The sequence below is a fragment of the Lonchura striata genome, chromosome 3 (assembly GCF_046129695.1).
Source record: "Lonchura striata isolate bLonStr1 chromosome 3, bLonStr1.mat, whole genome shotgun sequence".
NCBI classification, from domain to species: Eukaryota; Metazoa; Chordata; class Aves; order Passeriformes; family Estrildidae; genus Lonchura; species Lonchura striata.
The window spans coordinates 6,570,681-6,859,038 of record NC_134605.1 but is presented as its reverse complement, the minus strand read 5'-3'; the positions used below and the strand labels follow the sequence as shown (position 1 = coordinate 6,859,038).

At 38.9% G+C, this 288,358-nt stretch overlaps 4 protein-coding genes across 7 annotated transcripts; 1 reads left to right on the top strand and 3 right to left on the bottom strand.

Moving 5' to 3' along the window:
• Positions 1–599: 599 nt before the first annotated feature.
• FOSL2 (FOS like 2, AP-1 transcription factor subunit) lies at positions 600–18,094 on the bottom strand. The gene is made up of 4 exons (XM_021552311.3): positions 17,427–18,094; positions 11,279–11,533; positions 7,657–7,764; positions 600–6,207 (listed from the first exon to the last, which is right to left on the bottom strand). Exons 1-4 carry the CDS (start codon positions 17,523–17,525, stop codon positions 5,698–5,700), a joined length of 972 nt encoding a protein of 323 aa, XP_021407986.2. The 5' UTR covers positions 17,526–18,094; the 3' UTR covers positions 600–5,697.
• A 27,757-nt stretch (positions 18,095–45,851) lies between these two features.
• On the bottom strand, positions 45,852–205,165 carry BABAM2 (BRISC and BRCA1 A complex member 2). 3 transcript variants are annotated; one of them, XM_021552247.2, is made up of 12 exons: positions 205,084–205,165; positions 201,993–202,152; positions 184,627–184,703; positions 172,810–172,904; positions 156,070–156,264; positions 152,184–152,258; positions 118,443–118,552; positions 83,111–83,210; positions 81,093–81,163; positions 79,546–79,628; positions 64,911–65,064; positions 45,852–47,149 (listed from the first exon to the last, which is right to left on the bottom strand). In XM_021552247.2, exons 2-12 carry the CDS (start codon positions 202,118–202,120, stop codon positions 47,086–47,088), a joined length of 1,152 nt encoding a protein of 383 aa, XP_021407922.1. In that variant the 5' UTR covers positions 202,121–202,152; positions 205,084–205,165; the 3' UTR covers positions 45,852–47,085. The 3 variants fall into 3 exon arrangements, with proteins under 3 accessions (XP_021407922.1, XP_021407933.1, XP_021407943.1); XM_021552258.2 differs by lacking the exon at positions 205,084–205,165 and adding an exon at positions 203,357–203,452; XM_021552268.2 differs by lacking the exon at positions 45,852–47,149 and adding an exon at positions 58,817–58,838.
• Positions 205,166–205,197: 32 nt separating this feature from the next.
• RBKS (ribokinase) lies at positions 205,198–277,271 on the top strand. Of its 2 annotated transcripts, XM_021552282.2 has the most exons (8): positions 205,198–205,468; positions 224,925–225,057; positions 230,295–230,358; positions 233,090–233,152; positions 240,315–240,479; positions 245,862–245,953; positions 255,547–255,735; positions 276,051–277,271. In XM_021552282.2, the coding sequence occupies exons 1-8, from the start codon at positions 205,419–205,421 to the stop codon at positions 276,222–276,224; spliced, it is 930 nt and encodes a 309-aa protein (XP_021407957.1). In that variant the 5' UTR covers positions 205,198–205,418; the 3' UTR covers positions 276,225–277,271. The 2 variants fall into 2 exon arrangements, with proteins under 2 accessions (XP_021407957.1, XP_021407965.1); XM_021552290.2 differs by lacking the exon at positions 224,925–225,057 and having other exon boundaries at positions 205,203–205,468.
• MRPL33 (mitochondrial ribosomal protein L33) lies at positions 277,196–283,337 on the bottom strand. Its single transcript, XM_021552302.2, has 4 exons — positions 283,261–283,337; positions 282,289–282,307; positions 279,640–279,746; positions 277,196–277,510 (listed from the first exon to the last, which is right to left on the bottom strand). The coding sequence occupies exons 1-4, from the start codon at positions 283,280–283,282 to the stop codon at positions 277,461–277,463; spliced, it is 198 nt and encodes a 65-aa protein (XP_021407977.1). The 5' UTR covers positions 283,283–283,337; the 3' UTR covers positions 277,196–277,460.
• Positions 283,338–288,358: the final 5,021 nt, after the last annotated feature.

Below are 288,358 nucleotides of genomic sequence, written 5' to 3'. Positions count from 1 at the left end.
AAACCAAGAAACCAAGGGACAGGGACCAGCAGGAAACCAGAGCAGACATGACTCCTAAGGAAGTCTGTGAGTAAGGAGAACCTTGGTCTGGTGCCAGCTTGGCAGGCCATGATTCACCTATCTCCTCCCTACTGATGTTTCATTTTGAACTTGAATATGACATCCTCCACTCCTAGCCTGATGTATTTGAGTTCCTTCCATTCCAGAGGCTAAAGCTTTCCCCAGGCACGCAAGGGAATTCCATTTTAATCTCCTCCTTGCTGCTAGTGAAGCAACCATGCTCCCCCCCCCGCACCAAGTTTTCAGAGCAGAAGCTTTTACTCCTTCTGGTTGAGGAGATTTAAAACAAACAAACAACAACAAAAAAAGTCAGTACACATTTTTTTACCTCTATCCCGTTCCTTTTTGAAGCTAAGATGAAAGGATTAGTGCTTTATTTGCCTTTTAGCCCAGGTGGGCTGCCCTGCTAGCCTCTGCCCCATCTACCATTGTTGGGATTGCAGCTGCTCTTGTGAAAGAAGCCTTGAAATGTGCTGCAACCAGGCACCTGGCAATGCTGAACCCATTTGTTCACAGTGAAGGAACATGCGAGCTTTTAATTGTTTATGGCAAAGGGAGCTTTTTAATGACTTCAATTAACAGAGAGAACTCCAGTTAGTTCTTGCTATACAAAAGTGTCCACAATGTCATTAAAACGAGATTTACAAGTGTCATAACTCTCAGCAGCACAGTCAACAATACAGCCAATCATTACAAGTGAGCACCAAAAGAGAAGGGGGGAATATCATACCACTGAGGAATTGGATGAAAAGGAGTATGGGGGGAGAAGGTGCAGAGGAAAAATGAAAAGTCATTTTTTTCTTTTCAGTCTAGATTGATTTTATTCTACAAAATGCTACTCAGTTAAAATTGTAAAAGCAAAACCATTTTAATATGTTCTTTCTTTTTAGCAGCAAGCTTTCTCTAACAAGCTTTTTGTTTTAGTGCAAATACTGTAGGCCTGTAATTCAGTAAAATAACAAGAACAGAAAAGAGACAACACCAGAGAGAATGCCTCAGGGCTGAAATTCCCCAGGACTGCAAGAACAACATCAAGACCACTACTAACTAGCAAAGAAAGGTCCCACTTCAGCAGTCATCTTTAAGAACCTCTGTGGCAGAAACTATTTCATTGTAGACAGAGAGAAAAAAAAAAAAAAGAAAAAAAAAAAAAAGAAAACCCATGATATAAAACTTTTGAGGAAAAAAAAAAAAGATAATGGTGCCCCAAACCTTCAACAATCCTCATGGTCACCTATTAGTCACTGAGACTTCATTTCACTACTGACACCTGCTTCACAGCAGCAAAATGCTACTGATGCTTTCAATTTGTTCCACATGAGTGGAATCAGAACCAGGCCCTTTCTGTATCTGAGGATCTTAAAGCAGACTTTAGTGACACTAGTAACTTATCTCTCTAATAAAGATGCACTATCCCTTACTGATGTTACTTTGAACTACACAGTATATCAAGATATATACAACAGTTTATCCTCTCACTGAGCAAAAACAATTGGATACCTATTTCCTACACATTTTAATATGGTTTTAACATCAAGTAACCACAAACAAGAAAGTGGAATAACCCTTTAATCATACAGGATAGGAGGGGAACAATTAAGTAAAACAGGATTGCATTTTATTATTATCTTGTATTCTGAGATTTGTCCTGAACTCCACCTACTTACTGTTCACAGAGGAATGATAATGCATCTTTAAAAACGTATCTCTTTTTACATTTTATACAGACAACAACAAAACTCAGATTCTTTTATTTAAGGAATCAAAAAAAATTATTAGCCTAAAAAAAAAGAAGATTGTAGTATTTTTAATGCTTTCTTTATTATATCCAAGTCTTGAACAGAAAAAAAAAAGATGTAAACATGATAAATAAATAAGAAATAAATGTATATTGTTCCCCCCACCTCTTAAAATGTTTGACTTGGCCTTCCTAATGAAAATGAACTTATGTCATGATAATAAGATTTCTTACATTTCAGAAGTCTGTTTTAAAATGAAAAAAAAGCAACAACCAAACACCAGGAATGTGATTTGGGTGGATGTTAAATTAATGGCGGGCAGATCTGCTGGAGCAGGCACAAGACAGCTGCCTGCCAATAAATAATAAGAGACCAGGGAGAAGGGAGGTGTCTTAGGTTTGTTTTCATTTTGTCTTTTTTTTTCTTTTCATTTAGGATAAAGGCCAGGTGGATCCTACATACAGTAAGCAGCAAAATTAAAGGTTCAGATGAACTAAATAGATCATTTAAATAATAATTATAAAAACACAACAGAGAGCTACTGTCCCCAGCATGTTGGTCCCAAATCCCATCACACCACAAGTGGATTGAGACTTACCCAGTCTCCAGACCTACAAGAAAGGAATATATGAAGGCAATATGCCACAACTGGGAAAGGAGAAGGAGGAATGAGGGCAAAACTGGAATGGCAAATATCACCTAGAAGCTGAATGTTTCCTTCAATGCAGCTGCTATTACTCCTCCCAGTTTGGCAATGATTAATTTAGGATTAATTTAGGAGAAGCTTTGTTGGGCCAGACACCAGGGGGCTGACCCAATACCAGCTGAAATTCCCTGGGCCTTTTTCATTTACTTCAACAACTCTGACAGCACTAGTTACAGCAGCTCCCACATCCCCACTACATGCAGAACATGGAGACACTACATTTAGGAATCAGCAGGGAAGGTACTCATGGAAAATAACATTTTGGGCATAGGAAGAACAATCAATTCCCAAAGAGCACACCAGAAAACAATAAAAGAAAGGGGCAGACCAAATGGGAATGAAGTTGTACCTGCCTGCCAGAAACTAAATAAAAGTAAGGCTGATCCACATAACACAAAAGGCTGGAGACCAGCAATCCCAACACAGACATTCTTTGAGAGACTTGAGGGAGAAAACAGGCACCAGGTATCTGGGGCAGTAGAAAATAATCCTCTTTTTTGAGGAGTTTCACATGGCTCCCATCAATATCACAGGTCAGGAAAGGGAAACATCTTGTTCTGTCTCTCAGCAGGTCAATGACCAGGCAGGAGGGCAGTGGACAAGGACCAGCTGAAGCTCCTTTTGGCAATGATTCAGTGACCAGAAGCAAAGGTAGGTTTTTGTTGTTCCACCAGTTAGATCTGAAAAGACACCTGACTTCCTGAAACCCCTACAAGGGGTGGATGTTCCTGATCTCACAGGAGACATCAATCTTGGTCAGCTAGCCACAAAAGTAGCTGCATCATTTTAAAACTCAGCCACCGCCTTGTCAGTGTTTTTCTCCTCAAAAATGTGTGAAAATGTCATGCAGAGATGTTTTATTAACAGTTTTAGATTCTCAGTCCAGAGTGGCCCAAACAAGCTGCATTTTCACCTAAAGTGGTATAATCTATGTAAAACCCTAGGAAAAGTGGATCCTTTGTACTAACTATGGGAAATTAAATATCTACTTCATTAGGAAGGAAGTTTTGATGTACATGTAAGGACAATACAACTCCATTACTAATTTTACTTACTGTGTGAGCTCCATTTGAAACCTCTAGCACCAATATCAAAATGGAAGTGTTTAAGCAATACAGAAAAAGCCTGAATCCAATCAGCTTTATGAAGCAAAAGGATCCCTCATATTTCTGTCAGGTTTGGTAAGTACTTGGGTTAAAAATAATAGTTATAATAAAAAAGCCAAAGTTCACCTTTAGAGCCAGAATAGTGTCCCATTGAAAGGATTCAAGGAATGGGCAGTGGCCAGAGTTTGAGGGAAACTAGCCCTGCTGAATAAAGTTCCAGTTCTGCAACACTGAAACCTATTAATTCCCAGTGGAGTTGGTGGGGACTGCAGCAGTTTTGCATCCCATTTGCCTAGCCCTATAATTGTATGTTGCATTTCCCCAGGTCCAGCCTGAACAAGAAATGCCCCAGTTTCAGTTGATTAAAAAAAAAAAGCATAATATATATATGTAGGTGTGTGTGTGTGTGTGTGTGTGTGTGTATAAAAGAAAAAGACAATCTCACACCAAAATAAATTGCTGCCACCACAGCTTCAACAGGCAGGACCAAAGAGCTATCTCCTAAGTGGTTTAGCTGACAAGCTGGGCAATCCTAGTGTGCACAGGGTCATGGTTTGCCAGTGCTTTGACATCAACAGGAACTGAGCTTGGCTCCAAGTGGAAATAGATTACACACATTACTGTTTTCAGTAGTGAACATGAGCACTGGAGACCTTGTGCCCTCTGTGAACACTTAGTAGTAGCAGTCAAGCCCACAGGCTAGAGAAGGACCCAAGACTAGGGAAAGAGCCCTTTAGTTTGATTCTTTGTCTTCAGGCCAATCAACCACAACAAAACAAGATCAACTGTAATGCAAAGAAAAAACAGAGGCCAAAGACCAAGGTGCAAATAATGCTAATCGATTTTCCTCAGCTGTCAATTTGTCATTTGCCAGAGCTTGTCAGAAGTTCTGTTTTAGTTCAAATAGATCAACACTTTATCCATGCCACTCCTGCCTGGTCAGGAGCTGGGGCCTTGTGGCCTGTGCTGGTGGATATGTGCTGCTTTGTTTCCCAACAATGAAAAAAATCAGCAAGGGTACAGCCAGCTAATTTCACTGCTGCTGCCAGTCTCCATCCTAGATTTATGGGCATGTGGTGCCACCTCTTTTTTTGTACCATGTTCTGCAAATATGGCCAAGGGGAGGGGAAGCTTTACTAACAGGAAGAGATCAGCGTCTGAGTCAGGAGCCCTGATGGGAAGGAAGATGTAATACTCCCTAGACAGCAGGCAGCCCAGGAAAAGTAAACAACAAGCAGCAGACTTGATATCCAGCTAACTAGGGTAAAACCTTGCCAGTGACTGGTAAGTGCCAGGCCAGCAGCTTTTCTGGTGCTACTTCGGCCCTGAGATGCTAACTTGGTTTTATGAGGAGCCCAAGGTGATAAATATATCCACATTTTTAAAAATAAAGGCTTCCACGTGAGACTTCTGCTGTCTCTATGCCTCATGCTAGAGACTACAAACTATGCCCTTGCTGCTGAGCTCTTGGGCTCCTCTTGGTCCCCTTATCTGCTGGTCCTCCCAGCTATCATCCTCCTGTCTGGACAACCCTACGTGCTTCCCACAGCTATTCCCAAGGGAAAAAAATCCTAATTAGACTTTAGAGTTCAGAACAACTGAGTGAAATGTAATGGGATCGACAACATTGGAAATTATATGCAAAGAGAGAGAGCGAGCACGCGAGAGAGAAGTTGTAAGATCAACTAACCAGAGTGATTTAAGCACAAAGCACAACCCATCAAGTCAATCCACCAAGGAAAGGGACGACTAGCAACTGTCTGCAGCTCGCCTTCAGTCCTGGCCAGGAGCGCTCCCCAAGTCCACTACGGTCACAAAGAGGTTTCCACAGGCAGTCCCTACAGAGCAGACATCACCCTCTCCAAACAACCCTGGCATGTCAGTCCCACCCTTGCCGTTTCCTGCCTCCAGGGAGCTGGCGTTGGTCCTCACTCTCCTTCCTGGAGCTGTAGCACTTCCCCATCCTTGTTCTTGCTGCCCTTGTGCTTGAACGATCCCGTGCCTGTCTCTAATCCCACGGAGGGAGCTCCCCCCATGGTGCTGTGGGGGATGTAACACACTGGCAAAATGGGGGGCCGCAGGGGGATTACAACGCCAGCAAGGTGGGAGAGTTCAAGGAATCTGAGGACTGGTCCCCACTGCTGCTGCTCCTCCGGTGAGCTTTGGAGCAGGACTCAGAAGGGGAGAGAGGAGACTCCTGATCCAACACGTTAGGGTAGGTGAACACCAAGTTGGAAGAGCCAGGAGTGATGGCTGGTGTTGAGGTCACCACAATGGGAGTGTTGAGTGCCTCCTCCCCATAAAAACCTCTAGCAATGCTGATGGGCTTAATGACAGACCTCTGGGCTTTGTCAAGGACCAAAGAGGAAGATGGGATCTCTTCCTCCACAGGCTCCTGCTTCACCACCACTGCTCCACTTGCTCCAGTCCGAATGCTCTGGAGGCTGCTAGATGGTGGGCTCCGACGTTCCTCGGGGCTGATTTTGCACACAGGGCTGTGAGCCACCAGCATAAACTCCAGCTTCTCCTTCTCCTTCTGGAGCTCAGCGATCTCCTTTTGCAGCACTGACTTCTCCTCCTCCAGTTCTTCAGTTTCCTGCAGACAAAAGGGGAATAAATAAATAAAATAGCAAAGGATCTGGAACTACTCACCTGGAACAGGGCCACCAAGTCCAGATCCCATCTGGCACAGGCAGATACACCCCAGACTCTTCATGAGCCAAGCAGACACCAGGTCATTGCCAGTCAAACATCTTGTGTTTCATGTTTCTATTTGTAGGCTATTCCCAAACATCACTAATCTAAGGGTTATAAATAATCTCATGAATTTGCCTTAATTCTCTGATGGCTAGTTTTTGCCACTCTGCCTTGGTCTGTGATTTCAGTCTTCTCCCTTGCTCTCTGCCTGACGGACACTTTAGCAGAGGACCCAGATCTCCTCTTATTGTATTTTCATGTTAGGCTAGTAATATTCTTTTCACTTTGACAGAGGTAGTGTATAGCAGTCACTAAATGGTTTCCATTTTATTTCTGTAGTGCATATTCCAGATTAAGTCTGACACTGGTCTAACTCTTATCCAAAGGACTAACACTGGATCACCCCTTGATGCATCCTACAATGATTATGTTTACTTTTCCCATGGTCACGTCACACAGATGGATCACAGTCAGTCTGGGAGCATTTAGTGCCTTACCATGTGAGGAGCTCGTAACTTCACAAAATTCACACTCCACCCTTCAGGATATGACTTCCCACTTTGCACACTCCTCTCACTTCTATCACTTTGGACATTTCTATAGGATGTCCTGCCTCGCCTACACTGAGAACATCTCCTAATTCGAGGCAGCAGCATGTTTCACAGGTGTGCTTTCACTGCTGCTGTGCTTGCTAACAAGATCATTGGATAAAACCAGGCTGGCTCTTGACCAGGAGCACTAGAGCTTCAGCTTATTTCACACAACCCAATCTTGTCTTCTCTTCAACCAGTGCCTTACCTACCCTTGGTTCTTATTCTCAGCTCTACCTTCTCCAGCTTTACTAATTATTACTCATACAGCATCGGGCACACATCTCTGTGGTGCTTCCTTTTTGAAGGAAGTCAGTTACTGCCCCACCTCCAAAGGAGGAGTAAGCCTAAAGGGTGTAGCTCTGATAGGTACACATAACACCTGTCTTGTTTTCTATGGCTTTCAGATGATCCTACCTCTTCAGTGTTTTTGTCCTTAAAGCCTGCCTTTGAGGCACACAGCGTCTTTATTTCCACTTATGAAAGGTGACCAGAGTCAGGGAGATTTGTGCCAGTTGAGAGGCGAGAAGGGAAGAGAGCTCCTAGGACATTTTGGGCACTCATCAAGGAGAATGTTAGGGCCCTAAGCTCCAGGCCCAAGTCCCCCTCATCAGCTCCTGCCGATGTAAGAGCAGTACCCTTGGGCAGCCTTGGATGAGGAAGGCAGGCTCTGAAGCATCGTGGAGGAAGAACAATGCCCTTGGAGCCGGTTGGAAGGGTGGCCCACAAGGAAGGAGAAATGTATGCAGGGCACGTACCGCCTGGAGTTTCTCTGTTAGCTCCCGACGCCTGTTACGACACTTAGCAGCTGCCAGCTTGTTCCTCTCTCTCCGGATCCTTCGCTTCTCTTCTTCCTCAGGCGACAGCTGTGGGCAAGTGCCAAGAAAATCCAATCAGATCTGAGCAAGGCATTCTTTAAGTTTGTGAGGATTTAACCACAATGCAAAGGAAAAAAGCCTGATCCAGCAGGATGCTGAGCACTCCCCCTCGTCACTGCTGCCAGCAGAAGATGAAAGCACACAGTATCTCTGCCTGCACCAGGTCTTAGTAGAAGGGAGAGGAGAAGGAACAGGGCACAAGGAGAAGATTGTGTAAGAGGACAGTGAATCTGCACCAAGGCCAAACAGATAAAAGATGCTCTGATTGTTTCACAACTTGGGTGGTATGTTAAGCAAAACCAGAGCACAATGTTGTAAGTGCCTCTTTCTTGAAAGAAAATATCTGCTGCTTCCCACACAAAAATACTTGTTCTCTTGAAGGTCGGAATGGTGTACAGGGGGAAGCAGGGAAATCAGCAGAGCTCCCATGAAGTCCGTGAAGCAACAATGATTTATACCACCCAAAAATCTGACCTCAGATTTTTGAGCGCTCAGCGAGATAACACACTGCTTCTTGCATCAGCAGGCAAGGCCCCAGTGATATCAAGGGCTTCCTGAGGCCAGCTGACATCCTCACTGATGTAAATCAGGACCAATTCCATAGAAACCCATCCAGCTACACTCTTGCGAAACCAGAGGAAGTGAGCAAGGAGCTTGCAAGACCTGGTCAAAGCTATGCCTAGCTTTGGGGGTTTGAGACAAGGTTTTACAAACCCCAGCAGCAGCAGACAGGCTTGTGCCGTGGCCAAAGCCAAGGAGCCAGTAGAGCAGGGTGGAGATGCCAGCACCGTGGCTCGCAGGAGCCGTGCAGCCAGCGCAGCGAGGGGATCCAGCGGGAGCCGTGCCGGCAGAGCGGCACGGGGGATCCAGGGCACGTGCCCAGCCCTTACTCCACCCTCGTGCCCCACGCTTCAGCCTCACCCAGCCCGTGTGTGCTGCGGGGACTCTGCCCTGGTGACTGCAAACGAAAGCAAAACCCTGACACCTGGCAAAGCACGTCAGATCTCAGAGTGCCAGCACAGAATGGTAAGGAACACGTCTTCAGGGAAGCTTCAGTTTTAATATCTTCACGGACTGTCGATGTCACAAATGAGACATTCACAGTTTTACTATCTTTTCTTTTTAGTGTTAGTTTTACTCCAACCTCAGCTTAGTTTGTTTTGGCTTGCTCTATCTCCCTAATTTTGATGTTTGCAGTTTCAGTAAGTTTACTTCAGCCTCTGGGCATTCAACTCGCTCATTTCTGCTTTTTTCAGGATCTGATCTGTGCCTGTGATTTCACCTGCATGTAACATGAGCCCCTGGATACTCACTGAGCAACACAAGCAATTCTAGAACTACAGGACACAGAATTTAGGCCCAAAAGCTTTTTCCATCAGCAGCTCACAATGTCCAAGCTAGGGTGGGGGTGTACCTCCATTCTGCTGGGCAGAACATTTCCCCCAGTAAGGAGCCCTGCAGGCATTGCTCTGCCCACTCACTCCCCACCCCACACAAGTGCAGGGTAAAAATGTATTTGCACACAAGTATCTACAGTATGGCAAAGCACTGAGCCTGTACACAGAACCTATGCTGACTTAGGGCCCTTGTGTAGAGTCTTCAAGAGCCTTTTCATGCTTTGGAAGCACAGATCTCATTGGAATATGTTTGGAGTAAAATTTCTGCTACAAAGACCTTCAGTAATTTAAAAATTATCTGTTTCAAAGACTGCTTTGCAAAAATTGCACAGGCAGGGCAGAAGCCCCTAATCTGGATGTTCTTAACATTTTACCAGGTCTAAAAAGGAATATTCCATCAGTGGTTGCTGGATTTGTTTGAAAGTGGTTGGATTTGGCACTCTTTGTGCCCCTGCTGTATGCGTTATTCGTAGCTTGTCCAAGCCCAATACGTGCATTCACTGTCAGGAACGTTCATCAAAACAGGCTCTTTTCATAAAGTGTTACACAAGGTTTTCCAAAAAGGCACTCCGATGTGGTGTTCAAAGCCCTGGAAACCTGAGCCAAAGGGCCACAGTAAAGAGCCCGGGTACTGCCTTAGCACGTGTCTAATCAAAAGGACTTGGCTTTGAATGACCCACAATGAACGGCTTGCAAACAAGCCACAGGCCAGGAATTGCTTGGCAGGCATCCTTCAGCAAATAACTCTGAACAACAAATAAAGCAGAGAATATGGTGATCTCTTCACGGCCAATTTGTGAACACAGAGGCAGCATTTGTCAAACAAATTAGTTGTTGCTAATTATTCCTCCAGCTCTGTGAGACTTTCTTTGCCTTTGGACACCAGCCCTGCATGCAGGGAACAGGGAAGTAGCTCCAGCTGGTGGAAAAGGCTGGCACGTACCCGAACCACCACAGCTACTCCATCCTTCCTCCCAAAAATGGGTCCTCACTGCAGCCATGCCAGCTCCCCACACAGAGGTACTGCTAAACTCTGTCTTCAACCTCTTGGGTCTAAACCAGACAGCAACTCCACATAAAATAATCGGACTGTGAATCAAAACAGATGACGCAGAAGTAAAAGTAGGGCTGGCGAGTCTTATTAGAAACAGACCTCACGCAACAGCGTGCACTCGTGTCTGGAGGGTGAGCAGTGTGTCTCACTCTGCAGTGACCCACACAAATGCTGCTTAGGAACAACTTGGGGAGATCAAGTTTAGTCAGATCTAATTTTTTTTTTTTTTAAGAGAAATCAGCCTAGCACTGTGAATAGCTGTTCACCAGACAGCCCTGGAAAAGGCTGATTCTTACTAAGAGGGGAACAACAGTGCTGATGTCCAGAAGATAAGATGCCTGCACCTAGTCCACCAGATCCAGGGTCCCAGCTTGATAATCCCATTAGGAGGTTGAGCACAGGGCAAACCTCTGGGTTGGGAGTAGAAAAATCTCTTAGGGGATCCCCACCAAACTGCTGCAAAAAGATCAAGGAATCATAGGTTTGTAATGGGAAGGTGGATTTAGACCCCAGTCCTCAAGAAGGTTCTTCATATTAGAATTGAGGTGCTTTAGAGAAGCTGTTCCTCCCTGCATGCTGCTGGCTGGTACTATAAGGGTATCACAAATGGAGACTGGCGCAGTGCTAGCAGCTACAGAGCTGACAGAAAACACTAGCTGATGTAATCTGGTGTCAGATTCGTAAAGGGCATACATGAAAGCCACTCTGCTTTCTTGGAGGTTTCCTTCTGCCTGGAGTGGCAGAGATACTCAAACTGAAACCCAGGGCTTAACTTCAGAGTTTCACCTGCTTTTGAAACCAAGCCGCAATGCGGGCTGGTGGTGCAAAGTGTTGGATGAAGACTGGGTAAATCTCACCATATGATGAGGAGGCAGCAATAAAAGTCATCCTCCAGCTTACACACCCTACACCACCCTAAGAAGCCCCAGCACGTGAACAGCACCAGGGATGGACCTCAGTGTTCCCCTGTGGTGCTGGGAGGGCATGGGAGGGGAAAATCTCTGTATGGAGGTTTTCAAGGCACTCCCAGCTGCTGTCCCCACTGCGTTACCTGCTCATCTCTCCGTCTCCGTCCCACCGTGGTGCCGATGGTTTTGATGACGCCGGGCCGCTGGAGCGCTGTGTGCCCGGCCACTGAGGACAGCGGGGGCAGCGGGTGGCTGTAGGGGTGCGAGCGGGAGTAAGGGCTTGACATGGAGGTGATGACGGTGGGCTGGACCATCCACTGCAGGTCTTGGCTGGTTGTGATGGCGTTGATCGTAGGGATAAAAGCACTGCCTGATCCTGGCATATCTACTCGAAATTTCTAGGAGGAAGCACAGAGGAGAAGAGGGACAGAGAGCAAAGAAACCGTCAGTGAGAGCAGAACGTAAGTGGTTACTCTAAAACCAGCTAGGCCCTCAGGAGCCCTCAGTGAGGATCAAAGCAGCACCTGAAGCAAGAACACCAGTAGCTGGTGCCTCTGCAGCATCCCAAGCTGCCCCTGCCTGCCACAGCCCCCGAGGAAGGCACTGGGCTCAGGCACTTCCCCTCCAGAGCAGCCCTGCCCTCTCCCAACCCCTTTCCTCTTCCCCCACACAGCTCCCCAACATACCCTAACCCAGCTTCCCCTCCCAGGCACCATCCCCACTGCTGCCACCTCCTGCCAGTGCCCACCACTCCTTTCCGGCATGGAGCAAAAGGGGAATTAAGGAGTTTCTAGAGAAACACTTCTCTTCAAGCCCAAAGAAAAGGAAGAGAGCCTTCAGTTCTGAAATACCATTACCAAGCAGAGCAAAGCCTCCTTTCACCAAAGGATTGCCCTGAAATTTGGGCTTGGTCCACGTAGGGCTTGGTATGGCAAGAACAGCAGCCTGCTTCTCCTTCAGTAGCTCTGTGCTCACTGAGAAACCCAGCCCTGAGATGGTTACGTGCGAGGATATGTATTTTAATAGCAGCCTATAAAGTAGGTCTTAGGATTCAGATCGGACAAGTTCCCTGCAGCTCTCTGCACTGTCTAGACAAAACAAGGCAGCAGTAAAACCAAGGCAGCAGGTAATGATCGCCTCCAAAATACATGTACACCTTCTTTCAGACAGAGGTAAATCCATCTGGATAATACGCTGGCACTAAATTGCAAGGAAAACAATCGCTTGTCCCCGGAGGGGGAAGCAGGAGAGAAAGAATGTTTTTGTCTATGCTGAGCTCCTTCAGGAGGCTTTCAATGGTTAGGCTGGAATTAACTCACAGACAGGCTTTGCTCCAGCAATCACTGAGCAAGGGACAGGGCTTGTAGGACCCACAGCTATCACCACCACTGGTTTGTAAGCCCTGAAATGACTGCATGAAAAATGCACATTCTTGGGTCAACAACCTAGCTTCCCAGAGAAGCGAGAGCCCTTGCATCAGCCTGACCTCAGCTCAGGTAAGCGTCCCAGATAAGGGACACCAACACAGATTTCCTTTTCAGGGTGTGCCTAGTCAAGCACCTTAAGAGCTTTGTTAAAGCAAGGCTACTGCAAATAGTATTTCACATGCTGATAGCTACAGCACTTCAGGCCAGCATTACCGAGCTGCCAACACCTGAAGACCAGGAGAGCCAGTCTGAATACTGACAGCTGCTGACTTACACCTCTGAACAGCTCAAAATCTAGCAAGAAAGGATGAGAGAAGGAAGGAGTGAGTCAAGTTAAGCAGGCGGGGAAATTACACAGAGAGGATGACACTGATACTAAGACCTTGGCAAAACCCACAACAGCACCTCAGAGATTCACTTGGAGCTTGAGTCCAACACAGCCTCAGCTCATCCCACATTCCAGAGTCCATGTCGCCTCCCCCAATTAGTTAAAGAGGCTCCAAGACACAAACTGTCAACACTATAGAATCAGAATTTATGGGTGCAAATCCCCTCCTTTGCTCTGCATGGTGTAGGCTGTGACCACACGGCACAGAAGAGGATGCATTGGTGCCTCCATAAGCAGAACACAAGAGGACCTTAACCTCACAGAAGGGAGGAAGTGCGAGACCAGTTGAACCACAAGCTCAACTCAAGGGATGTGAGCCCTACTTCCAGATCCGCAAGTGGCTTCTACCACCACCATTACCTATCTGTGCCACCCTCCCTTTCATATCCAAAAAGCAGAGAAGAAATGTCCTGTCTTCCTTGCAGGGACACTACAAAGCTATGACTACAAAACATCCAGAGAGCTTCTGGTGCTTTGCAATAGAGATACCACTGGCATTCCAAAGCTAACCTTTGCCTCCAAACACTCAATGTGCTAAAAATTCCCAACAGAGGTTGTGAGTCAGATCCACCATCAAATCAACCATGTACAAGCATCTGACACAAAAATCAGGCTCCAAATATTGACTAAGCAAGTACTCCATTTCCAACCACGCCTGTATTCAACCTAGGGCCCTTCTGTAACACTAGGAGAGGTTTTTGAACAGCAAAGGGGAGCTGCTCAGTTCAGCCACATCCCTCTGCAGCTTCACAATGCTTGCTTGCAGACCTGGGGGAAAGAGACTAGTTCCTCCCTGTGCCATGCCCCATCTCTGTCACCAGCTTCCCTTCTAATAATTCAAAATATCTTAGAAATAAAAAAATAAAAAAAATCCCCCAAACCTGTACTCTGTACTTTCCAAAAGCAGTATTTTTCCTGGATAACTAATTAAGGGACACACTGCTGTGGCAGGTGGAGTCTTCAGACACAGTGTGCTCAGTCTAACACCAGGTTTAACAAGCATTGCTTCCCTGACTGATCAGGCTTTCCACACATACCTCACTTTCCCTGCTAGGACACTGCACCGGATCAGCTCTGCTGTGCCAAAATGCTGCTGAGCCCCACATTCTGCCCAGCAGCCATCAGCTCCGACCTTGGGATGCTGCTGGTTGCAGTGGCATGCCCTGAATTCCCTGTCACCTCCCCAGCACAGCCCCTTTGAGCACCAGCCTCCTCACACAGAAGTGCCAGAACTTCCCCCAAACAGCAGCCCCATCTTTGCTCTCCTCGCCCCTCCTCCTCTCAGAGAGCTTCAATGCCCCTGCCAGCCTGACAGCACTGCCTGCCTTCACCCACCTCCCCACTTCTTCTCTTTCCAGACCCTCTCCTGCCTCCTCCTCTCACAGGACATGCACAGCTGTCCTCTCCTGACCCACGAGAAGCTCCTGGAAGCAGGTCTCTGCCAGCTCTCAGCTCTTCTTCTCTACAAGGAATTCAGTACGCTACAGAAAGATGAGGCGATAGGGAGATTGCAGGGCTACACACGCAGCACGCGCTCAGCCGCCAACCCACCGCTCTCCTCCTGACCCCAGCAAACACACATGAAGGTATCATTAAAAAACCCCAACAACTAAACAGCAAACAGAAAGAGTCCTGTTATTAAGTGTGCCAAGAACTGAGGTCAGTCTCTGCTCTGCCTTAAAAATATGGGGTTGGATGAGAGCCTTCCTTCTCAGATCCACAGTCGGGGGAGGCTCCAGCGAGTCCTGCCACAAGCAGGGACAGCCTATGTTAGCAGCTCACAACTTAGCAGCACAGACAGCATGGGGACATTTCAAGCTTTGGCTTTGTGTTTCCTTGCTCCACCTTAAAGTTTCCGTAGAGCACCCCGATGTGTTCTTTGGTCCACTGAGAAGCACTAGAAACCCGTCAAGAAGTTGGTATAATGGCTGGGGGAAAAGAAGAATCAAACCCAACAACAAAGCGACTGAGAAAAATTCTAGAGCATCTTCAACATTACTCAGTTGTCAAATAGGGTGTATGTGATAGATCTTACAATAAATACAAGACCCTTGATGGGTCTCCTATGTTGAGCAGCTTATCAAAGGAAAACTGGACACAATGCTATAATATCTCAGGGGAAACTTGACCACTCTGAAAGAGTACACAAACTCTACCCATTAAAGTCTATGTTTACCACATGGCAAGTCAGTGATTAGGAAAATAGCATGACACGCAACTTAAAAGAAAAATGTTCCAGTGCTGTGCTCTATGGGAAAAAATAATTAAAAACCATCAAAGTTTTGGCTCAGAGACATAGTTTCCATTTAAACATGTGACTGATGCATCTTTTCTTGCTTTTGGGAGAAAAAAAAAGAGAACACAATAAAGAAAAAATTTCAGCAATGCATATTTTCTGTAGTGATAAAACTGCAGATCTCCATAGACCAGAATCAGCAGAACAGCCCAACTGCTAGGGTAAAGGCAACGCTTACATTTGATCCTAATCTACAACATCTGTAAGGATCAAGGGAAAGACGGAGCACAAGGCCTTAAGAAATCTCCCGGATTCTTAAAGAAAACATTTATGTTCTCGCTAAGCCAACGTCCTGCTCAAAGTCCTGTTTCAGATAGTAACCCTAGAAACTGGGCTCTGGTCCCCGTATCAGCACGCACGCCAGCTGCCCGGGGAAGACGTGGAGCCCCAGAAAAAGGGGAAAACCCAGTTATTGCTCAGCCTGTGACAGCTCAAATGTGAAGCGGTTGATGGAGTTTCTCGACCTCCCGCAGCAAGTGCTTGAATCCAGAGCAGCTGTTAAATCACGGCAGGAAAGGGAGAGTGAGAATTTTGCAGTTTGCCGGGCGTTTCCAGCTTCTCAGTCCCCTTTCCCGCTCCCCCAGCCTGTCCTAGCGTTTACTGTAAACCAGGGAATAAGCTTTAGCTGAGCTAGAATCCCTGGAAACCCAGGTCCGCAGCCCGCAGAGGGCACCAGCGAGATGCGTTTGGAGCAGGCGGGGAGCGGCAGCGAGTCATTTCTGGTAAAACTTCTTTAATGTGAGGAATGTCACGGGCTGGTACGGCTGGCAGAGTTTAAGACTGGACTTTTTTCCTTCTTTTTTTTTTTCTCTTTTAATTATCCTATGACTCCCTGATGTGAAGGCTACACTGCGCTCACAATGCCAGTTCGCTCATACAAGCCACAGAAGAAATAATATTATGAGAAAAAGAAAAAAAGGGGGGGGGGGGGGGGGTGAGAAGCCCAAATCTGAAAAGGCAAAAAAAGAGTGAGGCTGGGCCAGCTGATGTAAACAAGTTATGAAATAACCCAGGTTTGTATAACTGGCCCGATTGTGTAATGCCTTCCCCAGAAGTGGTAGATTTAGTCGATCTAGGCATATAAGTAATTTCGAGGTATTTTCTTAGGAAAATGAAAGGGAAAAAAACCCAAACCACAAGACTGGGCTTTCAGGTCCGTGAATTCACGCCGCTTCCACAGGAAATATTCCCCATTCTCGAAGCGCCGCCCGGTAGTGGGGCTTGAGCGGGGAGCGGGGCCGGGGAGCGCGGGGAACGCTCCGGCGAGCCCCGGGAAACTCCCGCTCGGAAAAAGCCAGGGCCGGCCGGAGAGCGGCCGGCGGAGCCAAGGGGCGGGCGGGCAGAGGGCTGAGCACGGCGGCCGCGGGGTGCCAGCGTGGGCCCCGTGGCAAAGAGTGTCAGCGCCTCGGAGACAAACTTTAACGGGGGAGAAGCGGGCAGAGACAACCGCAGGCGCTGGAAAGACCCAGAGCTCACTTCCAGCTATCCTGCCGTGTTGCACGGCGGCTGCAACAGCTCCGTGAATAACTCGGGCGGCACCTCCCAAAGTCCCAGCGAAGCCGCCCAAAGTGCTGCGGGCGAGCCCCGGGCACCACCCGAGGCAGCCGCGATGAACGTGGACAGCGAGAAGCTCCCAATGAGAACAAAAGCAGGAAGGAGGAAGAGTTCGGTGCGCCCCTGTATTCGCGTTACCGACCTCGCAGAGAAGTCGCCCGCGGTAGCCCTTTGATTGCCGAGCGGGTCCCGGCCCGGCGCTGCGGCGGGTGCCCGGGCTACAGGCGGGGGCTCGGCTACGACACCCGGCGACCCCGCTGCACCCGGGGCCGCGCCAGCGGAGCCTGCCCGCCGGGCGCTCGTCACCGCACGTCCCCGCTCGGCCAGGCCGTGGCTCCCACAACACCGACAGGCGGGGAACTCCGCTCAGCGTCCCTCCGGACGCGTCGCGGCACCGCTCCGGGGCGGGAGGGAAAGCGGCGGCGCCCCGCGGAGGGCGGCGGCACGGAGCGGCGGCTGCGGGCAGCCCCGCGCCCCTGCGGCCGCCGCCTCTCCGCCGGGCGCCCGTGCCTGCACCGCGGAGGAAGCGCCGGCCGCTCCCCGGGCGTGGCGGTGAACTCCCGTCCCGGGAGCGCTCGGAGCAGCCCTCGGAGGGACCGGGGGAGAGGGGCAGTGCCCGGCCCTACCTGCTGTGCTGCGCCGCTCGAGTAGGTCTCGGGGTGTCCCGGGGAGCCGCTGCTGCCTCTGGAGGAGGTGTCGAAGTTCCCGGGGTAGTCCTGGTACATGGTCCGAGGTCGGGCCGGGGGAGCCGCGTCCCCGCCTTCCCACACCGACACCGCCGCTCCCTCGCCGTCTCCCCGCCCCCTTCTCCCTCCCGACCTCGTCGGCGGTTGCCTTTCGCCTCCCAACGCTCGCCGCGGAGAGGGAAAAAAAAAATAATAAAAACGGCTTTGGAGACGAGGAAGAAAGTGGGGGGAAAAGGTAAAAAATTTAAAAAAATTAAAAAAAAATAAAAAGGAAAAAATTTAAAATAAAGAGAAAATAAAAATAATAACAATGATGATAAAAGTGGCTCAGTTGGCAGCGAGCGCCTGCGGGACGGGACGGGACGGCAGGACTCGGCGGCGCGGCGGGAGCAGAGCCGTGCGCGCAAGCGGGCGCTCGCCGATGTCCTCTCTCCGCAATGCCCGGCGAAACTCGCCTCGCCGGCGGAGCGGCTCCGGGCCCGGGGGCTGCAGGCGGAGCGGTTCTCCTCCGCCCCAACAACCTCCTCCTCCTCCTCCACCACCACCACCACACACCGGCCGCCCCTTTTCCCGGCGCGGGGTGACTCAGCCGGGTCTTGCGCCCCGCGGCTCGGCGGCGCTGCGAGCGGGAGCTCCGCGCGCCCGCGGTGACTCAGAGCAATGGCATCGCCCCGGCCGCGCTCGCTTATTATCCGCCCGCCGCCGCCGCCGCACCATGTGCACTCGCACACGTCAAACCCGCGGCGCACCTCGGCAGCGCGGAGCCTCCCACCTGCCGCCGCGGCGGGGGAGGCGGGCCGGCCGCGGGGGGACGGCGCCCGCCCCGGCCGCGCCCGCCGCGCCGCCCGCCCCGCCGCGCCCGCCCCTGCCGGGCCCGCGGTCCGGGCGGCGGGGCAGGGCGGGCGCGGCGGCGGGGGCAGCGCGGCGCCCGGTTCCCGGCAGGCCCCGCCCTCCCCCGCCCCGCTTGGTGCCGTCCGCTGTCGCACGTTGCCAAAAATGGTCATTTGCGTCGCACGACGCGAGCGCGGGTTTCCTTGCCGCGGATGACGCGCTGCGAGAGGGATTCCCTGCCCGGCCGCCGGGATTTAAAGGCACAGGCGCTCCGCTGGCGCGGGGAGGCTGCGGGGAACAGCGCGGGTCCGACCCCGTAGACCGGCCCGACCCGCCTCGGTGTCTCGGGGGGCTTTTGATCCAGCCCTTCTCCCTGCAGGAGGGTGGTCGGCACCAGAGTTGCCCCAGGGCTCGATCCGTTTCTCAGAGCATCAATAAACCGAGCGTTGGACTCGTCTAGTTTTTATAGCATCGTTAAACTACTTCATTTATTTATTTTATTTATTTATATATATTTTATTTTTATTACTTTACATTTTTAATATTTTACATTTCTATTATTTTGCATTTTCGTGGTTATTACTTCTATAATTTTAATTTCTTTTCATTAACTACATTTTCCTTTTGTTTACTAATATTGTGCACTAATATTTTTAAATTTCTCTTTAATTTTAAACTATTCTTCCTATTTACTTTTCATGTAAATTTTTATTATTTTCATTCGTATTCAAATTTGATAACTATTCTTACCTTTCCTCCCTCCCCCCCCACCCCCCTTATTTTATTTTTTAATTATTTAATTTTTACTTTTTAAGTGGACACCTCCATCCTCCTAGGATCTGCAGAGCCACTCTAGGTCTCCAAACCAGAGTATGTCACAGGGACATCAGGTGACAGCCCCGGGCTTCCCTGCAGCAGAAACCCGTGGGACAAGGACTGTCCCAGCCTGCCGCGGCTGGCTCTGGCATTGCCAGGTCACTGACGAGCACAGGCTGAAAGGTGGCAGAAGCAGATAGAGCAGAGCCAGCACACACAGAACGCGGGCTCTGTGCTGATCTGCAGCGAACACAGCAGATTGTTCAAATGCCACTCCTAGACACAAAGTGTCTCATTTCCACCCTCCCTGGAGGATTTGCCCAGCACTGGGCAAGTCCTTTTTGCTAGTAGGGAGGGAGAAGTCATCTAAGTTCAAGCTATAAAATCCCATTTAAGCTGTCTCACGGACAAGGTATTTTCCCACAGGAGCCCATCTAAAAGCAGCGGGCTTTCCTCCACTCACACTGTGCTCCTTGGAAGGCAGTAGCAGCACCCATCTCAACCTTGGAGCCTTCAGGGAACTCTGAAATGAAACACCCCATGGGGGTTAAGTCCTCAGCACTTAGTTCTTTTTTAGCACTGACTTAGGAATTTGGGACTGAAATTCCTGCCGATGCGGTTTAGTTTTCACACCTTCATTATTCAGGCAATTGAAATTGTCCCTCCAAAGTAGCTGGCCTATTTCAGGCAGCACCTGACTTTGGAGGAGGTGGGGAAAGGGCTGTAAAAATATACCCATGTTTCCAACTCGAACTGCACTAGGAGTGAGGGGTGGGGAGGGGGAGAAGTGCTCTAGCAGGCACAGTGAGGCCGTGATGTGTTTTCCCCTTGGGTGGCAGGTGATCTTCACATGCTGCTTTCTGCTGGAAAGAGAATTACTTTGAGATGTGCGAGGAATCAGGCTGCAGTTGTCAAGAGATGAAGAGAGAAAGGGTAAAACAAACATCAAAATAAATAAACTTAACAAAAGCTGTGGCTGGCTTTTGGCTGGTCATCACCCTCTGCTCTGCCTCCCCCTCAGGTGAAGGATGCTGCTGGCTCTGAGGCTTGCCAGATTTTAGGAACCACTGCCTGAGCTCATCAATCCTGGCTCTAGTCCTGTTTCACATCAGGCTGGTGGGCTTGTAGAATCCAGTCTGCTGATCAGCAAGAAATGCAAGAAAAGTATTTGGTGTAGGGAAAGAGTGATGGCCAGAAACACGGAAGCAAGATGGGGGTGCTGGAACATTAGTGTTGCAGCATTTTGCAAGAGGAAAAGAGAGGTGTTTTTCATCCCTCCTCCTAGAATTGTTTCTATACTTTGTCTTCAGCAATTCATTAACCCTAAACTACCTGCCCTCCTCATGTTTCAGCTCATGCTCATTTTGAACGTTGTTTTCAAACCTTATCCCAACATAATTTTGGCACATCTATCCTGTCCTGCAAAAATTTGCATTAGACCTAGTCTGGGAACAGCTCGTTCGAAATGACATTCAAGGGCTGTTTTAATATTTGGCTGCAGCTAATGTGGATGCAATTAGTTGACACTTTTAAATCCTCAGGTAAAAGCCCTGTAAGAAATGCAGGAAGCTGAATTCACACCTGAGGCCAAGCCCTCAGCTCCTGTAGGGTGATGAACCTCCCTGCCGCAGCTGGACTGGCACCACCTTGCCTTCCGAAAGCTCCTGACCCACACCCATCATGTGATGCTGAAGCTTTATTGTGTATTTACATTGACTTCACTGGAGTTTCTTCTGCCCTGGGAGCACAAAACCCTGCTGGCTAAGACAGGCTCACACGTACAGAAGGAATTGGTACATCCCATTGGTAAAAAATATTCCATCCGATTGAGTCCCCTCATTCCCATATCAGCCCCTTTGTAATACTTTTTATTGTTTTGGATTGAAATAACTCAGACTAGCCTGGCTCTCAGTACCCCAGACACATGCATTTTTAATACTCATCCAGACCAAGCTGCATTGTGCAATAGGCTCCCTGCTTCCAAAAAACAAGAGATAACATGTACGCCTGCCTAGTCCATTCTTGCCTGAACCAAAGACGAATTAAGACCAGCCCAGGTTCCAGGGCAGGAGAGGATCATTGTAAGGCAAATGAGACCTTGGCTCCTCACGCTTCTCGATTTCGGCAGCAATTAGGAGCCTGAAACCCAGACCTGGGAATGCTTTTCAGAGTGTTTTTTACGGGAATAGTGGATAAGGGCACTTCACAGCAGCTTAGACTTGGCCCTCGGCAAGCACGTGGCGGGTTGTAAGCATCTCTTCTCCAGCATCCCCAGCACTGCTGGGCTGCCCCAGCCACCCCGTGTCACCTGCCTGAAGGCAAGATCATTGATTTTCAATTTAAAATATATGCAGCCACGATTCTCCTTCTCCTTGCTCTTCTTCCAACCCTTAAGACATCTCCCGTGAAGAAGCCTGCAGTAATCACTTCACCTAAAATGTGTATTGCCACCCGTGTCAGAGAGCTCGGATGTGCTGGGGCTGTTCCTGCAGTGGGGCAGGGAAGCTTCTGGACCGAGGGGTGGCTGCAGGAGAGTCGGGACTGAAGCACACTGGTGGGGTGTGGGGAGCTGCAGGACAACCTAAGACAAATCATACTCTTCTCCCCGTACAATTCCTCATGTCCTGTTTTAAAATTCACTCCCACCTTCTTGCAAATCGGTGCTTTCTCCGTCACCGTTCATTTTTACACAAGTGACTCTTTTGTTTCCTGAGACCTTTTCCTCGAGCTTTCTGCAGAAGCACATATCCAGGGCTCTCCAGCCCTTCCTGACAATTCTGCTTTCATCTGTGCGTTTAGTCTGCTTTCATATTGTCTCTTTAAGTGCTAAGAGCAAGTGTTTTGATGTTAACTCCTGGGAACGAGCTCTTAAGCTACCACCTCATGCTTAATTACAGTTATTTATTAAGTACTCCAGCATATCCAAGGGAGAATGGAGGTTTTCTCCTTCAAAGGGCTTCTGCATGTGGTTCCTCAAACACTTCTTGTCAAGGACAGAGCTTTTCCTATCCATGTCCTCTTGGACCATGGAGCTCTCTCCCCTGCTGATTACCCCAGGCACGGGGCCATGGGCCTCCCCACAGCAGCACAGCGTATCTTTAGGGCAGGGAGGCACTCCCCTCAATTGTTCTCAGGTGACTGCAGCCTCACTGTCCCTGTGTTCAAGCAGACAGCTGGCTCTGCCCCACATTCCCAGCAGGATGAGTGCTGCCATACTGTCCAGTTCAGGGTAATGACATCAGTGCTGCTACCCTTAACTGCTGCCGGGTGATGTGATGGGCATCATTTAACTCTTTTCCAGTCCTAGTTCAAATAAAAGCCTAGGACAAAGCCAGATGCTGTGAGGCTCTTCCCTTTTCTGAAGCAGGGCTGGGTGACAGGGCCTGGGATACAGATGGGGAAGCAGCAAGGCAGTCCTGCAGCAGGATGGGCACCAGACGCCCCTAGCACTGCTTAGTCAGGCTGGTGGCATGGCCATGGTGTGGGAGCAGCAGCCAGAGGTCCCTGCTGGCTCCCACAGGGTCAGCTCTGCAGAGATCCCAGACACCAACAAGGCCAAACTACTTCAAAGCAGAAATGGCTTCAGCCTTCTTAACATGTTCCAGGACAAAGATCCTACCAACCCACAAAGTAGCAGGTGCAAGACACGGATTGGGAACAAAGGCTCATTAGGGGTGACCACAACGCACAGTTTACGGCATTTTGCTGGTGTAGGGAAGCAGAAAACAGCTTCAGGAGATCCCTGCCTTTGAATGAACAAGCTTGCTCCTAGCCCCAGAGTACATGGGATGTGAGAGATGGGAACAGAGATCCCACGAGCCTAGCTCTAAGACACCTTTTGGCACAAGATGAACAGTCTTATCTTGATACCTGTGTTTGTTTGCCCAGCTCCAAACCTGTTTCAGCAGCGTGAGAGTCTGCCTTGCCCCGCTCCTGCCTCCTGCAGAGACACCACCTCTGGTACCAGAAGCCAAACAGTCCAACGAGGCTCATCCACTCTGCAGCCCCCAAAAGATCCCAGGCAGTGCTGCCAGCACAGACCCAGCAGGAGGTCTTTTATGGGATGGGAGCCCTGCCCCGTGGAGCTTGAACATGGATTTTTCCCATTGTCCTGTCTGGTAAGAGACTTGAACGTTTTCTTGCTGTATTTTGTGAACGGAGCCTCACAATCACATTTTCTTGTGTCAGAGCAGTGGAAAGGACTGCAAAACTACCTTAGGAGTAGAAAATCCCACCCCTGCCAGTGCCCCCCACAGCTCAGCAGGACAGATGCTGAGGACTTCTCACCTGAAGTGCCCATGCTCAGGTGCAAACACGAGCAGGCCACAGCCATGCTGCGGAGGGGCACCCAGCCTGTGCAATTGCAGCCTGGGATGGTGGGATGGGCTCTGGTCACCATCCATGTTTCCAGAGTTTCCGAGGTTATTCCCTGAAACACGTGGTGCAGGCCAAGTGGATCACCCAGCTGAGCTTATCAGTCAGCTCATTGTTCCTGCCTGAGTGATTCAGCCCCACCAAAGTGCTCCCTGGCAGCACAGCACCCAGGAGGAGGATGAGGAGGAGGAGGGAGGTGTGCAGTGCACACAGATAGTTCTCCTGATAGTGGGAGGCAGATAAGCACAAGGAACTTAATGGCTGAGCTCAGATCTAGTTGAGGCAGTTTGACCTTTCTGCTGGTAAGCCTGCCTTCAGCTGACATGACAGGCTTTGACACAAGCACTCAGGGGAATTTGTGGCCAATAAGTGAGACTTACTTTCCCCACCAAGTAATATTGATTAGCTCAGTGCCTGCAGACACAGCTTGAGGCAGTGGCGGAGGTTTCAGGGAGGGAGCAGAAGAGACAGCTGAAACGCAAAGGTAGAATTATTTGTTGACTGAACCAGCTAAGTGTCCTTTCTGTCTCCTACCACAATGACCTGTGCACTGCTGAAAACCTTGGAAGAAGGGAGAGTCTTTCCAGTCTGGGCAGTGGCACTGGAGCTGGCTGGTGTCCCCATATGGCCTGGCTCATCTCCATCCCATGGGTGTCCGTGCAATCCAGTGCCTCCTTCCATCTTCCTGAGCCACTTTGTCCTCTGGCATCCCTGGAAAAGAAACATCCATTAGGAGCACTGATGGTTTCTTAGAATGTGGGCATTTAGAACTGAAAACAGACCAAGGATACATCTGAGCACCTGGGAGGGGCTTCTTCCTCTCTTGCCGTCCAGGAGAGGCTCTGGTCCAGCAATCACTCTGTAAGGGTGGCACAGGACTGTGACACCAACCCCAGGTGTGTGCAGCCTCGCTCCGGGAAGCAGTGTGGTGGCATTCCCCTTTGGCTGAGGTCCCCATCCCCTGCAGACCGGTGGTCACTGCTCTCCGTGAGCCTGGTGATTCCAAGCTGGCTACAGTGTTATAAGTCACTATGGAGCATGGAGTGGTTGGATTTCAGCTTCTTGCTGCCTTGGACATCTTGTTGGTGACATCACGAAGCTGAAACGGTGTTCACACTGCAGAAAGTGGCTGCCTGGAGTCTGGTAACACTTAAGTACCAGCAGTACTCACCAGATTCTCTGGGACATGCGGTGGAGATTGCTATTATGGGGTGTTACCTTTAAAGTCCTAGTCTAAACACCTTCTGTAATCAACTCCTGGCTTGGTCAGGGATGCAGAATGGGGTTTTTGAAAGCAGCAGAATGTCAGGAAAATCCACAAAAGCCAGAGGTGAAAAGCTGCAAACACCAGCGGTTTATGTCTAAAATGGAGACAGAGTCCTTCAACTTTATTCGACTAAAGGGAGAGGCCACCGGGGTACACACCCGCGGGGTTTTCTCCCTCGAGGTTTTGGAGGGTGCAGTCTCCATTTATCCTAACTCCGGGCCACATGTTGCCCTCTTCCTTTCCCCACTGGCTGAGGTACTAGGAAGGTACAGCCTTCCCGAACCACCTAGCACATATTCCCCCCTTGAACTACTATTTTATCCCAAAATTCAGGAGTTCAGCCTTGTGCAGACCCTTGTTTGTTTCAGGAACCAAGCTGTTCGGTCCCGGTAAGGAGCCTGCTGCCCAAAGTCAGTAGAGACATTAAGACCCATTTCAAAGACGTTAACACCCACACCATCACTCATCAATTTATTTCTGAGGTCATTAGCACGCATCTTTCCTCTCAAGAATGACCCAGAAGTTTGAGTTCCACACAGTCTATGTCAAAGGCATTCTAAGTTCTTTTAAAGTAATGCGTGATATTACATCAACGCTCAGTACAGGAAAACCTACCGAGTATTTTTAATGCTGGGTTAGCTTTTGGAGGATTACAAGGATGCCCTCAGCCAGGATGTTATTGAATCTTTCCACCATCCCCTGCACTTTTCTGTCCTCTGCATTTTTCCGCTTGCTACTGTGTACAGAAAGACAAGGAAAAAGCAGATTTTTTCCACCTGAGGTCTCAGGGCAGGACCAGGAGGTGCTTCCTCTGCAAAAGTGCCCACCTACCATCCCCGAAGGTAGGGGCACCTACCAGAGCCCCGCAGGCGGAGGAGTCCCGAGCTCTGCTGGGTGCTGTCCTCTGTTGGATCGCTGTGCTGGCGGTTTGCAAAGCTGTCTATTATCGGCACGCTAACAACCTTTCACAACGTTTAATTACTTGGAAAGGTAATCAGTCTTGTGGTAGCTCTTTAAAAAGCATGCCCATTTCACTTGCTCTTGGCAGGGGACTCTGCTTTTTTTTTGTCTTTCATTCTCGCAATAAATATGTTAAAACTGATCCTGCTCCCAAAGGCAATACCTATTTGTAAAACAGAGAAGATTGCTCCCTGGCTTTCTGGGTACCAGCCCTGAAGCCGGGTGCCATGCCACAGATCTCTCCTACAACACCATCGTGCACAGATTCAGGGAGTCTCCCTGTGTTTCGTGTTGTTTTATTTTGGTTTTCATTTTTTTTAATGGATTCTCGTTTTAAGGTGCCTGGTTTGATGCACAACCAGGTACTCAGCGCTAATCTCTCCACTGCCAGAGCCGGCCCCGCTGTTGGCTGAACATAAAATGACAGCCAAGAAGGAGATGTAAGGGGCCAGGTCCCCTCTACTCAGTCACTGCTGCCCTTCGGCCGCCAGCAGCAGCGCCGGCACAGGCTGCGACAAGCCGCGATGCCCGAGGCTGGGGCTGGGAGGAGGAAGTAGGAAGACCCAGCAGCTGCAGAAAAAGGACAGGCAGAGATCACCCAGGTGAGTGCAAGGGCCACCAGTTGTCTCCAAGGACAGCTAACTATGACATGGTGAGGGTCAGGTGTCCCAGACCACCACCAGACACATCTCTGCTGCATCCAGCACCCCAGAGAAGTGGTAGGTTGCTCTCCTTCCATGCAAGGATGCCACCACTCCTGACAGGAGGCAACTTATGCGCGTTGTCATTGGGCTTGTGACCCTGTGCTAGAAACTGCAGCAGCTAGGGAGGTTTGGTCCTCTCTTTCAGCCCACCAGCTGGTGCTTGCATCCTCCTGAGGCAGCTTGGGACCACTGCAGAGGCACCGTCAGATTCCCCATGGCTGCCCCTTGCCAGCCTGGTGCAGTCCTGGGACCAAGGAACCAGCTGGACAGTGGATCTGCCTTGGCACCAACGCCTTGTGGGACTTCTGTGGAGGGCACATGCATGCACACACACACGTGCACATCTGCATGCACACCTGCATGCACAAATGGGGACCTGGTGTGTGAGAACCTGCTCAGTCCATGCCAAGGGTTGCTCCTGGGGGGGAGCACATCAGGCTCAGGCTCCCACCAGCCATGGCCACTGCTTGCAGGAGTGGAAAGTATTACACTAGATTGATGAAAGAAGTCCTTTTCCACCGGTGAACTCTGTCCTGTCAGCCAACATTTTCCACTTCAGACATGGGGGTACCCACTTTTGGGGAGAAAAGCAGCAAATGGTATCAGAAAGAAACATTATTCAGGAAGGTAGCAAAAGCCTCTAGTATTTTCTTCCTTTCTCCTTAAGGACAAACTTGTCTAAGGACTAAACACAAAGCTCACAGGAGCTTTTTAAAAAGCCTCACAGCCTGCAGTACCCCTCTGTAGGGGCATTGGTGAAAATGTGGTCTCGGTTTTGCAGCCCATCCATGCTGGTGTTTTTCTAATATTCTTGGAAGTCGTGACAGGTTTGTTTTCTTTTATTTTCTTTTTTTTTTCCTTTTAAAAACACAGCTTTTAACAGCCCTGGGGCAGAAGGCTCTTGCTTGCTAAATCACAAGGTTTGCCACGCTGAAATGCAGGGACGTGCCCGCAAACGGGAACTGGCTGTCTTAGCTTTTGTTCTTGACTGTTTGCCAGAATCCTTAAAACAGCAGGAGGAGGTTCAGCCACCTAAACATCCCTGCACTTGCTGGCTTAGGGAGCCTGTAAACACGGGCATTAGCATATCAGACACATGGACATGTTTGCAGGCAGGGCAGGCAGTCCCACTGCAGGTGGCTGAGCGGCTGTGGGTCAAGAAGTAGCAGCAGAAACATCTGGCAGTGCCAATGGTGTGTCCCTCTTGGCATGTCCTTGCAGTGCTTGGTGACTGCAGACAGGAGGAGAGAAGTGCCAGGGAACACCACTGAGTGATGTAACATTAGAAATACGGTTATCCTAGATTTTAGAGCCAGGTAAAAGATGATCCCCATGCTGCTCCACCAGAGACATGCTGACAAGAATTTGATTTGTAATGAATGGTCACATTTTTCCCCTGCCAGCTTGTTAAAAGAAACAGTGATGAGAAGGGACAGCAATGGACCAAAACTTGTAGATCAGAAGAGATAGGTAGCAAAATGTACCCTTAAAGAACCAAAAAACAACCTCTAGTGCAGCCAGTGGTAGCAAACGCTTTCTCAGCAAAGACCTGACCCATGCCATTCCAGAGTTTGGACAGCACGCCTCAGTCCTCAGCTGCAGATATACCAAGACTTCTATTTCAGTCACAGAACTTGGAGAGAGACCAGGTGCACACCTCAGACCTTGCCTACAGTCATTTCTCAGCCACCTCACTCTTATGGTAATGTTTATTTAGACTGGTGGGGGTGGAGATGACCTAGCAAGGGGTTGAGAAGCCCTCTTAAGGTACATCCCTCAGCTGGGCTCGCAGCAGCCACCTTCCTGACATTTGAACCTGGGGGGTCTGGGGCAGCACTGCATCTGCTTCCAGGCTCAGCCCCAAGGTATTCAAGATCTTCCAACTCCATTCTGCTGGCTCCAGTTTCCTGATTGTGTGTCCCAACCAGGTAACTTCAGAGGGATTTAGGATTTCAACAATCTGCACTGTTCACCTCAAATTCTGCAGAGTACAAACTCTACATAAAGAGTCCTCCATCTTCACCTGCAGCCCTCAGCACCAGCATTCCCTCAGGCTCTCCTCTTTAAGTCCCTGCACACCTTTGAATACTGATGAGCTCAGGAGCTCCAAATTGTCCTTTGCCTGAGCTTTGCACCCTTCCAAGGTCTCTTGTGGTTAAGTAAATGGGATGCAGCTCAACTCACACAGCACCTAGATTTTTCCTGTGCTCTCCTTGACCACCTGCTCCTGAATTTTCACCACCCCTTGGCTCAGCCCCATCACTTGGATGAAAGCTAATGAGCACATGAAGGTGCGTGCCCATCTCTGCGCCACTTCCTTGAGTTTGCAGGTCCCACAAGGTGGGTGAACCAAACCTTCTTCCCTTACAACGTAACGGCATTAAGTTATAAAGTTCATCGTCAGTAAGTAAGCCAATCCCACCCACGACTTCTTTCCACATAATTATGGTTCACGGATATACCAGGAAAAAAGGAGAGCCCCTGCCGAAGATGCTGACGTCTTTTTCCTTTCAGGTTCAATGGCTGCTTTATTGCGGTCGGGTTTTCTTTCTCCCCACCACCCGGCCTTTCTCTGACTGGAACTGTTCCCCTCCAAAAACGTGGTGACTTTTGCTGAAAAGCAATTCTGCCACTTCTGTAGTGAGGCAGCGCTCACAAATGGTACAGTGGTAGTTACGGGATGTGTGGTTTACCTCAAGACGTCACATCTCCTCCCCCTGGAGACATCAGAAGGGTTATTGCTCAAATTCAGCTTCGATTCTATAAAGGAAAAAGGCCCTGTGACTTTCACTACTACTTTTAATGTTCTAAGAAACCTGCACGTTCCCTTCCCCAGGCTGCTTCAAAGGGCAAAGAGCTGGGGCAGAAGATGCTGCCTTTTGGTAAACATATGCATTTGAAGTGCTGTCTAAAATCCCATGAGTCAAACTGCAGTATTTCCCACCCAGGGAAAGGAACGATTGATTTTGTTTGGGGATTTTTCCCAGGTGAAAGCTGGTCAGAAAGAAGGACTTTGAGTACCAGATTTACACTTTATGTTCTTAAATACTTCTGGAGAGCAACAGGAATGAAATAACTGGTGTGCCTTTTAGTGCCTCTTTCTGTGCTCAGCTGGAAGATGTCCCTGAGGACACATTGCTGGGGACATCCATGGCCTGTGCAGGGAAAGAAGGCACCATGCTCTGCCATGGCATCCACCAGCCCAGCAAAGCTGCATGGCAGGAGAGCTGTGAACTAAGGGGCATGCTATTGTAAATGTAGGCGAACCCAATGGCAAGAAATGACGATGTCTGATTTAATTTAGAAGGCTGAATTGTTTCTTTATTATAACTATGCTAAAATACATTAATATATTATATAAAAGGAGGATACTAAAGCTATATATTACTTTCTCTGACTCTATCTCTAACTGTAATATAATTCGTGACACTCTCTTGAGAGTTTAGACACAGGTGGATTGGATTGGCCATCAGGCTTAAACAATTCTTACCAGAATTTAATTAAGCACTTACTCTAAGTAAACAATTCACTAAACACATTCCACATAAAAAAACCAAAACAAACAAAGAATAAAAATAAAAATTGTTTTCTCTTTAATTTCTCCCACTCTCATCCCCTGCACACAGGCACTGGGGAATGGGACAGTGCAGTCCAGCCAGGCTGCCAGCGCTCGGGTGAAGGGTGCTGATGCTGACATGGAGGTGAACTGTGAATCAGGGAGCCCAGCTGCTGCCACCCACCCTGGATTTCATCCTCTCTGTGGTTGTCCTGGCAAGGACATCTCTTTTCTCATAAATCATCCCAGGGATTCTATAACTTTATCCCTCTGCAGGCCCTCGTTGAGCTGAACTAATACAAGCACAATGCTGTGACTCGTCTGGGCTTGAGGTTTTGCCCATCCAGCAGCTGATGTGCTCTCCATGGGCTGTTTCAGCCTTGTGTGAGCCACAGCGAGTGGGGTCTGCAGGCACCACTCCCAAGTGCTGCCCACCTGAAGCTGTGATGATGTGGGAAAGGGCAAAGGTTGCAAAAGGAAACTATGCCGTGGCCTTTTGCTCATCTCAGCTTGGAGAGTACAACTGTGGTGCCTGACCAAAACCATGACTAAGTTCCCCTTTGCTAAAATAATTTCTGATTTCCCATGTGGTGCTCAAGGATGAGGTCCCCAAGGGAGGCAAAGAGTTCCCTTATTTTTTATACAGAGACCCAATATCATGCCTGATGAATGCAGGGTTTACTCATGGGTGCCTCCTTCATGAGTGCCTTACCACGCTGGGACCTGCCCAGGAAATGCAGCTGGTTTCCTGCTGGCAGCTGGGCAGCACCTCCTTCACTGAAGAGCTCAGCCTGTCCCCCTGCCTGTCACTCCAGCACCAGCCTCTTGGTCTTCTCTGGGTAGGTTCTCACCTGTGGATAAAAGTACTTGTCTAGGGGATGAGCTGTGCCCCTCAAGCGTGGAGGAAAAGTGACCCGGCCTAGGTCCAGTGGCAGGAACTTGACACCAACTTCCCCACCAGCTGGGATGTGGGATACACACCAGGGAGAGGAAAACACAACCAGCTGGAAGATGCAAGGTGCATGTGTACATAACAAGGACATTATCTCCTAAGCAGCATGAACAGGGCAGGAGTTCCTTCAACAAAGCTGCCCCAGTGAGGAAAGGCCAGGGATGGGCACCTTCAAACCCAGCGCCCTGTCTCTGCTGAGGCTGGCAGGTTCCTGGCATGAGCTAATTAACTCTTCAATTGCTGAGGAAGCTCAGAGGACCTTAATTTGACAGTCATCATAAAAGCATTTTGTCTGTCAACAGACTCTTTCATCCAAGGATCTCAAAGTGCTTTACAAGTATTAATTAAACTCGCCAAAGTAAGTATGAATAATTATTGTCATTGAACAGTGTGGAGAACTGAGGCCAGACCTGCCCAAGAGCAGCTGTCAGGATTCAGGGACAGACATGGAAGGAGGAATGCTCAGCTGCAGTTGTCAGACTGCAACCCCTCCTGCAGTGAACAGCCTCAGACTGAACACTGGCTGAGCCTGCTGGACTCTCCTCGAGGGTGTCCTCCCCCAGGAGATCACATTTGAAGAAAAAGGGGAAAAAAAAGTTATTTTCATTTTGTAATACAATGCAGTCTATGTCACAGCAAAAAAATTAGGCAAGAATGACATGAAAGTAAAAACTCACCGTATCAGTGTGAAGGTTTTCTTAGTAACAAAAAAGGAATGCTGATTCATTTATCCTGTAGCAGTACCTTCTGCTGTTTTATGTGAGATTAGTAGTTTCTGAAAATAATGCATAATAAATCACATGCTGAGGAATTAGGGACAGAATTTAAACACTATTTAAAACCTCAAATGATCAAACCTTCATTTATAAAAATATGCTTATTATTTCCCCTTCCTGTTATGAATCTCAGTGCTTGGAACACTTTTCCTATGCCTCCAACCATCCAGTATCAAGTAGTCGCAGATCAGGGTTGCTTTGGTAGCAAGTTCAGGTATATTTTTAAAGTGATAAAGACTCACTGTCATCATCTAGTCTGAACCCTTGCACAGCCCAACCCAGAGGAATTTAGCTGTTTACCTTGTAGACAGCCCAACTACTTACATCACATTATTTGGTAAATTTTCATGGATGTACCTGTAACTGCTGAAAATTTCTCATGTTTTCCCACCTTCCAAACCCTGCTCCATGTTGCATGAAGAGGCTCCAGTACTGGGCTTCTTGTTTGCAATTTCCTTACCTACAAAAATGTTATGGGAATTAATATACAAATATTGTGAGATTTGAAGATATCAGAGCAACAGGGAGGGGAGTCATAAATATACCTCACGCAGATAATAGTGGCTATAAATTCTATTGCCTAGATATGGCTTGGCACCAGCACCCTGCAGAACTCCTTGCTGTGCTTGCTCCTCTCTCCGTGGCAGCTTCACTGTTTATTACTGATATAATTACAGCACTATGACGTCTTCTGGACAGTTCTGGATAAAAACAGCCTTTTCACTTTGAAATAAGCACTTTACACAGCAGTGGCAGTTAAACTGAAGAATATCTCTACAAGGTGTGTGACGGTGGCAAACTGATGGTTTGTGTTACGCCGGCACAACTTTCCCATGCAATTGTCTTTTGGACAGCTAATTGGCCTCCGAGTTCAAACAGAGCCACCACAGCTGAGGCTCTGTGCCATGAACACTGCCCAGAGTGAAGAAACCGAGTGGGTGACTCTTCTTTGTCACAGAGGATCCTGATCTTGGCTGTGCTGGAGGTGATGGGAACGTTTCCCTGTGTGAAGCAAAGCCAGGGGTGGTCCCCCAGGAGGGTGGCTGGTGTGGGTGTGCTGCACGTGCGGAGGAATCGCCCTTAGCACGGCGGTGGCAGTGCAGAGGAGCCCTCCTCTTCCTCCCCGTGCAGAGGGCCCTGTGCCCCGTGGCTCTGCCAGCCCAGGTCCCCTGCCCAGCCCCTGCCTGCCCAGGCAGATGCGGGGGGCCCGCAGGAGCCTCCTCACCCACAGCACTCTGGGCATGTTCCATTGCTGCAGAATCCCTGGGCAGCTCCAGATCAAATGGACAGGCAGGACGGTGGCACAGTTATTGACCACTTAATTAGGAAGGGAGAGCTTCTTCTTTACTTCTAGAAGCCTCGTCACCCCAGCCATTGCAAACTGAGCTGGATCGCGTGTTTCAGATCGTGCTGCCTGTTTCCAATTACATCTGAGCGCATTTCTGCAGAGAAGAGCCAAGGTCTTGATTTATAGGCTTTTGGGCAAGAGAATGCAGTGTTTTTCATTATCTTTATCTCTAAATCTGCTCTTGTTACTTGTTGCTTACAACAAATTTGCAGAGTCTAACGCAAAGGTCTTTTGTTAAGGTCTCCTACGCTCAGATGCTAAAATCCTTCATTAAAGCCCAGGCTAATTTCTTCTGCATCAGACAGACAGGCCCATCCATTTCACCTTGCTCAGAGAGCTGGAGACACACCTGGGGTTGGGGCTGTGCAGCTCACCGGTGCTGCCCTCCCACCAGCCCAAGCCTCAGCACCTCGCAGGCACTGTGGATGGTGGGAGAGGCAGCCAGCCTGCTCCTGCACCAGACATTCCTCTGGCTGGATTTTCTGCTGCACTGGCTTCCCACATATTTATCCTGACATCACATGGGCTGGGGCCCTTCCCGCCTCTGCCCAGCAGGAGTTTGCTAATAAAAAAAAAAAAATCACTTTTAGAAAACGATGTCTTCTGTGGAAGCAAAAGGCTCAAATGAAGCAGGAAGAGAGTTTTATGAGCTTTGCTTCAATATTTGTTGTGCAACAACCTTATGGGATTTCATTATTTATGATTTTATCTAACTACAGTCTATGCCTAATAGCTCAGAGGTGCTGTTGATTAATATTTTCCAGGTCTTTGATGTACCGGCAATAACTTGTCCATGTTGTCCTGTGTCAGTAAAGTGGAAATTGCCACGCCACAGTCAAGGTGTCACGAGGTGCCCAAAGCCAGAATAACTGCCTGTATCCACAGTAGGACCAAGGTTTCCCCCAGCCATGCTCTCCCTGCTGGAATTGGCTGATGGAGCTGTAATGAGTCAGCTCACTAAAACAGGAAAAAAAAAAAAAAAAAGAACACACCCGAAAAATGCTGCCTTTTTTTTTTTTTAATTTTTTTTAAATTTTTTTTCTGTTTTAGTGAGTTGAACTAACTCCATGTGACCAGGTATGCACTAGAGCCGGCAGGACAATGAAGGAAGGGAGAGATCAGGCAGCAAGGAGTGGCAGGAGGAGGAAGAGGAGGGAGAAGGGCAAGTGGGGGCAGGCTGTAAGATCATCTTTTGATACCACACCCTATGTATGGACACTGTCAGTCTAATTCCTACCGTACTGGTTCCATCCTTGATGTTGTAATCTGTTTCTGTGAATCTTTTCAATTAGGTAGTGATTTATTGGTTAGTGGGGTGGGTTTGGACATCCTCCAGAAACAGACACAAAATCTCTTACCATGCTGAGCTCTGTCCTATTGCCTGCAATGCAAAGGCACAAAGCTTTTTCTCCAGGAAATGATTCTTTTTCAAAATGATTATAAGATTATATGACTAGACTATCGTGTGATGTAAACCTCTCTGTTTCCAAAAGCTTTGGTGTAGTTACACCACTTAGAAAAGGATTTGCTTCAAAATTTTTAGCTGTCCCAGCACATTAGTTGCTGGTTAACTGGAGGTCTTCCTGAAAAGAGTGCATTTATCAGCACAAATGGACCTGTTTCTTTCCTTACATAGAGGTTTACAGTCTGCCCAAGATGAAGTGTTTGCCAGTTCAAAATTTATTATTTCTTGTCATCACTTCTCTTATAGTCATAACCTTTCTGGTGTTAGTCCAATTCCGTGGATTTGTCAATCACCACCACAAAGAAATCCAGAGCCAAAATAAACCTGGCACCACTTTATTTCTGTATTACAAATGTACTGGCAAAAACCTTGTCCATGGAATCTCCTATTTCAGCAAAGTGCTTGAAATCCCATTGACTTCAATTAGTAAATTAAGCAAGTGCTTAAATGCTGTATTTTAACTGGGGCAGGAGACCATATCTTGGCTAACTGGATTTGTTGAATTTTTTTTTTCTAGATGCTTTTAGAAGAATTTTCATATTTCAGGTCAGTCAAAACATCAAAAATTTGGATGGTGTTAAGGAGAGCTGAAATTTGATACTATATTGTCTTCTGGCATAGTTCATTTACAAACTGCAGTCAGTAATGCACTAAGGATTCAAGAAGAGTGAATGAAAAAATGAGATGCCTTCAAAGTTATGGGCTCAAAATTTGGAGGGGGAAAAAAAAAAGGACTTGATCAGCAAAATGACACAAGAAAGGGAATTACTGATGCATCAGAAAAAACATGGACCACTGTGAACAGGCTTTACTTCATGGTAGCTGATGGTGTCTGGCAGTTCTACACTACAGACTACTCCTGTTCTCTCTGCATGCAATTACATATCAGTGTAATGCCTGGTTATTACTAAATAACCACAACATGCTAGGAAGAACATTTTATGCTTCTCAGTTGGACGTGGCTCATCTGGTCTTCATTTTTTTTTTTTTTTTAAGGAACATCTTCTATTTTAAGATTTTCCACATTTAGCCAATGGAATCTATGTTAATTTGACCTCTATTAAATCAAATTTTTTCCATTATTCTCTCTGATAATCGAAGAGCTTTGGGGCAGTTTCCTGAGAGGCCAGAATACCTTGCTGCTGGAGCAGGCTGGCTGAGCAGCAGCATGTAAGTTCTCCCCCACCTTCCTCCTGTTGGGAGAGAGACTTCCAGTCTGGCCACCTGCCCTCAGCCCCAGCCCCACGTGCTTCCCTCGTGCAGACCTGTTTGTCCCAGGCATGCTTGTGCTGCCAGCTGAGAGGTTTTGCAGGAGGTAGAGCTATTGAGCACTGTCCTTTTCCCACTGGGTTTGGGCACCTTGCTTGGAGCTGAAGGGACATCCTTAGGGGCTCTGCCTGCATGGTGGCTCCTCTCAGCCACGTCAGAGTGATGGTGGCAGCTTCTTCTTTGCTTCTTTGTTTTTGACAAGACTGGTAAGGACTGCTGCCTGCTGCAGGGTGAGACTGGGAGATGGGTGCTGAGCACAACTGGCATCAACTGGAGCCTCCCAAGGGGCAGGTGAAGAAGCATCCTGGCCCTGGGTGATGCCAGCCAAGGTGGGTGAGGTCTGCATGGCTGACAGCGAGCTCCAGGGAAAACCCTGCCCATTCCCAACCAGTGTCAAGAGCCTTCCAGCTCTTAGCAATAGTGTAAAGGACTGAAATGTCACACCTGGTGACTCAGGGCATGGCTTTGCTGGAGATGCAGCAGGATGGAGAGCCCTGAGTCTCTTGGGGAGGGCACTACCTTCAGCCTTGTGCCATTCCTACCAGCCTGGGCTCCACAGGGCAGGTGGCTGCAGGGACAGAGCAAGGGCAGCAGGAGCCTCTGCACTGCCCTTTTCAGCACGTCTGCTCCCAGGCAGTGCCAGTGGGATGTGGCAGGAGAGACTCAGGCTGAGGATGGAGCCATTTCCCATTCTCCCAGTGAGACTGGACGTGGCTTCCCCCTGCCCCAGACAGGGTGGGAGCAGCACTGCTGGCTGCAGCTGGCCTGGCTCCTGTCCTGCCACAGAGCACCCTGGCCAAATCACATCCTTGCCTTCTGCCTCAGTCCCTTGTTTGTAAAATGGACACAAATACTTCACAAGGATGTTGTGAAACCTAATTAATTAATTAATACCTGTACTGCACTTTGATGTCCTCACATGAAAAGTCCTATATAACTACAAAGCATTTTTAATGTTATAAAGCAAGAACTTCTTGCTGTCTTGCCTTGGCAAAGAGGCTGATTAGATGTTATCAGTTCTGCTGCTCACATACACAGAAACTGCTGCAGTGGGGTTTGGATCCTGGTTTGTCTTTAAAGAGTCACATAGTAAAATGATGGGAAGAGTTAATTTGGCAGTCTGTTCCCTGTGACAGGGAGTGGCCAGCACTGGCTTTATATTTTCTGTCAACAAAATAAACTAAATAGCCCTAGAAGAAGAAAAAAAAAAAAAAACAAAATAAAACCAAACAAAAAACAAAAAACCCCAAACCCTGACATATCTGTGCATACAGGTGTGTCCTGATCACATGATCACACCTGCAGTAACTGGACCAAAAGGCTTTCTAGCCCAAGCCTGAGAAAAAAGCTGTACCAAGGAGCACTTAATCCTGCATTAAACAATTGCATAGTGCCCATGTTTCATAGAAGGCAACTGGCTCTTAAGTCAGAGAGTTCTTTTGGGTCAAATCTCATTGCCTGTTTCTGACTGTTCTGCTGTTAAACTAGTCCCCTTTGCAGTTTTACTACTTAAGTGATGAAGACTCAACCTGGGCATTTGGGACTGAGGAGCTGATTCTGCTTTCATCATGAAATGTGTGGTACTGGGATGCCAGAAGGCACCATTGCAGGGCCTGTGCTACACTCAATTGATAACCAATGTTAAGAAGCTGCACAGTATGGTCCTTCCTTGTCTGTGTGCAGTGGAGGGATGAAAGTGCAACTTTTAATGCTAAAATTCCCAACAGACCTGTCCTGCACTGCATTTAAAGACGCACTAATAAGTTAATGACAAAGTCAAATGCCTTGACTCCTGCAATTTAGAAAACTGGAGCCAAAGGAGTCTTAATAACCCTGTTTTTCTTTCCCAATTAACACTGTTTACTTTCTGCATTTCCTTGACCTTGAAGAGCAATCCTGCACAATTCCACGTACTTGTACTTGCCTCCACCTTCAGCCCTTCCAGCACAAACACAATCCCCAGCAGTGCCATTCCAGGCCCACAACAGCACAGTGCTGCAAGCCTCTGCTCCCTCCCTCTCTGGCTGCCAGCACCCACTTTCTGTCCCTTCCCTGAAACCTAAAACTTGGCTGCACACCTGCACCTTGTCATTTGCTAAGATGAACAGGTAAACACACACACAAATACAAAGGGCTTGGGCTCCTTCACTGTCATTTCCAGAGGCTGCCTCAAAGCTTGGGGATGCTCACAGCTGCCTGCAAGGAATAAGTAATTGCTCACAGGCACTTTCTTGTCTTTTTTTTTTTTTTTTAATTAAAAAAAAAAAAAAAAAAAAAAGACAACTTCTCCCTGTGCTCATCTGGACAGCATTTGGAAGGCAGAGGGATTCTGTGTATGCCATTGCATCAGGCAGCACTGTGCCTGAGCTCTCAGCCCATCCTGCCCAGTGGAGTGAGGGGAGGGAGCCAAAGTCCAGCTCAGGTTTGAACAGCTGGAGGCAGGAATATGCACAATGGGAGGAAACTGGGTACAGCGCCTTTGCAAAAACAAATAAACAACACCTCGAGAAATTAAAAAATAAAAAGCTCCCTCCTGAACAAGCTTGGACAAAATCCTTTCCTTCCCCCAGCAACAGAGTGACACAGAGGCTGAAGTGTTTTCACACTGAAAGCATGGCATCGTTTGTGAGCTTTTTCTACAGTCTACAAATAAACAAAACCCAGGGAGTGTTTTGCATTCAATAGTTAATCACAGTTGGCTGAGTGTTTTTCTTCACTGTAAAGGCATTCTTGGTCCGCCTCCCAAACAGCTTGTTTTGTCTGAGAGATTTAATCTTGAGTGGCAGGACAAGGTGCAAAGACAAACCTCAAAACAATTCTTATTTTTCTCTAGCAAGATGTTAGTATGTAAAAGCTAACTACTCTGCAAACAGGCCCCTCAGGTTGGCATGCACAGGGCTTCTTGCCAGGCCCGGATACCCTTGCCCACAAAGCAGCTCATTTCACTCGGTTTTAACTCTTTCCTGTTTGTGAACTGCTCTTTAAGTGGTCTAACTAACCAGAATTTAACGCAGGTTGGACCAGTTTCTAGCTCTAGCTCCGCCCTGAAGAAGCATCTTGTTTGTATACACGAAGCACTGGCACCAGAGCCCAGCCTACTTTCAATCCAAACAGTTTTTCTTCAAAGCAACATCAAGGTACCTTTCATAAAAATGAAGGGATGATGCAATACACATATAGTGCATCAACAAGTACCAGAGCTGCTCTGCTCAGAATTAGCTTAGGCAGTTACTTAAGAGCATTGTGTTGGACAAATATCAGCCACATTTTTGCAGCCATGCCTACTAACACAAGTGAATGACTGAAAAAATATTAAATTTTTAAAAAAAATTATGGTTTGCCCTTCTAAGATGTTAAAATTATTAGAAACAGTAAACTTATGAAATCTCACCACTTATGCTCTTCATTTTGTTTCCAAGTACTATTGCCTCTGAACAATCTTTAAAGGAGATAGTTTGTGCTTAGATCTGTATCACAGGCATTAAAAACCACATCCCAGTTGCCTGAAAGGTTTGTCTTTAGGTTATTTAACCCCACATTTTGCTTGAAGCAGGACTATCTCCACTTGCTGGACAGGATCACCATGGCTTTGCCTACTCCTGGCTCACCAATCTCCAGGGAGAAGCCCCAACCTCCGGGGGCACCACTTCCACTGTGGGACTGCACGTTCTTGTGGAAATGCTCTCTGCAGAGAGGGCACCCTGGGGATTTGTGCATTTGATGGTGTCACTTCTCGAGGCAGAATTTTTGGCAACTATTCCCCTTAAACACAATCCAACAGACATGGCAGGAAGCAGTCATGAAACTGCCTGCAAATTAATTTCAACAGCTTCTTGCAACTTCCCTAATTCTGTGTATGTAACACTAGACACAGGGAGATACTTCTGATGTTTCTTTAAGATATATGCTTTAAAATCAGTAGAAGGTCTTATCAAATATGGGGGTTTATATAAAGTGATGATGGTAACCTTCACCATCTTCCAAACGTTTGCTCTGAATTAACTTCCCTGATTCTTGAGCCTCCTCCGAAGTATCTCAGGAGCAAGGAACATGAACACTTCACACAGTATAGGTAATGTAGGGACCCTTTTGCAACAGTATATCATGGGAGGAATGCCACATGAATACACGGTTCTTTTCTGAAGAGCCATGACCCATGATCCATTTCTAAAGCATCACAATAAAAATAATGCCCAACTCAACAAAATGGCCATGAAAAATGCCGAAGAAATAGTCCTGCCATCCACAAGCATGACAAACCAAGTGATTAGGTTATTTTTGAATCTCTCTTATAAAGTACTCCAGCAATGGGTAATGCCAGAGATAGGGAATAGAGTTTGCCTGAGCAATGTCCTGACAGACACCACCTCCTCTTCAAACCGGGCACCTCTGAGTGTTCTTTGTAGCCTTGCTTTGAAAAGCCTTTTCCTCACAAGCAGGCATTTAGCCTTTTTTTATGAGCAATCCTGGCTGTTGCTGAACACCCATCCACTGGAGGAGAGGAAGGCAGGATCAATTTACGGGGTTTTTCGTGCAACCTGCCCATAATTAGCCCCAAGCAGTGGCTGAGTCACTCCAAGAGTGCCGGGTGCTATTAGGACCAGACACGCCACGGCCCGGTGTATAATTATACACCAGCCACCACCAGGAAACGGCTCCATTTACTATCTGACCCCATTAGACAGAAGCTGTCATTTCTTCTTGGCTACCAGGGCTGTGGGAGCTCTGAGGAACACAAACCAAATCCTCACAGTCCAAACTCACCTCTTTCTTGATGAAACCAGCAGATGCCATCCTCTTTCCTGGGTCACCTGTGAGCTGCCTGAGAGCTCACCTATAGGCAAGAGGAAAATGGATGTGTTGAGACACGGCAACCACTGGATACAAGGGACATGGTTCTTTTCTGAAAAAAGCCATGACCCATGATCCATTTCTAAACATCACAATAAAAATAATGCCCAATTCAACAAAATGGCCATGAAAAATGCAGAAGAAATAGTCCTGCCATCCACAAGCATGACAAACCGAGTGATTAGGTTATGTCACTCGAGAAGTGACAAAGGACAGAGTGCAGAAAGTCTAGGAAACACAGCATGCCAATAGCATCTATTTCATCAGAGAGCAAGCTCAGTTGGCCAAAACACACAAGAAATCACCCATAGCTGGCAGGGCTGTACTTGAGCTGCAGCTGGATTTTGCAGCTGCCTTTTCCTATCAGGGCATTAAGAAGAAACTCCTGGCTTCAGCAGCATCAGCAGGGTGGCATTCCCCCCTGGCACAGCTCCTGTGTGGGGCACAAAACTGAACCTAGTCCCTGCTGCTGAGAAACCCAAGCCTGTTCCCTCCTGCAGCTGAGATCTCACAGGCTACACACAGAGCCTGAGCCTGCAGAGGGCCCTTTTGCTGGTCCCCTGAGGAAAAGCACAAAACAGGTCTGGGTTTTTGTCACCCCAGGTTGCCAGCCTGTCACACGCAGTTCAAGTGAGGTTTGCTGGGAGGGGTGTGTGATGCTTGGGCTGCTGCTGATGCTGCAGTTCAGAGAAGAAACACGCAGCTCCAGCCTTGAGCTGCTACTCTGGCACCAGCACTACATCCCCTTCGAAAGACACAAATAACCTCGATGGCTCTGGTTTTTAAACAAGCACTGAAAAATTTTTGCTGAAAGGGACAGTGGGATAAGGGAAACAGGATGTCAAATTAGGATCAGCTTGAACCATGTCAAATAAACAACGAGGAAATAAAATGTACCCTGATTGCTGGCAGGCTTGAAGGCTTACAAAGTACTTACCCCACCCAAATCAAGGGCTTGAAATGGAGCAGCAGTGGAACAGAAATGCCTGACAGTGTAAGATTTGCTGTTCCCTAGTACTGCTTTGCCATCCTCAGGGACAGAAAAAGCATCATGAGGGTTTAACTAGAGCTGGATGAAAACATGGAGTACCCCAAGGATCAATTTTCACTGTGGGCAGCTGCAGCACGAAGCATTAATTCTTCACCCTTTCTGGTGACAGGAGAAACGCAGGGAGCTGTAGACACAAATAATGTTAGACTTGTAATATGTATTTTGCAGTGAAATGCTTGCTTTACTTCCTGTTGTTTAGAACTGCATTTATTCTTTAGCACTGCAAGAAAAACCTCCTGTATTTTGTACTGGGTGCACATTTAAAGGCCCATGTATTGTAGACTCAGCAAGTGGCAGGGCAGATGCCAAACCTTGCTTCCTTTTTGATTCCTTGATGATTTAAGACCTATTTTCAGCAGTCAATACTGGTCTCCCCCCTTGCCTTTTTGCTTGGTAACTACCACTTCAACAAAATGGTGTTTGTGCATTGTCTTGGAGCCAAGAATTGAGCTTTTTAACATCAGACAGGGAATAGAATAAGCAAAGCAGGACTAAAATCACCTTCATGCCAGTTCCTTTCAAGCACATGCTTAGAAATATATGGCAGAACCCTCGAGTTCTTGCAGAATAATAATTTCACTGCTAGATTTTTCCTGCATAGCTAAAATTACTTGCATGTTTCTAATATTTGTGTTGTTTACCTTCCCCCAGAACAAAGTTTGAAATTATTCTATGAATCTACAGAAATCAGTAAATTAAAGTATTAAAAATATTTTTTAAACCCTGCACTGTGTTTTTAGACATTTTTCAGACTTACTGGCTTTCCCTGTAGGAGTGAACCTATTGATGCAAAGTATAAACAGGAAAAGATAGTGTCAGATCAATGATTTATTTAGGTGCAGGCTTCCTTTAGGAAAGGACAATTCACTTTGCCTCTACTAATTTGCTAACACGTGAATTAAATGAAGAGTTGGTAAAAAAATGTACCTAGAGCCATCAGCATGATTATCCTCTCTGATCTGGTAATAGCCTTTCCTCAGAATTCTTCTGTTGTGGAGAACACAACACTTGGCTTAGTAAATAAAAGCCAGCTTCCACTTATTTTTACAGCAAATAATTCTATATTTAATGTAGGCCCACAAGATGCTGGCATACACCTTGTTGCCTTGTTAAAAGAAAGAACTCAAGTTTGCTAAAAACAGGAGTTACTAGTAAGGATGAAACAAAATTGTCCCAGCAGAGGACAGAGACCTGAAAATAAAAACTGAAAAGGAGATGACTTAAGGGATTTTCAGTAACGTTTAAGAAGTAAGAGTAACCTTTAGGTTTAATGAGCATTACAATGCATCAATTACAGAGACATAAGTAATTTAATGGAAGAGTGTTCACTGAAGAAAAGTTTGGTCACAAACTTCATTTGCTTGGCAGGGCAAGGAACAGCATCCCATAATTAACAATTGTGGTCACAAGTTGTGTCCAAAGCTTGCTACCTCCTTGCAGCACATCTTCTCACAAAGCTAGAAAGGTGAGCAACTCCCACTCTGCACTGACAAAGAACTCTGGCCCTCATCTCCATGTCACTGCTGCACAGACACGGTGCCAGAAATGTGCTTCAGACCTGCACTGGTGACCCCCAGGTGCTGCTACGGGTTTCCATTGTTTCTCTGGTTAAGGGTGCTGCCACAGAAGGATGTCTGAGCTGCAGTGCCTACTCATCACTTACACAGGTTTCTGAGCTCTGCTGAAATGCCAACCTTGTATTAGGGGGCTCTGCTCTATGGAGAGTACTCGAGATTTAATCTTCTCTTTCCTAGGTAAGAAATCTCTTTGTAAAACCACCTGAAGTGAGACTTAAATACTGCAGTTCATCTAAATCTCATCTACTGACTGATTCACTGAAGATGCTTACTGCTGTAGGTTCCAGGTGGGATGAGAGAAAGAGAAATACAGAGGAACATCCCTAGGGATGGTTTAACAATGCACAGATCTGTGCTAACTCCAGCAATGATCTCTTCTCAAGAACTGACTCAGGTCTGCTCTCTGTATGAATGGGAGGATGTTCAAGGACAGTGACAATACCAAAATGTGCTGATTCAGGAAATGAAAAGTGCCAATCAACAAAGCAGTGGCCAGCACAATGGAAAGATCAATGAAAGCCAAGCAATGTATGGTATAATTACCTTTTATTTATTCCTCCAGCTGTTTGTCCAGTCTTTCCAGCAAGTTCATAAAAAGTCTGACTTTGAATCCATAAGGTTTGGTATTACTTCTAGGACAGTAGATTAGGTATGCAGATGAATGAAGGCTTGACTCTAAGTTTGTGATTTAAGGACCTTTGGAAAACCGTGCATTAGTAGAGTTTAGTAACTCAAGACTTACTGCATTCTGTCAGTCAAAACCAGGACAGTGTAGAGTTTAGGCTTTTCAATAAATACGCAATATTTCTGTTTTTCTCCTACGTTTTGTGGCTCTGAAAAGCCAAGGAAAATAGCCTAGGTCTGACTGCTCCCTTCAACTGCATATATCAGATAATAGGGAAGGAAGAGCTGAGAGTCTCAGTGCCATTAAACTGGCCATAATGGAAATTATAATAAAACAGGAGATAACAGAAATAACTCAAATTCATCAGATCCCAACTTTCATGGCTACTTCAGTGGATACTTGATTTGATATAAAATTATTCAAATGAACCCTCTCTTCTGGTATAGTATTTATATGGCAATTTTCCTAGAGAGAAGCTTCCATTCATTTCAGTGTCTCTCAATACCCCATTTGGAGAGCTAACACTCCCAATACTTCTGAGAACTATTAGAAAGGGATCCATAAAATACCAGGTCAAAGAGTGAAGGGTGAGCTTGAAATAAAGAAAACGTTCATTTAGTGTAACAAAATGCCTTTTCTTCTATTCTGAAATTTTATAGACTTACCTTAAATACAAACAGTACAGTTTTTCATCTTTTCTACCTTTTTTTTTTTCCCAAAATACTAGCAATTGCAGCATGACATTAAAATTAGACTGAAACTATTGATTTGTTTCTATGTATGTTGTGAAAAGTTGGTGAAACTGTAGAATTCAACACAATGAATTGCTGGGTCAGGCTTCTTGTACTCTCAAAATATTTTCTTACATGGCTTATAAAACTCTTTAATAATAAAGCAGTGCATTGTCCAAAATGACTAGGATTGAGGATGCATTTTTGGCTGAGAATAAATCTAAATTCTGAAAAGTGGACCTCTTTTCAAACTATTTAGCAATTGCTAGCCTTTGAAGTATGGTAATTTCCACAAAGATAAAAAAATAAATAACTGATGCCACTTGGGCAATCAGGTATATAAAGCACACACTGTGTTCATGGGGCAATCAGTACAACACTGAATCAAAGACAAAGTTATAAAATGCAAGATTCCAGAAATGTACTGATGCAACCTAAGGGTTTGGTTTATACATTTTGAAGATGTCCAGAGATTGTTTCTAGCAGATTTTGAACACTATGAGAACAAATGCTTTTCATTAGCCATCTTCTTCTCCCACCCCATTCACATGGTTGGCTTATTCTTGAATATGTGTCTGTGGCTTTGGCTTTTACCTGAAGAAATGTAGATGTGAGATCATCCCAGTATATGAAACACTATTTTGTTCTTAGTCACATGAGGTTGTTCAGTTATGATTTTGCTATTCCCATAAAACCATTACCTTCCAGATCTGCTCTAAGCATGCAAAAGCCTCATGCAATGTCTCCACAGAGGGAATTCAGGCTGAGACCTTTGAAACTGGTGACAGTCTCAGATAACATACTGAGACTCACAAAGGAGTGGGTCACAGGACAGAATATGCCTTCTCTGCAGACTTACAATAAAACTTCTTATTCTTATATTTATTCTTACAATAAAGATTTTGTTTGCCTCTTAATTTGCAGCCAAGAACTTCAGTGTTAAACATAAATTAAATTTTGCCCACAAACTAGCTAAAAATACTTGGAGTTTCTAGAGGTGAATCATTTGCATAATTCTTAATTATTAAGCTTCACTACACAAACCCCATCTGTATTTCCTAGGTGAATATAAACCCTGAAAAGCACTACTTTTCATGTGAAATAACAAGTTGTAGAAAGGGTAGGAGAATACTGCCAATCAAGTAGCTTGACGAGACTTGCTTGTGATGCTATAGTGTATAATTTAAAAGAAAATGTTTTCCAGTTCCACTGTATCATCTGTATAAGATTTATTTAGTTCCTTGTATTTAGCAGAAGTAGGGCACATTTTCCAGATACCATTTATAAGCCAACATACTCTGTTAATTTTATTCCTTACTGGAAAGTACCTTGGTGTATTCACAAATTAATTGGGGAAGTGACATCGTGACCATTAGTCCCAACTGGTGTGCCTGACACAAGCAGGAAAGAAAGGATGAATAGGCAGGATTTTGCATTTGGCATTTCACAAATAGGGGAGGTAATGTTTCCAGTTATATACACTTAAAAATATTTTCTGAGAAGATATGCTGAACTTAAGCATTAAGCTAAATACCTATATTATTTCATCAGCCCTATATTATTTCATCAGCTATTTTCCAAGACATAATTCATTCTTTTGTTGAAAGTTTGCTTCTTAGCAGTATTTATCTTATTTGGAAAAATTACAGGTCTATGAAAGAGCTTTATTTTGTTATACTGGTTTAAATAACTAGTTACTTGCATGTTGGTACTGAAGAAGTAGAACTTTTTTGTAATGGCAAGGGGCACTCCTTAGGAAAACACCAAAATTATACAAGTGGAAAAAAAAAACAAAGTGTAAAAGCCTAACCTTTCACATAAGATGAGCTTTCAACAGAAGTATTAAAAAACCCCAAACTTCAAACACTTTGCCATATTAACTTCAGACCAACTGGCAAGGCACTGAGAATTGAAGTGTGCAATTCATATCCATATCTGTGAAAGTAACACCCACACCGAGACACCAAACCTCCAAGGCAGAATATGGCACTGGACAGTCCATTAGGCATTCCCGGTACATACAGCAGTTCTATGCCTTCTTAGGATAAGCTGAAAATGTTAACTAAATGTACACATTGCATCATATTTCCATAGGGAAGAACAATCCAATTTAGACCATCTGAAGAAAAGGAAACAAGGCATAACATACAGGACATTGTTGGCACAAGAAAGTGTTATCATATCAATACACGCCCTTTAAAATTTAATCCAACAGATATATAAAGGAATGGTGGAGGCAGAGGCAAAGGGGCAGGACTAATAGCAAATATTCAGTTCTAATCATGCTAGTGAGGTTTTTGTTTAAAAAACTGAAGCTATCAGAACCAGTTCAGAGGCAAGAAAACACCTATCAAGACAGTCCAACCCATTTCCAGGCATCATTCTTCTGGGCTGACATGTGCAGTCTGAAGGATCTGTGCAGTATAGTTTCCATGTCCAAAGCTGTCTAAAGCTTCCCATTAGCAAATGCTGCCTCCTGGAACTGAGGGACAAATGTCTTGAAATATGTCCTAGTGAAGAGAACAGAAAATATATGATTAGGAAGGAGTAATCTTAAAAGCAGGAATTGAAGAACTTGATGTTTCCCACGTTTCCTATTTCCCCTATGGGGAAAAGGCTTCACATATGGTACAGAAGGCCCAAAGAAAGACAAGGGAATGGAGCAGGGAAATAGTGAAGTCAGAATACGTGCAGGAGATAAGCTCTGTCTCATAAACCTTGACACAGTACTGACACTACTGATGGCAGCAGTTTATATACAATCCAGTAAATAAATACTAACAACATTGTATGAATACTAAGTCCTTTTGTTAAACTTCAAAATTTATAGGATAATGCTCTTTTTTAAAGTGTGCTTTGTATATTTTGCATCTTAGTCTATCTTCTTTGCAAAGGATCAAGTGACTCATAAATCCATAAGATGAGCTAATCCTATGTATCCAAAATTGAGTTAGAACTGTACCTTTGAGGTTTTTTTGCTGAGATACTCAACCATATAATAATGGTATATTACATGTCCTAGGAATGTCCAGTTATATTAGAAGTTGCTTTATCATTCTGCCTTTGGTTTCTGCCTACTGTGTTTTGCACCAAACTTTCAATTTCTTTATTTAAAAAAAAAAAAATTGTTTTCTATTTCTATCACTGGTCTCTATAAATTTCTCTCCTGTTCTCACTGAGAAGAAATTTAAAGTGAGAATAGCTGCAATGTTGTTTATTAGATTCCTGATGTCTCTGCTGGTTTATCTCCTGAAGCAAACACACACTGATCAGCTTCACAATCACAATGTTTTTCATAACTGCAGTAGAAGCTTTGGCAATCACTGAACAGCAACCATACTTCCTCACACCTAAAATCCTTGCAAGACCATGAAGAGAACACTCCTTTCTCTTTGTGATGTTGTGCCTGGCAAATTAATTACAGATAGCTGCAGTCAGCTTTTGTGCACAAGACATAAATACATATGAGACGCTGTCCAAAGGTTAAAAGAGCAATAGAAAGTAAAAGCATTTCTGGACTGAGGAGCTGATCCCAGAAATGGAAACAACCATAATAAAGAGGACAACCAGCACACACATTTTATAGCATATACAGATTGTGCTGTGTGTTTACAGAACACACTTTGGTTTATTGAAGCAAAGTTCAGAAAACAACACTCCTAATCATGCCTGCAGAAGTGATTGTTCATGCTGGCACACACATGAACATAAACCAGCTGAGAAGGTCTGCCTGTCCCCTGATCTCAACAGCTGGGTGCCATTTCTGTATCTGTGTTTTTCCTACCATATCTTTGAAATTGTAGCTTTTTAAAGTCCCTTTTAATTCTATGTGTTTTGCTAGCTCATGGAGTACCACCTGCACACTGTCAATACCAGGATCTATCCCTTTTACTTGTCCTTGCTTTATCTGTCCTAACATTTAATTATGCTTCTCTGATTGCCTATTTTAAATAGCTTCCCCCTTCCCCTTTGATAGCTTCTCTGCAGACTCTCTTCCATGCACGTGATCTTAATTGACTTGATAAATGTTACTTGAAACCTCCCTCTTCCAAAACTGTAGAAATAATTAATCATTAAATGGGATACAATTAGAACTATTTTCCTACATTTTATTTCTTTTTCTTTATAGCATTTCTGTGCTTTGTGTTAAACCCACACTTAGTGCATTATATGCAGTAATTATATATGTCTTTTCTGTTAGGTAAATTCCAGAATGAATGCTTATGATACCACAAACATCCTCCCACACCAACTTTATCTACACTTGCATCCTTTCTTTTCACTGATTCCTGCAGGAAAGCTTGCATCCTTTACTGCAAAACTAAGTCTAACACCTCCCTACATTCTGATCAGATGTACTGTTTCAAAGAGGATGTTATTTCACACTGGTAGTTCATATGAATCTCTTGGCAATGTTCCATACACTACAAAAATTCCTTTAGTACTTCATAATTTTAAATGTCTACTTTTTTTTTCTTTTTATACCTTAAAGTACATACTTAAAGTTGCCCATATAATTTTGGTCTTCTCCAATCTGAAGCAAATGCAGTACCACAAGTGTACTCAGGTTCTGTTCCAGAAATAGGACAGTCCATTTCTGTCCCTCTCACATATACCTTAAGTATCTCAGATGAAACAAAATCAGAGATAATTATGGTTCATCACACATACCACAAAAAAATAAATTAACACTGCTCCCTTAACCTCCCCAAACCAAACCAAAAAAAGCCCTGCTATGAGATCCAAAAACCCAGTATACCTGATAGGACAGGCTGAGCTACAGCATATTTAGGAGATTGAGGAGGAAAGATGGAGAAGTAGGAGAAGGTAAGTGAAATGAACACTGGAATTTTTTTTCTCAATTTTTTCTTTTCATCCAAAGTTTGGGACAAAATCATGTGTTACAATATCTGAATTTCCTGTGAAATGGAAATGACAACATTTTAATTACAACAATCTCTGCAGAAGTCACCAATAAGGAGGAAAAGAAGCAGCAATCACCTTCTGAATAAGTTTCATCTTTCAACCATCTGGCATTGAAGTCAAAATGCACTAATTTCTGCCCAAATAGGACCATGACACAACAGATGACATGAAATAATTCTGACAGAAATTTAAAATTTTTTGAAGGACAATCGTCTGCTATAGACTGAATGGTAAAGGCATCTTTTACATGCACTGCTCTTCCTTATAGAAAGATTTTAAATCAAGAGACAACACTCATGCTCCAGCATCCTGTACATACAGGCACAGAGAAACAACGAACATGAATATGAACTTTGGAAAAAGATACATTCCTCATACTCTATTCATATTAACACATTGATTTCACACCCTCAATAACTATGATCTGGGCTATACCATAAGGATTCATATAAAAGTATCTGAAAGTTTTTTTTTCAGAAACTTTGCCACATGATACTCTCAAGTTATCTCCAAACTATTTTGAAATTATTACTTTTATATACACTAGATATGTTTTTCAGCTGTGGAGAACTGTTATCTAAAAAACTCAACAACAGTAATTTAGGTACCTGAATTACACTGAAGATGAAGAAAGCTAATTTGACCTATAGTCTCTTGGGGCAAAAATTGCTCTTGATCAATGCCTTTTCTCCTTTCTGGGAAAGATGGAGATCCTTCTTTCTCTGGCTTTCATCTACCATGTTCTTGCTGGGTCTGTATCACACTGACCTTCTGTAAGTATAGAGAGAAACTCATTTGTACAAAGTACACAGATATTCTTCATGTGAGTGTTGAGTACAATCAACACTCATGTAAAGAAGGTAAAACACATGTTGAGTGTTGCATCCTTCTCACAATGGTTTAGATTCCAGCTTAAACAGTGTTTAAAAAGTTGCTTTCTTTTCAGCCTAGAGTGGATGCCAATCTTCATACACTTATGGGCACATAACTCTTTGTTGAGCTTCTTATAGGACTCCATTGTTTTTTGTCTATTCGTTTTTGTTCCCTCAAATGGTCATTTTCCAAGTTCAAGGTAGTAAGTTATGAGGTTTCTATGGAAATTTTTCTTCATCACTCCAGAAAACAACACATTTTACTGTAGTTAACCACTATATATACTTGACACAGTACAATGAATTCCAGGTGCTATACTCAAGGACGTCTGTTGAGAGTAAAGCACTTCTTTTTCCTTCACTTTATTATCCAGTGGAAAGAAAGTCTTGCTATAATTGCAAGTGGTAAGTATTTAAAAGAAGGCAGAATTGGCTCACCTGCTGTTTACATATTTTCCAGTGATATGAAACACTGAGTGTGGTACAAGGTCTCCAGAAGCCCATACATGTCTAAATCCCAGGGTGTGGGTTTGCTGTGCTTAAAACATACTTGACTCAGAATTCACATGCTTTTGTGAGAAATTTCATTCTAATTGTACTGGTTTTTTTTTCCCCAGGGAAACTTAGTGCTGGGTTTTTAAAATGCAGTTGGTAGAATACCTGCATTGACTACTTGATAATACCTTTTGCCTTCACATATCTATGCTAAAAATCTGCAAAGATTGAAAATTATGTAGCTGCAATCTCCCATCAAACAACACTTCCCATATATTTATGGTGAAAGCATTCTAACACACTGGAATTCTGCTGTTGCTTTTGCTGGACTGGTACTATAGCCAGCTATACAATTGTGTTCTAGTTACTCCTGCTGGTGTAATAAAGTGAAAAAGGTTGTTTAGGTGTTTCTATTTCTCTTAAAATCTTCATGTGATAATTCAGAGCAGAAGATCAAGACTCAAACTCTGTGAGGAAAAAAGCATACAACACATATCAATGAGATTTCTGCTTTTTATGTCTGGGACAAGAAAAATCATCATGGGGTGATGAATCATCTTCCCAAGTAATTCACAAAATATCTTCCCCTTAAACCTCTCAGTTTATAACTGCCAAGATTTCCAGCATGCTGATCTCAAATTCACCCATGCTAGCCCTATTTGCACTCATTTTTTTTTATTTGTTTCAGCTCAAGATGTGGGAGTTCCAAGTGCTTTTTGCATCAAGAGACAATTTGAGGAAAATTAAGGGGATGAAATCATCATGATGGTCCACATCAAGAACAGACTTAGCAGTACAGCAACACTTCTGCTACCAGCACAATGTCCTTATTGGCAAATTAAAGCCCTTGAGGCACAATCTTCATCTTCTCACAAAGACATAGAGGCCTTCTCTCACTGCATCAGGCATATGTATTGTGTTCCTTCTCATCTCAAGGCAGACTTGCATTTGGGTTTTTTTCCTACTACTGGCTTTGAGAGCAAACTTTATTCTTAAATGCTACCCATTATTTCAATATTTTAGTTAATTCTTGTAAAATATTTTAGTAAGTACTGTAAATGTGGTTTAATTCTGTAAATATCTGGCTCTAATTATTGACCTGAATCATAGTAGCCAGTGTATTTGACAAATACATCCATTTTCTCCTATTCTAGGCAAGGCATATATAATATGTATGAGTTCTTTTCTAAAACTTTTTTAAGTTAATAGACTTGACTTGGACAGGCACTCCTGTAGTCATGGTGATCTCTGAATAGTTCCACTTAATCCTTCCAAGTCTTCAGGAGTAAGGTCTCTATTTAATACCCCATTCTCCTCAGTAGTTCCCTATTGTCTGAATTGTCCAGCAGGCAAATTGAGTTTGTTTGAAAAATCCTGGGACTGAGGTAAGGACTGAATTGTATCCTGTCCAGCTATATGAGATACAACCAAGAATCCCAGGCATTTGTCCCAACTACTGTCCACTTATTTTAAAGGAATTACATCATTTTGCATCCCATATTTCTTTCCTGCTGTACCCTAGGAGAACTCCTTCAGGACAAATACAAGTTTCTTCAAATCCACTGAACCCTGATAGAACAACATCAACTCTATAGATTACTGATTTTCATAAATTAGCTAGAACAGCAATGTTCTCCCCACTTTCAATTAAATTTGGTGAAAATAGAATTAAGAAGGGTGTAGGTCAGAGTGAAGGATAGACTGAGGCTTCTTGAGGTTTTTGACCTATTCCTTCCAGACTAGTATTTTTATGCTGACACTTTGCAATAAAATCTTGTTATAGAAACTATTTCAACACTATAGACATATTAGAGTTATAAAAGAGCTTCTCCAGGCTTTATCAACGTCACCTGATTATTCATTTTCTGAAGTACAATGCATTTTTGCATGGATCATACATACATATGTAGTGTGCCTTTGTATTTTTGTGCTCCTGTTGAAACTTGTTTTGACAGAGTGGAAACTTGTTTTGAAAATACTGAACACCTACAACAATGCCAGATGAGAGGATTTGTCCTCCTGTGACCACACAGGCATATCCAGCTGATTTGGTTCATGTAACCCCTAAAAATTCATCTCCTGTACAGAAGGTATTTATAACTTTCAAAAGTTTCTAAGATTTCGTGTTTGTTTCTAACAGAAAAAAATCAAAGATGCCAACCTGTCTTTTTTTAAAGCTATAATAGTTGTCTTTTGAAATTCCTTTTGTCAGGAGCTACCTAATTCAACATGATTACCACTAATTAACAAAAGGAACTTAAATTAATAAATTGGTGCATTAATTCTAACAGTGGGTGTGTATTTAGGTCATATTCATATGACTGCTCATTATGTCCTCAAACCATGCTCATGGCCTCCTCCAGCACGTCTATGCCTTGCACTGCACAAAGGCTGAATACAAAAGTGTGGATACCTACTGAGAGCCCATTCTTGCAATAGGCCTCATGCCAATGTTTGAGGGGTAGCTTTTTCCTTTTAAACACAGACATGAGACATTTGAACCTCTTTGCTATTTTTACCATATATAATGCATTAAAAACATATTTGCATTGGGTGAACCATGTTGCCTATTTATTCATAGGCATTTCCACAGCATTCCTCACCAGGCTAAAGATACATGAGCACTCGCAGCAAAGCTGAATAAGCCCATCTCCTGCTTTGGGATAACTATGGGGTAACAGGAGAGTAACTCTACAGCAGACATCCTGTGACACCTCCATTAGGAGTAAATGATAGTTGTATCATTGTCTCCACACCTAAGGAACTGAAGTGAGAAATAGTTCTCAGCACTCTAACTTTTGATTGCCTAGCTGGAACTGTGCTGTAGCAGGCAGGCCCACAACAGGGCCAGGTGCCAAGTGGCAAAGGCTCAGGAGCTAATGAAAATCAAGACAATTACAGAATGCACAAGGCACTCAGGAGACAGAAGCATTTCTTATCCACAATTCATATCTGAACATCACAAAAATTTATTCGAGCACAGCAGCAGAATGAAATAGGTACCTTCCAGGATTTCTTTCTCACTTCAAATATACATAATGATACTTGGCATGTATTCATGTTTCTAAACTAAGCTTCGTGATGGTACCCTCTTTGGGATGTGGTTTATAATTTCCTTACTAGGCAGCTTTAACTATAGCAAATATTTTGCTTTTATGTGAAACACAATGTCTACACAGTTCTCCATTTTATACATCTCCAGAACTGGTGATGCCAAGCAAACATCTGAAGTGTTTATACAACAGCAAGACAATAGTTCTTGAATTACTGCTACTGTAACTGGCTAAACACACAAATGTAAAAAGGAGTCAGTGCACAATGCCATTAAGCTGCTAGCAATTTTTTTTCCTTGTGCCAAAAAACAAATGCATCACAATCTCTCTTTCTCTTCTAATATTTCTCTCTCTCTACCTCCTTTTATTGCGAACTACCCACAAGATTAGTAAATTTTTTCTGCCTGTTTCTACCTGCCAGTCTATGCAAGGCACTGACTGTGAAGCCAGGCTGATGGACAGACAGAACAGTAATCAAGCATCAAGAGATCTGGAGATCTGCAGTGGGCAGCCATCAAAATGCAAGTTTTTAAGAAATACAGTTGTTTTCAGCTCCATTTATTATACCGTACAAGAGAAACCTGTCTCCAAAATTACAAACAAACCAAAACTGCAACAGGAAATAGAAGTGGCAGAGCTAGTGAAACCAAGTACATATCAGAAATTTAAACATTAATATTCACTCATGTCCAAAAGCTGTTTTCTGTATTTTACTAATAATGTCTTTTCCCTCCAGAAGTTCTTTCTGGAGTTACTGCCATTTCTGATCCAAGTCACACAGAAAGGTACAAAAAATTTCTATATTTAGACATGTTTTTCAACAGTTTGCTGATTGCAGAATTAACAGGTAGCTTTAATCTATATGAAGCAAACATAAATAAAAATTAAATTTTCATTTTGTTATACATTTGAATAATTTTCAAAAACCTATGGTATCGATTGATTTTATAAATAAAGTGAAGAATTCAACACTGGTCTACTGTAAAAATTAAGATGACTTTACTGCACAACTTACCATAAAGGAAAATTAATTTTGACAATCTGTTCAAAGCATGAAACAACCATAAATATAACAACCTGACTAAAAGCAAAATATAAAGGAAGGGAGTTCTAGGGAACTGCTGTGGAGCCAAGCCTGCAGATCATCATGTAGGCTGGCAATTAATGTTTATTTTAAAGCAGCAGCATAAGTAGGGTTATCACTTTGTAAAAGATGCTAATTTTGATTCCAAGAATGTACGTCCTCCCAAATGCATGAAGCTTTACTGACAACAACAGATAAAAATAACAGCTACTGGACATAATCAGTTCATACAGACCATGGCCAGTAACTATGAAAGTAACTTTTTAAAACCACCTGGAAATCAAGACTTTGGTATTTAATGTCTCACAGATTTCTGACATAGATATTTAAAAATTTACAAAGGTGTATTGCACAGACACAGTGAATCTAAGTGTTCCAAAGAACACACAGAAAAATGACCTTCTCATTTGGAAACAGCTTCATCAATGCCTTCTGCTTGCCAGTCAGTTCAAGAGATAAAACACTTCACTTCCTTCATCTTCCCCACAATGTACATAAATAGATGTACTTCAGTCAGATGAAGGTTTGTGGTCTTAGATCATAGCAAATTTTGCTTCTGCTTTCTTAACTTCCATTTTCCCCACAGGGTAGTGGGTGTCTGTGAAGGGCGCATTGGAATATCTCGATCACAGCATGGTCACTCTGTTTTCTTATCAGTGGATCATGAGAATGATATTCCAAGGCCATCATGGAAAAACTCAATCTTCATAGAGTCTTTTAAAATACATTGCTAACTTGCAGGAAATTTCCAGTCCTATGAGCTACAGCATGACAAGTCTGCTTTATTTTTCCTAGGTGCTGAAGTGCCATAGCCATATTTTCCCACTCCAGGTAAAGGTTAACTTCTTAAAGAGATAGTGTTTATTCAAGGTACATATTATTTCCTCTTATCTAGGCTATGTAAACGCACAATGAGTTCTGCTGTTGGAGAGCAATTATTTAACCAACTTTTTATTAGATTTGAAGGAGAGAGTCAATGTGAGACAAGATGCAACTAGGAACCTCTTCAAAGCATAAAAGGCAGGGTAAAGAATGTGTGAGAGTTGTGATGATGTAAGTAGTATGAGGAAGCAGAAAAGACTGGGCAAGAATACGTTCAGGAATGAAGTTTGTAAGGAAAGACAAGTGTAGAGATTCAAGAAGAGAGGAGCTCACAGTAGTAATAATAGAATTTGAATGATCTTTAGGAGATTATTGAATCCCTTAATTGTAATTAAGAGGCAGAAATGAAGAGTTACACCACAGATGCATCCATAACGAGTCTGACAACCAGCATCCCTGAAAACAAAGTTTGCTTGCAGGTGAAAGTACTGATTTCATCATGCCATCCTCTTTGCTTTGCCAGATTGCTTATCAACAGAGGCCGAAGGCAACATACCAAACCATAAAAGAAACCTCCTTGGATATTCATTAGGACAAACCAGTCAGAAGGAAACAGATGAGACGCCACACATCTGTGATTATATAAAACATATTAAAGCAGTTGTTTCTCTTCGCTATTCAAAGGATATATATTTGCTATCAGAAGTAAAAGTAAATGCTCAAAAGATTGGAGATCCATCCAAAGGGGAAAACCACGCAGAAATAAACCTTTATGCTAACAGGTAAAAGCAGAATAAAACAAATACAAAATTGAGGAACCAATTAGCTGTGACCCTCAAAATAAACACTTGTCAAACAGTACAAAATGTGGTCAAAAAGTAAAAAGAATTCTCAGAAGAAATAAATTCACAAAGACTAAATGAAATGGAGGTGCTTAAAGATGTTGCCATACCAGAATCCAGCTTTCCAAGAGACATACCAAAAGATTCGACTCATGCAGAAATGTCAACAGAAAAGAAAATAAACAAATGAACAAAACACAACCAAATCAGCAGGCCCAGATTACAATCACACCCAAGTTCTAGAGAAACTCAAGTGTGAGAAAGTTAAACTCTTAAATAGCTTGTAACCTCCTGCTTAAAACAGCTTGGAAGCAGAGAAGTGTGATGTCAATTAAAAAAAAGGTCTGGATGTCTGGGACGATAGAAGGAGCTATGGCTCAATGAATCTCATGTCCATACATTACAACTTTTAATAGAAATTATTACAAAAATTCATAAATAGTCCAAAATTAGTGGACTTGAGTAAATATGTTATACTGGGTAGGAGCCAAACGTGTGCTTCTCAAGTCTCCTATGTTCTTAAGGTATCAAAACCACATAGGCAAGAAAAATTCAAGTGACACTCACTGCTCAACTTACCTACAGGTATTTGAGAAGACTTTTCAAAGGTATAAAAACCCCTAAATTACCACAGAAGGAGAAAAGATCCATGAGTGGAAAAACAGCAGGTCAAGATACAAAGAAAAGAACAGGAATAAATGATGAATACCATTAGGGGGGAGTCACCTGAGAAGAGCACAAAAGTGGGTGTTCTGACCTGTGTTGTTCATATTCCTACATGATATGCAAAAGTGAGCAAAGGAAGATGGAAAGGTCTGTTAATGTTAACAATGTAGTCAGGGAAGGAAAAATAAGGCACAACTATGAGGAACTGCTGACAGTTCTTACAGTATTAAGAGACTGGGAGATAACATACCAGGTTATCAGTATGTGAGGAAAAAGACATAATTTTACTACCACAAAAAACACAAGCTCTGAAAAACAGATAGAAAGGAGATGTCGGTGCTAAAATGACACTTTAACTAGCCTTCATCTGTATGCATAAATCAAAATTGATGCTGTTAGAAGCAGAATAAAGAGTAAATCAGTCAATATCACTACATCATCGTATAAATGCATGGTGAATGCACCATGAGTAACAGAAAAGGAAACAGAAGGAAAATCACAGAAACAGTAAAGGGAGAAATTACTTAACAGCAATGTAGGGATAAAGAAATCCTTGAGGATGGTAGAACATAGAGTGGAAATATGACCACATGCTTTGCCATGCTTTTCCACAGGCATCCACTGCTACTTATTGATACAGACTGATAGTGGGTTAAACGAATGCAGAGTTTTACCTAGCTTAATGGAACAATTACGAGTATTACTCAAAAGACAAGACTATGGAGTTCACTTCCTATTTTTCTTCAGCTGTTTATTTTGTAACTGATCAAGCAACAGTATTTATCTGGGCTATTAAATCTCAGCTCCTTCCAAACCCATGTATTTCTCTCTACCCTTTTCTCTCGAGAAAGGGAGGACATATTTTGTGCAAGTGCCTAACTGCAATTTCATGCTCTAATATAGAACTAGCAGCTTTCATAAATGTATAATGGAGTTCTCTAATAAAGCCAAATCAGACAGTGACTGTGTTTCACAGTATTTCTAGAACGCCGCTTAATCCCAGTTATCCAAGAACCACCTACATTAAATTCTAACCTTTCATTCCTACAAAGCAGTTGTCTTCCAGCAAAGTGCTATTATGCTCCACTTATACCATGCCAACTTCTCCAATCTCTTCTATGCATTTCTCTTGTCAATAAATGAGAATACTTTTTTGCAGAAAGAATATTTACTATATATCAAAATGCACATATGTACAGTTCACACATATACAGAGTATCTATACAAAATCGCAGAAAAACTAATTGCCTAACAGATTTTATTTCTATGCACTTCCTATAGCACCTATACTCCTTATCTTTAAATAGTTGTTTTTCTTTCCTACAGTCAAAGCTTTAATGAGAAGTGACCAGAAACAAATACCCAGGCCCTTCTGTCTTGGCTGAAATCCACATAATGCATGACAGCACTGAAGATCCCTGGCAGGCACCTGTCAGAAACTAACATACCATAACTTAAGAGTCAGACTTAATTATCCAGGGAGACATTTAAAGAAAACTACATGAAAAATATGACTCAAGAAGTGTGACTATCATGTATATGTACCATATTCTGTACTGTATGCAGAAGAACTGTGTAAAAATAAAGGGATGTACTGGGAAAATTCTAATTAAAAGTCCTATCTACTTTACCTGTTATATCTTACAATCAAAATAATTTTGTTATTAAGTTTAGCTGGTAAATCAACTGCAGAACACACTACAAGTGCAATCACTAAGTATTTTAACAAAATGTAACCTTTTCCATTTTCCTTTTTACTGTTCCCATGCAATTTTAATCAGCTGACACTCCCACAGAAAATCAGTTTTGATTTAATGGTGTATAAAATCAAATTAACTTCTTCGTAAGCTTCACACGTCTGGGTCGCCACATCTTTTCTCGTTATGGCTGTCACAGTGTATTGTCCCTTTTCCGTTCTGAGGAGTGGCCCACCAGCGGCAACAAAATGTCAGCTTTACTTGATTTCAGGCAAGGAAATCACTTCTGTTCAGTTTCTGATGCAAAACTACCAAAAACCAAAGTTAAACAAGCGACCCAGCTAACCACCTCAGCCTTTAGTTGCACCTATGCTGACATTCTTCTTCAGAAAGAATCCTCTGAGCCTTGCAAGTGTCTGAACACAGGCACACACACCTGGAGAAGAATGACGTACCAAGATGAATGATGTCTCCTAGAGAAGAATGATGTTCCTACTTTTGTTCCTCACTCTCATTTTTATGAATTTCATTTTAAGAGAACATGCTATAGAGACAAAGATGGTCATGCAAAAAGCTTTGTGAGGTGAGTATATGTAATGCAAATAAGTAAGTTTTTGGAAAACTGCTCCTTAAAGATGACTAATGTGCACGCAAAATCATATAAAACAGGCAAATACAACTTGACACTTTTACAAATAAGCAAAAAAAAACCCCCTTAAATACAACCCAAAGAATAAAAAAAATATTTATTACCTTTATTACACCTATCAAGAAGAGAAGATATAAAAAAGGGTGCAATATTTACATGTAAATTTTATAGTGAGATTCATGGCAGCATAGCTGGATCTCAAAAGTTTCATGAAAATTGTGCAAGTTGTTATTTTTAAAAAATTTGAAATATAGTAATAGATATTCTGCCTAAAATGTGAAAGAAATCTGAATAATAATTAAAAAATGGATGAGTCAAAACTGGTTAATTTCAAATTAATAAAAAAAAATCATTAGGGCACACAAAATTAACTGAATAGAACAGCAAGTCTTTGACATACTACAACTGATATGTCTAAACAGCAACATAACTGTCCCTTTTTATTTTCAAATATCCTTTTATTAGACTAAGACATGCAATATTGTAATCTGTAAATGTAATCATAGAATCACAGAACTGTTAAGGCTGGAAACACCTCTAAGTTTGAGTCCAACTATTAACCCATCACTGCCAAGCCCACCCCTAAACCATGTCCTAAGTGCCACATCCACAGACCTTTGAAGTACCTGTAGGAGTGGTGACTTCATCACCTCCTGGGCAGCCTGGCTTGACAACGCTTTTGGGGAAGAAATTATTCTTAATATCCAAACTAGAGCTCTCCAGGCACAGCTTGCAGCCATTTCCTCTTGTCCTATCACTTGTTATCTGGGAGAAGAGGCCAATCCCCAAGGTCACCCCTGAATCTCCTCTCCTCCAGACTGGGCACCCCAGCTCCCTTAGCCATTGCACACAGGATTAGTGCTCCATACCCTTCACCAGCTCCACTGCCCTTCTCTGCACGTGCTCCAGCACCTCAAGGGCTTTCTTGTAGTGGGGGGCCTCACTCATACACACGACAGACATCATCTAATTTGCTGATACTCAAGTAAAAGGTATGACTGAGGCTGAAAATGCCATGGACCAGTTCACCAGTCTGGCACTTCTAACCATGGCACTCTTGTGCTGAGCACAGACTGAAGCTGCAGCTGTGGCTTGCACAAGATGCACCTGCATATAATCTGAAGATGCACTTGACCTCATGGCAGAGCAACAGCCAATATAAAGTAGAGAGCACTTGAGCCCTTTGAAGCTTTCACCCTCTGAATGCCCTAAGGGATATATAAAATTTAACACCACATTCAGCAAACACCGATGAATGGTCAGGGATAACATTGCCATTCACAAACCTGTTTTGTCAGCCAACTTGGAAAAAAAAGGGAATATGAACCCTTGGAACAACTTCTTATTGTGATACCAGTTTTCCATGTTCCTGCTATTTTTAATGATGAGTAGGTGGATTTATGTAGGATAAAAGAATAAACTGAGTTTTAACTTGCTCTCCCCTGAAGGATAATCTAAGTCTACAGAGCAGCACTGGGTCAGACAGAAATTGGGCCAGAGTGCATCTGAGAACTGAATTTCATTTGTATAAACAAACAAGCTTTATTTACAGTATTCCTTCATAAAATCCCAGGCTTCAAGTCAGCACGTTTTTTAAAGACTCCATTTATGTACACTTGAATGCCTATTTAAGCAAAAAGACAAGAAAGCTTTCCCATGGAAACTGCACAGAGATGTTTTACTTCACACGTACACCACAAACAAGGCTGCTAACTTTCCATAATTTACTGTATTTTCTTAGGCTTGCCATTGTATTTTAGGACCAAAACTTTTGGAGAAGCTGCTTACGCAGGAGGCCACAGACACATAAATAAATGACCTACAAGAGGCAAAGCCTGAGATACCAACTGAAAGGAAATGGTATCTCAGCAGCTTGTAAGAAAGTTTTAATGTTATTGGTTTCCCTGTTTCTAGCTGGGGAACAGGTTAAAATTTTGTGTTAGCTGAGAAACAAGCAATCTGGAGGCAATTGAAATCACATTATTAAATCAGAACTTGATTCATCCTTCAGAATTAAATAACGCCAGAGGGCAACCCCTGGGCTAAGACAATAGCAAGCTTCAGTTACCAGATGCTATCTCTTAGTGAGGAATCTAAATCAGTGGGCTACAGTGGAGCCCAGTGATTTTAAAATCTGTCTAAGAAGACACAGAAAAGAGGCTTGACTTCATGGACTTTATGAGACAGATATAAATTGGTCCAACAACTTCAGTAAGAAGATGGGCAGTTTTTTTCTCTGAATAAAAAAGATCCAGCTAAAATGATACTCTGATATGAGATTTGCCTTTTAGATATAGGTGATATGTCTCTAGGTGTGAATGCATACAATCTACTTTTATATGTATGTATTTTAGGGAACTAATTTTGCTTCTGCCTATATTTACTACTGATTGTCTCAAGGCTACAGCAAAGGGTTAAGTCCTAACTTCAAAAGAGATGCCTACTTCTGCTGGGGGCCACAGAGATAAGCAAGGATACCAAGACTTTCAAGTTTAGTCCCTACACTGAAGAAACTGGATGGGCTCATCTGTTTGGGAAAAAAAAATCAACAACCCACACCAAAACAACCTTGGGAGAAGGCTGGGCACAGAATCAAAGTCCCTTTGGAATGAACTTATGACAGCTCTGCCCATGAATAAACAGGCTGTGTTGAGTTGCTGAAAACAGAGGCAGGGCTTGCCAAAATTGAGGATGAGGAAAGCTGTGATTGATGCCATTTCAAACTTGATGATGCTTCTATAGCTGGTGCAAGAGCAAGCAAAAGCTGTCCTTAATGGTGTCTTTAGCCCCACTGAGGAAGATAGAGTACACTGATCCCTGAAGTCTGAGAAGGGTGGAGAACTTGGTCAGATACTGGAATATCAAGTGGGAGATCCTGGCCCTAGAGCAATGGCCAGGAAGATAAACAGAGATGTTTTGTCTCAAAGAATGCTGAGCACTTGGGAGACAATTTTGCTATGAGGGAAAAAGACTATATATAAGCAAAACCTAATTGACAGTATTTAGAAACACAAACAAGTTGTCTCAGATTTAACCAGGGCTAAATTTACTTCAGCAGAGTAGAATGACATTGTTTCTAGAGGGTAAATAATGTATTTTTTTTTCTGTTTTTATTTGGGAAGTTTTTATGTGTTGTTTGAATTAATACATCTCATTAGAATGCTCTCCCACATATCAACATGTATTCCCATATTCTTGGTCCATAACATGTCTGTGGTAAAAATTAAGTAGACTAAGAAGTTATTTGGTTATGTTAAAACACACTAACTTATTCTAAGAAGCCCTAGCAAATATCTTAAAAACTGTTTACATAAGATGCTCAATTGTGTTAAAAATCTTTCTTAAAATATGCTCACATGTATCATAACATCATATTTTTCTTGATCCAGATTTATTTATGGTACCTACTCAGGAATCACTAGCTGTTCCTGCAAGCGAAGCGCTTTTAACTGGAGCAGCTTCTGTCTCCCTGCAGCTCAGTGATTGCTATTTCAGACATCTCAGCACTGCCTTCCCCCGCTTCTCATCATCCTGCTCATATTACGCACCCGGGGTGGAACTTCAATCCAGAGGCTCAAACGCAAGAGTGAATAACCTCTCCAAACATACATGTGATAGTAAGTGTACACATTTAGTGCTTTTAAAGAGAACTGTTGTAATACTTCTAAATTTCAAGTGTAGGGCAGTGAAGTCCATTTGTATACACGCACTCACAAGTGAATGCACTTAGCAGACAGCACATAGGTACTTGTAAGCTTTCAGCTACAAAAGAAATGCATTTTGTAGTATGGTCATAAAAAAACCCACAGTAATGCTTCCAGTTATTGTTCTTCTTGTTTTCTTTTGAGTTTCTTTCTTTTTTTTTTTTGGTAAACAAAATACTCATAATATCCTGCTAGAGAATAGAAGAAAGTCCATACATACAAAAAATCATAGTTGATTAAGAAATAGTGCTCCTATAAACAGTATGGTGGCAAAACCAAATACTACCAAAAATATTTTTATTACAATGCATATTAAAATCCCAAATCAAATGTTACTTGATGTTTTCCATAGAATTTAAATTAGTATATAAATCTACAAATGCATCAGTCAATTGTTGTTTGCTTCCATTATTTCCAAATTATAGTCTCTGACCATGCCACTCATTTGATTTACTCAGCTTGAACTATTTTTGTTTGAACTCTTCTTTATGCATATTTGCTGATTTAATTTAATCTTCTGACTGTCATTCAAAATGTTCATCCCAATACGCATTGTGATTTATGCAGTTTGATGCTTTTTCATGCTGAACAACTGATGATAATCAGCCTGCTTAAATCTCTTGCTGTTCTAACATTTTTACACTTTGCAAATTTAAAGCACTGCAGCAACCCTGACTCTCCTCATTCAGGTAAAATCTGCTCTGCTCCATGAGAAGATAGGGACAATATCTAGCTTTGGGAACACCACTGCCTATGGCAGCTTGCCCTTGCAACAGAACTTCTCTGTGAGGCTGCCCTGTCATCATTAACTAAAGGAATACACAGATTGAAGTGATCTCTCCTCAGCCCAAAACAAGGCCTTGCAGAAAAAATGCAGAGGAAGGAGACAGGGATTCTCTGTTTCCATCCAAAAAGGCAATAAAGCAAGAGATATTCAGATAATTTTCTCAAGATCTGATAGGACTGCCTCCTATGCTGGAATGGTGGTTTGCTCTACCTCCTGTTCTTCCTTGCCTTTTCATTACAGCCTAATTCCAGATCTTTCAGGTTTTTCTTCCTTGCTCTCTCCATCTCACATGCTTCCCTTCAGGGTCCCCTCAACACTCTCACAACCCCAGGGAGTTACCTAGACTGACTGCTACCATGCAGGTTACTCCTGCTGGGGGCTATCTCATCTCCTGAGGCTGGAAGTTCTCCAGAGCAGAGACTGTCACCACTCTGTGCCAAACAAAGCCTAGTAGGAAGAGCTTTCTTTTGTTCAGTCCTCTGGCACTAATGCAATAAGCATGAGTAGTAAGTATCTGTCTTCATTCATCTACAGCAATGCCAGGGCTGGATGAGAACAAGAATAGGTTCAGCTTTTGTAACACTGAAAATGTACGGTTACATCCATGAAATTTTTACCCACCAAAGACCATGAAACAAATGGAATGATTAGTAGGAAACAACAATCTGACTTACTTTGCTCTCTTGGCCATTTCATTGCCATCCCATCGGGGGCTGTAGGGGTAATTCTTCTGGGCCTGGGAGTACAGCTGGCCACTGTTAGTGAAGTGGTAGACAGACTGAAATGTTAGGGTCGGTTGGTCTCGAGGAAAGTAGAGGGGTAGGTCAACTGCAATTCAAAAGGAAAAAAATGTTATAAAAATACCCTAGTGTATTTTTTCTTTTTTTTTCTTATTGGGAATATATCAGACCATTCTATTGGTTTAAAGGTGTCAGAAAAGGAGAAACTGATGGTTAGTTCTAAAAAACCCTTCTGCATTTCTCATAAGCAATGATTCCAACCTACTGTTGTATGGGACACTTTGCTTTACCAAAACACTTTTGTAAAGTACATGATTTTTAAAAAGCTTAGCTAGTGTATTGCTATGTTAATAATAAAATCTCCACCAGGATTATTTAGTTATTAAAAAAAAAAACTTTTATAGTGAAATCTTCCCTTTCAAAATTTCACAAAATACATTCTGTTTTGTTTTACTTTAAAAAACCAAGTTTATCTTTATCTGATTTAACCAATATGTTTTCATGTCCTCATGGACATCAAATCATTATCATCCTCATTTTACAGCTCTCTGTGTCCTAAAGCAGCCAAATTATTTGATACAGAATGTACAAAGATTCAGTCATATGAGCTGGAAAAGATTTCAACTCGCTGTCATTTGCTAGACAAGAAAACTCCCACAAAACTAAAAACATACCACGAAGTCATCAATACCCAAAATATCCCACTAAAAATAAAAATCAGAACTTCTTAGTTCCCTTTGCTTATCACTGTCTCATGATCAGCTAGGTCTGGTGAACAATACAATAGTACACAACAGTTAGAAGCTGTGTATGTTTTCATGGTCCGAATTATTTTTTAACTTAACTTTTTCATTGTTAGAATTATAGTTTTTATTTTCTTGGTCTACTTTTCATTTCAGGAGGTTTCAGGAATCTGTAGCTAAACTGAGTTATGACAACAGACTTGAATTACTAATATTAGATGTCTAATCTAACACCCAAATTAACAGAAGAATGTTAATTTCTTTTAAAGGCGTAGGCTTAATTTATAAAGCACCTAAAATCATAATTTTTGATATCCTCCAAATCACATTTTTTATATTCTGCACAGTGAAAGAACACTGCAATGGAATTGAATTTTAAATACTTCCAGAGATTCCAGCACTTCCTGTGAAATCTCTGCTAACAAAGTGAAGAATCAGTGTAAGACAGGTTTTATTTCCCAAATTCCATGCTATCATCCTGGTAGCTCCTTCATTTTTCAGTTTATCTAATCACATCTAAATACTCAGATGTGCATCAGCTACACCGTATCTCCCTTTTCTCTAAAGGACCCTCCAAGCTCTAGGAATAAAAACATTTATAGCCATGGAGCACACGAAATCAAATGTGCTATTCCAGCCACAGTCCCAAAATCCAACAAATCCTCCCGTGGAGGACAGCTTTGGCTCAGTTCATGACCCAGTGTCTGAGCCACACGTGACAACTCCCGAGTCCGGGTGACTCAGCCCACACAGCAGCTTCCAGCACATATTTCAGCAGTAATGACATGGGCAGAGTTCTGCTAATTTGAGGGCAGATCACTGCTTTAACAAAGGTTAGATTCAAAGATTGCTCTGCCGAATTCCTCTTTATAATGTGATTGCTAAATTACAACCCTGAAAAACATTGGTGTAACCTGGACGTTTATCAGCAAGCACGCTGTCTCCTCCCCTCCCAAGTGATGTGTGTGCCTCAGTCTCTGAAGGACTACACCATGGAAAAGGGTAAAGAATCAAGAAGACTGATTCTCTATTTTAATCTTATAAATATAATACTTCAGCTCTGAGTGCTTAAACTGTTTCTCTAGTGTATCCTTTTCATTCTTAAGTATCAACTCCTTAAGAGAAACCAAGTCTGCATACTTTTTATTTTATCATTTATTTTTTGTGAGAGGAATAACAAACTTTAGCAAAGAATTCAAATAATTTAGTCCTTGTACTGACTTTTTAGTTGAGATTTTCTAACTTCCATTAATTTTTCCCTTCAAAACTGCCATCTACATAACACACGCCAGCAGCAATAGTATTTTTCTCTCTTACCTACAACTAAAGGTAGGCTCGCAGGGCAAAGTACCTAGCACTAGAAATGCTGTTTAAAATGGATAATCAAGGCAGTACTCTCACTAGAGTGACACCTGCATTTGTTATGAGAAAGTACCACCAAAATATATTCTATTAACCAAAATCTGTATAGGAATTTTCAGGAATTACTTATATTATAAACTGATCACATAAATCAGATAATCGAACTAGATTAAAAATTCTGCATCCCACATCTGGACAGCAGCAGTATTACCCTGAACTGCAAGAAGAGTTTTGAAAAATTTAAACTGCGTTTGATTTATAAATAATACCCTTCACCTGAAATCGTCAAACTTCCAGTTTTCTAACCCAAGTGTTTCCTTAATACAAGGTGTGGATGAGTCCAGACCAAGTAAAAAAACCTGTCCCTAATTCTGGAACACAACCACACCTAAAAGGCCAGTAAACAGGAAATAGCCTTGAGTTTAAAGTGTTATACATATCTCAAGGTAGTCAGCTATTATTTCAGCAATAGGAAAGGAAGGCAAGAACTTGCTTCTGTCCCAGTGGGTGCCCGTGCATTGACACTGTTGGTGCACAGAATGAAAAAAATAAGCAAATGCCCCTGGTAATTAATGCTGGCAAGGTGTGTTGGACATGAAAGGTCAAATTCTGCTCATAATCCCACATGGCTTAATAAAGAAAATTTTTCTTTTTACCTGGTCATGTGTAGGCAGTCTGATTCTCAATCTGTACATTAATACAAAATCAGATCTGCTTTCACGTAGTATCTAAGATGACAAAGGTGTTACTGTAATTACATGCAAGACAACATTCACACTTTGCCATGAAAAATGCATCACAGTTAAGAACAACACATCAGTTTTGTAAATTAACACCTGAACTAGGCAAACTATAAAAGCCTGTGTTGGTTTGGCATGCTAGTTACCCAAGAACTACAAAAACGTATTCATGTTGAATACAAGTACTATTCCCAAATAACAGCTGACTCACAAAGTACCCTGGTGATATGTCTGCAGAAAATAAGCAGATGACTCATGTCTGTAAATTCCTGAAAGTACCAATAGACCCCTTGCTTAGTCATCTTTTGCTTGGATGCTGGGTTCATGAGCTCTGTAAACTATAATGAGAGATCTAGCTCTTAGTAGGACTCTCTCTCCCTTTTTTCCTCTCTTCTAAACAGTGCAAATTATCTCCCTAAAAATAACTTCATCTGCGTAAGTGAGTCACTTCAACTAGCAAGCTTATACATGTCATGCAGTTAAGCAGTAATATTTGGTTATAAAGGTAAAAATGCTGCTGTCAAACTCAAGATTTAAAATGAAAATTATGTCAGAGGAAGTCCCATTTACCCCTTCTCTCGCAGAAATAGAAACATTTCCTTTGGAAAATTTAAACAATTAGCTCATTCAGGAAAGTAAAGCTTTCTAATTTAGTTCCATGCTCTAAGTAATTTAAATCTGATGATTTCTTACTTTGGCTCTCCTAAGCATCATACTGTTAATGTAAGAGGAACTTAAAGAAGCAGACTGGAGAAAGAATCCAGTAAAACGTTGCTTTCTGCTACATTACAATTTACAGATCATTTTTTAAAAGTCAACTTTTAGACAGCCATAGAGTGGGGAAAATAATGTCTTTATGCAAGCACTACACGAGCAGAACTTGGAGGGCTGTTTATGGGTAATTAAGCATTGAGCAAATTCTTCACTGATTGAACCCTAATTTTCCCACACAGTTCATAAGAAAGCAAAAGAAAAAGGACTTGCTTGTTGAGAATGAGTCATGTTGTAAAGAAACTTAATTACAGTTTATAAATAGTTGAAGTTGCTCTCTTTTTGAAACGTAAGAAAGTATCTTGAAGTAACGCACAAATTTGCTTCTCTTGACTTAGTATTTAATGCATATATATATCCAAAACACAGTATCTTAAAGCCAAAAACCTTGGTTTATTAATAACTAACAAACTGTGCAGTGCATCCGTAAGGTTGAATTGTTTATTTTTTAAAAAAACAGCAATCTGAGGCCTGGAACAGGTTACCTGGTTTGTTAAGCTTTTGTCAACAACTACAGAGTTGATTTTCACTATCCTATTAACTTTAAAATAGTATCTTTAGCATCTAATTTTGCAGCTCATTCAACAGGATATGAAATACGAAGGAATGTCTCAGCAAAAAGCACGTACCAATGCTGCCACAGGTTTTCAGAAGGAAAAATGATCAGAAGAAAAGGGCAGATTTACCACAGTGCCCTTCTTTCCACCTTTAAGCACTGAGGAAAAGAGATGGGAAAACAAACCCATGCTTGAAATGCATGGTGACCATTAATATATTTCAAAGCACTTAGATGATAACATTTAAAAATTTTTCCATATACTGTTCCCCTGTTCTAGGAAAAAGGTTTATTTATCCTTCATAAGGCACTGGATAAATTCAGTTAATTGTTTTCACAAAAGCCAACATTTACTCACTGAATTAATCATTTTAATCCTTGGATGCTGCCATACTGGTTATCTTGCTAACCTTTGGGATGCTTGATTCTGCAGCAGTTTATTGCACCTGAAATTTGTTATGCACTCATGAACACTGAGTGATCTGGATATTTTATTGTTGAGACTTCTACTTTGACAAGATTTTATGGTCTGTACAACCTTAGTTCAATCCATACTTGCTTTATGGATCTGCCTTCAAACAGAAGATAACACAGTGCTGTTTCCAGTTCCAAATGGTCCCAGGCTGCACAGAGCTGGCCAAAGGAGACACTGTTGTGGCTTCTCCCATCTGACAGACCCTCTCCCTCTGCATTTATTTACTGCACAACACTGAAGTCTTGCTCCAGTTAAATGTGTTCATTTCTGCATGATCTTTTCAATGTGATGATTCTGATAATCATAAGAATGACATTAGCTACATAAAATATTTAAAAAATGGTTTTGCAGCACATTCATGAATTGAGAGGTTCTTTAGGGATTCCAGATCAGGAATAAAGGAGTAAGTCAACTTGCCTGCTGATACTAAATACTAGCCTGTGGGATGCAAATCTTCTGAGACTTACTAGTAGAAAATACTTTATATAGTCAAACACAAGTCCTTCCACTGCTGACTGCCATAGCATATACTTCAGAATCCATGATTACTGGACATGTGAGAAGTTTTGTTTAAATTATTTCACCAGAAAACCAAGAAGTATATGGAAAACTCAAATCTCCAGAGAACACTGAAGAATCTTAGCCTGATACTAGCCGTTCTCTTCCCAAAAATTCCCTGACTCACTCCTTACTTATCATCCAGCTTTGGCGAGAGACTGCCTCTGCACTCAAGTACTTCTGATGAAGTAAGTAATGGAAACAGGAAACACATATTCCAGGCTCCAGAACTGCATTTCTGTCTCTTATTAGTACATATTCATCATCTTTCTGCCTGTTCTTTTTTTGGTTCACTGAATTTCACATTCTCTCTGCCTTACTTGCAGTTGAGCTCACACTGCCGGGAAAAACAGTGGATTTGAATGTATGGCCTCAAACTGAAAAGCTCCTTGAACTCAGAGCTCTGCAGTTTTCCTGTGATGATGTGGATGAGACCCATGTGAATTTACAGTGCAACTCCATGGCAGTACATATACCATATCACTTAGACATCTCACTAGCCCTATTTAAAAAGAAAATTGATACTAGATTTTTTTGACATGACTTCTGTGAGACAGATGATTCAGACAGCCTGTAGAATGGGTGAAAAATCTTTACTTAATTTTAAGGAAAAAGAATTATCTTCATTTTTTACATAAAAATTCCAGTGCTTAAGGCCTTTCAGGGTTCATATTGATCATGGTTCCTATGGAGAAACCTGAATAGATTTAGCCACAAACATTTCGGGGGCTACAGTGTCTAGCACAAAGCTACACAGGGCAGGATTTCAGGCTACTTTGCTTAGTGAATATTTCCTGGACTGATGTGTGCTGAAGGCCTTTGGCCTACATTCTACTGGCAAAAAATGAAAGGGGAAACTTGGCTTAAAATACACAAAAATTACTGAATGCCACAGCTATCCTGCTTTGGTGTGTGATGATTTATTCTTGCAGGAATGAGAAAGCAAGGATGACAAAGAACATATCAATGGCATTAGTGTAGGACTTTATGTTAACAGAGTGCAGTCACAGGAATATGAATTTGTTAAGTAATATTAGGGCTGACATCCCTTCTGGAGAAAAACAGTTTTTTTGCAGAAAGATGTTATTTTGAAATCAGCATTTCAAAATTTCAAATCTGAAAGGAAAAGCTGTTTATGGAATTTTAGCTGAGACACTTATAGCATTCTGGGTGTGTTGGTAATCACAGCTGGTTTTGAAATAATTAGGTCTGCCCTTGCTACGGGAAATATCCACCCCATTGGCAAAGTCAACACTTGTACAGTAAATGAGGAAGATGATTTATGTACAAAATACTGTCAAATAAATGCTATAGAAATACAAGTAAATACTCAGAAAAAAATAGGAGCAACATCTACTACTACTATACAATACTAAACAATAAAAGACAAACCACTATAGGCAAAATGGAAACAATGAATTGTGATGGATGAAACTATTCCGACACATTACAGAGTAGATTTGTTTAATTAGCTTTCCATGTTTTGGTTTGTTAGTTGGTTTTGTCTGTTTGGGTTTCTTTAAATATAATGCAACTCATTTTTATTTCAGGACAGCTGCATGACATTTCTGTATCCACCTTGTGGATCTCCTTCCACTGGTAGTGGAAACTATAATACAATCTAGGCACCAGTGGCAACTAAATTTATTATTACAATTGTTTTGGTTTTCTTTCAACATAAGCATATTACATGGTTGTAAAAATATCCCATCTCTTTATTGGAACCTGTAACTTTTTTTAAGTACTCCATCCTTCATACAAACCAGCATTTAAAAAAAAAGTGATAAAAATATTTTGAGTGACTGAAGTTATAGTCATGTGCTATAGACAGCGTATCTAACTATTGGTTTAGTTTTACAGAGGAACTAAGTAACAGATCAAATCAAGATATTCTTCAAGCAGTTTCCAGCTATGTGGTCCAAGACTATGCTATAGAGCTATAACTTAATCTAAAAACAGCTTTATAAGATCTTCTTGCTTTTGAGTATCATTGCCCACCACATCTATGTCATACTCTTATTGGACTTCTCTTATCGGACAACAAGACTGGACTACCTCCTAAAAATATCCTGTGGAATAGCTCACAATCCTATATTGACCCCAAAGAAATGGCATAATGGCCTTAGCAGGTATTTTCCCTCTCAAATTTCTGTAATCATATTTATATGAATTAAGAAAAAGGTTTCTTATTACCAGTTTCAGCTACTTACTTGTATTTTGTTTTTATTTTTACTTCAAATTCTCAAAGATCTTAATTCTCTCCTCCTTCCGTTTTTATTTCCTTTTATTGTTTCTGCTGTTACAGTTTCTATAGTAACTTCTCAAATTGCTGATGAGATTGATGTGACTAAAAGCTGTCTCTTCTCTGTCTGAATTGTTTGAAGCTTGAAACTTAAATACAGTTGCAGTTGTTATGAGTGTAAAAAGCAAGCCATGCCCTTTCTTGGCACAGGCTGGTGATCACTGCAAAAAATACTCTTCTGCTTTCTGAGCAGAGATATACTGACAGATGCTGAGAAGTTTTATGTTACCTTTCAACTGGACAGGAAGACTTCTAAACTATGTTTATACCTGAAAAGCAGATGTGCAAAACCATTGTCTTCTCTCACCAACATTTTATTAAGATTATGAGGCTTGTAAATAAGTAGTTTTTTTCTGTTTTAAATGCTTCCTGGGATTTGAAAAAAAAATACCTATTTTACTTCATTCTCATCTGTGGCCAGTGTGAAATTATCCTGCAGGTCAAGAGGACCCTCTGCTGCCACACCTGCTATCCTGTTTGCAACTTGCAGGCTTGCAGCTTTCAAAACCCAGCCCAGTGCAATCCCATCTGGCCCACACAGCCAACTAAGCCACTCCAGGTATTTTTAACTGCAGTACAGGCCCTTTGCATCTTCCCACTCCTGAACATCACAATTACCACTTTTACTCTTCAAGCCACCTTACACAATACTAAAAGCTTATCCTTCTATTGCTTTTTAATGACCTAAAGAACTATTTTGTGGAACATATTCTTTTATGACACGTTTTCTACACCACCAGCCATTTTTGGTGCACTTTGTGAATCACCATTCGAGGATGATGTAAGACACACATCAGGATCACATCCCTAAGCTTCAGGGAGCAGAGCTCAGGCTGTTCAGGGGTCTTGCTCCTCCCATGGAAGACTCCTATGGGATAATGGTCCTGGTGAGAAGATGGGTCCATGATGACCTCCATTAAACTCAAGAACAGTCTATCCTATCGAGCAGAAAGGCAAACGCGAGCAGCAGGAGGACCACATGGATGAGCAAGGAACTGATAAAACAAAGCATAACAAGGAATCACAGGAGATGTGGACACTCCCTGAGCATGCAGAGACAGGACTGGGAACGTCAAAGCTGACCTAGAATTGAATCTGGCAATGTGAGTTAAGGACAACAAGGGCTGCTACAGGAACAGCAAAAGGATAACTCAGGAAAAGACAGGACTGCTGCTGAATGGGGCAAGGGGACTGCTGACAAAGGAGACAGAAAAGCAGCTTCACTCCCTCCTTCCCCCTTTTTGACATTTATGCATCTTTGTGACCAGTTCCATCTCTAAATTAAGGTGTATTCCTTATAATTCCAAAATGAATTATATTTATCGATTTCATAAAAGGTATTCAGCACTTGCTTCTGTGTGCTTTGCTATGTCACATATGGATTTTTATTAAAAAATTATTTTGGTGATAAAGTGATTGTCATTGCATAGAAGGAGGAAAGACAGGGAAGAATGATTCAGAAAATGTTTCTTATCTTGATGCAGCTCTTATTTCTAGAAATTTTATATCTCTAATAATCCTGTGGTGCTGTGTATCATCTTGTTTCTTTTCTGAAAGCATTTCCTGGTATTGAATCCAGGACTCATCCATGAAACCCCTGCTCATCAACTCCTTTCTGGACTGAAAAAAAGATATTTGTTTTCTACTTGCTGTTATGAGCAATTTTGAACTTGGTATATTTCACACCTTCAAAGCACTTCTGATCTTAGAGAAAAATATCTGTGAGTTACCAAAGCCTGTAGACACAAACCAGATGTGGACTAAAAAGAATAAGTACCACAACCTGTACTCAAGTCCTGTCCCTGTCAATTACTTTTTGTAACTAATTATTTCTTTTCAAAAACTGAGTGGATAAAATAGGATTATAACCTTTTTCTATGTAAGGTATCTTTTCTGAGAATTGTAGTTATCTGTCATATACTTGGGCACATAGTAGTCATACTCTAGAGATATATAAATATAAAATATAAAAAAATCAACAGTTCACTTTTCTGAAAAGTGCAATTTTTTAAGTCGTTATTACAAAACCTTTCAGCCCATTTGTTAAAGTGCTTGTAGTTGCTGGAAGAACGTCAATTAATGTCTGCAGCAATACACTACCATTTTAAAAGTGTGGCAAACACAAGTGTTTCTCAGAAATTAAAAAAGCAATATCCACAGCAAAATGACATTTTAAAATACCTTGCCAGTCCACCCACATCAGGCCATCTATAAGATTCTTATAAAGCCTAATTAGTATCACAGCTATTGCTTCCTGTTTGTTGCTGTCCATACCAAGTTTTATGAGCTTTTTGCTGTCCATTCTCCCCTTTTCTGCAATTACAAATAGGAACCTATAACTAGCTTATCTTGAGTGACATGAAAACAAAATGAACCTAGAGAAACAGAAAAAGAGGAAAAGAAAACCACTTTTCAGATTCACTTGCATCCATTATGAATACCTATATTAAAAAAAAAGTCTCATTTGGCTCCCATAGAAGTAAATAGCTAAGGTGGAATCAAAGGAACAGTGTTTAAAGCACTCTTAATGTCAAAAATAATATTACTAGCTTTCAATAAAAAATTCAAACGAAATCTACTTGGCAGTATCCCTTAGAAAAAAAAAAAAGGAGAAAAATACACCATGGAGAAAAACGATCAGCAAAAGACTCATTAATTTTCCAAATGCTACAATTCAGTCCTGTGATTAGCCCCTGCCTAAGCCCATGCCTAGTTTAGTGCAGAACTGTGTGCCTGTGACTCAGGCTATTTTTCCATCACACTGCCTGTCCACAGCACTGCAGTGTATCTGCAGTTTTCACTGGCTTCAGTAAGCAAGACACACTTCACTACCCAGGAGCTGGCCCAGAGAATGCTCTGCCCTGAGTGACTGAAACAATGCACAAAGTTTTGAAGAAACCTGGTCAGTTCAGGGTATATTTTGCTGTAGGCAGAACATGCTTTCTGTTTTTTTCAGAAACTCTCAAGACAAGATTCAAAGAAATACATGGAACCAACTAAAAGTACTGAGTCAGAGGAAAAGACCGCCAAAAAGAAAGACACTTATTCCCAAGCATAAGATCCAAATTTTATTTTCCCTAGCCCCTTTTACATCACTGGCACTTTGTTAATCTACAGCTTCTCATTTAAGAAAGAAATTACACTCTTATACAATATTTACAGATTGTTTTGATCAGCATTGAACTTCTCACTCTAGACTCCTGAAACATTTATTTTGTTACATTTGGCATTTCTGCTGAAGTATCCTGCTTTCCTGACAGGATCAGATACCACCTTGTTATTCACATAGTCATGTTCTCTTTTTACCTTCTTTAGTTTTCAGAGTCATAAATTCCCATTTTCATTTAAGGAACAATGAGAAGAACAAAATAACAGCACTTATAAGAAAGTTAAAACACCTAATTAGCTAAAAGCTCACAGAAACAATCTAACATAAATATTCCACTCAATACTTGTCCTACTTTTTTTAGGACATGGCTCAGGCAGACAAGGTTTTTTTTTCCCCATAACTTTTCTTGAAAAGACTGACAAACATGTGCAGACAACAATATTCACACAAGAATGCATCAGAAGCTGGTCTTGGTAATGCCCACCAAAAAATCCTGAATCCAGAAGCCAGTATCCACCCAAAGCCTGACACTCATAGGTATAGTCTCTAAGCCAACTAATGCTTTAGGTGCTTTGCTTGCTTCTCTCCTCCATTTCAAAACTTTCTTCTTGCTGGGATGCTGTCTGTTTCTGACCTATTATCAACCAGAAACAACAACATAACTACACAGACAAGTTAAAAGGTTGACAAAAAGCTGCTTAAGCTGGCATTACCATAGCAAGATTGATCATCAATTAAACTCAAGTTTTTACATGACCAACAATTTGGAGCTCCTGGGTCAGTGGCATTATCCACACAGAAACTGAAATCCCTTACGGTCAGCCAAGGTCATTTTCAGCAAATGTTCCCAACCAACTTTGCCTTGACTGACATCCCAAATAAACTGGAAATAGAAATGCTGGCAGCCTTCAACATTCTTCACCTCCTAAAATATTGTTCAGTGAAAAAAAACCCCTTTTTAGTTCAATGTTTGTCCTTTTAAGACATCTTAAACAACCACTAACACAAGCAGTGTTTCATTTGCTACTGCATACTGGTCCAGCTTCTGTCCATCTCTTCAGTGCTGATAACCTAAAGATCTTGCAAGATAAAAATTAATCTTTGAAAAGCCCAAATACAGATTACTTCAGAGTTACACTCTTGTGTTTATAACAATAATGCTATTTAATTCTTAATTATGCACAGATAATGTAACATGTGTTTTTATCTAATATTGATATTTCATCAGTGGCTGGACTCAATCTTAAAGGTCTTCTCCAACCTAAATGACACTATAATTTATATATGGTATAAATACATAAGCTGTATACAAGAACAAGAATACAAGGAAATATCTGTCTCCAAAAACTAATCATAGCTGATTTATAAACAAGAAGAGAAGTCTATTGAAAGTGAGCAGTCTATTGAAGTTTACTTACAAAGCTTCATACTGGGACTTACTCATAAACAGTATCAAAAGCAGTAAGCCTGATTAACAGTTTCCTTTCCCATGTGGATGCATGAACTTCTCTGAATGTTTATTTCTTCTGTCTTATATTTGAAAGCACTTGATTAATTCTTAAAATTAAACCACTAAAGAAACAGTTCCTTTGACTTGTCTTTGATCTAATGTAATAACTCCAGAAGCTTCATTAATCTAATGATTAAGTCTGCAACTAGGTAGCTCCTCAGTGTTTTAAGGTAGAATGTGTAGAATCTCGTCTTCATTCTGTAACTACAGCACAGTCTTTCTTTTTTAGCATATGAAGTTGTTCTAAGGTTATCTGGCTTCAGCAATTCAGAACTATTTTTCTGTTTCTCTCCTCTTTAACCCACTTTATTCAATAAAACTATTCTGAATAATTTCAACTTACTTCTAATGTTTTTTGCTTCCTAGTGTCCAAATAAGTTTGTAACTCTCAATGCAAACAGTTGCAAAACAATGCCAAAGTTGTTTTGGAAACCTCTGAATCCATCTTCTAAAGGAAATATGACTCATGTTAGTGTTTATAAATGTCACCTAAATCACAATCTCAAACCTAAAATTTTTAAGCAAAATTTAGATACCAATAAAATGTACTATGGTGCCTTTCATTTGATACACCACAGTGCTTTCTGTATACTGACCTATTTACTCTCCTCTGAATACTTTATCTACACACTATAGTAAATACATAAAGTAGAAGAGTTTTCAACTTATTGCTATCTCTCCCAGACATTTTATTAGATGCTTGCTAAATATTCAACCATAATATACATAGTTATGCCCGTGGTTAGGAGATGAAAGCCTACATTACTTCACTCAGGAAATGAAGTGCAGGTTTCGGTCCTTTCATTGCAATATCCTTCAGTGCATGGACCAGAAATGCTTTTGCACTGAATTGTTCAGCAAGTGAGTGATGCAATGGCTTCCACAGCTAAGCCACTGTATGAGTTCTAAGGCCACAGGGTTAATACATAGTGATAAACTATTCAGTTATAATTGTAGCTTTCATGCCAGTTTAATTGAATACCATGAATATTACACAGTTAAAACTCGCTCTGTTATTTAGCAGAAATTTGAATTTTGATTCCCCTGAAATCTAAGTGATTCAACATGTATTAAGATATGTTATCTCACAGCACAAATCAAATTCACGGGAATTTTAACATTGATTAAATTAACCCAAATATGCTGGGGAGTACGAAAGGTGGGAAATCTTCAGGAAGGCTGTACATAAAGAAGTGTAATCTCATAGAATACAACTGTCCAGTGACCAGTTCTCCATTTTAGTGAAATGTAAGCAAAAATTTAAAGAGGATAATTTTCCCAAAGATACCACTTCAATTCTATTTCTTTCCCCAACATAAATGATAATAACATGATGGAAGAGTTTTAATTTCAGGTTTGAGTTTTCTAAGATCACTAATGGTTCCTAAGATCATTAGTGTGTGGTAAGGTAATCTTAAGGCATAGAAGCAAAAGGATTAGTGAGACCATTTTTTATGATCTGCAATACAACACAGGGTGAAAGACTTCTCTGAATAGCAGCAATCCTGACTTCCTGCATTAAGAATTCTGGGACAAATTTCTACGATGTCATCAAGACAGCATGAGTCTTCCACATGAAAAGCTGGCCCACAATAAAAAAAATTATGTAATAACAAAGACTTCAGTGCTAGAATGCTATCAAATACCAATGTTGCAGCTGCCCACATTGCAGTGTAATAATGTGAAACATAAATAAGAGGTGTAACAATCAAATCTAAACAGTTACATGACTGAATTTCCCCAGATCAAAGTATCTTTGATACCTGTGAATTTCACCTTACCACAAGGAAAAACAGAAATTGAAACTTAAGGTAATATGTAAAAGGCACATTTACATATCAAAGCCACATTTACTAATTTCCACATGGAGTAATTCCTATATATTTAAATTAAGAATGTATTTTGTTAGTAATAAAATCTTTATTAAAAAATTTTAAATAACAGCAAACCTAGCTATGTTGTTAGGACAGTTTTGCCTACACAGTTTCAGTCTAGGAATAAGTTTTGGATCCTAATGACAATATGTTGTTATTTCTTATGTGATCTATTTTCTCTACATAAAGTGTCTTTACAGTTGTTATCAATGCATTAATTCCTGACAGTTAGAGATGATTTTAGGTATTCCTGGGTTGAGTCCTCATCACTAACACTTCTGAAAAGCTAAGTTACAACAGTGAACTCAGTCTTGTGTCAAATTACCAGAAAACCTTCCCAAGACCTTTTTGGCATTCTGTAAACCAACATTTCACTATTGGTGTGCATCCCCTCCTCTTCTCTAGATACAATTGAGATTTTGTGTTTTCTAAGTCACATCAAAAATAGATTAAGCACTGGATAAAAATAGCTAAAACTTTTAAATTGTTTCCTGTAATTGTACATTTTCCCTTTTGAACTTGCATCTTCAGAGGACAGACATTTATGCCTGAGGCAAAGTGTTACTCACTGTGAACAAGGAAGCAAAAATCTTTCCACATCAGCAACAGAGTAAGCTTTGTGAATCCTTCTGCATCATATTCCACCACACCACTATCAACAAAAACACAACAAAAAAAATGAATGCAGTTTTTGCCTTCAAATACTGGATGATGAATATGTAAATTTTGTAATACAGGGATTGTTATTTTCGTTTGTTTGCTCAGAATCTCCCAGGATTTGCTTTTTTTATAAGCAGTTACAATTTTCTAACTAATTTTAAATTAGATTAAACTTTTAACCTTAGCAATTGTCTTAATTATCCTGTGGTATTGGAGTTTTTTACCCAAAGGAAAGACATTTTCAGTTTAAAATATACTTTTGAATGAAAGAAGACCTGGTACCACATCTACAGTCCTAAATTGTTAAAACTGCAGAGACACAAATTCCCTGTACCCAAATTAAGATTCTTCTTCATTTTTGTAGTGAGTGAGGGGATAAAACTGAAAGTAAGAAGGCTGTGAAGAGTTTAAATTTGAAAATTTGGAAGAGTATATATAAAAAATACAAAACATGAGATAATAATGAAAAATTCCATATAGAATACTTGTTTGATAGATGGATTAAAAGTTTCAACCATCAGAAGCTGGTATTCTCTAAGTGTGAAGTAGTATCAGAACTCATGAACCACAATGCAGATGTGATATAGTAATAGGCACACGTGGCCCTTTTTATAATACAGTTTTCTCAGAAGAAAAGGAAATGTCTTGATAAAGATTAAGCTTGCATTGGCTGTCTACTCATACATCCAGTTGAAGTTATTGTTATCTATTTATCACTGTATTAAATTTGGGTGCATGCTAGAAGAAAGCTGTTTTCCTAACCTCACTTGAGAGATTTGAAGGGTTCCTGAATATCCATGTCACTGGCATCACCTCTTGGAAGCACAAACCCCTCATCTCAATTAGCTAAAGGCTTGGACTCTGGCTCAATTTAGGCAGGAAACCAAAGTGCCAACCCTTCACAGTGCCATGGCTGCCCTGATTAATTGATTTGTGAAGCTAATGTGTTATCATTCCTGGCCATGCACCTTTCATCTGCAGGAATGCAACATGACCCAAGGGCCTCTTCTCTTGAGAGACAGAATACTGGTTGTTGGTGGGAACAGCTGTCTCCCAGCCCTACCTTTACACTGAGCAGCAGCTTCTGGCTCTTGCAAGGCTTGGAATCACACCTGCTTTCCCCATTTTCCCACCTCACTTATCGCCTGTTAGTGAAAGACCCCTTAAGTAATTTATTCAGAAACAAATATACTTCTGCATAAGGAAAATCCCTACTGTCCCTTTCCCATCATCACCTATTTTCTAGAAAAAATCAGATTGGCCATTGGCACAGAAGTGAAATAATGCTGAAGTACTTTCCAGTGTTGTTACAGAGAGACAATCTGTACACGTAATTCTGTGAAAAATGACAAGATTTCATCTCATCCAGTGGACAGCAGCCACACAACCACAAACCATATGCAGAAAATGAGTTTCCCCCACACTACAGAAAAATATGCATCAGAAGAAAACTTACGTTCCGAAATGACTCAGGAAAGCTGCAATGTACTCTCTTCGCTTATGGTATCCCTGAATAACATATTGTACCTTAAAAAAGAAAGAAAACAAATCCTTGCTATATAAAGATTAAAAAACCCAAAGCCCAGTTTGTCATATATTTCTTGTTAAGGAAGATTTATGTTTGACATGGTAGAAGTTCTGAATCCTACATTTAGCATGATTTCCCTAAAGAATCCTGAAATGCCTTTAAAACAGACTCTGGACGTTGCACACAGAATATCTTGTAAAGAAATCTCTTCAATCATGTCTGAGTAAAACTTAAGTCTTTCACAATAGACTGAAGCACTGTTTAACTGCACAAGACAAAGACTGAAAGAAAGAAATGCTCAGCATTGCCTTACTGAAGTTTGAGAGTAGAAATCTGTGATAGGCAAATCAGTTATCTGAACTGACACTAAGCTAAGTGTCAAAATAACATTCTGGTTATAAAAGAGAAGAAAAAATTAAATTTCTTGCACAACTGATCTTGGGTGTTTTCTGAAGACTGCACCTCCAACAAGATCTTCTGAACATTAAGCTCTTTCACTGGTTTCATGCTGACTCAGGGAGCCACCTACTCAACTACAAGCAACAGTTTCTGAGGTACTCTGGGTTTTGAAAGACTTCTATCCTGGCACAGAGAAAATCCAACAATTCTAAATTTGGAGACTTAAGGCAAAATTCTCCTCACACCATGTATGTTTTCTCATTAATTTGGGTGGCATCACTTAAGAGAACAGTGTGAGCAGGGTTTGACCCATAACAAAACCGATGCATGTGTCACCAGGCTGCAAGGACATCTGGTTTACAACTGGTGACTTGAAAGTAGTTATGGTATGGTTCTATATGTGATTCTCCATGTAAATTCCTTTGCTTTCCAGAATAAAAACTAGCATTTAGGAACATTTTCTCCCTCACTGAAAAGAACAGGAAGAGTATTTTCTTGGCTATGGCAATACTAACATTACTTGGCTGGCAAATGCTTTCCTAAAATTACTGAAAAAGTCTTGATACAACCATTGCTGAGAGCTGCCTTGTATAACTTAAATACTATTTATAAACTCAAACATTGTATTTTATAAAACACTAAGATTATTTTGAAGGCTTTGTGTAGGATCTGAAATGTTATTTTGGGAAGAGGAAAACATACGATAAGTTTGCTTAAGTGACTTCGTTTAAGAAAGGATAAAAACAGCCCGGTGTACTTGCAGATTTTAAAAACAGAAAGTAATTTTAACAGAAAACCACAACAAAAACAACTCTAATGATAGATTCCAATATAATTATGAAAATAGATTCTGAAGAAACTTTTTCTAAAAGATAAAATTATTCTCTTCATTTAGACAATTGAAGGTAAAAATAATATACAAATAGGAAGTCTGTAATAGGTAAATTTCTAAATGTTGACCCCTAAGCCTTCTTTAGAAAATTATACTTAAATAATGGTGAAACTTTCAAAATACTATAATCCTTCTTTTTTGTTTAAACAGTAAGCTAACTGGAACACAACCTTTTCAGCAACCTTAAGTAGCTATTGCTGTATAAACATCCCAAGAAACTGCTGATTCAGTTCATCTGGATGAAACATCTGAGAAGAAAAATAATGGAAAGTACTCAAAACCTACAATAATGACTGGGGTATGAGAACTTGCAACTAGAACAACAATATGCAAATTACACATCTGTATTTACTAAAAAGCAGTATACTGCAATGCAGTGTTGTACAATACAATAACATTTTATCCTAAATCATAACATATCACAGTAAGAAAAAAAACTGCTCTGGGATCTAATCCCAAACTCACTTGTTTACCTAAAGGAGTCATTCCATTCAATGTCATGCTCAGGTGCCCAGCTCTTACCAGCAAGGTATTCCCTGTGTAGTTCAGCCTAAGTATGCCTTGCTTTGCATACCTGGCAGAAGAATAATGATGTCTGTGAAAATGCAGCACAGTGCATAAGGGAAAGGAAAGCTGATTGTCTGCAGCAGTTTACCTTGTTAGTTAGGAGCTGGCATACTTGGGGTACGTAGTCGATGAGACAACCTCCACCAGGAAAGGCTGGGATGTGAAGGGCAGATGATCCTCCAAGCGCACTAGAAAAATAATTTAAGAATGCATTACATGTACAGCCCCTGAGATTTGAAAATTATTTCTGCACAGTCCTCTTTCCCTATTCTTGAAGTCAGATGGCCAAGAGGAAGTGTATTTTATGCTGTGGTGATAATAAAGGTATTGAGCGATACCATCTATAAAACAGGTTATACCATGACCCACTGTAAATTAACCACTTAAATCAAGAGTATCACTAACACAAAACATTCTCTCAGGAAATAGCTTTTTCATTGTGAACAGTTCTGCTTCTTAGCCTTCATCAGTAAGATGTGGAGTACTGTAGTTCAGACATCTTGTTAGTGGGGGAGGAGAGGACCTGAAGTCCTCAGCTATTCCAAAATCCACCTTCAAACCAGCTAAGAATAATCAAAATAATTGGGACTGAGGAGGATAGATGGCCAGATGCAAATATCAGTTATGTCATCTACTCCAGTTTTGGATTTCCCAATAGAACACAGATGTTAACCTATTAAATCAAGGGGGGAGTGGGTCAGAAAGATTATCAGGTACATGATGATGTAAGAAGGATGGTGAAAGAAATGGATTTGTTCAGTCTTCAGAGAACACTGCAGAGGGGGGATACTGAGAAGGGAAGCAGAAAGCATATTGATAACTTCAATTATCTAATGGAAAATTATAGAGGTGGTGGAGTCAGAGGCTTCTCTGAAGTGGGACTCAGTGGTGCTATGTCCTTGGAGGTGCTCAAAGCTCAGCTGAAAAACAGAGGCTATAAGCTCTGAGGAGTGGCTTGGCCAGATAAGCTCCTTCTTGCCAATCTACATTGGTTTATGATTATAGTCTATGAGTCTATGATTTTGTTCATGCCCAGTAGAAAATTACAAAACCAAAGATATTAATTCTGTCCATGCACATACTGGACACCTGAATGGTAGGAAATCACAGAAATAAGGTAACTTCAGAGATGTATTTAGGCAGCTTAACCATTTGCCTCTATCAAAGGACAGAAGACTGAAGCACACCTGCTATTACTCAGAATAATGGCTTCTTTGGTGTGGAAAGATCTAACACTTATTTAAATCAGACTGTATAAGGCAACAACTAAGTAAAGTCCATGCTACTTCCTTCTAGCAGTACTGACCTAAATCTTTCTTTATAGTCCCTTACCAAATCAAAATTTGCATTACATACTGTGGATTACATCATTCACTAACCATCCAGAACCAACCTGGACACCATAAAAACGCCTCAAGAGCTAATTTACTTTGTGTGGCCTCCTGTTTACATGCTGTTTCCATGACAAATTACACTGGATAGAAAGAGAAGTTCTTCTCTGCAAAACAAGTCTTTTACTCTCCTACAGGATCTGGCCTCTTATTTTCCTCACTACTTGATAAGAAACCACTTTGCTAGGTATAAAGGTCTACAGTCATGCATCCCTTTGAAGGAACAGAGCCTACATAAATCAAAAAAATCCCAAACTCATAATGAGGTATATGGAAATCTGCTACTCAGGCAAAACAGTCTGGGTTTAGCAGACTGTTCACCACATGGAACAGTTCTGCAGGTCTGGATTTTGCAAATGCAATGATGAGAAAAAAAAAGTCCTCAGTACACCACAGCAACACAAAAAAACAAACAAACTTTTCTAGCAGAAGTAAGACTTGAATGGGATTTTTTTAAACAGAATTCAGTTTCCTTGCTACTACCCCCTTACTAAAATTATTCACACAAGAATATAATTTTGCAACTTGTGGATGGTTGAAAGCACTGAAGTATGACTAAGATGATTAGAAAGTTGGAACATTTCTGAAACAATATGTTCTTACAAAATTGCAGTATAGCGGGTCCACTGATCTGTAACATTGGAGAATAGAAAACTTGACCTCTGGTATGTTAGAAGTGGGTTGTGAACCTTACTTTAGGACCCTGACTTCCAGTTTATTTAATCCTTACACATTATGTAAATATATCCATAAAAGCCTCCAATCTCATACACAGAGCAACTGGCACTGTCCAAGTTCCCTAGCAGCATGGACATAGCACTGAAGATGCTCAGATGACTACAACAGGAATTACTGGTTTCTCTCCCAGTTACAATAGCAGCTATGAAATTAGAAGTCATCTCTAACACACTACACATGCAAAAAAAGTTTCCACTCCTATATCATCAGCTTACAATACATCTTCCAGATGGAATTATTACGATTTGTGAGTAAGGGTTTCCCATTTTACCTCTATCCATCTTTTGAAAGTAGCCATCCTGTAAAAACGCGTTAACATAAATGGAAATCCTGCCCTCCTCAAATGAAAAACAGACTGCTAAAAGGTGTGGTTTCTGAGAAAGAGGTCCCTCCACAGAAAGAAGGCTGGAATTTCTAGTATAATTATCCTCTGAAAACAGAATAAAGCTGTACCATCTGTAATTTATATTCTGTAGAAATAATTATGGGTAGGGAAAATTAAGAGTGGACAGGCGTCTCTGTTCCCTCTATTAGGTCAGAAATTCTGCTTATTAAATATTTTAATAAAATACTGCATTTGCACAGGACCTTGCATACGACCATCTCAAAACTGTCTGTAAACATTTAGCAATTAAGATTCATATGCCTCATTAAACTGATACTTACCTTTTATTTTTAAACAGGTGAAGAAGCTCGAAGTTTGATTTGACTGTGCTGTACTACAATGTCTGTCATGTTAAAGGAACATATTTGCCATACCTCACAACCCTGAGACCAGGCAAGAGGCCATAAAAATTCATTTGACTTATAATAAACCTGCAACTGAAGAAAGAAGAGACTTCCACAATGCCAAAGAAGGACCTGTAAAGGGTGCAAAATGGAGACAACTGGGCAAGGGAATGTCACCATGCAGCTCAATATCTAAGGCTGCTTTTTGAGGTACCTCACAGTCCAATGAAAAGAAAAAGTGCCAAACAAAGTGCTGTAAGTGCTTTTATAGTGAAGGGCATTCGATTTGGCAAAGTATTTCACCAGCACGAGCTAAAGATTGTTGCATGTCAAATCTGCTTTCCAGATAGTTGGGCCTCGGAGCATAGATCTTAAACACTTCTGTTTGCAATCAAGCTTTCCTTCTCAGTATCAGTGCTATACACCCCTTAAAAAGAAAAAAAAAAAAAAAACCCAAAAAAAGCACGTTCATTTTATCACATAAACAAAAAATGTTCAACAAAAAGCATCAAGAGATATGATGAGGAAGCACATACAATTGCTCCCCTACAGCTGCCAGAGTAAGGCTAGTTTCAGTACAATCAATTGAATTGTGTTTGATTTTTACACTGTTTTTTTCCAATAAACTGCTACTTTTTAAAGGCTAGAATTCAAACAGTCTGGTATTTTTTGTAATTTTAACAATTCATGAAGCAACAGTCTTAGGGGATGCTATTTCATTTCCCCTAGTACCAGATGAAGATTAAATACACAGCAGATCTACCTGTCTCAGAGATAAGGCTATACAAACATGCTGGAACAAAGACCTGCTGGCCTCAGAATTTTATTTGCTTTCTCTTACTCTAAGCCTACTCAGCTCTGCAAATCAACCTCATACATCTAATTTTAAGACAGAGCAGAGGCTCCTTGCAGTAAGGTCCTGTTCTCCTGGATGTCCAGAGTCAGTCACAATGTGATCTGATCCATGGTCTGGAAATTAAATTGCATTTTGTGAGGAACTCACTACTGAATTCAACAAGTGCAGCAGTCAGCCTGCATTACAAATAAAAGTTTTGTTCTGTGGCATGCTGAAATACAAGTTCAGAAAGCATAGCTGGAGTATGTTTACATTTCTGCTGTTGACTGGTGCATTCCAAGTTACTTGCTCTGTCTCTCAATGGACATATTTATTGAGACCAACATACAAAATGCAAAATTCTACCACATTTTTTGATAACTTATAATTAATTAAAATGTCTTTCTCAAGAAATCATCCTCAATAAATAGCTTAGCATTAATTCACAAGTTTAGAGAAGTGACTGTTTTTGTTCTTGATTATTTAAAGGTAAAGAAGCAGTTATTTACCCATCACTTCATTAGGGAAGAAGGGTACTTGCAAGTTTCAAGCTCAGAAGACTGAATGCTTTAGCAAGGAACACTTACAGGCATGTAGACAGATGCTCTTACTCCTATCCCTACCCCCTTCCCTACAGCTCTTAGGCCTGCCTAATTCCCCTGAACTCCTTCATTCTCATCACCTCTTCTCTGCAGTTCATTTTGCTTCCCCCTCTCTCCAAAGAGAAAAAAAATACAGGTTTCTCTAGACTGCTGAGAAACTTTTCAGCTAAGTCTGGAAAATGAGGATTATTTCAGACCACTCTCTACATCACATTTTAAAGAGTTAAGTGCTAACACATGTTATGCTACTACAACTAAGGACCTGTGCACATATAATAAAGTTTATATTTTTTGCTCTCCCTTTACCTGTTCCCATTCCCCATTTTCAAAAATTGCATAAGCTTTTCTGTGAAACAAACATCACACAAAAAAAAAGAACATCAACAGAAAAGCTATACTCTTAAAATGAGGTACCTTTTTTGATAAGAGTTTTTTTTTTTTAGGGAGAAAAATGTGTATTTAGGTGAGGAGATTCAGAACTGTAAGAATCATACTTATCCTGAATACAGTGTGATATAGCATTAAACAGCTTTATATGAAAAGAAAGTAGTACATAATATTGACTGCACTCAACATTTCTAACTCAATTCTTTCTGCAAAACACACAGAAAACAGGGAAAAGACAAGTTCAATGATTGTGAATGATGGAGTTATAGATTCATCTAACTTTGACAATGTAAACAATTGCCTCTGAGTGGAAAGACCTTTTATATGGGTTTAATAATGAGCTTTTCTGTCAGTGTGGCCAGTGTTAAAGCATTGTCAAATCTATGTACCAGTGATGGAAAGTAGACTTTACACTTTATAGACGATAGCCCTTTCTTTTACCAACTCTCTGCAATACCTGCTGTATTTTGAAACTGAAGCACACTGCAGACATGAGCATTTAAAGGGTTTATTACTCATGATGGCTATATCCAAGAGTAGCCTCAAGCATGTGGAAAGAAATTCCCTTCTTTTTGCTCTTTTTTTCCTATTTTGAGAGGCATGTTAAGGGCTTTGATCTCCTTCCCTGTTCTCTTTGTCCTTTGTTGCTGAAGTAAATAGTTGACTTTTTTTCTTTTGCAGTTTCATCACTTTAGTACATTACACCATTTGGCACAAGAGACACAAGGAACCACATCAAATAAAAGCACGTGACCACAAAAGCTGTCTTAGCAACCATGATCCCAGATTTGCTGTCAGTTTACCATTTTTCAGACTTGCCTGACTGTAACCAAATCCCTCCTATCACACAAACAACGTGGTGCTTGGCAGAAGCCTTGGGATAGTGCTTCGATCAGCAACACAAAGCTTAGCAGTAAAATAACAGAACATTTTTACTGAAAAATTGGACAGTCTAGGTTTGAGACAGCATTTTCTTTCCTTTCCTGTAACAGTCCATTTAAAGCAAACATAATTAACATATTGCTTGTCCACTCAAATCTATCACAAAAGGAAGGGTATCCACAAAAATTTCCATTCTATTTAAAAAAAAAAATAATTTTTACTTTGAATTACTTCTACTACAATACTGGTAAAACAGAAACATATGTTTTCAGCTAAGAGATATAATCTGAGGCATCTATATTATTGAATGTACTGAAAGAAGAAATAAAATCACAAATAGACCTAGAGGGAAAACTATGCCAAATCTACTTATCTGAAGAAAATCCCGGTCAAACTCAGACTCAGCATCTGGCCATCAGAGCTGAAAGGATGATACCATCATTTTTTCCTTGACCTACTAGTGGTTCAGAGTAAATACCTCTGAGCTTGTCCTGACTAGTGACTGGAAAAAAATATGAAATAATCACTGTAAAGAGCAAATACTAAAACCAGAATGTATTCTAGTTTCACAGGATGTGCAGAAAACTGCAAGTCAGACTTACTGAGCTTTATTTTGGCTCATCTGCTGACTCTGTATGTTCTAGCATGTTATTTCAATCCTTCTGCTTCTCTGCTTGCCCACCTATAATGTTCAGATGCTTACACTGAAGCATATGGAAGTTTAATAACATTCATAGACTAGTACAAAAGATGTGGGATTGATTAATCTGTAAGTGCTAGTATGTTTGGGTTAGTCCAACTTCTCTATCTGCTGCAGGTAAAATGGTAAGAAAGAAGCAGTTGTCTATAATGTATTAGCCATTCTAGACAAAGTGGTTATACCAAGGAGACTTACATTAGGTGTACAGATTCTAGGTTCTAGCAGATTTTAATCTATCAGACTTCAATGCAAACCATATCTAGAGTGATTCAACACTGAGAGATCTGTGGGGATAAGAGCTCTGTCCCAGGATTCTACTCCTTCTCAAAGAAAATAACTCAAGTAGCAAGACATTAATAGATAGTTAACCCTATAATGACATTAGAATTTGTTTCCTTTCATGCCTTCACTGAGTACTGAGAGCTAGAGGAAGAAAGAACAGGTACTCCTGCAGTATCAAGTTTTTCTTCCTGCTGTATGATAGCATAAAAGTCTGAAAATACTAGTATTTTCTCTGTATTTGATATATCAGGATAGAAAGGATTTTTCCTTTGCCTAATAGATCTTTACACTCAGAAACATTCTGCACAAGGGGGACTGCCAGATTTCTATGGTGTGTTGAGTGAGTGAAAACCTGGGCTGCTAGTGCTGGAAAAGGAAGCACTCCACCATCTCAATGAGATTTCAACTTGTACAGGTTAACTTAACTGATGTCAACAATATCATTCCATAAAATGGAACAAAAATTATGGTCACTAATTCATTCTGACAACATTAAAGTAAAAAGTATAAAACAATATATTTCAAACTGTTTCGAAGTATTAATATAGAATTGTTTTTCATAATACACTACTAAGGGGTTCAAAAAGAAAATATGAAAAGTTTTGCAGGTTATAAAAAGAGTTTTGGCCTTCTCATTAAGGCTAAAAATTTCTGACAAATGCTGCTTTTGTGTTGCAATTTACTGAACTGATGCCCCCCTTTAGTTTTTCTGCAAAAACCCCACCAATAGCAATGTGTATTGCAAATGTACTATACGCAGCCAACTGGGGCAGATAATAATGAGAATCCATAACAAATGATGGGAGAGCTGAATTTAGAGACACTTCTTATGATATCAAAAATAAAACTTCAGTGTATTCTTCCCCTTCCATCTCAAAAGGTACTGCTTACTAGTATTAATTCAAATTAATAATATTAAATAGTAAATATTTTTACTAAATAATAATTAATTAAAGAATATTTACAGGAAACAGATATAAGAAGCCCTGAACCAGTTGCTAAATGCCTCACAGTTTAAAGAAGAGGGCATGGTTCCTGTTTCAAAGAACTTTCACAGTCTAGTATTTCAAGCTACACTGCAGAGAGAGGAATTGAAAGAAAGAGTAGGAAGCATGTACATTGCAGAAAGGAGGCTTAAACTTTTATCACTTACAATGTAGATAAATAATTTCCAAAGCATTTTGCTTATTTCTTAAAGGTTGGCAACAAATTAAGAGAAACCTGAGTGAGAAGTGAAGAAAGGTCAGAGAAGATTTTCACAGAGACTTCAATGCAATAAGGAAATAAAAGCAAGTAAAACTCTCAAGCCACCAGGAAAAGTTGTAAGAAAGAAATCCAGACAAATAGAGCAGCTGCAAACATCACTGAACAGAAAAGGTAGATAAGATAAGCAACATGGGCAGATAAGTAAATAAAGAGAACACTGTATGGTCCTGTTTTGTTTTCATTTCCACAGAAGTTCAAAAACATACAAGAGAAAGACCATGTAGCCTAACCTCCTTCAGTTTTCTTCTGCATGTATCTCAGAAAGAAAAGCAACTGTGAAAGGGGCTGGAGACTCATTGCAACTATGACAAAACAAGATTTTGCTTGAAGAAAAAGTCAACTGTAAGTGAATTGTTAAACTTTTCCACCCTGCACTGGTTTGAGATGCCAACATAAACCCAGGAATTTATTTAAAATAATGCACTCTTCCCATTTCTCCTTCTCATGAAGGAGGAAAGTTGAGCCTGTTATTCTTCAAATTCTTGTTCTTCAGAAAGGTACCTTTATTGGCATTACCTGTTCTGCTGATATATTTATAACCACCTAAACTGTGAATATATTAAGGGCCTTCTAAGTAGCAAGTAAAATAATACTGGACATTGGCTGTTCTGCTTCAAGGGAAAAATGTAAAGACTTGGAAGAGCTGTGTCAAAAGATCTAAAAATGGTGTAGCATGAAGACAGGAGTTAGGAATTACAAACTTTTGCAAAAAGAAGAAAAAGAAAGAATACTGGACTGCTGGTATGCTGTGGGCAGTATGCTCCTGTGAAACAACAGCACCCAATAAATTAATAAAAGAATCCAGGATTTATTTATTGTAAGGATCCCTGGAAATTCCTCACTGCACTGAAGCCTGGGTGGCATGTTACACAGTGCTTCACAGCATTTAAAATACTCTTTTAGAATCCACTCTGCTTTAGTGATGAAGATCTCCCAAACAATTCAGTTGAACAGAATATTTATCACAAATCCATGTACATCATCTCTTATTACCCATCAATAAAGTGGATAACATAAATTAATAACTGCTCTAAGACAGTATCAGTGACACCTACAAACATATGCTGTATCTATCTGTAATTTCTGATGACTCTTACAGCATGCATTCAATAACATCCAGTTTACTACATTGTGACTGTTCACATGGCAGGTAATTTTCCAGTACTTGTACTAAGCTCAGCTAACCAGCAGTGTCTATTACAAAGCAAGAAAATGAGTCTCAAAACCTTATGACTCTATTGCCTTCCCTGCCTACTGTTCTTGTCTTTTTCTGAAGAACAACAGTCATTTCCTATAACTTGCAGCCCTTTATGTTCTGTGATTGCACTTGCTCATATTGTTCCTTATTTTATTTATGTTCCCTAATCTAGTTGCCAAATTACAGTAATTATCTCTTATTGTTAATCTTTTTCTATATTGCTTAATGCCTAACACTTCCAGTGACACAGTCATTTTGTAGAGCATTTATTTTTTGCCTCTGTGCTAAAACACTGCTGTGTTGTAAACTTCTCTCATGTAGGTTTTTTTTTTTTTTTTTTATTCCCCTTAGGCCATACAGTAATCCTCATCTGTGAATCCCATCTATCTGGAGAAACATTTTGTATGAAACACCCTGTCCTCTGCTTCATCAGCATCACGTTGAATTAGCTTACATGAAGAACAAGAAATACATACTGAGAGGGCAAGAAAACTTGCAAAAAATTTTCAGAAATTAAATGAGAGCAACATGCTGGAAAACTTCTGGATATGAAGTTGAGCATTTGGGTCATCGATAAGAATGCCCGAGGGAGAGAGAAAGTTAAAGGAGAAAAATGTTTTTCTTTCATACATCTGGCTTCTGACACTGATTTCCATGTGTATGCAGCATGATTAAAGGGCATTCTTGCTCAGATCTTGAAATTGGCTTTATCTTATGTTCACAAATGATGTGGAATGCTACAAGTCTGGTCTGGTGCTCCTGCTAAATGCTCCAGGAGGCCGAGTGCACTCTGATTTTATGTAAGCCAAATACACATGTGGACACAAGGCAAGAGAACATCAGTTTTTCATGTAAACACAGCCACTGTGGCTTGACAAACTAATATGAACCATGTTAAACTTGCTCATTTAACAAGGTGATATCAATCTGCTCAGACAGTTTTTACAGTCCCTTTCAGAGTCTTTACCACAGGAATTTAAGTCTGTTTTGTTCCCATGAACACAAATAATTCAAAATTCATCCTAATATGTTCTCTTCAAAACGGAGGGAAGCAGAGCTATGGATCACATTGCACAGGGCAGCCTTTGGTAGGTAGAAAGACAGAGAAAAATTCTCGGAAGAAAACACTGGCACTTTGAAACTCTGGTCTTACACCAGAAGTAACAAGGGTTCCTTCTGTAAAAAGGCAGACACAGGTCTACTTTTAAAACAGAAAAGGCAGAAAATAAACCCACAAATCTACATTGTGTTAAAATGGAAGAAGGAACCCCATATATACACAAGAAACTGGAAATCTCATAATTTGTAACTTAACAGCAGTGCTCAAGTTGGTCAGAAGGTGAATACAGGTATTCTCAGGATTTTGTTTACCCTGATGCCTGGATTTTGGACATGGAGCACACTCATTTTACCATATTCTGCAAGGCAAAGACTGGAGCAAAAAACCCTTTTCAGAAAGATTCCCCTTATCCCAGAAGAGATAATGAACATTCACAGTGCACACACAGATATCAGTGAGGCCATTAGTCAAACACAGACACTTCTACCCCTTAAACTGTCTTTAAAGCCGTCCCTCTTTCCCTTAGAAGCTGCACATACTTACATGGCCATTGAAAGACAAAAATTCCACCTTATCACTTTTTAAGGATTTGATTAATATTACTTAACGTTTAAGATGTTGAGTGGTAAGATACTGGGATAGCCTAAATTGCATCTGCAAGTGGATGTATTTACGAATAAATATCAGATGCTTTGATAAACCAAGCTCTTTAGTTGAAGAATGACATTTTCAGAAAGATTGTCTGCTTTTAAATAATTTCTGTTCTGTCATTTAGTAAGCCTGAAATATTAGGATTCTACATCTTGAATTGCTTCCTAAATAAAGTATTCTCTTTTTGGAAATTATATTAAGGCTCTTGAGTCATATAGATATGGAAAAAAAAATCAGATGATTACCAAAAATAAAAGCATTGAAGCAGTACTACATGTTTTATTAAAATACCTTTTATCCTAAAAATGCAAAGTGTTTTAAGAGCACATAATACAATTTGTGTATAAGTGCTTCTACAGATTGCTTCAAATACATTAGTACACAATGCTTGATACAATTTCTGTCAGGGAATGAATATTACTGTATGTCAATAAAAGCTGAGCAGAACTCACAACTATTTCAGAGGTAGTTGTGAGTACAATCAGAATTTCTCAAGCAGGTCCTCAGCATCTTTCAAGGTTGAAGATTACTATTGAGCCATTTCAATTTATCTAGTTTATTCTGCCTTCCATCAGCTAATAATATCACAGTGTCACCAAAATCCCTTGGATACCATCTACTCAGGCAGGTTAACTGTCTTTCCATTTTACAACATTTAAAGAAGATGCTGCACACTGTCTGTGCTGTCGATCTGCAACCACAGAAGTACACAATGTCAGACTGAGACAACTTCGCAAGCTTTTTATACTGTAAATATCTGTCACTCATGAAAAGTTATTTTGAATTAAGAATGTAAAAAATGAAACTTTCCATATTACTTAAATCTATAAATAGTGTTTTAGAATTCTAGTTTACCTGAGCAGAAATAGCTGATTTGGGGTTCCTGCCTGCTTAGGTTACTATTTTGTTGTGAAGACAAGTTCTCAGAAATCATATGCTCTTTGCTTTTTCTACTATTTCCTGTCTTCAACATACAGGCCACTATTTGATGTTTTAAAGTGAATTATAATGAATGTGCTAGCTTATGAAGATTGTAGGTCTGCTGAAGTTGGAGTAAAAAAAAAAAAAACCATGACTCTACAAAACAAAAAAAAATACAGTTGTAAATTTAAATCTAAGCTTCCCTGTATATAGCTTGTGTTCACTGGCCTTCCTCCTCGCAAATGACCGAAGGCTTTTCCTTTAGTAACTACTCCTATAGTTAGTGGTTCTTTGGATACCAATTGTTTTTAATTTCTTTAAAAATCACAGTGGTTACACTGACAGCAAAGAAATCATTGTACACTTTCAGATTTTTTACCTTTCACTAAGAGCTCAGGGTAACTATGCAATGCCAGCATACTACACATGCCTGATTTCACTCCAAATTAAGAATCAGGACTAGGGTTTAAAAAAAAAAAAAAATCAGCTGTTTTGAGATACAAAAGAGGGAATGAGATTTGATCCTCTTTTACTGAGGTAAATTCTTATCCACCTTGGTTTACAATAACAATATAATTAAAACTGTAGGACTTGGATCTACTGTACCTAATGTATTGCTTTCAAGCTAAAAAAAAAAAGCAATAGTGAGATGAGAGTCTTTAATACCATTAATCTACTTCTGACTTCACAAATGGCAGCCAATCCAATAACTCCTATTTTATCCTTTCTCTGGTTTGTTGGTTCAAACTTGGCATTTGTATAATACAATAAACTATTTATTTATTTATTTATTTATTTCAGTTACTACAACCTTGGCCACATAAATCCTTATCTGAATGTCTCCTTGATAAAAGGAGATATTGCCTTTTTACTCCTATAACCGCCTGCACCTCACACGTAAGCTCATATACAAAATGTGTAATATTAAGTCAACATTTTTTTCCCCCAAACCCCCAAAAGAATGACAATTTCAAAGTTTTGGTTCACACATCTGCAGTAATTTGATCCTCTTCTGCACACATGCTGTAACAACACAATGTTACAACATTAATGTAATACCAATATATGGACATGACCTAATAAACGTTGACGAATGACTTCTTTATGAGTTTTATGCATGTAAACATCAGCTATATTATTCCACCAATGTAATCTCTGTATTTCTTTTATTCTTGATTGCCTGCCAGTCAATGTTTACCCCCACTTTATTTGCACGAATCAGGACTTCACAGGACAAGTAAGAAAGAAGTTGGTGAGTAGCACAGTAACAAAGTCTGGTTTCCAGTGGACTTCTACATGTATCAGACTGACTTTTTTACAAGAGCTGTGTTAAAGCCACAGCACAGCAGGAGTTCAGCCCTTATAAACATCAGAGAAACCATGCTGGAAAGATGTCCTAAATGCCTTTGCCAAATGAAAAGCTTCAAATGCACTTTATGCCTTGCAAGATATCAGAACGTGCATTCAGAAGAGGAATCTTGACTGAAGAGGAGCTTTTTTCACCTAATGGTTAGTAAGGCATGAATTCTAATTGACGCACTTCCTAATTAGAATATTTGTAATTTCTTTCTCCCATATTGACTCTGCTCACTGAATATTGAAGTGAGCTTCAGCACTGTATTGAGCACTGAATACAGAGGGGCTTCAGCCTTTCCTTCAGGTGGCAGGAACAGTGTCTTCTTCTTCCTAGTGGTTATATTAATAAAACTATGGGAATTTCCTATTTTTGAGACTTCTACCCTTCTGCAATTTTTTTTTCCCCCAAATTGACCAGAAGGCTCAAAAAAGTTAGCAGGAGAAAAATGACAGATAGCTGTACATACAGATAACATTATCATATTATTTTTACAGCAAACAAAATCAATTTTCTTAGGAAGCCAGATTAAAAAATAACACAAATTTCCCACCAAATAACATATCTAGGGAGGAACTTAAGTCCTTGGCAGAGGTAACCAGCAGGAAAATGGCCAAGGCTTCAAGCTCTGTCTATGCAGAAAATGATAGCAATTCCAAGAAACCCACCCCCAAACCAACCCCATTGATTAACTTGAGAGCTTAAACAAAAAACTGAAAATCAACTGATTAAATTCACATTGCACATGCACTTGAGAGGACAGTGTTCCTCAGACACTTCCTGAATAAGAACCAGCAAAGGAAACTTCATCCATTAGGTAAATAATTTGCCAAAATCACTGGTCCAAGAGCTTCCACAAATGCCTTCTTAACCACAACCATAATACTAGCAATATACTTTCTTTACCATTAGTGCACATGGGTGCATACTCAAAAGTAAAAGTTCATAAAATATTCTATAAACAAGAGGTGTCAAAGGAAGGTATAACTTGACACTGTCACAGAAAAAAATATTATCTCTGTTGAAGGATGGAAACTGAATCAGTAAGGCAAATATGTTAGTCCTAATGAAGCTTCAAAACATTTGAAGCTCATTTGAAGGACTCATTTGAAACAGCTATCTCATACGGAAAACCTCAGCCTGCAACTGAAATTTTTTAAAATAAAAGAAACAAAAGAAAAATATTTATAATGGAAAACATGAGGCAATTTACAATGGCAGCAAATTTCAAAGGTTGTTCACTCTCCTAGCTCCTAGATTTACTGGAAAGCAGGAGTTGCTTAATACCACTGAAAACATCTGACAAAGGCTTTTTAGTCTAAGTTTAGAGATATGATCTTTTTTTCCTTCAACAGTCCAGAGCAGGAATCTATGAATCTTTATAGTTTTGGACATGTGTATTTATGACTCTCTTCTTGGGAAGTACCCACAGGGTGTAAAATTTAAAAGATACCACCAGCCAGTTGGTTTATACTTATTATTTTTTTTTAAAGCTGGGAATTTGTATTAGAGAAAAGGCTCTAGAATTTCTGCTAGTTTCACAGTAAGTTTACTAATATTGCTTAGTGAATATGAAAAGAAGGTGAATGAATCAACACAAGGAAAATAACAGTCAAAATACTGTTGATGGTGATGGAAACTTGCCTATGGAAACTTGCCTATGTTCACTGGGTACAGCAGAAAATATGGAGCTTTACCACCACTTCTTAAGTTAGAAAATATTTTTTTACTCTGCTCATCTCCTTCAGTTAGAATTTTAAAATCTAATATAAAATTAATATGTGTCAGGAAAGATCCTGTAATTCCATAAACCAGTTCTTCTATTATCCAACGCCAAATGCCATATAAAAAACATTGAACAAAGAAAGACATATTGGTGCATGTCCTTGTTGCTCTTGTATTTTCCACCACTTGACTTTTCAGAAAACTCTGAGCAGATTTTTCTGTTCTTATACATTGAAAAGGGGAAAAAAAATCAACCAGGAACCTTCCCTCAGTGGGATCTGTTTATCAAGATGTTCTAGCAAAAGCTCTTCACCATCTGATTTGCTACTGATTTATGGCAGAACAATTGCCTGTTATGCAAGTGTAGTTAGCTCTTGCAGGACAAAAGCCCTCCAGCACAAGTCACTGCAGTTTAAACTGTTTGCATTTGGTGAGTGCAGGGGATACTCCTGAATGTAGCTCTATCTACTCTTTTTTTAAACTTTCCTTTAGTTTCTCATAAGATTGCTCAAAGACTGATCATCCTTTGTTGGAATCAATGAAGGTCATTTCAAGCTCTCTGTAGTACTCACGATGGACATCACAAGCGAGATCTCAATGGCCATTTAACATTAGCAAACAATAGCCCAAGAGGCACCTGTGCCTGCAGAATCATCACCACTGGTTTTAAGCAGGGCAAAACTAAGGTTTTTACTCAGATAAAACCAAGTCAGGGGAGATGGCCGTGGAAATGACAAAGACATGATGAAAGCTGGGTTTTTTTCCTATGAGGGCTTCCCTCAGTTTTAGGCAAATGGGTTCATTCAGAGCCCCCCTCCCAGAATGTTTGTGTGCACAGGCACTGAGTGAAAGCTGCACTGATTCTTTCACAGTTAGGGGTAGTCCTGTCTCTCACATCTACAGCAGCTCTTAGAAAGTCACTAAGAAGCCGAAGTAAATAATTAGCTCTAACAGTGGGGTTAAGTCAGCACAAGGGTTCACTAGTGACTTGTGCTGTTTAAAATGTTTGTAAATGACCTGACAAACCTGTGAGCTGCCAGGTGGCAGTTCAGGGATGACAAGTTATTGAGGGTATCCAAAATAAACTCCAACCATGAAGAGTAATGAGCAGGCTTTGAAGCAGAGGAACTGGATGACAGTAAGAAAGAGATTTAACACAGGTGAGTATGAAGTCATACACACAGAAAAAAACAACCCTAACCAAAAATGTCAAATGGGCACCAAAGCATTCAGTTGCTCTCAGTTCAGTTGAAATATCAACTCAGCACAAAGTAAAAGGTCAAAACAAAAAGTATGGGATCATGAGTAAAGAAGAAATTTGTCCACAGCACAACTGAGTCTGGAAACCAGAAAATGAGGAGAGAAGACTGATTACCATAACGTGATGAGTGATGCTGAAAATGTGAATAAGCACTGACTAGTTGCTGTCTCTTCCAATGCAAGTGTAATGGCCAACTTTACACCAAGCTAACAGGAAGAGCTAGTTTCAAAACTAAAAGGAGGAACATCCTAATGCAAGAGGTAGTGGAGCTATGAAATACCCTGTTGCAATATGTATGCAAAGGGTAGGCTGGACAAGAACACAAAAGAAAAATTCATTCAGGATTACATATTAATCTAATTTCCTCAGCCACCAATGGCTTAGGACTGGAGAATTCTTTGGGCAAAATATCAGATGTGCTAGCCCTGTTTCTATGGACTTTGTTATCATTTTCCACTTCCATGTGATTTTCTAGTGGGGTGGCATATTTAGATGATACTGCAAGGCAATTTACAGTGCAAAATTTTAATCACAAAATTAAATCTCTCTATTTAAAAAATTTAAAAGGATTGTCACAGTATTATGTGATTAAAATAGATACAAATCATTTAAATGATGGTGCTTGCTTAAAATTGCAGTAAAAGTAGTTAGAATAACCTGAACTAATGGGGAGAAAAAGGCAGAACTTTAGAATGGTTTAGAATTTCTCTTTTCCCTCAGCGAAGTTTCTAAAGTAACTAATTTTGTTATCAGTAAAATGTAGTATACATTCAAGAAGTTTTAGATTTAATGAAACAAATGAAACATTTAAATAAATAAAGATTGTCTTTTGAGAACTTCAACAGATCTGCAGAAATGACCTGACTTGTCTGACATGAACTCAGGCTGGGCGGAACATCTGGAAAAATACCCCATCTGAAGATGTAGGGCCTTGCCCTCTTCTGCAAGTACAAGTGATATGCCAGGGATCACGATGCTTTTGAAAATGCACAGCTCTGCAAAACATACCGTGCTACCTTCCCCACCCCAGCTTAACATACAATCCCTCTGACAATATCAACAGTTGCCTAACATGACATTTCACATACCACCATGATTTGGATGGCATGTGCTTGAAAGAGAACTTGAAACACTAACACTTAATGTGATGAGGTTTAGGAGAAGATTGAAGGAAGTAAACTGAGAATGAAGATTACAAAATGTCTCTTTCATTCCTCTGTGGGGATGAAACAGTATGAACAAAACAACCAAACCCCAAATGCTATTTACTTTGGGAAACAGGGTATGTCAAACTTCTCAGAGTAGGTGGAGTCAAGTAAGGACACAATTAGCCTAAAGACACCACCAGCAAATTGCTGCACACAGTGATATCCCTGTGTACAGGTATGGCTAGCTCAAGATGCCAAGGGAGAAGGACAAGCTGTCCCTGGAAAGGAGTGGGGTGGGGAGATGCACCACTACACAAGTAAACCCCATCCCCTAAATATGGCCATGATTTAGGGATGTGCTTACACACTAGTGAAGATCCACTTACAGGCTGTGCTGGAGTTTTGATTTAAGGCCTCTTACCTTTGTTACTGAATAAATTTTGTAATGAGCTAATGCTGCTGCTTGATTCTATTTGTGTGCTGTTTGTTTTCAAGCTGCTGCAGTATAGAGCAGAGATGTGAATGATGAGATACAGCTACCTCTGTTTAATCTTTCTTTTGACAGGCTTGGGGAAAGACGTGGAAGACAATGACAAACATTGACTTAATACAGTGTTCTTCTCCTTTGTTTGGTGTTTGGGAGAGTTATAATGCAAACTTGATACTTGAGGTCATTTTACTAAAGGGAAGTGGGGTAAAACATTAGCAAGTGTAACTAGATGGTTCCATTTACTTCATGTCTTGTACATCTCAGTGCTGAAATCCACAGTCCATGAAACAGCATTACATAAGACAGCAACAAGAAAACAATCTCATACAAGTCCTCCAAAATTATGATAAAAGCCCACAGAAAGTCTGCCTAAGCATGGGAGATAAATTCAGTGGCCACAGTCAAATCAGTCCTTGGCTATGTCACTGGGAGTTCAAACAAGATTTGTCAGAATTACTGCACAGGAGAGATTATCAATCCAAAGGTCTGTTGATGAGGAATTGAAACACAGCCAATCCACTTCCAAAATATCATTCCATTTCTTTGCTACATCCAAATCAGATAAAAATCAATCATTAACAGATTCTCCATCATTCCCTTTCTTACTAACTTGTCACCCCATATCACTGTGAAAGGTCGTTGAACTGATGCTAAGATACTGCCAATGTCCCAGCAGCAAGGTACCAGAAATTTACTACTGTGAAAGAATACAGGTTGTATTTTTAAGCACAAACAAGTTTAGGAAAAAAAAAAAAAAAGAATACCAAAGGGGTAGAAAGAAGACACTTCAAGTTTACACTAAAGAAAGATCTGAAAGGTGGATACTATTTGAGAATCGTGTAAGCTAGAGGCAAGGGGGAAGGGGTGTGTGTCACTTCAGATTTGTAACTATATTGGAATCCTATGCTGAAAGGTGGAAATGGTCAAGAAGAATGGAACTATCTCATCCTTTTATGAGAGGCAGATTTCCTGAAAAAACTATGTTGCTTGTTTTTAGCACCTGAGCTACACAGACACACTTCTCAAGCATTAATGAAACAAATTATTTGCATCTCTGCTCTGACTGACCTGACTATCTGAGAGTAGCTTTTTGTTAGAAATTAGCAATTGCAATAGTATTACTGAAGAGGCTGGAGGTCATGGCCATTTGCATCACAAACTTTTCAAGTGCTGCATATTAATATCTAGATTGTTCTTTGTAACTAAGTCACCACTTTCTATTCTTCAAGACTGCCAAACCTGTGACATACAACTGTTACCACCTGATTTAGCACATCCATAAGTTTCTAATATGATTGGCATCATACATAATTTCAGAGCATGAAAGACAAAATTGGTTGGGAAACATCTAATTTTCATCTTTCAACGTGACAATACATGAAAAATAGCATCTGAAATGCACAAATTTTTTGCCTAAATAAGTGACTTCAAAACCCATGTATTAGTTGAAAAAAAAAAGACAACCAGGTCTTTACATGTCAAACTTACACTCACATGGATTGTTTAAAACTTGCTCCAAATTGCTTTCTTTTTGGAGACCTACCTTGGAAAGTGACCTATCTAAAGCTGTTGCCAGTACTTGGAAAAGGCTATCTTCCCTTCAAGGAACCATGTATTTATTCAGTATCTAATTAGTTCAGAACCTGAAGAGCACTGATGATGCAAACCTGGCCAGGACTAAAAATAACTAACTGTAGCTCTTTGAACCAAATGCTGGGAAAGGTTGAAGCTTGCGTCCACAGTCTGATTGTTCTAACTTTGCAAGAAGAAATAAAAACTCAGTACATGTAAAAGCAAGGGATGCCTGGAGACAGCTGACTATACACTATTATTTATCAAGTCTCAGGGTACATGTTTCATAATCCCAAAGATAGAAAAAATATTTTCATTTAAAATTTCATACTTAGCCTTGAAAATCCAGCGCTCTACTATCTGCCTACCAGAAAACCCCCAGAATTGCTCAATTCTAACGAATAACCTGGACCTGGTATTTTCATCTTTCCCTCAATGTAAATACACATTAAAGGGGAGATGAAACACAGACAACTCCAAAAGCAATAAGACCTGAAGAATAAAAGAGGAAAAGCTCCTAGCTGGGGAAAAAAAGAACTATACTTCAAAAAAGTATTTCTCTTACTTAAAAGAACAAGATATAGTTCATGGTGGTTTTTAAAAAATTTGCAACCTTAGTTAGTTCTGTTGAAAGAAAGCCCCCAAGCCTAAAACTTCCCCTCCTTGTGTCACTTTCTATACTGTTTTCCCCTTTTCATATGGTACTAAAGCTAGATAAATGAGATGTTTCTTCCCCAACAGTTAATTCAAACAGATATTTTGCATATTTTCTATATAAAACAGTTTTAAATAGTCACAGTTCTGTCATTGTGACTAGTATTCTAATTAAGGTGCACGTCTCCTCAGCAGGTACTGCATCAAGACTGCCCAGACACTGCAGTAACTTCAAAGGACCAATTTAATTCCCAAAAGATACTTGTCTTGTTCCTTCCTAAGGATTTTGATTGATATTGCATGTACATAATTAGAAGTTGAATTTATCAAGGCCTACTGCAGTATTCTGAGGAGAACTGAATTTATGCCATGTAACATGTGTAAGAAATGACAAATAAGGCATATCACAGGATCATAACATGGGCTGGAAGGGACTTTAAAGATCACCTCATTCCAACCCCTCTGCCATGGACAGCAAGGGACGCCTTCTACTCAACCAGGTTGCTCAGAGCCCCATCCAACCTGGCCTTGGACATTTCCAGGGATGGGGCATTCACAACTTCCCTGGGCAACCTGTTCTACATCCTCACTGTAAAATGAGTTCAAAACTCCTTGAACATCATCATCTGAATTTCAGAACTATTTTCCCAAAAGCTCCTTATGAGTTCCTGTAACACAGCTTTACCATTCCCAGTGTTAGTTATTTTTGTCAGTTAAAGACAACTACAAATGCACAGAAAAGCAAATTCCAAGTCACAGATAGATTTTTCACATGCATTCAATTTCATGGCACAATCCAAAATATAGACCCTACTACTCATTATATACTACTTTAAAAGAAAAATTTTTAAGTCATTCCCTTAGCAACACATCACAAAATCCATAACTTTCCCTGTAGAGCACTGATTTTATGATTAAATAAATTTATCCAAAAACCTTTTTATTGTAATATCCAAATGATAAGCAAACTAATTCTACTTCCTCCTCCATTCCAGGTGTGAATGAACACACTGACTGGAAAACTTAAGACTTCCTCAAACTAATTGTTTCTTATTTCCAAAGAAAGGCATTTAGAAAGCCTGAAAATGCCACACAAGCAAAAATGATAGAGCATTTACAAAGAAATCCCCCATAGTCAATATACTGGAAGTCATCTCTGAATCATCACTGCCCTTCAGGCTTCCACATACCCTCTTTCACCTCCTTTAGCAGAATTTGGATGTGTCAAACCTGAAACAATTCTCCTTTTGTCCTTTAGGATTGAAGAGCTATCCACTGATCTATTTGCTGGTATAATAAAATCAAAATCTAGGTTGAGAAGCTTACCACAAGATCAACTGCAAAACATTACTGTGGTGGCTAACAACAGTTTCTAAGTTATTAATCCAATCAGACAGGTCTATGCCCGTCATCTTTGCCCAGATTTGAACTCCTGTTGCCCAAGAGAATAGAAATTGGTGATGCAGGAAGAAATGCTTAACTGTACAGTATTATTTGCTTGTGGCTCAGCAAGCACTTAACCACATATGTGAAGCTCTGCCAAGATGTCCTCCTACAACAAAAGAACTTAAGAGGAAAAAAAAAAAAAGAGAGAACACAAACACAATCAGTAGTTGGCAGATTTTGGGTGGAACACTATTTACCTACTACTTGTTCTTAAAATAGAACCCAGTATTTTTACAGGTTTTAAGGACTGAATTAAATTAAAAGATCTTTCTGCCTGCCTGAAGATACAATTTTAATCAGCTTGCCAACTGCATTGTCTATATATTACTAGCTTACTGAGATACACTGGTGGGATCAAAGCACAAAAACATACCAAATTATTAAAAAGATCTTTTTCATGGTGGAAAAAAAAAGTACTTCTGCACATACTGAATTTTAAAATTTCCATTTCTTTAGAGGACATAGCACAAATAACACCAATGGAGATATTAGAGGAATCTCTACGAGTGCATCTAAATGTAGATAACCTCAAGACACCCTATAAAGTTAAGGCAGGGCAGTAATTAAAGAGGGTAACTGAGAAGACATTTTGCATTAAAAATTTGACTATAAAAGAAAGAAGAAATTTATAAGTCTAGCAAAATGTATCTGGTACAGATTGAGATTATCAGAGAGAGTCTCTATTTGCTTCTACTTTCCTAAACATTAAGTCTTTCTGACACACATGGATATATTCACACATCCTGACAGCATTTGGTACTATTTTATCCCAGAAGGGTACCATAAAGATAAGCACATTAAAGTTTGCAAAAACAGATATTCAGATTAAAAGACAGTAAAACATTTTATCAGTAGAATAGCACTAAGGAAATTGTGTATACTGTATCCCTTACATATTTTCAAATCAAGCCTGGATAAAACTCCTAAACGGTTATCAAAAAAAAAAAATCCTTTCTGGTACTGTGGTAATTATGACATGCAAGGGGTGGCTTGTTGTCAAAAAATAATAAAAATAATAAAATGCATTTTAGACATGAACCACCATTGTCAATTTGACCACGTCAGAAACGTGAGCTCTCCTTTAGTCCCCACAAGAATGGTGAGAGAATGGTGCAGAAGACTTTCCCACAAATGTTGTCAGTTTCCTTCTGTGGCTTTAGAAAATAACTTCATGGCACCATGTATTAAAGGGGTATGCACGTGCAGTACAAACATAACCTGCCAAGAAAACTGCAGAAGAATAAAAGAATATGCACACACATAAAAATGAAAAAAGGACATCCCACCATGTCCTTTAACAGGTCACTTGTACAAAAGAGACTGCTGCTAGCACAGTGTGCTTATAAACCCTCTACACCCCTACATTCTTGACTTTAAAGGGAATCAGCTGTAGGACTTTGTTAGATATTAATTAACAAAAACAGGGAGTTGCCTTGGTAAAAAGTAAACAACATTCCAGTTGCAGAGTCTGATGTAACATGGGTGGTTGCATATAGACTCTACCATTGAACTATTAAACAAAATATGCTGAACAGATTGGTGGATGAACAAAAATAGAATGCTAGACTTTCACAGCATTAGTATAACAAACAAAATCAGGATAAATCTATCCTTTTTCCTAACATTTTAAGTGTACTCAGTTGTATGTGTAAAGTACTCAGCAATGCCAGTTGCATTGCCAGGATCATTCACTACTAATGACTAGTGTTCTATTTCAGGGTATTTATTTACTTTTTAAAAAATTCTGCTATAGTATATGAAATTAAGAAAGGAAAATACAAATTAGCATCTGTGTATTGAATAGGCAACTTGAAGCCTTCAGTATACAGAGCCAAAAAAATAAAGTAAAAGAGATTTCCCAGTATTATGTGCCTTGGTGTTGCAAGGCATAACACCAGCCATAATACTGACCCAAATTCTTCAATATTGGTCTCATGCACTCTTCTAATTTATGTCATGCACCAGTCCAAAAGGACTGTGTGATACTTGTCAGAATGCAGAGAACTCATGCTCTTGTTCTTCATGTTATCCTTTCACTGTGACAGAAGTGAGATAAGGACTTAATTTAACTTTCTACCAGCTTACTATGACCTCCAGCCAGAACAAATCCTAGAGAGCAATATGTCCTTAGGAACTCACCCGTCCCTGCTGCTGGAGAAGCACGATGAGACTAACTAAAGAAGCCTTTTCTTCCACACTGCAGAACATGGCATCCTGCTAACAACATTGTGCAATTCTGCTAGGACCAACTGCACAGCTTCAGGCTGAAGGGATATTTACCTTCCAAGGACTGGGACAACTGAGGCCTTAGGAGTCCCAGACTTGACTTTCAGAAGAGGTCCTCCCCTAAGGAGGGTGGCACAGCAGCAGGCTGGTTCCTCAGGGAGCCTGCAGGATCTCCACTGGAAAGTGCTCAAGACCTGGACAGACTCTGCAACACAAGACCTGAGCTAGTGCTGGTGGCAGTCTCATGCCAAGCAGGAAGCTGGCCCAGATGCTTCAGAGGTCCTTTGCTCTAAACTCTGGTGTGAGAATTACCACTCACTTGCTGCAAAAGAATTTGCAACAAAACCACTCCAGCTATCCTGGGTTAAGGCACTTGATGTATTTTATGAATTGATGCGACCTCCAAAATTTTAATGTCATACTATGAAAAGACAGTAAAGAAATTCATGGTAGTGAGAAATACAATCTTTTTTAATGCTGAGACATGTAGTCTAAATAGAATACTGTCACAGAGGGGAAAAATGATTTTTCAATTATATGTAGATAAATACAATATAATGAAATGTTTTTGCTTTCACTGTTGCATAAAAGTCCTGAAGGTTTCACTACTTTTATAAATGGAAACAATTAATTGTAAAGAGAAATAATGTTAAAAGAACTGTAAAATAAACAGAGTTAAAAAAATCTAATGTTAAAATGCTTTAAAATTAAGAACAACAAAGGCACTGGAACTGTAGACAACACTTAATGATTGTTCTGGACATGCACTGATTCTCTGTATCACACAATTAAGAGGGCTGTTAGATTTTTATAGATCAAATGTTACCTAAACATTTACCTAAGTTTATGTTACCTAAACTTTCAACAAGACTTGCTTTGTCAGGATGTACATTCATCATTCGACTCTCCTTGCAGTTTCTATGTCAACTGCAGGAAAAACTGCTACCTGGCATGAAAAAAAGAGAGTCTCACTTCTTGAAAACAAAACAAATTTTCAGAGATGTGTGCAGAGCTAAAAATCAACAGTCAAAAGAGAAATCATAAAATAGAGATTGAATGTAAAGAAAAAAAAAAAAAAACCCATAGAAGGCAGTATGAGAAACCTAAGTGACAGGTAAATGAACAAAAACAAGAGTACTAATTTAAAACAACAGGCTTTGAGGAGGTAGAAAGCAAGTTACACATTCATTGCAGGAACAAAAGAAACCCAATGTTTCAGCCATGGAACAAATTAGGAGAATCACTACATAATTACACATACATGTCATCTAACCATCTTCCCATTACAGAGCAAAGGAAAAAAAAAAACCTGGGAAGTTGACCAAAAACATGACCTGAAGGAACTACCTCCAGAGAATGTCCCAGAAAGCCCTGCCTGCGTGGAGAGGTCTTGGGGAGAGCAGTGGGCACACACAACCTCCTAGGACAGACAGAGGTTGCACAACTCTTTGGGTTTATATCAAAGGCAACCTCGAAGAAAGGAAAAGGAAAGGAAAGCAAGCAGCAGTCACACTGAAGAGCTGAATTGCTTCTCACGCAGTGCTTAACATATGGAATAAACAGTGCTGAGGCAACACAAGGGAACAATTAGTCTAAACGGTTTTGTAAATATCTTGGACAAATACCAGAAGAGAAGAATACTGAGGAAGACACTGACTAATTCAGGGGAGGGAAGGGGCCTCGGTGGCTTTTCTGGCCTCCCTCTGTCCTTACGTGCCCTGTATTTATATTTGAACACTTGCATTACCCAGCATATAGGCTATTTAAGGTCAGGAAAGCATTGCAGTAGCGCAGCTGCCTCCAGCAAGCAGTGCTTGACATCACTAAACCACACAGAAGAGCACAGCCCTTTCATTGGCTTCAACAGCAAATATCTGCAAGCAGAATTGTCTCGCTCTATTTGTACAGGTTTTTCCACTGCACTGTGGTGTCTGCAACTTCAGTACTAACAGAGTTTTGTCTGCTGAAATTAAGTTTCTTCTTCATGTATTTTTAGCGGCCCCTGACCAGAAACCAACTTAAAGAATTTAGTTTGAAAATCCAACTAAAAAGAATCTACACTTTCATCATCTTCATTTTCAGTTCTTGCCAAATTTAACTTGTCTTCCTCCATGGGTTGTTTGACACGTACTGCATGCACATACTAAATATCACACACAAGATCTCTCATTTAAATTCTGTAATATTCTTTGTTGACACATAAGTATGTTTTTCCAAACTACACATAAAAAGAGTCCCATTCATTAACACAATGGCCATATGATTTGTTGCCTATAGTCTGCACTTTCATTTAAACATAGCTGAAGTTTAGTTTTGTTAGAGGATGCCTGTGCCAGGTTCAAAATGCAACAGATCCTCATGATTTTTTAAGGGGACTCTTCAGATTAAAGCTCCTAGGAAAGAAGTTCACTATATTCGTGAAGGGGAATCTGTTATCTAGGAAAAGACTATTCAGTGAAAAAGTCTCACCTTTGACAATGCATTTTATACATTTTCTCCAGGTATGTCCAGTCACAACCAGCCAAGCAGCTTGTAGTAGTTAAGTAGCGGGACAGACTGTGACTGTCTCACATGCCTTAAATAAAACAAGCAATACAATGAACCACATTCTTGACAATAATTAGGGAAAAGGAACCCCCCAGAAATTCTGTAGTCACATTTTAAAAATCAGTCATTATTTATTTTGGGAAAATGGCATCTTCCTGCAATGGATAGTTAAGGAGGTGTTAATGTTCCTTTCAAGAAGGCATCAAGTTTAAAATGCCATTGATTATTTGCAGGAAAGATGGGAGGCAGAAGGCAAAGGAAACTGAGAGTAGTACTACCCAGTAGTACTGTGGGGCAAAGAAGTGTATGAGAAAAAGGTACATTGGCAAGGAAACCAGCCCTTCTGGTAATGTCAGAGAGTGCACTACAATCTTTTATCACACAAAGAAACAGCGGGGCCCTTATATTCTCCCTCCTGCCCATCAGATTCCCCACACTCCTCAATTCATGCTCCCTGTACTGCCACATTCCCTCCTGGAACATCAGTATCAGGAACGTGGTTCCTAGCAGGTACTGCCAGCTCTCCCCAGTGCAGGGATGGGGGGCAGAGAGAGAAGACAACAGAGGCAATCAAAACTGAGGTCTCTCACATACAGCTTAATTCTGTTTTTCACACTCGTCACGGGTTATATCTGTAAATCCTTAACTTTTCACTTTGCAGTGGTCAGAGATTTGTACCAATTGAATATGGCTATTTGGAAGCAAGCATTAAACAGTAGCTGAAGTTTTGTTAATTGTTTTAAATAATAAAATAGAAAAAGTCTGAAGACAGAACACTAATATGCAGATCACAATCAGAATGAAATTCTCCGAAGACAAATGGTTTAATCACCTTATTCAGAAAGCAAACCCCATATCCCAAATATGCAAAAATCGACTTCAAGAAAGCATACTTTGTTAAGATGCCAGGTTCTGTAGTGGTGGGTTTGCATTTACATCAAGAACGGGGAAAAATACCCACGCAGCAACAAAAGTGGGTTCAAAGTGTACTCTAGGAAATCTGAGTTTTCGTAACTGTTGAATAAATGTGCCTTTCCATACCCACTGCATTTTCTGCCAAGATTCTAATTAACTCATTTAACTACTGCTTGACAGTTTTCGAAATTATTACCCAGTTAGAACGAATACAGTACAACAACTAAATCTCAGGTCTGATCTGGAAGAAAAACCTTCCATTAACTGCTCGTGCCACTTTCCATCCTTTGCCAGCAGTCCTGGCAAAACAAGGAGGTCCCAGTTGACTGGACATCAGCAAATGTAATGACCATCAGAAGGAGGATCTGGGCAACTACAGGCCTCTTAGGCCTTGTGCTGGGGAAGGTCATGGAGCAGATTTCTGGAGTATCACCACGTGGCACATGCAGGACAATCAGGGGATTATGCACAACCAGCATGGGTTTAAGAAAGGTGGTCCTGCTTGATCAACTTGGTCTCCTTCTGTGACAGGGTGACCCATTAAGTGGATGAGGAAAAGGCTGCAGATGTTGTCATTGACAAACCTTTGGCATCACTTCCTACCAAATTCTCCTGGAGGTGCTGGCAGCCCATTGCTTGGGCAGGTGCACTCTTCACTGGGTAAAAACCTGGCTGGATGGCCGGGCCCAGAGAGTGGTGGCGAATGGAGTTACATCCAGCTGGCATCTGGCCACCAGTGGGGTTCCCCAGGGCTCAGAACTGGGGCCAGTCCAGTTAAAAATCTTTACTGATGATCTGGATGAGGGGATCAAGTGCCCCTGTTTGAATTTTCAGATGACACCAAGTTGGGTGGGAGTGCTGATCTGCTGGAGGGCAGGAAGGGTCTGCAGGGGGATCTGGCCACATTGATGGGCTGAGGCCAGTATGAGGTTCAATAAGGTTAAGTGCTGGGTCCTGCACTTGGGTCACAACGTCTTGCAACACTAGGGACTTGGGGATCTGTATCTGAAAAGTTGCCCAGTTGAAAAGGACCTGGGGGTGCTGGTGAATAGCAGCTGAACATGACCCAGTGCGTGTCCAGGTGGCAAAGAAGGCCAATGACATCCTGGTCCGTATCAGAAATAGTGTGGCCAGCAGGACTGGGCAGTGATTGTCTCTGTGCACTCAGAACTGGTGGGGCCACACCTCAAGTGCAGTGTCCAGTTTTGGGTCACTCACTACAAGAAAAACATTGAAGTGCTTGAGCATGTCCAGAGAAGAGCAATGGAGCTGATAAAGGATTTGGAGCACAAATCCTATGAGGAGAAGCTGAGGGAGCTGAAGTAGTTTAGCTTAGAGAGAAGAAGGCTCAGAGACCTTACCTTGCTATCCTGAGAGCAGGATGCAGCCAGGTGGGAATCAGCCTCTTCTCACAAATAACAAGTGATAAGAGAATAGGAAATGGCCTCAAGTTGCACCAGGGGAAGTTAAAATTGGATATTCGGGAAATTTTCTTCACCTGAAGGATTGCCAAACACTGGAACAGGCTGCCCAGAGAATTGGTGTAGTCACCACCCCTGGAGGTATTAAAAATGTGTAGATGTGCTACTTAGGGACATGGTGGACTTGGTAGTGTTGAGTTTACATTTGAACGTGATGATCTCACAAGACATTTTTCAACCTAAATTATTCTATGACTACATTTACCGATAAATTACCAGAAGCCTCAAACTTGTCAGGCAATTTTAAAATTTGATGCTGTCAGTAACTTTGAAGCACTTTTCCTCTGCAAGAGCAATTTAACTCCAAAGAGGCAGTCTTTGGAATTAAGTCTGTTTAACAACAGAGAAACTACTGCTTCAATTGTGATTTCCAGCAATCTAACTTTGTATCTAACTGCTGCTTTTTTTTTAAAGCAGAATTTAATGCCAGGATGTTATCAATGGAAGAAAAAACTTCAGAAAAAAACCAGAAAAACTCCAAATTTCCCTACATATGAATTTTACCTGAACCTGATTTTTCCACTGAAGTTTGAAGAAACACTAGTCAATAATTGTTTAGGTTAACACCTAACCCCAGTTACCAGACCCTATTACTGCCATATGAAATGCCACACAATAAAAAGATGACACCTGCTACAAATTTCTTTTGTCAGCCTAATTAATGTCGCAGAAAACATTTCAAGGAGTTCAAACTGTCCATACCATTGGTACAGAGTTCTCTAGGAGTTTTTGTTCCTGAAATGAACTTCAGTATCAAAATAAACACAATCTAAGAAAGTAATTTAAAAAATAACCCCTACTGCAGAGAGAGAGGAAGATTTAAAAAATACTAAGTACTGACCTAGCTAGTAATGAAGATGACACTTTCAATACTGTTGCCAGGATTAGTTTTGACTAATTAAAAGTGCTTTTGACAATCTCACTGTACAAAAATACAAGTCTTGATGTCCCCCCAAAAAATGACTTTGTTCCCTTTTTCCTTCATTATCAGTCTTTGTAGGTGGATAAACATTCCTAGCGGCAGTGATATCACAATAGAATCCTGAGGAAGATATTTTAGTTGAGTACAGATTTATAATGATGCTTAGAAATTCCCCTGTTGAAACACAGATTATTACAATGAAAGGTAGCATATTTATAGCACATAACAACTAACATGACACAAAATTAGATGTTTAATTAGAGTAGCCTGAAATAAATTACATGTGTACAAGTGAAAAAAGGCAACAACTTAATGGAGAGATTTGATCTAAAGGAATCAAATGGGTTTAAAATTTATGAAATTTCTTTAGACCATTCTACCCTAGTCAGAAGTATCCAGAGGGAGTTGAAGAGGGTTGTATTGAATCACTTTTTAATTTTCTTCTGTGATTTTTTACTAATGAATTTTTCTGTATGTGTATTTCAACCATACAAGAAAATCCTTTAAGTGATAAAGTGCTTGATGCATCATGTAAAAATACTCCCTCCACCATCACATTGCAGAACCTTAAACATACAGGCTGATATTCAGAGCTTGAGAAAACCTCCAGAAGACACAAACCCTTCCCAATACTCAGCTCTAAATTTTCCTCTGAGACTTGAGGCAACACTGAGCTTTGGATTGCCACAAAAGAGACGTCAGACCAAAAACTGTCCCTATCTGCTATATAGGGAAACTGGTACCTCATTACCTAGCAACAAAATTGGTCCCACTGAACTGCCTCAAGTATTTCATACCTCAACAAATAGGTCTAATTGCTTAGTCTCTTAACTGACTTAAAAATCTCACTAACTGAGCCATTTAAAGACAGCATTAACATATCCAGCATTAAAGCACCATTTAGATGATGGACACATAATCTTAGCTCTCCTACAACTATTTTTCACTAATTGCTCTACAGCTGCTTCAGAGGGAAGAAAAAAAGAAAAAAAGAACAATCAGTACAGTTGAACACCTGGAATAGAAGCACAAGTCAATCTGCTTTGACTGCCAGTCCCAGTCTGTCCTGATCTCTTCTGAAGCTGTCAATATGTCACCAAATGTTGGCAGCAGCAAAACAGATTATTTTTTTTGGACACAAGCAGAGTACAAAGCAGTGCTAGGTTGGCAATCAGGTTATGGTATTGGCTATAGTTTCTGAAGCCTTGGCTGATGGGGGCGTAGCACACACAGCAGGCAGTGAATATGTCTACCGCACTGGCCAGGCACTGACCAAACAAAGCCCAATGGAACAGGAAGTTCTGCACAGCAACTACTATTCCTCCTGCTTCCCATGTCTGAAAAGATGTTATGGGATTTGAAGAAGCCATGGACTGCCGTGGATGACTACAAACAATTCTACTGAAATCATCAATTCACAAGAATAATCACATTTTAGTATGCCAAATTGAAGATCTTCTGACTTCTACAAAGCAGACATATAAAAAGGCCTAAGCACAACCATTCATTTAGTGACTGTGTATCCATAAGCTGTCTGAAACAGCAAGCTTCTACTGGAGGCAGCATGGCATGCTAACTTCAGAGGTGAAGCCCTTCACAGCTCCCCTGTGTGTCAAACAGAGCAAGAGGCAGTACTTGGCAGTAAATGGGTAATATTCTATGGTTTTCCTCTTCCAACTCCCAGCAGAAAGCACAGGTAACAGACAGGAAATACCTCAAAGCAAACATATCTTTCATTTTATCTTCAATTTTTATTTCCATCAGTGAAAAACATATAGGAACATTCAGAACCAAAGAGTTCAGATCAGGTTCTTGTTACTCTCCCCTGCCTGTATGGGAAGGTTAAACGCAGTCACCGAACTCTGCATACCACCCTCAGTCACAAAGAACCCTCTGGCACAGCTCCCAGACCAGTAAAAAACGACCATTTCAGTCCCCAAAGCATGGAGCCTGATCCATTTAAGCAAAACAACTTCTACTGACAGCTGGTTTTCTTAGCATATTCACGTCTGCGTATTTATCAGAGAAAAGCCCTCCAGGACAACAGTGTTTATTGCAGGATTATTTCTGTGAACACAGGGAACACAGCATTCACTGAGTAACAGCCTTTCTACCCTAATATAGTTTTTTCTTAAAATGTGAACCAAGATGAACCCATTTTTATGTTCTTTAGCATGGATGACTCACAAAAGAAAAAAAAATTACATACATCAATTTTTTTTCTCTTAAGAAAAAGGCCCAAAACCTTCTGATCCACATTCACGTGTAGTATGCTGACACAAACTTTTAAGCATTAATATAGAAATCAGCTGTTCAACCCTGAACTGATTCTTTGGATTTAGAGTCTAATGACTTTTAATAAATGGGCAACAAAGATATGATGGGCAGTTTTATTACAAATTTCCATGCCATACAAGTATCTAGTATACTTCCACTAGAAAGGCAATTTGGAACAAGATGCTTTCTACCAACAGGTTCAGAGCCACTATGAACAACTCATGGAAATGCATCAGAAACATAAAGGGTAAATATCCCAGCAGGTCCTTATCATGCCTTAGAGCATGGCTGTGCCTACCTAGCTCAGCTGTACGACCCTCTTCCCAAAGCACAGCAGCTCACAGCAGAGGATGGAGAGCATCCCAAGTCCCCCACCCTGAGGTGGGAGGAAGGGAAGGATGACCTGGGGAAACACTCATGGATGCTGACAAGCACCAGTCTCTCAAGTTGTGTGGTCAGTCTGTGTGGTTTCTCAGCTTACCACTTCCTACAGAAGTGTGCAGAAACTGTTTTCTATGATACTACAGTAAAGATGGTAGCTTTTAAAAAACAAATACATCTCATAAATATCTCATGTTTAATTTTACTTTGGTCTAATTTTGAAATAATTGAAAGTAACTGTTACTGGCATCCATTTATTGATGTAATGCAATAAAAAGTCAGAATTATTATTACAACTATAGAATGTAAGCTTTTTAAGTGACTGATTTCAAGTAGGAAACCTTAAAAGTTGCTGTTAATGTGTTTGGAAGGAATAGTATAGAAATGATCTTTTCAAATTAGCATGTTCTAATGAAAGAATGAAACCAGGTATTGTTATGAATAGTTATTGATGAGATTTTATAAATTAATATGAGTAATTCCCATCCATAAATAGGGGTTTGATTAGTTGATTGTTAGAACTGTACTTGACAATCTTGCAGCCAGACATCACACCATACAAGTCAATAAAACATCATTATTGACTTGGATGATCCACAACTTTTCTCTGCTGCATTTCTACCTGCTGCTCCAATATGTGAACCTTTTCAAGCCAACCAGTGCATTAACATGTTCACCCCAAACCTAAAAGGTGGACATTTCCCTGATTTTGGAAATCTCTCTTACAGTCTATGACAAAGTGCAGTCAAAGTCTTAGTATTATTATGTCTACTATCAGTTTAAAAAAATAAAGCAAATGGACTTTAGAGAAACCCTTCAAAGCAAAAAAACTATATTCACATTTCTAGGACTCAAATTTGCTGACAAGATCTGTGGGTATGTATCATTTTTAGAAAGGGCAATGCAGGAATGTGTGTTTATATGGCAGAGCACAAGAGCAATGAAACCTCCTGGGAAAGCAGGAGATAACTCACTTTACACAAACAGACCCTTTTCCTCTTATTGCTCCACAAACCTGAAATGTTATTTCATATGTCAGGAAAATGCTATTCCTGTTTGCTCATTCTTCCTAATGTGAATACATTTTAGTGTTAGCAAAATAATTGTGGGAATTTGGTATTTTTCATGTTCTGTTGAGTTCTTGTGACTGTTATGTTGGGAACTATCAACTATTACTTGGAACATCTCAAAATCTGCTGCATAGAACAAAAACACTGGTAATTTGCTTACATGGCTTTTGTAGATCCAATTACTGTGAGCAGCAGGAAAGACCTTTATAAGCAGAACACAGTTCAAATGTAACATGCCATGGCCTCAAGTCATTATACAAATCCTGAGGGCTTCTTGAGGCTTTTTATACTTTTGGCAAAAAGTATAAAGAAGTACACATTGTTGCTTCAGTTCCCAAACACTGGGAAGTTAAATATCTAGACTGTCAGCCCCTGCTAAACACAGCAGAGATTGGTTTTGGGAAAGAACAAGAGAGAACTGAATGTTTGCTATTAAAGTACAATTTTACAAACACTGGAAACATACCCATACATTTTTTCATGGCACATAAGAAGTAGCCAGTAGCATAAAGGGAGGTGCAGCAGCTCACAAGCAACTTCAGTAATTATGTATTATCAGTACCTGGATATTGTGATGTATGTTACAAATGATGAAATGTTACAAATGCAGAAAAACAGATTGACTGAGATGAGTTAAGTATCTCAACCTCAACACACAGATAATGTGACAAGGTGTGGCACAGAACTCTAGGGTTTACTGGCATCATTTAAACATGACTGCATCAGCTGTAAATGACAAAAGCCATAATAAATACATCAGAATGTCAGATACATACCAATACCATTCAAGTATCTTTCTGCTGTATTGCTCCACATCACAAATCTAAAATCAGATGCTCTTTAGGGCACTGAGAGAAAACGCAATACTTTTAGGAAGACAAAGACTTCCTTTGTATTGCTATTCTGCTAGGTATCAAGAGGTTAACATCTTTCTAAAGATACTGCTGAAAGTGGGAAAATACGTAACATATTCATTAGCTCGTGGATGATTTCGACAGATATACCTGGGTGGCCTGAAACATACTCAACCATCAACATGTGACTGCAGCTGGAAATACAATGGAAACTAATGGTAGCCCATTTGCTTTTAAGAGTTCAGAAAAAGAATCCTCTGGAACACAGAAGGATAATTACATATTTGATGACAATTATTCCCTCAGCTGATGCTGACAAAAAGGAATGAATTGATGAAAAATATGAAAATGTGAAAGCTACTAAATACATTATCTATGTGTTTGCACATGCACATGTAACCTACATTTTCTCAAAGTATCTCGGAAGTCTTATGTTTTTATCTAAGTCAAATTCTGTTTTTTATTTTCTAAACTGCATCCAAGAATTTATCCAGATCAATACTCTGCTGATCAAAATGTCAAGATACTACATTTCTTCACTCACAAAAACTTTATCCCCAAGTTATTATAAAACTGTAGTAGTCAGTATTTCCCATCTTTCCTCTACACAGAACAACCATCACCAGTTCAGAGGAAAGTCAACTGTCCTATTAGCAAAAAAACAACACATCACTGAAACAATGGTATACCAGTTTGAATATGGTATACCTGAAAAGTCTAACAGAGTTATTTTTTTAAGCATTACAAGACTGAGATACTGAAGACAATGAGAAATATTAAAACATTTTCAATTTCAGAAAAGGAAGAAAAGAAATTTAATGAAAACAGATTGAAATTTAGTTCCCAGTCTTCTGTTTCAGGAGTAAAAATCCCTTTCTCAGCAAATTTGCCAACTGGTAAATAGATCAGTAAGGTTCAATGCTCCTAAAATGAAATATTCAGATATTCTCCTGAAAAAAAGTAATTTACTAAAGCTGCAAATTCCAAAAGCATAGTTAACCAAGCCCTTTAGCTTCTACAACAATAGTTTATTCAAATGTATTATGTTTATATAGAGAACTTACCTTCTCAACAGAAAAAAAAATTAAAGATTCCCCCCATAAAAGCTATCACAATATTTTATCATAGAAGGCGTTCAAAATATACTGCCACAAGGACAAACATGGCTTTCAGAGATTGTGATGCTACAAGAATATCACACATGAACAGAACTAACTGAGAGAAGATCTGTCATTTCTCCACCACACACACACTCAAAGTAACCACTATAACTTTAAGCAATTCAAAGCAATAGTATATTAGTATTATATTACTAGATAATATATACTATTATATATTATATAGTATTATATAATAGTATATCATATAATAGTATGTTATCACACATATCAGGAAAAAATGGAAAAGTGCCAAGATGAAGTAGAATAAATATGCCAGAAAAAACCTCTCACTCACTGTTCAATACGAGGGGAGAGGTACAGCTTAGGAAAAACCTGAGTAGCTTCTGCATCCTCAAAACTAACGGACAGAAGTGCAACATCTTCTCCAGGGTCTTCGTTCACATCCTGTACACAGAAAAGCAATATAAAATGGTAAATAACAAACCGAATTATTTAAAAGCTTACAGGTAAGAAATAGTAAGTCAAATATGAATTTATTTAGGAGATGCTTAAGTGAGGAATCTAAACTGTAACCACTGTAAAACAGGTTGCAAATTTATTCTTTCTTATATTGGCACTTTAAATTGGGACTTTAAATAAACATTTTAATCTGCTTGATTTTCTTTAATGTATCAAAATAAAATTACTGAGTTATGAAGTATACAGTGCTGTAGTTCTTCAATTCAGTGAACTATAAACTTCAGCAAAGATACAGATTTTGTTTTTAGGAATTCCTGGTTTGACATAAGATACAAATGCCAAAGGATTTTTTAAAATGTTGTAATATCACTGAGTTATGACCACAAAGTCTGTATTTGTTATTTTTCAAAGTAGTTTATGATTCAAACTTTCTAGTGTATTGTATTAAACTCCTGTTGCGGATGACAAACATTTTGCAATTAGAAATTTATATCTAGAAGTCACTGTCTCCCAGTTTCCTGCAAATTAAACCTTTGCATTATTTCAGCAAAGTTTGCAGACTCCAGGAAAGTACTGTAGGGGAAAAAAACAGCATGCTAAATACAAGTTAATGTATTCACAGTTGAGGCTTTCTTTATATCAGGACAATCAGTTACAGCTTTGGGATCATCTAGAACAAATTGTTTCTGGTTAGGACCTTACATCCCTCCAATTCATAAATCACATACAGTACCAACAAATGTATTGCTGCCACACATAATTTCTTTAAGCTCTTGACCTCTAGTTAGAAAGTAATGAGTTAGCAGCACAGTCACCTTCACTGACAGCAAATAATATGGTGCCACTTTCTGGTCACAAATAAATCTTCCAACATGTTTGTTCACATGTACATAGCAACTTGCCAAGATGCCTTTGTTCTTATGTGTTTTGGAAAAATAGGAGAGGAAATAAGATATGTACTCAAAGTAGGATCAACATGGTGCAGGGTGCCCTGGTATGCTCTGTCTTACAGGCAGCTGTGAGGAAGGAACAGGCAAACCATTTAAATAATCTTAGGAGGCCCTGCCCTATATGGGAAGAAAAAAATTGACTGCTGAGTGGTTTCAGGAAGGCAATCTCGTGCCATTTGAAGCTCTGGCAGGACGGGAGCTGTTAATGTCCAGAGAGACGAGCTGTGTACCAGCTATTATGTGCAGAACACTACATGCCAAGAAACTTAGTGATAAGCTGCAGGGAAGAATGGGTCTTTAAAAAGCCTAATTGTCTCTAGATGAAAAATGAGACAGAACTGACAATGTTTTCTTAAATTTTGCCTTGGTGTGCAGCTCACTTATGACAGATGAAAGAAAATTGTACTGTTAGAACTCATAAAATGGTCACGAGCACACTATGGCAGGAAATCAGAGCATGGTTTTAACCCTAAGTTGCAGGACAACACTCCATATGAGTGGTAAGCACAAATAATAGCTGTTGTCCTGCTGTGATCAGTTTATGGATAGCATTATGGGATGTGGCTGCCTGTAACAGCAATGGATAGGACCTCGTGACCCAAAATGTTCTCATAAGTGTTATGTTTTTAAGTGGTACTATCATCTGGACTAGAGAAAATTACAGATTAAAAAACCTTTATCAACAAGACAAATAACTACAATATATACCCAAGCACACAATCTACCCTGACCTTTTCCCCAGTATTTCATGTATTTCCATCATTAAGGAAAAAAATTAAATAAGGAACGGCTTTCAATCCTGAAGCCGACTATAGCATTAACTGGCTTTTTCCCATTAATTTGCTAATTGTCAATCAAATGAAAAGAACTATTAAGAGAGATTGAACAGCAATGCTTTTAATGCTAATAACAATTAAAGATTTCATTTTAATGGGCATTCTTCAAGAGATGACAGGTACCTAAAATGGTTAGGCTGATGAGAAGCTCAATGTAACCCTGTGATGTGCACTTGCAGCCCAGAAAGCCAAATGTATTCTGGGCCAGATCTAAGGTAGTGTTGCCAGTGAGATGAGGGAGGGGATTCTGCCCTCCTACTCTGCTCTGCTGAGACCCCACCTGTAGTGCTGCATCCAGCTCTGCCACGGACAGTAAATCCCCTCTTTAGTCTTGCATTAATGATAAGTGCTAAAAGTAGATATGCATACACAGCCTGACACCACATGTAAAACCAGTTTCTGCCAGCAGGTACTTACTGATTAAACAAAGTCAAAATAAGGAAACAGAAAAACCCAACTCCAAAACAGACTAGGTGAATGCCACTACAATATCCATTAACACACAGAATAATATTTCATTATATTTTCTTTGCTCACTAGTGAACTTCATATGAACACTTGTACCAGGGGGAAAAAACCCATACAACCACATAAATCACCTCGGTATCTTTGCATGCTGAGCTGCAGTAAAATGAAATGTGTACTAAGAGCAATAAATTGAGACATGATATTTTTCTATTTAAAAAAATACACACAACAAACGTGACTGCAACTCCTGCTGCCAGCAGAGCACCGTTCATACAGCTACTGTCCAATGCAAATTCACGTAAAGAAATTGGCATTCTTCTATAACTACCACATTTCAAATGGAGGTATATTTTCAGCCCTGAGAAATGAAAACGTGTTACTTAAAAAAGACTCAAAACCCAAAACCAGCATTCCTGTAGGTTATAAAAGACACAAAGCAGTAACACCATGAAGCTGCTCAACCTTACTGTTCAGGTGGTCACAGATTTACAATAAACTTCCTTCTATCTGACACTGTACCATTTATTCCTTTCAGGCTTTGTTTTGGAAGACTTTTATTTATGGAAGAACTTGCTTGCTACAACTGCATTTGACACTGGTATATCTGTTAGAACTGCCGTTTATAAAACCAAACCAAAACCACATGTTTTACAGATAAACTGTGGAAAACTTTTCAGCTAATAAACTTTTTTGATGTTGTCTGTGCCAGTTACAACTTAACCCCTTCAGTGGTCTCTGTCCTTGCCATCTATAGAAACCTCTAAGTGATCAGGTGAGAAGATGGAACCTTCTACTACCAGGCCATGCCATTTGCCCAGAACAGGGACTGAGATCTTTTTATTACACTACAGTGTCCAAAGGCAAATGCTGTTTAAATGCTTCTTATCAAACCCTGCACAGAGAGCATCTTTCCCTTTTCCCATTTCTGCACATGTATTTATATCAAAGAAAAGACCAGATCTGAATAGAGCAGCAAAGCAAAAGTCACCTCTATTCTTGTTTATCAGCTGGCTTCAAAAGCTAGAGTGACATCCAACTGCTTTGGTAGTATTATACCCTTTCAGGAAAAAAAAAAAAAGAAAAAAAAAAAAGAAAGAAAAAAAGAGGCTGCTGAACTAAAGTCACATCTCATTTTTCAGTATTTAAGCACCCATGCTTTTTCTTCTTATAATCTGTGTGCAATTTACAACATGATAGATCTTTTATTAAACAAATTAATTTTATATTCAAGAAAAACTGATTTTGTCAGAATGCAGAATGGCAATTTTCTATGAATGTTAAATTTCAAGATTACAACTGCCATAATAAAAGTGCCATTTTATACTCGCAGAACTTTTTCTACACAGGACTCTACAGAAGGCACTATTAAAATGACCTTCTAATTGAACAGAGAACCCATCCTAGGCCACAGGAATTTTGAGGTTTAAAAACTGAATGTAAAAATGCTTGAGATCATTACATGTGATAATGCACACCTATTAATTTTTCCACAACAGTCTCATGTCTGATAGTAAAAAAAAAAAGCCTCTAGAACATTGCAATGTAAAAGATCCAACACAGATTTTCATAGCATTTTCTGCCACTTTGCTACTGTCGTTTTTAAACAAAATATTTTTCTCATTTCTGAAAATGAACAACAACAAAAAAATCTAGACATTTTCAACCCAGAGGCTTTTTTTTCTATTACAGAAACCTAGCAACAATTTATAAAAATAAATACAAATTTTCATAAACAGAAAACTCATGGTATTTTATTTTAATTCACCATTTTTTTTACTTAGCCATTGCAGAGGAAAGGAACATTAAGTATGCATTTTCAAAACAGATGATCAAGAGACCACGTTAAAATATAAATGAAGAACAGAAGAGATGAAAATGGAAGTCTGAAGGCATTTAGAAATTTTTATCCTATATACCTCATGAAAGGACTTTGAGTATCACAAAACTCCAAAGAAAAACTTAAAATTCTATTTCCAATTGTATCAGCACTGTGTTAACAACCATTTGTTAGTTTTCATCTCTATTAATCTCAATTTACATTCAAATGTATGTTTCAATGTTTACAGCTTCTGCCTTTCCAAGATCCTTAATCTTTTTACAAAGTTAGTAGGAGTTGTTTATGAAAATTACCATCAAAACCACTTTAAATACACTATCCAAACGGCATTGTTTTCTCATATCCTACCTACTGTAATTGAAAACTGGGAATTTACTGGAACTGACAATTTATTATGAGTCAGATGGTTGATAGCCAGGCCAACCAAAACATCTGCTCTGCACAGTCACAACTGCTATAACCCATTTCCTCTTGTGCCTGGAGTCCTACCAAGTTGTACATTAGAGTTCCTTTTCCTTAAAGATGCAGAGTATGGAAAATCAGTGATTACTTTTTCTTCACTAAAAAAAAAAAAAAAAAAAAAAAAAAAAATTGCCTTGCAGCCTCTGATTTAAGTATTCTTTTGAGAGGAGGTATTTCTGTATTTGGCACACAAGTGCAATTCCCTGCCCCAAACAGTAATGCTTAAAGTGGTGACTTCTGTCTTTTCCTGGGCAGCAGCAGGACCTGTCTTTCCATGGAAGACTCAGGATGGAGAGGGCATGAGGCCAGGAGGAGAGCATGAAATGGGGTGATGCACAGATCAAAGATGTGGCATTGAGAGCCTGGTGTAGTGTGATCAACTCTAACAAAAGGATGAAAGTATGTGCAGGAAGAATGTTGGCATGCTTTGTAGAGGACAAGCAGCTTCTGACCCTGGGACAGGAGGAAATAAGGGAGATGAACTTCTGGTAAGGCTGTTAAGTTTGTACTGTGGATATACACAGCAAGTGGTGTGGGGATAAAAGTGAGGGAAGAAAGAGAACACAAACTGTTAAACCTATCGGATGCACCTTTGAGAAATGAGATGCCTTGCAGATGATTGATATTGTAGATGCCTCCCAACAATATGGTGAGGGCACATCTGCTTCAGGAGGGAGGTTCCCAGTCCCAGCTGATTGCTCTTGCCTCTTGCTGGAGGCTTCACAACTCTTCAATAATTATTTTTGTGGTATGACTAATTAAAAGAATGGAAAACTCCAACAAATGGGGAAGGGATTGCTTAAAAGAAAAAAGGATAAACTTACACAATATGGTGGAGGTTGTTGGGGAAGGTGGAATAGAAAGGCAGAATACAGATGAGAACAGAATGGAGCTGAGGAGATCTTGATCTTAGCATCTGCAGCCAGCTTATACTAAATGGGTTTTTCAGCAGACACCTACTTGCCTGTGGTACCTCTCAGCCCTACCAAGTCAGTCAACTTCACTGAAGCTGAGGGTGAAATTTATATTTCAGCATCCGTTCTGAAAAAAGGTCTTCAGAAGAGAAATGCATGAGAGTAACATGCATTCAGAAATTTAATTTTTTAGGGTCAAATTAAATTCATGAAATTCTGCATGATACATACCTGTATCATACTTATTAACAACTGATCAGAGAAGAATCTGGTTTTGAAGCTGAAATGTGAATTATACCAGAGAATGCACAACATTGTTCACCTCCTTAGTATTAATAGGCCTCTTGCTTCACAAGAGTTAGCGATTTTTGGCTTTTTCCCACCAAATGGCAGTGTGCAGTAAAATGAAAATAAAGCACAAGCAACTTGTACCCTTATTGTGTAGCAGTTTCACTAGCTTTGATACAAGCAGCTACAAGTTCTCCCTGTCTTTTACTTTATCTAGTGTTTTTGTTTTCTTTTGTTTTGTTTTAAATAACAAAATACACCAGGGAAAAGCAGGCCAAGGAATGTGGAGTGGCAAATGAGACTGAGAAATCTGCTTCACTCTAGCGAGAATATTTAATCACTCCAGGAAATTCTTTCTCCTGTCTTCCAGGAAACCCACCAGGTCTGATCAAGGAGTGTTGATTCTTTAAATAGGAACTTTAATGAAAACAAAGGCAGTTACCTTGTGTGCACTGCTCAAGGCATCAAAGCTTTCCATACACAGTCCCTCTCCCGAGGTAACACAGCAGCAAACACTCTGGGCAAAGCACATTTTTGCTCAGTGCTGTTCCATTTTAAAAATTACATGGAAATTGTACACTGGGAACAACTTTGTAAAATCTGGAAAGCAAGCTTCTAGGACAACATCCTGGGTTTTCTTCATTAAACAAAAGAAATCAAATATCTACTGAGCATTAAACTATCAGCAAGACCTCTAAGTATACCACTGGGCATCAGTACCTGAACACAAAAACAACGGATGTTACACAGTGTGACATGACAGGGGTTCTTTTCATTGTCATTGTTCAGGGTCTTCTTGTTCAACATTTACATATTAATCTGTTTTGTCTGTACTCCTTTCTTTTGTTATGCTCATGGTAATTTACTGCTACTTTAACAATATGATTGACTGTTAAGAGTTAGGTAAAGAATGTTGTTAGGAAAAGTGTAAGAAACTGTAAATGCTTAGAAGGAAAGAATAACATTTTTGTCCATGAAAATACATGCTAGATTCAAAACCTTCAAGATTAATGAAATTTCAGACAAGAAAAATTAATTTAGTTTAACAGCAAAAAAAGTTGTGATGACATTTTCAGCACTGTTTGCTTAGGTCTGTAAAACAATCTCAGAAAACACAGCAGATTTCTTCAAAAACATGTTTTGTCAAGTTTGAGACTAATATCTGAAATACATAATACAAGTGTGGCACAGTATAAAATTAATATACATTACAGTATAAAATTAATATTTTTAATTCATGTCAAGCAATCAAAAATGTTTTCACGCATTCATTTTCACACACAAGAGATACAGAACATATTTGCAAACAAGTATCATTCTATCATATTGATTGAATCTAAGTCTTTACTTGTTAAGTATGTTTTGATGACCCTACAATAGAGAATATTTAGAAGAGAATATTTTTAGAAGAGACTGATATGTAAGATGCTGATGATCTTAAATTTCAATTCATTCAATGACACTTCAGTATGAGTATATTTGCTTTACCTACTCCAATATCAGATATCACATTCAGGTTAAAATAAAATTAAAACCCAGCATTTACAGAATTTGAAATATATCTGGTAATAATTAAAAAAAAAAAAGGAAACACAAAAAAGGAATAAATAATAGAAATCTAGATTGCTGGGTAGTACTTTCACATCTGGCTTTTCTGTGCATTCATAAAAAAGCAGTTTTCCTTCCTACAAAATTTAGGACATCAGTTTATCAAACACTACACAGGAGTGCTGCTTAATTTTTGTTTCATTTCCTTCTAACCTAACTTGCAAGCAGACCACATTAATCATTAATTTATTATAAAACACTACAGTTTTGCCATTAAGTAAATTACCCTGAGAGACATCCCTGCCCCATCACTCTGATGAAGTTTTGTAGGCAAGGAAAAGATTCCAATACCACTATGTCTTTCCTAGAACCTTAAGAAAAGCACCTGGAAGTTGACAGGAGCACCTGCCTCTGCCATCACCAGTTGACAATGAGGTGAACAAAGTGTTCAGAGACTGTGAAACTTAGTTTTTAACTGTTCTGAAACAGCAAGCAGCAGTTGCATACACTCAAACCAAGAAAATGCTGCCATGTCTTGACAAACAGTTACTTCCTCAACCTGTAGTTAAGACACTTTTTTTAATGCAAGCCCTACTTTAGACTTGTTTCCCTGCTAAAGCTTTGGGGACACATAAAACCTGTAATTTAAATCCATCATTAGGATTTCACCAAGATTCAAAACTCTCCAGCCATCTCTTCGGTCAACTGGACTGCAACTTATTTAGAAAGCAATATTTGCATTCCTTTCCCCCATTTTACTGATTTCTCATCTCTTTAAAAATAGCAATGTCATTGCAGAGGCCAAAGAACAGTCATCTTGTGTCCACTGGAAAACAAAGTCTCCTAATAAATACCCAAGTACTTATCTAGATGACAAAGAAATTATTAATACAATTCTAAATAAAATAATTTTCTTGCTACGCCAACCTTCTAATTGCCAAGTATGGCTTTTCTATACATGCATATTTATATGTGTAGATTGACAAAACAAACATAACAGATTAGTATAGAGGGCTCATGGCTGAAAGATTCAGAGAGAACAATTATATCTGGGAGAAATATAATTTATTTGTGCAAGCAAGGATTCTAGGTACAGAGTTGACTCTTAGAATGAGAGCATGACACTAACAAGAATACTGTTTTAAAGATAATGAAATAGTTCATGATACAATTAATAGATCTCACCAAGAAAAAGAGAGCAAAAGTTAAAATACTGTGAAAGAGATATCAATCATAAGTATTTCTCTAACTGTGTTGTGGTTGCAAGTCAGCAGAAGCATTTATTTTTTAAATCAATCCAACTTTTTAATAAAAGCTTTTCCCCCTTCTTTCCACACATTCTTCCATGTTCCTGGTTCAGTGAATATCTCTGCAAAATCAGAAATACTATAGATTACATGGGTCACAACAAGAACACCAGAGTAAAGCCATATCCTGAGCTATGTCTTCAGTGAACCAGGAAGTACCAATATGATTTCACAGATGAAAAAGTGAATAATCAAAGTGTAAGGTAAAAACAAGCAAAGTTAAACTTGTTCAGTGGTCTTTCACCACTGCAGCTTAGCACTGCTGACCTGATTTAAAAATATGAAACTTTTTCTTTTAAAAGGAAGTGTCAATATTAAGACTATTAACTGCTATGAGTTGTTTTGTCAATTGCTGTTTCCTGAAAATAATAGGAATGTTATTATTAAAGTTCACAGGACCTTTGATTCACAAACTGCTTTTCTGCATTCCCATCTCAAGGATATATTTGCATTTCTTTTCCAGAGAATTTTATTATCCACTAAATTCACTAGCTATTATTATATATTTCCATTTCAAGGGTATAATATTTTTATTTCTTTTCCAAAGAATTCTATTATCCCCTTGTCTCATTATTCCATTTATGTCTAATGGTTGTTAAAAATAGGAGTGTGTGTGGGGCATTCTCTGCTTTGGACAAACAATATGGAAGTCAGAGCATCCTGCCCCCTTGAGCCCTATTTACAAACATTCAGCTTTCCAACAAACAACATACTTGGTCTGTACACAAGTGTAAATGTGTACAGATGTCACAAAGAGTATTAACTGTAATAAGAATAAAATTCTTGCAGTAAGAAGAGAAACACAGCTTTTCTCTTGTATTTCTGTGAAGGTGGATCCTGATACAGGTGAGAAGCAGGACACTGGAATGAGGGATAAAAGCTGTATTTGTAAAAAATGATTGTGACACTGGTATTTCAGAGTTCACATCTGTACTGCTATGTAAAACAGGCACATAATGTGAGAAAAATATACAGGTGTAGTCTCCTTTGATATATAATAAAAAAGTGACACTTGGTGACAAGCTGTGTCAAGAGAGGTCTTTGGAAGTCACAGTGTGAGACAGTAACTCCTGTACTTGGGACACAGCTCAGGTGAAGGTTGAATCACCTGTTGTTGTTTACCATGCCCAAGACAGTGCCTGAAACACGGGTGTGCAGCTCAAATGTGGTCCCACTGAATCAAAGAGGTAGTTGCTAGAACAATATATCACATATTTCCAGATGGAAGACTAACTCCATCACTGACATTTCCCTGATCACTGACTCAGAAAATATCACCACATCTTTTCTCTTATCTGTTCCATCAGTGCATCCATCACCAAGTTAGGATGAAGAATGTGGAGAAGTATAGTTAAACTCTTATATGGTGGCTGGAGCTGTATTTCAATAAAAAAGATTAGAGTTCAAAGGCTACTAATATTGATGTCACCCTTGAATACTTAAAGTCTATCCTCACACTTTCTCTCATATCTCCTGTTCCAAAGTTCAGGGGATAATTTTCTGTAAATGCAACTTTTAATGCTGTCATAAGGCTCAAAGTCACCTGCATAAGCTGAGCTGTTTCAGCACAGCATCCCAGCATGCACAAATTAAAAGAGTAATATGTTCTGTTCTAGGTCTGATATACAGTTTTCTGACCATAAAATTGAGTAGTACATTTTTTGTCAGGGAGGGAGGTCTGATAACATACAAGGAAAACTTGGATCACAAAAAGAAAATTTGAATTGGAAGCTTCTTACCCTGTCATATAGAAGAGAGCATTGATTGCTTTACTTTTAAATTTTCTTTTTCTTTGAAGCAGTAAATGAAATATGACATTATTTTCATATGTTTTCTGAAATAATGCAGATTTAATGTTCAAGCTTCAAAACTGATGGGATTTGCTGGATGATTATTAATTTGGCTCTGCCTTGTAGTTATAAACAGTTAAGAGTTCATGGGGACACACAGACTATGGTAGCTCCTCTACTTCCACCTTCTTCATGAACCTCAGCTTCCCTACAGGGAACAATTTCAAAACAATATAGTCTTTTAGTTGCCTTGCATGTACACCTATAGTGGGGCTCACTATGATACTTTTTTTGCAGACAATATTAAGCTTTTTTAAAAAAAAGCTTAGGAAAGCTTCAGAATTGGACGTTCTTTTAAAATAGCATGTGAAAATCAAAGTAATTGCCAGCTAAAAATCAGACAAGTCAACACTTAAGATGTCATTGTAAAATAGAACAGATTAAACATATGATTTAAATAGTAATATTTAAATTCCTATGTATATTATTAAACTGTAAGTCTGAAACCATCAAGCCTTTTCTACTAAGAAGCCACTGAGAAAACAGTTCTGTCTTACCAGTGACAAAATTGCAATCAACAGCATTTTAAGGATCAAGGGAGAAGGAAGATTCAAGTCACATGCATTCTGGAAACTCTTTGAAATTGCCAAATTCAGCTCAATTTTCCTAATTAATCTTTCCACTCTCAGCAAACTGATTTTTGCAAATCTATGTAAAATTCTACCATCTTGATATCTCACATCTAATATTCCTTGTTTTTTCCATTATGCCATTTATCTGGAAATGAAGTGTCTCATCTTTTATTTCTAGGGTTCAGACATAATGCTAGAAACTTATCCTTTCTTGTTATTTTCTGAATATTAAGAACAGATGAGATGTTGGCCCACTATTTCCACTTTGTATGCAGCACTTTCCTACAGTCACAGAAGAAAACCATCTACATACACATTCCACCCCAACCCTCGCAACTACCCAATACATCAATTTTCACATCCTTGGGAACAAGAAAACACACTGTGGAATGCAAGAAACTACTTGAAGCTTGGTATCACCTCTAGCTTCAAGTAAATAAATTGAGAAACACTGCTTTAACTATAAATATAGTTCAAGTTTTAGCCATCAGAGAAAAGTCTACAAGTCTGCTCTAATTAAGACTGAATACATTAAACAAAACCACTAACTAGTTGGAGCATGTTCCTTTTAAGGTCTACAAGTCAGAGTCTCCTGTTAGAGTCCCAGCTGAAATAGCATATAATCAAACAACATCACATAGGGAATCCAGTTCCAGAGACAGACATCTACACAGAATCAGTTCAAAATCACACTGAACCAGTTCTACTGTAAGAGCTTGTAAATTTAGGGAACATCAAGACTTAGAACTGTGAGTGCAGTAATAGAAATACACTGTGTATTTCAACAAACAAAAATAATTAGGAGCTATCCATGAAGCATGCAAATATTTTTTTTGTCCTCATAATAAAAAGAATTGCTAGTCATCAGAACTGAACTTCAGCACCAGTTTTATTTTATAGCTATGCAAAGAATGGACCTTCTTTTATATTAACTTCCCACTCCTGCAGTCTAAGTAGTCATGGGATGAATCTAAAAATTCGCTAGAGAAGCTATAGCCATATGTTTCTGTTATGTGCAGTTCATTAGCAATATAACAACTCATGTTTAAGTGAAAATTTTAATAGACTTGATTTCTTCAAATAAATCTACTGCATTTTCAATTTTATTTGTAAAAGCAAGGACAAAATATGTCATTATTTACTTCAAAAATGGTTCTACACTTATGGTTGCATTCAATACTTACCTATGCTTTAAACCTGATAAATGTCACTGTAATCTTAGCATCACTGAAATCAGCAAATCCAGGAAAACATATCAACCTGTCCAGAAATACAACCTCAACTCACACCAGTTTCATTCTACAATCTAAATAAAGCTTCACAGTGTTACACTGGGAATAAACCCTCATTTCTGTTCTGCTGGGTACTTCTTTCAAATGTGTATCTGTTTGTTACAATGAAGTTTATAGTATTTTCCTTCTATTGGTTTCAAACAATTAAGGAGTAACACTGACTGCAACCCATGGTAAAGTGTCCTACAGCTGAGTATGTTCAAAGACAGCATTTTGAGAGAAGATGTAACAATTTATTTATGTTCACATTCCTTTGCACAGTGCTATCACTACAGTTTCAACATAGCCATGGCAGATACAGGTGCACCTACCTGTATGAACGCATACAGGCTCTTTTCAAAGAAGTTATGCTCTAGTTACCAAATGGGCACTGCAGTAATCAGCTCAAATGAAACAGAAGTGAAGATCCTTCCATTCTTTCACTCTTTCACTGCTTCATTTGGGATTCACACTACAGTCTTGTCGAGTTCTGACCTTTCAGCCCAGACAGTTACTCACGTCATGAACACAAAGTTCCCCCTAACTATGAAGCTCAGGACTTCTCTCTCTCCATGCAGCATTGTTAACTGTTTGGTCTGCAACAAAAGCTACTCCTTTGATTTATACTTGGCCCCACAGCAATCTCCAGAAAGCTCTGTCTGAACCAAGCCTTCATTTCTTTTGATTGTTCCCCAGACTCCTTGAGTAGTATTAAACAGAAATTGTTAATGTTGTTTGGAAGTAACTGTTGCCCTGGCTCCACACAGGCTTTTTAGCCCCTACAGTCTGTGACAATCAAGATGAAAACTTCTACAGCCTTCACAGAATGCCAGCAGGTCTGCTTCTGAAAGTGCTTTGCATCTGGGCCTTAACACTCTCCCAGTGTTATCAATGGCTATATTTATACATACACGAAAAAAAACTTCCGATATTTTCTTTCTCCTCCCTAAAAAATTATGCCATTCTCTTTTGTCTTCCTCCACATTCAATTCCTCAATATCCTTAACTCACTGAAAGGCTTTTTAAAAGTTTTTGTTTGCTTTGGGTGCTGCTTTTTAAAGTACATTTCTTAATTTTATTTCCATGGCATATGGAAACAGATGCTTCAACTGCTTCAGCTCCTTCAGCCTGAAATACAAACTGGCTACTTAAACACATCCATCTTGGTTTTCCCTCAGAACAATTGCACTTACTTGACACTTGTCTGTCTTAAGGCTGTGTCTGAACAGAAGTGCTTATGACAAGTGGTTATTTGTTTGCATTTAATAAATATAGAAATTATATCCTTTTCTACTAGGATTAGGAAACACCTACAGATTTCTATCTCTTTTCTTCCCCCAAAACTTTTATTTTCTTCATTCTGAAAGGAACGTAAACCTCAGTGCATTAATCAAGCACAGAGTGTTCCCACATTAAGAAACACTCTCTGCAGGTATTTTTGTATCTATGAAATTGAAGATGCTTTACATTAAAACTTTAATCTTCACAAGGTTACTGTAATTATTAGTTGCACTATAATAACTGGTTTTGTGGCAACCACATGTTTGATGCCCTATTGTTAAAAGAAGAGCAGTCCCTTTCATAAGACTTTACTATCTGGAAGGCAGATGCATAAAGATATCAGGAAAGTCCAGAGACAAAATTAAACAGCCCAGTTTTTTTCTTAATGTTTGTTTGCTTTGTATTGTAATTGACTCATTTTTTAATAGCTCTCACAACAAATTACCTTAGAACAAGAAAAGGAACTAACTGAAGGGCATTCTTTGCCATAGCCAGTTTCACTGTGGAACACACTGAAATGTGAGGTAGTTATTTAAAAAATGGGGAGAATAGATCAGACACACTCTGACACTGATGCCACATCTCCCCAGGAAACTGAGCTAAAACTACAGCTAAATGAACAACTTGGTTTATCTGAAATATGGTAGGGAAACCCTTGACATAAAAATGTATAAAGAACGCCTTCATGGAAATGTGTTCAAAAAGATATCAGTAGTGCTTCATTCCTTCTAGAGGTTATAATTTCCAATTGAAAGCCATTCTTGAGAAGGAAAAATGGAAATTGCTGTTATTGTACAGGTGGATAGATCTACAAGATGACTATGATGGGCATGTGCAGCAAGTCCATTATATGCTGTACTTAAGGTTCAATAAACCTGGAAAGTGAAGGCTCAAGACTGATGGTGAAATTACCATTTTTTATATAGCTCCTCAGAAAAAGTCATCAATCCATTTTCTGGGAAAACAGTTGAAGACAAAATTTTGCCTTGATTAATAGGGAGGTGACAGAACGGGGTAAGTATGAGCTATGAAAGTCCACAAAAGTTCCATAAAAACTCCTCATGTGAGAAATACAATAATTTAGATTACTCTTGATTTAAATTACCTTTGAAAACAGAAAAACTGGATATCTATTAGGTGAAAGAAAAATGCAGAGTAGGCACAGACACTTCTAATGCTCAGACTATGATGTACTCCTTGAACAAAGCAGATGAGGTCTTATCTTACTGCTTCTCAAAGAAAACTAAGATAACACGATTGAAAACTTTATTTCTTACCTACTTATGCTGGTAAAGAGCCACTCACTACCAGACTGCACCAAAGGTGCTACACCTTATGAGTCAACAATTGTCCCCTTGTCTCAGTTCAAATAAAACACTGGTGCACTGTTCATTAACATGATTAACATAATTCAAAGTGTTTCTAATCTGAGAAACACTTTGTTGCACTATGCTTACATGAAGAGACCTTTCTCTAAAGCCCCATACTTTGTGACCTGGTAACTTAATTATACACAAACTGCTAGTAGACTAATTGCCAAAAACATAGAAACGTGTGTTTCCTTTAAAAATGAGAGATACTGTAACAGACTTGACTTTGAAATAGGCAAAATAAGAGGAACTATTCTGCTGCGTCTTCATATACAGAAGTTAATTTCTAGTTATAGTCTATGATTTTTTTCCACCAATTTAATATGAAATATGAAGTGATGTCACTCTTCCTCCATCACATTTTCAATGGCAAAATACATTATCCAGAACAATGAATGGAACCACAACTACAATGTCATGACATTCTAGACAAGTCACATAATGCACTGACTCCTCAAAAATTTTTCAACACTTCAGTATATCAACTTTATATATTCTGTGATGCTTGTGTTAAACTATGTCAGCTAAAAAAAAAAGGTTTATTCTTAGCAGAATATGAACATTCCAAGTGACTTAAACCTGTTGTTTAATCTAGCATAGTGAAATTATTGTTAATGCCAGGTCCAATAGGAGATCCTTTTTCTTGGCTGTAATTCTGGAGGGACCTTAGGTAATGGAATCAAAAGCTTGGGCTTTAAACAAGTACTGGCACAAACCTAGCTGCAGTAACCAGAGCAACCTTAAGCACTGTTGTAGTTACCTGGTGTCAGCTCAACAGACTATCTTTTTTTGAGCCTCAGGCAGTTGGTGAATATATATCTTTGCATTAATTCCCAGTTAAAGTTGATTTTAATTACATAAACTTGGGATGTTCTAGTCCTCACCACAAATGATGTGCAGTATTATTCTAACAAAGAAGTTCAGTAGAAATTTGCCAACTCTGATAAAATCCTTGTTAGTGGATATCACAAATAAAGTAACTGCTGATCTTCAATTTTACTTGTATTATAAATTATGTCACTTTATGTATTTTGAATTGCTGAAAAGTTTCTGTCTTCACATTTTATCAAGGCCTAACTTTTTTATTTTATTTACACAAGGGAAGTTAAATACCTTCCACATTTTAGCACCTAAAAAAGTAATGAAATAAGCTCTGAGGGTACCCAGCTCTGATACTGAGTTATTTTCATTAATTATTAAAGCTCAAAAAGAAAGGTAACAAACTTCTGACACTATTACCAACAGTAACTTAGTCATGCTAAGACTGATCTGCCTCAGACCTACAGCATTGTTCTGCTGTCTGAAGGACAGCACTGAGCCTATAATCAGAAAATAAACAGGTCTTAGAAAACATATATCCTCTACAGGCATATAAAAACTCCAAGGACTTTGCAAAGAATACTCCAGGTAAGATTAAAATACCTTCCAATACTGCCTCTCGAAGTCAAGATATCTTATTTGTTATTTTCACTTGACTAAATGAACAAACCTTTTAATTAAATAAATTCCATATAAGGAGGGTTTTGTTCCCATTGACATACTGGGGGCCAAGCAGGTTCCAGCACAGTTCAGAGAAGGCAAGAAAAAAGATGAAAGCCACTCTCTTCAAAAGTGCATGAAATACTGTGGCACTAATCAATCAGACTTCTGTGTTGAGCACATTTAGCTAATACAGAGATGATAATGTCAGGTTTTGCATTCTTGTCTGAACTGATGCTGAAGCCATCAGAATTCCTGACACTGCTAACAGCCACCTCAGCACTGGGAATAGCAATGGTATCATAATAAAATTTCAACATTGAGTTTCTTTTAGAAAGTGCTGTCTTCTTCATAGGGTAGCCAGAGGAGGCATGAGGCCATTCCTAAACTCAATTTTGGTTTGATCAACCTGACACCACAATAACTTGAGCTGTCATTTACACCTAAAGATCTGAATGCTCACTTGTCAATGTCAGCAGGAAGAGAATGACACCTAAGTCTCACCACTGAAAGCTTACTTCATGCTAAATTAATTTGATGACATTGCTCACGTGGAGAGACTTGAATATAATTTCCACTGTCTTCTAGTTCATTTTGACATATTGAACTGACATTAAATAATTTAAATAAAGCCAGCACAAAAGCATTTGGAAGGTACTTATTATTCAAAATATCTCTAGTCTTGAATTTATACATACATACGCTGTAAGTTAACAGTAGCAATTGAAACTATTACTTTAAAAGGACTAAAACAGTATTTAAAAGATAACCTATGACTAAAAAAAAAAAAAAATTAAAACAGTAATTAAAAACCTTTTCAGTTTGTTTGAAATTAATAAATTTGCTCATTTCATCTATACCTCCAACACTGCTGTATCAAAGGACATTATTTGAAGACTTAAAGCATGTACTGAATGACAGCTCCTTAAATTGCATAAAGTTCAACCATGACAAACAAATACTAAAATGGATAAAGGTTAGCACACAGAATAGCTTGTACTCACCTATTAATAAATACTGTATTAAATTTAGCTTGACAGCCACAGCTAAATTAGCAGATGAAGTAATTATTGTATTTGATACTCCATGGCTTAAAAATCACAATTACTGGAATCTATTTTTGGTCTGTCACTACCTTACTCTAGCTAAAGTTCATATACCAGTTTCCCAATTTAAAAATGTGAGATTAATACATCTTAACAGTGATGTTACAGGGCTTCAGTCAGTATTTCAAAACCTTTTGATTCTGACTGCAAAGTTCTCCATCAATGCTGCAGAAAGTAAACTTATTAATCTTAATTCCTTTAACTGCCACCAACTGCCTTGTGAACAAGAAAAAACTTTCAAGTTGCAGAAGCATTTCCAGTATCAGAAAACTATCACTGGCAACATAAAATTCTTTTAATAGAAAAAGAATGAAAGAGTAATTCAATCGATGAGCCAAATTTCAGCCTGATGCTTTTATAGGAATAATAAATCTCTAAAACTAGGATTCATAATATTGATGCAGAAATTCTGAGACAAACTCAAAACTATTAATGGTGCAAAAGACACCACTTCAAATGCTTTTACCTGTCTGAACGAGTTTTGCTGCTTTGACACACCTACAATTCTTGTATATATTTATCCCTCAGAAACACAGAACAAGCACATAACACAAAGAGGCCTTTATATATAATGCCATATAATTACCCTTTACATTTCAGATGGTTTGAAAATCTGTGTTTATGAATATAGTTCTGTGATCATGATCCTGTTGACTTCAATGAGGGCAGAGTCCACCTCATGGAATAAAAACACAGTTGTCTCTTGACTGGCCTGAGCTGCACCAATTGGGCCAATTAGACCAGCCCGTCTATAAAGGTATCCGAAATATTTGTTTTTTAAAAATTGCATGCAACTAGTTTCATAACAGGAGACATAACACTTCTTGCCTTGATCACTTTCCAGCATCATAAACCTCTGCCTTTTTTTCTAACACAAACACAGGGAAGTGAAACTACCAGCTAGTCCTTTCCCATAACATGAAATATAATGAAAATTTCTTTGAAAAACAGGGAAGAAAACCCACCAACCACGAGGTATACACCTGCTCTTCACTATAGCCAAAACTCTAGTTTAAACCTAGAAATCAACTCTTTTTCAGGACAGTTGGGTACGTCAGTGATTTGCTTCCAAATGCAAGTGACTTTTTCTCATTAGTGACTAATCAGTTACTGTCTGTAACTGTAATATTGTTTTCAATATTTGTCTAAGAAAAACTGAGAATCTAGATTTAGCAAAGCCACACCAACCTTCCAAAAACTAATATGACAATTTTAATTCCATACTGTGTAATTATCTATAAATATATTGTTTTGTAGGTTTTATTGATCAAAATCTATGTTTTACATCTCGTATTTGTGCCATATCTAACTTTCAACAAAACACATTGCAATGTGTTTTGTTGAAAGTTAGATATGGTGCAAATACAAGATGTAAAACAGGAAGAATACAATAGAAAGAAGTAAACTCTACTCTCATTGTTCTAGTTCTTTTCAGAAAATAATAAAAAAAAAAAAAAACCAAGGTAAAAATTATTCCTTGTACTGCTCTGAAAATACAAGCACACATTAAGCATAAGTTCATTTACTGAAAAGTTGTCTACCTGCTTTTCAGCATGTAAATGCTTCCAAACCACTGAATAGCTGTGCAACCAATAATTTGTTGTAGAAAGAAATTTAAGACTGCAGTTAAGAATCAAAACATTGTATCCATTTGGAACTGTATGCCACTAATAAGTTTTAAATATTTGCCGTTTGTTTTATATAGGAAAACCCAAGAAATTATGTGACTTGCCCTCTCAGCATCAAAATGAATCTCTTTAAGAATCTCAGTGGAAACAAAAAATATATTGTTCTTCCTGATCCTTCATGTTGATAATCTCACAGTGACACAAGGAAAGAGAAGACCCTGATGATCACTCCAAGGCTCTAAAGATATTTGGTAATATATAAAACTATGTATTTGTAATATACCAACCTGTGCACCACCCATGGACAGGGATGCAAAGAGCACATACTGTCCTCTTTTTGTGCCCAACAGTTTTGGTCACTTAAAGGTGAGTTTGAGAATTTTGGCATTACTGCTACACTTAAAAAGGAAATATACTGTTAAAAATGGAATGCAAGTTGAAAAATAGTGCCTATTCACTTTTGAACTTATTTTATGATTTCAAAATCTTAAAATAAAATGTATCATTTTCCCACCCTAGATATCAATGCCCAGTAATTTGTCATCATTCTCAAAAGAAAAACAAAACATATTGAAAAACAATAAATAAACATTTTGCTATCAGTTATGTTTGCACACAACCAGGTTAGAAATGCATTGAAAAACTCTTATCTTCATATATTAATTCTTGGAACACACACATCATCAAGTGCTTTTACTTTTTCTTCATTTTACAGGCAAGTTTCTAAACAAACGCAATTGATAACAGTCTCTAACTGTGGTGGGAAAAGAGATGATAAAAGAAATCAGATCCAGTATCCAGAGAAGGATTTGCACAAATAGAAGAAATATAAGTAGTTGTCTAAAAATTAACTTTTTATGTTTATGGTAGAAAAATTTGAGTTTTAAATCGAATAGTCATTTAAAGCTAAATCTTTATCAGCAACATTTATCAGACTACTTCCTCCCCTGCCAACAAATATTTTTTTTCAGACACAGTATTTCTTCATGTGCTATTTAGAGGGAAATACTTCTCTGCAATAAAAATTCCTTCTGTATTTTTTTTCACTCCCTTCCAACTTATACCAAACAAGAAAGCATAACAGACATCCTTTTATGGTTAAAAAGATCCTGACCAAGGTTCTTAATGTTCTTGGACAAGCAATGCCCACATTACCACAACACTTTCTTGACTTAACACAGTTTGAAGATGAGGATGATGCTTTACATGCTCCAGGCTGAACAGATTTGTTAGGAAGACATGTCCTGACAGATATGCTTAAGAGAATAAGGCCATTGATTAATCAAGAAAGGAGTCCATTAAAATAATGGAATTAATATATTTGTAGATGGTTACTTAACAGGACACTGTCAAGGTATTTTTGTCAATTTTTGAATATTCCCTTCTCAATCAGCATTAATACATGCTTGGCTACATATCTGCCTAGCTTTCCGTGTGTTAGAAGCTGGATTGCAATTAATGGCTGCATTAAAAGAAAAAAAAAATGGAAACAGTCCCAAACTAATCATTTACATGAAGTGATAAATTAAGCATTTGCAAATACTTTGTTTTCTGTGCTATAGTTTTGCAAAGATCTGAACACCATCACGCACAGGAGAAACAAATAAATATCTGGAGACAATACTGTAAAAGTTTCAAAATAGTGTTTTTAAAAGTTTACATGCAGTAAGCTTCCAAAATATTAATCCAAGAATATTTTTCATTGTATTGTTCAAAAAATACAAAATTAGAACACAAAGATAAAGAGATAAGACACTTTTCCAGTCTTTCTCTGTGATTCAAAAAACACTAATGTTTTGTACAGCTGTAAATATCTTAATTGAAAGTATGTTCCAGAATTGTCTTAATATGGTAATGCAGGGACTATTCATCTTCCTCTATAAATTCAGACTCTTGTTTTTTCTGTCCAACCCCAAAATAGCTTTTGCATATTCAATGAGCAATTAACAGTCTTCATACTGAAAACTAATTATTGATTCTTTTAGCTTACATTTAAGGAGAGATTTCCTTCACAGTAACAGTGACGATAAACTCAGTGAAAGAAGAAGACAATCAGCTGCACCATGATCTACCACAAATGTCCCCAAATGGATCACTTGACTAAAGATTTAAACTGTATAATGGCTTAGAAGGGCATTTCCAAATTGTCTGAAACAACACTGATAATCAGATGATTAAGCTGCAGGAAGGAGTTTACAAACAAATTCCACTGAATGCCTTGGTGCTAAGCAAGTGTAAATACACTAATTGTGCATTCATCCCACTTGAGCCAAGTTGTTCTAAAACTTTCTGGATGATGAAAAGATTTTGAATGTCTCAAGTTTTTCATTCTAGTGTAGACATACTGTAACATTTTTTTTCTCTTAGTTTCGTTTCAGATTCAGTGCATATGTAACCACTCTTTTCAGACACTTCCCCACTCTCTTCACTCCTTTCCCTGACCTGTTTCTAGTCTCAAAAGATAATTAAGTTCATAGAAGCTCTATGGAGATCAGCAGGCAGGTAGAGGAGAGACACAACTGGTTATTCCACCAAATACTGTGACAGGTCAATTCAGTTTGCTATGAAAGGCAGCAAAAGTGGGGGGAAAGAGTGAAAACACTCCTCATCTTTTCACTTGATAAATCCTACACAGGACACATGGGAGAACAATAACAGCATAGTGCAGCGATTCAAGATGAGGGATTAAACCTGTGTGAAATGAAGCTTCACTATTTCTACTGCTCACAAATGTGGTGATTTTACTAAAAAACGACATCTGTATGTGCCAAAAAACTGCTCTAGAAGAGGCATCCTGCTAAGCACACTCATGTTCTGTCTTGATGAAGAGCATTGCAAAATTAATTGTATTTCTTTTTTCAAATCCCATTTACACAGATCACTATTAGAATTTTCCAAGTTCCTGGGAATGCATCCTTCCAAACTTATGAGACTGCAATTTTTTCAATCTTACATGGATCTCCACTTCTTAATTGGCTTTGAATGACTCTCAGTTCTTTTCTATTAAATTCTCTCTTTGTGCTATATCGTTTATATTTAGTATTGAAGGACTATATTAACATAATTCTTACTCATACACAGTTACCTCCTTGTAACAGTGATAACATTTCTGTATCAGTGGCACATAACTTTCTACACCATTTTTCCAGGAGGGATAAGTTTATTCAGCTATAGTTACAAAATTCATAAATAAAGAAGCCAAGAGAAAGTAATTCTGCATACTGCAATGCTGCCTCACATGAGTCAGAGAAATAATACATGCCTCCAAGTTGCTTTAATAGGTATAGTCTCCTAAATGTGATACTATCATTGCCTGAAGGTCTGTAAACGGGCCTGCAGTTTGATCACACATCTTTTCAAGAAGGAGCTGGCAACATGTGGTAAACAGCAACAACAACAACAAAAAAAGAAACAAAGAGAATATTTTAGCTATTAAGTTGCTGCCATACAGTAAAACTGATGCTGCAAGAACACAGTCGTAAATGCCAGTCTTGTTTATTACAAATTCAGTTTCACAGCTTCTTATGAAACATTTGCTATTGCATCAAGAGAATCTCTCTGGTAATTTCATTTCAACATTTCTTTTGTTTTAAAAAAGCTCATAAAACACTCAGTCCTAAAGCACTGTATTATTAATACCTCAGTCTTCTATTTCTACCAAGCAAGTAATATCCACCTATAATTTACACATCTTGAAATAAAGTTTCAATAATTTCTAATTTCTGATTTTATATTTAAAAAACCCTAAAACTTCAAAAGGCACCGTGTAAAAAGGAATATTAATACAAGAGAAACTGCTCTTCTGTTCAGTAGCTCTAGTGCAGTCAATGTTAATTACACAAAACAAAGCCCAGAAATTACTGCCATTTAACAGCCTTTTATTGACACTGTCAAAATAAATGATATGCATAAAATGAAATGGATACACAAAGAACTACATTTTACATAGAAAGGTAAGTGTTGTAAAGGAAGATGAAACACAGCTTTAAGAATATAAAATTAAAATTGTATTTTAGTTTAAATATTTCTCATACAGACTGCAAGTCAGATTGCATGTACTCTCATCTCTGTTCTGCCATTTATTTGCTGTTCAATTTTTTTAAAAATAAGTGAAAGAGTTGCAGTGCTTTTCTTTCATGCAGAACACAGCTCAGTTCTGTGAGCTTTAGAAAGAAGATGTAATTGAGGTTCTAAGTATCTTCAGAGATACAGTTATTGTCCAGATATGAAGAGGTGCCCAAAATCACCTTAAGACACTCAAGAATACTCAAGAATGTTATAATGGCACAACAGTAAGAACCCATAATAGTGGAAAAATGGCCTAGGAGAAAATTCTCCAGCATCTCTGAAGTCACACAACTCTTTCTCTTGACAGGAATGGATTGTTTTCCTTGAAGAGAAGTGTGTCAAAATGAACAGAAGTTAAATGACTGCTAATTTTACCAGTGATGAGTTGTGAAGGTTATAGACAGCAGGGAGAGGAAGAACACTGCTCTGGTTAAAGCCTTGGACAAGCTCTACTCACAGCTCAGGATTCCCCTCTGAATTTGCATATACCTAGGTCATGTTTCAAGTCCTGTCCGAAACACAGATGTTTTTTATATGTCACAACTCCTATGAAAAATATATTAAATTAGAACTTGTGAGATGTTCAGTTACTAACTTCATCTAATTTATGTAGGGAGAAAAAGCAACAATACCTACATGTATATCAAAATGGGAACCTGGGTATAATTTGACCTATATTTCAAGAGCTTATCTAATCACTTAAAAATAGTAAAATGAAAATTAAATAAGATTTATTACTTAGAAGAAGTAATGAGTCTTGGTGAAATGAGATAGAATTAATGATTTTTATCTAGGACACACATTATAAATGCTGAACAATGAAAATAATAATTTGGAATGAGCGTGTTTATTCTTTGTTAACCAACACATTATCCTCAGGGTTTTGCAAATGAATCACTGATTATTTACATACCATCAGTCAGTCATCAGTTTTAGTCAAGCCATCAGTCATATTTGTCTAACATTTTTCTACACCAGAAAAGATGTTACAGTAAAACATAGAATATCTGATATCTCCAAATACAAACACATTTTGATATATTAAAAGCATATATATTTCAGTAGTTTATTACTTGAGACAGCTACAAAAGCAATTAATTAAAATGACAAAATATGGCAAGAGATGGAACAGCATGATCAGTTTAACTCTATTTCCCTATTTTCCTTCACCAGAAGGACTTTCTAATGGTATTATATGGATATACTTAAGTGCTATATACGCACTCTAGACAGTTCATTACACAACTCAAAACCAACATTTAATTCATGGACATGTTTTTGCCCAAATTTTGATGTACTGGTAACCTGTTAAGGCGCAAGGAGTGCACCTAATTGCACCCACTGAAGCCAAACTAATGCTCCTCCCCACTGCCCCTTCTCTCCCATGGATGTGCTGTTTGCAAAGATTACAGGTCCCAGCACATGAAAGACATACAAGTTCTAGCATGAACACATAAACTCTTAAAACAGCAACAGAGAGTCAAGAAGTCTAAGTTTTACTTGCTGTTCTTACACTGTCTCACTGAGATGCTGCTGGACAAGGCAGATTTTCCTTTAGCCTTCTCCATCTAAAGAAAATGCCTACATACACCTTCTGTATACAAGCAACTACCTTCCTAAAGAGAAGTTACTATAGAAATTAAAAGATTTAAGGAACATGACACACTATTAGCTAGTAACTGGTAGACAAAATGCTGTGCATTTTTTGGTAGCATGGAAGAAAAACAGCAGAACATCCTATTTTTTTTGGTTTTACTTTATGTTTTATGGTATTATGATTAATGACATTGCCACTATCAATTAGACAAAAATAAAAGTGATGGATCAGTCAACCTCAATATGCTTACTGCTGAGAGTAATTGTTTCAATGTTAAAACTTTAATTTTTTTATTTTTATTTTTTCTTAAACCTCTAAACCCACAAAACCGAGCAAAAGTGAGAAGTGTTACACATGCCACTACATGATTATTTTACATACATATATTTTAAAAAAACCCAAACAAATGAAACCTCCTTTTAAGACTGGCAGTCATGAAAGGATTTTGTATATTTAACAAAATGAAAAAGTTACTAATGCAAATCACAGCATTCAAACCAAGCATGACTAAAAATCATATGAAATCACCATACAGATGCACATTCAAGTTAATACTATTCCTTCTTAAGAAGACATAGTCCACTAAGCTGAAAGCCAGAATAAAAGAACCCCAGAACATTAAACCAACCCAGTCCTTATAACAGCAACTGGCACTTTTATAAACAAAATTTACATTAAAATGTCAATATATGAGCTGCTGTAGGATTTAAGCTCTGTTCTGAAGCCTTAGAAAAAAACCCAGTACCAGAAAGGTACTGTGGGCTCAGCATGGAAGCATCCTTCAGAAAATCATGCTATCATGCTTTATGCACTTCTGTATTTGCAGATACAGATTTGCTGGTTCATGAGTTTTACAGATTATTTGCTACATTCAAAATCTATGCTCAACAACTTTGCAAATATTTTTTTTCCTTCAAGAAGAAACAGCAGTGTAGAATGAATGCAAGAGTTTTAAAAATATGTATTTCCAAGACCCACTTTCCAGATTAAGACACTGTACATTGCTTGTTCTACATATTACGGGCAGACCATGACAGATAAAACAAGCACCATCATTATGTAATAATCTGCAATTATTTTTATGGCTATTGAATTCCATTCTCCTTATGCAATGCATAAAATGCAAATGTAAAGCAATAGTACAAATTACAAGCCCTAACAAGGCAGTAAATCTGAACAAAGTCATGCAACATAACATGTCTATAAACTTTCCCACCAGATGCAAAAAAGCCTTTCAAAAGCTGCTCTTTTAAACTTATTTTTCTTTATTTTTAAAAATAAAATTAATGAAAATCCCCCTATCTCTAGGCACATCTGAATAACAAATTAATAGTCCTACAAAATTTGAGGAGATTTCACAGAAATCAAGATGTATATTGTAAGATTTATCAGTAGATGTGGTGGTCCTTTCCTTTACTATTGCATTATAAAAATAAAATGTTTCAAAATAAAAGATCTGTCATCAGAAATACAGTTGATTGGAGACTATGATTCATATTAAGATCATAACCTATAAAAATCATCAGCTGTGCAGAATGAGCTGTTCCAGTTGACAGATCTTATTAACAAAATCTTCCAATAAATTACAGAAAACGCTGATTTTAAAAAATTGCTTTTGGCTTTCAGCATATGGAGCTTAAGGTGCTCCAGACACTAACATATTTTATGTGGTTTTAGTCACTAGATGCTACAAAGAAGTCATCTTGTTCTGGAAAAGCTGTACTAATATGTTTAGTGAGAGTGAAGGGAATTTTTTTCCCCAGAATTCAAATATAACATGTTTTGATCATGAAGTACACTTTCATATAGCTTCGCTTCCCTTGGTTTGTGGGCTGAAGATATTAAGAACAAAATCATGAAAGGATGACTAATTAAATCATAGTGTCTGTAAGTATTTCTGCAGCTTCACTGAACTAAAGCAGTTATCACTTTACTCTTAAGCTCTCCAACACCAGAATCAGTAGATTCTGTGAAAAAACAAGGGGTGACCAATTCTGAAAAACTCTGTGAGGGTCAATAATATGATATGACTACAATGGTATGACCAGCCAAGAAGCACAGTACAATGGAATATGAAAGATCTTATACATTTTTACCTATAGTAACAAGTGAAACATCTTGCAAAATGAAAAACCGAAACAAAATCCCCAAACATTCATGGCTGACAGATCCTATGTTTTTTAAGCTGTAATGAAAACTAGACACTCAAAATATTTCAGCACCAAAAAAAGTCTAGTTTTCTGATTCTACAATGTTTAAACTACCAGAAATGTTTCATGACATGAAGGCATTTTTTTCCCTCCCCATGTTATTTTTGACCTCAGTCAACATGTAAGGTTCAGTGCATGGAGATTTTCCTGCTTCTGGCACTGGGCTGCTACTCTGACAATGGTCAATGTACTGAGCTCAAGGAGCACTTCCTCATGGATACTTTGCTGTTATTTTCAGTGGAAAACATTGGCTAGCAGAAATAAACTGCAGATTACTGGGCACAGGCTAAAGTGAAAACTCTGTAAGAGGCAAGCATCAATGTCATCTATACTGATGTCTTCTGCACACACAGCTTACATTTATTTTCCCAGCCTCTAGATCATGCAATTTACTGTCTTCAGGTGCTACAAATGCTACTGTTTCAAATACTGCCAGTACTAACTTGCAGAAAACCATTTCTAATCTAAAATCTCAATAGCTCATTATAATTGTATGTTATAAAGTTTGCCTTCATTAACAGAAGCCTAGACAATCTTCGATGATCCATTATTCTGTTTAAGTAAGTTAATGCAAGTATAGTAATCAATCAGGTAAATATCATACTGTCATCTACTTTTAAAATATAAACTATTTGCTCCAAATGCTTGCATACATCTCAAGATAAGGAATACTTTATGGAATGAAATCCAGGAAGTTAACTTTATGCCTTCGTCACAAAGTCTTAAGTAGTATAATATTAACAGCAATCTAAATTAGCCTAAAAGATCTCTATGCAAAGCACAGTTAGATTATTGTGAATTATGAGGACTACATATTATTTCAGGATTATCTGTCAGTCTTATAAACTTCCAGTTTTGCTATTGATAAAAGAGGTAAAATGACACCAGGCACCACAGACCTGACAAGCTTCACATGGCATGCAGGTCCATCATTCTATCCAATACAACATAAATATATTTTGGAAGATAGTCAAATAGAATATGCTGCATAACATTCTGCACTCTTTTGAGAGGTAGCTGCCTGGCACATACTAAAACAGTCTAGTGCAAAAAGATCAAGTCAGATCTGAACTCCACATCATTCTAACCACTGTTGTGACCACACTACACATCAGGTTTTAGTTAGCTGCAAACAAAATCAATGAAGTCTAAAAGCAAAATAAAATATTATTATTTCTCAGAATATTTAGCTCGGTTTTTTTAAACTTCATTAGAACTTCATATGAGTGTATTTGTTTTGGTATTTGCAGCAATTTAATACAAACCTTAAATGCTGTAAAAAGAATCAAACTGCTAAAGCACAACAGTAAAGAAATTGGCCTGTAAAAATATCTCATTTGACCCTGCATATTATATTTTTGTTTGTTCCGTGTTACAGTTAATTATTCAAACATAGACAAATATAGTAGTCTTTTCACAGTCCCTGGAATTTGGTCTACATTGTAAACAAAAGTTGCAGTGAAGTCTTTCAAGAGACTTCCAAATGATGAAATCAGACTAAGGGAAAAAAACCACCAATACATTCTTATCTTTCAATTTGAACCTGAGTATAAACCTCTTCCATTGACAGTCTTACACACAACTGTTTGGCCCCTGGCAATGTGTCTAGACAATGTCTGTTATTTATTTCAGTTTTAAAAGATATGCACTAAATACAATGGTCATCAAAAAAAAAAAAAAAAGCATCTAAAGAAACAGGTCTGTGTTGTGTATTTCCTTTACACTTCAATACTGACAAATTATTGGAAGGCTTCTGGTCACAGCATCATAGCTAAAATAGTCCTGATATAAACTATGTACTGGAGCTCAACAAGCAGGTACATACACATAGGAAATGAGTACTTAAAAAGTTGCATACAAGAAGGTGGTGTTATTCAGGGAACATTTTACTTAGTCAAAACATTAAAAATCCCCATGGAAATAGGAAGAAAAACACCTAAATGTCTTGTTTTTAACAGCATCACTGACAATACACTCTGAAATTCACTGATACTGTGCAAGCATGCTACAGTCACATAAACAAGTACAATTTGCAAATTACTGAGCCAGAGGTTTTTAATGATGTCATTATGATTACATATGTGCCCCTAGCTGACAAAATCTACCAAGAAAGAAACAAAACTACACAGAATTAATGTACCTAGGTAGCCAAGAAGGTCCATGGCATCCTGACTTGTATCAGCAATAGCGTGGCCAGCAGAATCAGGGCAGTGACCGTAGCCTTGTACTCGGCACTGGTGAGGCCACATCTCCAGTCTTGTGATGAGTGAAGAAGGCATCTGGGGTTGCTTAGGATGGAGAATTTGAGACTCAAGGAGGACCCTTATCTCTCTCTGCAAACACCTGAAAGGAGGTTGTAATGACGTGGGGGTCAGACCCTTTTCCCAGGTAACAATAACAGGAGAAGAGGAAATGGCCTCAAGTTGCACCAGAGGAGGTTTAGATTAGATACATGGAAAAATTTGTTCACAGAAAGAGTGATCAGGCACTGGAACTGACTGCCCAGAGAAGTGATGGAGTCACCACCTCTGGAAATGTTAATTTGATGTGTAGATGGGACACTTAGGGATGGGCATGGGTTAATAGTGGACTTGGACTTGGGATAATGGTTTGACTTCATGATCTTAAAAGTCTTTTCTAACCTAAAAAATTCTATGAAAATTTTAAAGAGGTATTTTAGATGTTGAGCCTATTACCTATTTTATTACTGTGGCATACACGGTATCTGTAAAGAGGCAGAAATGCAAACTAGAGACTGACTCTCAAAATGCGTATGTATGGTGAAGACTTCCCTTTGTAAAATACTGTGGAGAAAATGAAAAATGCTGCAACCAACAGAAAATAATTTAATTTGAAATGAACATGCTGATTAAAAATCCAACTGCATAAAAAGGCAAAGGAAAAGTATACATGGATTTTCCTGAGCCAAAGCCTCATTCTTTTCAAATAAGAGAACCTTAATGAAAGATTTATCATAATAAATTTTGCAGTAGTTTGAGCCATCAGCTTGATTCTGCGGCTGTTCAACACAAAGTTTTCACTTAAATGGATTTGCATAAGAGAACCATTTGAAAATGGATACAAAGGTCCACATTCAATTAAAACCTTTGCATTAAAGTATAACTTTCTAAAAGAAAGTATAATGAATGTGCTTTTTAAGTGTAAGCCAACATTTCTTTTAGAACAGCTCTTTAGCATAGAAAATACACAATATTTTTTCCTTCAAATGTAAAGGAATATGGCAAGAGAAGTTATGAAGAGAGATTTATCTGCTGCAGGCATTATAACAGGTATTATGTTTCCAACTAAATAAAATCTGAAGAAATTTTACTAGAATAACTGAAGAAATTTTGCTACAACTTTAGATTTCAAAGGAAGAAAGTGTACTCTGCATTGTGCTTTTGATTACCCTTAGTATTCTTAATTTACTCATCTATTTTACTTGAAATGTATACACACTTAAACTCAATTGTAAATTTAGTGCTACAAATAACTTTGAAATAACCTGGCAAATTCACCTCTCCAGGCCATAACAATCCAACTTATGCTACACCTCCAAACTTTTATTCTTTATAGGAAAAGTACTTCTCACCACAATCAGTACAAAGTTGACAGAATAATATCTTATGATTCCAGAGTGTATTCTCAACAACCCCAAAGATTTTGTAACATTGCATACTTATCTCACAGCTTACATTGTATCATAAGTCAGAACTCAGGTTCTACGAAATTTTACTGTCATGCTTGTAGTGTGATTACCTACTGACAACAACAAAAACTTCAGAAGAGCATTAGAAATCACTGGGATACTAGGGGTGATTGATTAGGCAAAAATAATGGTCTTTAATATTTCACCAGATTTTAATACAAGTAGTATTAATTAAATATAAAAAAGAAGATGTCAGAGAAAGCATAACATGTTTGAACTTTGCAAATCATTACAGAGAAGCTACTATATTACACTATAAGATTGGCTACAGACTAGAATGCAATTCAATCACATTAAATTCTGCAGTAAAACATTAAGCTGTTAATACACTAACAGCCTTCAATTACTGATTGCTCTTCCACCTTTCAGAGTAATATATTAACAATTATTTCCACTGCATCAATAAATGCTTTATTAACCTTGTACCACAATCCAGCAGGTAGCATTGAAACCAGCATAACTAGCAGCCATGATGGAAATAAACTATTTTAATGCAGTACATTAAGGGTCTATTTATATCAAAAGTCTCATCCATGAAAAACACATGGACAACTTAAAAAAAAATCTTTTTTGTTTAATAGGTCTTTTACTAATTTGGAGTAGTCAGATTACAATTACTTAAATCACAACAGAGTAGTCCTGATTCTACCTGCTTTTATGATGTTTATGTTGCTGTTACAAGAGATGACATTCTTATAGCTCAGAGTACATACAGGAAGCTAAAGGCAGAAGGGTGTAAGATCCTGCCTGCTACACAGCACACTCTGTCATAAGCCATGCTGGAGACTAAATCAAGCCATTTTTCTACTGTCAACAAATACTTCTGGAATAAAGCAATATTTCTTCTCCTGTGGCTACTCAGCCAGACTACATGTCACTTTCCTACTACAGTTGCCAGCTTGAACTGTAGCAGCCTGATCAAGAAAACTGAGGATTTCACTAGTACATTGCTCATCAAGAAGGATCTGCTGCTGTAAAAATCCAGGCTATAACATACAAAAACACATTAATTTTACAACCCCAAAGCTAAGACATTAAGATTTCTGAAATATCAAAATAAAGGCAGATTGGGAAACTTTGATTCTGCTACCTGCTCTGTGTGTCTCTTCACCTCACACTACATATGCATGCAAAATAATCATATGCTTTCCTTCAGACTAATGAATTACTCAGTACTCAGGATGAACAAAGCTCCAGGAGGAGCCTTGTGGAGCACTAACGATTTACCCACAGTATACAAACCTTGTTTAGAGAAGATTTTTAGTGAACATGATTGGCAATCACAGTTGGGAGGATATGCTGTCATGCATTAAAATGTTACTCTTCAGAAACAACTGCAGATTCCATCACGGTGTTCCTACATGATGACAGGTATGTAAGTCATATGCCACCTTCCAACCTGAAAGGTTTTCCAGAAACTCCATTCCTGGGAAACTGAGAGGTACAAGACAGCCCTACAACTGAAGTTATTGGACATATTCCTTCTGCACTTGTCCTGAAACTCTTGACTCATTTAAAATTGTTCCTGAAAAATACAGCACTTGGGAGTTAGGGCAGAATATTATACACTCTCAGTCTTTTTTTTCCTCAGAGTCTTTCAGAAGCAAATCACAGATAGCCTGCAGTCTAGGTAAACTGTTGCTGTGTTGTGCTTAACACCAACATTCCAGAAAAGGCCTTAGCCAACCCTCTTACCTCTGATCAGAAACATACCCATCAAGTGAGAAGAAAAAGTCCAGTGGAAGACAGCAGCTGGGAGAAAGAGCTGCTATTGAAAGTATCTGTATACTTTTGAGAAGCAGCTCATTACTCAAACAGAAAAATCTACAGAAGCTACAAAGATCATAAGATTCCAGTCTCAAACTGCAACCAAAAATTTCAGTCAAGATTATAGTTTGCCTGCCTTTACTTTCATGGTTTGTAGCTTGAGACATCTTATTTGGTGAAACACTGAAGACTCACACTTGCAACTGTGATTTAACAATAGTTGAAGACAGTCCTAACAATAAAACGAAGAGGAGGTAATAGAATCCGTGTTGACAATTTCATCTCAACACATTAGTTTTTAAAGATTAAGTAGCTGTTCCTCTTTACAAATATTCAAAAGAAGGCAGACAAACGGTTTAAAGGAAAGATGAATCTTGGCAACATCAACTGACTCAAACCTTGTCTGCAGTGTAAGTTCTGATGCTTCATTCTGACAGTCATGATAAGACAAAAACACTGGATCTCTCACTGCATTCTCTAAATATACTAAAATTGACCTTATGATGGGCTTCCATAGTAGCTGCTTTAAAGAGAGACTGTCCCTGTGCTGTAAAACCCACTAATTTCAATCTCTTCCATGGTGGTAGTTTGTCACAAATTGCTTTTTCTGTTTTTATTTCTCCTCTTAGCAAAGAAATAAATGCTTTTTTATCCCAACTTGCAAAAATACAGTACTACTTTCAAAAGTATCTGGTCAAATTTCTGTTCATTGTGAACAATGAGTAAAATAATCACTGAAACTTTCAGTTCAAGTAACCAGAATTTGCTTTCATTCCCTGTTAAGAAATGGTATATTTAATTTGCTTTTCTGCTTCTACTGTCAAGACTATTGGTACAATGGAGACTGTTCATTAAAAATTCCAACACTGACATGTCATGAAATTCCAGAGACTCATATAAAAGATGTCACTAAAGTAGCACACAAAACAACAGCATGCCCAACATCACCTTTCCAAAACATAATACAATCAGATTTAGAAATGGTGAACTTTCAAACTCTTGGAGAGCAGGAAGGCAGGAAAATCAAACCAATTACTAAAGACATTGCAATAATTCATCCTCTCTCACAAATACTGTCAAATCAGACAGTGACTTTACCTTGAGAAGGTATGTAGGAATATTGCTGAAATCAACAGGCAACTTCAAGAGGAAGCGAGCCGAGAATTCTCCAGTCTGTGGAAAAAAGGTAACATTAATGAGACCTGGTAGCTAAAGGAGAACCACAAACATTCTGAAGACCAAATATTATCCAGAAAAGCATGTAAGAGCTCATAACAAAGAGAAGAGATGAGATTTAAAACAAAATTGCTGAATAGAAGTACTGGAGGGGAGAAAAATAAATTATAGCTTTCACAGGTGTCACATGAAAAAACACCTTAAAAAACATTAACCCTCATTGCCAGTAAGTCAAGAGCAAAAAGTAGTTAGAATAAAACAATGTTCATGACAAAAAATCAGACTATATTTTGTTACACCCTAAATATAGATGTATCTTGGCCGCACTCATTTCCGGACGAAGGTCTGGCGAGAGCTGCAAAGAGCCTGAAAGCAAAGCTAAAAACTTGAGAAATTGATGAGAAAACATATATAAAACAGAAGCATTTTTACAAACACTGCAGATATATGTAAGAGAATTTGTGTTTCAAAAGATGAGCACATATCAAAAGTGTCCTCTGAATAAAGTTAGAGAAAAAGAGTTTAAGTAGAAGGTTCTTAATTTGTCTTCAGAATTATGTAACTCTAAACATCTAGACAACCGTTTACTGAAAATTTGCCAAGTGTCCCATACACATTGCTCTTTTTTACGTATAAAGGGTATGTGAAGGAAATGGAAAGGATTTCCTCTCTGTTTCATACACTTCCTTAAAACCAGACTTTGTCCACCTGGTTATAAAGTAATGAAGTTAACTGGTTTTTAAAAACAAATACCTGCCTGATTTCCTCCATGTTAATTGTTATCTCTGTTTTTTTAGTTCAATATAGTAGCTACATAGCAGCTATATTTGTTTGGTAGGTTGAATTACCAGTAAAGAAAGTGTTAAACATCAGTTTTATGCAATTAATTATAAAAAGTGGGATAATTTGAGACAAGCTAACCAATTTGTCAGTGCCAATCTGATTCTGGGTCTATCTACCAGATATGAACTAGAGATAACTCATTCTACCTTTAAGTCACTAAACAAGAGAAAACAAGATCCAGAATGGAACTGAAATGCTCCCAATGGTACCTTTCAAGTTATATCATTTGCCAGAAGGGTTTGTGTGATGTTGGGCTGTAATTCACCCTTATGCCAGCTAGCTAAGAATTGCCCTCAAAATTTGGCGCTGGTAATCACAAAAGATATGCAAAGAAATTGCTCATACAAACAACTATGCAACAAAAAGGTAGTGTACATTGAAATCTACCTGTGAAACCTTTCCTAATAACACCACTTGTGAGGAGAAGTACCAACTTCCTGATGCTGCATTACTGATGTATGCAGAAAAATCAACAACTTCTTCTGCATATATAACATGAAAACTGCTATGATGATGGTCAGGGTCCTCACTTCTTATCTGGATTGAAATGAATATTACAAACAGTGCTTCTCCTCTGGACTTTCAAAAAATGCCATACAACATTTGCCATAAAATCCAGAAAATTATTTTTGGTATAATACCAAGTCTGATGAAGTGGGATAGCCACTGAACACATGAATTACCTCTGATCAATGCTGCTCTGATAATCAGCTGCTCCAAAAATTCCAGATCTTTCATATCATTCAATAAAGATAATTTTGCAAACTAGGACTTCCAAAGGCATTCTGGCTGCACAGGGAGCAGCCCCTGTCCATGGTGCTCATCTCCCCTGCCTGAACCAGCTGGATGCAGGCATCAGGTCAAGACAGATGAATTTCTGGCCACAGCCCTGAGCAATTGGGTATTTAATGGGCTCCTGCATCTGCCAATATTCCTCCAACAAGAAGCCACTAAGCTAGATAACATTTTGCTGATTTGTCATATATCTTGGAGACTTGCACTTTAGGAAACTAGAGGCAGTGGAACAAAGGTATAAGAGCAAATTTCTGTTTCATTTTGGGTCAGAGTGATGAATTCAGGCATTCTCTTAAAAGTATTTTTAACTCATGCACCTAAGATGATTGCTTTTATAACACTGTGCAAGGCTCATACTTGATTATCTCAGAAATCTGCTGAATTACTACTACTGCTGAATTGATTCCTGAGAGACAGCAGCAATATGAATTTCAATGACTTCTAGTCAGAGAAGATAAAAGGCCATTTACCTCCTGCTTTCTGGAAAAACACTCCTATTTTGCTGATCCTTGAGACTAACAAAACAGTTGTAAAGGACAGTAAAGAGAACTACACAAGGCAGTTTGAAAGTTTTGTTTTAGGACACTAGTGAACAAGCCTCTGTCACATATACCAAGCTCACAGAATCTTCAAAACTGTCAAGAGTCTTCTTGACAGAGAATAAAGAAAAAAGCACACACTATGGAAAAATCTATAGCTCTGCTATATGAAATAGATTTTACTCAAAATGTATTTAAAATTTATTTTACTTGAATGTTTTAAATTAAAACAGCATTTAAAATGAAAGAAAAGAAAGTTCTCTATTCAGTCACCAAAGACTGAGAAAAGACTGGATGAAATTTCAGAACAGTTCAGAAAGCCTTCTGCACTTCAGTAAACTAGTCTGATTAAATTTAGAAATATAGTAGGTTGTTTAGGATGCAAGCTATGGACAAGAACATCTGTGATTAAGTTAATTTCAATCAAATATTCTGATCTATAAACATAAAAGAGGTCTGAATTTCTTTGATGAAGAAAATTAAATCTGGGTTCAAATAAAAAAAAACAAACCTAGACGACTTGCCTAAGGAAAAAAAAACCCAAGATGAATGTGTGAGTTGTAAAGTAAACATCCTTGAATCACCTTAATAACTTATGGATAATTGAAGTGATATAATGCTGAATCCTGGACCTTGATAGGAGTGCTGAATTTTCATCCATTTTCAGACTGCAACTGTTTTAGAAGATACAGTTTCTGAAGGTCAGTTTATCTTAATAGTATGCTATTTCTGAAAGCAAGAGGGCAACAAGTCCATCATAAACACCATTATGTATTTCCTGACATATCTTACTCCAAACTTCTGAATAAAAATATATTACCAGCAGAAAAAAGCCCTGATTTTTCCAAAGCTTACTCTGTGGCAGAAATTGATTTAAAAAAAACAGTCAATTTACACAGTAACCAAAATGTCTACATTGCCAATGGCCACATCTTGCAAATAGTATACACAGAGTGTTTCTATACAAAATGGCACATTTCCCATGTAGGAACCTGTGACATAACTTCAGGAAGCAGATAAGCTAGTTTAATGTCTGACTGTCATATGAAAGCATGGTTACTGCTCTAGCCCATCTTGCCTGCTCTTGCAGAAAATTAGTTGGTTTAGTTTTTCCTCTCCAGTTTTTCCTTTCCCCTCCCAGAACAACTTATTTCAGATTAGACAAATGCAAGAGAGATACTGACAGCTACCAATTAAATCAACTCAATCATAATTTGGAAACACACCCTAATACATCCTACCTCTAAGCAGGCTGGTAGGCTGGCAGAGTGTCATACCAACACTGTTATTCTGCCTCACAAATCTTCAAAGCTAACTTGAACATCCACATTTCTGTTGTACTGTGCGCTCTAAACACAGCACAGGCTTTTCAACAGTTTCAAAGTTTTCACCTATAAACCAGACAAATGAACACCAGGTTCAAAACCAGTTTGCACCTGGAAATCTGGTTAAACCCATGTAATGGCTGGAATAGAGCAATATCCCAAACAGGGAGTATAGAAAATGAGCTGAAGTCAAATATGACTTCTCCGTCAGAAACAGAAAGCATTGGAGATCCACAGGAAGAACTTAAGTTTTCTGAAGCAAGAGTTGTATTTGTTAAAAGCATTTTAGATGAAATAAGAACTTACCCAGTTGTTTTTTTTGCCAGCATAGATTTCCATGTTTTCTCCATACTGGGGCTCTTCAAGTAAAGTCTGATACTCAAACATGAGGCGAGAGCTCTCCCGTAATCGGCTGCACTGAAATTGGTGATACTGCTGCACAAGCTCTTTCACAACAAGCAGGAGGCATTCAGGGTTTGAAGGATTCCAGGAAGCTAAATTCTGTTGATTAGAAAAAAACAAAACCCAAAAGTGTTTACAGCAGTAGAAGACAAGCAATCCCCCCTTCCATATACTGATGCCCAGAGGCACGTATGCATGTGGAACTCTTGTGACAAAGCTAAACCACAACATTAAAATACAAAGGTTCTACAATGCTTTAGACGAAAGCCAGGTTAAACAGCAGAAGCATATTTTCAAATAGAAGACCTACTAGAAAACTGATAAAAGGGCTACTACCAGGCTTATATAGGCCCAAATTACCATTCTATTCTTTCCTAAAATTATGCTGTTTCACCTGAGAACTGGAAAAGTTTGAATTACATTAAAACTGATATGCAACAAGGATTAGGTAAGTACAACCTTGCACAGTAACTGATTCAAAAAGCAGTCAAGCAGGTGAATATGGCAAATTAACACCAACTACAGATGATGCTTCATTATCTCAAACAGTGGCTATATTACCAGTGGCAGAGCAAATGGGCTCTCTTCTCTTGCCTCAACTTTGTGATTTATTTCACCTTAACTGCCTCTTCGCTTGAATTACCTTGACTCATCCCCTTAACACAAATGTCATCCGTACACAGAAGTCTTTTTAATACACCTGGCAGAAATTTTTATTACAGGTTCACTGTATTTCAAGAAATAGCTAACAGAAATAAAAATGATAATACAATGAAGAGAACTATGTCAGTTGCACAGTAGTGATGTTACCACTCCTATATGGGCTTAGATCAGTCTTCTGTGCACAGTTAATTTTATCCAGGAAGCATTTGGTGTTACAAACCATACCTAATGTGACCAATGTTACATGCCTACAACTAGTTGACCAAAAAAGGACCTATGTGAAAAGCAAAGGAGGACTCATCCTGTAGTCCATGCTGTTAGGCATGAGACAGCACTGATTGAATGTACCTAGGTACTCATATGCTTTGCACTTCAATCTTCAAGTGTTTTCCGTGATACAACCTCAGAGCATGTTAACACAATCATGTGGCTTTTGGTGAGCTTTGAGTATAAGCAAAATCAATCTGCATGTCATAGAATCATGGAATGGTTTGGGTTGGTATGACCCATAAAGATCATGTAGTTCAGGGATGGGACACCTTCCACTAGATCAGGGTGCTCAAAGCACCTTCTAACTTGGCCTTCGACACTTCCAAGGACAGCGTTGCAACAGCTTCCCTGTGCAACCTATTCCAGTGCCTCACCACCCTCACAGTAAGTAATTTCTTCCTCATATCTAATTTTAATTTACTCTATTTCAATTTAAAGCCATTACCCTTTCTCCCACCACTCTATGTTGTTATAAAAACTCCCCTTCCAGCACTCTTGAGGGCCCATTAAGGTACTAGAAGACCTATATCACACAGATATTTGGCAATAAACTAGCTGCAACAGAATTTTAAATTGTATGAATTGTACAGTTAACATTAAGAAACCCAGAACTAGCACAGACATCTGTATTTTACAACTAAGTGATGATATAATACAGTAGCTTCATAAAATTTCTTCTCCATATTTGTATTCAATGTAGTTAGATACCGTGCTACTTCTTCCTGTAAGTTGCAGATATTTCATAAACAAATCCATATTTTGTGTAACACCAAAAGTAATAAATACAAGTAATAAACACAACTGAATGAGTTGCACAGAGAAGTTGTTGAGTCTCTGTCCTTAGAGATAATCAAAACCTGACTGGACAAGGACCTGGACAGCTTGATCTATCTGATCCTGCCCAGGCAGGGCAGCTGGGCTAATGATCTCTATCTAAAGGCTCCTTCCAATCTCAGCTAGTTTTAGCTTTATGAAGAGGTTTACAAAAAGCTCAAACTGAAACAGGATCTTAGCAAGGTGAGATCCACAGCTCTGGCCTGAAAGAAAGGAGTTTGTGTATAAATTTTATCTTCTGATATCCCTGATACCCAGCAAAGGCAGATAGAAAGCTTAATCAGTTACCAGGCACCATGCTGCAGCTCTACAATGAAATTTACTTGTAGCCTTATCTCTAACTAAGATGGCTATTTCCATTAGAAAGGGTTATAACTTTTATTATTTCTGACGACTTTAGATATGTCCCTATGGAATAGTTTTGTACAGACTTAAGTATATGTGTTAAATGGCTCAATATTTCAAGTGTTTCTCTTTCCACAACTTTATTCTTTTTTCCCACTTAATATATATTAAGATCATACCAAAATGAATTTGTAATTTTCAGCATCATCACTTGAAACATACCAGTCTAATTTGTCAGTGAAAGCAATGGGAAGTATGTATTGCTGTGTTCTACATGCATGAACAGCTAGCTACAGGATTGAACTGTATTCCTATTTTCCTGCTCACTCTGATTCTGGTTGAAAGGGCTGCTCTGCATGGCTAAAATGCTCTTCTTGAACCTCTACCTTTAAAAGTTACTCCAGTATCATAGACTTCACATTTGACCACGGCTCAATGTAAAAGTACTGTTTTCTCTCCTAGGAACACTTACAAACTGGTAATATTATCACAGCCATATCTTAAAATGTAAGCTACATTCCAGAGGAATTGGTCAATTGGTGATATTTTAAAGCAATTTATATAAGTTCTTCAAATACTACAGAGTGACTGAAAACCTTGTTCTTCCTTGTCTGCTACATACAGCTGGTAAAAATTTGTTTACAACTTGAACCTATTTAAGCTTATCCAATTCTACAAAATACTAGAGAAAATCTGACAAGTAGACAGCATCTTCTAGGAAACACATTTTCTACCATTCAGTCTGAAACCAGACTGCATATAACCTTAAATTTCCTGTTCCCAAGCTGCTGCTCAAATAAAACATTTCCAGAAAGCCAGAGGATGTAATATGCCAGTATGTATTGATATCAGCCAGACAAGTGGGAATAACCTTTCCTCCTAATGACATTGGTATAACACAATAGAAATGTTCTGTCAAAGGAAATGACCAACAGTATTTTAATAACTGACCTAAATGCAACTGAACCTTTTGTTTTTTAAATAACGTTACACTACAGAACAAAAAAAGAGCAAGAGGAAATCCATTGTCATTTGTGCAGCACAGAGCTAAAGGAGTGCTCTTTTCAAACAATTCAAGAACATTGCATCTAAACAGTGTTTATTCTGTATTGCCTTAAAGCTACAGGTATCAAAATTAATTATTTGACTGTAGGATCCTTACTAAACACTTCTCATTCAGCAACTCAAGTTTCAGAGTACAAACTGGTTATACAAACAAGTCACCTGAAGGACAATTCAACTACCCACTCAGGACATAGATGAATTATAATGGATTCTCACTGATGAAAGAAGAAACATTCAAACAAGGGCTACAAAAATTTTCTGAAACACAAATTCTGATTTATATAAAACTTTTTTTAGCTTTAGAACTATATTATTGTAGTGCATGTTATTTGGCATTTGGCCACTACATTTCCACCCATTTTGTTAACTTTACAGAAGGGCTGTACTTTCCATGAGATCTAAAGTAATAAATTTTTACACAAACACTATCAAATATAGTGCCATGTTTATGGATGAAATTTCTTTTTACATATCTTAGTGTAACTTATTTGCCCTAAGCACTAGGTTCATTCACCTGAAATATTTTTAAACAACTTTAATCCAATTTCAAGAGGATGTCAAGATATGTGCTATATTGTTCTCTGTTTCAAACAACACCTTCTTTAATCTTCCTTCTGTTTTTGAAATCAAAGATAAAGTAAGCAACTACCTGTAAAATACATTGTTGAAATCTGAGGCAGAATTTGATTTGCCAAGTTTATCCCTTTTAGAGTGTGTACATTGCTACAATTTCAGCATCACAGAGATTCTTCTGAGGACACACAATTTGTCCCTTTAGTTGATGAGAGCAGTGTCCCTGCAGCAGCTAGGTGACCTTTTCCTTTAGAGGGAAAGGACCTTCTAAATAAGATTTTATTTAGCAATGCAGTATTGTTTTCACTATTAGACTTTGGAAATCATCAAAATCTTAAACTTGGAGCAAAAACAGTAGTAACCTCTATGCTTAATTTTCTGATTGTTTGCCTGAAGGCTGCATTCCAGCTTAATAAATCCAGCTTTTTACGAGATTGTAGTTAAGAATATCTAAAACTTCAGAAGACCAGAGTTTCTGGTGTTTGTGTTTCATGGCTTCATGGCTTTCAAGTTCTGCTTGAAAACTCCGATCTTGTATAAGTATTAGAATCTGATTCAAGATTATGAGGTTTAGTTGTTACAACTTTTAAAAAATCCTGGGAATAAGAACACAGACAAATCACTGAAGCCAAGAAGATGACAAAAATGACAAGACAATTATGTATGTAGAAAAAGACTTGTTGCTTTCTGTGGCTTATATCAAAATCTTCTGCCTTGCTCACAAATCTATACATTATCATTTTACCAAAATCACATGCATGCTGGAAAGATGGGTTTTTTCCTCTTGAGTTGTGAATAAAATAGAGAAAAAAAAAGATCACAGTGACTGGGGTATTGACAGACTAAGTTACATATTCCACTCAATAAATCCTGCCTAATTTGAAATTAGATTTCTGCAGGCAGACAGTTAATAAAATTTAACAGAACAATCATTAATGCATTTAAAATAAATAAATCCAGACTTGGATACAATCCCTTGCCTTGTTTGCCAATAGATATCTTTAAATGAACTCTGCAGTGCAAAGTCCGTAAGTTACTCAATAGTTAGCCAGTTAGACTGAAAGTGGCTCACTGTACAACAATATACCAGTGTGAATCAACCCAAACTGCATCTGCAACTAGTTCTGCATTCATGCTGATCTCACATGATGGCCTACATGCACAACTCAGATTGGTTAGGACCATCATTAATGTTATCATTTTTTCAGCGTATCACTGAAGAACTTACCTGTTATTTCTGAGCACACAGATGGAGGCTCAAATGAATAATGCTTTTCTGTCTAGACACTGCTTGCATGTCTCTTCATGATCTCCACTAATACTGTGATCAACTTCATGCATCAGATCTTAATTTCAACCTTTCAGGATTTAATTTCAGCTTTTTTTTTGTTTTGTTTTGTTTTGTTTTGCCATATTGCAACTTGTACAACTTTCATTTTCTAAAAAGATCAATTGTTGCCTCATCTTAAGAAGCAGAGAAGGTTTAGTAGCAGGTTTAGATACATCAAAAATGACTGTATATTCTTGTGGCACAAAAATCTGCTAATGTCATCTGTGACAATTGGGTAACCCCCATTTTTCCAGTTAGGGAATGAATGAAAAATGATCTTCAGGAATAAATTCAAAATGGCCTGCAGGAAAAGTAATAGAATGAGAACTTCCATATGACAGAGACTAGACTCCAGAAGCATCACTGCCCACAGAGCTGTAGCTACTGTCATACAAAATATGGCCAATAACCATTTACCTATCCATAAGTAAGCAATTCAATATAAAGAAATTAAATGCTCCTTCACAGCAGAAGTTTTCCTTGCTGACTTTTTTCATTATAGAACAAGGTTTCATGACAAGGTCTTTAAGAAAACAGTTATCTAAACCTTTAAATTATTAACCAATAGCATGTACATTCACTAAATTTTGCCCTCTAGCTCATGTTGTGTGGCAATAGGAATGGAAAAATAGTATTCGAATATTATATACGGATTAACAGACCATAGGCGTGCATCAAACTATGTCTACATTAGAGAAATCCAAGTGATTCAAGAGATCTTTTCTGACAATCTGCCAGATATTAAGTTAAACAATCTCACCAAGGAGCATTGATTTTCACTAAGAAGTATAACCCCAGAGATTTTGTCAGGCTGCACATTCAATTTGTGAATTCCCTGGCTCCCGATCCTGTCTGCTGACAGAAGTTGGCTGCATAGTAAGCGAACAGTTTGATAGGGAAAGGTTTTTTTGACATTCAGACATGACCAGAGTTGAGAAAATGAATTCACTTGAAGTTGGTATAAAAGGCAGAGTAGAGCTGTTATAAGGCCACCCACAGAGTGCAATTTAAGCCATTTCAACAGTAACTAATTTAAATGAGTAGCAATGACACCAACTGGATTTCCAAAAGAGACAAGGAAAATTTGCAGCCTGACACTATCAGTTCTAGTGAGATCTTACAGGTGAGGCAAGTGAAAAACCCCCTACAAAGTAACTTCTCAGCGCTATTAGCAAAGACATGCAGAGTTTAGCTTTCCAAAGAAGCCATACTATTCAACTTCTGGCAAAGAAACCACATTTAAATTTTGTTCTGGAACATTCTGTGCTTTGTAATCTTTCCTTTATCCTTCCAAGAAAGCTAATAAAGAACCTATGCAAACTACTCAGTGCCCATGATTACCTATTATCCATTTTTTTTTTTCACAGTACAATGGGCATCATGTTCCATAATGCTGCTAATTCATAGGCTCCTTCCCAGGTTATTGCTTATTTCATAACTCCAAGCAATGTCTGCAGTAAACTATAATTCTACACTATCAGAAATGAAATACGGTAACAATTTCTAATTGATTTGAAGTTGTTTTTCTTTGAAATGTGTTTAAATACCCAGGTTGCCAGAATATCTTCCAGGAATGTGATTTTAAAGAAGACAGATTGCAACTGTTTTTCCTGGCTATACTACAGGAAATAACAGCAAGATCTTATTTTAAGTTAGTGTACTTCTATATTTCTAAGCAAGAAATTAACTTTCATGAGAAAATGTCAGTAAACAAAACCTCCCAAGTCCGTAACAGCGCTAATGCATTTCTATAGCATCTTTCATCCAGAATTATCATAAAGAATAATGTTAAGTACAGATTTGCATTTTGTTTATATCCATGCACACCACACGCACACAACTTGCATCCCACAGTGGCTTAAAATCAATACCAATATAAGTTTTTACCCAAAATGAGAAAGATCACAGTGTGATATTAGCACTTATCCTCCACATAAATACAGAGAAGAGACTGGTCCAGTGGTTACAGCACTAGCCTAGAATCTGACAATATCTGCTTGCAGTCCCCACTTTGCTCTACTCTGCACAGGCCACCACAGGGAAATTGCTCACAGAAAAAGGCACAGGATAATTATCTACCATATGCTCACATCTTTCTATCAACAGATATTTTTCACAGTATTTGCAGGGCTGGAGTGTTATAACAACTTCAAAAGCTTCAGTATCTTAGCAGCCAGCACTTAAACATCCTACAGGCTGCAGCTTCCAATCAATCACTGTAAACCTACATGCCATCTACTTGTCATCTTGTTTTCACAGGTTCTTCATATCCCTCTCCCCCAAAGCACCACTGGAACAACTTTCTGGAGTGATCTTCTTGAAATGATCATTTTTAGGCCCAAGCAAACATCAAAACTTAACATTTCATAGCAACAGTTCAACTCTGGAGCAATCCTGTCATTGCAAATACAACCAAAGAATGTACAGACCTTGTGTGCTCGGCTGCTGTGAATACCAGATAAAAAAGTTTGCACGAAGCAAAGCTTTGGATTGTCCGTATTTATTTTAATTTTATTTTTGGCAAGAGGCTATGAAAACTGGATACAGAAATTAGAATTATAAACACTTAGGCGAAATCCCAAATACCTGAGGGCCTTGAATTAGCAAGAAAATACAGAGCAGGAAAACAACATAAGAAATTAATTCTGCTTTCAGAAGAGCATCTTATATCATGCATGAAATTATTTTCCCTTTTTTCTTCCACTGGCTACACAGCGTGATTCTTGATAAATGATGCAATACCCAAAGCAGCTCTATAACAGATCCCAGCAAATCTGACAAATGGAGAACATGTTTTCTTCTGCATTCATCTAGAATAAATGCAAAACTGCCCCTCAAGTATCATTCACCCAAAAAAGGAGCAAACTCAGCTTCCAAAGGTTACCACAAATTTTTTCTATTTCCTGCTGAAGGAGCAGTGAAGAGACAGCTGATTTTGTTAAGTTAAGGGTACTCAGGAAATGCAGAATCTGTGAAGCTGAACTCAGGAGAATATTTTTATGTTGTGTACTCTTCCCGAAAGAGTCTGTTTCTCCCACAGACCTCTCTTAAAAGATAATCAGACCCTTAAAAGCAACAACTGCCTACTATCTAATTAATCTCCTGAAGATTTGACACGCATAAGCATTTCTTGTCCTACTTTGCTAAGGGATGAGAGCAAGTTTTGTTTCTTTACAGACCTCTCAGCACACCTCCCTCAAAGCAGATGATACCTTCACCTGATCCAAGAGGGCATTTCTTAACTCCTTCAGCATGTATTCAATTCTGGGTTAGTGAATACAATGCACTAATCATTAGTTTCTCCATGTGAGCACACTGCACTTTCTTCCCCTGGGAGTTGACTACCAGGTGTACATATTTAATTAGACATGATAGGTAAAAGGAACAAAGCATGAAGACAAGACAAATTCCCCACAAGACATAGGCACATGCATCTTTTACCTAAAGACTCACCATGCCTTGATGGCAGTGTGAACAGACCTAATTCCTCAGACCCTCAGAGAACAGACCACTGTTACTGCTTCACCTCAAGAGTCCCTGTCAAATAACAAGCCTTTCACTCTTATCAGCTCTTGTGGTTTTTTCCTTTCCTGTCAACTCAAGTAATTTTAGCTACAGCAAAAAGGCAGAACCTTTACAGCTAATGTTTTGGATAGCATCCACTAACCTCCCTTGAGCATTTATCTGCACATGCAGAACTGTTTTCTTCTAAGCATTTTTCCCCTTCCAAAATCCCACAAATTAAAATCAATGTATAACACAGTGGATCTCACTGTTGTGAGAGAAGTATTGCCATCTTTATTTTCACACCTGTACTACAAGAGGGTTTATAAGACCTTGAATATACAGTCCCTAAAAAAAACCACTTACAAAATACCATTGTGTAAATCATAAGATATTAGAAATAAAAATTATTTGTCTACCATACCATAAAAATTATTGCGAATTAGTTATTTCTTCTCAAAAAAACCCAAAAAAAAAACCAACAAAAACAAAACAAAAAAAAAACAGCATGAAAACATTCTTTTGGTTCCTTTATGAAAGTAAAAGCTGCATCTCTGAGAAGATGGGCATAGGGCAGAGTTCATGTAAAACTGTATGAACACTTATACTGCAAACAAAAGACTCAAGATGTTGACTAAATTTGAATTATATTTCTGTAGTTATCTCTAAAAAGGAGCAGATATGCCTGAGGAACTGAAATAGAAGATAGCAAGGAAACAAAGATGTAAAAGAATGTAAAGAATGAGTAAAACAAAGAGAGGTTTTGAAACAAATATAGGCTGATATTTAAACTGGTAAAAAGGAAAGAAAATGTATCTTCAGCCCTCCTCCATTTGGAGAAATGAATAGATCTTTTGAAAATCACCCTGAGTGCAAAGACATTTATTTCTTTGTCCCAACAATATCTTTTGAAGGAAAGAACCTTCAGGGTACCAAACTTAAACTAATTTCACTGGGGAAAAGTGCAATTATAAATTATAACACAATTCACAAGCCAGAATTAAATCAAATACAAAACTACATTATTAGACAGAATGACCATTTCTAACTGTTCTTCTGTAATCAGTTAATTTAAAAGTTTTTTCTACTTGAATTTTCATAAGCAATGACCAACTTCCTCTACAGAAAAATGAATTATAGTAGCACATCAACATGAATTCAATGGGCATCCTACACAGAGTTTAAATGTATTCTCAATTCAGGAAGATTCTCCTAGAATAAGTCTTTTCTCTCAAAAAAATCCCCGTCCCTACCCAAGCTCCTTGTAAACATGTTTCTACAAAGCTAACAAGCTGTTGCCCTCAAGACATGCCATTTCTTACTGTTTATAGGGTTCTTGTAAGGAAGCAGAGTGCATTTTGACAGTAACACCACACATAAGGGCCAGAATCCCTCAATTTTTCACTAGTTTTTCTGATAATGCTTTTTTCACCATTTTTAACAAAACACTGTTCAAGAGAAGTATGATTATATACTAATAAACTGAAGCAAAAATAGTCAAAAGTACCTTACCACTTTTCTGGTTTACATTAAAGATTTATAAATGCCAACACATTATCATTGTACTCCCAAACTTTCACCTAAAAGATGTTCTGCTTTCATATGTCTGGCTTGGGATATCCAACTTTATATATTTGGTATGAGCTGTGGCTCGAAAGTGAATGATTTGCTGGAATTTGTTATACCACCCATACCAAGGAAAGACATGCAAGCCTAAACAACTTTTTCAGCATTTTACATTAAGATTTAGGCATCCTGTTATTCTGGTCCCAACTTCTGGCCCATCTAAACCTATGACCATGAAAAATATGGCAAAGTCATATGACAAACAAAAAATATTTTTTTCCTAAAACAATGCTATGAATGGAAAACCATAAAATGTTTTCTCCCTGTTTTACTACTGCACAATGATTAAGTCCTTCACCACATGCACTTTATTTAGTATGTCAGAAAAATATTTTCCCCCATTTTGCCATCATTCAGTCAAATGTCCATGCACATTCCTAATGCTCTCCAAAAACTGGTCTTTCCTGGGCTGAAATACTATATTTTAAAAGCTAATACTCTGGATTTTTCATATTCTAGGGAGAAACTGCATTATCAGAGAAGCTTGTGCCAGAAAATGAAAGGAAATTTTTCCCCCTGGAGCCCTTTACAAAATGAATGGAATTAATTTTACTTTCTATACCAGCAGGATTTAAGCAAGAAAGGCAAAACTACCTTGCTTAACAGATATTTTGCTCCCTTGAAATTAAAGGAGAGTTATCAAACGGTAGATTTTTCTTTTTTAAAAAAAAATTCTGGATTCACTAGGTTAAAAGTTGAGCCAAAATGCTGCAATCTAGCAAAACACAACTTTTAACCTCAGCATATTCTCTTCTAGTTATGCTTTGAGACAGAAAGCCATGTTTTATAAACTGTGCTAGGAAATGCTGAAGTCTGGCAAAAAGAAAGTGAGGTAAACACATGCAATGACTTCACAGAAATAGAAGAGGATAAAGTAATACAATGTGGCTAACCATCTCTCAGCCCTATAAATATTAACAACTCTAGACAAAAAGGACAAAAATGAAAGGCTGCAAGACAAATTAAGAAAACTAAAAACAAGGAGAAAAAGGAATAATTTCCCAGTATAGAAAGATTTTGAAAGACTCAAAGATGGAAAGATGACAGGAAAACCTTTTCTGCCATGCTCTTGAACTCCTTCTGCTGGACTGTATAGCCACCATGTTTACCACACGTCTGCACAGATAATCCTGACACGCTCTCAGCACCGTGTGACTTCTTAGAAAGACCTCCTGAATGCTGGCCTCACACATGCTGCAGTCAAGCTGGCCAGGCTACACCAGGAGAGGATTCCCAGCCAGAATTCTCTTCTGGGGATTTCTCATTTTAAATCCAGTACTTATTCAACTTGGCACAGGGGCTGAATCAGATCATCTCCAGAGGGCACTTCCAACCCTAACTATTCTGTGATTTTGTGATTCCCTGAGGAACAGTGTGGAGTTTGGACACCAAAATCAGATCAAAATACATTCAAAATTATATTCTTTCAGACCTGACTTTAAAAGGAATGCTGCACTGGTATGCCACTATTCAAAACGTGAACAAAATTGTATACTATAAGTGCCAATAACACCAGTCAAAAAGTCCTTGGGAAAGTTCCTGAATGAATTACTTCTCTGATGGTATAAAATGAGATTTTTTTTTTTTTCCATTGCCTATCAATACCAGACAAGCTTCAGCAAGGCTGCAGTGCATATATATATATATATATGCATATATGTATACACATATACATACATGTGTGCACGCATACCTGCATTCCCCATATATACAAATAGGTAGGATCAATAGAGAGGGACAGGAATAATCAGTTTTCAAAATTAATGTTTGTTTCAGAAAATTAAACATTAAATAACATGAGATTATAAATAATCAAAACATATATTGACATATAAAGTCAAGACATGGCTGCAAAATGAACATGATAAATGGGAATATAAAGTAGTTCAAAACAAGGGAAAAACCTAATAAATTGAAGGATCCAATTCTGCATTCTGTCTCACTTAAATTACCCAAGTTCAACTGAAGCAGAAGTAATTTAAGGCTTTCATTACAAGAGAAGCAGGTTAGGGGGTCCAAAAATGAAATCTGCTGCTGCCATTTGAAATAGAGCACACAAAAGAGCTAAACAGGTTTGAACTCACCCATGCATTTCTCAGACAAGCAGAACCCACTGCTGTGGCTTTATATTTTAAAATCACACTCCAAAACCAGTGAGCTCATTGCCCTTATGGGGGGCTCTCACACTAGAACACATAACAGCTGAATCCTTGCTAACAATACAACTGACAGACTTTTTAAAACAGTTCCAACAGCATTAGTTAATATAAGGGGCGCTTGAGCTTTTTTGGAGCTACTATGAGCAGGGGGACAACTGACACTGTTAAACATGTACCTCATGCACCTGAGTAAATAAATAAAAATTAGTGAAAGAGGGGAGTATTTAAAGGATCTCCTCACTACCCATGAAAAGCTAACTCAGCAACCAAGAGAAATAATGATTAAGACACAGAAAAAAAAATACAACCTTCACAATAGTCCTCATATAGCCAAATGAGTCTAATAAGCACAAATAGAAGAACTTAAAAACAAACATTGGTCTACACAAGATATAGAGTGTGACAGCCAATACACTTGAGAAGCACAATGAGCTGAATTAACTCCACAGTGACTGGAATCTGTACCCCGTATCAATAATTACACAAAAACAATCCTCCCAAAGCTAGGTATGGGCATGAGAACTGCAGTGGCATACTCTCTGAAGGTCTCTGATGACTGTATCTTTCTCCCATGCAAATGCAGCACTAAGTATTCCCACAAGGAATATGCTATATACTAGCCCACAAGGACACATTCAGCACTTAATAAGCTTCAGGAAATGCTCATGTCTTCTTACCTCCATTCCCACTAAGGCTATTGAAGCCTTTTTGATAGCAATGGGTGGGCAGAATAATTCTGGCAAGACTAGCTGGAGACCTGAAGTAGAATACCAAGATACCCATTTCCTTGAACTGACAGTTACCTTGCTTATACTTCTATTGTATCCTCTTGCCAAACAGAAGATAATTCAATATCATTGGAAAAATAGGGTTAACATTTTAAATAAGCACTTCAGCTATTAATTGGCTCACATTAACAATCAACTAGGCTAACATAACAAACAATTCTTGTTACTCAAACTGGCGTCATTGTAATGAGCTCCAAATTAATCTCATCCGTACACAATCACTAATCTTGTTGTGTGCCAACTGAATTTTTAATCAGAACGGAGTGAATCATAGGTTGTTTTTAAAATACATTTCTAATACTTGTCATCCAAAGTGAATAAACACTAGAGAGGAAAGAACTTTTCTATTTACATTCTGAGAAGCTGATTTTATTTATGCATACTATACATGCAAGTATTAAATGCATTTGATAGGAAAACACTCTTAATGACAGTAAAATGTAAAAATGTTTCTTTTTAATAACTATTTGAGCATGAACAGAACCACCAACCTAAAGAATTTAGCCTCCTGACTGTAATTAAAACTGTACAACAAACCAAAAGGAGCACTTGCCCCACTGTTGAAGTGCTCCACAATGCCGACATCATCAACAAGATCAGCACGCAAACAAGTAGACCCTGAGTCCAGCAGAGTAACCACTATTGCTAAGATATGTAATGAAGCACAGCCTTTGCAGTGCTGAACTTGAGACTCAAGTTGAGTTTCAAATCCAAGTGACTTTAATGTTTGTGCAAGACACAAAAGCAAAGCTAAATTTCAATGAGCATTTTCAATTTGATTCTGCAATTGCAGTATCCATTCAAGAAAGCATTAGCCCTGCTTATAAAACAAGAGTGCTCAACACATTTCTCTACTGCTGAAATACTGGTCTAATCATTAAGGAATTCTCTGGGGAAAAAAAAAAAAAACAAACAACACAAAACATGAACTATTCCTCTAGAGCATTCACTTTTTAGAATGCAGTATTTCTGGAATCTTGCTTTAGCTGCCTAGCTAATGGCTGCTTAACTGAATGCCTATTACCATGCTCAAATGAAAACCTAACTGGAAGCTTTGCCCATGGCCATGGAAACTGAAGAGTGACTGAAACGATCTGCATCACAGCCATTCAAATGTCTTGGGGGATGCCTACTGACAGCCTCCATTAGAGCCACATGAGTTTGAGGAATCTGGAGTACCTGGTTCTCCTTTCATGCTAAGCATAATGCCTGACTCAAGCCATCTAACAACATGTGGCGACTTCTTAAAAAACAAGACACTCAGACAGATGAGACCAGTGCATGCAGGCTCAATGTCTGAATTCCCACATATGCAATGGCACATATTATTTAGAGAATGTGCTCCTCCTTGAATAACATCTACATCTACATTCTGTGCATGGTAGATTCTGTTTGGATTGCCAGGAACTGTTGCATCAGAAGTATTTGAAGGCTGCTCAAGATTAAGAGCACTGAATTATGGTCAATGTGCTAATCTGTATTTTACTTCTAGTCAGTAGACAGCTATGTTAACACATTTAAGAAGTCTGCTAATATCTTAGAATTCAATTAAAATTATCTTCATTAAACAGCTCTCACATTTGTAGAAAGAAGGGAGCTATTCAAAGACTTAACAGAATAAGCAAGTTATTGTTGATACAACATTCTGAAGAAAATATCTACAAACCATATGGAACTTTAAACAGTGAATGCAAAACTAAAGGTACACGATGTAGATCACAGCTGCAAGGTGGAAATAACATCCTCCAATACCATCAGGACAAACTGAAGGCTACATTTACATAGTGAATGCTTCAGCAAGGCATAATGGCCAAAGAAACACTGTTGGCTTGCAGATTTCTTCTTTGGTTAGTTCTAATTACTTTCAAATAGTCTGGTTAATATCTCATTATATAAGAAGAAGCAAATGGCTCTTCTGAGTTGCTTTCCAACAAAAAAGACAAGAAGTTTTTTCTGTGCTTAGGCAGAAGAAATGCAACACTCCCAGAAAAAGCATCATTAATGAACAATGTAAGAAAGAAAGAAAAATAAGGATGTTTTTATCTTTGCAGGTTTTCCAGTAGATCACAACTGTTAATGACTTCTTTTCACATGAGAAATATGGCACCGTACCACTCTCAGCAAGCTTCTCCATCTGAACAGCATTTCTGCAAGATGTCCCAAATTATTTAATATCTCATTTGCAATTTGTTATTAATTTCTGTTTTCCAGTACATTAAAAGGTGTTTCTCTTCTTTTAATATCAACTATAAAAAGTAGTTGCTAATGTGAACACTTCTCACGAGGTTGTAAGAATGTGAAGGTTGTGAAACAAATAAGAAAAAGAGGAAAATAGAATTGGTACATAAACAAGTGTGAAAACAATTCCAGAACTGCCATAGAAAGAAAAACCTTTTTTATAAACTAGTGTAATGAAATAGCTGTTCATCAGCACCATGCCTCCTATGCAAAGCAGTTTGCAAGCTTAACAGCAAAGTGACCAGGAGAAAAAACGAAATATGACATTCACCTTTTAAAAGTTCTATTAGGTATGTTAAAAAGAATTACTAAAACCAATTCTTTTGATCTTTGTGTATAACTTACTGTAAAGTGAAAGGTAAAACCCAAACCCAGCACTTGTTGTGTCACACATCAAGGACATGTTCAACCTCCATCATGACACCTGTACCACAGCATGACAGCTGTGACCGACTTCCTTTGGGGACCTCTGGAGATCTGCTCACAAAGCACAAGAGGAGCTGCAGGGGAGGGCTCTGCACTGTCTCTTTAGTAACTACTAGTAAGTTTTGAGATGGAGCAGTATTGTAAAAGCACAAGCACTGATAGCTTCTTCAAACAAGGCTTTACTACTTGAGGCTACCTGTGACTAGTGAACAAAATGCTTGGTTTCAGGTTGTGGTGTTTCTCCTTCTCTAGTAATAAGGCTGTCTAAAGGTATTTTCTCATTAATTTTTGTTCCTTTCACCTTTTAGAAAGTCATTTCTTTGTCTAGATAACCCTAACACACATGAGCAGATAGCTTTCTTTAATACAGTGGTTCCCATAGCATATTAACTAGATATATACTTCCTCAACAAAAAACAAAAATCAACAGTGTGACACCAAATTACACTTCTTTATTTTAGAGATAAATGCTTTTAAACACACAGTTTATGAACTTTTTTCCTGAGACAGATCATTTAAGATGGTCATATATTAAACAGACATATTTTTACAGATATTCTAAGTAACTAAAGGTAAAGTAAATGGCAATATTGTCTTGATTCAAATGTTTTAAACTTTGTGCCCCCTCCTCCTTCCCCCCCATTTATGGATTAAACTTTAAATTACTTTAGAAAGCAATGTGTTTACACTCAAAATATCAGCGAGATAAAAGGTGTGTATCTTTTTTAGTTTGCATTGTTATAAAATTGCTGTTCCTGAAGCTATTCTAAAACAGCAAAGTCTCTCTGCAAGGTGTAAGGTTCTCAAACAGTAAAGTACTTACATGCAAGGCAGAAGGATCTGGCAAAAACTCAGCATCCTCTCCAAAGATAAAATCTGGTGGTAGGTCAGGATAGTGAGCATTAAAAATTATATCCCCTGAAAAGCAACAAATGGAAATGTTGTTTGCACTTTTATATATGTGCTTATAAATAAAAAATAAAATAATCACATACAACACCCATTTTTTAACACAGATTTTGACAGCTGCATTACATATATTTCATGTATATATCCATATAATTTTTACAAAAATTCATATGCAAGATAAGCATCAGATGTTTTGGGGGATGAAGTCAAATTCCTGAGGTGCAGCTTCTTCCTCCTCTGCAAGCAATGAAACATGAAATACATTATTTCTTTGTATCTCAATTGACAATTCAAACACTATTGAGGCTTGGCTCAAAACACCGAGGTAGGAAAGTGATCTTGTTTTAATAAAAAGTACCATATTTAGATGGGTGTGTTTTGCCTATTCAAAGTCAATTGCAAACTACAAAAGGTCACAACTTTCGAAATACCAGAGCTTTTAAAAATTAGTAGCATTTACTCCCTCTCTTCTCCTCACCACTGCCAACTCTTAGAAGGAAGAATACACAGTTCAATAGGAACCATTCCAACTACCCAAATTCTGGCTAAGAGAAATGCAGTATTGCACATTTAAATGGAGAGATGAAAATTAACTGAAAATATAAGACTTCATCACAGCTTGGCACTGAGATCTCATCTTGCCAGTGTCATAAGATATGCAATTAAAAGAAATTTGGGTTCTAGTATTTCACTAGTACACATACTTCAGAGTTCATATAGCTCAAGAGGAGGTCATATGCATCTGAGCTTCCAAAAAAGCCCACCCACTGTTCAAGAAAAAAATTTAAAAATAAAAATAAATGTTTCTAGCTTCACTTGTCTACCTTCCCATCATTCTTTATGACAATATGAAATAAGTGAACTTTTGCATAAAGAAGATTTGTGAGGTAGGAGACATTAGAAAAAAAGACTGCCTTACTATGTGTTACGACTAATTTAAAATTCACACAGCAAAGTAAAACCAGCATGGTAATCCTTATAAACAATTCTGTTCAAGAATTTTTCATTTCTTAAAAAACTGTGAATGCAGAACTGGAGAAAAGCATTAGATGAACAAATCTTGCAAAGCCACATTTCTGGCTCAGTGATGTCACCACCTCCAGGCATTTAACGTGACAGTTTTAAGTGCAGATAGTCTGTAAATTTTCTTGGCTTTAGCTGGAAGCAAGGATGCCATGAAGATTAATTGCAGGGGATGAAGTCTCATGAGCAAGAAGCCACTGGCCAGTCTGGGGTAGGAATTCTCTACAGTGTGGCTCCAAATCACAAATTCACTGAGCATGTGACGAGTAGAGCACAGTGTGGGTTTCTCCTGTCCGCACTCCCACCTTCCTTTCACAGCCATCAGGAGCACGTGTAAGTATGGGGTGCAGAAAATAGCAGAGGTCTGCCAGTTAAAATTCCCAACACACTCAAAACAAAAATAAAACCTTTCATTTAATTTGAATTTCATTTAAAAGAATGAAATGGGCACCAGTCCTGGAGGAAAAGGCACAAAATTGCAACAGGAAATGCATCTACATTAAATAAGAAAAATAATTACTAGATTAGCCTAAACTGTAATACAGCACTGAAGAATTCAAAAAAATTGATATTTACTAGCTTGGGTAGTTCCTACACCACCATGACACAACCCTTTTCTTGATATTTACTGCAATTAAAATGTCATGCATAACTCCTTTCAACAACCTCATCAATTTCTACATAAAGAGCAGTGAACTTGAGGTTATGTACTGAAGGAGATTCACCTTAATACATTCTTTGATTGAGTTTCGAAAGGGGCATGAATATGAGTTATAAATAACTCAGAAAACAGTACAATGATAAAGCTTGACCCATGACTTAGGCAGCTCAATGCTACTCCAAAGAAAAGGACTGTACCTGTGCTTCTGCCATGCTCATAAGTGATGCTAAGTCACTCATTTAGCACACATTTTTCATACTGCAGGTGCTAGCTGCATGCTTTTCATTCTCTGCATTCCTGCTTTAATAGAGCTGGTGAAACAAAGCAGATAAGATATATCTACTGCTCAGCTACATAAGAGCTGCTCTCCAACTACACACATACTAAAAAAAGCTGCTTAGACTAAAAGAAGGATCAAAATAACAGCGTATTTTTGATGTTACACCTCCATACTTGAGAAGCGAAAAACTATTACAGAACCCTACATCACGAGGCAGCTTCAAGACTCTGCTTGAGTAGTGAGACCAGCAATAAACCAGCTCCACCTCTACGAGCTGCCCAGTAAGGGGTGAACCTCAGCAAAGATGTGGCAGTAGGTGCCACTTGGAGGTTCAAGTAGGCACAAACTCTTTCCTTTAGCAGAGTGAACTCACAGCAGCTCCCAGAACCCCATGATATGCAGTGCTCAATATAGCAGTAAATGAAAGCTGGCATTATGAGTTTAACATGCTAGGTGGTAGGCTTGAACAATTTGGGGTTCAGGTCAGCTGCATATGCCAGGCAATGATTAATGCTGGGGGATTGAGGACATTTGGACATGGTATCCTCTTCTGACCACTCAGCTGTGATGCGTGGTCACACTGAGGTCAGGTACATCACATTGCAGCTGGACAAACCCAATTTATTACCTGTCTCACATGCTCATATTTGTTCTTTAGACCTTCTGTCAGACTCCTTATTCCACTAAGTATCAGTGGCATTATGAGTCCTTACCCACAGTGGACCAGCTATGCAGATATTTGCATTTTAAAAGTGTTCATGACCTACTGATACCAAGGAACTATTCAGGTAAAAGGGACAGAATCCAGAGTAAAAATTACACTGTAATATTTGATTTTATGTTACTCATAATTATTTATAATTGCTAAAATTGCTTCTACTTGTACAGGGTAAACATGCCTCAAATCCAAATTCCCAAGTCTTTTCAATAAAAGTCACTTTGAGACCAAATATATCAATATTAATGCCAATGTGTATATCAAGATTATTTTCCCTATAGTGTATTCAATTTCCAAAAGGCCACATTTTATATAGCTAAATAAGTTTTCCAGGCTTCAGAAGAATTAAAACTAGTAGTTCAGTGCCTGTTAATTATACACTCACAAACACTATTTCTGAGACCATACTCAAAATGTTTTACAACCCTACAGAAACAAAAAATTATGCCATTGCTCTTATGTTCTGACTGAACAGAAATGTACCATTTATGCCCTCCTTCCTACAGTACCATAGGTTTTTAGCCAAATGTAAACCTTAATTTATTCTGCTACAATCAAACCTCATACAGGCCAGCTGACAATTTAATAGAGACAAAGAAGTACAGAACAAAATGTTGTTTCCACTTCCATGTTAACAGTTAGAAAAGAGCAGTGATTTTCTATCATCAGTGGCTTTCATTCTGGAAGTTAAAGAAATCATCTTACTATTAAAGATTTGACCTTAGGACAAATTTTTAACATATTTAAAAATGAAAAAAGTAATTCCCTTAGTCAAATCTTATTCTATTAAATCTCATTTCTGCCATGAATCCAAAGACGTTCAGCTAGTTCCCAAAACAAAAGAAAAAGTAATCTTTTTTTTAACCATATCAGACATCAATACACATCACCCCTAGTCCCTCCAACTTTCCTGTTCTGTGCTCTTCCCTTCCATACAGTCTCACCTATGTCTTGCTTAATTTACATACTAGAACAGAAAAGGTAACACCTCTGACCCTAAAAGGCTGAGGCACCAATGAAGGCATTTGCATGAGCTATTTTCCAGTTACAGCAGCAAAAACACACAGTAACAAATCGGACTACAGAGTAAGAGGATCCATCCTAAAGCTGAGTTTTGTTGCTAAATATCAAAACCCAGAGAAACTAAAACTGCAGTTATCAGCTTGCTTGGCAGGGTTATGACACATAAATAAAACATGCTTCATTACACTCAAATAAAAGGTATTTAAACAATCACAACAGCCAACGCAAATCTGCTTTTACTTCACGTAAATATTAACACTAGCCTCTGCAGTAAGCTCACAAAATATAAGGTGCTAAATGTTTTGAATCACAAGTTAACAGTTTGTCTTGACCTACTAGAAATAGCCATTTTTATAACAAGTACTGCATTTAATGTTTACATGGTATTATCTCTGTCTTACCCTCTTCAAATATAACTGGGGTAAATAATTAACCAATAAAGTCATTTGCAAAATTACTGTGCTTAGAGTTTGTGAACATTTACCATTCTAACCTTGGAGGAAAAAAACAATGAAAAAATCAATATAGTCCTGCATTCTCTGCTCTTCTCACCCAAATGACACAAATACCCTTTTCTTGCATCTCCAGCACAAGTTTATAGTTTTGCATATGCTTCAACTCTGTTTGTCCTTTTTCCCTTGATGGAAGGCCAACTGTGTGGTTCTCCACAGTACTACTGACCATGACTACTCCAGTGTAAGAGCAAGGCAAGTAAAAACCTTCACACTCCTCATTGTTGGAGATATACCAACCAATAATTACTTTGATGGAATTACATTTCCAATTATCCAAAAATATTACTTTCTTTTCCTTTCTTTCTCCTCAGGCAAACAGCATTAAATGTTGAAATGTTTTACTTCACAGAACTTCAAAAGAAAAGTTAATTTGCTCCCCACAGACAAAAAGATAGAAATATTAATACTTAAATCTGTAATTTCTTTTAAAACCCACATGGTCTGCTCTTTTCTCATCTATCAAAATGCATAAGCAATCTAACAGAGGAATAAGAACTGACTACAAGTAAGACAGGTATGTCTCAGCAAGAAAAGGAGAAATTTCTAAAATCCCTACAATTGCCTTCCACTGGCCTATCCAGTTCTTCTCTCCCAGTAACTTCATTTTTGGGGTATTTTTATTCTTTTTTAAACCATACTATAAATTTGTAGTACTGAAAAATGTTATGCTAGGAGTGCCACTGCATTAACATCCCTGTTTAACCAACAGCAGCAAAACTAGGAAGGAGCCCATCAGTTAACTTCCCAAACTCTACTTCTGAAAACATATCTATATGCTTCAGTTTCTTCTGACACCAAGAATTTCTAAGTCAGCACTAAGGATGTAGAATAAACATGTGTGGCCACAGCAACCTAGAATAAGATCAATTGAATGGAATTTGCTATAAAAGAGATCAACCCATTTGGCTTTTAAGAAATGCAAATGCTACTTGATCACAAAATGCATTCACAGATATTAAGACAATTGCTGAAGCAAGAAACCAAACTATGTGCAGAATCAGTTCTGGGAAAATACAGAAAGTGCTCTTGTTGAGTATTAAAAAGGAAAAACCAGTAGAATTATATTATTCATCAATTCAAAATTCAACCTGTCTCTTCTAGTAGCCATGCAAACTGAAGACAAGAACCACTGATCAGCCTCTTCTATAAACAAATTCTTACCTAAACCAGCCAGTTTTAATTGTCTTTATAAATACAAAAGTAATCAGTTACACAACCTGCAACCAAGATACTAAGTCAGTGCATTTAGCAGTATGAAAGGGTTTAAATTAACTAAATCCAGACCTGCCTGGAATTCTTATCACTGGATTCCACACTGAAGAATTTGCTCTGCAGGCTTTAGTCAAAAGTCACAAACAGTAATATAATACCTATAGAAGCCTTTTATAATTGGTTGGCAAAAAAGGCTAGTTCCTGAAATTAAAATAAAACTTGTTAAATACAAAACTACCACTACTGAAAAAAGATACGTAAGTAATTTTACTTTGCTGTGGTACTGCTTCTGACAGGCTATTCTGCTCGCAAATAAAGGATGTTTTTGAGTTTGATTTCTGATGTGATGTGCAAATCATGATACCAGAAAAGGAAAGCAGAAAACTCAAAGACTCAAAATTATCTTATAATAGATGGACAATTAGAAAAAAAAAAATTGATTGCATTAGAAAGAAACCAACTTCTCAGCACCTCTGTGACACTCCAGAAGAAAGTCTAGTTACCCCACCACATGCAAGGCAGTGAAAGACCAAGTCTCCATGAACTTGGTGCAGCTGATTAAACCAAGTTGTTTAGTCTCATTTGAGATACCTCAGGGCACATTTACAGCAGCTATGGTAAATGGTTTTCAGAGAGATCAGTGCTCTGTGGGTCACAAGCTGAAAAGGCCAAGCAAGGTATTCTTGGGAAACTCAAGAGTTATGACACCTATAGTTAGGTTAGTAAATCAACTCCCAGTTTTCCAACACAACAAAGAAATATATAGGATGAATTTGCAGGATGTTATTTTCATTCTTGGACAAAGGGTTGCAGGTGTGGGTCATTTTTTTCTTTAATTTCAACGGACAAATGTTGCTGTATGGAAAGTATGTTATTTTCTAAAGTGGGAAAAACTGTAAAAGTAGAGTATCATTAAGTAAACTGCATCCCAAGCTGAGCAAGAAGGCACCAAGACAATCTCAGTAACCTGTGGTTCTGTAGCTGGACAACTGCTTTTTCCGAAATCTTAGTACTACAATTGAAGTGGACAAAGAGGAGAACAACAGATAATTCAAGATGGGATAAGATAGTGGTAGAAATTAAAGCCAGGCAGCACTGGAGAAATTTAAACAGAGACACTGGGTAGGTTAGAAAAGGAAAGGTGAAGGCAAAGGATAAATAGATTCAAGCAAATGGACCTGAGACCATCACCAGTATGCACAGCCCAAAGAGGTAAAAAAAGGAGGAAAGAGCAAGGCAGAAAGGCATTATGGCAACACCACTGTGGAGGCCTAAAATCTTTTAAGTCTCTCTAAGTCCATACTTGTACATAGATACTTCTAAGGTAATTTCTCTTGATGAAGAAATACACTAGGACTTACAACTGCAAAATCTTCTGTAATTTACTTGCTCAAGAGAAGTCCAGAATATAAGAAAAAGCGAACAAAAAACCCAAGTAACAGGAAAGTGATAATTTTAAAGGAGGAAATTCAGTTGTAAACTTTGTATTCAAAGAAGAAATAAATATAACATTAGACTCTCTCTTGACACTCTCATTAGGTATACTCATCAGATAACAAACAGGTTACTGAAAGAAAAAGATTTATTACTCCTGCCATGTAAAGCAAGACTCAAGCACACTTCAGAAAACATATTGCCTGGAAAAATCTTTGGTAAGTTGCATGACCCAACAAAGACATTTATCACATAGGTAAGGATAACACCTACCTATAATCTGAATTACAGCAATCAGGAAGTTCTTTCCCATAAGAGCCTCAACCTAAATACAGCCTGTGTAAAATAACCTAATAGTGCAAAAAACATTAACACATGCATTGCAGCAACATACTTATGGGAATCTTAAATCTTACAGTAACTTCAAAAATAATTTCTACAATTGCTTATTGGCACAATAAACAAGTGTTTAGTAAATTACTTGGCAAAGTGGCCTTTAAAGGGGCAATAAGGATGTCAGGCTGTTCTCTATATTTATCTTTTTGTTTGTTCTTAATTACTTCCTTAAAATAGAAATCCACAAGAAGACTGGATGAAATTACTGAAAGAGTTCCATCACAAGAATAAAAACAGATTAAACTTTTTACCACGTATTATGGGCAATATTCTTAGACTGGTTAGGCATCAAGACTGATTTTCTCCTTTAAGGCCCATAACCAAAAAGAATAATAACCTAACAAACAAAAATCAGAAGCAAAAAAATGAAAAACTAAGCTTCAAATGAGACAAAGGAAATGTTCTTCAGCATCAAGGAAACCAAAATGGTGGCAGCAGAACCCTGAGCTATAATCCACTCACATAAATACAGTGAAAATCAGACAGAAGATGAAAATACTAGAGTTCAAGAGGCCACAGAGAACAGTAGCATTGCAAGGGCAACACATTGTTTAATCACTGTGAAATTCCAGATGACAGCACTCAAGGTCAGAGAGGGAAGGAGGCATCAGTGCCTGAAAAAGAAAATGTGAAGAGCAAAAGCAAAAAAAAAAAAAAAAAAAAGCTAGATTCCCTAGCAAGCAGCAATGAAAGCTTGAGTGAAAAAGAAAAACCAAACCCAAGATATTCCAAGGATTTCTGGAAAAAGACTGTCATTTGATTCCAAATGGCATGTTTTAATTATAAAGACTATTGCAGCTTATAACAAAGTTATAGTTCTGAAAATAAGACTGAAATATCTGCAAGAGTTACAGAACACTTCACCTCAAAATACACAAAAACTTCATCAGAAAGGATACTAACTTTTCTGAGCAGATACTGTAGTCCAGTTAGCAATAAAGGATACTTCTGCATCCCACAAAAAGTAACTTTTGTTCTAGAAACACAGATTCAATCTCTTACAGGGTATTATAGACAGTCTTCATGAAATTAAAATTCCAATTAAGAACTCTGAAAAACTAAAATACGAGAAAACCATGGAGCTCAGTGCGACAACACTGAGTACTGGATGAATTTCAGCTGACAGTCAGGGAAGACTAGGCTCAAGTTTTTTGAATATTCCCACCATGAAAGCAAACAAACAAAAATACTTCCCTTACAGAAGAAAATAAAATAGAAATTTCTCCCTGAAAGCATCACTTGAAGCGTGATGGAATACAATCAGTGTAACAAACTAGTTTATCCTGAACACTGGCATAGTATTTTCTCCAGTATAAAATTGTGGGTACCTCCAAGGTCCTGGCTGGAGCTGAGTAACTCTTCAGTGTAACATTGCAGCAGCTCTGCATACATACAAAAGTAAGGTGAATGTGATCTTAAAAAATCCCCATTACACACACAACAAGCCATTCTTAAGTCACAACATGTTTGCTCTTACCAAAGTTTACAAAACAATTGTTTTACACTACAGGTAGTTAGCCTTGCCTACAAGTACACTTTCTCCTTTTTTGAGAAGCTGTGAACTTTCTGGTATTTTGGAAAACAGGATTGCACTGTGCAGTTACACTTCCCTAAAGCTGCACAGCAACAGTTTCCAACACACTGGGATTGCTACAAGGGTGCCTGTGCAGTGGCAGCGGTTATGATTGATGATACACAAAGACCTAATCTGTTGCAAAGAGGATGTAACACAAACCACAAAGGAACTACACACTTCAGCCTGTATTTGGTACCACATCTGAAGCCCGGACACTGAAGATCCTGAACACTTTCAGCCAATCTTTTTATTCTGGCAGATTTCGCAATTTTCCTTTGCAGAAATATTCTGCCCTTGAAAGATAACATATCTAGCAACAGCCTACAACAAAGTATCTAAACATCTCTGTTTGCACACTATGGCTGTCTTCCCCTGCCATTGTTACAGATCTAAACACAAAATTATTAAAGCTTTCTTGAATCTGCTCACATTACTATTTATTCCACATGCTGTGAGACTTATGATTCGCAGCATTTTCAAATATGTAACACTGAAATGTGGAGGATTATTATTTGAATTCACACCTATTATTAGACACCTCTGAAAAAGATACACTTGTTTACACCATTTTCAGTTGTATTTGTTAAAATATGTGACATGCTCTGAGGGTTTTTTTGTTTAATTGTGTATATGATATAAAAAAATATATAAGAACACTGGAGAAAAGAAACCCAGATTTCTCGATACTGAAATTTAATGTATGTTCCATAATCATATTTCTAGGTACTTTAACTGGAGTACAGTCATTTAATACACGAATATACGCTTTATGTCTGTGCACTTGCATATGGGCATTTTAGTCCATCAATTTTCCTTTATGAATCAGGAACAGCTTTAGCCTCTACTTGGAATTAGACTAATATCTCTCAGAATGTACAAACACATCCCTGTATAAGCTAAGACGGTCCCACAGAACATGATATCACTCTATAAAGCATGTCATTCAAGTCAAACATATTTTGACTTGATCATAGTCATCAAACAAGACTCAAGTACAATCTACTACACATTGCAGAACAAATCAAGACTTAACAGGTTGAGTTTACTACATATTTTAACAATTTTTAAAATAAAAGTTCTTTCTGGGAGGGCAGTTGGATTCATACAATACAGCCATTACTCACAAGACTTCTGAACAAATGCAGAACCACTTCTTTGGTCTTAAAATAATTACTAGCTATGACTACCTTCCAGTTTTACTGTGTGAGAAGAAAAAATTAGTAAGCTTCTTGAGCCATAATTTCATATATTTAGAAAAGTCAAAGTAGCAGTAGTAGGCTGATATATGAGTCTGGCTTCTCTCTTGAGCACCTGACTAAGCTTCCACATCAACTTCTGGGAAAGACAAGTTTCCTTACAGGTGCCAAATGGAAGCTTTAACAAACTTCTAGAATAGAAGGACCTTAATTGTGTTGATTTCTGTTCATAAAGAAGAAGGACTTACAGTGCATGACATAATGTAAAAAAAACAACCAAAGAAAAAACTGCAGAAGGAATACAATCAAATTCTTAATATGTAAAGTGTCTTGGAGAGCTACAGCATGTGTATGGTGCACCTAAATGGATACTATCAAAGCAGTGTTTCAAATGCTTACCATTTCTGTTCACACCAAGTACCTGCTCCTCCAGACAGCACACTTTCACAGACTCACAGGACAGCTGGGGCTGGACAGCACCACTGGAGACTGTCTAGTCTAAGCCCTCAGCTCAGAGCAGGGCAAACAGGAGAGATTGCTATGGGTCATGTCCAGCTGGGTTCTGAACAGCCCCAAGGATGGAGATACACAAACTGTATACACTCTGAGCACAATCTGTTCTACTTTTTGACCACCCTTGCAAAATAGTTTTTATTGTGTTTGAATGGAATTTTCTACATTTCAATTTGTGACAATTTCCCTTAAGTGACCACCACTGAGAAGAGCCAGCTGCTTCATTTATCCTCATCAGGTATTTATAAACATTGGTGAGAATTGCCCTGAGCCTTCTTCTCTTAAGAAGCCCCAGCTATTTTGGCCTCTCCTCATACAACAAATCCTACAGTTCTTGATCATCTTTGTAGTCTTTTGCTGTACTCATTGCAATATGTCCATGTTGCTCTGGTAACACACAGACCAGAACTGGACATAATACTCTAGGGCGTGGCTTTACTAGAGTTGTCCTAAAACTATGAATGCCAAGACTTGAATTTTACTGTACCTGAAATTCTTCATCCTCTCTCATTTTTCAGTTGTTAGAGATAAAAACAACATAACCATTTCTCAGGAGTTCAAGTGTTTAGAAAATGCTACCTTTTAAAAATATACAAAAGTAAATTTTATTTTATACCTTTGAAACAAAACACAAACTAAGACCAACAGAGCACACAGAGTGGGAAAATGAACTAGCTGTCTACAGGTTCTCTAAGCATAAAGATGATTTAACAATACCACTAAATTAGAAAAATCAAATTCACATTTCTCTAATCTGGTTAATTATACCAGTCATTGTTTAAAGATACCTAATATAATAGCAGACTAACATTTTTTATTGGAACTTAATAAAGAATTATTCCTAAAAGAGACAGAAAGAAGCAACACAAAACATATACAACTTATAAATTAATCTAAAAATGGTGATGAGATTGTCTTAGTCATAACATTTTATTAGAAATACCAGGTTGTGACTTTTGGCTTTTAGAACTTACTTTTAAAAACTGTAGTCTCACAGAAGCCTTTAAACTTAAGTATTGCATGTTCCTAATAGTTGTGTGTTCTTGGAACTGAAGCTTTAAGAGAAAACAACAAACTCATGTATCTCAAAACTCATAAAGTTAGACAGGCACACTGGAAAATTAGCAAGACATGGAACACTGAAAGAAAAGCCAAGATGCAACTGCAAGATTTTTTTAACTTACATTTGAGTGTTTCTCCTGCATAAGGGATATGTAGTTTAAAACGATCACAGCTGGGTCCAGGGGTCAAGGATGTACAGCTAAAAATGAAGATAAGAGAAGAAATAATGTGCTAAGCAGTTACAGATAGTAGCAAACACAAACATTATTCTACAGGATACAAATGACTAATAGCAAAGATATTGTGACTACTAGAAATACTCATCTTTATGATTCTGAGAAAGAAAAAAAGATGCAGGAGGCCCATTCTCTTTTGATCAGTAGTTCTCTCAATAGCATAAAAAATGTTAGGATTTCTGCCAACTCTCTCCCATTTTATAAAGAAAACATACATGCAAAATGCTCTGGTTTGAATGTGCAATCAGAATGCTTTCTATTAGTCAGTAAAAGCCATCAAGTTCTCCACTTGTACACAAATTTTGCAAGTCACAACTCTGCATGTCACAGTAACATGGTTACCTGCTCCCTGTCTCTGCCACCATATAACTGGGATCAATCTTAATTTTAAGCCACCAGCATTTATTAATTTTTTACCTATTATAACATTAACGCTTTCCCTTGTGGAAAAGTCTCACAGTAGCCTATAAGAGGGTAAGTTTCAGAATCAGCTACCTGAGGCTATAACAACTGAGCATGTTATCTTTTTGGTCTGTGACTCTCCTGTTTATCTGGAGCACTGGAACAGCAGCCAGGCCTCATGGTGTTAAGTGAGCATTTCATTAATAGAAAAGTAACTGGAAAACTGTTTAGTGCTTAAGCCAGAGAAGATCAACTTTTTAGTTGATAGCTTTGATAGTCATAGACCAAAATTCACAGACAAAATCTCAAAATCTCAGCTGCAAAAGAAGGAACAGGGACATACATTGTTTTACAGGCAGGATTGGTCTCTCTGCTGTGGGCTGCTGGGCATATGATGAATACCAGGAGCAAAAACACAGGAAGCCCTTATTAGTTCATTGCTTTATGTTTCTAGGGATCTTGATAACCCTGAATCTTCTCAGCAGCCTAACATTACTGAGAACTGTTCATAGCCCCAGCACAATTGTTGCAAGCCACCTAAAAATCAAAGCCATACTGGTCAACTCTAGGAAAAACAGTGAATGACAAGAAGGGTAGACAAAGGTAAAATAACTTGACTAAACATAGATCACTGGTAGAGCTCTAATACATACCACTGACAATATATTGAAGCAAACCCCACATTTATGGGGCTATACACACAGCCAAAAGCAGTAAGATAGATAGGCCAGAAAATTGTCCAAAATTCTGATCCTACCTTGTCAGAAACATCCTAACTCCTGCAGCTCTATCTCTCCCACTGCACAAGAGGCAGCAGGGCAAATGGAACAATCTTAATTCTCACTCACATACTCAAAATTGTTCAGAGAGCCATTTCTCTCAGGTCCTGGCTCTAGAGTCTCTTTTCCTCTTTCCACTTGCAAGTTATGGAAACCATATGCACTAACTTCAGACTGTTTATATGCAGTGAGCTACATTTACTACAGTCAAATTCGTGCCTGCATGCAGCTTCCTCAAAAAGAAGCAACTATGAAACTACAGCTCAATTAACTTAAATGGAGTTTCCACAAAAATACTGGAAAACATAAGCAAACCACTTATATGCAGCTAGACTCTAAGGCAGATACAATTAAGAGCCACATGCAGTTAACAGCCTACACTGATACAGCAAGAATATACTATATTTTTTCAGTATCACTAAAGAAATTAGGTAACTGTCCTTTCAAAGCAAAAGGAAGAAAAACATCTATCTTGTCCTTTCTTTGCCTTTGAAAGGTTTTTGCAACATCTTGTGAGAGTATTATGAGAAGCAATCTAGAAAGACTTAATTTAGATACAAATTATCTACTATCAGGTACGTGCAGACTTGAATGGAAAGCAAGTTTCAAAAAGGGATTAGTTCACATCTTGCTTCATTCAGGAAGAATGACTGGCCTTGGTTTTCTTCAGCTGGAATAATACTTCACATTTTATTGAAAGACTGATGATGGAAAAGAAATGATGCTTTGTGAAACCTGCTGATGATGCAAATGTGAAAGGGCATACAGCATGCTGGACACAAGGACCAAAGCTGAAATATGTTTTGATTTAATGGTTGCAGTGTTTATTTTTAAATTTCATTTAGGTAGGGCTAAGTGAGCATCATCAGCCCCACTGGGAGTAAAAGCAACTTAAGAATACAAAATATTGGATACCTAGTACAACAGAAATGGATTTTATAATTTATATAATTCTTTTCCAAGATGGACGTTTTTAATAGGTGAGGACAGCAAAATTGGAGTGCCCACTGTTAGGATGTTTTAATGCCTGTGGATGAATTTAACAGCTATACAGACGTTATTAGCTAATTCTAAATAACTTCTGTGGCTTACAACAGGTATATGGTCAATTCTAGGAAGCATACAAAACCATAAAAAACCCTTTTCAAGTTCTAAAATATCTCTGCAACATCATTTAATATTTAATGAAAATTTCTTTCAAAGTATCACAGGTCACAGTCTGAGACATTTCTCAAATACCATCAAAATTACACTTTTGTTAGCTTTTCAACAGACACAAAAATTTCTGATCCTGCAAATACCCTACAATCTTTTCTTTTAGCACAATGGGCCATTTGGAAATACTTACGGAAAGTATAATATTCTTAAACATTAAAATAAAAGCTTTATTTAATAGTAAATGTCCCTAAAAGCAATACTAAGTGCTTTTCCTATATTATTATACTGCACTAGAGATATTTTTAATTTCATTGGTTTAGAAATGATAGAAAGTGACAGTATTAACATTTTTTCCCCCCAAATTGCTCTGGCTGGGCTGCACAAGAGACTTCAATAAGTCCAATAGGCTAAGCAACCAAGCAGAAATATTATATATATGCATTTGAAAGAAGGCAGTTTCTTTTTAAAATAAACAGCAAAAGAACAAAACTCCTAAGGCAAACCAAAACTTTGGTACATGTAGGAATCTATGAGTGACCTCATTTCAACAGAAAGCCCCAAGTAATGGCCTGACTATGGACATTATCTCCTGCTTGAATTTCCTTAACACAGAACCTCTTAAAATTAGATACATGTCTGACCCTGAAACATGACCTCTGTCTTCTCCAAAATGTAACACTTTTGTTTTGTGGAAATGTGATCCTTTTCCTTAATGTGGTCTACACAAAAGTAACACTTGAAAATGAATGACTTGTAACTAAGTCTTTTGAAGATTTATTTGTTGTCTTTTCTTTACAGGGAACTGACATATAGAACAATACCTGGTGTTGAAAATTAACACCTTAAGCTGACTCTATTGCATGATATATGGGTGTGCTATCTCCCTCTTTATTAATGGAAAAATATTACACTGGTTTGCATTTATTAAACTAAATAATATCAATATTTTACATAAGACAGACACTGAAGCATGAATTAATACTCTGATGCTCAGAGCAGTGATACATCTTAGTCTTTGCAAGATGATAAATGCTACACTACAAGATCTCCCACAATGGTTTCCCCACTAAAATATCAAAGAATCATCATTTTGAAAAGTTTCTGGGACCAAGGAATATTGTTAAGTTCATTAGCTAAAATCATAATGCCCTATTCAAAGGGGCTGTGCTGAGACTTATGGCTGGAAATTGTTAGATAGGACTGAATATGCAGCAACTACAGCTGAATACAGCTTGTTACCTTTCACAGCAGATTTTAGCTAAGTTCCTTGAGCAGATACAGCAGATTAAACTCAAATTCAGATACATTACATTCTTATGAAGTAATTATTCCAAGTAGGAGACAAATAGAACATTCCTTCATTGAGTATTTGATGCACCTTACAGCTTGTCTGTGACTATTGGGAAAAGGTTTCTTTCACAGTTAATACAATACACATAAACTAAACCCATTCTTATTCAAAGTCACTGTCAGCACCAGCTGCTTAGTTGTAAGTGTTCAGAATTATTTACCAGTCACAAAAGAAAATAAAAAATATTATCCAAACAAAACAACAACAATAATAATAGCAATACCAGGAAAGTTAATCAATTTGCTGCTCGGAATAAGGCCTCAGTCTATAACAACTGGCATAGTACAATGTATTTTTCTGCTAAATGGATCAGAGTATCCTAAAAGCCTTTAAGAAGGCTAAGAATGCAGTTCTACTTGAGTTTAACAGCAAGGTTTCCTCCTACCTCCTATACCAGTGTATTTGTGATTGACTATTTTGTTGAACTGATACTACTTCTATTTTGTTTAAACTAACCACCCCCCCCCCCCCCCCAGTTTGATATTTTATAGAATTGAAACCACAACGATATGAAAGACTCTGATAACCCTAGATTTCAAAACCATCTTCTCATCAACTAGTTTTCTAAAACCATCATTTGAAAGCACTCCCAAGAGAAGCAGTTTTAAGTCATTTGGACTCTGGTAGGATCTTATCCAGAATTATGTTCTGTGACAACTGAAGGGGTTACAATGAAAAAAAGCACAAGTGTTAATTACCTTAATAATGAAAGTAAGGAAATTGATGGTTAGATCCAAAAACTTAAAATTAAAAAGAAAAAAACAAAGACAAAACCAAACCACAAAAAAACCCCAAAAACAAAAAAAAAAAACCAAACCCATCAAGACCTCTCTCCAAACCCACCAAGACCTCTCTCCAATACCACTAGTTTATATCCCAAAATTCCAGTCAGAGGCTTGTTTTTTATGCCACTCCTAAAATCTCTTGTTTTGAACGATATAAATCTATAGCACACATTCAGAACTGCCAACAGAAGTCCAGTAGCTCTACAGGAAAATGAGTAATCTTTTTATTTCTTCTTTTTTTGATTTGTGGTACAGGTGTAAGCCCAAATAATCATGTAAGATTTATATGATGACTATCATATTTACTGATTAAAAAGTATGCAATGCATTTAGTCATTCTTCCTTCACAGATCACATAGAAGCTTTATTGCCTTTACTATCAGAAGACAAATCAACAGTGGATTTTACTGTACAATAGCAAAGTAAAATTAGACTAAGAATTTTAGCCTCTATAAATTCAGGAACTTGATACTGCCACTGCCTAACCTGAATAGTCAGAGATGCAAAAGCTTCCTTAATTTCATGATGCTTAGGCTGCTACACTTGCTGTTCTTGAGGATCAGTACTTCATTGGAAAACAGACAACTGTTTTTTGTTCACCAGACTGTTGGTGTAAAAGCCAAAAAAGCTTCACACTGTGTTAGAGATAACTCAGTGGAGAACACATACATACAAATGGAGAACCAACATTCAGACAAATAATAAGCAACATCACAAAGTCAGTTCTGACCACTGGCTGTATTCCCAACCCCTCCCACCATACCTACCGATATATTTTCAACTGTTCCTGCATGTGTCATATAAAGATACTGTTATGGAAAAGGAGGTCAAGTTACTTCCATAATACAAGAGACTAAGAATGAATATTATTTTAGGAATGATGAGACACAGTTCAATCAGAGTTCCAGAGGCTGAAGGTTTTGCCAGCAAGAGTCAAATGCAGTTCAGAGGCAAAGACAAATAGATTGTTTGTTACTAATAAGAGGTAGAAAACTCAAAATTCCACCCAAAACTCTTTTGTGGCATTTGCTAAGAAAAGCACCTCAATATTCAAATCTAGTAGAACAGCCTTTGTCGATGCCTTCAGATTTTTATTTCCTCCAATTTTTGTAGATGGAAATCTGCTCCAGTGTTCCTTGAAGACACAGCATTTAATCCCATTTAATTAAGACTTAATTGCAGAACTCACAACAGATGGGAATGCCATGTACAGAGGCATTAAGAATAATTAAAGTGTGTGGAGGATAGAAGTAAATAAAAGGAAGGACAGCAGGTAACAGGTTTCCTGCAATATCAGGAAGCAGAAAAAGGGTGAAAATCACATTTTAGAGCATTGACACTGGTGACCAAACCCTGTATCAGGTGGTAGCTCCCTGCAGCATTGTGCAAAGCTTTACAGGCTCCTACACAGTATTTAGAGTATTAAGCAGCTGCTCTTGAAAACAAACAGATCCAACTAAAATTCCATCAACCAAGCAAAATTTGAAATGGGAGAGATGGTTTAGTCAACCAACTTCCACCTTCAGTTTCCCTTCTTTATAAAGATATATGTATTACAAATACTAATTTGTAATACAGGGAGAGGGACTTGCTCTTAAAAGACTCACACCATTGCTTTTGGGAAATTAAAACACAGTTACATTTAATCATTACTTAAATGCATCTCTTAATTAAAATATTAAAATCAGAATGTCAACTGTAATTATTCAAAAAACTTCCCATTAGATAAACCCACTGTTTTCAGAAAACTCATTTGTACCCTATCCAGTTTCTTCAACCTTAGTATAAAATTAAAATATAGATAAAGACTACTTCTGGCATTGCAATAAAGATTATGATGTTGTTTTTGAATCCTGATAGTATAGGTGATATTTTGTAATTGCAACAGCATTTCAAGCCAGTTATCATTTGGGAAATTCCAAAGTGTCTCCAGATACATCAACTTGTCCTCAATAAAACCTTCATCTACTGTAAATGCTGATTTTCCTTTACATATGTTTATGTTTTCCTGTAAGAAGTCCATTGCACTAACTGGAACTTTTAGAGAGCAGTGAGATGTGAGGCAGAACATAAATACTAGAAAAAACAACCCCTCACTTCCCTTCTACACCTATAGAAATATTTGTATTTTTTAAAAGTAAAGTTCAAATAACTATTTAAAATCAATTCAGCTGCCAGCAACCTGCTTTCACTAGAAACACTTCATAAAAGCATCTTATGCCTATCTTAGTGAAACAAATACAGCATTGTATATTAACAGAAAATGTATATTTTCTTAATATGAGTGATTGCATCTGCATTGCCAAAGCAGATGTTGCAGTTGGAGAGAGCTCTGGGACTTCTAAAACTACAAATCTCCTTCACAGCTGCCCAAGTCTTGTGGCAGCAGTTCTGCAGTGGCCAAAGCACGACTTTAACAAAACAGGTGCCTCTGCTGGAGGGAGACTCCACATTATTCTGGTATTTTTTTAGCCCCAAACTCCCTGTCTGGGGAGCCCAGTAAGCCTAGTTAGGCTGGGTTTAGAACAGCTCTTTTCCAGTCACCATAGCAGGATAGGTTGGAAGGTGCTATCACAAAAAAGAAACGTGAAGTACCACATCTACTGTACTTGCAAGTGAGCTTGAAAGAACAGCTCTGAAACAATCTCAGAACTTTCCCTTCATAAAATCTCTGCAGTTTGGGGTTGGAGATCAGTATTACTGGGTCTCAGGGAGCTAATGATGATACTAATTAATAAAAATAATTAAGCATTGACAAAATTTTCAACAAAACTTATTTTACAAACATGCTTTAGAAATATTAATAATCAAACTGATTTCCTTTGTAAGCAAGATCTTTTATACTCTCATAATTGCATGTAATTCTTTTTAAAGACTACACATGGCACACATACGGCTCAAAAGAATGAAATAGAAACACAAAATGGAAATTTTAATGAGTGAATGATCAAAAATTGAACAGAAATAAAGACAATTGTGATGGAACAACACTAATAACATACACTCTAGTATAGTATGTTTAGGAAAATAAACTAGTGAATTTGCAGTACCATAAACTGTCACATGCTCACGCAAGGAAAGGGCACTCCTTCATTATATTGTAAGACCAGCTGTCCCAAATTCTTGGAACTCATAAGCAAATTTTTAGTGAAGAGTATGAGGGAGTGGCAGATGCATCCTTTGGATTTACTTCATCTCCCCTCCTGACAGATTCAAACCATGTTTCAGCTTTTCACAGCTGCCATTCAATTATCTATTACTTTGCAATGAGCTACAACCTAATAATGTGTCTCGTGTTGTATTTCTACTGTTCACTAAAGTGAACTCCATTTCTGAAGAAAGAAAAATAAAATCAGACAGGGAACATTTTTACTTTTAGATTACCCTAAAAGAGAACCATTCTTCACCAAGTATGAAATTACAGTCAACCACCTGGAGTTTCATATCCTTTCAGTGTTCACAGAAAAAGCATACTCATAGAGCACATCACAAAAGCTGAGCTATTATAAACATCAGCTTTAATAAGCCACATAGCATTGCTCACAATATTGGCTGTAGTAGCCATAGTAGACTCCCTATCCATTTTCTAAGTAATTTATTTCATTTTATTGGAAAATGCAGTGAATTGGTATCAGGGAAAATCCTCAAGGACTAAAATCATAGTTCATGTTTATATATTTTCTCCCTTTAACAAACTAAATAAACAATAAATGGGTCTCATCCCTGCCCAGGATGTGGGAGTTGGAACTATATGATCTTCAAGGTCCCTTCCAACCCAAACCATTCTATGATTCTATGGATATTAGGAGGGATCCAGTGATCCTATGTCTTCTGCATTTCCCTTTCCAAGTTTTCTTCTAATTGCAGAGTTTTAGATATTTTTGGTTACAGATGCCTATATGAATTGATTTCCTAATTTATAGACTCTCAGGAGAAATTTATGTTAATAGTACAATGAATTCAGTTCCTTGGATATGAAAGTTAGGTTAAGCAAAAATCACCACATTTAGGACATAAATCCATAGTTTGCAATCCCAGACATATTCAAAAGGGCAACTTCAGATTAAGTATATTAATATAAAATATTACAAGACTGGAAACAGCACAAAGCCACAAAGATAACACCTGAATAAAAATATCCGTAGTTCTTCTATTTCTAGCATAAATAGATCAATTACAACAATAAAGATATGTAGTAGACTAAAAAGATCAAAAGGCAAAGGAAATTCACAGGTAAAATTATAACAGACCACCCCACAGAACTGCACCTGCAGAAAGCAAGCCCCACATCACTGCAGGTTACATTTTCTCCAAAAGCCTTACTCTAGAACCCCTCAGCTCACCTTTTCTCTAACTTCTCATTCTCACAGTTCACAGCCACCTCAGCAGTACTAATACTATTTTCAAGATGACACCATAAAGCATAAGATTAAGCATCACTCTCCCCATGGTCCCATCTAACTCTACCTAAAGAAAAGGGTTCTATGTACATTTCTCTTGACGACAGTCAAAAAACTCCTTCCCTACAAATGCCTGTCCTTGCATTCAGTGTCCAGCTCTTGTTTTCTCCCAGTATCACAGTAGGAGCTAGGCTTGGCTCACCTCTTATCAGCCTCACAGGCACAGAAAACCACACAGGACCTCCAGCAATGACAAGACTATTTATAAGCACAGCCACCTTTAGATCCCAGTGAAAAAAGGATCCAGTCTTCCCTAAGTTCTTGTAAGTCTGAGTCCCCAGCCCACCACAGATGCCTTGATCTACCTTTATGCCAATTCTAGTACCTCTTCTATACCTCTAAGTTCTTACCCTTTCTGCATCTATCTAATAAAACTGAATTTTGCCTATGTGCAACAGGTTAAAACTAAAACAATGGAAGTCATGCACACAGAAGACATTACACCACTAGAAATCTCTGAGGAAATTATTTCTTCTAAATGTCTTCATTGCCTGTTTGCAGTTGGACTGAAACCGTATCACTTTCATAGGGCTTAAGTTAAGGCTTATGACTAACACTTATGGCAGCCTGGAAAACAGGACAGATAATCACCATTTATTAGTTAAAAAAATTCTCAGTAGAGAAGAATTCTTAACGAAGAACATGAAGCTATGTATTATCCACCTCCTCCCCACCCCCCAAAAAAAAAAAAAAAAAAAAATCCATGGTTGAAATGCATGAAAAACCTATCAGCTTTTACTGAGGAGACTAAAACCAACATTCTAAAGGAAGGAGTAAAAAAGAGAGAAATAAATAATATAAACCGGGAGACATTTTAAAAGGTTATTGGTAGCCCTAACTATAAACAGGGCCAATCTAATCAGCTTTTTCTAGTGAAAAAAGAACTGACCATCCAAAACAGAATAGTTATTAATAGGTCATATTTTTGGTTTCAAGATATTATTTCAGTGATGCATACAGTGATGCACAGGAATCTGGGATCAGGTTTTTTAGGCAATGTAAGCTTAGAGGGCTTTATATTTGGCTTTTTTTTTTTTTTTTTTTTTTTTTTTTTTTTTTTTTGTCTCTTTCCCATAATGAAATTCTGCAATTTGCCCTAATTAAACTAGTTTTATCATTGCAATTCTTTAACTGTACAATAATAAAAATATTCAGTCCCAGTGGTCTAATTTTATTCTTTCAGTCATATACAACAGATTACAGAGAAAAGAACCTGTGGCCTACACTGTGGAGTGGTTTGCCTCAGTCAAAAATTCCCTTCTCTCAGGAAAGACAAAATAAGCATGTTCCCTTTTATTGACTTTTACTTTTTTATGGATCAGTTAGGAGGCTTACTTTTATCTCATGGACTGAACTTAGTATCTTCAATGAAGACATCAACTTCAAGAGCAAACTGAACTCTGTTAGTTCACACATACAGCTCTAAGTATTCTTTTGAGAGGCTCACTTTCAGTTAGAAAAGAGCTGCTTCAAAGAATGTCTACACTTGGCAGTACAATGCCAGGTAAATGCCTAAGATTGTATATTGAGAAACAGATTAAAAATAATTATTACATTTCATAATTCATCCTTATTTCGCACACTGCTAGAGAATTATCTGTTGCATACTGGTCTGTCAGGACAAAGCCTCTAATCACCTCCTATGCTTTTAAAGTCCCTAATCTCATCAGACAATGTCTGCAACAGAAAAGCTAAAACAAAAATTCATAATATTTTGCTTCAGCTTCATCACAAGTGTACCTTAGCTTTTTAATGTTATGCCATGTATACATGCATGCATATGAGAGAATCATGCATACAAGGAATAATTGTATGTGTAAGACTGGAGGAATTTACTGACCACCTATCCAGGAAAGTATATCATCCACATCATCGTTCTTCTTTAGTAATGAGTTGGGAAAAAAAGAAAAGCGAGCTGTTTTCAGATTCTGGTGAAATGCAACATGCATCCAAGACACACAGCATGCCAGAGATCTGTTCAGTTCATATTCAACAAATGCAAGGATTTGGAAGTGAAGAAATTGATCCAGTTAATCTAAATCATTAGATTTTAGCTGTCTTTATAACAAAAAATAAAGTCTTAGGAATTTTTTCTCCTGTAGTGATGCACAGTGCAAAGATATAACAGACAACTGTTACAACAGGAAGACCTGGGCATAGATCTACACTAACACAAGCCCATTTTCAAGAAACATTGAATGAATTCCCAACATATATATAGCAAAACCACATTTAAACACCTTGTTAAGGTACACCTTTCCAACAGCATTTGGCACACTACTGGTACTACATCATGTGATGCTCTCTTTACACAGAAAAGAAAGTTGTATCAAATAGTTTCTTCTCACTTTTATTAAATTATAATAGTGATAAACACTGCATTTACCTTCTTCAAGGCCACACAAGAGGAAGTTACTCACTCTGTCCCCATCTAAAAATACCAGCAAAGACATATTGTGCAGTATTTAAGCTGAAAATAATCTCAGGAAAATGTATGTAAGTCTTTTAAATAAGAGTCCAAGCTACTGCAATTATCTGGTGCTACCTTTACTTTTTAAAATCCAATCTTTCCTCATAGCACTTGAAACTGACAAACACAAACTTTTTTTATTCTGAACAATTTCAAGCACCTTGTTTAAAACTGGTGTAAAAAGAATGCCAAACATTGTGGAGATTATTTATAAAACCATTGCCAAATGTATGTCCTACACTTTGACCTTTTACCAGACATTACGCCTTTGTTTTTTCATGATTTAGAAACAAATGCAGGAGAATGCAACCCTGGAGACAGCCAAGTCTTTTTTAACCAGCACAGAAAATCTGCTGTTCCATGTTGCAAGTGCTGCTCCACAGCAGCAGCTCTCTCAAACTGCCCCATGAGAACTTCAGCCTTTTACTTGAGAGATAAACTTTGAGTAGTAAGATGCTTTGCAGTGAAGAACTGTATTTTCCATCAGAACCTGGAATGAAATAACCTACTTTGTGAAAAGGTAACAGCTCACGACTCATCCAATACAGCAGTAAAGGACTCGTAAGATCACACCTAGAAACTGCCACATCCTTTCAAGCACACATTTTACACAAAACGTAGCTATTTTTTAAAACAGGTTTTCACAGTACTTGTCTTCAGATGAGTCAGAATCATTAAACTTTATACATAAACACATTTTAAAAATTACCTACAGACACCAATGTAAATGATGGATATAAACCTTCTTCAAGCAACTGAAGTAGAATCTTTTATTTTAAAATAATCAAATGCAAAAGACCAAGGCAAAGCTTTAAATAAGTGCTACAGTACTATAGTAGTATTTCACAGCTAAAATCAACATTATTTCACAAAATATGCACATAAAAATGAATACTTAATTTAAAAAGGGAAATGCCTAAAAGAAAGGGAAATACCAAAGCTTATTGCAGTCTATTTGATAACAGAAAAAAAGTAAATCATCACTGCTTCCTAGGAAGTAGGGCAATAAAGTTATAAATACCTTATTACAGCTTGATAATAAATTTTTATGTTGAAATTTACTGCAGAAAGAATTACATTCTTTTGACCACTCTTCATATAGGTTTCTTTCAGGAACATAACTTCTTGCACACATAGCTCAATATCAAGCAGAGAGGCAGAAATAAATAGTGAATAAGACAAGTGAAAAGAACAAAATACTAATATGGTTTACTATAAACCACTTACATAAAAATTCCACAGTTAATCTTCTCATAAATATGGAATAAATATAACCATGAAAGTATGAAATTTTAAATTTTGCTATGAGTGGATATCTAAAAAAATAGAATCTTAATATATGCAGCTTTAAATTCATTTTGAAATTTTGCCTGGTGGAACACATCAAAGTAATTTAAAAAAACAAAATCAAGTTTGTTGAGTAAGAAGAATAGGCTTGCAGCATAATTTGAAGCTCAAGCATGGGCCCTGATGAACAGCTGTAGGGGAAAAAAGAGTTTTCAAAGGCAATGACCACCACAACTATGTCTTTCACTCTTGTAACGCACCATAGGAAAAGCAGCAGTCTCCTAAATAACTGGATTCTACATTATACAACAATTAAACACCCTTCACATAGGAAAATATCCTCTATTTCTAAATCTACATAATAATCACTTTTCCCTATTCAACATCTTTCCCATGATTATATGTGTAAATGCTAAGAAAAATGCCTCAGCCACAATTCAGTTGGTTATGAGTAGATTATAATATCTAATTAAAACGGGTCAGTATTTCAAAGAGACACTGGTAGAGATTGACTGAATGATACAATAAATGGCATTGACTCAAGTGGCAGCAGTATTTTCTTTGGGTCTAGAACAAAGTAATATCCTATGCAAGAGTTAAATATGCTTTCATCCACTCTGTCATCTTGAAGAATGTCTTTTATTAATGCAACAGAGACACCTGCCAGGGTTTTCTTATCACCAGAATCAATGCTGCTTAAGGTGCTATATTTCAGACATGACCCTACGCCCCAGTTCTACTTTTGTTCACTGTGGGGCCCTATTTACAAGAAAACTTGGCCATCTAACCTTTTATTAGTATTTCCGTTGCAGAGTCTCTTTCTTTTCTGTTATGCCATATTACTGAGCTCCATTCAGGGGTCTGCATCAGCAGGGGCCATATAAATTCTATAAATAGTACTTGGTTCTGAATATCCTAATCATAGATGTAAATATATGTGTCTTATGAGACTGGTACTGTCTAATAAGTTTGTAAAACACACAGACATTATGAAACTGTAACATATTATTATAAAACATTTACATACTCAAAGACTGCAAAACAATAGGATTTCCTTACTATGACATATTTCCCTCCCACACTTGAAAGCAAAGCAAATTAACATATCATCATACTTCATACATCTAACATCAGCTCTTTAATACAGTTTATAAAACACAACAAAAGTTGTCAATCTCAGCAATAAGTCAGAATAAGTGCAAAACAAGTTCCTTACTAAAACTATCTGACATATGGATTGACTTTTCAAATAATTAAAGGCTTAATATGCTTGCCATTTACAAATCAAAATCAACTGATGTGATAGGCTAAAATCTATTAGTTGATCTTCTACTGGTGAAACAGAAAGGAAATACCTTCCACTTCTGAGAATGTCAAAACCAAGGCTCTGAGTGGGCAAAGTACTACTTTATTCAGTAGGTTACCATCATTTCTTGCTAACCACAGCCATCCTGTTTCTAAAAATCTAAGAAATGAGAATGGATGGATACTCCAGTTTGAACATTTTATTTTGCTATACATTGTAAAGCACTGGTTCATTAGGGAAGGGATGTGACAACAGTAATTCCTATTTTCTCTAAGAGTAACAGTATGGTATGTGACAGTGGAGCAACAACATAGCTCCTCCCCAGAAGCTTACAGACGCTTCTGTTTTCAAAATGAACAGATATTGAGATGATTACCATAACTATTAAAAGAATTTAAAGGTTGCAGTAAAATTGTATATATTTATTACTAAAAATCTTCCACATAACACACAAATTAAAGCAGAAAAAATTTGCATTCTGTAATAAACTCAAGCTAGGCTAGGGTTTCAACAGCCTAGACTACTGTGTGTACAACCCCTGTCACATGTGAATAAATGTACAATCACTATTCAAAAGCAAAGTTTCTGCACTTTGTACTACCAAGTGGTCATACCCATTTGTGAACAAGAACTCTTTTTATCTAACTTCAACCATTTAATCTAAACCTGACTGGTTCCACATTCTATGTTTAAAGCCTGATTTCAACCCATTGAAATTGAAGGGAGTTTTGCAATTGATATTCTGAACTTCATCCCATTTCTCTAAAATTAGCTTTCATTTTCTTCCCATTTATGTCCAACTTCAGTGGCCTCACAGTTCTCTTTCTTCATGTTGATATCACCTACATTTGCCTCTTCCGATTATTTTGTCTGCATTATTTTGTTTCCTTTTAAAAAGTGTAACGAAAGTGAAAGTATACAGGGGTTTAGATCATCTCGTGATGCGAGGACAGAGGAGGGGAGTAGGCCAATGACCTTTAAATAATTTTTGAACTCTCAAAGCCCTACGAAATTTTCCTCTAAGTCAATATAAAGCAACAAATTTAAATCTACTAACAAGGCTGTGGGTTAGGGATTTTGCTATTTATCACCTGACGCGACACTCTGAGAAACAGCCTGTGGAGTGTCAAAGAACTCCTGTATCAAGATTAATGACCACTGAACTACATCCTGAGTTATGGAAGGGACATCCATAGTATGATAAGTAATTTTGCACTGTTCATCAGTTCAGTGACAGCATAAAGCACTAAATCATGAGAATTTTGTATTTCCATATTGACACATGAATTCAAAATTTTCTGTTATAAATAACCAACATTTGTAACAAACAAAAATCCTTCCTACAAACACATGCATGAAATTTATATTTCAAAGCAACTTCAAGCAATTGTTAATTAATTCTGTTTACAGCAATGTTTTTAAGAAACTAGTTGTACCAAAGAAAGAAAACCTTCAAAATAATACTGAAATAAATGAAGAACCTTGATTATCCTGACTCCATGTCCCAACAACCTCAAGCTAAAACAAAGACTCAACAGAGAGAATGAGGTTTATGCTTATGTTCCAGAACAAGAAAAAAAGTATTTCTAACATGTGCATTTAGGAGGGCCAGGGTCTTTAAGCAAGACATGAGACAACCTCTGTCAGGTGCTGCACTTATGTGTAAACTCCACATTAACAGAGTTACTATACAATTTGAATCTCTGGGTTTGAGAGACAGGTGCAGCTGCTGGCAGCTTTTAGTTTTTTAAAGAATAAACTTCTGAAAAAAACACTCAGGTTTTAACAAAACAAATATCAGATCATCTTGGCAAGATCAGTGGCCAAAAACTTTAGACACCTATTAAAAATACCAGTGAAAAGAGTCAGCTAGAAAATACTGCTTTTTATTATTTTAATCTCTGACTTTAAAGACAGGCAGCATAAGCATTCAGTGGGTAGAAAGCAAACCCCTTAGCCACCTCCCAACAAATACTTGTGTTTTCTCTCTGCTTTTCTTTTCTCTCTGCTATTTTTTTTGTTTTCTCTCTACTATTCCTTTCTCTTAGTCTTCAATGGAAAAAATATAAGCGCTCCCATCACAGCTCTCCTATAAGACTAGTTCAAGGGAAAGCAAGATCTAGCATGAAATGACAGCAGCAGATGCAGAAGTGCTCAGCCTGTCTTATGTAATTTGCAAGCCTAAATGTCAAGCCAGTCAACACTAATAACAAAAGTGGCTTCTTAGACCTCCACGTAAATTCTCTACTCTGTCCCAGCACTTCACAGGGAGGGAATGGTTCCTTTCAAAATAACCCCAGAATGCAAAACTCATTCCTGAAAAGGCATTGTTACAACCAGAAAAGCACCTCTGAAGCTTTTCATGAAAATATAATAAAACAGCCTTCAGAAGCACATTAAACAAAGTTTCAGTAGAACTGCCTTTTAAACAACAGTGATTTGTGGTTCTTCTGACCATCTTCTGGTATTTTTATTATGCTATCATTCAAAATTATACACAAAGAAGTAGTTTGTACAACAAGATGATTTGTGTATCTAAAGCAAAAGTAATTTCAGTCTGAGCTCCTGTAGCAAAAAACAAAATAAAACCCAAATCAAAAAGATGCTGTTAGATGCCCAACTCTGTAAGAATAAAGCAATTTCTGACATGTGTCATCTAAACGTTTCACTCTCCTCATGTATTATTCACAGAGGTTATATATCAAAGTCTGTTTGTATATGCAAATCCCAAAATTCTATTACTATCTGAAAACTAATCTGAATGCTTCTAGAATTAAAAATAAAAGGAGCAGCTTAGCTTATTTCAAACACCTGGCCCTATAGCCACTTGATGTACTGAACTTGAGGGAGGCCAGATAAAGGAAAAGTTACTTTTTCTTCTGGTTTGGCATATTCATGACTACAGGTAAGTTCACACAAATTTGTCTTTCAATTTTTGGTATACAGAGAAGATTGACTAAGCAAGTGATAAACAACAGAAAAAAGTGTTTGTAACTACCTCACTGCTGAAAATCAGCACAATCAAGTGGCAGCGATGCGGGTGTCTTAACAAGATTATTATTGCCAAAAATATGACAAATTTAGTCTCCCAAACTACAAAATGGTAGCAAGACAAAAAATAATGTAGCTAGCATGTCAACTAGTATGTCAACTCCAGCTGTGTTTAAAATGCTTAAACACATGAACCTAATAAAACTCGGTTTTGAACAGACAACTGTAAGGGGTTGGGTGCTCTTTTCAGATGAGGAACTCACCCAGACTTCAAGTCTGTAATCCGTAAGCAATTAGTAGCATCTAGTCCTACTTTTCCATTCCTGACCACACTGGAAATGAAGGGTGAAAGTGCTGGAGAAATTCTGTTCAAGGCCACTTCGGGTGACATTTTATTATGTTCCTCCTTCCTTTTGTCTTGAACTGCAAAGGGAGAAAATAAAATTTTAAAATTATCTACTTATTTGATATAGATTCACATGTACTTTACAAACATCAACAGAAAAAAAGCTAAACACTCAAAAGATCAGGAATGTAAAGTAACAGAACTGTGCACAGGTTTATAGAGAAAAAATAAACACGGGTGGTTTTTTTTCCTCCCACCTCCCGCAACATTCAGTTAACTCTGTTTATCCAGTATCAACATAAAGACAGAATTACGTCCTAGGTGCATTTAATTAAGGCCCTAAGCCTCTAAAAAAGAGGCATAAAACTGAGGGCCACTCTGACACTTCCCCACCCAGTCATTCTTGTGAGTATTCCCAGTCAGTCTGTAATTGACAAGTCACACGTGTTCTGCTTCCCCTAAAATCAGAGAACTTACACTAACTGCAATGGGCCCAGGAGTCTGATACCTCTCGGTATTCTCATCTGCAATTTCCAAGAGCACTAGTGTGCTCACTAATAATCAGTATTACTTTTATACTACTTCATTAGGTGGAAATTTATAGAACTTAATGATGTCTTTTAAAAGCTAACAATAAGGGACAGAAGAGTTCATACATAAATCCTAAGCATTCAAAAATATTTTTAAAATAGGATTTAATTGAAAAACACTAATACACGCAGCATTCACTTTCTTAAAAATGCTGCACATGGACTGCTGTATTAGTAAGTTCTATAACAAGAGTGTGAACAACTCATGGCAATAATTGCAATTTTCTGTTGTTTCTCACACTCAGTTTACAAGCATTAATTAGTAACTAATGGATATTCTGCAGAATCTACTAAATCTCTGTAACTGGGAGCAACATTAAATTTCTGTTCAGCAACATTCTGTTCTCATGAAAGCCATTCACATAGGAGTAGCAGGAAGCAATGTTACATGTTTGTCCTAGATGTTCAGAATGTATCTTAATAAAGCAAAGGCTGGGCACTTTAAGGCAAACTGAAAGACTAATAAAGTAACACTTCCTAAAAACTGTAATTATCTTTAATACACTGGCTCATACATTTTATGGCATGAAGAAGCTGAAGACTATGTATCCATGCCCTAACTCATAATGTGTTCTCATATATGATTTAATTGACAATAGAGCAACTTACATTTGTTTAGCAAACACCTACAGCAATTTAAGATACTACCTCCAGTTTGCTATTTTTCTACTAAAAATTTCTGCCTACTCACCTTTATTCTTCCCCAGAGGGACTGAGAAAACACAAGCCCATTCTTGACATATTTCACTGCAAAGTCCAGTGGCTTAGATTGAACTGCTAATAAAAATTAGTTTAAGCACTTTGCACAAGAGTGATTACAACAGGGCACATACTTCAATCTGCCAGCCCTGCTGCAGGGAAGAGTAATTTCAAGCAGGGAGCAGCTGGACTGATGAAGTTAAGAACTTCTAAAATCATGAGAACATACTGAATAATAAGCTATCCTTCTAGCAATCCTGAAGTTATACAAGATCACAGAATTGATTCTGATAATGACACGTTTTAAGGGGACTGTAATATTATGAGGGTGAAATTGAAAAATGTGATACACCTGGTGATCACAGCTCACCAGATGCATCTTGTAAATGAATTTTAAAATGTGATTCCCTATCTTTCTGTTAATAAAATGTGCAGATATTGTCAAAACAAGATTTAAATGACTGTTAGGCATTTTTCTGTATTTTATTGCATCATTTTTAAAAATCACAGTACCTTCTATTTAACAAGCCAGATACACAAAACTTAAAGGCTTATTATCAAGTAAACTCACTGATTTATTTTGTAAACAAAGGGCTTTACAAACTAGAACACAACTTGTATGAGTTTCCTAAGTTTCAGTTGTCATATACATTGTTTTTCTACAGCGTAAGTTTCCCACAATACTGGAAACTGAACACAAACTCAGGGGAATGAAGAAAAACAAAATTCACTGGACTGTTTCCCTCCCAAAACAAAACCTTGGAAAGAAGCAAACAAAAGAATAGTTGAATCCTCTCCGATTCAGCTGGCTATCACTGTGACTTCGGGCTAATGTGACACAGGATTCACGGTAACAATGAAGTCCCGGGCACTGCTTTGGGTAGCGGAGAGAGTGAGGATACAAGACACCGGCCATAACATAATGAGGATTAGGAGAAGATTTTTAAAAGGAAAAGGTGAATATTGTGATGGAAACCTGGAAGAATGACACGACCTCTCCTGCCTAACCCACTCGGCGTGGCTGTCGGCAAGCTGGCTGCGTGGTTTCCACTTTGGGGGCGGGCGGCAGGAGCTGGTGTCTGGGTGTGAGTGGGGAAAGGAGGGACCCAGGACCGCCCCTCCTGCAGCCGTGCCCCAGCACATCCACGGAATGCGATCAGCAATGTGCACCTGCGGAGCCCCGGCTGAACACAAGCTACCTAAGCGCTGGCACTGAAGAACGCTCAGCATCCCAGCATGGGTAAGGCCGGAAAAGACCCCAGCGGCTCATCTGGACCGACCCCCCTGCTCGGGCAGGCTCCTCCTGAAGCACAGAATTGTGTCCAGGCACTTCTTGAGTATCTCCAGTGAGGGAGATCCCGCGCCTCTCTGGACAATCTGCTCCAGCGCTCTGTCACCCACAAAGCAAAGAGGCTCTTCCCCACATTCAGGGGGAACTTGCCGTGCATCCACTCCCGTTCCGGGCTGACCCTGGCCAAGCCCCGCTCCCCCCACGGCTGCTGCCGCCGCCCGCGGCGCTGCGCCCGCCCCGCCCCTCCCCTCCCCAGCTAACGCCGGCCTCCGCCGGCTCCCCTTCCGCCCACCGCCGGCCCGGGAAGGGCTGTGGCGCTGCTCGCTCCTTCCCTCCCGCTGTTCCTGCCCGGCTGGCTCGCTCCTTCCCTCCCGCTGTCCCTGCCCGGCTGGCTCGCCCCATCCCTCCCGTCCCGGCCCCGCCATTACCTACGGCGGCCGGAACTCGCCGCTGGGCAACGCCGTGCGCGCCCCCGCGCCCGCCGTGCGCGCCGCCGCTCCCCCCGCGCCGCCGCCGCCGCCGCCGCCGCTCCCACCCGGCCCGAAGGGGTCTTCACCGGCACAATATTGGCGTCCGCCGCAAGTGCCTGTGCGGACCGTGCCGCGGGACAGAGGGGAACGGGGAGGGGGGGCTGTCCTGGCAGCAGGCGTTCGGCGGGGACAGCCCTGCCGGGCGAAGGGCCCCGCGGGCAGCCCGTCGCCCATGGCAACGGGAGAAGCCGCGGCGGGGCCGGGGCGGGCCGGGGTCAGGGTCCGAGGGCGCCATGGCCGCGGAGGTGGTGGTGGTGGGATCCTGTATGACCGACCTGGTCAGGTTAGTACCGGCTGGGGGTTTTCTGCCCGCACTGGGCGGAGCGACCCTGAGGTCATGGGAGCGCAGGGCGTCACGGTGCCCGGGGAACAGGGCAGGCACGCCGGGCCTCCCCGGGCTGGGCCGGGGCCAAGCGGGTGTCACGGCTCTCCCCGGGCCGAACCGAGCGGCTGTCACGGCTCTCCCCGGGCCGGGACGGCAGCAGCGGGGTCGGCTCCAGACGCGGCGGGAGGAGCGCTCGGCCCCGGGCGGAGAACCGCGGCAGAGGACTGAGCACAGGCACAGATTGCTCGGAGGGGCTGTGGAGTCTCCATCGCTGGAAGCGTTCGGGAACGCTCTGGGTGCGCCCCTGTGCCCTGGGATGACCCTGCTTGAGCAGGGAGGCTGGGCCGGGTGTGCGCTGTGGTCGCTTCCAGCCTCATCCATGCTGGGATTCTGAGACTGTGAAAGGGGCGGGTGATGTCAGCTGCAAATAGTACTTGGAAATAAGAGTGTGGGAACGGGGAGAGGTTTGAAGGTGTTGCGTGCTGGAGCTTTGATCAGCTGTCTGTGACTCTGGAGAGGGGAGAGACTTGGGTTTATGTTTTCAGCTGTGCTGCCTGGGTCGGTGTTGGCCTTGGCCAGGCAAGCAGCGTTCCGTAGGCAAAACCTGGAACTCTGATACTCCTTATCAGCAGAGGAGTCTGACACGAGTTCATGAAAGTAAATCAAGCTGGTCCACCGTAACACATATTCAGTTCAAAGCACTCTTGTCTGCACTGGAAAAGTGAGAAAGTAAGGTTAATACTGCAAAAAAAAACAAATGGGTGCCAAATGATTCATGTACCTGCTCCATGAACCAGCAGGTTGTAAATTGATTACTTGCATACAACATTTTGTGGGACACTTGAAAATGAGATTGAGGGAGAGAGAGGAAGGCCCTCCCAAGGTATTAATATCCAAACATATGAAGAAGTGCATATAGGAAGCCCTCAAAAATTTAGGAGCTCTGAACTGCCAAACTATTTTTTAATTATTTAAAAAGTTGTTTAAATTAATAGCTTAATTTTAAATAAATATTTGTTTTCTGAGCATTTTGCTTTTTAAATTAAGTATATGGGTCTCATTGTCTTTTGTTCTTTTTTTTCTTTTTTGTACATAGGTAAGGTTTGAGAACTTAGAAAAATTGAAGTACAGAAGTTCATAAGAGCTCTTGGTTCCGGTAGCCCTGGCTTTGTAGTGAATACTAAACAACAGAATTCAAGCAAAATTGCAAGAATTCATGATGCAAATTCTAACCTGAACTGGCTGGCCTTGTCAGTCCCAGTAAACTTGGAAATCAGTCTTTGATTTGTACTATTTTAAACACATCTCCATACTCTCTATGCAGACTTGGTAAAAATAAGATTTAAAGTGTATATATCTGGACTGCATCAGCTTGTTATGCTCAGAATTCTGCAGTAAAAGTTCTTTATCAAGAGGCTATTATACCAAAGCCTGTGGGTCAAGAAAGAGCAGAACATGTGATTAGGGGAACATGCTGAGGAGTGAATATTGCTTAGGCATAGACTTGTGCTGCAGAAATGATGAAGTCCCTTAAATAATCATAGAACCTGTGTCAGAAAGATTTAATGCTCTGTGTAATTTGCAGAACACACTGGCAGCTTTCCAAGGAGAATAGTTGTCTTGTAAGTCAGAGTAAGAACTGTGGAAGTGATCTTGATGTTATGTGTGAATGAGCTCTCAGATGCTTATGACGTTGCACTGAAATATAAAACTTGGTGCTCTAACCTCAAGACATTCCTTTTCCTGTCTGTCTAAAATCTGGAGGGAAAAGCAGAAATAAAATTGCCAGTTTAAGCACTGCTGACAACTGCAGCTTTGGGCTTTTCTTGACACCTAAACAAACAAAGAAGAAAATGTCTTACTCTTTTTTTAATTTTTTTTTTGGCTGCATGTTTTATATTATAAAAATGCAGTAATTTATTTGAAGGCATATTAACTGACCATACTGTAACCAGAAATTACACCATGGGCTGGAGTGACAGATGCTGTTACACTGATATTAAGTGGCTGAAGAAAAGCCATTTCACTTTTCAATCAGCTGAGGGGGTTTCTTAAAATGCACAAATGCAATCACAAGTACATATCTGACACCATTATTAGCCTCTGCTTTAAGTAGCATTGAAAGGACTTTTTATAAGTGATAAGCTAATCAGCTTCAGTTGAAAAAGAAGGGATGGCTTCATTCTTTCTGTTATTAGCACAGAACTTCAGGCACTTAATAAAATAAGAAGAACAGTGTGTTTAAATTCAGCTGGCAAAAGTTTAATCTGACCAAAATTTCCATGTTGTACCTATGCAGACATTGTTTAAATGTATCCTGGGTTAGGAAAAGCTGGGTAAAATTACCGGAAAGTACAAAGCAGTAGGCTTGATTGTAACTAGGTGGAACAGGAAACTATAAACAAGCTTTATGAAATATAAAAATTGTCAGGTTAGGATTAGATTCCAGGAGCATAACTCTTGCTTGTCTTTGTATATGGGATTTAGCCAGGGCTGCATATTCTGGATTTAAAGCTAGGGTTCATTTCAGCTGGAATGAAGGAGCATCAGGGTTTTGTGAGTTTGTCATTAGTGTTGATGTTTCAGTTTATAAAAGATTTGGACAAGAGTGATCATGTTAAATGCCTGTCACTCATTTGGAGGAGCCTGAATAAATTTGTGAGAGTTACACAGTGAAAGCTGGACGCATTTATGTAGACATTGTGTTTAATGGGCATCTTCATCACTCAACACTAAAGCCTATCTTTCTTAGAAGGTAATAATATTGATTGAGACTCTGCCAGAGCTAAACAATGCTGTGTTATAACTCAAACTGGTAAAATACCCTGTTGGCCCTTTAGCACACAATCTTGGCCCTCTGACTGGAGAGCTGGAAGCTCAGGGTCAGATTTAAAATGGTAGTGGCAGACTTTAAATGTTAAACATTCCCAGGTCTGTAGAGGCAAGGTACCAAAAAGCTTCAAGTCACCACTGGGCATATGGTAGCCAGATTCACCATGAAAAAAAAAAAAAATTAGCATGTAATGGTTTTACTCAGTACAGTAAACTAATGAATTAAAGGAGTGTAACTTCTGTGTAAAATGGAAATGTACAGTTTGAAGTGTGCTGAATCTTATATAATGACCAGGACAGAAAAGGACAGGGACCTTTAGTTAAATTCAGATACTCAGATGTAATTCTGAGAAATCAAATTCAGAAGAAAGGGTAGCATGTCTTAAAATTCTTCTAAAAGGAAGGGCCCCAGTGGTTTGCTTTAAAAACACTGTTCTCATTGTAAATTGTTTTCTTATTGTCCTGTAGCGCTGCAGTGGCAGAATGTGGGTTTTCTAAAGCGAACTTCATATGATCAAAACAACCTCACGTACATACATGCAGTAAACCACACTCTTTTGGCTTAATAGGACCAGGAGCAAAACATATTTGTGGTCACAATCACAATCAACACTTCATTGGCAATAGCAGGCAATAGTAGTAGAAAACAAAAACAGCATTATTCTATATGATCTAGATATCAAACCAGATGGGTACCATCCACAGTATTATTTAAATAGTTTCTCTTCTGACTCATACTTGCAGACTGGTCGTGGCATTGGCATTTTAATTCATATTAAATCAGGACAAGACTAAACATATAAGCCAATAAGAGTCAGACACACTAAAACAATTAGAATAAACAGGGGAAACTTTGGCATGGCAATTGAAAACAGCAGAAGCATAGAACAAAATGTAAGATGGAAAAACAGTCTTTGGATAGTCACAACAACAACAGTCTTTCAGTTTAACTCAAGAGAATGACACCAGTCCAAATAGTGGAAAACTGCATTTTTTAGAATTTTCAGGATTTCAAGTCTTAGTTTTCTGTGGGCCTCTTTCCTCTCATCACATTTCTTCACTCCCTTTAGGGAGTAGAACTAAAAGTTCTGCTTCTAGCCCCCGCTGTAACAACCACCGTTAATAATTACTGCAAGTACTGATCTGATTGACTGTAGAATTCAGCAAGACAGAAAGGCAAGGCAGAGAAAGCACAGAGCTCCATACAGAGTAGTGTGCTGCTAATCTTCAGTGACAATGCACATTGGTATGAACGTTCCAAACACATCAAATCCTCTTTGCTAACAGAGCACAACCTCTGCTTGGGCCAAATGGCAAAGGTATCTCGTTAGTGTGAGTCTCTGTCTTCCTTTTAAGTCTCTAGTGGTGATTATTGTCTGCTGAAGTGATGAAGTAAATAGCTCATTGGCACATTGGAAATGTCCATGATCCAAAACTATGTCTGTAATTTATTTTTCAGAAGTGTAGTATTTGGAACAATAATTGCAGACATTTTTTGGTGGGAATGTGAAAAAGGACTTTTTTTTCTGAGTGATCAGAGAGAATCTTTCCTTTGTTTCCAGATGTGACACATGTTCTCGTTTCCACCATTTCTCATGCATGTCACCAACTCTTAATGGTTTTGCCTTGTTTTGATATTTTTTTTGCTCTTCATCTTCTCCTAGCAGTGAAGTGTTCTAGAATCATTCAAATCCATTTCATTTGTGTTTTTGTTTTTATCAGTAATGCTTCCCCTGCAGCAGCCACTCCTCATTCTAGACTATCTGCCATTGCCAGCAGCATGGGAAAACACAACTGTGAAGGAATACAAGCTTAGTCCAGTTGAGGAAATTAATCTTTGGATCCAGTGAAAGACATCAAGGCATGAGGAAATGTGTCATCTGTGAATTGTTTCATTTATGTAATAGTGAAAAATATGGGCTTGATTTCAGACCCAATGCTGTCTCCTCCTTCTTCTCTGACCTAGCAAAATTTGGGTGCATTTTAAATGCAATATATACAGGCTCAGAATTGTGTTATCCTGCTCTGATTTTAGACAACCTAAATGTTTAGAGAAACTCCTGTTTGCCTTCTCTTGTGTGGCAGGACAAAAGCTCTGCCTTGAGGGCCCAAAAATATTAGATAAAATTCAAGCTGATGGCATTCAATAAGAAAATCGTCAACTGTGCATATACAACTTTTGAGTATCTCTACTGGCCCAGACAGTGGTGATACAGGGCCTGATCCAAGCTCATTTATGTGAAAATAAACTTTTCACTGCTGCAAAGTGAAATAAAATTGTTGTCCTCCAGCAAAATCTGAGTGATAGTTTATTTTAGGGTGAGACACAGTTTAATATTCTAGCATGTTAAAGGTATTTGATGTTATACTCCAGACTTGAAAAGCTTCCAACAAAGTTCCTCTAACAAAAAAAAGACAAAATATTGATGAGGAAAAAAGGAGGGAAAATGTCTGCTTGGGTGCTTCTTAAATTAACACAAAATAACTAGGGCAAGGCCACCAGGGACTTTTTTTAACTCATTACAAGGGCTGTATTTGCAACTAAGGTTGTGAACCCCAAGCAAGAGACAGTGTTCCATTGATCCCAGCTGGCACCTTGTGAAAGCAACTGTTGTTTGTGCCACAGAGGATGCTGTGGGCCCTCTCTGAGAAGGACTGGTAGTGCTAGAACACCTGCTCAGCCCTTGTTTTTGGCTCTTATCCATGAAAACGGGTTTCTTCCTCCCCTTCCTAAATGGAAATGTGGAAGTTTTAGAAGTCTCAGGAAATATGAATGTGAAAGTAGTCACACAATATCTTTTAAGTTAAGCACAACAAAAGTGTTGCATTCTGGATTCAATTTAATTGAAATGTCCCTGCCCTTTCATTTAGTGCCTTAATTTTGTGTCCTACACTACTGTGTACTGTAATTAGGCACTGTTTTTACTACCAGAGGCAATTCCATTTCAGCAATAACTAATATACCTCTTGGTTTTTAGACTCGTTTGTCTGGTTAAAGTTTTAATAGTATATATTTAGTAGTGCTTTTGAGCTAAAAAATACCCGATGTGGTACTACAGTCAGGCCTGTACTACATGAATCCCAGTCACCAAGAACAGAACTATTTACCCTATTGTGCATTGGGAAAACATTTTGCAATTAGAGGACAGGAAGAAGTGCAGTTTGCTTTGTAAAAAGATAGGAATAAGTAAGGAGAATTGGAGTAAGTATTAAAAGAGGCAAAAATAATAGGAATGACCATAGTTTTTACTGAAGAAAGTGTGAAAAGTCTACCTAAAGGGTTGAAATTGAGATAAAAAGCAGGGAAACTACAGTCCTAATAGTGACAGGTCCCCAGTTGCGCAAAGGCCCCTTGCTTTTCTGCATCTCTTTTTGTCAGCTCTGCCTATCTGCTTGCTTTCTGCAATTTTCTCACATGGCTGCATGGCAAAATTCAGGGAAAAGCTCTGTTCTAGTCCTGCTGTCTTCTCCCAGCAGCAGTATTTTGGCAGATACGGCACCAGAGGGTCCTCTGTTACCTCCTCCTTCCCATGAATGAGTTCCCAGCTGTCTGCTTCTTTTCCTACCAGCTGCAGTGTCTGGTCTGCTTAAGTTTGCAAATTGCTTTGAGATCCTTCAAGATAAAAGGTTCTTCTTAAGTGAGATCATTATCACCTTGTACATTTCTCCACTCCGTTTTCTCAGTTCAAGCTTCTTTTCTCGACTTGGGGTCCGGCACAGTACTTAACTTTCCCAACTCATGACAAAACAAAGCTTCCACACAAATTTCAGCTTCCAATCCTTGAGTTGTTTGATGCCTCTTAGAGTACTTCAGAGCTGAAGTTTAAATATATGTATTTTCCTGAGCTGATGTCAAGATGCTTAGCACTTGCCACACTGAGATGATACTTCTGCATTTGCGTCTGAGTTCATGTTATTTTGTGTGCTTCAAGGGACTGTGGAGTTCTCTTCCTCCCACTTCTGAAGTACTTACTCATTCTAGGAAGCGTTCCAGCTACAGCGTTGCTCTGAGATCCCACACTGGGTTCTCATAGCCATACTTTGTTCATGTTCTTGTGGTTAAACTGTATGTCTGTCAGGGCAGGGATTTGACTCCTCTGTGGTGTGGTGAACTTGCAAGGGGGAACCCTGACAGGAGTTCAGAGGGCTCTCTGTTTAAAGGTTCATTGGTGGTAATGCAGTGTTTGGCCAGGAGAACCTTATTTCTGTTCAGCTGCAAGTCTAGTTGTTGTCTCCATCTTCTATAGTTTAACTGCCTAGTAAGAAAGTTTTTCTCTGTATGGTATCTGTGTGTTTATTCCCAATGGCATTCACATTCTAGTGAAATTTCCCTTTTTCCAATGAAAGTGAGGTCATCTTAAACCTGTGTTTATGATATTGCAGTCATTTCCATGGCAATAGACTATGACATCATCAGTGGAGGATTATGCCTTTCCTATGTGTGTTAGCAATTAAAAATTATGGTTTGTGAGATAAAACTAGTATTTACCAAGCTTTTCGCTCTAGTCCATGTGAGGCTGGGAAACTATTGCTTAATCCTCTAGAGAGTTCACTTGGGTAATGGAGTAAATGAATCTAGAAATATTTTGATCCTAGCAGGTGATATGTTTTTGGAGTATATTTTCCTAATGAGAGAAGAAAATCAGCTACTCCATCTTGTGTTCTGTTGCCTGGCCAAGAACACTTGTCTGAAACCTAGTGGCACTCCTTATTGTTTTGTTATTCAGAGCTACTTAATTGTTTGACTTAAAGATTCACAATTTTCTGCTCTCACTAAAATGTAATTTTTCACCTTTGGAGGTCAGTAAGCTATTAGACACTACCCACAAAAGTAAAACAGTGTGATCATCAGTATTTTCATCTTTTTAGTGGGTGCTCTATTTGCCAGCTATCAGTGGCTGAATCTCTTTGTTGAACCTTCCTGAGGGTGTACATGCTTTTTCATGGGCTGGTGACAGGAGAGGCCAGTTTCAACACCATAATGGCAAAAGAAAATTCATCCATTTAAAATGTAGAGTCCAGTGCTAGGACAGTTGCTGATGCTGCAAGATGACAGTAGTGGAATCAAAACATAATTTATTTCATCCCTTCAAATACTTAAGAATATTTAAGCCAAGGAAGTAGACTTTCCTCAAAGAAAGTGTGAAAAGAAAGAGAAAAGACATTAGATGAATGTTTGTAGAGAATGGACATCATCAGTCTGGGTATTGCAACATGAGACAAAATTAATAGTGATTTTTTGGTAATGTAGTTCCATTTCAGAAACACAGTACATCTCTGCACATTTCAGCCTGTCTATTTTCCCACCTAGTACAACTGAACTCTCATAAAATATCTCTTTCAACGATCTGGGTATGACCATCTGGAAAAAAAATGCCAAAATTGTATGCCCTAAGTACATACAAATTTTCATGTGTCCAGTTACACAGAAAGTCTAGGATGTGAAAGGGTTCTTCCTGAAATTCTTACCATATGAGTGACTATAGCAGAAAGAAATTCCTTTTCCCATTGTCGTTCACTGAAATGGAACCAGGCTGGAATAAAAGGATAGAGAAAATTATTGTATGTATTTTTTTGAGACTAAAATTACTAATGCTATAACAGACCTGGCTCTTATTTGCTGACTACACAGTAGGTGATGTTACAGCAAGCTCCTGTGCATGCACCTTCCCCATCATTCTGTATTCCTTCTAAGGCTTCATCTGTCTGTGGAAAACCCAGAGTTGATACCTCTGTTGAAAGAAAGTGAAAAGTCAGGAAGTAAAATCATTGTGATCAGGGAAGAGAATGTTGAGATGAAAGCTTATTTACCAATTGTCCAATATCAGAGTAAGAAGGGATTTGTATTTGTGCTACAAAAAGATGTCATTATATCTCAGTGATGCTCTGCAACGTGGCCATTCTTCACATTGTAACATCCCACTTTACAGAGAGCACAACTATTGCCTTTTGCTCTCTGTAGGGTTGTTAGCAGCTGAGCAGTTCCAAGTAAATAGCATGCAAAGCATCAGTACACTGGGCACTAGCAGTGTCAGTACTGTAGGTTATTCCTTGGGCTTCTGCTATAGCCCTTGATACACATTGAATATTATGTTCTGTTATGAAAGTATATATAATTTCTAGCCCAAATAAATACTTTTTCCATATAACTTCCACAGATTTTTAATTGTTTGGTTATTGTCCTGTTATTACTGGAAACAGTTTTTGACTATTTAAAATAAAATGTCTCTTGCCTTTTCAGTCTGGAGGTGTCTGACATGCAAGATTCACAACAGTCAAATGGGAAGTTGTCTAAAGGAACTCCTTTGAAAATATTTGTCACAATAGGCAGGTGTTCAGCACTAGATTTTAACACCCAACACCGAAAATATTTTATTTTCTCCCCCTTTGTGAGACATAGAATGGTATGATTAATATTCCATTCTGTCTTGTTAATGAATTACTTTCTGGCTGTACTGTTAAAGGAAATAACCATTTTCCTGGATACATTTCTAGACTTAAGTATCTTCGGGTGAATTTTAGTACTCCTGACAGTAAAGATCTGATGGCACAAATCAAAACCTGCAATAAAAATAATACAGAGTCGATGGTAGCAAATTTGTGTAAAAACACTCTGGGCAAGCATATATATTCTGTTGCCTCTAGGAGCTATCTGAGCTGTTCTTTCCATAGGAGCTTACCAGTGAGGTTTTGTTTGCTTGTTTTATATGGCTCCAGTTGTTAGCTCCTATATCAAGCTGCAGTTAAGTTATTTGATGCTGACATCCAGGTTCCCTTGAGGATCCTTGTATCTTGCACTTCGAGCCTGAAGAAAATACAAAATTACTTTTCACTAGTTGTTGCCAAAGTAGGTGCAGCTTTGTAGAACACGTTGATCTTTGTGACAACTAATTATAAAATAAGAAGGTGGTAATGTTCCCAAATATATCAATGTGCTCTCTTCTGTATTTTATTCTTTCTTTTTTCCATTTCTAAATTTAGTCCTTTTTTCCTCCTTTTTGTCCTGTGCGACAGCAATAGCATGTCATTGTTGAACCATGAAATTTCCCCTAATTTGCTTTCACCTCTTCTTGTTTTCCTCATACATCATGTTCTTACAGTGTACGTCTCTTCTGTATTGCTATTTCCCTGTCTCTCATCTTTCAAAAATAACTTTTACGTCCAAAGTATCATAACTCCTTTTTGTTAATTTATTCCTTTCATCACTTCATATATTTCCTGTGTTCTTTCAGATACCTATTTATACAAAATGCATAAACCCTGATAGTATAAACAGCAGAAAGAAAAAAAATACTGGTCAGAGCTGAAAATAAAGGATAAGCAGATCAAGTTCAGGACTCATGGGAAGACTGGCATTCCTTATGTTCTCAGCAGCAATGAGATTGAATATTCATTCTTTCTTCTAATTGTCTGATCCTGTTAGTATTATTCATTGGGAGTATCCTGTTAGTATTGTTCAATAATTTTTTAAAAATTAATTTCATTTTTCTTTTTCCCAGAAAGAACCAAGTGAAAAATGATCTGTTGGAAAAAAAGTAGTTGATGGTTTTGCTGGAACTTGTATTACTTCATATAGAGGCAGCAAAAATGCACAGATTTTTCTTCAGTTTTTATTCCCTGTTGCTCATTAAATTCTGTGCTTAAATGGAGACATAAGAATTGTCTATTGGTAGGCATTAGAAGGCAGGGTTATACAGAATCACACTTTTCATTCAGATATTTAGGGTTCTATCTCTCCCAAGAGAGCTTAAATTGGGAAAAAGGTAAAGGGACTTACCTAGAGGGGATTCCTACCTGTCACTGCAGAGTTAATCTTGGCCAGTGAAGCCCACGCACACTTCCCCCACACCCTGCACATTCTCATTTTTGCCCTGCAAGCCTTAATGTTACTGTAATCCCAGATATTAGTTGGTGCCTTTATAATTACATGGAATTAGATGGAACACTTTTGTCAGTGAACCAACATTAAGATACTTTAAAAGTAAAAACTTGACCAAAAATTTGTCCTGAAGTGGCTGGCAGTTAAACTTGGTGATGGTTGTAGGTCCCTTCCAACTGAACTATTCTATTCTATTCTATTCTATTCTATTCTATTCTATTCTATTCTATTCTATTCTATTCTATTCCCATATAATAAATATATGTGTACTTTATTATTTATTATGTATCTTTCATTATTTATAATACATTAAATAAATGTATGTAAACAATGTCTCATTTTGGTTATACTTTTCATTTGTGACAAATATGGATTCAGCAGGAAGCACTGCTCATACAAACTTGATAAAAAAAAATCATATTTCTCAAAATTACTCTCCTGGCTATAATTTTTAGAACAACATCTTATTGAAGAAAATTATAACTACTTGGACCCCACTGTACTTTGTCGTGATGACTCTGTACTCTGAAAACACATCTATGATGTTGGTCATAATATTATAGTTTATAAAACACAATATGCTTGTGTGCAAAATGCCAATACTTAATGGTGTGTGGGGGTTATTTTTATTTTTTTATCTGAAAAAGACTGACAGCAAGATTTTATATGGTAGGTGCCCAGTTTTCTGTATGTATAGTAAAGTATCATACTTTATCAGTACCAGATATCAGAATTAAAAAATAGTATAGATTACTTTGTTGATGTACCAGTATATAGAAAATCATTATGACAAGAGCAAGGACCATGTGGCCTGTCCAACCAACCATATTATTTCTGCTTTGTTCACTGTTGTCTGATAAATCCCTTTTTTTAAGAAGTATAGAAAAAAGGTTAATGTTCATATGTCTTGTTTATCTTAATCTGTCCTTGGGCATGTAAAAATCACTCTTTGCTTGGGTTGCAGAGGTTGTTTTGTTTTGTACTGGGTTTTTTTTTCTGCTTCAGCACTGGTATTTCATCATGATACAATGTTCTGTTCAGCACAGGAACTGTAGGCAGCCTGCTTCAGTTCTGGGTGAGCACAGCCTGTTTCAGAGACAGTCTATTCTAACATTACTGTCAGATTGCATTGAAAATAATTATGTAACTGCCATTCCAAAAATAATGTAATCGAGAGACATCAATGAAGAACAACGTGGGAGGCAAATAAAGCTAGAGAGTAGCAATTCTGAAAATTTCCACAATCTTTCTTAAATACAAAACAGATGTTTGGTAAGAATGATGGAATGTTTGCTGAGACTTAAATATCTGAAGATAGATTTATTTGAGTTTTAAATCTCTTTAGAGCTTCAGCTTCAGAATAAAACATTCCACAAATTATGAACTCACCAATGTTGTGCCACCTTTTCCCCAGATTTAAATGCTAGTGATGTGAGGAAATGTTACAGGTTTGTTGTTCCATGAGAAAGCTTTTTGGTAATTAGTCAAAAAATAATTTCTTTGTATTGAAGTTTTCATATTTGTAACATAATTTAGGAATTTGATGACTTAGTAATACCATAATTTCATTGAAATGCAGTACAGTGTACTACTGTAAATGCTTCAGGGCATTGATCTGTATGCCTTTCTATTTGCTTCATCTTTTAATGTCTAGGAGGGTAAAATCTGATTCTGCGCAAAGGGTCAACAAAATTATTCATTGAAGTTCTTGAAGAGCTGTGGACAGTTGTTCTCATTCTATGTGTTAGAAGTTTTGGTCTTTTTCAATTTAAGCTGTGATTGTACATATAAGAAGATATAACTCTTGTTGCCCTCCTACGTGTAGTCACAGCCATTCATTTCATTTTCTTCCTTGCTAGAGATTTTCTACAGTTGTGCCACTTCAGCTGTTTACCCACTCAGTAATAAGATCTACAAACCAGCTTGTCTATTTATAGATATCGATATATTTATTAATGTGCTTATATAAACAGTTTGTATATTTATCTGTTGTTTATATATATATTTCTGTTTCATAAAATACATATTTTCCCTGATGGCAAGACTCATTGAAAAGATTCCTGCGGCTTTGCAGCAATTTATCATTCACTTGTTTGTGTTGTGGTGATAAATGTTTTTTGATATAAAATCAAACAGGTTTTAAAAACCCCTCTGAATGGATGATGGCGTAAAGCTTTTGCATCTCACTGTGCTGCAGAGGGACTCCTCTAAGTGTCAATTTTTGTGCCTGATACCAGCTTGGGTAGTGCTTCTATAGTGTTCATCACTGTGGGCTACAGAGAGAACTGAGACCATCAAACATCCAAGCAATAGGCAAGTGTTTGAATTGCCTGAAAAGTTTCAGGTTTTTTTTTAAAAGAAAATCTTGTCATGTTCAGGAAAAAAAAAAAATAGAGATTTGCTATGATTTTTAGGGTTTTGTCAGTCATTAAAGATCTGAAGGAAGTCTACAAACCTAGAACCAGATTGCCCCATGCTTAAACCAAGGTATAGTTAACTAAATTGCTGAGGTAATCTCTTTAGAAATCTTGGAAGTTTTCTACCTCCTAATAAGATATTTTAATGATCGAATAAAAGGAGTGAAAGCATAAATGAGTCAAGAATATCAGATTTTGAAAAGCGTGTGGTCTTTTTGTCTCCATGTTATGGATATTTTCTCACAGCACATGTTCAAATCTTCAAAATGAAGCTAGACAAAACAGACCAAGGTTAAACCAAAATGTTAAGCCAGATCCAAAAGAGGTCTGAGACATTTTCACCACAATGTTGTATTATGTTAGAGGGAAGAACTGTTCTCTTCTTTGTATTTGTTCAGTTGTGAGAATCATGAAAGGCCAGTAAATTGTATGTACTAGACAGTGGCTAAGTTACACCTACTCTAATCTCACTGGGATTTTCCCCATTCTAGGGAATTCCCAGGAGTGGAGAAAGCAAGTTTTGTCCAGTGATTCAAAGAGAACAGAATCAAAGCTAAATTCTAGAGCTTTACATTATGTTACTTTTTACTAAGTCAGTTTTAAATTCAATATTCCTTCTGCTGTTTTCCTATCCCTGATCATCTTCACCTTTCTTCAGGAATTAAAGAAATCTGAATGTTTCTTTTGATACTATTTAAATGACAGTCATTTTAAGCATTTTTGGTGATATTTAATCTGATGTAGAAATTCTCTTCCCTTCTGAGTTGCCTGATGAGAATATTGTTGGGTTTTTTTTAGAGAAATATATTAACATGCTGTGCTATTTTCCTTTCTCATGCATGCCGTTCTCTGAAACATACTGATACTCTCTGCTTTTCCATATATATAATGAGCTAAGTATGCTGTACTACTTAAGCAAACCTTAGCAACAGAGCATTAAGTGTTTTCAACACAAAGTACTATCAAGTGTAAGTTCCAGCTTTGGCTCAGGGCAGTCTGGTTGTACTGCTGCCAGCAGAGGCTCTCCTGCTCCTCCCTTCACAGGCCCACCTTAGCTGCTGGATAATGAGTTGAATGAATGCACTGATCCAAATGAAAATGACCCTTTGAACAAAAATGTTTTGAATTAGGAAGCTCTGTAAGCAATAAAAGCAGTGCTACAGGAATAGTGGGGAAATACTGTGAGAAGAGGGCATGGCTTCACATCAGTTTAAGCTGACAATAATAATACATCTTTTTAGTTTTCGTGTATTGAAAACAATGAGTAAACAGTGGTTAGGTGTGAAGAATCAGAAGCAAACCATGATTAATTTCAGGATTAATTTATGTAAATTCTGCTTAATATACATCTCCCCCTTTCCCCTTCTTCATACTTTATATCTCTGTATGTGATCTAGTCACTGCTTAGAGGGGAACTTTTTGAGAAAACCCAGAATATCGGAAACGTGCGCTAATGACTCAGTACCTTGTGCCTTCACCTCTGATTCATTGCTTCAACACTATAGTAAATGTCTCTGTTCTGGTTTTCATGGGATGTTTGACCTTAAATACAAATGCTAATCAGCTCTAGCCTCTAAGGGAGCTCATGGCACACACTTGAAGAGAGGCATGCAGGTAGTGCAGTGGTAGAATACTTATGTGTGTGCCTTTATTCATCCCAAACCTCTGAAACGTAAGTGTATGTAAGATTCTTCATTTGTCATAAACAAATGTGGGCAGCATTCCTGTGTGCTTTACATTTAAATATTGTTTTGTAAAAACTCAGTTGAAATGATGAGTGATTATATTCCTTGCTTATAATGTCCAAAGTAATTAAAGTCTGAACTTTCCTCTATAAATATGATTCAGTTGTACCATGCACAATTTGCAAAACATACAGTGATTTTATTTTACTTAGATTGTATTGGGAGTTTTCAAGTTCAGTTGCTGATTGTTCATAAGACATAAGAGCTCAGTATCCTTTACACCATTTATCCCCTCAAAGGTGAGCAGAATTTGTCATGTAAGCAAGGAGGAGTCTGTTGAATAGTAACTTGTTTTGGGTTTTTCAGGTCAGTGTTTTCAAATTACGTCAAAAGTTGTAAACGGCTTTGCAAAACATTTTATGTAACAATTCTGAATGCCCATGTGACATTTTTTTCTAATTAACTTATTTAGCCTAGTTTTGGAGTAACATTAGCTGTTTCATCACTTTTAGGCTATTTTAGGTATTCTTTTTGACACCATGAATAATCCAAGAATTTATAGGATTTCTTAATCATACAGATTAGTCATCACTGCCTGCTCATAAAAGAAGCCTGAAATGCTCATTAAAATTGTCTAATGTGAATCAAAAGTTAGCATAGTTGCAGAATTAAATGATGAGAGAATACCATTGTATTAGCAAAAAAAACTCTTTCAGGACTGCTGGTTTCAATGAAAATTAAAACTGCCTATACAGATAGGTACTCTGAATCTGTTTCATATGGAAAATAAGAATGGCCTTCTGGAGTGGAGAATTGGTCTGGAATGATTGGCAATCGTGCTTAAAATGAAATATGGTGAAGGTTTGTTTGTAGAGAGCTACAGGAAGTTGCTGCGCATTTTTGCTTGGTCTGTTTTAGCTTATTTTAAAAGTTGACCAGTTATAAATCACATTTGCACTTGATCCCTTGCCGTTTGCCATGTACCTTTCAATCAATAAAAAAGGTAATTTTTTCAATAAAAAAGGTAATTTCCCTGTCTTCCACAAGCTGTTTGAACCCCACAGGCATCTGTGATGCCATGCTAGTTAAAACACTGAGACCGAAATTCTCATCTCACCAAGCCTGTTTTTTCATCAGTGAAATTCTGATGCTTCCACTAGAGTTGCATGTTGATGCCAACATAAAAGAGAGAAGAATCAAGTCATAGTCTGGCCACTGTTAAAACAACAATATTTTTTATGGTTGAACATACTTGAATATGAACTCTGAGCAGTGCTATTAGGAGATGTGTGGTGGAACCACAAAAATTTATAATCTTTGATTAAAAATATATTGACTTTTTATGGAAGCAAATTCTATTTAGAATAAGCTATAATCTCTAAAAAAAAAAAAAAAAAAAAAAAAACAGCCTGAGGAAAAAAAAATGAATTGAGAATTGATGCCATTTTCATACTGCAGAATTTAAATGAGAAGACAGAGTGAGCTGGTAGATTAAGCTGATCCTCTCTTTTTGGTTTTGCCCCTGGCTTCTTGACTGACCCAAGGCATGAAAAGACAAAATGCCTTGACTAAGTTGCATACCCACAAAACAGGAATAATGATGTTGCTCTGCTTTTTAAGGTGTAGTGAGATGTGTGGATGAAAGGAACTACAAAAGGGCTGCTATTTGTTCTTATTACCAAGGCTGGATGAAACATCCTTCCTTACTGAATGGCACCTAATTTTAGATGTGATGTGCAGTACCCTGGCAGTAGCTGAAGAGGAGCTTCCTCAACTGAGTCTTGTGGCCTTCATTCTCTGGTCCGCAACCATCTCTATTTTGGCTTACAGTGGTGAAAATGGTGATAAATTGCAGATGTTACCATTAAGGAATATTGTTTATGTATTACTGTTTATCAATATTCTTTACTGTTGCCCCTTTTTCCTTGAGAACGTAGTTACTCATTGTTGGAGACAATTTCCTGGATGCTGCTATGGGCAAACAGTTTTAACTTTGCTGTATTAGGAACTTAGCAATCCTTTCCAGATATATATAGATATATAGATACATAGATATATAGATATATATGGTAGTAAGTGTATTTTTTAAAAGCTTTTGTGTTTTTATTGAAAATGGTTTAAACATTTTGCAACAAAATGTTCCTGGCTCTGAATCTCTGGAAATGAGTGCTATGAGCTGTATGTGTGACTCTTCGGGGGTTTATCTGTGGCCACCCACACAAAAGAAACATGGTGACTGTGTATGCTATCCTAAAATCTGGCATACTGTGTTAGTGAGTGTCTCTGTCAGTGAGGCTGCATCCCTACCTGCATCTCTCTGGAAACTATAACTACTGATGAAGCACAGACCTGTAACAACTCCTTCAAAGCCAGAACTTTAATTTCTGGGAGTTTGGGACTTGTTTGACTTTGCTAGTTTCATTTTAGGTTTTCTTGACTTTCTAATGATCCTAAACCTTTGGACTGATGAAATTGAAAATTGGAGGGAGAGAAAAAATGTTTGCTTTTTCCTGAGAATTTTCAGTAAATTAGGCTGTGCTCTGTCATTAGTTCTGTAAGAATCTGCAAACACCCATATGCCCCAGAAGGTGCAGCATAAGCTAAAAAAGTAATATACACATATTCTTCATATCCTTTAAAAAAAAAAATCTGTAGTGATTGCCTAGTGCAGAAGCATAGAATCATAGAACATTCAGAGTTGAAATGAACTTTAAAGATCACCCAGTCATAACCTCTTCTGCCATAAGCAAGGACACTTCCCCATTAGACCTAGGCCTTATCCAACATGTCCTTGAACACTGCCAGGGCTGGGGCATCAACAACCTCCCTGGGCAACTTGTCTCACCACCCCCACAGTGAATAATTTCTTGTAATGTCTAACCTTTTATTCTGAATTGGAAGGCTGGCTGGCAATTTTCAAAGAGTCACAGAATAGTTGAAGTTAGAAGGGACCGCAGCGCATCATCTGTTCCAAGCTCCCTGCTCAAGCAGAGTCATCCTAGAGCACATGGCACATTGCATCCAAGCAGTTCTTGATCATCTTCAGTAAGAGAGACTTTCTGGGCTCAGTCACCCACACAGTAAAGAAGTTCTTCCTTGTGTTCAAGTGACAACTTTCTGGGCATCAGTTTCTGCCCATTGCCTCCTGTCCTATTGCTCAGCACCACTGAGCAGAGCCTGGCACCATCCTCCTGTCACTCTCCCTTCAGATACTGACAGACTTCGATGAGGTTCCTTCTCTGGCATCTCTTCTCAAGTCTGAACAGGCCCAGCTCCCTCAGTCTTTCCTCACACACGAGATGCTCCAGTCCCTTAATCATCTTTGTTACCTTCAGCTGGACCCACTCCAGGGGCCCCACAGCTCTCTTGTTCTGAGGAGCCCAGAATTCAGTTTTTGAATTTTGAAGCTGCTGTGAGATTTATTGGTAAAATGATATTTTAAATTGCCAAACAGACCTGAAGATAATTTCTTCATCATTGGGTTGGATTCTTCTGCATTCTTTCAGTCTCCCATTCCCCATGCACTCTTTCTATCCTGCAGACTTATGGAAACTGTCTGAGGTAGCTGTTGTTGAATGACCAGGTTGTTAGTACATCATAGAATGCCTTCCCTTTCCATGTGTTGTGAACGTGTTTGTAGCATAAGAGATTTAAAAATTATATTTTTAAGCCTTGTATCTAGAATGCATGGCTTGAGAAGGCAGAAATTTTGGTTATCTGAGTGTTGAAAATGCATCTTTGGGTTACGTATTTTAATAAAAATTACAAAAGTCAGATAGTCTTCACATTCTGAGAAATTCTACTCTAAAGTCTCAGTGGTGTCTTTTACTCTTTTCAACTTTTGTTTGAGATTGCAAAGCATCTGGCAGGGTTAAGTTTTTTTCCAAAATGAAAATAAAATCAGAATACACTCCTGATGGCTTTCAGCTTGTATTAGTGCATCTGGCTCTGGGCACCCATCCGCAGAAGGATGTAAATGTAATTGGACTGCATTCAAGGAGAAAACAAAATGCTGAGAAGTTGTAAAGCTTGATTTGTAAAAGAAACACTTAAAAAAGAAATATGTTAAATATGTACAGTGTGCCTGCATGACAGCAGTGGAGAGGCAGGTTTTGGTAACTATTACAATTCTTAGGGGTGTGAATACCAACAGAGTGAAAAATTACTTAAGAGTAGTTTAAGGAGGTATAATTACATGTAATGGAATTAAATTAACTATATGTGAACTTGAACCTAATGTTACAGTAACAAAACCCTATGAACAGTGAGATCTATAGATTCATGGTTTATCTGTATTGAGTTAGCACTGGGGAATCCCAGTCAGGGATCAGGTACAACTTCTTCAGGTACAACATGAAACATGAACAAAAGAAATGAAGTCCTTCTATTGAGGGGACAAGAAACTTGACTGGGTGGTATATAAGGAATAAATATAAACTAGTGGGATGTAGAGTAGAACCCTAAAAGGTCTTTTGAGTATTTTTCAGTCTTATTGGATGACTGTTGAGCCATTTAGGACTATAATGATGTAACTCTTATTTTGAAGATGCTTATTATCTTAAGTCACTAATGTATGTCAATATTGCTTTAAATTGGAATAGCCTTACTACACGATTGCCAAAAGCTGGAGAAACTATCATTGGACATAAGTTTTTTGTTGGTTTTGGTGGGAAAGGAGCCAACCAGTGTGTCCAGTCTGCTCGACTTGGGGCCAAGACCTCGCTGATCTGCAAGGTAAGCGTTGATTTGCTCTTCAATTGCAGCTGAACTGAATGTTCATGCAAATTCCAGTAAACCTTTTGGTCACTTACCAAAAAGCTTTTGGTATGTTTTTAGCTTTTTAAACTCTCTCTCTAATTCTCTTTTCTTTGTCTTATTTCAGCCATAAATTTAAGCATGGAGGAGGCTGTTTAAGAATACTGCCAGAACCAAAGAGTAGTTGGCTATAGATCTGACAGAAATTGCATGTAGAGAAGGATTGCAAAACTTAAGTTGATATACCATAGAAAAGAGAATTGGGAAGAGTTAGACATGTTCAAAATTTAAGAAATCTTGATAATGCCTTCCTCTTTATGCTCCCCACTGTTACAGCGATCAGGACTTCATTGATGTCATTCAGGTGCTAGAAGCTATGGTCACTCTGAAATTGACTTTGTAGATGATTAAAAATCAGACACTCATAAGCTAGTGACAAATTTGAAAGAAATGTAAAAGTGCTTTGAAGGTTGAATCATTATGTCATTACTTGAGATTAAGAAGGTGATAATATCCAAATTCTAGCAATTTGTGTGCTATGGGATATTTTTGCCTACTTTTCTGAAACATCTGATGCACTGCAGCTCTAAAGACCTGCTCACGGACTATTGGGCTGATTCAGCTTGGCAGATGCTATATTCTTACAATGCTTTTCTTTGATTTTTGTCATTAAACATTATAAGTTTTGAGTGATCATTACTATGGTTAAGATCAAATTTTTTCTCTCTGTAGCCTTTATTGTCTATCCTGTACTAACTGTAGATGAAACTTCAAATTGACTGGACATACTTTGTTTCTTGCCATAGCTGGGGAGGATGCTAAATTTGTTGGATCATTGTCTGTCAAGGATTTTTTGAGAAGTACTGCAAACATCTCAAGCAAGCCTTCCTCACTGTTCTTTCAATTCAATATTTAGACTAAACAATGTTGGCTATAAATTTAAATTACACCTGAAAGCATTTCTGTGAGTTATTTCACTAGTTGTTCTACATTGTCGGGTTGGCTTTTTTTGGCAATGTTTGCGCTTCTGTCATATTGTGTATATTTGATCATCTTTACATTCAAGAACGATCAGATTCAAGTACAATATGAACTGGCAGTGAATTCCCTTCTAACATTTCCTGCTAAATGTTAAATGGTTTTTTTCCATTGCAACTGTGAATTTGCTTTATTTTTTTTAATGGTCTAGCCCTTTGCTCTGTGCAATGGAAACATACACATTCATAATAAAATTTAGTATCTACTGTATTTTCTAAGTACTTTTCAAAAACATATTTCTGTTATTTCAGTAAAACCCAGTCTTCTTTCTGTCTTTCTATCTTTCTGTCTGTCTGTCCATCTGTCTCTTTATCTTGTTTTCTCTTTTTTTCTGTTGTGTGTTTGTTGGAGAAAATATTAGCATTTTCTATTTTTTAATTTTGAAAGTTGTTATTTAGTTTTTAAAAATTGCCCTTTATAGCCTCACAAAATACTGTCTCATCTCATAGAAGTCTCATATACAGTCTTATATCTGCATAGGTTAATGAGATATAAAATTTCTTGCTTAATAAACTAAGAAGAAACTGACAGTAATGAGCTTCTGCAATTAAATTATTTTTACTGCAACAAGTAATCTGAAGTATTTGGTGGTTCTTTAAGCTGGATTGCCCCTCACACACATGCTCTGTGCTCAGTTACATGCTTCTGTTTTGGTCATATTTCCCAACATTTTTTATCTAGTGTGGATGCAAAAATTACTGCTGCAACCTGAAGTTCAGAAAATGGAATCAGTATTAATACTAAAGGGACATTCCACTGGAGTGTGGCATCCTCTTAGTAGCAGTGTAATTTAGACAGAGGATGTCCTCAAGAAGACTAGAGACTGATGTCTCAGATCAAGTGACAAGGAATTCTTCATATTTCAGAGCTTTAAAACACAAGAGCCAGTGTTTGGTGAGGGTTTGAGAGAGAGGGAGAATTGTAATGACTTACTGTTATGACTAGAGATGCCACTGAGTGTTGTGGAATTTAATGTAAAAATTGTAAAAAATGTTTAAAAATTGAGTTTCAGTATTGGAAATGCAAACAGTGTTCTGTTTAATGCCTGGCGTCTCTGCAAGTGGCCTCTGTTACTCTGAGTTATCGATGTGTGTCACAGTAGCAGTCAATTCCCTCAGTCCTGTGAAACAATGTATTGATGGAATAGTTACAGAGAAATGTAAAGGATTCCTTTCAGGGTACTAAAGGATCTAAGCAAATAAATTAATTGCTCAGGTTTGTACAATTTCAAACTCCCCTTAACCCTTAATTTTTTTTTTTTTTTTGTCATGACTAATCCCAAGAAAATCTGTTTGGCATGCTAGAATAAAATGGTGGAGGCATGTTGGTCTGAAAGACATTGTATGTGCTGAAAAAGGTCCTGCTTTACTTCTGACAAACAATTTGGAATGATATTCACTGGACATAGCTGATATTGTATATACTAAATTCTGTGTAAGCCATGGCTGCATTTGATTCTTTCCTAGAAGCAGGAAGTGTTGCATTACCATGTTGTGTAGTCTTTTCAAATGATCCATAAGCCAAATTTAAGTTAAAGTGCTATGCCTAAATTCTCATTTCATTGTATGAATATAGCTGTATCCCAGATGCAGGACAGGGTATGATGGGTATGTTCAATTGCTTTTTCCTTTGGTATTACTGTCTTGTGCTTGTCTTTGGTACCAGTATAATTCCCTAATGACAAAAAAGAGTAAACAGTTGAATTAAAAAACAACATATAAAATAAATAAAAAATTATCAAGAGGCACATGCTTTTTGTTGTAAGTAATTTTCAGGTAGAAATAAATTTGATTCTTAAGCTGCTAGAATTCTAGTTGCTATGATGCCAGCCAGCTCCCTAGCTCCATGTGGAAAACATGATCATAAGCTGGGAAAACCCAGACTGAAAAATACTGATTTGATTCCACTTATCATCTGATATATAAACTGAGTGAAAAAAATGCTTCTACAAATGGCTTTTGTTGCTAAGAATTCAAGAAAGAAGAAATGCTGTTTCAGCTCTTAACAGTGTTCTGTGGTCTGCAGATTGAGACATCTATTTTTCTGTTTATCCAGCAGTCCATCTAGCAGAGTCTGTGCAAAAGCAGAAAATATTTAAAATAATGTTATATAATTTGACATGGTCAGTAAATATGCCTTTAATCTAAACTGAGTCTAATGCCCAATACTCTTGTCTTCCTTGGGGGCAAAGCCTGAATGGAAAAATAAAGTCCTTCAAATGCACTAGGATTAACTGGGTTGGATACTGATGAACTAACTTGGAAAAAAGTCTCCAGAGGAAAGTGACCTCCATGGACACCCCTTGGAGGGCTTCCCTCCAGCACTGAGATGTCCCACTGTGAGTGAAAGTACCATGGCTGATCTCAGCTGCTTTGACAGTTGAAAAGTAAGGAATGCCTTTCTGTCAGTCATGCAGGATCCAGAGCTGAAGGAGGGAAGGATGTTTCAGCTGAGCTTGTGGAAGATGGTTATGAAATATTTTGTTGCTGAATTAACTGAGAAGATTGTGAGTTTTGTTGTAGAAGAATCATAGTAGCAAGGGAGGGAGAAGGTGATATCATCAGACTGAACATATTCCAGAGCACAGTTGTTAGGGTGCAGAGGTGAGCACAGCTCAGGTTTAAATTGCAGATGGCTGCAGTCATCCAGCCTAAAGCAGTCAGACGAGGCAGCTCCTGACAACCCGCCCTGTCTGGCAAACTGGGAGTAGTCAGAAGTACAAATATACTCCAATGTGAAAACAATGACTAACACAGTGACCCAAGAAAATGTTGGGTTGTTTGGGGTTTTTTTCCATGTACTAGACCAATGTTCCATCTGGTTAGATTATTCTGACCTTAACTGCTGTCCTCCTTTGCTGAAAGATTGAGACTATCCTTAATAATGCTTTGGAAAAAAACCTTACAGATGTTGTAGGAAATGGAAGTTTCAAATCATGGTTATGCAATCAAATATGTGAGGAGAAGGGTCATCCAATTTAAATTTTAGAATTCTGAATCAAACTGTTTGATACTTGCAATCACTAGCTGGTTCTCATGCCTTCTCCAAGCTTTCTGAAGGGCTGAACTCATAAAAAGAAAAAATTCTAACAACAGCCAGCAGAGGCAGCTGCTTTGTGCCTCCTAGTAACTGAAGTACACCATTAGCTATGTACTGCTGTTTTATGAGAAGATGGATAATTGGTTAGGACTCTTCTAGACCCATAACCAGGATATCAATTTGGCTCCTAATTTGAAAGATGTTTCTTTTTCCCTCTTGCAAAAATACTTTCTGTAGCATTGGTTAGTCTTTGACACTGCTCAGGTACACAACTCACTCTTGGAATTGGGAACACATGCTATGCATGCTGAAGACAGGCTAAGAGTGGTGACTCAAAAGCTTTGTTGGCTTTATAAATATATTTTAAAGGCTTACATGATATTAAGCAAATTAAACTATTTTTTTCCTCCATGTACCTCATCTCCTTTGTTCAGCTTGTGTAATGTAACAAAAAGAAATTTATATTAGTTTGAATAAACAGCAAGCAGAATTGTTTTCAGCTAAAAAGATTAATGGAACTGAAATTACAAGCTTTTTAAGTTGCTATTAAAAAAACAATAGACCATAGCTTGACTCCCTAACTCGACTTGATCTGCTGTTGCTAGATAATGCAAACAAAAAATGTTGAATTTCTAAACAGTACATTTAGTACTAAGAATTGCAGAAATTAGTAATGCTATGTGTCCCATAGACACACTTCTGATATTTTTCCACCAAGGAAACTTGAGGTAAAAAATTCAAAATACAAACTGCAATTTAGAAGGACACCAGAATTAATGTAAATGCTTTCAATTCAAAGCTGAGAAATTCAGTACATGTCCAGATTTAAAAATCCCCAGAAGTTTCAGTGTCAAAGGAGCACAGGGATTGTACAAGGATGAAATTTGAATATTGCAACATGGGTGTTTGTAATAGATCAGGAGAAAACTGCAGAACACTGTTCTTATTGTTTGCTAATACTATTCATAAATTTTACCATTATTTCTTAATTTATTATTTGTTAATTAATAAGGCAAAGGGCTTCTAAAGACTAAAAGTGTTGTATTTAAATTATAGTAGAGCATTTTGTTGTCTAAAGATGGTCTATTTATCCTCTCACCTTTCTGTAAAAAAAACCCATTATTTTTTCTTTTGTATAGGTTGGGAGTGATTCCTTTGGCAATGATTATGTTGATAATTTGAAGAAGAATGGTATTTCTACAGGTAAAATTTTACTTTAAATATTTTGTATTATTTTTGAGCTTCAAAAACTGGTGGTAGAGGAGGATTTATTATTGTTTTACCTTATTAGATATGGTTTACCATTCAGAACTATGAATAACTGTTTTGATGCAGTTGGCAGGAATGAATATGAGAGAGAATATGGGGACTCCTGAAATCAGCTGTATCACTAAAAATAAAGCGTTATTGCCTCTAAATCTCGGATGATTGCATCATTGCAAGTCACTTGAAGATAACTTGCTGTTATGCAATTGTTTAGTCTGGCATTAATTATAATAATACTTAGTGAGAAATTGAAAAATTCATTCTCATTCTCAACTTCACATTGTCAGAGGAGGGACGGAGTGGAAATTCAATGGTAAATGCAGTACATTTCGCCTTTGCTTTGTGAGTTGACCCATGCAGTCATTTTAGAGACTGCAGCTGATGTCAGCACACATACACATAAAAATCAATGTTAAAAGGCTTTCAGAAAAAGGGAAAATTAGGCATCCACAATATTCTATTATCTTTTACCTTTGTAAAACCAATTCCCTCTCTACTATGTGCTGCTTAACTATATGACCACTTGTCTACACTACCCTTATCTCCTTTGGGGTGGACAAGGATGGATACATGTAATCACTAAGTGGCAATTCAATATTCCGTTTATCTCTTCTGTTTAATGTGCAGCCACAGCTTTATCTACTGCCTTTTTCAAGTCCTGCCTTAAATACAAAACTATCAGTATTTTGTGGGCTTTTTATTATGCTTATCAGTGTAGCATCTAAATATTTCACAAATGTATATATAGGTTTATTCATTGTGTAGCTTTCAGTTTAGGCAAGAAACCAAGCAAGGAAACAGTGAAAACATGAAAGCATGAAAACAGTATCTGTTAGTGTACAGTTCTGAATGTCTCCAAAGCATGCCTACCTCATGTCTTTGATCATGTAAATGAAGCAATTATAATGCATAGCACTTAATGAAAATGCCACAAAGAACCTTAATGTTTTCTTATTGAAATTATTGATCTTGCAATCTTGACATAAATTTTTAAATAATCTTTATAGCAACAAAAGAAAAGTGGAGGGAAAATATTCAGAAATTCCATCATATTGCTGTTCATTGATACCTAGGGAGATCAGTTGAAGGGCTGGAATGTTTAGGTCCAAGGTCCCAGTTTCTGCTGATTGAGTTAAAAATATCTCAGAATTGTGCTTGATTGCTGCCTCCTCCATTGATCAGCCCTGGAGAAAAATAAGATATGCTTCTTGTGAGGTTGATCCAGGATCCTAACTTGTATTCCAAGATCTGGAGGCAAGGGTGATTCAGTGCTCAGAGCTTTTGCTCAAGATGGTCTTATTTCAGTCATAGGCTTTTTGTCCTGGTTTAATAATTTTCTAGCATGTCCCTGGTGTTGTACATAAGGATACTGGGTACTGGATGAAAATCCTTGGGGTAATGCCAGTTCTGCCAGCTCTCATAACTTGAGTCCTTGTTGTATGTCTTCATGTTGCTCTTCTGTTTCCTAGCATATCAGCACACTCCTCTTCTTTCCAATTCCAGTCTGTTTTGTAATTTTCCCCTTTCCCTGTCTTTTTGTCTTCCACAAACTAACCAGCTGCCAGTGCTGCTCAGACCATTTAGATCTTTGTTGATCTGTTGTTCTTTTTTCCACATTTGAACCGGACAACCTGCTGCTCATGCTGCAAGAGCATTGAGAGTAGAGAAGACACACATTCTCTGCTTTCAGTTCCAGTGTGCAGACAGAATTCATGGTGAAAAGAAGCTGTAATTGCAAGGGAAGCCCTGCTCTGACCCTTGTAACTGAGCTAGACAAGGGTACCTCCAGGGCGAGTACCTGCAAGACTTCAGCAAAACCAGATGAGCATGATGTAAGGTGTTTTTTCTGCCTTCTTCAAATTGGAGCAGATTAAATGACATCAAGGCACATCTTGAGAAAGAAGCCCACTTTTGCCCAGCATTAAATCCATGTTCTACAATGTTAGAACAGCAGAGCCCCTTAAATAAAAGGTCACCAGAATTTGTCTCAAATGGAATAGTAGATTTTTCTCAAATACAGTTTGTGGAGAAGAAAAAAGAAACCCTCAACTTTTTGGTCAGTTTTCTGCTACAGTGCTACTGATTTCTACTACCAATTTCCTATCATTGGTCGGTATTTGACAAATTTGCTGTCAGCTGAAAACAGGTTCTTATAGTAGGAAATATAGAAAAATCTTTCTAACAGACAGTGCTGCCAACATCATGTTAATTTCTCTGAATAATAGTCCAAAGAGGATACATATAACCCCACCACTTCCTTCATAGCATTAGTTAATATTGCTGCTGAAATGCAAATTAGATGCTAGGTTGTTTTTGTATTTTTGTTTTTCTTTAGCCTTGACTCTATTGTTTCATTGGATAAAAGAAATATTTCCAAGCAGGAGTAGAGTGCTTGAGAAGGCTGTATAAATAACATGCTTTCTCTAATGTAGAGATGTAGCCAAATTAAAGAATGTTGGACTCGTATTTCGTTTTGTGGGTGTAAATTAACACTTTTTGTTGTTGTTAGCTTCTCTGGCATTGTTGCACATGAAAGAGTAATTAGCATTTTTAAATTGCTGGAGGTTATGGGTTCATTTTAGATTTAATTCAATTAAACTGCGTCACATGCTATTGGTTGAAAGTAATGTATTGAACTAGTGCATGCTCTAACTTTTCCCTTTCTTAGCATTTGTAGGTCAAACTACAGATGCTGCTACTGGAACTGCTTCAATAATTGTCAACAGTGAAGGTACGTATTTCTGCTCTGACTTGTCCTCTTTGTTCTGCCTTTACAGCCATAAAAGAAACCTTTGCCTTGTCACTGTTAATTTTTTTTTTGTTAATTTTTTTTTCTACATTTTTTTTTCTTCAATATTTTATTCACACTTCATTGCACTTCTATTTATTGCAAGCAATGTAGAATTAAGTGCCTAAAAGCAGCAGAATCAGATGCTTAAATTAGCAGTGGGATAGCCATATTTCATTTAGCCAGCTGAGCTATCTAGTTTTACATTCCTGAACGTGCAGTGTATTAGAATGTTAAAGCTCTCCTTTTCCGCTACAAATTACCCAGCACTTTTATTGTAGAATCATTTAGGTTGGAAAAGACCTTTTAAGATTATGGAGTCCAACCATTAACCCAGCAGTGCCAAGTCTACCCTAAACCATCTACCTGAGTGCCACATCTACACGTCTTTCAATAGCTCTAGGGTTGATAGCTCAGCCACTTCCCTGTGGATCCTATTCCAGTGCTTGGCAACCCTTTTAGTGAAGAAATTTTTCCTAATATTCAATCTAAGTCTCCCCTGGTATAACTTGAGGCCATTTCCTCTAGTCCTGTGAGGGAAAGGTTTGCCTCCTGAGGACACCAAGTGAGTCATTATGCTCTCAATCAGGAAAAGGACTTGTCCTCAGTATAAGTAGAAATATTTCTGTTGATCTTCTAATTTTACCACAAGTCTTGATTTCATGTTGCATCTGCAGTGATGAGTACACAGTGAAATGGCATTTTTTTTCCATGTTAGTTTCTTTTTAGCCCATGCCTTCATTCTTATTTTGCAGGGGAAGAAATAAAGATTTGGCTTGTTTTCATATTCTTTGTCAAGACTGCTAAACTATCCTCAGAAAACTTTATATCTTTTCCTCAAGCATAATTTAATCAGCCAGCTGATCAACCTAGTTTTATATTGTCCTGAACACAGAGTATATTACAAGTTTAAAACTCTCCTTTCCTACTATGACCTACCCATCAGTTTTACTATAGAATCATTTAGGTTGAAAAAGACCTTTAAGGTCCAGTCCAACCATTAACCCAGCACTGCCAAGTCCCCCACTACCACTTGTAGATGGTAGAACCATCTACCTAAGTGCCACATCTACATGTCTTTTCAAACTATTTCCTCAAGCTATTAAGAGCCCTTAAAAGAAGTGCGTCTGGATCAAAATATAGAGACTGATAATGTTTATGCAAACATAACAAATAAGTGTGATTGGATTAGTTCACTTCTGGAGTTGCTAAGAGGCTTCATTTGAACAGTTACCACAGTTTAGCTGACACATCAACTTACCAAGCTTCTATGTAACCTGATGGTTGTACATTGGGCTACAGCTCAAAATGGTAAAGGAAACATAACTATTTACTCACGCAGCAAAACTGGGAAGGAACTGTGACTAAAGGCAAGCCTACACAGGAATATTCAGGAAAATTAGGCAAATTAGTTGGAGATGTGCATTTAATTTTCCCTAAGTAAGATTAATCCAAGCCTTGCATGACAGCTCTAACTCAGTAATAAGGTAACACTAATACATTGGATAACCTGGATCCTTGCATGTTAACTTCGACCTCCTTTTCTGTGTTTGGATTAGCAGGTAGATTACACAGCAACTCTTGACACTTGTTATGCTGCCTACAGTCACTATGGCCATTGTAAACAGGAGGAACAGTGGGAATCCAGTAGTGCTCTTGGGTCTGACTGTTTATTACATGTCTTGCACTAGGCTTGCTGTCCAGACTGGTTGAATAAGAACCAGTCTTAAACTTTCCCAATTCATATGCATGGCCAGCTAAGATAAAAGCAGTCTAAACCTGAATGAACAGAGGATGACCTGTTAAAATTTTACCACCAACAATTTTTCTGAAGAATAAGGAACAAAACAATCTTGTGGATGTAAAACCTTTATTAGCACCAGGAAAGGGAAATGGCTATTTGGGGCCACGAGGTTCACAGTGGGCTATCTTACATGTTAGTGTCAGTGTGAAGGGTATATGACAGTCTTGTGATTCACATAGTGACATGAATAATGCATAAAGTCATGTAGTTTGTGCCTCTGAGTAACTGAAAAATCATATGCTAAGTTAGCACTGGCCTCAAATTTAATTTAAAATCTAGTAAAAGAGCAAACCTGGTCAGAACTGTGCTCTAAAGCAAACAGATGCACAGAATTGGTAATGGTTCTCGTTGTTACTTCTCTCAAAAACCATCTGGCGCCTGAATTGAGTAAATTGCAGTAAAATAGCAGTACTTATGTGCTTTGCTGTTGCAAGAGACATTTTCTCTTTTTTTTTTCTGTAGAAACCTGGCTGATTTGACCTAAGCAGGCTTTACAGCAGTTTCCAAAGGGCTTGTCTACACATGCATGTTTTATTGCAGTGGCTGTGCTGGCATAGCTGAAACACCACAGCACTCAATGGACTGATGTAAAGTATTTTCTGCTAGTTCAAATTGTACCTGAAAGGGAAGCATTTGAAGTTGGGATTGGTGATGCTGTTTTGTGTTAAGATGAGGAACAAATAAAAACCATAGCAATCTCTGTAAATTGACAAGTTTTTATTTCTGTATTGTTACACATCTAACCTACCCTTCTTACCAATTCTTTGTATTCGGTAACAAGTACTGATACTTGGGGAAAATACCAACTCAAACCAGCTAAGAAAAATCACAGGGAGAAGAAGGAGATATAAAAGTAGAGGGTATATGATGCTGTGATGTATGAGTGAAGGCAAAGCAAAGAATAGCTGTAGAGATCAGAGTCAGATGAGGCTCTGAAGTAAATCTTCCCTGATGTTACCTCTGTCTAACTGGCACTGCAGAATTGCTTGGAAGTTTTTGACTGGTTACTGAATTGCACAGGTAGAACTCACTCACTATTGTAATTGGCAAAGTGTTAAAAATTGGAAAATATCAGGCACATTTGATACTTTTTAAGTTGATTGTATTCTGGGACAATACAGTATAGTTTCAATAAAAGATAGAGAGGTTCAATCTCTGTTTTAATGGAGAATGGTAGAGAGATGTTTAAAGAGTTTATAAAACTGCACTGAAAAAATGTGCAGCCCGGAGATGCTGCAAAGACTTCTGGGCTGGTCTCAGAAAGCTGTGCAGAAATATTTCTGGGATCTTGTGTTCATTTCAGTTGTTGCCTTTTATGCTGCTGCCTTTTCAGAAAGTTTTGATTTGACTAAACACAAGTATACCAGTATCCTGTATATCCAAAACTGTACTTTCTCTCTTAAGGATAAAAGCTGGGACATGCAGCTGCTTTTCTTAACACATTTTCTTCGAGGTACATCACAAACCCAAGGTTTTGTTTTCCCTTTCAGTCTGTCTTCTTGCCACTAGCTCTGTCACTTAGCACACCTTCTGCTAGCAATGTGATAGTGGATGGCAATAGCTCCATAAAGTAATGATGTGTTGTACTTTTACACACACATGTCACTACATGAGGGAAAAACACTCTTTGTGGATAATTTTTTACATGATTACCTCTGAAGGTTATTGCAGCTTTGTCCATGTCTAGTACTGACTGTTGATGGTGCCATTATGTTGGCCTAACTGGACTAGAGGTTTGAACAAGTCTGACATCATTCATATTCATATTCCTAGCAAAAATTCAGTGGAGGCACAACAGAGTTTGTCAAGTCATGATTAAAATTCTCTTGATTATTGCAAGTTAGGACTTGAAGTTCACCTACACACACCACTGCATGATAACCCTCACTTGAGACAGGCATTGTGCTGACTTTATGATAAAGTTATTAATCATTCATGAACAGTGAATAGACATTATTTTGTAAGTTGAGTGTACCTTCAGTACCAAAGCACTACTAGTAAAAAAACATTCAAAATATATATTTAGGTAAGGCTAAGTAAACAAGGCAAACTTAGAATACATATGCCAACTTGTTTGTATTACACTTTCCATAGAGGGAAATCTTCGGTTTGAACCATCAGGTTCATGAACCAATGTCACCTGAATTTTAAAGACTTTCTACATATTGACTTTCTTCATTAACTTGAATGTTTTATGTGCAAGACTCTTCAATATTTCTAACAAGTGGTTACCTAGAAATTATGGTACCATAACACACCCCAAACTCACCCTCATATTCATGAACTATGGGATTTGGCAGCACATGTTTTTCTTGTAACATTATTTTTTGATCACAAATATAATTTTCTTCTGTGTGAATTATTAAGCACAAGCTCTGGAGCTATTGTTACAATTACACTGTTTGATCTGTTTGATATTTTGATTAATTCTAAGCACTATTGATGGCTTTTAGGCTTGTCATCCAGTTTTAAAGATATTTATTGCACTGTGATGTTTACTGGTTTGACATTTGATTTTTCCACTGGCACTTCTTATCTGGTGTCATCTATAAGATGACCCATGTGAAAAAAGGTCTAGCTTGAGTTATCCATCTTTCCAAGAACTGGCAGTAGCAGTTTTAGAAGGCCAACTTAGGACAATTTTTATGTATGCAGCATTCATCCTGACTGGATCCAGTCCCCATCTGGTGTAAGGCTGTGCAAACTTATCTGTTTCATTTAGCTGTTACAGCTTATAGCAAGTGTGAAAGTGGCCCTTAATATTCTAGCTGATGTCTGCAAAACTCATGTTATGTAGATGTTCCCATCAAAACTGATATTTTTAGTCTATGAAAAGAGATTTTAGAAGTAACAGTAATGCAATAAATACATTATTCTCATTCTTGGTGTGAGTAATGTTTTATCTCACTGGAGTAGTTTTAGAAGTTAGGTCTACAGTTTAAGGCTTCACACAGGGTTAACAGAGGTGCATAGACTTTTCTGGGTAATAGTTTATCTCCTCCTCAAACAGATATCTAAAATATGTAAAACTACAAAAAAAAAAAAAACTCTGACAAAATTTGTCTCTTCTCCTTGTTGAAGGAACATAGAAAAACAATTTTTAGAAATGAGTTTTCTTAGAGTTTTCTGGTGTGTAGGATTTTTTTTAACATAAAAAATTATTTCATGTTGGACAAGATGAATCTCACCCCTCTTTGCCATCTGTCTTTAACTCTGTTGTCCCTGATGCTGAATTCCCATCTGATTTCCCTGGCAAGAAATAATTTCTTTCAACTAAATGGTTGCTGTTAATACAAAATTTTATATTAATTGTGAGTGCATGGGTCCAGATTCTGCCTTCACGCACCCTGGTGCAAGTTTGTGGTGACTGCTATCATTCAGTAAGTGTGGTATATATAGCTAAGAACAGAATGGGGGTGGGGGGGTTTCCTCCAGCTTGGGTTTAGTCTGTCTGCACTGTTGCAGCACAGTAGGTACTGCATTTCCCTGGCAGCTTTGGAAGCAGACTCTAAGTCTCTGACCTTTTGTCATTATGAAGAAAATCTTCAGACTGTGATCCAGGGTAGCACGGTCTACCTTGGATTTGTACATGCTGGTTTAAGCAAACAGCCCCCCTTACTGCCTTGGGCCATTAGCTCCAAAGTCTGATAATAATATACATGTCAGTACAGCTAAATAGTTCAGCAAGATAATGCAGCAAGACATGTGAAAAAAGTCTGAGACTCTAGGAAGCACAGAGGCCGGGCAGAAATGAAAGAGATTCTTGTTCCACTGATTCCCTGTCTTTTACTGCTTGCACTGCTGCACCCTAAAGCTATCAAAATATACGCCTGGCAAAATAGGCACAATTTGCCTTTGAATATTTCCCCAACAGGGTTCAGATATCTTTGGTAACATTTACGTGTTGCAGAAGGTTTTTTGTTTTGTTTTCTTTTGTTTTTTATCCAAGATGCCCATCATTGTCTGTTGAAAAGCAGGGCGTTGGCTTTTAAATGCTGAGGTTTTGCTTTTCATATGCAGCTGTTCTGCACCAAACCATTGACAGCAGAATTGCTTTGGAAAGCTTGGGTCCCTCCCTCTGAGATCACTATATTATTCTTTCCATTGTCCTGCTTTCTTTTTGGAATGCATTTAGGGAAAGAAGCTTTGCACGTTCTTAGTCAAAGGACTTTGAAGTCACATTCAACAAAAATAATGTATTTAAAAGCATAAATATTTATTTGCAAAGTAATTCAGTTCATTACAGAATTGGTAGCCTTTAATGATTGGCAGTCCTTAAAGGAATCTCCAGCGGGGGCGGGCTGAGTCTGTAAATCAAGGAACAAGTGACTTATTGAAGTTAATACCTGAGTGATTAATAATAAATTTTAATTTGAAGGCACCCATGCCTGAAGGTCTCTAAGTGTTGTAATAGAGATTAAAAAAATAAAGAAATTGCAATAAAAGAAAGTGATTTGTGTCTGAAGAAAAACAAAAGAATATTTGGAACCCACATAAATGAACCTCCCCTAACTGTAAAACAAGCTACAAGAATAAAAAGGATCTTAGATGTGCTTTGAGACACTGCCATGCTTCCACATGCACAGCTTTGTTTAGACCATTCCTTTGGCCACCTCTAAGAGCAGAAAAAGCTGTTGCCCACCTTCTTTACTCACTTCTGATAAAACTTTCCTAAGACACAGGCATCACCTTTCTGGGCTTTGGTGATAAGCTGGTTTTGGTTTTCATGATGATTAGGAGCCCTAACTTGAAATGTCTCAGGTAAATGGTACAAGCCTGCTTCTCTGAAATCTAAAGAACATGCATAATTTTCTTAGCTGTGTGAAATACTTTTTGTTCCCAACTGATGTGAACATTAAATTTTTTATGCCATTTTTGGCGTATGAATTCAGTAATCACATTGATGCTTTTCTCTTCCAAATGCTACTGGAATATTTTAGGAAGATGCAAATATCACCCTCAGCGTGTATCCACCATCTCCACTGTGATTAGTGCAGTTCTTCTTTAAGGTTCACAGAAGACACCAAAATAAGACTGGGGAATGCCCATATATGAGTTTCCCCAAAGGAATTTATATTGTATTTATTTTGCAGTGTTAGTTCATAAGTACATCAATCTTTTTTATTATCCTCTGAAATATTTGTGTATTTGAATTTGTCAGCAACGCATTCAAATTTAATGTTTATTTTTGGGAAGTAAATTGAAATACTCATCTGAAATCTATTGTAAAATGTGCAAGAAATTGTTTTACATACTTTATTGTCAAAGTTAAAGTAAAAAACCACAATATCTTCTCTTTAGGACAGAATGTTATTGTCATAGTCCCAGGAGCCAACCTGCTTTTAAATTTTGAAGACCTGAAGAGAGCTTCTGATGTCATCTGTAAAGCCAAAGTTGTTGTTTGCCAGCTAGAAATAACCCCTGCTGTTTCTCTTGAAGCTCTGAAAATGGCACGTGCCAGTGGAGGTAATTTAACAGAAGCCATTCTCTCTTTCATTTGTGCTACATGAAAAATGCTCTTTATTGTGCTTTCTAAATAAAGATCCTGTAGTTAATTCTGGTTTCTGTCATATTAGTTTTATTTAGAATTGAAACAATAGCCAACAAATTAATGCTATGCTAATGAGAACTGAATTAGCTTAAAAATTTTTGCAATGTTTACCTTGGATAGCAAATCAACTCATATCCTTATAATCTCCCTGTATATGTCTGGTGCTGCCTTTCCTTCTTTTTTCATGCTGTGACTAAATACAGTATAATGTTGGTAAGTCAGGAGCTATGGGCCTGACTCTGCTATGATTCCAGAGCAGAACAGGCATAATGACTGCAAGTCGGTACAGTTCCCCACACAGGAAAGTGAATGAAATTACTTCAAAACCAGACTTATGCCCTTGTTCTCCCAGCATAGCAGTAGGTATGGCTGTGTTTTTTTGTATAGTAGTTAACATTCTTAAAATAATAAAAAAAAAAAAGCTTTTTCTTCCTAACCAAAATCCTTGTGTGACTGGGCATGATGCCATTGCATAGACACAGTCATGGTCTGTGAAATTATTAGAAAATTGTTTCTGTACTGTACTTTTAAATGTAGGGCATTGTTCCTTCAGTGTAGCATATACGTAGATGAAAGCTGATATTTTACTTGAACAGGATGGGGTTTCATTACCAGCATAACGTTTTTGTTGTTTAAGTGCCTGTAATGCTTTCAGTTACTCAAGCACAATTACCACACTATTTGAACACTAAGTAAATAATTATGCAAGAGAGACATCCATATGAGATTTAAAAAATGTTTTTCCCTTCTATCCAGAAGATCATACTGGGAGGAGACAGCTCATAGCATAGTCAGTTATGCAGCAGATCAGGGATGCAACTGGGATCAGAACTTACTGTTTTCTTGAAGCTGGGCCCAGGATAGCTCCAGTAGATCATGGCACACTGGAATTGTAGGCTCTCCAGTTCACCTTCTGCATCATGACCTTTTGTGCATCTGTTGCAATATATTTTTGTCATTATATTTTATGAAAATGGGTAACAGCATTTTTAATCTAGTGGTTAATGGACTCTAGTTGAATTGTGATTCAATACCCGTGACTTATTTTGTCCATTTCTAACTCTATGAACAGTTTTGGCAAGATGCTTCACACTTTTGTCACCCTCTTATGGCAAGATGCCAGCCTGTGACAGAAGAAAAGATTTTTTAAAAGCAATTGAGAAAAATTCAAACCTGATACACAGAACAGACATGCAATCACTTAGCAACTGTAGACAGCACAATACATCAAGAAAAGATAGTTAACTGTGGGCCAGCTGTAGTTCTGTGCTGTCAGTGTGTTATCATTGTGCAACTCTTCTGTCAGAAAAGTTTGGTTGCTTCTGCTTTAAAACAATAGACTACACATGTTCAAATGTCATGTGCCATCAAATCTAAGTAAACAGCTGAGTTTTTAGCACTGTAAAAACCTATCTGTAGCCAACAGTAAATTGTTAATGCAATTTCTCTTCTTTTAGCTTGCAATACCCTCATGTATTATGTAGTAATTCATGTTAGAATGTTCACTTGACTATTTTTGTGTAAAACAGATGCATACCCAGATGCCTCAAACCTCTGTTTGAATGAGGGTTTTTTGCTTGTTTTTCTTCATTCTTACTGAAAGAAATAAACAAAAGAGAGAAAGAATATGGAGACACAGGCAAGAACTCTTTGCTTCTCTTCAGTGAAGGTCATCTGGATCTGTAAGCTGGAGGGGGACATCTCATCATGTCATGTACATGTCATGACATCCTCTCATTGTGGCACTGATTATTCATTATTCTTGTAACAATCATGGAAGGGAAGGAAAAGAAGGAAAGGAAAGGAAGGAAGGAAGGGAAGGGAGGGAAGGAGGGAGGGAAGGAAGGAAGGAAGGAAGGAAGGAAGGAAGGAAGGAAGGAAGGAAGGAAGGAAGGAAGGAAGGAAGGAAGGAAGGAAGGAAGGAAGGAAGGAAGGAAGGAAGGAAGGAAGGAAGGATTGGATTGTGAGCAACCAGATGAAGTAGGTACAAACTGTAGAGGAAATCTGACTGAACAATTAAAGGTTGTTAGCTGGCAATGGTGAGAAGCTGCTGCTGCCTCCAAAAGTCTGGTTTTGGACTTCTCTAATGACAGACTCCATAAAAGATGGCTGATAATGCCAAGCATATTAATACTGTCATGAAAGATGATATGAAAGCACCTTCAGTTAAAGGTTCTATGTCACTTGCAAGAAACAGATCTATTTTTCAGATGCTTCAGGCTTTTAATCTTGGGCTACAATTTTTCATAACAGCTGTTTGTCTGTGGTTAAACTCTTCATGATTTCTGCCAAAGCACTGTGGTCACAGAAACCAGGCAATGGAAAATACCTCCCACCCTACCCTAGCTTTTGAATTATGAATATCAGCTGCCTTAAAATTTACTTAAGACTTGATAGCAAGGGAACTTTCTTTTAATGATAAGCCTTCATAACAGTATGGAAACCTGCCTGATTTTAACTGTATTATTGACCTCTGGAAAATAATTATTTTTCACAGAGACATCAGAAAATTGTTAGGAGCCTCACAGCTAGCTTCCCCTGAGCATTTGTCCATACAAGCACTTGTCCATTTGGGCAGCATGACTTCCAGTGTAATTCCTGAATCTGGTTTTAGGTAACTTCTTTTATACTGTTAAGGATCTGTTGTAGGCCCAGAAAGCACAGAGCAGGAACTTGCTCAATTTCAATACAAAAGAGACAAAGCTACATGGGAATGCTCATGATGGAGAGTTAATTTCAGGCAAAGGAAATGTAGGAGAGATTTACTTGATTTTTGGGGGTGGCAGAGGAAGAAAGAAAGGAGAAGCTGAAAAAGGAACAAAATTGGAACAGAGATAAGGATTTAATGAATAGAGATTGGAAGATGGAGGTAGAGTCAGGGAGCAGGCTGTGGACACTGGAAGTGGGAATAGGAATTGTGGGCCATAAAGAGATATGATGTGGTGAAAGTTGAGTGAAAAAGGTTATAATTGCATAATTCCTATGCAAGGAGGCATAAAGGATAAAAACTCATTGAGGAGAATGGATCTTGGCAAAAAGAGAGAAGTGACAAGCTCGAGGAGTAGTCCTGTGGGAATCTCATGAGATTTAACAAAACCAAGTGCAAGTTGCTGCACCTGGATGGAGGAACCCTGGTATCAGCACAGGCTGGGGGATGATCAAGAGCAGCCTTGGGGACAAGGACTTGGGGGTGCTGCTGGGTGAGAGGGTGGACATGAGCTGGGAATGTGCACTCACAGCCCAGAGAGCCACACGTGTCCTGGGCTGCATTGAAAGCAGCGTGGGCAGCAGGGCCAGGGAGGGATTCTGCCCCTCTGCTCTGCTCTGCTGAGACCCCCCCTGGAACCCTGCATCAGCTCTGGGGGCCCAGCACAGGAGAGACATGGACCTGTTGGACAGAGTCCAGAGCAGGTCACCAAGGTGATCAGAAGGATGGAGCACCTCTCCTGTGAGAAAAGGCTGAGAGAATTGGAATTGTTCAGCTTGGAAAAATGGTGGCCTAATTGCAGCCTTCTGGTAGCTGAATGGAGCCTACAAGAAAGATGGAGACAAACTTTTTACAAAGCATGTAGTGTCAGGACAAGGGGAAATGCCCATCTAACCCAGGCCATTATTTGATTCTGTGATTCTGTGAAAGAATTTCAGCAGAAAATAAGTTCCTCAGGAGGATCAAACAGATTATCCTGTTCAAAAGTCATGTTCTTCTTCACAACCTGAAAAGAGGATCTTAGGGTTCCTCTATCTCCCCCTGCTCAGCACATAATAAATATGGGAGAAAACTAATAGTAGTTTATTACATTGCACTCATGACCAGTCTGTATTACTTAAAACCCAAGTTGGAGCACTTCCAGTGCTGTTCCTGACCCATGCATATGGCAGTATGATACCACATGACAGTTTGTTTTCCAGTATGTGCTGCTTGTTTATTTTACCTAGGAAAGTATATCTTAAAGTTTTATGTTTAAGAAAACTTCAATAGTGTTACAGTTAAGAAAATAGGAAATGCAAGAGTTAAGGTTGCCTGTGAAACCTTAATTTGTCTTCTTGCTGCATATGTATTATGTTGCAGTCTTTAATTATGTGATCACATGCTGTTTTTCAGTGGTATGTGATCATATAATTAAAGAGTTTATTATAATACAGACTGTATTGTAATAATTTAAGGGAGCCAAATTAAGATTTCATTGGAATTCCTAATTCTGGCATTTTATGACTTCTGAGTAAAATTCTTTGTCACTTTAATTGTGTTTTTAACAAGGCAAATAGAGAGGCATGACAAAGTTGTACAGTCAAACTTTCTAAGTGTCATTTACTTAAACTTCTTTGTACTCAGATTTCAGAATTCTCTGTGCATCTTTGTCTGTTAGGGCATTAACTGGGATTCAGAGATGTTCAGGGTGTCTGACTATTACATGCTATAGCTTACAGTCTAAGTAAGTGTTTAGGACTGAAAACTTAGGCATCCAGATCAGAAGATTTGGTCACTGACTATAAGGAATATTTCTGAAGTAAGAGCGTGTGTGTTTTATTTAAAAATTATGGCCTTGTGGTTAAGACACAAGTATTAATCATGGAATTGGCAAAGTGAAAAACCAAGGCTGCAGACTTCCTATGTTAATAATGAGTAAGTCACTTACACTGTCCTCATGACAAACCTTTGCTGCTGCTACAAGGGGCCTTAGGCTACTGCAGTTTAAAGTTAGGTTAAGGAATATATTCTATAACATGTTAAGTTTAGGTCTAGCTCTGCCAGATAGCATACTAAAAATATGCAGTGCCTTGTCTCCACTACAGTTTTATAATGTGGCATTTTGAACAAGTTAGGTAACACATTCAGAAGCATATTTAACTCCTTGTCTGGACATGCCCTTCATTACTCCATAACTCGTGATTCTTCATGTACAGATAACGACACTGAAAAATTCTAGAACTAAATCAGTTCTTGTAAAACTTATTAACATAATGGAAGAAGCATCATCAGTTAAACAAATTGCATTAACGTCTAAGAATTTTCTTCCTTTTTTTTAATTTAATAATTTATTGGGGTTTATTTTTGTTACTCTTCTGTCAAGTTCCCATCATGACAGGTGACTGCACATGAATTCAAATGGAACTTTAATATAATAAACAAAACTTTTAGCATTTGTATAAGAGGAGGATGCAGAAACTGAGAGTAATTTTTGTGTTAATAATAAATATTGGGGTCTATGATTGAAAGGCAATGGTCTTTCAAATGACGGTTTACGAATCTGAAACACTCCAGATTTAGATTTTCTTTTTCTTTGTTTCTTTTCCAGTAAAGACTTTGTTTAATCCAGCTCCAGCCCTTGCTGACCTAGATCCACAGTTTTATACCTATTCTGATATCTTCTGCTGCAATGAAACTGAGGTAATGGTCATATGTCACGTTAAAGAAGGAGTCTTAAGCAGGAAAATTTCAGGATAATCTTCTCAGAAATACAGTGCAGGGGACAGGAAAATTGAGCCATGCTCCTCTTGCCTGACCTAACCAACAAAGAGGAGTATTCTAAAATAAGTTTCTCTTGCACTTGAAATTAAATTAGCCGTTTGCAGCAGGAAAATTGGGTCCAGTCTTCCTTACAAGTAGATCAGCAAAATGCATCCGTAAAAGGACACTTGTTAAATGTTATCACTGAGTGGTAAATATTAAAATAGTTCCTTGTCCTTGTTCTGTGATCCCTTGATATGATTAGCAGAAATGCATTAACCATAGTGTTCTGACATTTTTAAACTCTGTTGCCAGGAGGTGATGCATGCTTGCTGCACTTGATGGTAAATAGTAGCTTCATATGCCTCTTCCTGTCAGATCTATTTTCCATGAATCTTCTCTGGCCTTCAACTGTATATTTTGCTTTTTTCTATTTTTTCCCCCCTCCTTTTCCTCTCTTTTCTAATTCAAGTGGTTTTTCTCCCAAAGGAAATTGGTTTTGTCACAAGAGACAAATTAACCTCATCTCATAAGATTTTTGTTTAAATTTGCTACTTATTAGCATTAGGCATGCTGTGTTCCTTCCCCTCACCCTCTCCTTATGTAAACAGGAATGTGGGAGAAGTAACCTATTGGATAGAAACCATGCCTTGGTCAGAATTAAAGTTATCTCTAAGAAACATGATTTCTGCAATGAACATAATCCCTTGGGTGGAGAGGAGAGGGAAGAGCTAAGAGAGAGCATGGCCCTGCTTACTTGTAGTGTTTTTTGTCTGATGACAATGTCTGTCAGTGTAAATTTTTGAAGACTCAGTTATCCTCTTTTGAAATTTCTGTTAAACCCCATCACAAACTATATCAGAAGTTCTCAGTCCATGAGTCTTCTAGCATTTAAGGGTCAGCCTAATTAACCCAAAAGGACATATAAATTTTATTCTGGGATGTTTTATGATGGTTCTGCCAAGTTCACATACTCCAGAGAATGCAAGAACTAGCAAAATAGCAAGGTGGGAGATGCTATGGCTCTTCAGGTCTCTGGAAGCCAGAGTTTCCAGGATAACAGACAGTGATTCAAGCTGTGGCTCAGACAATGCCCAACAGATATCAGAATTGAATTCTATGTGATGAAGAGAATGCTAAGGCAAAGTATTAATTCTTGTTCAGGGGACTCTCAGAACATCAGTATCATGTTTTCTTAATGCTGTCAGAAAGCTCTTATGCTTGGACTATGCCTCTGGATTGGCTGAATGGTGCAATGGCTCACATTTCGGGCTGAGAAAATCTATACTCTCCCACTATTAAGTAAATATCATCCCTTGTTTTCTTTTGTCATACTGCCACTTGTTAATCTTTTCCCCCCTGCAAATACTTATCCCCATATGTTAGAAACAAAATTTTGTTTTTCTTTACTTGTCGATTCCTGACTTTTCTCTCTTTGCATCACACATGTTAGAATTTTCCTTTTGTTGTATTTTATTGCTAGGGGACAGTCTTGAAAGAGGCATTCTTTAGAAGTGTAGCTTGCTGGATCCAGGGGTATTATTATTACCACCACATGGAGAAAAGAAAATTACTTCTATGTAGAGAACAAGAAATACAGGTGTATAATTATAATAGATTCCTGCTCACTCATCTACCGTTTCCTACAGAGCTGGGGGTACAGTTTGTATTCTTTTCTGCTGTTTTCTTTTAAAAAGTAATTACCATGTGAAGATAGCTAGGATCACTGGATGCAAGGTCAGGCACATAAATACTCTGTGCTGTTGAGGAGGCTCATCTTTTCTGAATTTATGGAAATGCTAGACATATGGGAGTTCCTGCCAGCCATATCATGGGAGCATAAATCCAAGTGTACAGCATATCCTGAGAACAACAATGGCTCATAAATACCTTTGTTTTTAGAAAAAACCTTTTGAAACTTTGCAATGAAATCAATTATGTTAGCACAAATGTAATATTCAATTTTGTTTGATTTCATTCTCTCTGTGTGTCTGTTTTGTACTGAGTTGATTTTTAGAGATGAACTATTGCCATTGTTCCTTTCTTGTTGCTGAGAAAAAAAGGAAAAAAATCAAGCATTTGTTTTTCTTATGTCACAAGTTTGAAAGTATTTTTTTAGTAATTGTTATATGTTCATATACCATCTGTTTTATGTTATCTTTCATGACTTTCTTTAATTTTCTTTAATTTCAGATTTCTATAATGAGTACACTTGAAAAGTTTGATATATAGACAAATGTTTACATTCCTAAATAAAGGTTAGCAGTCACATCTCTGCATAGCACTTAAAAGCAACAAGTTAATTCTACAAATCTTAAAGATAATTCTAATTTTTTTTAACTTTATGCATTCAACCACCTACATATGCATTTTCATCTTAAATCAGGGAATACCTAAGACTTTAGTGATCCTGAACATATCCTGGGAAAATATATTTTTATCCTATTTTATTTAAATTTCCCTCAGTATTTACTGGCAATTATAGTTAGAAAATAGCATTTGGATATGATAGACCTTTTCTCAAATCCACTCTGGTCATTCTCTTAGATTTTTAAAAATTATTATTCTCTATGGCCAAATTTATTGAATGTCCTGCTTACAACTGCGTTCCTGAGTCGTTCTGTTCCAGCTCCATTGACTCTTCTGCTTGGTATTTCTAAGTCTCAAATTTCTTCCTTCTAGCCAAAATCCTATTTATGTTCCAGCTTTACCTCTTCTGCAGTATTTTTTTTTTTTTTGTTATCTGGTATTTTTAGGTATTCAAGGGGAAAAAAAAAGTGCTTTATCTTTACTAAGTCTTTTAAACAGTTAATAAACCACCTTGGGTTTGAAGGTGAATTCTTTAGAGCTATCCAGTTCAACTGCTTCTAAAATGTTCTTTTAAACACAGATGTGAGCTCTAAGACAAGCTTGGATTTACACAGATTTTTTTTATTGCTTGGTTTGCCTTTCTTAGTAATTTATATTTGCAAGTATTTATCACAGTTTCACCATAATATCCCTCTCTTCCTTGTTCACAAAAAATATTTTAAATTATAAAATCATGTGGTTTGTGAATAATATGTGAACATTACATTTGTAACAGAAAATGATGTTGGCTGTCAAACAGAACACCAGCCATACAGTTTAAGACATCTCATAGACTGTGTGGAGTATTTGTATTATCAAAGAGGAGAAAAAGGGGATGGTCCTTGTGTTTAGCTGAATTATTGCTGAGTCAGAAGTTTCTGTTATTTACAGCTCTAAAGGTCAGGGTCTTGATCTGCAATGCCTTTGTCACAGAAAAGAAGTTTAAAGATGTCAGCTGTAGTGTCAGCCATGGGATGTTGGCTCTCAAACATGCAAATATCAAATGCAACATCAACACTTCATGTTCAATTCTTTATTAAATGCTTTAGGAGTTAATGAAATCCCATGCAGTATCTGGTATAACAGCACAGTTTGTTCTTATGGATTTACGTGCTAGAGAGAAGCAAACAAAATTACACTATCAGTGAATTATCTACCATTAGTTTGTCTAGAAGGCTCTTCACAAGCTGTTCTTTTCACTCCTGCTTGTTGCAATAACAGGGGTTTTTATGTCTGACATTACTTTCTTTTTATGTGGTTCATGAACAAAAAAGTCAGAACAAATCTTGCAAGGTTATCAGCTCTTTCACTGCTTAGCCTGTAGTTCAGTTTTATCTTTTCCCAGAAAGATCAAACTTGTTGAGACTAGTTTGTTAATTCCCAGATGTAGCACAGCCTAATCCCTGAGGTTTGTACAGGAATGTGCTAGTTCTCCATTCCCTTAATTCTTCTAATGAAAAATAAATGTATCCAGTGTCATCCTAGTGAAAACTAATGGTTGTTCTTTTCAGTCATCTATAAATGTTGAAAAAGAGACAACCCTATAGCAGACAAGCTCTTTGGAATACTTACCAATTTTTTTCCCACGTATTTGTGTGAATCCTTGCTGCAGATGGCTCTAGGCATAACCACAATGTCAATACAGTTCATGTGTTGTTTTTCTTTCTTAGCATGTGCATGCAGTTACATAGCCCTGCAGGTTAGGAACCAAAATATACTGCACATCAGCAATTTCAATTTGATCCTAAACGTTTTGAAGAACAGCTGCTACTCTGTTCAAAGACTACTGAGGAGCCCTTCAGGAGAAGAAAAACTCCTGAATGGTTACAGCAAATGATTAAGTTTGACAAGCTATTTTTAATGCAAAATTGGGAACTACTTTCTCCCTAATTTAAAATGGGTATCAGACTTCTGATCTAAAAAAGGCCTTGCAAAGATCTAATTAAATACTAGCATTGGAGCTTCAATAGTAGAAAGCAGTACAATTTAATTACTGATTTTGTTAAAGCTGTAAGATGTATAAAAATAATGCAGAAAAACAGATACATTCCTACTGATTCCTTATAAGTGTTATTGTCTATTAACAGAGGATAGATCATTTTTTGGAATAAATATTTGTTAATATGTCCAGAATAAAGAGACATCGTTGCCTTTTGCAAGATTCAGAGAATATTAAGTTTATAAAACTTTATCTGTAGTCTGAGATAAGGGCATTTAAGATACTGCTTGTTAATATAGAGAGATAATAGTAAGAATAATCTTTCTTAAGAAAATATAGTTCATCTCTCTAGGAGTAAAAACAAAACCAGGTCCTTTAGAAATAAAATATTTCACAACATCTCTTGAATTTGCCTTTTGTGTTTTAAGTAATGGAAAGCTACTATTCTGCCATTACATTAGAAGTTGCCAGCAATTCACAGTATATTTTATTTCCATCTTTGTTCTAAACCCCTTTTTATCAGTTGCTGGAAACTATGAATTCTCTCATATTTAGTCTAAAATGAAAGATGTTACTTTTGGGAGGGAAATTATAACTTCAGGCCAATTCATTTCAATCAGTTTTTAATTATTCTAGCACGATAAGTATTTCTGCCTGCCTGTATGTAATTTTTTTTTAATTTGAAACAACTGGAACTAGCTTGGCTTGTGGCCTGACCTTGCAATTTCTTTTACACTAAATCTGCTGTACTACTTCTTGGGGACTGTTCACATGTGTTAGAATTAATGAGATTGAGTTCTTGTTTTGTCATTCTCAAAAGAAATCTTCTAAGGTACAGGCCAAATTTGTAGCCAACTGACTTACTGTGTTTAAATATTTGAAATTAAAAGTATTTTAAATTATCATATGTAGTTTTAGATGCATTAGCCTTAAAACTGAGACAGTTTCCCTGTTATTATTTATTATTTCTCTTCCAGTAGTACCTGAGAACATTTGCTAAGATGTTATTGTGCTACGTGCACAAAACCCAGTCCAAATAATAGACTGCTCCCCAAGGAATTAATACTTTTTGTTATTTCTCCAGTTTATATTTGCTGAAGATCAGAGGATTGTGGAATTTAGGAACAGACTTCTGGACGTTCAACTAGTCCAACACCCTGGTGAAGCCTGTCCAGTTTAGGATGGATTGCTCAGGGCTTTGTCCAGTCAAGTTCTGAATCTCCTAAGGCTGGAGCCTGCGTGACCTCTGGGCATGTGTTCCACTGCTTCATCACCCTTGTGGTGAAAAAACTTGTCCTAATATTGGAATTTCCCATGATCTAGTTTATGCTTGTTGTCTCTAGCCCTATCCCTGTGCACCTTCAAGAAGACTCTGGCTTCATCTTCTCTATACCCACCTACTAAATTGCCCTAGACAGCAATTTGATTTTCCCCTTAGCCAGGAGTTCTTAAGGTTGAACAAACCTGCTTCTTCCAGCCTCCTCTTGTATGTGCTGGTATCTGGTCCTCTGACTGTCTTGATGGCCTTCCACTGCAGTGTGCTGTGGTAGGTCAGTGGCTTACTTGTGCCAGAGTTCCCAAAACTACATACGATGCTGCAGATTTGGTTTTGAAAATGCCAAGCGGAGGATCCAGAACATCTCCCTGGAAGTGGCTGCCCCAAATGCACCACAGCTAGGAACAGCTGGCAAATGCTCCTGTGCTGGGAACATTCTCAGTTGTAGCCAGTGTAAATTACTGTTGCTGTTGAAAGGAGTTAATTGTTTTGGGTCGACTTTTGTGGGTAATGTGGGACTCAGGGTGGTGTTAATTTTAACACATATCTGCCTTGCAATCACAGTTTGCTTCCAGGCCACACGAATGGCTGTTCTGGCACATGAGAGTGGGCCATGTGGACAGGACTGGCAAGGAAAAAGCAGGGCCATTTTCTTTTATGTAGCACTTCTGGTTTGTGTCAGCCTACATGACTAGACTCCACAGTCTAAAGAGAGATGGAGACTTAACTAAGATTAGTAAAGACTGTGGCCAAGAACCTTCGTATCTATGAAATTAAAAGCTTTAGGTAAATTTTTCTGCCAGTCTTGCAAACAACATTTTGAAAATAGCATGTAGATTAATTATATAATATCCAGCATAGGTTTATTCTGACAGCAGTTGTGTGGAATGTCGCCTTGCTTTAATAAGTCCATTTACTGAGTAGTTTTATGAGGCTAGCTGCAGAAAAATAAAATTCTTCATTTGCTGCTCTTTTGTACAGTATGATGGCAAATGTCCACATCGGGCTTTTAGTATTGTTATTTAATTTTTTCTTTACATAACCATTAGTTATTTCCCTCAATTGTACCAGAGTTTGTTTTTTAAATAAGATTCTACTGAAGGGAGGAACTTAAAAACTCACCACAGTATTTAACATCAGTTGACATTTACTGCAATTTCTAATCATTGGCACAGAATCTGTCTGGCTTCTGCTGCTTTTATGGTTCTTCCAGCTTGTTCCAGTGTTTTTTAGTTGTACCATCCTGTTGTAGATGAGTTAGATGATAGTGATTTGAAGCAGCCAAAGATCTACTTTTATACAGACTCTGTCCAAAATAATTTTGTTTATTGGTATAAGCAGTGTCAAGATGAAAAGAAAGATTTCTACAAATATCTGTCCCAAAACAATTCTTTCACTACTCAAACAAAAAATCCTGTTGATATGGGACATGGGAAGCACAAAGAGGAGTATTGTCATAATGCTAAGCATACAGGTTGTGCATTTCATTAGGAAGAATATTATATTTTAATACTTCATTTACCATGCTCATGAGATTCCAGAAGTATAAATATCAGGTAAATAAACCAATATTAGATCTACTGTTACTCTACCAAAACCAAATCCACTTTCCTTCTGGAGACTTTGCAGCAGAGGTAGAATTTGGAATTATTGCCCCTAATAAAGTACTCTGAAAATTCAGTTGGCCTGTTTCGTTCAAGGATTTGTGTTAAATTGTTTTTATTCTTGTAGCATAGGGCACCAGGTGTTCTGAATACAGGAATACATAGTTCCTGCTCCAGAGATATTAAAACTCGTGAAGAGACTCGGACTCTTTAGACACTTGAATAGAGTGTACATATACATTTTCATATTATATGTCATCTATCTGTAGTTCCTCCAAAACTATTATTAGTGAATTGGTTTCCTGGAAACCTTGTAAGAAGATACATTCAAAAGGTTTTGTGAGATGCTTTTTGAAAAAAAATTTTCTTGCTTGAAAAAACTTTTCTAACCTTTTAAAGACTGAAATATGTTTAATATGCTTGAATAGTTTATTCTGCAAGAGAAGTTTGAGCAGCACGGTGGCATGCCAAAGAGAAAAGTGGACAGATTTAGTTGCCCTCTTATAATTTAGATCTTACTATATTCTTGTCTGGGATCAATGAGGTTAAAAAAAGGAATTTTAAATCGCGTGTACGTGTTGACCACGCCTTGCCCCTGCAGTGCACAAGTTTAACAACCGAGTCCTGCCACACCAGGCTCTGCCTCATAGTGATCAGATCAACGGTGCCTGAAATAATTTGTGCACGTCTAAGTAGGAACTGCAGGACTTAGTCATGTATGTTTAAAAATGGAAGCGATTAAGTGCCCTGCGAGCGATACTAGGAACGCTGGGGAGTGTGTCGGCATGATGTGGCCCTGCAGAGCCCAAGGGCGCTGCTCCCGCCTGGGTCAGGCTGAGGCTCAGGAAATGACAGCGGGAGCAGCGGGCGCTGACTCACGGCTGGCGCCGCTCGGTTCGCCCGGAGCTGCCCGCAGTAGTTCCCGTCCCGGCTGCCTGCCCTCCCTTCACTACAGGCACGGCCTGTGCTCCGAGAAGCACTTGTAGTCTAGCAGCAGTAGTAGTAGTTGAGTTTGTTACACCAAGAACTGCGAGCGCTGAATTCAACCTTCAGTCGCGCACAGGAAGGTAGTTTGAAATATTTCAGCAGATGTTTCCCGAGAAGCTGAGCTGCCCATGCAGCAAAGGGCAGGAGAGTAGCTCTTGAATAGGTTCCAAAGAAAGTTTTCCACTGAAAATAAGCCCTAGGAGTGTGGAAGTTATGCTCTGCTGTGAAGCAGTTATCTGAAAATGCTTCAGACTGCATTCTTGAAGATCCAGCAGCAGCCTTGTAATGCGGGCTAGAGTAATGCTCCCTTTTCTCAGGCAAGCAGGACAAAATTTGTGAAGACAGCAAAATGTAATGTGTCTGTTTACTTACAGTTGAAGGCATACAGTATTATGAAGGAGAACTGCCTAGTAGACTGTTTCAGAGAAAATACAATTTCTCTTCCTTTGCTTCCTGTTTCATTCTTGTTCTTTTCCCTTCCAAAAAGAAGAGAAAAAGCACATTATACTTGACAATACAATGCCATCAAGAAAATGTGTGAAGTGATGAAAATGTTGTTTGATTCTGAAGTCTTCATTGCAGATTTTGGTGAAGTTTTGCTCTTAGTTGGTGGAACTAGAAGACATGAATTTTAAGATACAGCTGGGAGAAGTTTCCTTAAGCTCACCATCAGTTAGAAAACGAGTTTAACAGAGCCAGCACAGTTGATAGAGGCACATGGACATGGCTGTAACACAAATATGTAATAATTTCTTAATGGGCCTTTGTCCAAAGAGGGCTTCAGATAAATTTTAGGTATTCTCAAAGTATATATACCAAAATATATATACCAAAAATATATATTAAACTGAACAGTGCTCAAAGTTGAGTAATTTTTCTTCCTGGAAGCAATTTTCCCTTATCCCTCTAGCTAGCTGAGAATTTAAAGAAGTGTTTAAAAAGTTCCTCACTTAGTGATAAATATCCCTTAAGAATCTTGACTAAGTTGACTTGCAGCATTTTTTCACATTAAACCACAAAATGCTTTGCCGAGACTGTGTCACTCTGTCCATTTCACAGATGAAGAAACTGAGGCATGTGGGAGAAATGTGATTTTACTAAGGATTGTATACCAGGTAAGTTATAGAAGCTGGAACAGAACCCACACCTCCTGTGTCTCTCTGCCTAGGCTGCTCTCTGTTAGTCTGCTGTGCCTGAAGTACACACTGATTTCAAGCAAGGAGCAAGACACAGCTGAATATCAGCGTGGGAAGTGGTTTCATGATCATCCTACAATACACATTTTTAAAAGATACTAAATCCTGTTTTCAAATGCAACAGTTGTCCAAAAATGAATGCTGTCAGATTATGATTTTCATTTGCGTGGGTTGTTTTCCAGGCAGAAATTTTAACGGGCATCCCAGTTGGCAACCTTGAAGATGCTGAAAAGGTGGGACGCATGCTGTTAGAAAGAGGGTGTAAGCTCGTAATTGTTACTCTTGGAGCAGAAGGCTGCATGATGATATCAGGAGACGAACCCATTCCAAAGCACGTTCCTGCTGGGAAGGTCAGGGCTGTGGACACTACGGTACGTTTTTGTGGTTTAACTGTCTTGCTTTGGAAAGACTGCTTAAGCACTAGGGGAAAGCAGTGAGTAATCAGCCAAATCTATGGGCATTAGCACAAAGGCTAATTTATGATGTGAAATTGGTATCTTGCTTCCAGTGTCTCATATATTAAATGTCAATTCACCTGAGTTTTATAGTTGTATTATAGATGAGCTAGAACTATTATACATACTAAAGGTGTCCTCATGTTCTTCCTTTACTGAAGTACCTGTCTCTGACTGTAGTATGTGATGCCACTGGACTGAGCTGCAGTCCTGTTTTTCACCTTCGCCCTTTTACTTAATTCATCTTGTCTAGAACTCAGACACTGTGAGAGAACGGAGATACTACTCACAGTCTGAAACTGAATGTTTGATTCTTCTGACAAAACATGAATTACTTACCAAATCTAGCATAAGGTGATTAAAGAAATAATTTTTACAGAATAAAGTGAAAAAGCCAAAAGTTCTTGCTGTTTCATGATGAATGCTTTATGATGCTACGTAAGGGATACTTGGTCAGGCACATTTTAATCTTTGACATTAGGATACCTCTTTACTTCCTGCTCAGAACTAAGTGCAGAAGACATGCTCTGTGAAACCACAAAATACAATACCCCCAGCAAAAGAGAAAAACAGGACAGGAAATAGTTAAGATATCATTGCTGTGAAAACCTTACCACATTGCACATATGGGGCTATTTTGTGTTCCTAGTATTATCTGACATAAATCCAAAATAATTCCATTGGAGTTACTGAGAGCAGAGCAGGTCACATTATATGTACTAACTATACATTTAAATGCCTGTTTAATAACGTCATATTACATATGTTCTGTTACAATAGTTCGTTAAAATCCTGGAGATTTTACCATCTGGTACGTTCCATATCTGAATTGCATTAATAACAAGTAGTTCTTGTAGCATGTTTTTTATCCATGGACCTCATACTGATTCAGAAAGAAGAAAGGCAACTGCTTAAAGGATGAGGAAACAGAGGCAGAGAGAGCTGAAATTACCTAGGTCAGTAACATGCAGTAGCAGAGCTAAGAGTAAAGTCACTTCATCTCAATCAGAAGATCACTTACAGGTTTGGACTGTGATATTCTGATACTGTGGAAAGCGTTGTTTCCTTGGTCAATATAATCTTTTTCTGCATAACTCTGAAATAGAGATACTTTTGTTTTATTTTCCTCTTTTGCCGCTTTGTCATTTAGAAGTTTGACCTTGGGTTTGTACTGGTTTTGGAATGTCTTGAATTTCTAGTTGGGGGAAGGAGACATCACTAAGGTTCTTGGTTCATGCATAAGGTTCTTGGTAGGATGCTACAGATGCCAAGTTGCCTGTGCTTGCTGTTAGCCCAGAATTAGAAGTGCCAAGGAAGTGAAAGGCAGAGCTCCCAAAGCTGTGCAGAAGCAGGATTTATTAGCTTGGGAGCAGCACCTTGTGCACCTGGCAGTACAGCTTCTTGCTCTGAGTTGGTAAATCCACTGCTGCTATCAAAGCTTACTGCTAGAGCTTCTTCTCTAGCACACAGAAGGGATGTTGAATAAATATGTGTGATCTGCTTCTTCAAAAGAAGAAAATTGCTTCCAGATCAGCTATTGTTTGATATCTTAAAGATAAAGATTTGCTGCTCTTGGAATAAAACAGCAATACTGAAACCACACACTGTGGATGAAAAATGCTTTTTATCTTGCCTAGCAGTTCGGAGTTTCATGTCTGAATGAATGTAATGCACCTCTTTTTTAAAAAAATCGTTTTATTTTAAATAAAAACAGCTTATTTTAATTTACTAAATCCTTGCCCTGCCTCCTTGTGGCCAACAGGTTATTGGCTTCCACATAGCAGAGGATTTTCACAGTTAATTTTGTTAATCTACTTAAATACCAGTGGGTTGTTTTCAGTAAAACAGCTGTGCTTGGTTTATTCTTGCAGCCTGAATGAAAAAATATGCGTTGGCCTTCTATTATAAAAGTCTTACAGTGCTTAGCCTGATTATCACTTTGCCTGAAAGCAAGTGGTTTTAAAGCAACCCTTACAAATACTAAGCAAAATAATGGCATCCTCAACTAACCTGGATTGCTCTCTTATTAAAATAAGCATTAAACATTCTAGTAGGACATGTTACTTTCTTCAAGGCATGTCCACAGTAGATCCTTCCCCAGGGGAAGGATCAAACTTGTAAGGTGGCTTACCAAGTAGTCACCTACTCACAGGGTATTCAGAGTTATTCATGTGTATGCTCTTAGCCTGCTGTTTGATACTAAAAAAAAAGTTGCTACTTTTAACTGCTCTGACTTCAGCATCTCAAGGGACTGGGCACAATCACACTGGGTTATGTGCATGTGTCTTATTGTTACTTTTTAGATCTAGAGAAAGTAAAGTTACTCCCAGACAAAGAGTTAAACGACATGTGTACCCTGTCACAGAATTTGCAAAAGGCTACAGAGTCCTTATTAAAAAACAGATTTTGCCATTTAGAAGATACACATGCAAGATACAAAATTAGCTTCAACATCCCCTTTGACTGTAGAAATTTTCCATGGCTGCCCAGAGTCCTCTCTGTAGCACTGCAACTTCAGTACTGACCCCTGGTAATTTCTGTTGTCCACAGCAATTTTAGGAATTTTTGAACAACAAAATACTTGGGTAGGTACAGCCACAAAGATTAAGAATTTGAGTTTGTGTGCTCCCCATTATCAGTGTTCACAGGTTCATCAGGTACACTAAGGGCTGATAGGCTGTTGAGCCTGGCTCTTCCTCCCTACCTTTGAGGTGGTTAGTCTAAGTGTTTATTGGCAGAACACTGGGAAAAGCTGGCTCCATCTCCCACTCTGTGGTGGAACATGAATGTTCAAGATTGAAAATCTGGCATTTTTCACCCACACTAAATCAATACTATAAAGAGGGGGAAAAAGGCTTGTTGATTCTTTTTTTTAGCACTAATTATCTTAGTGTGGGCTTTAGTAATGTATGCAATGCTTCTCATGACTGTTAGCAGAACTCTCTATACACAGTCCAAAACATGTAGAGCACGAATAGTTGTTCAGAAGGAAGTTTTGCAAGACATGGTATTGTAAAGCTGAAACATCTGTTTCTCCTGTTACAGCTAAATAGTGCAGTAAGCCTTTGTTAAGAAAATGAATTTTCCCTTCATTTTACTAGTTACTGCTATCTACTTTCTGTATGCAAATATTGAATAAAAAGAAAAATAAGTGAATTATTGAAAAATCATCCTCAAACTTTCTCTATGACAGAAATATCTGATTAAGCCCACCAGCTATATCAATTTGTATTTGAAACAGTTGATGTACATGAGACATTTGACACATAATAAAGTACTAATATAGGTATACATTATATGCTATTTTCATTACTTTAAATAGTTGCTTTTAAATTTACTTGACTATACTAAGTTAAATATACGCATTTACTTTATTTTTGGAAGAAGCTATTTCCATTCTAGGTGAAACTAGTACATGAAGCTACATTAAAATAGCTGTGAAGGATAATTATGTAATTCCATTTATATGACACTTCTTCTGTTGGCAGCAGAAGGTTTCACAAACCATTCACAAATCTGATAAACATTTCATAGAAAATAATAATATCATATACACACATTTTGCAGTTGTGTGTGTGAGAAGCAGTTTGCCTGCTGCTGAAGCAGGAGCACAGCTGAGGTGGAGCACAGCAGCTGCTCCCAAACAGCTGTGGGACATGACCAAACTCCATCATGTCAGAGCTGTACTTGAGGTGAAGGGGATGATCTGTGTGATGAACCACATGATGATCTTGGATTTTGACATCTGCTGCTGCAGTAGCCCTGAACAAGCCATCTTGGCAGAAACATACGTGGTCCATTGAGATAGAAGGCAACAACATCATCCGTACTGGAGAATGAAGCTCTGCTCTTTTTGCCCCTTCACCCTTGCTCTCCCACTCTGCTTCTGACAATCATGCAAAGTGTAATTTACAGCACTATTTACATCTATTTACATTTACTAATTATATTCCATTGAAACTGCCAAGGAAAATTTGTCAGAAGAATGTAATTACTCAAAGCTGGAATATGGCCAGCAGTGAGCTTAGTTCCCTTCCATTTTGAAAAAAAGCACTGTGGGATAGTATGGAGCTGAGCACTTCAAGTGACATCTGGGAACCAAGTCTAGTCCTTGAGGTACTGCCAGAGGCCTGCTGGAGGATTAGTATGTGCAGGTGGACTTAGAGGGGCATTCAGGCTGTCTGGAGCTCCAGGTTACTCAGGATCTGGGCTTCAGAGCCATGCCAGGCCTCCTCTGGAGGTGGGGTCAGTGGCTGTGGCAGGCTGGAACGTGTCTGCTGGCTCTGGGATTTGCTCTGTGGTTGCTCCTTGCAGTTGGAGCTGGGCTGTCCTGTCTAGGTCCATGACTCGAATCGGAGAGCTGGCACTGGCAGAATCTCTCTGTTGGCCCCCCATTTCTAGGTTACAGCACAAAGATCACTCTGGGGAGGAGGTGATCTAGAGTTAGTTTTTAGAACCTCCAGTTTGCACCAGAACCCAACCTGGATAAAGATGACGAACATATGCTTGCACCAGTTAGGGTGACTTTCTAATTTTTTGTCTCATCTGGTCTTCTAAATGCATAGCATAATTGCTCTATTTAAGACCTCTTCATCAGTTGACCTCTAGGTTTACACATACCACTGTTGTGTGCAAAAGGTCCTGCATTAGCACACTCACAGATAGAAGATCAGGCATCTGCATCTCTGGCTCAGGCATAGATGTATTTTCTTGAAACGCAAATGGATGTACTTGGGCACACAATATTTAAATGAAAATTTGGAATCACTTTTCACAGCAGTGCCCCTAGTAATCGCAGCAAGTCAATGGGTCCCTCTTTTAAATGTCATGGAGGACCTAGAATGTTTAACTTTGCAGTTTTTCTAAGCACAACCATTACATTTACCATGCAATTTCTTATATTACCAGCATTTTCCCTGTCTGCTTGTGCTTTTTGGATACAGAGATTGCACAACCTGCTAAGAGATGCTTACAGGTTGAGGTGCCATGCTTGTAAACATGAAAATCATTTAGGAGAAATGATAAAATTCAACATTTAATCTACTCTGTCTGAAATGTGACATAAGCATATGATTTATTCTATTTAGTCCTTTTCTGTTCAATATTCTCAGAGATATGATACATACTATTTGTCATAATTGAAAATGTTACCATTATTTTTTCATGCCAGTTCTGCAAAAGAAAGGCTCATTGCTACAATATGAATTCTCATCAGATGTTTTGTGTTCAAATCCTGTTGTTTCCCTCAGATTTCTCAATACAATTTATTAGATCTGTCTCTTCTATTAGGAGAGAGAATGATGAAGGCTGTCTTTAAGCAGTAGATTTCTCCCTAGGCAGCTTTGTATTGAACTCTGAAGATGTTACACAACCTTTATTTTAATAAAGCCCCATATAAGTGTATAGCTGTATAATTTTAGATATGTCACAGTATTCAGGCCTGTGCAGCAATTGTGGTCTAAAGAAGGCAGTGTGGTTTAGCAATTTTAACAAAGGACTGATTAAGAGTTCCAGGGCTCTGCAAAAGACTTGCTGTAAATCCTTGGAAGAGTTACGTGTTTTCTTTGTATCCCAATTTATCTGTCCATAAATTGGAGCTGCTATTAATGTGTTGCATATAAGCCATGAGAAGTCTGTTAAAGATCAGAACAGAACCTGGGAGGCCTTTTCCCAGGCTTTTCATATAACCTCAGGCCACTTGTGCTTCTTTGGGGGCTTTGCAAACTCATTGAAGTGCTTCTGCTTGAAGTGGAGAGGTCATGTCTGTAAAAATATGGTTTACACTAAAATTCTCTGACTTAGCTGTATCTTCTGGTTTGGAGGAAGCCTGAGCCAGAGGAGTGAAGTGGACACTGAAATAGAGCCTTAGAATATAAATAAATCCAAAACAGTCCTCCTAATAACAGCAATTCTTTGTCTCCTGACTTTGTGGCCTAACGTCTGAGGCTCAAGGGGATATAAATACAACACTCTGTGCAATGACTAATTACTCAAAATTCTGTGCATCAGCAGAAGTGGGACTTGTGGTTGACTCTAATATTATCAAATGCCTTTGCTATTTAATAATCTTGTAGCCGTACATTATTTAGCATGTCGTTTGCACAAAGAACAGTGATTTTATTTCAGTTATCTCTCAACAAAGTAAAAATGCAGCTGGTAGTAAATGAAGCATTTGGCAGACAATGTGTCTGATGTACAGTACTCTAACTTGCTAAGAAAAGAAAAATGTTGACTGTTTAACCATTTCCTACCCAAGGATGTAGCAAGGACTGTTTAACCATTTCCTACCCAAGGATGTAGCAAGGAGTAAATCTTTATGATTTTCTATTTTATTTTTTCCTTAACCCTAAAAAGTATCTTTTTTCTTTTTCTTTTTCTTTTTCTTTTTCTTTTTCTTTTTCTTTTTCTTTTTCTTTTTCTTTTTCTTTTTCTTTTTCTTTTTCTTTTTCTTTTTCTTTTTCTTTTTCTTTTTCTTTTTCTTTTTCTTTTTCTTTTTCTTTTTCTTTTCCTTTTCCTTTTCCTTTTCCTTTTCCTTTTCCTCTTATTTTTTGTTTTCTTTTCTCTTTTTTTCTATTTTTTCTTTCTAATTTCTTTTTTTTTTCTCTCTCTCATCTTCCCTTTCATGTTCAAGAAAAGAGATGTTACTACTGAGCACAAATCTTATTTATCAGTGGAGTTTATTCAGGCACACCAACACAGAGTAATTATGCTCAGAGCTCCCATTAACATCCCACAAAATGACAGCACAATAGCTTCCTTTCTTTAACACACAACCCAAAGAGGTTAATAAATAAGTTTAGTTCCAGTCATTGCCCACTTTCTCACTTAACCTTCTGCATTCCCTTTTTTACAAATATGGAATCCATTGAATTTTGAAACAGAAAAACCATGAGGAATGAGTTAATTTGCTGGGCACTCTCATCAGTGATCAGCACTGTAAGTCTAAATAAAGCTGCATTTATTATATTCTGAAGTTCAGCTGAACTGTGAAAGGGCACATGACTGAAATGACTGCATGTAAGTTGACTCACAGTTAAGTCTAGATGGGACTTGCTTAGTTGCTCATGAGTTTCTGCTTCTGATTGAGGCCTTCTGAAGACACTTCAGTTTGTTAAGGCTTGGTCAGTGGCCTAAGGGCATTCAGGTACCCAGTGACAAGAGGGATTGCAAGAGTGGCATCCCTCTGCATTGGCAGTCAACCAAGAAAATGTGGAGCAAGCTGGGTGCACCCTCTTTCCCCTTAGGGAGCAGAAAGCTATATTATCCCCCTTGTACAAAGTGGAACAAAAATGTTAACGACTGGGTGCACTGAAGCACAGGCTAAAAATGTTCTGCTCCTAGTTATATAGGGAGTTGGAGTGATGCAGCCAAAAATGAAGCACAGGCATATATTGTCCCATGCTGCTCTCTTAACTTCTGGACAACATTGTCGTGGAAGGAAGCACTGTTTATCTGCCTAGTAACTGTCTATTTTAATCTGTAAGAACAAACAATGTAAACAAAATGAGCAAACAGAAGCAGGCTTGTACAGAACAATTTGCAGTCTTGTTTTCCAGTGGAAGATTCCATGGACCACCCAGGCTTTGCTCTAGTCCTTTTCTCAACCACGGAGCATCTAATTAAATCCCTTTCCATTCCTGACTGTAGGCTCTAAGAGAGCCTACAGTCCTGTACAGTTTCTTTCCAGATGGAAATGCATAATTTAACAGAGATACAGCTGACAGGGAGAAGTGGGCCCAAAGCAGTATTAGCATTTGCCACAAATTGCATTAAATTACAAGGGGTACTTAATGAAGACATATTATAAAAAGAAGATTAAAGCCAATATTTCATTTGTAAGCCCCTTCTAAGACTGCAGTGTGTCAGGCAACAAAAAACTCATTAAAATTACTTTAGTGATAGCAAGAGTTGTTCGGTTTTGCTACACATGATCAGTAACAAATCATGGCATTGTGTCCCATTGTGTCCTACAGCTTTATTCCATACACACATATACAAAAAGTTGCTAAGCACCTTACATTATTTACAACATAAGGAAAGTACAATTCAGAATGTTGTTCTGTAGATAGGGAACAAAACATGCAGACACTGGTTCTTCAGTGGCAAGTGAACCTGTTTCCCTGGTTTGACCATGACTTGTTCTCTATGCTCATCTTAAAAAAAGTAGGACTGGAGGAAAATTTTTGTCACGCTATCAACTGTCTCATTTTTAGAACTGGACGTCATTGTAAATATCCACATAAAGGAGAAAGTACATAGCAATGCAGAGTTGCTTTGCATTGGATGCTTCTTGAAGAGGCTGTAAGGAGTTTATGAAAATATGCCATGAGATCAGGTGCTTTGGCTCCACTACTGGCATACTGAGAAACATTCCAGTTTGGAAATTAACCCAGTTGATTATTATTATGGACATAAAAAGGTAGGGATGCTGGCAGCATATGTGTAGCAACTTGAGTGTTTTGTCTGTGGGCCAGAACGTGGGAATTATACCACATCCAACATCTACACCTGAGAGTACATTTGGATGAGGTCTAGAGAGACTAAGTTCAGAAATATCTTTGTGCCATCTCACTTTTGGGATGCTTTAGTAAATGAAACAATGGTATAATTTATGCAAGTTGAGAGCAGAGTAGGAAATTACTTTTATTGCTTCTCTTGGGCTAACCATGGAATGCAGCACAAGTCAAAATCATCACAGCAAAACATGCTACATCCTTTTTTGATTTGCTCTCCTCTTCTTGACTTTATGATGAGTCCAGTTCAGGGTCTTCTCCAAGAAGGTGCTTGGTCCTGGTATGTAGCTCACCTGTGTTGGAGCAGATCCTGGACATGCACACGAGGAGTGCCAGTTGTAATAGTAGATAGCACTCTGAGACTCTGGGATATCTGAGTTGCAGAAAGGATGAAGAGAAAGGAAGACCAACTGTGTGCAGTCATCCTTTCTAATGCAATTCCTGCAGTTAAAAATAGCTAGTGGAAGCTGGCACTTCTGGCACATCCAGAGCGTCACCTTCCCAAGTATCTTTTTCTGGCCTGAGCTGTAGGAAGTTGCAAATGCAATCCACTGTGTAATAGTGCAGCATATTCTTGGCCAAACCCCTCATAATTTTTTTCCTCTTCATGGTTAGCTAACAAATGTTATATGCCTCCCTTTCTTCTTAAATCTGTTCTCTGCAGAGCCAAGTATCATCCAGGCTATTGTGGAACATAACTTACTCTTCTCCATTTTTCACATCAGTTCTGGCTGTGGTGAGAGGGAAGGCAAACCTAGCTCTGGAACCCCTTGCCAGCCTAGTTGTCCAGAAATGCCAATTGCAGTAATGATGATATTGAACAATATCAGATTTCATTATTTCCTCCAACAGAGTTTTCAATGCCAAATAATTTTCATCACTACAGAAACCAGAAAGGTTTGAGTTAGATTGTTGATATTGCATAATTGGGTTTTCAAAAGAACAAGAACAGAGAAATGAGAATAGTTGGGAAATCAGGCTTCTTGCTTTTGCAAATTATAACAGCAGAAAATGCCAGAAGTTGTATTTCTTATCAAGAATGAAAGAGTTAATCTTTAGTAGCCTGTCCAATAGACAGAATATGTTTTACAACTTTCATTAGAGAAATTGAAGGAAACTAAAACTGTAAGTTTTAATGATTTATAGCAGTAACCTATAGGAATGTCATTAATAGCAAGTTTACAGTTGAGTGCACTGATTTTGCCACTTTTCTCAGGGCTTTTTTTTTTGTGTCTGTTTGTTTAAAGGAAGACATACAGACATAAACTCAGCTATTGTAGAGAAAGTCATCTGTAGAAAATCAGATTCCCAAATTCTAGCTGCAATGTTTGTCAGCTGCCCAAATGTCTGTAAGGAGCAGTTGTTTTATTCATTTCAAAGCACAAAGAGATACAGAAATACAGGGAAAAGGTGAGGAAATTCTCTGGAAGTTTGTGCCTCATTGCTGGTATCTGTGATTTTGTTATGAAATCATTAAGCAGGCAGTGTGTTGCTTGGAAAGATCTATTTTACAGGGAATTTCACAGAGAATGCCTTTGTGTCAGAAGCAGTGCCTTGGTGGTCAGCTACTGCTGAAGACCATGAGTGAGGAGTGGGAGCCCTTTTTCTGCACTCCTGCCCCACAGGTTAAGGACAAGAGAATGACTGGGTAGCAGAAAACAGAGCAGAACAGCAGTTCTGGCATGTAAGTCACATCTAACTGAAATTCAAGAGAGAAGATACAGCTTGAGTAGTCATTGAAACGATTACACAAACTCCGTTGGAAGAAGAATGCAGAGAGCTGGCAAGGAGACAAAGCTGGGGAGAGCTCAGACAAAAAACCTCCTGAAGTTTGGTGGTTTTTTCCCTTCCAGGATGTGTAGTTCAGAGGTAGGCAGAAACAGTGGCCAGCCAACAAAGGCTAGATGCTGTGGTTTTGAAAGAGGCACTCGAGCATATGGAGCTTTCGTGCAAAAAAAAGAATGTTTTTTTGATCAATTCCAGGCGAGATGGCAGTTGTGTCATTCCAAGCACTTCTCATCATATTAGCTGGGATCACTAAGAGTCCTTTGGCATTTTCAGTCTGAGAGAAAAAAACCACATGTGGCTAGTAAAATTGTCCAGCACAGATATTCACTTCTTCTTGCTTAACTGTTAGATTATGGGGTCCTGAAGCCATGTCAGCCTCATATGTGATATTGGGTGACACAGTTAGTAACAAATTGGCCAGTTGTCTCCTGGCTGGGGAGGGAAACCCACTCCCAAAATTTCCAGTGTAGTATCAAAATACTGTGATGTATTTTGGGCAGAGCTTTGGCTGTAGTTTCATTTAATCATTAAATGTTATTTGTGAATTAATACATAAGCGTGAGCTTTGTTGGGACGAAAGCACAATTTGGCACAAGTGTGACATGAATAATGAAAGGAGTGAAGTACTGCTCAAGGAAATGAGATAAGTGAAGCTTTTGATTAGAGTAGGAGAGTTAAGGCTGCATGTTGTTGAGGCTTGATAAACCAGTTTGAGAAGTACAAATCAACTTTCTGAGGAGCTGCTATATTTAGCACCAGGCTTCAACCACGACTCTTGATTCTGTACAAGTTCAAATTTCAGGAAAGGTGGATACAGCTCCTGTAGCATGTGCAACTGAAAGTCCATCTTCTGTCTCTTAGAGGTGATGTCTGCGTGCTTCCCTGTTGTTGACACATTGTGGTTTATAACTTTGCAAGAGTGCCACTGGAGCATTTTGTGTTCAGATGAAGTGTAATGAGAATTTTCCAGTACTGCATTTTGTATGTCATACGGTTTTTATATGCTCTGCAGGGGGCAAACAAAATGTGTGGAAGGTTTCTTCTGCTGTTTCTGAGTTTCTGTGTGAGGTATGAACTTCCAGATCAAATGAAAGGAGGTCATAGAGCAAAGCACAAGTGTGGAACCAGGGAAGAAGCAGATAATGAAGGCAAAAGTGAACTCAGTCTTAAACAGAAAATTTACACTGAAGTGTATCCCAAATTGAAGAATTCCATGCCAAAATATCCATTGCCCTGGTAGTGTAGGAATCAGAGTAGTGGTGAATTGTTTGGTTGACAGAAATCTCACAGGTTCAGCAACATGGATCTGTTGTTTTCAGAATGGTATATGGAGTTCCTGGTTCTGTGCTCTTACTCCATTGTGTAAGAAAGAAATAAATTTGTCACTTCTCATAAATGCTATCAGGAGTTGAAAGGAGTTTATATGAGCATCATCACACTGAATTGTTTTGATGATTCAGAAAACAGAATGCTCCCTGTGGGTGAATGCTTTGTTGGCTTTCTGGGGTTAGACTAGCAGTCTACTACACAGAATAACTTTGTTCCCCAGTGCTGAGCAGCATACTGGAATATTATTATCCAGGAGAATGTAGTTCTCCTGCAATCATTCCCAGACTTCAGACTTCTCAGTGTTCACTTAAAGAAAGCCATCACCTCACAGATACCTTGCAGTATTTTTCTTGTAAACAGTGAGGTGGGAGCTCCTCTGTTCTGATCCTGATTAAGAGTCCAGGAGAGCTGTGGAGGTCCACTTAATTATTTTGCATATCTCAGTTTTAAGATTCCCAAGCTGTGCCTCACTTTCAAGGGATGGGTAGTTCTGGTAACTCCTGTTAGCCCATTAAAGATCTGGAGCTTTGGATTCAGCCCACAGATGTCTCAAAGTGGGTGTTCTTAACATCCTTGATCTTAAGTTGGGTTCATTTCCCATCATGTGGAATGAGAGCACTATTACCTGCCTTCAAAGTTGATGCTGTATATGGGCTTTGAAATGTAAAGCAGATACTTTCATCTGTGCTTTTTAGATGACATACAAATTAAAAATTGCAGAGTTGTGAATGTTGTATGTTTTATTTCCAACATTCACCACAAACCAAACATTTCGGGGGAATTCATGAATCTGTAATGCTTGTCACTGATCTTTTTAGAAACACTGCATAACTTAAGGTAGTAGGATGTTTCAGAAATTGCTTGCAGGAGGCCTCATATTGAGATTAATCTCTCAGGAATGCAGGGGGTTAACGGTCAGGCTGATTAATCACTGTTAATGACCCATCAGGAAATCTGTCAGGAAGTGGGTGAAAATTCCTGATGGCTGATGTGAAGCATTGTGTGGTATGCTTTGGTTTTGATGTTTCCCAACTGATAGTCTACACTGGGTGTGGTTTAGTTACCTTTTAAGTTCTCAGGACATGCGAAGGACCAGATGACATGATGGCCTTGCTCAACTTGACTAAGAGAGCAAGAAACTTTCTCTGTTCAACGCTGTGCAAGTACATCACAACATAAATGCAAAAAACTCAGGGATTGCTCCTTCCCACAGCTTCCCAGAACAGAGTTTGGTAAGGATGCAGAAAGGAAGCGTGATCATTCCCTCATTCCTCCAGACCAAGCCCACAGGGTACAGGAGGGGGAAGAGTGGAACAGGCAGCTTTCCCTGTGTGGACAAGGAGCCAGAGTATTAAGATTTGGATACACAACTGAGTTAATGAATTGCCTGGTGTTGACTGAGGGTGAGGTTTCACAGTTGGCTCAAGCTGATCCAAGATCATGCTGAAAGGAGTGTTTCTAACCTCTTTCTCGTTTGCTGGACTAGCTATCATGTGGTAATACAGCAACTTGCTGATCTGGGTGGAAACTATTGTTTCTTGCTCAGAAAAGCCAGCCCAGTCGTCAGAAGGATCAGAGAACTGATCTGCCTCACTGCTTGGCCACACAAGTGCTAAATCTGATGTAGGGGAGGGCGTGGGAACATGAGACAAGGCTAAAAACATGAGTGGGGACTGAGCCTTTCAGCAGTGGCATAACCATGGATTGGTTTAAGCCTATTATGAAACTGCAGTCTGAATCACTGGAATTAAGAGTGCACTGTCAACCTACAGGGAATGCAAATTAAAATGTGTTAGCTTACACCTCCTGCCGTTGTAAAACACTGGCTGAGCTCAGCCATTCTGCACATGGCTGGGAGGAAGGAGCTACGGTGGGGCAGCATCTTAACAGTTCCCCATGACTTTGCCTGAAGTGTGCAAACCACATCAGACAGCACTGGAGGGGCTTGTAGGGAAGGCAGAAGGGAAGAAGAAAGGAAGAGACAAGCACCACTTCCATGATTCTCTCTCTATATTTTCCTTTGGCTTAGGGTAACATCTGCTCTTTCTTTGTGACAAGACTACAGAAACACTCAGTTACCAGAGGACAGATTAAGCACAGTGGTAGATTTGGGGATCCAGACCCTAAAGCTCTGGGGTACAGTGTGCTTTTCCTAGTTCTTCTCCTTTATTTTCAACACAAGTAGCTTTGCAGTGCTGTCTAGTCTAACTTAGACCTACCAAGGCAAGCCCTGCTATTTTATTCAAGTTCATTTCGTTCTTTTTGCTAAATTTGGTAGTTCCCAGTTAAGGACTTCCTACCCCCTTGTTCTGGCTCAAAATTCCATGCAAAGGTACAGGAATAACTGTGTTAGTGGGAAATTCCTTCGTAATTTTCAAATATTTCATGTTTTAGGGGATTGTAGCAATAGGTCTCCTCCTTTAAGCACAGCTGTGCAGAGCCACTCCAGTATCTACAGGATGCCCTACAAAGACAGCTTTGCTTCCACACAGGATTTGCAACCCCAGAAACTGTGGGAGTAATCATCCTTGTTAGGCCTTGATTTAAGGAAACAGTTTGAAGATAGTCAAATTAGTTTAATTTCAGGAAAGTTTTAAGATAGTTGAGTTAGTTTAATTTAAAGATTATCTTGATTTAAACTGCCAAAATATCTTTTCAGTGAAACCTGAGGAAATGTGTGGGGAAAAAATATTAACCTCCCAGAAAATAATTTTAAAAGGTATTCCACAGGCAAATAAATGCAGAATTAAAAAAAAAAATAAAAACAGTCAGGAACATTTCCAGAAATAAATCATTCTCCATCACATAGAGGATAAACATGGTTTCTTTCAGGAAGAAGGAAATCATAAAAATCCAAAAGCTGCATAACTGATGCAACCACTGTGAGAGAGGTTTTTATAGGACGGTTTTGGTATTGGGGGACTATAAGAATGGCTTTTCTGAAAATCTGCTGGAAGTTTCCCCCATGTAAAATAGAGCCAATGCTCCAAGAGGGACCCACCACTGGCCAAGGCTGAGCTCTTCAGTGATGGTGGTCATGCCTCTGGGATAATGTAGTTTTAGGAAGGGGTAAAAATAATGCTGTGCAACAGCAGCTGGAGAGAGGGAGAGAAGATGTGACAGAAGCAATCGTGCAGATTCCAGGGTCAGTGCAGAAGGTGGGGGAGGAGGTGCTCCAAGCTCAGGAGCTGAGATTCCCCTGCAGCTCATGGAGATCCATGGGGCTGCAGAGATCCACCTGCAGCCTGTGGAGACCCACGTGGGAGCAGGTGAATGCCCAAAGGAGGCTGTGACCCATGGGAAGCCCGTGCTGGAGCAGGGTCCTGGCAGGACTTGTGGAGAGAGGAGTCCATGCCATAACAGATTTGCTGACAGAACTTGTGACCCCATGAGGGACCAACACTGGAGCAGCCTGTTCCTGAAGGACTGAACCATGTGGAAGGGACCCACTCTGAGGCAGTTCATGAAGAGCTGTAGCCTGTGGGAAGGACTCACGTTCCATGGAGAATTCCATGGAGGACTGTCTCCTGTGGCAGGGACCCCCTGTAGGAGCAGGGGAAGAGTGTGAAGACTCTTCCCCCTGAGGAGGAAGGAGCAGCAGAGAAAACATGTGGTGAACTGACCACAGTCCCCATCCTCTGTCATCCTGCACTGCTATGTGAGGAGGAGGTAGAGAAAATGGAAGTGAAACTAAACTTGGGAAGAATAGAAGATGGGGGAAGGTGTTTTAAGATTTGCTTTTATTTTTCATTATTCTACTCCATCCTGATTGGTAATTAGTTAATTTCCCTAAGTCAGGCCTGTTTTACCTGTGATGTTGATTGCTGCCTGCCCTTATTCCAATCCACAAGCCTTTTGTTTTATTTTCTATCCCCTGTTCAACTGAACAGAGCAGCAGAACTCTGGCAGAGTAGCTTTGGTGGGCACCTGATATCCATCCAGGGGCACCCCATCACACATTGTCATCAAAGGATATTTAATTCCCTGAGCATTTCAGCTGAAATTGTCCCATAGATGAGACATAGACCCAAATGGCACAAGACTGTCTAAATATATTCAAAGGCTGTAAATGTTTCTCCAGTTCCACTGGTAACCTTTCATCAAGGCACAGCCCAGGGATTCTTGCAGGGAGACATAGGCTTTTCCCACTTGTGAGCAATGGATAGTGAGTGCCTTTGCTGACAGCTATTTTTGTGTTACATAGGGCTAATTTGCAGTTCGGGTACAGAGTAGGCAGAGGTACAGCAAGGAATGTTGAGCAGATGTGACAGAGTGATAACATCCTTAGCATAATCCAGCATCACACAGTTGTGGAGCACTATAAATACAGCAGAAATTCTCCAATGCCCAGTTCCTTTGACAGAGTTGGGCATCTCTGCATTGCCATGGATGTAGGCTGCACTAAATCAGCATAATCCTCAGGCTTGGTTTATTTGTGCACTTTTGTGAATGCTCCTTGGAGGCTATAAGCATCATTGTAAACAATGTTATTGGTTCTATATCACGAGGCAGTTTTGGACAGCTTTTGGATTGATGTTTTGATTTATTCACTACATGAAGAATTCATCATTACAGGCAAAACATTTCTCTTGTACTGCTGTACAACATCCTTTTCAGGCATTTCTCTGGGCTTTGGTAACATGCTCTTAAAATGCATTTAATGAAACGAATCCATGTTAATAGCCAGACTGCACAAGAACTGTAACTTCTTAAAAATCACCTGAGAAAAGTTTTCTGAGATTCACTAACAACATCAACTTTCAGGAGCCAGAACCCTGTCATGTTCTTCCATAGCTGCTGTTGCTCTTGCCCAGGAGGACAGGCTGGGAGGGCAAAGGCTGAGCAAAAGATTGCCCTGGAACAAGGCAGTGCAACTGCTGCCTCTCTGTGAACTGCAGCTTTTGGCCTCTTGGCCTCCAAATTTTTTTAGTGAGCAAGTAATCTTATTGCATAAGTGAAATGCATCCTAATAGTCTGTGCATGATGGATTGGAAAAGGCTTTACATGCTGGAAAGGCTGTTGAACAATATAGTTTCCACTTACAAAGCACTTTCTTTAAAAAGCTTCTCAGGGCAGCTTCGTATAAAAATAGTTATACTAAAGTTGTGAACCAGCTTCTGACAAATCAGGACTAACAAAAGCTAAGGTATAAATAGAAGTGTTTTCATGGGTTTTCTCTTCTCTAGAGGCACAGAATCTCAATCAGTGCTGGATTGTAAGAAACAAAAATGCCCTTTTCCAGACACACAGGAAAACAAGGACTTTACAGACTAGTGGCACAGAATATAAATAGGTTTTCAAAACTGCTTCAAAACCATAAAAATTAGTCAAAACCATGACATTTGTATTTAAGAATGAGCCACAGCATATTGGGCAATTTTAAAATCCAGTTCTTTATTTTATTTCAACCAAACTAGCATCTCCTGCTTTACAGAAAGGTTAAATACATTCTACTTCCATAATTATGGAATGAATTGTCTCCAGGCACTCAAGGATATGAGGATTATCTCAATGTCTGCAGTGCATTAGAATTCCCGGAAGACAAATGCTGAAGAATGTAAAATATTACATACTCTGTATTTATATTTTGTCAGTGGGCCTTACTGGTCATTTTCAAATTAATTTCTTTTTGGGAAGTAGGTTAGAATTATTTTTCTTAGAGCAGTTTTGAAACAGCTAAATGTAAATCTACAAATTGCTATTCCAGTGTTTGTGTAATCTTGATTTTACTCCGAGCCTGTTCCTTCTAGTGCTCTGTGCAAACCCTTTTTGAATCTACCAAACCCAATGTAGTTTAATCTACAATACCAAAGAAGGAAGGCTTGTTTCTGTAAGCCAAAAATAGTTCTTACTGCAGTCAACCTTGCAGCTGAACCAGTTGTGCTATTGCTCTTTTAGTCATGTTTGACCAGTCACGTCTGCACAGACCAGAGGCAAGGCTGAGCTGGGTATCTACATAATCATCCTGATGCATGATGCTGTTCTCAGTGCAGCAGCTCCTCTATTGAAAACACCTCCCTCACAAAACATTCACTTACCAGCAACTGAATTTATGATACCCTTTGGGTCTGTGATAGCTGGGCTTTGCAGATACTGACTGCTTCAGCCTATGCATGGGAAGTGAGGATTTCGGAAAAAGTTTACTGGCATCAAATCCTTCTGTATATTCTCCAATCACCCTGTAATCTTTGCTTTGCAAATAAAATAAAAATAAAAATAATAAAAAAAAAATCTAGGGGGGGGTTTTCTATTCTGGATGGGAGTCTGCTGTTCTCTCCCTTTTCTGCTTTCAGAGCCATTTATCATTATTCAGCCACACTAAAAGGGAGATCCCCCAGCCATCTCACAGTCTCAGAGCATCATCCATGAGCAGAGAGCCACAGTAACATTGCAGGGAGAACTTACACTCCATCTCACTGGCACACAGACCTGAGTGACACGTGGTTAGTCTTTTTTTGTTCCTGTAGCCAACAGTGCAGCAATTATTAAAGAAAAAAACCAAAAAGTCAGTATTCTGCTCCATGCTGCTGCCAGGTAACAGTTTATGCCACTTGACACAAGATATTCTGAGTATTACTCATTAAAATATTTGGCTACTTCTATTTCCCAGTAATCACTGTAGAAAATGTTCTTCCTGTTAGAGCTACAGCAGAACAGATCTGCATGCTGAAATCCTACTACAGTCTGTAACAACAGCATCAAAATAGCTTTAATAATTAATCATGCACTGATTAGATTACGAACTCTGAGTTGGGATAAAGATTTTTGTATTATCATCAGACAAAAGACACTGGCAATACTTAACTAGCAGTCACCTGCTCCTGCTCCACCTGCCATTGTGGGAACACTCCGGAAACCAGAAGGGAGACAAAGGCCCAACAGAAATTGATAAAAACCTTCACCTGCCCCTGGTATGTTCAGGAATACAGAACTGTTGAAACAGGTGCTGCTACAGCTGCAAGCAGGGATACTGCTTTGCTTATTAACTTATCATTTGCCAGGCCATGCTCTCCATGGTATCCTCAGAGAAGACAGCATTCAAACTGCAGGCCAAGCAAGGGTTAAGCTGGGAGTTTTCTGACTGGGAACACCAGTGAAAACAGCCACTGGGGCAGGGCTGGGCCAGGAGAGGCCAGGCCTGGGCTGGGGCCCCTATCCTGTGCTCACCCCTGTTAAGGTCCCTTGCAGTGCCCACTCTCCTCTGCCCTGTCAGCTGCTTGCAACATTAGAAACAAATTTCTGTGGAAGTGGCATTGTTTTGCCAGAATGATATTACATGCAGCTAATCTCAGGGCAAGTAAAAGTATAAGACTGAGAAACACTAGTATTCAACATTGGAATATTACTTCTTAGTCATAACTTCCATTAGAAATTTTGCTGAGCTGTTTTGACAGTTTTTGCAGACCCTTTGCTCTTGTCACTTTTGGGCCTATTTATTACAACTAGGGAGGCAAAATCCCTCAGGGGAGGTAGTCCATGTGCTGGATCTGGAATGAAGTAAGATAATACTAGTGTGTCTAGTTTAATGACTTCACTGGTATAAAAGTATGATTAAAGGAAAGGGACCTTAGGATCAGTTTTATGGTACCAACAAGAACTGGTATCAGTCTAGCCTTAGAAATCAAGACAGTTTTAGAGGAGGAGAGAGAAAGAACACTGTGGATTGAAATGAGCAAATCAAGTGAAACACGACCATCAATCACGTTAAATTTTGCCAATTGCTGGGGCCACGTCACAGCACTGACCAGCTAAACAACAGTTATTGTTGAGAAGCCCTTGGGAGGTAAACAGCTGCCACTCCCTGCTGCCCAGAGCACAGCTGGGCAGAAGGGTCAGAGCTAGCTGGGCTGTGGCTGGTGTCCATGTGGGACAGATGTACTCCATGCCTCCCCAGGGCTCCCACGGGGCACGCAGGGCATGGCTTGGGAACGATGGGGAAAGAGGGCCATGGCTGCCAGAGCTCCCAGTGAATGTCACTGTCCTCATCCTCCATGCTCAAACTCAGCGCAGGTGGCAAAGCTTGCTCCAGGAATAAGAGTGATTTATGTGATAGACACAATGTTGGTTTTTAATGACAGTGGGACCTTTTTAATAAATAACAGCTAAGTTCTGGAAGTGTCAAAACATATCCTTCTGCAGCTAGGAATTTACAGACACCACAAGCCACATGGCTTATTTCCCCCCACCCCCCCTTTTCTCTGCCCCTTCTACCACTGACCTTTATAAAAAACGGAAGTTAAATAAGAGAAAAATAGCTTTAATGAAACATCCAGGTTGAGAAATCAAAATCAGACACTCCAGCAACAGGAAGTTTCAAAGCAATGTTTATAACAGCGTCTTGCTGAACTGTGGCACGATTGCTTTGCTTTAAGTTTTAAGCCATATTGTGTGCCTTGATTCAGCAGCTGGGCACAAGGATAGTATTGTGGTATTAGCTTAACTTTGCAAAATTTCCTGGGCATAGAAGAGTGTATTGAACTCAACTCCTGAACAATTTCCTGACCCCTGCAATCAGTGCTACAACTTGTGTCTTTCCGGTAAAGGCATCTGAATTGTTTCCCTGTGCAAATACACTTAAGCTTGTTTGTTATTTTATTCTAGGGCGCTGGAGACAGTTTTGTGGGAGCACTGGCATTCTACCTGGCCTACTATCCCACGTTATCCATGGAGGAAATGATCAGGAAGTCTAACTGCATCGCATCAGTGAGCGTCCAGGCACCGGGGACACAATCTTCATATCCTTACAGGAAGGACTTGCCTCAGGACCTTTTCTAATTGATTGTCTAGCTTGCTGTACTGATTTTATCTCATACCAGACAGCATTATTCTCCTGACTGCACTGAGGTTCTCCTCTGCTGACTGGAAAGCAGCAGAGTCTCTTTGCTTCTTATTTCAGGAATCTTGTGTGTTCCTGTTCTACAGCAGCAAGATGGGGTGCGGGTGGTGGGTCTTTCAAACACAGCTCAGCAGGTCTCTCTGGCCCCACACAACCCTGTGGCCGTCCCACACAGTGTGCTCTACTGAACTACATGAAGTTTACAGCAAAACAGCTGGAGGGTATTGGGTTCCTGACAGTATTTGTACTTGATTTTATCAGAACTGCTTATGTGAAATGGCAGCACATGAAGCAGAGCATTAGCTTTGAGACTACAACTTCAGTGCTCAAACACCAGGGCCGGCGTCTGGCTCACAACATAGCTCTGCATATCGAGCCTGGGCCAGCCTGTGCCTCAGGTGTGGCACTGCCCTCTGTGCTTCCCCACACTCAGGAAGGTCCCTCCAGCTGCAAACAGGACAGGACTGCTACTGAGGTAGGCTTTGAAAACGGTTTCTAGCCACATTGCTCTGAACGCAGGCAAGCTAAATAAGGAAAAAAAGACTACGAGAACATCAGAGAACTACCTTGTCTGTTTTCTTCATGTTTGACAAAAACCCAGGAATGAAAAATCCATCCTACTAACCTGGCTGAAAATAAGACAGGCCTTTAGCCATGTTAATAGCTTATCCAAAAACTCATTTTGGTTCCCACTCCTTTCCTCAGAAGGAGCTGGTGCAACATTACCCCTCCAAGTAATGACACCAGCTCGTGCTCACTACTGTCGCATCTGTGGTTGGTAGGTTAGAAAAACTTGCAACCCTGCCATTGAATTCCTGCTGTGGAAAATGTTAATTTTTATTGCTTTATAAAACAATAGTTCCTTTGAAGATTACAGCCTCTTTCACAATAGAAAACACAGACAATGGGATTTGCTATTTAATTTTTTTTAATTGAGCACTGTAAAAATAACTCAAAAGATAAATAAATGTTACTGTGATGATCTATGTCCAGACATTAAGAATTTTCTCTCTCTACATTGTTTTATTCACAATGGCTTTCAAATCACAGGAGACGGTGATCCCAGTTCATTTCCTCTCTCTTCAGTCCATGTTGCTGGATTTCTGAATCAGTGTTCACCCCATCCTCCCCCTAGACCATCCTCTTCTCATGTATAAATCAAGACCAGTCATTGTTCACACAGAACGGATTTTTCTCTTCTCTGTGAAGAGGACACGTTGTTTTGCTACAGGGGTAAAAAAAAAAAAAGAGAGAAAAAAGAATCCGTTAAGCAGCCTGAAGTGTTAAAATTCAATTCAACCAGCCCACGTTCCTTTTCTCCTGGCTGCCTTCACTGCTTAAATGAGTGTGGAGCAACTGACTGGCACAGCACTGTTGTTAACCAACTCCTGAAGGAGTTTCATGGTGCTTTCACTTTACCACATGTAATTTTTAGTTCCTAAGATGTCCACTTTACCTCTGTGAGAATAAGTGTCAGAATGCAAGTGACTGAAAACACTCAACAGCTGCTCTGTGTGACTATTCTGAGTCACAGCTGTTCAATGTAGGGACAAAAATAGGTTCTTTCTTGCTTTCTTCTACTCTTCAACTCCAGAGCCCAAACAACTACAAATGATGAGTTGGATCCAGCTGGCCTCACAGACTTGACTGAGAAGTTAACCAATTGTCCTGTGGATCTCTCAGCAAGCCACAAACTGGCCATGACCTGATGCAGGTGTTTGCAAAAAAAACCTGCAGGGCAGGTTAAGCACAGCCAATACAAAAATAAAAAAATACAAAAATTGCAAAATAAAGCAAAGCAAAGCTTCGCAATGCCATCTGAAAATCAACAGTTTGGTTAGTTTCATTATATTAATTCCTTTGAAAGCTACGCAAGAGAGATCCACACAACAAAATCTCTTCTTCCACAAAAAAGTTTCGTTTTAAGAAATACTGTAGATAGTACAGATTCTGTTGCTGCAGTTGGGAGGTAGTGAAACTTGGGCAATCCTGCCACTACTTCACTAAAAAGCTTCATTCTGTGGACATCCCAGGTTTCTGAGAAGGAGAAAACATAAGGTGAAAACACATGCCAAGTGAAAATGCTTCCAAACATATTCCTGATGTGAGTTGTTATCTAGACTCAAATTTACTTCCCTTCACACATGTAACACTTTCTCACATCAATTTCTCACTTGTGTTCTACTACAGGCTACAAAGATCAAAGCTTTCTTCAGCAACCTACTACATGTTCTGAGTTCTTCTCTTTCTTCACTTCCCTACAAGTTGCAAAGCTTCTGGAGGATCACTTTGCACAATGTTTCAATGCAATAATTTATTTTTCTTACTCAAGAATATAATCCCAGAGATCTCTGATTCCCCTTCTGTGTGGAATTCAAAAGGAAACCCACAACCTCTGTCATCTTTGAAAACTGCATATTGCTTCTCTGGTGGTTTCTCTTGCCTCTCAAAGCTCCTGTACTATTATTTCTGAGAATGAAAAGGTAGTCATCTAACAAGAACATTTTAAGAAAAAATAAGCCTGAATCACATAACTTCTGGCCACGCATTATCTACTTAGAGATGCTTAATAAATTTCTTATATCCTACAACTTTAAATGAGCCTTTTTTGCATTAGCTACACCATGTTATTTCTAATATGGTTTGGTTTAAATTCTAAGTTTACCCACATTAGGCTTTTTAACATTAAAGTCAGCTTTTTAATGCTAGCAACAGAAATTTGAACCGTTAGTCACATTTAAAAAAGCTGGGTGAGCAAGACAGTGTGGCAGGTGCTATAACCTGTCCAACAAATCAGATTCTTAAACAGAAAATCTGCAAGGACCGGGGAAACATAAAAGAATCCACTAACTGCCATCTGGAGAGTGATATCATTTGTGGAATAGGAAGAATCTGTACAAGTTTCTTTAGAAGAAAAAGTCCATTTTGTAAGAAGGGGTTAAAATTTCTGGTCTAGAGCTCCCATAGCAGCTTAACAGAACACTTGTGTTGATCCATACTTTGTGCCTGCTTGTTGGAGGTAGCACAGTCTAGCAAACCACACAAAGAAACAGAATGAAAGAACTCCTGTGTCATTTGACTTCGCCAGTGACATGTGGCATGGCTGTCATCAAAGTCTCTGATGTGTCAGGCAAGTCATTACTTTGTTTCACTGCCACAATCTGTAAGATGAGGGTAACATTTACTTCCCACTGGAATGCCATGAAGAACAGCAAGCATACAGTCATTTGAGTATGAAACATGTTATGACATATTCTGCTTAGATGGGAAAAATCCTGTTGCATTCAAATCTTTTCTCCCACAGAGTGAGAGAAGCTCACACAAAGCATGCTGACTTCTTCCCCAAGCTCTTACCGATGGGATCGTATCTCAGCAGGACCAGTTTTTCCTGCAGTCGGAGTCTCCTGATGTTGAAGCAGTAGCCTGTTTCTGCAGCACTCTTCATCCTCACCAGAATGTATCTAAAGTCACAAGGGATGTCTCTGTGTCAGTGCACAGGCACTCACTGAAGGCCCACCACATCTGCCAGGGCTTGGACCAATGCACAAGCTTTCAGCACAATCACATAAGACACTTTGACTTCAAGGATGGGAATATCAAAACTATGTATGCTTAACTTTTAACAGAGAAACACTAAACCATAAGCTCCAGGATCAAGTTTAAGTAAATAATTCCTCAACAGGAGACAAGTCTAGAGAAAAGTAGCTCCTCCAAAAAAGAGTGAGGTGAGAGGAAAAAAAGCAGGAGAAAAAAAGAAGTTAGGAAAATCAGCAAACAGTTGAGTCACTTAAATGCTAAGGGCAAGAGAGGAAGGATGATGGTAGTTAAAGATGTTCAGGCTGTAGATAACACTGTATCACAGGCTATCACTTCCTCATGCAGAGAGGAAGCTAAGCAGATAGGCTGGCACAAGAGACATGCGAAAGGAGAAGCAGAACCCCTTGGCACCATCCATCCTGCTAGAGATACAAATCTTGATATTAACCCAGCCACGGGAACCCCCTTCCCCACTGGAAGGCTCTTGGTTTGTGGGGCAGGCTGGCAGCAACTGCGGTGTCCCAGGAGCAGGAGAGTGAGGAAACTGTTCCACACCCCCAGTCTGGAAGTATGCCAAGATCTAAGCAACTTCCTAGTCAGAGGGCATCTTCTGAATTTTCAGAAGAAATGTAAAACCCTTTGACCAGTCTGTAAATTACATCTTTCTCTTCCATTTCAATGAAGAGATGAATACATTTCAGTTCACTTTCCATTTTCCTGTATTTTCCTGTTTCTAACACAAAATGGTCTGTCAAAATTAACCTGTTCTTCCTCACTTGTACAGTTCTGACCAGTGTACTTCCTTAAGCTCTTCCTTTTCAGCTTTGCAATCTAATTTACTATTGAGTTCAAAATAAAGAGAAAGACACTGGATTCCTGCAGACAACTGACTGAGCATATTCTTAAGATTATCCTTGGTTGTTGTTCTCTCCTGTACACTACTGCAGGTGTGCTGTGAAGCTTCAGTAACCACAAAGCCTCCTTTCCCTGTATCTCACTCACTTCCTCAAAGACTCTGTGCAGTTTCCCCTTTCTGGGGGAATTAGCGGCATCAGTGTGGCCAGGCCTTGAAATTCTTGTGCACCACACATTTGATGCCAAACCTATTCCAAACAATACTTCTGCTCAGAAAAATAACTCCCCTGTGAAGGAATGTAACAAGGAGCAGAGGCACAAAACACTAGAAAGCTGTTGGGGCATAGGAGACCAAAAGGGAGTTGAGAAGGATAAATAATATAAGAACATATTCCTGGAGTGCATATGGGACTGTAAATAAACAGAAAGAAACATCGGGACAAAAAAATATAAAAGGGAGTGTGTGGTAGAAATCCCCACATTAACATTAGTAACACCATTTTAAAAAGCTACTTTTCCACCTTGCAGAAACCTCCTGGTTTGCTGTGTTTGTTTTTATGAACAGATAACAGAAGAACAATGAGATGTCCAACTGCTCTCTGTCAGGCACATACTTGGGAAGTGCTTTCTTAATTTAAAAGCCTGACAGTTGTGCAAAAATTCTGTAACAGAAGAATCTACTCAAATGTGACAAGTGGTTGGTACTGGCTCTGTTGGGGGCAGATTTTTAAAGAACACAAAATACAGAAAATGTACCAAAGGCTATAGATTCCAGGCCTGTGGTATCAAGTATAATACACTCACACAGAATGCAACTTCTGGGAATGGGAAGATAGGAATGTGTTCACATGAATGTACCAGTTTAGCCTCTTGGATTTGTCTAGCTCATTTTTTTACAAAGAGCATTCTGGATCCAAGTCAGTTTCTCTACATAATTTTGTTTCCTTGTGCCCACATTGTAAGAGCACTGGTGTGCTCAAAGTACCTATTTCTTTCTTTCCAATTCTTAACACAGGTCAGAGGACTGTGACTAGTTTTCTTCCAGAGCCCACTGACATCTCTGCTGAGCTGGACTACAGAGCAAACTAAGGTGCCCAGAGCACTGACTGCACCCCATCCACTCCTCACACAGAAACTCAGGAGTATGCTCAGCCCAGGAAGTGTTCTGCACCCTGGCTATAGGAAAGCTTCACAGCACCTGCCTAAAGTCCACACCACAGACAAGAAAGACCCAGGATGTACCTTAGTTTACTGTCCTCAGCTGAAAAGGTATGACAGGTGAATAGCAGGAAAAATACTTGGATTTACAACCTCTCTAATCACAGAACACAGAGGTGTGCTCCCTTCGCACAGGGAGCTTTGGAGATTACTGCTGAGCTCAATGTGACAGCCCATAGGACAAAACCTGCCTTTGCTGCAAGTTCAGAACCCATGGGAGAATTTCACACCATTCTGTACTTACCTGTGAGAAGACACACATACAGAATGGCTGAGAGGAGGCAGCTAGACTCAAGGACTGAAATTGTCTCAAAACAATCTAGAGAAGTTTAATACTTTGTAAAGATACAACACAACAGTAATCAAAAACTGGTGAGGAAAACCATCACTTACTTAGATTTGCTCTTGGCCACTGGTTTGTTTTTTTTTTTTTTCAGCATGAAGAGGAGAAAAACAGAAGAAACAGTTACCATTTTATCTTGTTTCTTTTATATGCAACATACAAAGATTAAGTGTGTTCCATGCCTGACTTTGCTAAAGCACCATATAGTGTGAAGAGATTTATTGTCACGATAAAGCACCACCCATTCTTCCACGTGCTGTTAGTTCCCTGCTCTTTCTGCCATCATGTCACCTTTGTAAGTGTCTGTGCAAATGCAGTGCTCAGCACGACAGGCTGCACTTGCTGCAGATGTTGTCAGTAATTTTCAGCTTCAGTGCCGAATATGAATTCGCTGGGTGAACGTGAAGTTAAGACAGGCGTGAGGAGCAGGTCCAGCTCCCACAGTAACTGCAGTCCCAGTCTCCCGGACTTGTTTCCACCCACTGCAGCTCCGGTTCCTGCTGCGGTGCCAACACAAGGCTGAGCACGGCCACGGGTGCGGAGCAGGGAACCGAGCCCGACCTTCCCCGGGCTGCTTTGGGGTTCGGCACGAAACAGGCTGAATTCTCTTTCTGTCCGCTCACTAAACTTAAAGCAATCGTAAATCTGCAGTACAAAGTCAAACCCCCACTAAAATTAAGGGAAAAAAAAAAAAAAGAAAGCTCGTCTGTGTTGTGATATTGTGTCTGTGCAAGTCTTGTTTAGGTAGCACTGCGCTTTCTGCGGGGCACGCCGGGAGGAGGGGAAGGGGGGGAAGGGAAGGAGGGGAAGGGCCGGGAAGGGCGGGGAAGGAGGGGAAGGGCCGGGAAGGGCGGGGAAGGGCCGGGAAGGAGGGGAAGGGCCGGGAAGGGCGGGGAAGGAGGGGAAGGAGGGGAAGGGCCGGGAAGGGCGGGGAAGGTCGCGCCGCCGGGGCCGCCCGCCCCACGGCCGCCCCACAGCCGCCCCACGGCCGCCGCCCGCCCCGCCGCGCCCGCGGCACTCACGGGCCGCCGCCGTCAGGAACATCGCGCCGGGCCCGCGGCCGCCCCGCCCCTTCCGCCGCCACAGCCGCGTCCGGGGCCGGGCCGGCGGGGCTGCACCGCCCCGGGGCGGGGCGGCGGCGCTGCCGGCCCGGGTCCGGCTCTGGGCTCCTCGGTACGAGACACCGAGCTGCTGGACAGCACCTAGGAGAGGGCGGCGGAGATGATGGAGGGGCTGGAGCGTTCCTCTTATGAATAAAGGCTGTGGGAGCTACACCTGTTTGATCTAGAGAAAAGTGAGAGGGGATCTCACTAGTGCATATAAATTTGGGTGCCGAAAGGATGGTGCCCAGCGACAGGACAAGGTGCAGTGGGCATAAAATAAAACAAAAGAAGTTCCACCTCAGCATGAGGAAAAATGTCTCTGCATTGAGTGTCAGAGGACTGGAGCAGGCTGCCCAGGAGTGTTGTGGAGGTTCCCTCTCTGGAGACATTCCAATCCACCTGGACATGGGATGTGCTCCTTCCTGAGCAATCTGCTTTGGTAGGGTTTTGGACTAAATGGTTTCCAGAGGTCCCCCCAAACCTACAATTCTGTAATTCCATGATCTCCCCATGCACGCCTATCCCAGCACATGCCAGCAGCCTGTCTGTGTGTGGCAGTGGCTCATGGCAGCAGAGCAGCGCAGAGGGGGACGTGCCCAGCCGTGATGGCCCCACAGTCTGCTCTGGCTGGCAGCACATCGGGGTTCTGTCCCACTGCGTGGAATCATGCAGAGCTTTGGCTCGGAAGGGACCTTGTCCCAACTCCTGCCGTGGGCAGGGACACCTCCCACTAGACCAGGTTGCTCAGAGCCCCGACCAACCTGCACATGGCTGTGTCATGTTGTGCTTCTCGTCAATTAAAACCCCTAAATCCTTCTCCTCAGGGCTGCTCTCCATCTAGTCTCTCATCCTCCAGTGCATTTCAGGCATTGGAATACGTTGCCCAGGGAGATGATGGAGTAACCATCCCTGGAGGTGTTTAAGAGGTGTCTGGATGTGGTGCAGGGGGATGATTTAGTGATTTAGGGGTTACAGTGATAGTGCTGGGTTGATGGCAGTCTTAAAGGTCTCTTCCAACCCCAAAGATGCTATGATCTGCTAACCTCTGCCTGCCTTTGTTCTCTTTTTTATAAAAAGGGAGGTGTTGCTATGCTATCAAAGTCTCCAAATCATTAGGCAACTAAACCTATCAGTGTTCATGAGATACTGTACAAAAGCCATGGGCAGGGAGGCTCAAGGCAGGCACCAAAGCAAGTCTTCATATTCCTCTGACCCATTAGGTAATGAATATATTACCCCCTGAAAAATTCACAGGTCTGTGGCTCACTCTGCTTCCTTCAGTTCGGTAAACTGTTATCGATGAAATTCAAGTCCTTGAATATTCAGCAATTACTAAGGCAATAAAATGTCAGTTTGACATATTTAGTTGAAAAACAGGACTTAGAATGTATAATAACATGCAATTAATTTTATATTCAATGGCATGAAAACAGGAAGCTGACCCTATAAAAGACTGGAGCAAAATGACATCTCCAGGAAAACATTGCTTCTTGTGTCAAGTATTTACTTGATATGTTGTTCTTTTAGTCAACTCAATTATTTCCAAATACCTCCTCTTAATACAACATTTCAGTCTTTACTATGTGGCCTTCAGAAGTATAAATCTAGTAGTTACATAATCTGGCCATGAATATCAGAGTGAGAACTTGAAAACATTCAAGATGATAAAATGTGAGTGCTGTAAGACTCCTTCTCTTTGATCTGCGTTATTGCCTCAGTCAGAGCACAGACTGAAAAGGAATGGGATTGCCAACCTCCTGACTTCACTGCCAAGAATATAAATCAACATTAAAGATGATTTCTAAATGAAATAGCAAGTTAAACATTTGTAGAAATACATCATCAAATAGAGGTTACTGCCTCTTTTTAAACCTCTTGCCTGTTGGCAAAAAGAAAACTGTTCCAGTGACATTTTCTCTGCTCTGCTGTGACACGGGCTGCATAAATATAGACACTGTGGATTAGAATAGACTTCAGCAGTCTTCAACTTTCTTTTTAGCAGACTCTTCTGTAGACAGTTTTCAATAACTATGGGTAAAACCCAGGCAGTCTGAAACTGGTATGTGTGGCAAGGTGCTGACAGTGTCACATGCCCCTGATGGCAACAGTCATAGCTGACCTTGAGGAAAAGTTATCCTGGCTGGAGAAAACGACAGAGAGTGAGAAATTCTGACCCTGGCTCCGATTCAGATTTGGCATGTGGGCTAGGATAAGTCATGTTCTTTGAGATATATTTGATGGCATGTGCAGTGGAAATGCAGATTTTTCCTTCAACTTTGCCTAAAGAAAGCAAGAAGTGTGATGAACTGTAATGCCAGCCTAGATAATTCTGGTCCTTGCTTAAAGAGTAGTCACTCGTGACTCCAGCAGAGAAGTTGTTAGTGCCAAACTGATCAATGTCACTCAGAATCAAATATAGGGTGGGTTTTTACCTCCCTAGAAAAACAACAATTTGTCATGCTATAATCTAATTGATTCTTTCCCATTTTATGCTTTATGTTCTAGGCTGAGCCCTCCTTCACCTCCAGGAAGTGAGGAGATGGCTGCTCCCTGCCAAGAAAGTGCAGCCAGGTTTCTGGCACACACTGAGCAGGCAAAGGGCTGGTGCCTGAAGTTGGCGAGGGTGAGGCTTCTTCAAGTGCAACACGGTGCCTCTAATCAGTCATCACTCGAAAAAGTCACAGAAGGGGAGAGGGGGGCAGCAGATGAAAAGTTTGCGAGGTAAATATCCTCTTGGCACTAGATTTTCTACGTGAGTTGCTGTAAATAACGCATACAAAATCCAAGGCTGGAAACAAGAGAATAACACTAAAGCCTGGGAAAAGCTCCACGTGTCCTTCCTGGTTTCCCATAAAAAGCAGGCAAACAGCTAACTAAGCCAAAAAAATGCAGACAGATTGGTGGACATAGCTTTTAAACAGCCAGGCTACTTTCTCCTCCCTTCTTTCCCTTTCTCAGCCCACTTAGTGTTCTGCTGTCCGCAGTGTTAAACAAACACTCATGGGCACTATTGTGCAAATCACTCATCCCAGATAACAGATGGATTTTTACATTCTTTCTGCATATCTGAATCCATTATCCCAGTAGGGCCAGAAGAAAGTGGGCATTAGATTAATGCAGTTCTGAAAGAGGAACTGTTCAGGTCAGGAGAGCCGTGATTTTCAAAAGAGCCATCTGAAGTGCTAAATCACTCTGAGTCAGTGACTAAATCCATTTCAGCTGCTGGTCTGTTTGAAGTGGCCTTTAGCCTAGTTCCTAGGTGTGATAATCTTGTTAGAAAAGGTGGAAAAGCAATGGGCTTGGATGCTTCCCTTCTAAACCTCAAGAACTTAGTCCCCTTAGATCAGATGTGGGGCACTCTGGTGTGGTTAGGGCACAGCTCTGTTTTCAGGCATTTACCTGAACTCTGTTTATTCCTTTCAGAGCATTGGTCTCTAGATCTGTTCTGGAGTTCCTTTCCCCTGCACTGACGTCATTCAGATGTAAGGGGGTAAGAACAAAGACAGCACTCGCCTGTTTCTTGTGTGATTTTTCAATACCCATTTCCCAATCCCGGCATCCACAGTAACAACATCCTTTCAAACCGCCCCCTCTTGAAATGCCACTGTAGTCAAACAGCTGCAAATCAAAACACCTTGTAAACAAGTGACTGAAATCCCGTGGGATGCCCGAGGGCTTGGGCACGTCTCAGAGTGATTATAGTTCCTGCTATACAAATTGGAGTCCATGTAGCACAGTTTGTGCCAGCTACGAGCTCTAGCTTTTTATTTTTAGCCCTGTTTGTCGAGGGGTTCTCATAATAAAAAGAATGACGTTCAGTATCAGTGACACACAGATAAAATTAGATAGTAGCCGGAAGTGATCCTACAACTAATCCTCCCCATTTTTTCCACAAGCTTTGGGATCCTGTGGGCCTCAAGGACAGCTTTTCTCTGTGTGAATTTCACTTCCCATCAGCAGGCAGCTGAAAAATTGGGCTCACATAGGACTTGTGTGCAACAGGAATGAATGTCGTTGTTAGTGCTTATGCCAACAGCTGGGACCAGCTGGGACACCAAAGACAACAGTGTCTAGATGTGTACAGCTGATCAGAGGTTGTTTTTAGCAAGCCTTGAAACCTTCTTCCCTTTTTGGGGCAACAGAACAATGTTTTTGTCTTCCATGAGTGGAGTTCTGTGCACAGAGCAGCATAAGTCATCAGGGCTCAGTCCTGGAAGTGATTAGTCCCCCAGACATAAGACACCCACACTGATGCTGAAGATATTATTCCTTTCTTTGGAAGAACTGCCTAGGGGAAAGACAAGATAGGAGATGCATTAGCTTGCATCTCTAAAGTAAGCATTCTCTCAGGAGGGCAGGATCAGTTCTCATTTGTTTTGGTGCTTTTTTGCCCCCTTCTAAATTTTGGATTTCTTTTTCTTTTACTTCACTGTAAAAGAAGAAAATAAAAGAGGTTAACTGATCAGCAGATGTTCTCTATTGCTTAGAAGCATTGAATTCAATCAAGCAGTGTACCTAGTGCACTTTCAAAGGAAGGTGCAATTGTTTGCTGTGTAACACAAAGGGTTTAGTTGTGGTATTAGGGAAAAGAAAGAGTGTATCAAAGCTGTGAGCCTGCAAGGCCAAGTACTTTTAAGCAGGGTGGATAAAGGCAAAGAGAGAAGATAATTATGTAATGTGAACATGGTGTGACATAGATAGGGAATAAATATTTTTCCTCCTGTAGTTTACTGGAGGAGGGTGGATTAAGTGCCTGGACTTGTTTCATTTTATGTCAGAAACCTACTCTGGAATGAATTGGTGTATCACTTGCATGGGTCCTTGGCAAGGGGTTATCTTTAGCTTCAAGCCAGAGTTGTAAGGGAAAAGAAAACAGGTGTTTCAAGGGGACAAGTGGATCTAGAGAACCAGAAGAAGGATACAGCTTTCTGCATCCCGTGGCCTCCCTAAAGACTTTCTCACTTGAAGGAAGGTCACAGGGTTCAAAGTTGTTTCTCAAGTGCAGCTATGTAGCATT

Excerpts from the sequence above, each read along its gene's own strand:
- BABAM2 (XM_021552247.2), bottom strand. The coding sequence starts at position 202,120 with ATGTCACCCGAAGTGGCCTTGAACAGAATTTCTCCAGCACTTTCACCC. Across the intron at positions 83,211-118,442 it reads CTCTCCCCTCGTATTGAACA|TGCGCTTGGAGGATCATCTG; the intron begins GTGAGTGAGAGG and ends TTATTTTTCTAG. Across the intron at positions 65,065-79,545 it reads TTTTTGCTTCCTTGTTCACA|TTGACCTACCCCTCTACTTT; the intron begins GTGAGTAACACT and ends TTTGAATTGCAG.
- RBKS (XM_021552282.2), top strand. The coding sequence starts at position 205,419 with ATGGCCGCGGAGGTGGTGGTGGTGGGATCCTGTATGACCGACCTGGTC. Across the intron at positions 233,153-240,314 it reads AATAATTGTCAACAGTGAAG|GACAGAATGTTATTGTCATA; the intron begins GTACGTATTTCT and ends TCTTCTCTTTAG. Across the intron at positions 245,954-255,546 it reads TCTGCTGCAATGAAACTGAG|GCAGAAATTTTAACGGGCAT; the intron begins GTAATGGTCATA and ends GTTGTTTTCCAG.
- MRPL33 (XM_021552302.2), bottom strand. The coding sequence starts at position 283,282 with ATGTTCCTGACGGCGGCGGCCC. Across the intron at positions 277,511-279,639 it reads GCTGAGATACGATCCCATCG|CAAAACAACGTGTCCTCTTC; the intron begins GTAAGAGCTTGG and ends TTACCCCTGTAG.
- FOSL2 (XM_021552311.3), bottom strand. The coding sequence starts at position 17,525 with ATGTACCAGGACTACCCCGGGAACTTCGACACCTCCTCCAGAGGCAGC. Across the intron at positions 11,534-17,426 it reads CGAGCGGCGCAGCACAGCAG|AAATTTCGAGTAGATATGCC; the intron begins GTAGGGCCGGGC and ends GCTTCCTCCTAG. Across the intron at positions 7,765-11,278 it reads GGAGACGGAGAGATGAGCAG|CTGTCGCCTGAGGAAGAAGA; the intron begins GTAACGCAGTGG and ends ACTTGCCCACAG.